This window comes from Pimephales promelas, chromosome 14 (assembly GCF_988280905.1).
Source record: "Pimephales promelas chromosome 14, fPimPro1.hap1.1, whole genome shotgun sequence".
Lineage (NCBI taxonomy): Eukaryota > Metazoa > Chordata > Actinopteri > Cypriniformes > Leuciscidae > Pimephales > Pimephales promelas.
This window is the reverse complement of record NC_142782.1, coordinates 29485918-29743174: the sequence shown is the minus strand read 5'-3', so window position 1 is coordinate 29743174 and position 257257 is coordinate 29485918. Positions and strand designations below refer to the sequence as shown.

Genomic DNA, 257257 nt, shown 5'->3' with positions numbered 1-257257 from the left:
ATAAACTCTCTATTAGCTTCAGAAGATTCTCAAGGCCGGCCCGTGAGTCAATATGAAACCGTGGAATAAGGATGAGCTTCCCTGTCCTGAAGCTGTTATGACGCATGACCAAGAGGATGTGGTGGCCTGGCATGATTTCCTAGACTCTGATATCAACAGCCAGTTTAATCACCCCGCCCTTTTCAGCTCTGCGCTTGTCTTTTGACTTCCGGTCTGTATTTTCACGATCTTGCATAGGTATGTGAACTGCTCGTAAACAAAATTCCCGGTTGACATTTGTTAAGACATCTGCTTTACAATGATAAACATTACAATGCTCAGGATAACTTTTGTTAACTCTACAATATAAGTAAATCCACTTCACCAGCTAATTACTCCTGGACAGCGATGCCATAGAAATATACAGAGCGACCGCAAAAACGGAAGTTCGAAGACAATATTCTAAAGATGACGGCGCCCACGTTTCTCTGGCGCTGTTTTCAATGACGCACACAAATGTAACGTCATTCGCGCTGTTTTCAAAGACGCACTCACGCGCAATGCGCATATCCACCTTTTTCTGCACCCGTCCAGAGCCCGACATTCTCTGACCCGTCCTATTTCCCAAGATTCACAACGGGTTCAACTGACTAACCGATTTTCTACTTCCTGTTGAATTATGTGTTTACATTCATTAAAGCTTTAGCAAGTCTCAACATTTATATCCATTTTTCTCACTGTGCATTAATGGTGCAATGCCGAAATTCACTTGTAGCATTTAAAATGATCGATTTTATTTTTTTAGTGTTATTTTTAATTTCTTTAGACAAAATTGTGTAAAATTATAAAACCAGCAATTTGATGAAAATATGAATGACATTGAAATTATTAATTGCGTTATCTTGTTGGCCACAATTTTAATAGTTTGTTCCTATTTATAAATATTTTTGTTAGATACAGTACATCTTTTTTAGAGCTCTTAAAAACATGAAATGGATTTGCTGCTTTTGGAATCAGGATAGTCGCTATGAAGGTTTTGATCGGGGAGGTGTATAATACCTGGAGAAAGTGATCCGTTAGCAAAAGCATTCCCATTCATCTCAATGTCAGGTTCCTGGCCCCCTGGAAATATATAATATTTGAAATCTGGCAAACAGCAGATTTATGGTGATTAGTCCAATCTGAGGTGTCCATCAAATGAACCCTATGAAAACGTTCATTACCCTAGGCCTTTTTGAAGTAGCATAGTTGTTATAGTCCGCCATGATTGTTCTTCATTTGAAGTCCCCCGCGTCGGCATCATTTAAGTCATTTGGAGTGCTGTTGATGGTATGACAGGTGCCGTGCCCACTTTGATATTTAATGGAGACCCATGAGACTGTAGCTCTGTGTAATACATCATTTAGAAATTACCCAGTGGAATTGGCTGTCCGCTCAAGATGAATGTAACAGTGTGATAATATGAAGGTGTGAGGAGACACACTATGCACATATTTGGCTATCACGTGTCTGTGACATATATTAAATTGTTTAGACATGAGAAGTAATTTGCACAGTTGATAAAGATCCTCTGTGGTGAGTATTGACTGGTTGAAGTCATCTATTATGAAGCTCGACCTTTGCCTTCCTTTATTTAATCATGGAGTTTTCACAAATTGTTAAAGGTAAAGGTGCAAAAGTATTTGCTTTACTAAAAGACACTTTAAACACAGATTTACCGTGCATTTCATATATAAAAACAAATGTATGTGCAATGTATTGACTTTATTTTATACTGTAAGGGAAAGTTGTCACTTCAAGTGTATATTTCTCATGCTATAGGTTTATTTTTGATAGTCAATTTAACAGTATTGGAATATTTCACCATTCTTGAAGAGAGAAAAAAAAAGCTACTTTTCATTTAACACACATTAGGCCTCATTCATAAAACACATGCAGAACAAATTTGTGTTAATAATTCATTAATCCATTCTTGCATAAATTGTTGCACGTAATTGAAAGCGACAATTTATGTAAGAACAGTTTCGCAAACAATGTACACAGGGAATAAATTCCAATAATTGTGGGGACGGGGTATGTTGTCACAATAGAAATTAACACTGATTTGAGAAGAATAATATAAAATATTGTCACAAATAGGCAAATTCATCCATAGGCTGTAAAAGTTTTACAACTTGCTCCAATACATTTAAAACAGTTGGTTTAAAAGAGCTTAACTCATGATGTGTCTGAATATAAAATACAAAACCACTGCTAAAAGAAATTCATTCTCAAAAGTACTTTTGCCCCTGTGCCAACTAGCCCCGATCTTCTCTATAGCCCGGTAGTAAGCAAATCCCAAGTCATGACAGTGCATACATACGTGTTCTGCTGAAAGCGCATGTGAAACAGCTTGTATTACGCTGATCTCATCGGTACCCTTCCTAGTGAGGTGGTGTTCATTCGGCCAGTAAAACACTTCAGTTCAATCCCATAATTTCATATTTCATCATCAGAATGATGCCATAACACTTTTCACACCCTCAGTCTCACAGCAGCAGTGTACAGTAAGCCATGTCGGAATAGAGCCAAAGGGCTGCTTTAATTGGCCAAAAACAGCAGCTCAAGGTTGCAGAGATGGATTTTTATTTTGTCCTTGACACTCCTCCCCCTCGCTGAGTAGCCAGCTGATGTGTTAGTCTCATTCGCTCTTTATAGGAGAACATATCTGAAGGTTGTGCCTTTTGTGTAGTGCTACACACACCACCTGAACACTTGTGCCTCATTCCTGTTTAGAGTTTGCACAATAACTCCATTGTCGGTAAGCGCACTGCATTTAGCTATGTAGCTAATGTACCTGGAATATCATCTTGTAGGCTATTGTTGTTAACGTATTGTTTGATGCAAGTTTTCATAATGCAAGAGCTCCAATGATACAAGAGCTTTCAAACATCAGAAATATTTGCAATTGCAACATGACATCATGACTTTTGCGTAAACATACACGCCGCTTTCGAGTCAATCCGCGTGTTTGCGTGTATGTCTACGCCATTAACGTCCGCGTGTCTGTACACGACGTCAAATCTCCAGTCATAAATGCCATTAACCCCAATGACGGTTAGGTTTAGCGACGGGGTTGAGGTAAGTCATGTAACGTTAACCCTTGTGCATCCTTATGGACATTTTTGTTCTTTTCAGTTTTGTTTTTTTTAACACTTTGCCTGTGTTAATGCTAACTGCAAAAAACGTGGCACAGGTGTGTATTTTTATTGGAATTTTACTATTTCACGTCATTTTCTTAAAAAAAATATGTTTTGCATTAGGTACAAAAAATACTCCCTCTCACCGCCTTTTGGACAAAAATGTCCCCATTGAAACCCATTAAAACTGCCATTTTTAATCCCCGGTTCAGTTAACTATAAAATTATGCAATCTTTGTTAAGAGGCTTTCATTCTTATGGCAAGGCTTCAAAATTTTATTTTTAACTATTTTTTATCAGATGTTGCCATTTTTTTTTAAAGTTTGGCCAATAAAACAAATATCGCTTTATTCCTGTTTTCTACTTCGGCATACTACAGAGCCAACTGGATAAATTATGCAACAATATTTGTGTGGGTGTGTTGGTATGGATGTCAGAGTGTGGTTAGTATGTGTGTTATAAAAAAATATGTGTGTGTGTGTGTGTGTGTGTGTGTGTGTGTGCGCATGTGTGTGTTTGTAATACTGAGAGAGAAAAACTGCAAATTCCAATCCAATCACTGTGAGCTCCAGTGGGGTTTTGCTGGCACCCAATGGGGAAAATATGTTACTACGCCCAAACAAACTGTTACCGAAAGCTCATTTTTTGAGATATCATCCTCAAATTTGGAACACAACCTATTTAGATTTATGGCTTTGATTTTTTTGCAGTTTTGAGTTCAACCTGATTTAAAAATATATATATTTTATATAAAATATTTTTTATAAATAATTTTCATAAACTTATACCTATATAACTTTTTTTTGGATTTACTTTTTATTATTATTTTTTTACTTCAGCAATAATCTGCAAAGGGTCTTCTTTAAAATGATACCAAACTTAAGTCTGTGCTCCAAAGCGCCACGTTTTTATGACAGTTTTTTGACATGGACATTTTTGTCCTCTTTTTACCTATGTGTAACTTTTTTAAATTGATGCACAAGGGTTAAGTCAACGGCGTTCATAAACACGCTGAAAAGCAATTATGCGTCTTGATAGCACGCCAAAAATGGAAATACGAATTGGCGTGTCACACGCTACTTCATGAGATCAGTCTGGCATTGGCACCTCTGTTCAAAAGCTTGGGTTCAGTAAATGGAGTAAAACGTTTACCAGTAGACTATATGCTAACCGGCCAAAACTGACCCCCTGGACTTAATACTTACATTAAACCTAACCTTAAAATCTGTTTAGCTGATAATAATGTAAACGACCAACTGGGATGTTGATTCAGAACACATCCTACTTGAATGAATCACTTTATGCATTTTGCAGTCAGATATTTGCATATTTAGCATATTTTTGTCCTATCCGTGCTGTATCAATTGATTTTAGCAGTGATTAGTTCACAGCCTGACATCAACACGAGCAGATAATCGTCACCCATTTGCTTTTCAGCTTTTAGTGGTTGTAATGAAAGGAGTAATCAGCACATCCTCAGGGTGCTCACACTAATTAAAGAGGCAGAGTGTTGTGACAGGGTCACCTCTGTCAGTGGCATTGAACCAACACAGATAGAGTTCAGTCCTGTGACTGCTTTCATGATACACACAGTATCTCATGTCATCATCTACTGTACAGTGTTTCTGTGCTAGTTGATTGAGTTGTATTCTTAGTTCCACCCTTTTTTCGTTTAAATTATTATATACATTCCTATAACATTGCATCCTTCGCATGGGCATTTAACAATTTTGAACTTTTCAATGTAAATTAAATTTCTTTTGGCCCATTTTACCAAGAAAACCTGCTTAAAGGGATAGTTCACTTTGAAATTAATTTTTGGCATGTTTTAGCTTACCTCAAGGGCATCCAAGATGTAGGTGTCTTTGTTTCCGCAGTAGTTTCAATTTTGATATTTTTAGGTCAAACCATTGTTGTCTGTCATATAATGCAGGTCTATGGTCACCACCTCAAAGAGCATGCACAGAGAAGTCCAAATTAAACATGATTTAATGACTCGTAAATGTGAGTACACATTGATGGGCTAAGACACAAAACGAGCGGTTTGTGTGAGAAAACGAACAGTATTTATATCGTTTTTACCTCTTGTAACCACAGCCACAAAACGCCTGCGTAAATTTTTTTTATATAAAAATATTATTATTATTATTTTATTTTTTTAAACATTGTATGCAAATTTTGGTTGCCATTAAACAGCACTAACTCATTATAACTGCACCAAATCACTTTGTTAATAGCTACTGCTCATTCTGGAGCAGGAATAAAAACATGGCTGTGAGGGATAAAAAAGCATTTTATTTTTACAGCTCTTGTGATGTTATGCATACTGTATGTCAAATGTGTTATGTGTTTAAAGGGCAGATTTTATTACTGAGATGAAACACTTCAATTGCCTACTGTCACTGCAAATTCTCAATCTTAATGTGAGTTCATGCTGTATATTTCAGTTTACTTAAATCAAAGTTCGTGCATGTGGAGAAATGACTTTGATGCATGAAGGTCTCCAATGTTCCTCAGTGGGGCGTCTGTATTGTCACAGCGGGAGCTCGTTGGTCAATGCTTAAGCTTCATATTTGCATGCCAATATAAGTGTTTAATATTTCCAAGTGTCTCAGCACTGATTGATTTATCAAAATCAGAGTTGCACATGTGCGAGCAGGCCCGAGCCAAATGCACAGCCATGCTTTCATAATACTGCTGACTCCAGACCAGCTGACTCCTAGCAAGAGGATCATGACTTGTAATCAAATGAGGATGATCCCCGCACCAACACACGCAAACTCTCTCTCTCTCTCTTTCGGTCCCGTCCTAACCCCTTTCCATCTCTGTCTTTCTCTCCTTAATGTTGTTTGTGTTATATGAGATTGACCTTGCAAATATCCATGCAATGCTATGCATGTTATTGAACTGAATGATGCTTGGAACCAGGGACGTGCACAGGGGGGTTGCTCAGGTTGCCCGGGCAACTGCCCATATGCCCTTCTCGACTCAGGTTGCCCTTCCGAGGAAAAAAAAAAATCGTACAATGGAGAATTTCACGTAGGCCTAGACAAAAAAATAATATAAAAATCGCAAAGCCTCATTCACTTCCATTCGGGCACTGAAAGTGAAAGTCAAACTGTTTACGTGGCTGCAGTGCCGCACGCGACCATAGACTGCACGCGACCGGTGTGTATGGTAAGGCACCGCAAATTACTCAGGCCGCGCCTCCATCTCGTGTCGCGCGCTAATTAATGTGTACGAAGTCCATTACAAAATGAAGCGAAACTATCCTTCTCGTCACGAAAAGAGGAAGAAGAAAAACATGAGAGTGAATTGCGGGACCAGCAGGTCAGGTAAACATGTGTTCTCTCCTCTCTAGTTTGATGTCAGCAAAGTTGATGGTTTTTGGTCTTGCTAACCTATCTGGGCAGGCAGTGCATCTCTTGCATCACTTTTTGCCTGACAAAAGTGAGAGTAAAATACCATTATTTATTACGTTTTGTTTTTGATAAACGACAAAGTGCAACAACAGTGTTTGTTTACTGCAGCTCGGAAAACATAACCGCGTCGCGTGTGTTGCGTTCATATGCGCGTGCACGAAATGAAACTCGCATTTTTCAAGCAGAAATGTGGAGACCAGAAATACTGTACAATATGTGAATGATGGCACTCCCAATCAAAGTACACATTATAAAGACACTGATTATCTAGTCTCAGTTTAGTTAAAAACTCTAAACAACTGCACTAATTATGCAAGATAGAAACCAATGTATTGGCAATTTGACATTGATTGACTATTGATTTATAGGCTATATTGAATTTAAAATGATGATTAGCTGGACATTCTGGTCAATATGAATGCAAATCCCTCAGTAAATAACAATAAATCAAGATTTGCTTCAACATGCATAAAAAAAAAAATAAATAAAAATCATAGGCTACTGATTCCGAAAATACCCTGGCTGTAGATTGAATCAAAAGGTGCCCTTTTTTCAGGTCAGAGCAACTGCCCCTCAAAATTCCTGTGCACGTCCCTGCTTGGAACACTTTTCAGGCTATTGGATGCATCCGATCATCTTTTTAGTGGAATCGTTGGCATTATTGCATTTTTGTGTCATTAGTGGTGCTTGGTATTATGTTGCTCATAAATCAACCTTCAAGCCATAGTTCATCCAAAAAAGCAGAAATTTTCAGCTTCTATTAATCCACTCTTCAGTGTCACATGATCCTTCAGAAATAATTATAATATGCTGGTTTGCTGCTCAAGAGGCATTTCTTATTATCATCAATGTTCAAAAGAGTTTTGCTTCATATTTTTGTATAGAAATTAGAAACAAAGATTCTTTGATGTAAACGAAGGTTCACATTTTAAATGATTTTGCTCCCTGATCAATTTAGTACAACCTTGCTCAAAAGTATTTTTTTTTTAAATCACAACTAAAGTAGGCTACTGCAGTACCACATCTGTTTTTAAAGGGACAGGTGGACATCATCCTCATGTCGTTCCAAAGCTGTGGAACAAAAAAAAAGTTATTTCGAAGAATGGACAAAAAAAGAAATTAAATTCTCAAAATATCTACTTTTATGTTTCACGGAAGAAAGTAACTCATACAGTCAACATGACAGAATTTATTTTGGATGACCTGTCCCTTTAATAAGTCAGAACTTTCCAGAACAAGTTGTGTACCTAATTATATTATTCATACACTCTCAGAAAAAAAGTTACGAAAGCTGTCACCAGGGCTGTACCTTTTCAAAAGGTAAAAGGTCCCTTTTAGGTGTTAATATGTACATTTAGGTGCTAATTTGTATATTTAGGTGCTAATATGTACATTTAAGGTGCTAATTAGTACATTTTAGGTGCTAATATGTACATTTTAGGTGCTAATTTGTACATTTTAGGTGCTAATATGTACATTTTAGGTGCTAATATGTACATTTTAGCTGCTAATGTGTACATTTTAGGTGCTAATTTGTACATTTTAGGTGCTAATATGTACATTTTAGGTGCTAATTTGTACATTTTAGGTGCTAATTTGTACATTTAGGTGCTAATATGTACATTTTAGCTGCTAATGTGTACATTTAAGGTGCTAATATGTACATTTAGGTGCTAATATGTACTATTAAGGTAGCAATATGCACCCTTTAGGTACAAAAGTGTACCTTTTGAAAAGGTAAAGCCCCAGTGACAGCTTTTGTACCTTTTTTTCTGAGAGTGTAGGTTAGGGGTTTGAAAACCTACTAATCCTAAGCATGAATAATGCTTGGCCTTCCGCCTTAGCATGTATCGCTTATAATTCTGAACAAATACGTTGTCTGGTCGGAGCTGCACAGCATATTCTCTAATACCTAATGCAGTCACCCATGCATTAAGGATCAAGGTTATTAAATCATAGCCTATTACTTCCATAACATCATAAGCTTTTATGGATTTTTATGTGCGTGAGAAAATGCTTTCAAATCCTTTCATTGCCAACGGCTCATTGTGATACATCTGTGCGGCCAAAAACAGACCTATTCATAGAATTAATACGTGGAAACCCCCCCCCCCCCCCGTCTCACCTCGAGCTCTTTGACAGCGAAATCCCACTTTGTGCTTGTAACCAACGCGTACATAATCCGTCCACACAGACTGCCATCGAGTAATTTCATTTCCAAAGCTCACGCTGGCTCAGTGCCTACAACCCTGACAAGTGATTACTCATCCTACGTTTTTTTTTTACTTCGTGTTACACGTGGCCGAGGCTGTGCCTCATTTGGGTTTAACTAGGCCCGGTTGAGCTCATAACCACGCTTCTACCATGTCCATCCCTATTCGCCCTGTCCATAGCTGTTCACTTGAATAGGTGGGAGCATGCAGGGAGGCGGTGTGTTGTCTTGTGGGGTCATAGTTAAACTCACGTAAGGGCTTTTTGAGCCGCAGTTACGGATTAAAGAGAATGGAGAATCTGTATTATCTCCGTGGGCTTAGTAACACAATTATCCCTCTGGTCCGTTTTCATTTGTCTAATGTTATAAAGGTCTTCTCTGAATTATGTAAGGATAACAGCCCCACAAATCTCCAAATTAATGTATTTTTCCTTTTTTAAAGACAAAAGACATGTATGGACAAGGTCGGTGCAGAGCCACAAATGTAGCGGAGCGTGTCATGGTGGGGTTTTTTTTTCTCGTGACCACAGGAACATCCATCCAGGTTGAGTGTTTTGGCGTTGGCGACTGAGCCACATCGCCGAGATGAAGTACAAGAAGTTTTTTACTGTCATGCAGGCGGCTGTTGGCATTGTGCCACTCAACAAGCGGGAATTCCTTCCTCCCCCTCGAAGACTCTGGAAATCTTGCGAGTAAGTGTGTATGTTTTTGTAAGTCTGTTTGTGTGTTTAGTGGGCAGGTGAGCGGAAAGGAAAATAAAAGATGGCTCGATGCCGAGAGTCACACCTCACAGAAGTGCTGATGTTGTTATTTTTGGTTTCTATTTATAGCAAAATCATATCATGATAATGAACTAGTCTCGGAGAAAAAAAGACAAACGCTGTTTTCCCACCAGAGCGCTGTTGGTTTAATATGTGACCTAATGGGCTGTTGTATTTAATTTGGAATGAACAAGACCATATACATGCCTAAGAACCATTTTTGTCTTATGTGTGAACATTTTAATGATCTAAAAATCCCAATGGAAAGGTTTAGTGGGCGTCACTAAAGGTTTTTCATTAAACTATTGGCGCCACTAAAGAACCTTTAGTTTTAAGAGTGTATAGGCTGATTTTTTGGGGGGTTTTTTTCTTCAAATATTTGATGTTTGTAAATTTTACCCACGCTGCGTCCCGGGAGTGAAAATGGAAAGGTTTCTCAGAGCGGTTCAATTTTGTCACTCAGAAAACAAGCAGCTGGCAAACGCTATATATATATTTGCATTTCTGAAGAAAATCTGAGTGATGCTTAACAAATATTTTGAGTAAGGGTAAAGTGTGGTTGTTTATTGTCTCAATAGTCCACCAAGTCTCTATAATAATCTAGTATAGATATTGGTATAATATTGCTATAACCTATAGATAGATATTGGTATAATATTGGTATAATCTATAGATATTGGTATAATCTAGTATAGATAAACAAGCAGCTGGCAAACGCTATATATATATTTGCATTTCTGAAGAAAATCTGAGTGATGCTTAACAAATATTTTGAGTAAGGGTAAAGTGTGGTTGTTTATTGTCTCAATAGTCCACCAAGTCTCTATAATAATCTAGTATAGATATTGGTCAGTCCTGTCGAAACCAGTGGTTCTCAAACGGGGGTCGGGGCTCACTGAGGGCCATAGTAAACTTTCAAGTGGGCGACAGGATGATTTGAACGTATTTAAATTAATACTTTATAATTAATAGATTAAAATAATTTCTCTAATTTAAAACAAAATGCTAAATCCTGGTAAAACGTAAAAGGTTGAGAACCTAAAAACAAGATAACTCTATTTTGACAAGGAATCAATTTTGTTGACACTCAAATTAACATTCTACAGGGAAAGCATTGAATCAAACTCTTTTAAAATGCTGACAGTTTCTGGTTTATCAAACATCACTATCGCTGTATGTGACCAGAAACATTATATTTATACAACAATCTGATATGGATCATGTGACCTTCGCCGCCTTCATTTGGTCATCACATCACATCACATCACTCAACAATTGCTTAAAGGGATAGTTCACTTTGAAATTAATTTTGATAAGTTTTAGCTTACCTCAGGGCATCCAAGATGTAGGTGTCTTTGTCTCCACAGCATTTTCAATTTTGATATTTTTTGGTCAAACCGTTGTTGTCTGTCAGTCATATAATGCAGGTCTATGGAGCCCACCTCAAAAAACATGCACAGAGAAGTCCAAATTAAACATGATTTAATGACTCCTGTCGTGAATGTAAGTACACACTGATGGCCTAAGTAACACCATGTAAGACACGAAACGAGTGGTTGTGTGAGAAAACGAACAGTATTTATTTATATAGATTTTTTACCTCTTGTTTGTTGCCGTCGAACTGCTCTCTGAATCAATGTCCAACTGAACCGAACTGAGCCGTCTCCAACCTGACGCCGGAAGTGATCGCGTGCGTATACGTCACGCATTGTTTACACGGAGATTTCGGAAGTTTTACCTTTCACTAAACATATTTAGATATATCGAAATTGTCTTCTATTGCGATTTCCCGTATATCTAAATATGTTTAGTGAAAGGTAAAACTTCCGAAATCTCCGTGTAAACAATGCGTGACGTAATTACGCACGCGATCACTTCCAGCGTCACATTGGAGACTTTCAGTTCTTCGACGGCTGTTAACAAGAGGTAAAAATTATGCTGTTCGTTTTCTCACACAAACCACTCGTTTCGTGTCTTAGCCCATCAATGTGTATCAATCTCTGTGCATGCTCTTTGAGGTGGGCTCCATAGACCTGCATTATATGGCTGACAGACAAGAACGGAAACAAAGACACCTACATCTTGGATGCCCTTGAGGTAAGCTAAAACATATCAAAAATTAATTTCAAAGTTAACTATCCCTTTAAAGTTAGACTCTTTTTTTTACATCACTAAACGCTTGTGTTTACTGATTTTGCTTCCTCCTCTCATGAGAAATTAATGACTTTTGGTTTCTTTTTCATGACAGATACTTTTAGTCAGTAAACATTTATCTTTGACGTCTTTGGAAAAAAAACGTCTTTTGTAATGTTTTTCCTGAATTATAATAATAATAAATGTTTCTTGAGCAGCAAATCAGCCAATTAGAATGATTTCTGAAGGATCATGTGACACTGAAGAGTAGAGCAATGATGCCAAAAATTCAACTTTGGATTACAGGAAATTATTTTTAAATAGGCCTATATTAAAATAGAAAACAGTATTTTTAGAGTATTGGGTTCTAGAATCACATTTTTTTAAAGTTAAACTTATTCTAACTTAAGCACTGCATTTATAGAATGGTGTCATTTGCGAAACGCGAGCACAACAGTTAATGACATCCGTCTTGCGCGTTTACATCGGAAAAACAATGGAAATATAGCGCAGTGGAATGGAAAAATGTTTTGTGTGAACGGGCCTTTACTGTTTATTTTTATCTTTGATCTGAAATAAATGAGTCTTGGTGAGCATAAGAGACTTAGAAATGAATAGTTCACCGTAAAATGAAAATCATTTATCCACCGTTATGTTGTTACAAACCTGAATGACTTTCTTTCTTAATTTAGAATACAAAATAAGATCATTTGAACTTGACTTTGACTTAATTTATTTTTACATTTTTTAAATGTAATCGATACAAAAAAAACAAAACAAATAATTAACCGTTAAATTATCGGCACTCGGTTGCCTTGCATGTTTTTTACAACTTTGTTTGTAAGCGTGTGTTTGTAAAAAGAAATGTCGCGTGTGTTCTAAATCCTCTGTCACATCCGCATGCTGGAGAAGATTTACACAGAGACTCCCTACAGCGTGCAGAGGACTGACTGTTATTGGATGCATGTTTATGTGTGTGAGAGGGGGATGTCAGCTAGAATCAAGGCTCAGGACCCTGCTTGTGTGTGTGTGTACGAGGAGGACGATTGCCATTGGCTGGCCGGTTCGGGGCTGCACCTGTTGTGTGTGTGTGTGAGTGTGTGAGTGTTCGGAGCGCACAGGTCCTGCGCTAGAGAGTGGAGGAAACACTCTCTCTCTTTCTCTCTCCTCATCTCTCCCACTCTTGCCTCACTCTTCGCACTGACAACATCCAGGGACCCAAACCTCTACTCCCTTCTTCTCTCAGCTTCAACTCTTTAATTCTGTCCATCCATCTGTCCCTCTTGAGCCGTCACCATGCGTGTGGGAATTTCAGGCTTCATTACGGATATCCTCAGCACCTCCAGCAACATCTGCTTCTGTTGGACGGAGGGAAAGGTAGAAGGATCCCTCTCCTCTCCTCAGGAGAGCAGGAGAGGAACTTAACTTCTTTAACACCTTGTCTTTCTCTTTGTAATGCGATGCTTCAGTTTTCTGTTGAGTCGAAGGAACCTGGTTGTGTTGGAATCACATTTGTATGAGTGTAGTCTTGGCAAGCAGGGGTGTTTTGATGTGTTGAGCGGCGGCAGCTCGCTGTCACAACATGTGGCCACCGAGAGTGGGAAGATAAAGAGACAGAGAGAGAAACCTCTAGACTTATGACAAATAACTCTAAGGCGGACGTCTTGATGACACTTCTGTCATGTCAGAAACCAGACTGACAGCTTTAGATGGAGTTTATTCAGGACGTGTTGTTATGCTCACCAAGTTGCAGAAAGACATAGTTCACCCACAATATGACAATTCTGTAATCATATATTCATCCTCATGTTGTTTCAAACCTGTAAATGTTGACGCTGCTCATGTCCATATAATGAAAGCGAATTGGGACTGGGGCTGCCGAGATCTAAAAAAGTATCAAAAAGTATGATAAAAGTAGTTCAAGTCTTCTGGATATGGAAGGTTTTGCTTTGCCCTTGAAATAAATAGCTGACACTAGATAACCCGATGACAGATTCTTTGAGAAATATCACCTGTAATATGTTATAATTGATATTTATATTGTCATTATTATATATAAATATAATATTTTCTGATATGTCTTGCCATTTTTAGGACCATTAAGTTTTATTCATTGTGAATTTTCAAGACATTGAAAGTAAATCAGTTAGAGTTGCATAGCTTTTAGTTCAAGTCTATTAGATTTGAGGTTTTCTATATGCTAGTGTACTCTAAAAAGTTGGCAAAACTAATGTGGATGTGCATATTTACCATCTTTCTCTTCTAAAAAAACATTTTTTTTTTTTGTAGCAACGAATGGCAAAATGTGATTCTCATTCACATTCACATTGAAATATCTTGCGTCAATAAGCATTGCGATTGGTTTGACATTAGATACATCAATTGATCCTGCATGTTTCATCATTGAGCCCAAACCTGAATGTACGTGTATTTTAATGTTTTCATTTCTGTTCTTTTAAATTGTGTGTATGACTTTGGGGACGTTGTATGTCTGTTCATAATTGACATTGATAATTGACTGCTGTAGCTGGTGTGTGGTGTCGGCTCAGAAGTGCGGAGGGTCATGGGAATAATATGTTTGGTGCCTCTTTCACAAGTTGATCTGTCTTTGTGACCTTGGAGTAGAAAACGGCAAGTGTTGACAAGCGATAAATCCACGCTGACCACCCAGTGACAGACATTCATGTACTTTTATTTGCTTTGGAGTCCTACGTTCAAGATCCCAGATCTGCAAAACTGTAATTAAAAATTAAATAAAGAGCAAAATTGATGTTTTCACATAACACTGCTAGCCTACTTTTCCTGGCACTTTTCACTCTGCTTTTAAAGGGCTGTAATTAGAGTCAATAATTTAATAGCACAGCATAACTGTCACCAGTAATTCTGTTTAAACAATGTTGCTTCAATTACGCCTAATACATGTTTGCGTGTGGGTTTAAGTGGAGGCATTTTCCCTCCCATCCCAAACGCTGTGAATCTCCCTGCTCAAGGCGAGTGGGAGGACGTATGTCTTTTTCTAATCAGTCTGTCCTGGACGTGTTATGACATCACTTCGCCAGATTAATGCTTCCGTATCGATCGATCAATTTGGACGTGTAGATCTATGACCAGGCCAGCTTAACTCATCCAACACTGTTTATTCCCAGAGGTCCAATAGATTGTTCTGTCTTCTTGAGAAATCTGAGCTATTCTGCATAATGGAGCATCAAGCCCATTCCACACTGTAAAAACGAATGCGCTTTATCTAATCAAAAAATTGTGGCAACAGATTACAAGCAATATTATTAATTCAATTTAACAATAGAATTGAGTAACCAAATTAATTCCTTAAAAGTTAACCATTTAAAATGAGTAAAACGTAAAAAAAAAACCCATACATTTAAGTCACCATTATGGTGATCAGTGTTTGTTTTAGGTTTGTTTTAAAATGATGGTTTTCTCCTTCAGGGATTCTGCTTGTTAACATCAGGTGTCTTCATTCAATGTTGGCAATTTAAAAGTTAATTAATCTTTGACGTCTGTCTGTTATTCAGATATTTTTGTTTATTTTTTTGGTGTAAACTTTACTCATTTTAAATGGATAACTTTTAAGGAATAATTTGATTAATTACTACTCAATTCTAATTTGTTCAATTTAATTAAAAATATAGCTTGTAATCTGTTACCACAGTTTTATTGATTAGATAAAGCATATTCATTTTTACAATGCATCTCTGCCCAGCATATTCAAGGAAATATGATTGAAAGTGGCATATTTTTTGTTTGTTTTTGTAAATGACCTTTATGAAATGCCATAGTGTTCAAATGAAATGGTGGTAGACTGTTCTTGCCGTTTTCTTATTGTTGTCAAATCTGGGGAAGATCAGATGACAAGAACTGGGCAATTTTGGGATGTTGTCCTGTTTAAGATTGTATTTTCCATGTATACTAGTGTCAAAACGCCTTAAAGCTTATTGAAAATGTGGTTCAAGGACATTTAGAGTCCCATAGGTGTATTGGTTTACCAAAATAGACTGTTCTTTGTTTTAAGCATGGGAAAAGATTGCAACATCTGCAAAATGCAAATGAACCCAGAGGCGAATAGATTTTGCATCGATCCCGAATGACCCTGCAATGACATTAATGTTGATTTTTAATCTGCTTTAAATCTCTAAGCACTGAAAATAGTTTGCAAAAGCATGTCCATGTTGAACGATATGGCTGATATTCGCTGACGTTTTCCTCAAGGCTGAAATGTTTGAAGCCCGCAGGACGGCAATCATGTGTCCCGTTTTTAGGATGCCGAGCTTGTCCGCAGGCGTCAATATGTGTCAGGTCACTGTGGTTCCGCGAGCAGTCAGTGTTCAGTAAAGCGAACCCATTTGGAACAGACAAGCTTAAACATGTTTTCGTTACTTAAATTTTGATGAGCTCGTAAATAATGGATGTCATTATAATGAATGTTAAATCGAGTGAAGTGCACAATGAGGTCGCTGTTTGTTTCAAGACAGATTTTGGAAATCATTTGCCATTTTCACCTTGAAATAAATTGCTAATAGCAAAATCATGTTTTTCTCATTACTGTCATGTAAAAATCATTGTAAATTAAGTTATTTTTATAATCTAGATTAATTATATATAGATATAAACACATTTATTTTGGGGAATTTGCTCATTAACAGCGTTCACACAATGCCCTTTAACCTTTGTATATTTAAAGGGCACATGTAAAGGATGCACACTTTCATAAGAATGAACGCATACGAAGTCAGATGATGAGTCACATTAATGTGTTCTCCTGTGCTCTGCTGACTATTATTTAATAACGTGTTTTTCATATTGATATACTCGATTAATCTTATTGCTGGGAAGTAATTTGCCGTATCCAGAATTGTGTCACATTACTTGTGCAGGGTGGTCATGTTTAATAGATTTATGTGGGGGATGTGACATTCTGCTGTATTTTATGGGAAAGATTAAAGAGATTTAAGTGCGTCAGTGTCTTCCCGACGAGCAGCTCTGTGATGCAGCGAATAGCGTCTGACCTATGACCCCTGCTGACTGCAGGCTCGTCCTTCCAGCTGGTATGAGAACAACCCGAGGAATCGATCTATTAATATTATTCACATTCATTTTAAAGGTAGTTGCTCGGCTAGCTTATACAGTTCTGGAAGTATACAACCTGCATACTAGGGAAAAGACCATTTTACCAGTCCGGTCAACGCAGTCTCATCCCAAAAAGTCATATAACTGACGTTTTGGGACGTCTTTTGACCATATGTCAATAGTCGCCTTTTTAGGGCCCCCTTAAACGTCGGTAGAGGAGGTTATGGGATCCTAACTCTACCCCAGACCTAAACCTAACCCTAAACCTAACCCGTCACCTAACTGATGTTAAAGGTAAAGCGTCAGTTGTATGACGGCCCGGGATCGCCATCTACCGACGTTTAAGGGGGCCCTAAAAAGGCGGATATTGACGTATGGTCAAAATACGTCCCAAGACGTCAGTTATATGACTTTTTGGGATGAGAATGTGTTGGTCCGGTTTATTTTTTAAGAGCTCTCCAGAAATAATCAGAAACTGATAAAACGTACATTTTCTATAATCTAACCCTTTTTGATTGGCATTTTGTCAGGACAACATAGTCTATAATGTAATGATCAAATATTTTTAATTACATATTTGCAATGTAATATATGTGTTTTGTCAGAATGCACTGCGAGAAAGATGTTCTTGAGAGTGTAATAATGTAATCTACCAGTGGGGGCTAATGGCTGAAACTAACCAGTTAAACTCTGTCCTCACTCCTCAGAGATATAACAAATCCCTCTCTGCTGTTTTACTGTTCTAGCTGGTAAAAAGAGCCAACATGTGACCCGTAAAACACATAAGGGTTAACATGAGAGGGTCATTATCTCTTTTCCCATGGCCTCCTCTGCCCCCTCTCTTCTTTCCTTTAATCCTTACCAAGGCTTCTGTCTTTCCTCCGTCCTTCCCTCTTTGGAGATCCCCTGTACCGCTTTAACTGTGACTCAGTCAGATGTCTGTCAGGAGAAGGAATCCTTGTCTTTTTAAAATCAAATGATGTAGACATGATAATCAGTTAGTCAGGCTACTAATAAACACAAGTGTCAGAAAGTCCAAAGTCAAATCATATTTTTTTTCAAACTATTTTATTAATCCAGCATCTTTAATTTTTTTCATGTTTTAATAATAAAATAAAATAAACAGAACATACATATAAATCTAATAAAAAACATAATGGACATTTGTGTTTGATTTTTCACAATGATATACTTATTATTAAACTTATTTTTAATATAATAATATACTTCAGTAATCATAATCAGCATGCTCTCTCTCTCTCTCTATATATATATATATATATATATATAAAATAATAATAATTTAATAATTCACAATACATTTTCAATTTAATACTTAATATACGTATAATACTATTTAAAAAAATAAAAAATAATATATATATATATATATATTACATTTTATATTTATGATATATATATATATATATATATATATATATATATATTCCAGTGAATCAATTTGTTATTATTAATTAGTAAATAATAATCTTGATTAAAATATGGTCTTTTCCACAAACCTTAAACACACTTGTGAAAAAGAACAGCAATCAATTATCAATCATATTTTCAGTACATTTTATTTCTTAAAATATTGGAAATTCTGCCTATAAATATTTTTTTTCTTTTTTGCCCCATCAGTCACTTTACTTCAACTGCTCTTACCATACAGTTTATTATGTGTTGAACAGACTGAAAGAGTCATTTGAATGAGTTGATGTGACAGACATTTCAAAAAAGATTCTTGATTCAATGATTCGGCAAATTCATGAATTAAACTTGCTGCCATCTCTGAGTGAGTGTGTCAGTGAGTTGTTAACCCAAGAACCACTTGTGAATGGTTCGTTCAGACAGGTTTTGTGACCCAAATTAACCAAGGAATTGAAAATTACAATTAAAAAGATCAATTTGTTAATGAATCAAGCATTTATTAGACACTTGCATTGTAAGTAAAGAGATGCTGCAAGCCACAAGCTGGATCCACACCACAACTATTAAACTCAATAGTTTGCTTATCCGGCACAACATCAGTTTAGTAAAGCGGATCCTCCCTTGGCATCTTTCCTCTTGTTTTCCAGCTCTCTCAACACCCCCATTGCTCTCGTCCTGATCACAGAGAAAAGGAGAGGTAATTAACCACAGACAGATGGTGGAGGGAACGGGACAACATGGACACAATGCCCATAATTACTCTTTTCTGAACCGCTGTACTGAGAACACTGCAGGCCATCATTACATAATCACTGTATGGGTCAGACCTTGGCGGAAACACGTGGAGATGACACAACACTTTCTCACGTCAGAAGGAATGATATATCATTTCCACTGTCTCACAAATGAAATGAGTGATCTGTGCAGACTATTTGCAGTACTTGAGTCCTCCCCCCTGTCAATCAAATGGCTCTCTCTGTGCAAACATTGCTGGAAATGTTGGCAAGTTTCATTGAGGAATGACACAGGGGAGTCTGGCTGGACTTGGCACCAATATTCATGACTGGCATTTGGCTGTGAACCACTGCCCAGGTGCACTGCGGTGCCGGCGGAAGACGATTGGCTTTCTCAGCAGGTTACTGTACTTTGCACATTGGATGTATATTTCAAGGACAAATACGTGCCCTTATGGTATCGCCTGAGAAATTCGTGTGCCCTCTTTGTTTTGCTAGGGCTGGCACTTTCTTAACTTCACATGTACACTGGCGGTCAAAAGTTTTTGAAGGAAGCCTCTTCTGCTCAACAAAGCTGAATTTATTTGTTTAAAAATACAGTAAAAAAAAAACATTTCTATTGTGAAGTATTATTACAGTTTAAAATAACTGTTTTCAATTTAATTCCAGTTTGTAATTTATCCCTGAATTTTCAGCATCATTACTCTAGTCATTCAAATATTCTGATTTAGTGTTCATTTATTATCAGTTATAGAGTGCCGAAGTTACGACGTCACTCTGTAGGCCAAAACGCGGAAGTGAGTTAGCATTTTAGCATTACGGTTCCCTGAATGGGTTTTTGCTAAATCGCCTGAAATAAGGTCTGTGGTGAACAGAGACTCTAAATATTTTCACATTTTGATCTATGACATAGAACACACAGTTATATCCTGCTTGTGTTTTTTAAACTTTATTGTGTCTGATTGTGTTTTTAAAAATCTTTATATAGGCTTCAAAATGTATAAATTTTGGATTAACTTGTAAAGATTATCTTGCTAGACAAAACGTGTAAGGGTCACAACCCTTTGTTAAACACAGATCTTATTTTTTGCGATTTTCCAAAAGTCTATGGGGAAAATGCATTGGTTTTCGAATCGAGGGAACCCATGTGCCGCTAGCTTCCATGTTGTCCTACAAAGTGACGTCATCACTTCGGCACTCTATTATTGGTGCTCCAGTATTAATTATTAGTATCAATGTTGATAATATTTGCATAATATTTTTGAGGAAAATGTTCACAGGATTCTTTGATAAATAGAAATTTTAAAAGAACATTTATTTGAAATAGAAATGTTTTATAACATTATAAATGTTGTTACTCTCACATTTAATACATCGCTGTTTAATAAAGCATACATTTCTATATATATTTTTAAAAATCTCACCCCAAACTGTAGTACAGTACAACTGTTTTTTTGAGCAGCAAATCAGCATTTCTGAAGGATCATGTGACACTGAAGACTGGAGTAATGATACTGAAAATTCAGCTTTGCATCATTGAAATAAATTATTTTAACATTGTATATTAACATAAAAAATTTTTTTTTAAAATTGAAATAATTTTTTCAAAAACTTTAAACAATCTGAATTATTCTTAACTTCTGACCGCCAGTGTAAATGCCCAAAGTAGAATATGATATAGGGGTGGTGATGGCACAGTGGATAAGAAACATGCCTTTGGTGTGAGAGACCCGGGTTCGAATCCGCTGTGAGACACCAATGTGTCCCTGAGCAAGACACTTAACCCCTAGTTGCTCCAGGCGTGCGACCTCTGAAATATAGCAATTGTAAGTCGCTTTGGATAAAAGTGTCAGTTTAATGAATAAATGAAATGAATAGCTTCTTTTGTGCATAAAAAAGTATGTGCAAAGATCTGCATGACAGTACGACTCTAACCATCCCTGAAAAGCATGCGGAGGCTTTCTTGTCAATTACTGCGCTGGGCTTCAAGGGGGAAAAAGTGGGAAGCTTGTATTATTTTGACAGGCCTGGCATGTAAATCCCTTTAGTCCGTGAGTCTGCTCATGCGTTAACAAACATGCTTTAAAATTCAAATGGGGGGCAAAGTTATGCTGACATCTGTCCTCTTGCATTGATTTCTGCACCCCAGTGTGTATTATATGAAGCATATTTATGTCTATAGAGAGTTTAGGGGAAGTCTGTGTGTCTTTTGAAAGCATGCACCATTCAATGTTTGGGGTCAGTCAGTATGATTTTTAAAATGAAACAAATACTTTTATTCAGCAAATAAAATCGAACCTTTATTAGATAGAATCCTGAAAAGCAGTTTTTCATATCCATATTAAGCAGTACAACTGATAATAATGTTTCTTGATCACTAGATTAGCATATGAGAATGATTTCTGAAGGATCATGTGACACTGAAGAATGAAGTACACTCTAAAAAAAAAAAGATTGTTTAACCCTATTTTGGGTCAAATATGGACAAACCCAAAAGTTGGGGTAAAAATGTAACCCAACAGTTGGGTTTGTCCATGTTTGACCCAAAGTTGGGTTAAAACAACCCAGCATTTTTTTTAGAGTGTAATGATGCTGAAAATTCAGTTTTGATCACAGGATTAAATTACATTTTAAATATTAAAACAGAAAACAGTTCTTTTGAATAATAATAATATTTCACAGTATTACCGTTTTTACTGTATTTTTGATCAAATAAATGTGAGAATGAGATACTTCTTTCAAAAACATAAAAAAAAATATTACCAAGCTGAAACTTTTGAATGCTAGTGTACTTATTGGACTTTTCTAGTACAGTTTGCCGCTTGTTTTGTACAAGCTCAGTTTACTGTTTTTAAGTGCTGTTTAGGACTATCAAAAATAGTTCATACCACAATAAAAGATTAACAAGGACAAAAAATAAATGAATTAGATCTGTGTGTAATCTATGGAAGCCTGTTTCTGCTTCAGTAACAAATAAAACAGGTAATTGTGACAAAGTTCAGAATAAGAACAAAAGTCCCATTTGAGATTTAAAGTTGCAGTTATGAGAAATAAAATGGATTTAATTGCCAATAGCAATCATTCAGATGTTCTTGTTGGTAGAAACTGTGGTTTTGCTGTCATCATATGCACTTGTAAACGTGTGTATCGCTCAACAGAATATTAGCATTTAGTCTTGTTATGTTATATGAAGCTTGAAGCATCACAGACATCATGTTTTTCATCATAGTGGCACAGTGCCACAACACTATCATCAGTACTGCGCTTCAGTGCTAGGATTATTGAATCAGGACCTCGGAGGTGTTTTTCTATCATACTATGGCTGTCTGCCCCACCGTCTGTTTGAGAATGTGTGTGTGTGTGTGTGTGTGTGTTTGCGGCTGTTTTCATGAGTCAGAGCAGATGAGGCTCGGGTGAGCCCTGCGGGTCAGTTGAATGGGGGGGGGGGGGGGGGGGGGGTCACATCAGAGTCTGATCTCCGCTGTCAGTTCGAGATTGATGTCTGGCCGTGACATTGCCAAGTCAAGCCGGCATCCGGGAATATAAAAATACACACATCGCTCTCTGAATTTAAGAGTTCTGGGATGGATTTTTGTACACACTGAGGTTGAAGGATCTGCCACCGTCTGTGTTTCTATTTACTGTCACTATAACTATAACTGTCTTCCATCACTGACAAGAGGTCAAATAAGGGTTAAGTTTTGTCCTTAGTAAATCCGCTTATAAAAATGTATGAGTGTATATATCTGCTCAGTGCTCAGATTATCTGCTCATGTATGATCGCATGATCTCTGTGTATTAGTATTTACCCCCCCTCTCACCTGTGTGCCCTGTAAATGTGAATTTGTGGCCCACCGAGATCTGTTGAAGTATACCTAGTGATAGAAGTGTGCACTTCTACATAAAACTCTGTGAGGGTTGTGTTTAAGAGGTTTAGGGTTAGGAGTTTGTATACAGTTAAAAAATCATGGAATGTCACACTTAAACATGTAAAACCAATGTGTGTATGTGTGCGTTTGCTAAAAAAGCAGCATGAATTTGCATTAAATAACAAAATATCAAACCAAGTGACTTGCAATGAATTTATGGAACCAACATGTTTGTTTTAAGTTATAAAACATTAGACATGCACATTGATACACACTTTTTGTAAAGATGCTTTGAAACAGTATGTGTTGTAAAGTTTCGACACATTCTCATCCTAGGGCGTCATATAGTGACGCTTTTTTGACAATGCGTATACATCCAACACACAAGGCACCCTTTAGCGTCAATATAACACGCTTCGGTTATGGGTAGGGTTAGGGTTAGACCACTAGGAGGCGTCTTCTGGCCCAAATATATCTGCGTCTCATATTGACACTAAAGGGTGCCATGTGCGTTGGGTACACACATTGTCAAAAGCGTCAGCATATGACGCCTTGGGATGAGAACGGGCTGAAAGTTTATATTTAAATAAACTTTACTTCGAATATCATATTCAAAATGATGACCAAAAGGATTATGACACTTTGGTACTGAGTGTGATAGACTATCAAAAAAGATACCAATTGACCATTTTTTATCTATGCTCATCTCTACTCTTTAAATATCTATGGAAGCTTGTTTCTGCCACAGATTGAAAAATAAAAAAGGTAATTGCGACTTTTTATCTCACAATTCTGACTTTTCTCACAATTGCGAGTTTACATCTCGCATTTCTGACTTTATTTCTCAGAATTGCGTGATATAAAGTCAGAATTGTGAGATATAGAGTCAGAATTACGAGATATTAAGTCAGATTTGCATGTTATAAAGTAAGAATTGCGAGATTTAAAGTTGCAATTGTGTGTTAAAAAGTCTGAAATGCATAGTCAAAATTGTGAGATATAAACTATTCTGAGGGGGGAAAAGTCTCAAAAAGTCTCAAAAGTCTTTTTTCCCCCCTTAGAATTGTCCTTATAACTCGCAATTGCCAGTTTATATCTCACAATTCTGGGAAAACATGTCAGAATTTCGAAAAGATGTCAGAATTTTTCAATTATGCAATTATGTGTTATAAAGTCAGAATTGCGAGATGTAAACTCGCAATTGTGAGAAAAAAGTCGCAATTTTGTCTTTTTTTCTCAGAATCACGACTTTATATATTATATATATATATTTCTCGCAAGAATTCTGACTTTATAACACGCAATTGCAACTTTATTTCTCACAATTCTGACTTCAAATCTCGCAATTGTGGGATAAAAAGTCGCAATTATTTATTTGCGGAAACAAGTTTCCATAAATATCAGCATTTGCATTTGCTACTAATAAAAAAGCAAGACGCACATATCTTCGGTGGTGTGAAGAGGCCACTCTTCCTAACTTTTTGCCGCCACTCCTTCTGTCTCTTTTGGGATGGCGGTTTGTGTTGTGGGCTGTTGTGTCCTCCTGCCTGTTCTGTTTCTTCCTTTATAAGAGACAGACTGTGTGATTGCTAGCACTGCTAACCAGCCCCCTACACCCCTCGCGGTGGGGCAGCTCCAGCCCGTATCTCCTCTCTTGCTGTCACATCCTATTACAGTAGCAGGCTGTCTGTGCGCCTGCACAGCTTGTGGCGACGGTCGCCTGCGTCTCAGACCTGCTGCCTGAAGCCCAGAGTCTGACTCCTGTTAGACATACCCTGTGTCACAGGGTATTTCTGTGACTTTTGACATCAGGTGTGTCAGTCTGAAGTCTTTGATTGTGTACATGGCAACATCAGTATTTGTGTGTGTTTATATAGGCTATGCCTGACCACCCGGGTTAGCTATGGGGGTCCGGTGTCAAATGAGTCTGTCTGGAATGAGCGGCTCGTTTGCCTCTAGATTGATGGACTGACTTCTGTGGTTTTATTAATGAGGACAGCGATGCCCACATACATCACATCCTGGACCGCCACCATGCTGTGTATGGAAGATGAGCTTTGGAAAGAGACTGTCCATCATAGATCTATCTGTCTGTCTGTCGATCTATTGGTAATTTACCGGCTATTCTTTTAACATCAGTGTTTTTTTTTTCGCATGATATATAATTGCTTAAAGGGATAGTTCACTTTGAAATTAATTTTTGGTATGTTTTAGCTTACCTCAAGGGCCTCCAAGATGTAGGTGTCTTTGTTTCCGCAGTAGTTTCAATTTTGATATTTTTAGGTCAAACCGTTCTTGTCTGTCAGTCATATAATGGAGGTCTAGGGTCACCACTTCAAAGAGCATGCACAGAGAAGTCCGAACTAAACATGATTTAATGACTCGTAAATGTAAGTACACATTGATGGCCTAAGACATGAAACGAGTGGTTTGTGTGAGAAAACGAACAGTATTTATATCATTTTTATCTCTTGTAACCACAGTCACGTCCAAGTGATCTTTGTGGCTGTGGTTACAAGAGGTAAAAACTATATTAATACTTAGTTTTCTCACAGAAACCGCTCGCTTCGTGTCTTAGGCCATCAATGTGTCCTTACATTTACGAGTCATTAAATCATGTTTAATTTGGACTTCTCTGTGCATGCTCTTTGAGGTGGTGACCATAGAGCTGCATTATATGACTGACAAGAACGGTTTGACCTAAAAATATCAAAATTGAAACTACTGCGGAAACAAAGACACCTACATCTTGGATGCCCTTGAGGTAAGCTAAAACATACCAAAAATGTATTTCAAAGTGAACTATCCCTTTAAACAATCTCCAGCCAATCAATGTTCTTAATAAATGGAAGTAAACTGAATTGATAGTTGCAATCCTCCAGGTTAGGCTTTAGCTAGCATGTGCTAATCTGCATGTTCTATTATAGGGACCAGTACGCCTCAGAGTTGTTCCCCTCCAGCTACTCCAGAGAGAACAATTACTGGACCAGCGAACCACAAAACATGTACCTCGCAGAGTTACGCCGCGCCTCTGTACGCAGTTTAACACAGATGTGGCAGGTATTTCATGTTTCTATTCATTTTCTTTCTTCTTTCTTTCCATCGTATCATGTCACCTGATATCTTTTCATTTAAGACTTTACTGGGGATATATTCTACCTTCTCATAGCATTATGTTTCCCTGGACTCTACTTATAATATCAGTCAATGTTTCTTGCGCCAAAATTGAATTTCATATAACCATATCCACTTTCACTCTAGTTCTGTGCCCTTCTCTCGGAATTAAACATGCTGTTAGCTTACTGTACCTGAAGACTTCTGTAGGTAAATTATGTAATTAGTTATGGAATTGTTAATACACTGCACATTGTATCACATTTGTATTGCAAAAATGAAAGGAACTTTAAGGATCGAAAAATAAATCAAACCCAAAAGCTTTTTATTCTTTTTACATTTTTCCATCTTCGATATATTCACCATGCTATTATTTCAGATCAATTGTTTTTCACCCAAAAGCATTTCCATTTGTTGTGTCACACTCACAGGCCTTACATGATGAACACCAGGTCTGCAGGGCCAAAAAAACCTCATTTTTAAAAAACACCTCCTTTTTTAAAACCACATCATTTCACAGCAAGTTTCCTCTGTGTATTTAGATATATCTTCATTTTTATCCACAGAATGCTATATATAAGTCATCTGAAGTCCTGCTGACTTGCGTGTAAGCCTTCAATAAGCATTCAACACAATCTACCTTTGTGTCCTTCATGTGACATTTTACTCAATCTCTATTCAGAAAGCGGAGTCAGGAAGGGTTTGATGGTGAATTGACTGAGAACGTGTAGCTTGATTTCATTTAAATGTCCATTGTCCAGAAATAGGTTTAATGTAGTTGTTTGTGTTGTAGATCTTTTTTTGTGTGTTTATTATTTTACTGGCCTATTAGCATAATTCTGCTTAATTCCTTTACAAAGATTAAAAAGGCAAGGACATTTGGGTATTTTTTTTATTTATGCTAAGGTTGATGGCTATTATATTCTAATTTATTTATAAATTAAGGTGAAAATTTTTTTTAATTAGCAGCTTTCTGCAATTTAATGTGATGATAAAATGTACGTTTTGTTTTTCAAATTAAATTGTCATTTGAGAATGTCAAATTAAGGCTCAAATAATGCCGCGAGTCTCATAAATCGTTTGGTTTTTGAATCGTGAGAATGAACAGGTCAAAATATTTAAATATTGGAAAAAATACACACTTCAGATTTTTGATTTTACATGGTAAATTAGGTCACTACAGACCTCGCCCTCAGCCTGTTCATATTTTACCTCTCGTTACATCAATAGGCCGCAACAACATTTATTTTCATACATAATGCATTTAAAAAAAGTCATGCATCATGAATGTTAGAACAACTTGAACCACTGAAGCTGAGATAATAATACAGATGTGACCTGTATCATCTCAACCTGGACACAATAGCTGGGTTGGCCTTTAAATACGTCTGCTGATTTAGACTTTTTTTACTGAAGCTGGCATTTGGGAGCCGGGCGATCCATAGCTCTGATTTATGCCCTGACCCAGAGGGAGAAACATAAAGGAGATGCTCATGGTTAACCTTCGTATGTCCATTGCTTGTTGTCCAGCCATGGAGGCTATGCCTTAGTCTTGCTGTGTGTGAACTGTTGTCGTCATAGGCACAGGGGGTCTGAACTTCAGAAAGCTGTTTATTATCCCATACATTAAAAGATTTGTTGCTAATAAGCTGTTTGCTAATAAGATCACTCTTTTTCAATGAGTGCTCTGATTAAATATATATAAAACTAATGGTATATACAGTATGTATACACACAGTATATAACTCAGTTTTAAATGTGTAAATCTTATTAGTTTTCTTTTCTTTTATGTGAATTCCAAATAACTTCTTTAGAAATACTGTAATTTCTTAAAGCTTATATGATACTGCGTATAACAGGAATAGCCCATATACGGTATTTTATGATTTTTTCTTTGTGTAAATGTTTTTAAATCTCATCTAAACTCTGTAAATCCCTTTCCATGTCAGTCTGAGAAAACCTACATGTTTTTGTGCAGTTACACGTCACCTTCTAATCAACTGCATGAAATCTAGTCAGTCTTGTGAAAAGTGTCCCTCTAGTGTTTGAAAATGGTATTACACTGACAATTCTCAGCTGAGTCTACTGGAGCATTCAGCTTTACTTCTATTCAAAATTATGGTAACCTTAAGTTAAGAAAGCTTCACATATTATACATAAATCTAAAGTGTGCTTAAAATGATGATGTTTTTGGTGTAGATTTGTTGTGTTTTAGCTGATGTTCTCTGTCAGGAACTGGACATTGACTTAAATTGATGTGAATTTATTTATTTATTCATTCATTCATCTTGGTTATTTCTGTACCTGTCGAGCTGGCACCACACTTTTGAAATGTATTATTCATTCACGCGTAGCTTCAGGCGCCATAATCTAGACAGAGGGCACACATTTCATACTTTGTGAATCCATATTTCAGCAGCAATACCTTAAGCTTTGAGTTTAGAGTCCAGTCAGTGTTGTGCCAGATTAAATATTATTATTGACCTTTGACCTGTAATGATGTGTTATATTTAGAGGATGGGCTTTTTAAAAATGTATAATGCCTTTTCAAAATTGGCAAGTTGCTATGGTCTTTTCTCCCTATTGTTGCTTCTGCATCAAGAATGTAGGGCGGGACTTGATTTTGTCCATCAAGAATTGATTGGATGGTTCGTATTGGTGGATCTCATGTGAGTGACAGGTTGTCCCGCTCTGACAGTTCCCCCTCTGAGGAGATAATAAAGCTTTTAACCTAGTTAGGGTTAGAGTTAGGGTGTGACTGGTCCTCCAAGTTCCACCCATTACACCCAGAGAGGAGGAGCCGGACATCAAGCTCCACCCACTGGCACTTCTGTGAGCAGCTTCTCCTTCCCTTTTATACGTTCCATGGTCAAATTATTGATTGTTTCAAAAAAATCTGGCCACTTTCTGATTAAAATGAATGAATGGCTTTAGGAAACCAGCGATAACCGCAAAGCCACCACACTGTACAGTACATCATCATCTCCACTGCATGAACTCAACAGCCTGTTAATCTTTTCTGATTAGTATGTGCAAGACAGCTGAATAAAAACATGCCCGCTAGGCCACGCTTGACTGTTTCACTAGATCCCAATGTTTTTTTTAGACTTCATTCTGAGCTGCTTCTTCACTCCAGAGTGCTTTTATGTAATTTTATGTGGCTCTTCTTCCATGCCTTTTCTGAAGGTGCTAATTAGGTCCATATGCTGGATTTTATTCGGGTCCTTGTTTTTTTTCTCACCTTTCCTCACACCTAACGTGGATGTGCTGAGGGATAGAGCAGCGCTCATAGTGACAGAGCCGATCCAGGCCATGGAAACGGGCTTTTTATGCTCTGCTGAGTTCACACTTGAAGCACCTGTGCGGCACAAAAGGTCCCTGTTCATTTGCATTCTCGCTTCTATTCCACATATCTCAGGGTTTTAAAAAATATAAATTCAAGGCAGTCTGGTATATGTAGAGAGAGAGTTCCTTAAAGGAGTAGTTCACTTTAAAAATAAAAACTTTTGCTGATAATTTACACACCCCCATGTTATCCAAGATATCCATGTCATTCTTTCTTCGGTCGAAAAGAAATTAAGGTTTTTGATGAAAACATTCCAGCATTTTTCTCCATATAATGGACTTCATTGGGAACCAAACGGTTCAAGGTCCAAATGAGAGTTTCAGTGCAATCTGCAAACGATTCCAGACGATGAATAAGGGTCTTATCAAAATGAACGAATCTTTTTCCGAGTCAATTCGTTCATTTTGTTCGTTGAATGAACCAAATGACACGAAAAAAGATTTGTTCATTTTGATAAACGAGTTCGAACAGGAGAGTCACAAACGCGCATCGTAGTACAGAGCAAGACGACCATTTGAGCTTATAAAACTTAAACTTTTTTTTTTTTTAAATGAGCGATTGTTTTGCTTGATAAGACCCTTATTCATCGTCTGGAATCGTTTAAAGCCCTTTGAACAGTTTGCAGTTTGCACTGAAAGTGTCTTTTGGACCTTGAACCTTTTGGTTCCCATTGAAGTCCATTATATGGAGAAAAATCCTGGAATGTTTTCATCAAAAACCTTAATTTCTTTTCGACTGAAGAAAGAAAGACGTGGACATCTTGGATGACATGGGGGTGAGTAAATTATCAGCAAAAGTTTTTTCTTAAAGTGAACTACTCCTTTAAATGTCTGTATGGCCAACACATTTAATTCACAAGTTGGAACTGTATTCATATTTTAATTATTCCCTGATATGTAGAATAAATTTTTTCTTCACTGATCAGACATAGTATTTAACATAAATAGCTAACAAAACATGCTTACACATTGTCATATTACTCTTAAAAACAAAGGTTCATAATTGGCATTGACGGTCCCGTGAAGAACCTTTAACCTCCATAGAACTTTTTAATCGCTCAAAAGGTTCTTTATATTAGAAAATGGTTCTTTAGATTTAGAAAATGTTTTTCACGCTAAAACTAAAGTGGTTCTTCATTGAAAGGTTCTTTAGGGAACCCAATATAGTTATTCTATCTATGTCCATCTGGAAAAGTACTTCAAAAATCAACATAAATCATATTTAAGACTTTGAGGTTAATTAAAGCATTCTGGATTATTATTATTATTATTTTTGCACCATTTAATTTATTACAAATAATGATATATTTCATATTTTGTGTATTTCAATGCATCTAATGTTTCTGGAAGTACCTCACAAGTTTATGTATAATTCATAATGAAATGTATTCTTGTGAATGTACATTTTTGCACATTTTGCCTCTTCCAGGATATTCAACAGGAAAAATGTAGGAAGTGGGAATTATAAGAGAGCTATAAGTGAACATTATCAAATGTGGCCAATGTGAAATCAGCAGTCAAGGAAAGTCATTTCAGATTAAGAGCAATAGACTTTGTTCAAAAATGGTAATGGCAAACCCTTTTTTTCTTCCTTTGGAATGGCTTTCAATTGTGAATGACACTCAACCCTCAGAGCCAATACTTCTCAAGACAGCTGCAATCTGTAAAGCCACTTGTGATAAAGAGGCCAGTCACTGAACCAGACTGGTTCAGCAACTCTCTGTCATGATTACAGCAAGGTCAGTCACCAGAATATGACTTAACACAACAACACACTCCATCACATGTGCACACGCCCACAACAAATACTGCTGATCAGATAGAAGCACACGTTTGACCACACACTAGGGCATAAAAGATTCATGCTAATGCATGTGAAATGTGATATACTTCACTGAACACACTTCATGACATCACTCATGCAGATACTCCAACACAGCCACGCTGGGGCTCCACCCCTTGTGGTGACATCATCCATTAGAGAGGATGCTGGGAGATGACAAAAGAAGTCTGTGACAGAGTTCATGTATGAGTAAACATGCTCGCTGGGTGTTTCTGTTGACAATAAGCAATTCTGAGTTTGACCAGTGAGGTCATCATTGTACCTCGGAGAGGATAATACACATAGTGAATAATGTTTCTATTGTCTTATGTTGTGTTGTTTTAAGCACTTGAGAATTAATTATACTAGTTTTAGTTGCAGCTTCTGCATGTGTCAGTGTCCTAATGTTATTTTTAAATTTAGATCTGAACTGATAAATTTAGATCAAAATACCTCATGAAAATATCCCATGAAAAGACTTGTTGTGCTTTTGCTTTGGAGTCTGGCTTTGAGAGTTGACATGTTTGGTCTGAAAATCAAGGCTAGAGTTTTGACACTTTGTCATTTGGTCCCTTGAGTTCCAGTGAATAGTTTGAGGAGAATGTTGACATACAGTATAGGCCAAAAACATCACACCATCATTTTTGGAAATAATAGTTTTCTCTGTTTTGTTTAGAGAACAGGTTGGTGTTGAAGAAAGAAAGTCAATAAAAGAAACAAGTATACTTACAACATATTATATACAATCTCATTTTTATCCATTCAGGGGCACTTATTCCTATAAAGCCTATATTACGTATTTAATATTTTCATCCAAAGCCTAAAATGCAGTTAAAGTCACAGCGTCTGCAATGCTAATGTGTGCACTTCTACAAGATTCTTAAATAGTAACAGTATTCTTTATAAATAGAATAAAGTTATGGAATTTTTCTATTTATAACCTTTTTTTAAAAAGCTATTTTTTTTTTCCCCAGGCATATTTTGTTTCAGGTTTATGTAGACCTACACCCCTGACCTGTTTTCAGGATTTTAATTATCATCATCAATATCTGTCTAGATTCAAAATACATATTGCAACTGAGATAAATACACTACCTATCATGTAAGGACGAGTCAAACTGAACTGCCCTCCCTTAAAGTGTTTATTTTCTGTAATAAATCATGTTTATGTTTAACATTAAATACTTTTTAATATAGAATAACACAAAGCAAAGATTCCCTTTACTGACATCAAAAGTTGTTAAGAACCATTGACAGTAAACATGGTTTAGTAGTGTGTTATCATCGAACTCTCTCAGGGAACAGTTAAATCAATGTTTGCCCGCTGGGCGCGACCATTTGATAAACGGGGAACGGTGCTTAAGTAAGAAGCGCAAAAAGGAAGGATTAAATGAAGATAGAAGAATAAAATAATATATATTTTATAATAAATTATAAGCCTTTAGTTTATATTTTATACGTATTTAATATTACAACCCGGATCTTATACACAAGCTGCGCACCAGCACATCACACCCCTTTTCCGTAGTTGGTACAATCGTGAAGTAGGTTGGCTTGGGTTGAAAGTCGCTCGGAGCAAAAATGTTTCCCAGGGTCTGCCTTCGCGTACTCAGGCGCTGATAGCTCCACCAGTAACGATTTCGCAAGGATCTCATGCTCAAAGCCATGCTGAATCCAAGAGGCTGACGACAACGACACATCTGAAATAATCGCCTTTTTCCCCCTAGCGCCGAACTACTTTTTTGAACGCAGAGAAATCAGGATGCCCGTGAAAGGTGGAGGAAGAGTTGCTTTTCCGAATAAAAGCGAGAATGTTGTAAGTAGCCTATCGCTGCTGGAGGAATGTCATGTATGTTTTTTCAGTTTACTCAAGTGTTTAAAATATAATAAGTTTTGATCCGAGAGTGTATTGTAATATTGTTTTTGATAATCAGGTGGTTTCACGGAGATTGGTTTCAGCCAATGGAATGTTGTTCTGTGAACTTCACCTGTTGAGTTTTCCTCAGGGTGGACGTTACAGTATCAACACGCTCTGTCAACTTTATCCAAAAGAATGTCCTTCTACTGCCATTTATAATACATCTTTCTAATGGTCAGAAATTTTATCTAGCTGTTTGCTTGTCGTTTACATACGCCCACGTCTAAATACCATTCCATAGACACAAAACGGGGAATTGTTGCAGTGCTTTCATTTTGGATTCGAGCTTCAGAAGTGTTGACGTGTTTGGCCTGAAAAGTCAAGACTGAAGTTTGACACTTTGTCGTTTGGTCTCTTGTGAGGACTTCGGATAGATTGTTGACATAAGCATAAAAACATTACACGCAGTGTTATCTCAGTCGCATTTATCTCCCAGCCAAAATAAAATAAGTTACCCATTTGATTTAAGTTTTTAAGATTTACTAAGCTTATTTCATTTTGCTTCAAAATTAGTTTTAATATCTAACTTCGTCATTCCATCAAGTCTGTACAAACTTTTGACTGGCAGTGAACACATTAGCTCTATTTTGGATTTCATATCAGATCAACAACTATTACATCAGAATATAACTTCATTAAACTGTTAGTGAAGCAGAAACTATTCCTGGAGCTGCTGGGACCAGGTCACCTTGACTCGATTTCAGTGAAACTATGGCTCATTACCAACAGTGAGCTGGCTGCATAGATCAATTTTGGGGCATCCATAGTTAAGTTATGAATCAGCCAAGGTGATGATGTCAAAAATGCAGTCTAGGTAGGCAGGGGCAGCTCACTATACTTCACAACTCAACCTATGTTGCCTCTTGTTGCCTCATCCGAACGGACTGCTGATGTTGTCGCCTCAGTGTGGAGGTGTTGCGTTCACCCCGCCGTGGCCTCCTCATTTGGCTCTGTGTTTTCTGTCTGGTTTAGCCCAGCGGGAGAGCAGCTTGGGTTGCAGATTATCAGACCTCATTATTCAGGAGTGAAGAGGCCTGATTCTGATGTTAGGATGAGAAGAGCTGTTATAATCACACCCAGACTTATTGCTTCTCAAGAGCCAATCTTCTTATACTCACACTCGCAGAACCGATTTAAAGTCTTCACTACTTCTGTGAGCAACATTCAGTGCATTCAAGCTCACTTAGACTCATTTGTTTGCCGATTCTGTACAGATGCAATATTAATATTCATATGTTCCTATTCCTATCCAAATGTGTATGCTGTTATTTTTTTCAGTGGAATACAAAAGACAGAATGACGATTTCTTTCAGTTTTTCCCCTCCGTTTGGCCTAAAACAATGCATCCGTAGTCATCCACTGTGAAGCATTAACTACAAACAAGGAGTTTTTCAGAATGCAGGGCGTTCTCTCAGTATTTATATTTCTTTGCAGCCTTTAGCCACGGCCTACAATGTGTTGGATCCTTCACTGGAAAGTTGAAGGGAACATTCCCGCTGAACATTTACTCTTTGAATTCTTGCACCAGAGAACAATACAAGTCGACACCATTATGATTAAAAGTTTGCTAAGAGGCATTTCCTACTAAAACAAGGTGGTATTTGGTCAAGTGTATCCATAGCAGACTGGGAGTGGCCAACATTCCCAGTGCATTATGGGTGTTTTCCTATCTATCTGTCAAAAGGGAAGACAACAGCCTTTTTTCTGTTTATTCTAGTCAGGTAGCACCGATTTTTATTTTATTAATTTTTTTTTGCCTTTCTACTGTAGAGCCAGACCGATATATTGGCAGGCCGATATTATCAGCCGATATTAGGCATTTTCCAAACTATCGGTATCGGCAGTTATAATGGCCGATAAATGAATATTTAGTGTAGTTGACTGACTGTCCTTTAAACTTTTGTCAATGTGACTGAAGTATTTCTTTAATAGCGTGTGACAGTTATAGCAATGAGACGTTTCATCTCATCTCTCCTTGGCCTGTTATATTGAAAATGTATGTTTTACAATTTGCATGAGCAATCCATTGCTAAATTATGACTCATCATAGACTAGCTAACCACAAAGCTAGCTAATGCCACTATCATCAGTCTGTTCTGTTGTGACAATAAAAGAAACAAGTTTCTTTTTAAAATGCATTATTATATTAGTTAAAACTCATAAATAACTACAAATAATAACTAATGTTAGGGAAATCTGTTAATGTTTTGTTGCGCATTTCTGAAAAAAAAAAAATATCGGCTGATATATCGGAATATCGGATTTTAAAACCAACAAATATTGGTATCGATATCGGCCTTCAAAATCCTTAATCGGTCGGGCTCTAAAAAGCAGTAAGCAATATGTTTTATTGAAAACCCATTTTGCCAGCTGTAAAATACCCCTTTAAATATCTGCCTGTTTGTCACTAAATCATGATTTCTAAGTACTCAGGATATAGTGCATGACTAATATGAACCACTTTCATCATTTTTTTTTATGATGTGTTTGGAGCTACTGTAAACAGCCATTGTCACTATGAACACTGTCATTCCTATAAAAAAGATGTCATACAGGTTTGGAATAACATGAGGTTGAGTAAATGATAACGGAATCTCCACTGTTGGGTAAACTAACAGTATGGTTTTTACAATTAGAATTCCCTATTGTATTGTTTTTTGCATTTTACTGTCAAGTCTAATCAGACACAGCTAGAGGTGGTTCACACTATGGAGCCGGAGCCCCCCCTGGCCCTGACCAAACACGTGGATCTCCATATTCGAATCCGGCCTAATCCACGGGAAGGCTTTTAATTCTGGCCGGTTGCCCTTAATCTCCCACAAGGTCGCTTGGCTTCGGTTTTCCGCTCCAATCATACCTTTTAATTAGGAATCTCTGTTTGTGTGTTCATATTAGGACATGATTTCCTCTGAAAATAGATGTGCACGTCTATAACGAGGACAAAAACTACACGGATAAAGTAGTCTTGTTTTTGTGATTGTTTGGAAAGGAATCGCGGAGGTTTTCAGGCTATGTTGCGTCTTATCACAGCTGGTTTATTGCAAACGCTCTGTGCCAGGCACAAGGGCGCTCGGTTTACATTCCTCCTGCACAGGCTGCCCTGCCATAGTGGTTGGACTCAACAATGCTTCCACCTGTCTCTCACATTCACTTAAAAGGTTTGGACTAATTAAACTGCATGTGTTAATAATCTGACACCTAAAATGCCATCTTGCTTAAAAGTCTGATTGGAGTGTGTGACAAACACCAATTGTATCAATTGTTTCTCCTAGGATAAGAGATGTAATGTGCTTCTGCATTAAGATAAACTTAACTTTGTTTGGTTTATGAAGATATGAGCTGTTTTTTTTATTTGAGCCTAAAATAGTTTTTTTTTTTTTTTTTTAGTAGTAGTTTTGTGGCTGGAAAATGCCTCTTAATTTAATACATGGACGAGTTTGAACCCCTGTGCTGGATATTTTGGGCCTTTGCTCCTCCTCGCCAGGGTGCACATCCTGTATACATGCACATTTATCAGTTCATGCAAGCTGTGTGATCGGTTGATCTCAGTAGGACACACCAAGTGATGTCATGATCAGTTGTCTTGTATTGTGGTTTCCTGTATTCTCATCAATTTAGTTTAAAAGAAAAATACCTACTTGTTTTGTTTCAGATTGACTTGTTAGACGAAATCTTCAAACTTTCCAGAAGTTGTTATTTCCTCCCTGGTCTTGAGGAATAAGATTGAGCATATCTGGGAATGTACAGGATGAGAGCAGTTTACAGTTGGCTTCCTCTGGTGCATTGCTTTCCTTTTTGAACAGTACCACACCCTAAAAATTGCAGCTGACCCTGTGCACAGAGAAAACTCATTAGATCCCTAAGGCTCTCCAGACGTTGGTCTAATCGCCAGTTGATGACAGAGATTTCTGGGAAGTGCATCTCTGTCCTGCTCTATCATATTTGACATGAGTCATGTGTTGTGGATGCAATGAACATTTTGTAATTCCAGGTCACGCTGCCTCTAATTTAAGTTTCATAACCTTGTGGTTGAAAGTTTTCCCTCCCCTTAAGGGTTTCATCAGTTTGGGGTGTTATTTTAATTTATGGTTTAATTTAATTTACGATAGTGTTGATTTGAAGCAGATATGCATCAGTTTGTTTAAACTTTATCCAATTACTTAGACATAAAAAGATGCTTCTTTTAGCCGGAGGCCAAATTTGTTGTTTAGAACACTTATTTTGATTTCCCCTGAGAATATGTTTCATTAGCAGATGCTCGTGGAGATTACGCAACAGATTGGGATTGGCTACATCTTTCAGGAGAAGCTTTTGTGCGTATAGCACTGTACATGAAACACAAGTTGCACAGTGATTCTCCTTCGAAAATCTGATGAGATATATAATAATAAATCCATCTCTAACACAGTGAAGCTTGGAGGAAGAGCTGTCATTGGGTGGGGAGCCTTTTTAGATGCTGGTATTAGTGAGCAACTTCACTGTGTAAATTTATTTAAAGCTCCAGTAGGTAACTTTTGAGAAAACGTTGATTTAGCCTGAAAATTTAAAGCCGCACTATGCATTTTTTTTTTTTTTACCTTAACTGAATAGCTTCGGTGTTATTGCAATGGTTATATGACTATTTTCAGGTTGAATGTTGGGTGTCTCGACCTTGTTGGGTGTTCAATTGTTGCTTTGCACAGTGTGTGATATTTTATCTTCATGTAACACGGCTAGAGTTTTGACACCGAGTCAATGGGTTCGGTCTAATTCTTTCTTTTTCGCTTGTTTATCGTCATAATTTTTACCCATCTTTGTTTTATGAGCTGGTGCCACTCGAGAAATTGTTAGTTTAGGTTGTTTCTCCGCCATTTGCACAGCTGCGGCACACCGGCAATCTTGAGTTTGGTTTGAATGACGCCGCACTGTTCAAGATTGGTTGTTTCTGACAGGGAGCGGTGTATTTCTGCAAATGGCAATAGGACCACTGGGAGGAGCCAGAGGAGCTTGATTTTTTTTTTTTTTTTTTCTCATAGATTATCTGTCTCATAGTAAAGGACATAATGACAGTTTTAACAAATATGTAAAAAAAAAAAGAACAGGCTGGCTTCCCAAAACTAAAAAGTTATCTATTAATTTAACAACTAGACAATGCTCCTGCCCAAATTTCAAAGACAACTTAGAAGTGGTTGGAGAACCATAACCATAGTATTTATTTCCTATTATTAGGCCGTGTGTCCACCAAAGCTTTTTTCCACGCGCCTGACGTATGTTTTCAATTGTTTTCAATGGGAGCGCCGCGTTTTTTAAACGCCGTGAGCGTACCGAGGCACTGAGCATTTTTTACACGCTGAATTGCCGAGCGGCCGGCGTTTTTACTGGTCGCTGGGAGTTAAAAAATGTTCAACTTTGGATAAAACGCAGCGCTCATCACTGTCACTTTTTACCCAGCCGTCCAATCACAGTGGAGGAGGGGCGGGACTAATACCACACCGACCAACTGTCAACATTCAAACTGCTGCGGATATTCTTTATCATAGCAACGAAACGTCTCAACGGAAAAAACACTGCGCTGCCAAAACGCTCTCAAGCGCCCAATGCACGCCGTCTTCAGCAGAGCGTCTAGCGTTTTTCTTTGGTGGACACACGGCCTTAAAGTCAATGGCTACCTTCAACTGTCTGGTTACCAAAATTCTTCAGAATATGTTCTTTTGTGTTCAACTAGACGTGCCGGTATTCGGTAATGCGATAAATCGCGGTAATGAATATGCACGATATTGTTATCGCGGGCTCTTCAAAATACCGTGGAAAATAATAGATTCGAATTTAGACTTTTAGAGCGCGCATTAGCTGCTTATTTTCCTTCAACCACTCAAACACTGCGTGCTGCGCAGAACACGCGCGCACTCTGATGTAAACAATCCCCACATCTATAAGCACTGTGTGCTTGCGACAGTGCGCACTAGTCTAATGTAAACAATCCTCACATGATGAAGAAGCATGGCGGAACGCTCCCGACGATTTATCCCCGCAAGCTGCCAACTCTCAGACATTCCGCTTGAGACTCAAGCTTGACTTTCAGACAGGACGCGGAATACGCGCGCGACGCGCAGGGATGTTTTGTTGCTGCTTCGACCTGCATCGACCACGCCGGTGTTAAAGTTCAAAATAGTTAAACTTTTTATTTGTAAAATAGCAAATCGCGTTGTATCTGAAGGGCAACGTTGAACCAGCGTCGCGCATTCCGCGTCCTGTCTGAAAGGCGCTTAACGCATTTGACACTTTTCACACGCTCTCCCACAGAGAAAAATCACAGAGCAAAGAGGACACTGACACCGACAGACTAGACAGTGGCACAGTGCAGGTTACTTTTGATATGAAAGTTGTTATTGATAAATTGAAGTTGATAAATCAGCTCTTAGGTTCTGATCACAGATCGTTGCTCCTCAGTTCAAGTAAACCGATCATCATGTTACTTTCGTTTTTATTTAAAGATACAGTATAACTTACCGAAAGGTATATTTACTTGTACATAATAACGACCAATCAGTGTTTTCAAACACGGAAAGAGGTCAGTAACACTGCAGGAGAACAGTTGTGTCAAAACGTTACATTTACCTCAGGAAAGCCATTTAATGACCAGCACATTAGAAAATAGCAAGGAGTAATTTGCTAAATATTATATTTAATTTCTCTCTGTATGTTTACAGCATTATGTGAGTTTTTTTTTTCTTGAGAAACATTAACAGACTGAGGCCTGCCTAATATTTATCCAAATGAGTCAATATTGAATTAAGACTGAAATCAAATCCAAGAATTTAATTGAATAATACAAACAGTAACCTACCAGTCATTGTAACATGTTGTCACTAAACTTTAAACAATTTGGTTTAGTTTACCATATGTTTTGAAAATCACAATTACACATTGATACAAGTTGAGGTTTTTTTTAGAGACCCACAATGCATCTGTTTTTCTTGAAATATAATTTCATTAAAATATCGTGATAATACCGTATACCGCAATAAAAACTCAATCAATTAACCGCAGCATGAAAATTTGGTACCGGCACATGCCTATGTTCAACAGAAGAAAGAAACTCATACATGTTTGGAACAACTTGAGAGGGTGAGAAATTATGACCAATTTTCACTTTTGGGTGAACTATCCCTTTAAAAGTATTTTCATCCTCAATAGGGGATTATCACGCTGATACGTAGGACTTCCGGATTCAGTGATCTTTGTGCACTGCCACTTCCGTTGAATCACCAATCTCGCTGGCGAACTGATGACAGACTGCACTAAGTTTATTTATACGGCATCCCTGGTAAATTAGTCTGATTCACTAAAGTGCCGGCCGCAAACAAACGTGCTACCTTGTTTTATTTTAAAGTTTTAATCCAGTTCTTCCTTATACTCAATTCAGTCGGGAACTTACGTAGGGTTGGCGTTGTTGGTTAGATTTACAAAGTGGAACAGAGCAGTGACATATATTGCCTTCGTCTCAGCCATTGTTGAACTGCGTCGGAAGTGGACATGCACAAAGTTGACAAATCCCGCCCACGAAACCCGGAAGCGTGATAATCCCCTATTAAACCTGCTAGATCCCCTGTAATTATCTTTGAAAAATGCTAATGCTTTAGGAATTACAAATATTTGCACAAATCCAATTATTGAGCAATTAGAGAGTGTCAGAGATGCGACCTCAGACAGACAGCAGAAGAGGGGAGGACTGGAGCGAGGAGGTGGAGAACGTGGGATGATGGACGAATGAAAGGGTTGTTTACACTAGTGCACTGAGACACCGGCAGTGAAAGCCGATCATTGTTTCTTCATAAATGTTCTCTGAAACAATGAAGCCCTCATGCTTGAGAGACCCTCAGAGGAAGAGGAGGAAGGGGAATACTGAGTACTGGAAATCTATTAAGCCTGCTTATATATAAAGATGATTTAAGATCTATTTTTCCACTTGTGTGGGAAGAAACATTTAGTTGATCTACTTCCACTATGTGATACAGGGTGTTACTTCAAACATTCAGTGTATTTTGTCATTTTAATGCCATAGCACCCAAAGCGCTAGATTATTGTCTTGGCTTTTTGGATGTATGCATGTGTAAGTAGGGCTGGATGATGAAGTGCTAAAAAGGATTATTGCATTTGCAATATAATTTTCCTTGATAAAATTATTACCAGAGTTTGAAAAATGTTTGCATATGTTATGCACTAAGCAAATAATGCTGCCCTATTGAAATTGCTTTGGTGCTTATATATTCCTACACCCTGAGCTCAAATACTGCCACTCAAGTCAGCACTTTAGCTTTGAGAAAACAACCTCTTCTTTTACCAGAATAAGACACAAGGCTTGAAATGTCAATACGAATCCATTGTCCTTAAAAAAATGACACCACTGTTCCCTACCACACCTTTTTACACGCTGGCCAGCGGTCTGTTGACATTCGACATGCTTTGGTTTTGAGGTTTCTTTTATTTAGTCACTGCTCTCGAATTCCCAGTGTAGCACCACTCAATCATTCGGAAACATCTTGGTATCCCCCATGGAAAACAGGTAGTGCTCATTTCGTAAGTGGCAGGTTTGTGTTGTCTGCTGCTAGTAAGAGTCTCCTGTGTTCATCAAATTACCTTTCAGCACGTCGTCACCGAGCTCTGTTCTGATTGGCTGAAACCCTACTGTGTGGGCAGAGCCTTGTGCCCTTATATGTTCCTGAGGTTTTTTTTTTTTTTTTGCTATGCAAAGCATTGTGGGAAGTATACAGGTGAAATCTGCTACCTTCTTATCTTTCGTCATTTGTTTGTTTTGTTTTAATGGGATTACTCGGCAAAGCAAAGGAATGTGGATAGTTGATGATCACAGATCTGTTGAACCGCTCGACCTGAGAATCGCAGCGCAGGATGGCTGTTAGGTTTCTGCATCAGGTAACCTCTGCAGGGCCTGTAATGGCTGTAGGTGTGCACCTGATACCTAAGGGAAAACCATACAGCGGCTGATCTGAGCTCAGGCTCGCCCTGCTGTGTTAGCTTTTTCATAGCTGGACTTTTGACCTGAAAGGAAGCATGTGCTAAACTGCATTAGGTGCAGGCATTCAAACTGAGGGGATGGTGTGTGACTTCAGTTACTGAATCAAGTGAAGCAAAACTAGTTTATAAGAACTAGAGCAAAAAAAAAAATGAAACTTGATACAGCCGTTCATTGTGAATTTTTAAGGTTTTACATTGATAACAAAATTTCTATTACATTGTATGTTTGGATTACCATGTAAATACTTTAGTGGCAGGGTTGATCAGAATCTAGAATTGAGAAATTGGCTCCATTTAAATTCATGTGTGTGAATTTAAAGGGATAGTTCACTTAGCTTACCTCAAGGGCATCCAAGATGTAGGTGTCTGTTTCCACAGTATTTTCAATTTTTACATTTTTTTTGGTCAAACCGTTGTTGTCTGTCAGTCATATAATGGAGGTTTGGGGGTCCACGTCAAAAAGAGAAGTCCAAATTAAACATGATTCAATGACTCGTAAATGTAAGTACACATTGATGGCCTAAGAAACGAAACGAGCGGTTTGTGTGAGAAAACGAACAGTATTTATATAGTTTTTACCTCTTGTTAACAGCCATGTCTAACTGATCTAAATCAGATGTCCAACTGAACCGAACTGAACCATGTCCAACGTTCCGCCGGTGTTCTGTCGATTTTTGCTGCCTTGTCGAAAAATGCTACCGTAGCGCGAATTGATCACAGAATGCCTATTAAAGTCGTATGAAATACAATTATAATACAATTCTAAGTTATGTGTAGCTACTGTATACTGTAGACTAGAGAGAATTAGAATTTATATATTTATAGTAGAATTTATAAATGTATATAAATATTTATATTTATAGTAGAATTTATTTTTAAAACGGTGTGAAAAGTAAAAATTATCATAAAATATTCATCTTTGACTTGTCAAAGTACACCTTTCCTCATAGTAACTGAAACTTTCAGTTATTCTTTTTCAGCTGGCTGACCGTACAAATATTCATATGGTAGTAAGCATTTTTTAAAGGGAAATGATACTTTATAACAGGAAAATGTACCTTTTTGTAAAAAAAAAAAAAAACTGTGAGTCTGCACATGCGCATAACCGGTAAGTAGCAAATCTCGACGAGTAGCATGAATCGTCAGAACACCGGAAGTGATCGCTTACGCATGTACGTCACTCATTGTTTAAACTAGACATGTGCCGGTATTCGGTAATGCGATAAATCGCGGTAATGAATATGCACGATATTGTTATCGAGGGCTCTTCAAAATACCGTGAAAAATAACAGATTCGAATTTAGACTTTTAGAGCGCGGATTAGCTTATTTTCCATCAACCGCTCAAACACTGCGTGCTGCGCAAAACACGCACGCACTCTGATGTAAACAATCCCCACATGTATAAGCACTGTGTGCATGCGGCAGTGCGCACTAGTCTAATGTAAACAATCCTCACATGACGAAGAAGCATGGCGGAACGCTCCCGACGATTTATCCCCGCAGGGCTGCCAACTCTCACACATTCAGCTTGAGACTCAAGCTTGAGACTTTCAGACAGGACGCGGAATACGCGCGCGACACGCAGGAATGTTTTGTTGCTCCGCCGACCTCGACCACGCCGTGGTTAAAGTTCAAAATAGTTAAACTTCTTATTTTAAAATGGCAAATCACGTTGTATCTGAAGGGCAACGTTGAACCAAGCGGCCAGCGTCGCGCATTCCGCGTCCTGTCTGAAAGACGATTAACACATTTGACACTTTTCACATGCTCTCCCATAGAGAAAAATCATAGAGCAGAGAGGACACTGACACCGACAGACTAGACAGAGCAGGTTACTTTTGATATGAAAGTTGTTATTGATAAATCAGCTCTTAGGTTCTGATCACAGATCGTTGCTCCTCAGTTCAAGTAAACCGATCATGTTACTTTAGTTTTTATTTAAAGATACAGTACAACTTACTCAAAGGTATATTTACTTGTACATAATAACGATCAATCAGCGTTTTCAAACACGGAAAGAGGTCAGTAACACTGCAGGAGAACTGTTGTCACAAAACGTTACATTTACCTCAGGAAAGCCATTTAATGACCAGCACATTAGTTGACTAGGAAAAAATAGCAAGGAGTATTTTGCTAAATATTATATTTAATTTCTCTCTGTATGTTTACAGCAGTATGTGAGAGATTTTTTTTCTTGAGAAACATTAACAGACTGGGGCCTACCTAATATTTATCCAAATGAGTCAATATTGAATTAAGACTGAAATCAAATCCAAGAATTTAATTGAATAATACAAACCGTAACCTACCAGTCATTGTACCATGTAAACATTGTAACATGTTGTCACTAAACTTTAAACAATTTGGTTTAGTTACCATATGTTTTGAAAATCACAATTATACATTGTGATGCTAGTTGAGGTTTTTTTTAGAGACCCACAATGAATCTGTTTTTCTTGAGCATTAAAATATAATTTCATTAAAATATCGTGATAATACCGTATACCGTGATAAAAGCTCAATCAATTAACCGCAGCATGAAATTTTGATACCGGCACATGCCTAGTTTAAACAGAGATTTCAGAAGTTTTACCTTTCACTGTGAAGATCTAAACATATTTAGATATACGGGAAATCGCAATGGAAGACGATTTCGATATATCTAAATATGTTTAGTGAAAGGTAAAACTTCCGAAATCTCTGTGTAAACAATGAGTGACGTAGACGCGCGAGAGATCACTTCAGTTCGGTTCAGTTGGACATTTGATTTAGATCAGTTGGACATGGCTGATAAAAACGAGTAATTGCTCTGATTGGCTCATACACAGTAATAACACGGCCCGTGATACAATCTGATGACAGTGCTTGAGGGATTTACTTGTTACCAAACCGGATATTCATGAAAACATCTGAAGAACTACTTTTCTGTAGTCTGGGCCTTTAATTTATGATGAAGACTTTGACATGCTCATGGTTGTGGAATGTAGGGTCGGGTCAAATGGGAAGTGGGTAAAATTAGTCTGTGCGGTACACATGCCTGGGAGTTTGTCTCTTTGAATAGATGTTTGGGTGTGTGTCAAGCGTGGCCTCCTAATGACCTGCATTGCACATCCTCTGACTAACTCTGTCTTTATCAGAATTAGACAACTATTGTTTTACCATCATTGTTTCCAGTTTAAGCATGACCTCTTTTTCTGTGTTGTGAGTTATTTTTAAAAAGGCTCCATGAATGATGCATCAATGTAAAACCCACATTAATAAGGTTACAAGAGTGGCGGTTTACATTAATGAACCCTCCGATCTCACGCTGGGAAACATGCCGCTATCCTGGATTAGATGCCGCCTCATTCCAAAATCACTGTGGCAGAATAACCGGCGCCGCGCTCCTCACTTGTCCAGACAGTTTCTTTAGAAAATTTTACTGAGTAGCGTCAGATTGCACAGCAGGAATGCTCTATTTAAGGCAGAAGACGACACTGTGACCTTCAGATCTCCTTACAGCGTGTTCTTCAGTATTAGAATGGTTGTGATGTTTGTGGGTTTTGGATATTTGGTATGCGAGAGTGCTGTGTTTTTGTCACCAGCAGTCTTCACTGTAACCCTGACCTGCCCTAAAGCACTCCATCAGCTTCATGCCTTCTGTCCATCTCTGTTTCTATGAAGTTAAGCACTCATATGCTGATGCCTCTTGTTTAAATATTTAGAATGATGGTTTTTGTTGTTTCTTTGAGTTGAGAAACACGGGTCTAAATAAATTGGCAGCCACATTGAATAAACTCTGCAGTTGTGAATGTCATTGTTGATTATTGTCGAACTCTATTCCAAATAGTGATTGACACACACTGTTACTGTATGATGCGCAGAAATCAGAACCTGTTGACCTTAAAATGAATATAAGACTGATTATTGGATGTACAAGCACATCTGTACCCTCTAATGTATTACATGAGACACTTTTAAACTTCTAAATTTCAGTTTTGGCCTTTCACATTTCTACACCCAGCCTGCAGGACACAGCATGAGGATAGCAACTAGTGATAACAAACACACTCGTGATAGGCGTTCGGCCCAGTTTCCAGTCTTCGCTCTAACACTTCTGCTCTAAAGCTTTAGCCTGGATGCAGATGAGCTACATGAGGACATGACTGAAAAACAGCCAGGAAGAGTTTTGACTAACATTTTACTAGGGCCCTATGATTTCCGCAATGCGTGAAAAGTGGACAGAATCGTGGCATCCAGTCACAAAAATGCAGGATATCATCAAAAGTGAATAAATCAAAGTAGTGCTGTACACTTATTTAAACTGGGATATGAGAGAAGTGCAAAAAGAATATTAAGTCTGCGTGTTCAGTGAATAGTTTCATCTGCAACATATTCAATAGTGTTTTCTGCATCTGCCATTTTGCTATATGAGGACATTTTTTCTAATTATACTTAATCTTCGCGACCATTTCACATTTAATGTGGGAAAAAATATTGTCATATCATATACACGGAAACCCAAAGGTCATCATGACAACCTGTCAAAATAAAAGTTGGTTTAACTTGTAGAAATTGTGACAGAATTATTATTGTACAGTAGAATGTACTTCTCAATGGTTAAAAGTTCATTTTAAAAGACTAATAAAATTGTTAATGTTTAGGATTTAATTTGTTTACCACTGTTATTGATAATAGATTTGTAATAAATCATAAATCCAGAAAAATTAAAACCGATGACATTTTATAGGGCCCTTAAATGTTTTTTTTTGTTTGATTTCAAATAATTATTTAATTATTAATAATGAAATGTTTTTGATTGCTAACATTTAATTTACCCATTACAACTAATCCAAAAAGTAAAAAATAAGGGTAATATTTAATTTTTCCCAAAAAATGGGTAACATTTAATTTATTTACCCATTGAAACTAATCCAAAAATTGAAAAAAAAAAAAAAAATTAACATGCAATTTGTGAACATTTTATTTCATAGGGCCCTATTTTATCCAGTTTAAATGCTCTTTTTTTTCCAATGACCGTCTCTCTCACCATTTAACATGCTTCCGGCTGCATAGTATGCAATTATCGGGTATAGTGGAGCTATTCTGAGATACTAAGTCTGTGTGTGTATTAAGTTTCAGCATCCAATGCCAGAATCCTGTTCATGGTATCGTTTACTTCACATAACAGGAGTGGACTCGGCTAAGTGAGGTGTCATCCCTTCGGTAATGACACGGAAGCTGGAATGGCATCGGTAGCTGTTGTATTATTAGAGGAAGGACTGGAGCTAGAAGAATTTGTCTCGTCTCCTGTAGCCGCTTGGACGTGTTTTTATGACTTGCACCCCTCAACTTCAGCCCTTCCTGCTGCTTGAAGAAATTCAGGGTGTTATACAGATGAGCCTGGTCCATCCACACATCCAAATAAAGCTTTGGATTAAATGTGCCTGCCAGCCGATCCACCTGCTCCCCGTCTGAGATGCACGCCGACCCTCTTCACGATCATCAGTTAGATGAAGTGAAGCCTCATAAGCGGATGGTAAAAGTTGGGCATGGTTTAGCTCTGGTGATGGAGGGAAATGCGTCGGCTGCTCAGTGAAACGGCTCGATTGGTTTGCCTTTGAAGATGAAACGGCGCTTTAAATGAGTCGGGACAGAACAGGGTCATCAGATTTAGGACGCGGGAAGTGGATGTGGACTCGGGTAATGTGCTTGTTTTTCTGTGCTTTGATCTTGATGTATTGTCTAATAGAAGTGTCACTGTGGATCTGGACTTTCTGAAGTGTCTCTTAAGAACATGCCAAAGTATTAGGCCTGTTTTTCTATCAATTTTTTAAGCTTTACTCAGATTACGTTAGTAAAAATGCTGACACTTTTCCATACTTTCTGACTTTTGCGCTTGAGCAGAACAGAACTGTTGAATATTTTAGAGTGGTAGAGACAACTTTTAATAAGACATGAACTGGCGGAGAGGCGCATAGTTTTAATATGTTAGTTTCTGAGAACAGTGCTGATTCATCTTATGTCAACTCATCCAATCCTTAATCGTTTTTTGATGTTGAGTTCAGTTCAGTGCTCACTTTGCAATATAATTAATGTGCTTATTTTTTACCATTTGTTTTAAGGCTTTTGGCATTTTATAAACAGTAAAAGTGAAGTAGAAAGGAAATAGCTTGTGTATAGAAGGGAAGTTGCGTGGAACATGATGCATTATAAAAGTAATTCACATTTTTTTTAATTTCAGGTTGATATTAAGCGCTTCTATACAAACACTACAGTTTAAAAGTTGGAGTTGGAAAGATTTTACTTTTTTTTGAAGTCTGTGCTCACCAAAGCGGCATTTATTTGATCAAAAATACAATAAAACAATAATATAATGGCATATTATTTCAATTTAATATAAGAGTTTGTTATTTCAGTATATTTTAAAATGTAATTTATTCCTGAGATCAAAGTTGAATTTTCAGCATCATAACTTCAGTCTTCAGTGTAGGGATGCACCGATATGAAAATTTTGGCCGATACCGATAATTCTTTATATTTGAAAGCCGATAACCGATATATCGGCCGATAAACTTAAATCCTAATTTTGAGAGCCTGATTACAAAAACAAAAGTCTCACAATTAAATCCACGTCCCGAGCGCACAATTATAATGATGTTCTCATTATAGTGTTGTATAGCCGTTATGACAGATTTGCGTTGCACATGTTGTCCCGAACCAGATTTTCATTTTTTGAAGAGATTTCAATCATATTTCAAGAAATTCAAAAACATAAACAGTTTTCAACAAGTGTCTCAGCTGAAGGGAATAATACATTATTTATCGGTTTTATTATATCGGCCACATTTTCTTACCAGGCCGATAACGATAACATTAAAAATGAACATATATCGGCCGATACCGATATGCTGGCCGATATATCGTGCATCCCTACTTCAGTGTGATTTTCTCAGAAAACTTTTTTTTGCTTAATATTTTGTGTAAAACAGTGGGATATTTTTTTTCAGGATTCTTTAATAGAATTGAAAGTTCAAAATAACAGCATTTATTTGAACATCTTTTGTTAAATGTCTTTATTAAATTCCAAACTTTTGACCGGTAGTGTATGATTTTATACTTGCTGGTCTTTTCCTCTAGATTAATGCTGTTAGATTTATCACACTGGTTTAAGCATTAATTGTAAAGTAATTCATTATGGGCTGTTAGGTTCTAAAATAGGAATTGTCTTTTATTTAAGGAAACATGTTCAGGAAGGGGGGAATGTTTTATTATAGGAGGGACCATATGGAAAGTGACAGTGAATTTCAAGGAGACTCTTAATCATGTGCTAATAGTCCGCTCACAGCTCGAGCCGAAGCGCTCTGAATTCACTGAGGAACGCAGGTTATTTCTCTGAGCTTGTTAGAAGTCATGGTACATGCAGAAAGGTGTGTGTGTGTGTGTGTGTGTGTGTGTGTGTGTGTGTGTGTGTGTGTGTGTGTGTGTGTGTGTGTGTGTGTGTGTGTGTGTGTGTGTGTGTGTGTGTGTCGAAAGGACATCTAAACAAGATGTTGTGGGGGGTCAAAGAAAGAAGTCAACTCATAATATGAAGCTTTACCTATAAATATGAAGATACATTTCTAGTTCTGAAAGATTTTAAATGTTAACCGTAACCCAAATTCTAACCATCATACCATGAACATTACCTGATCACTGTGCAGTTGAATTAAATACTCTATAAAACGAGCTCGTTCAGGGACTTGTATTCATTGCATGGACGAAGAACATAATGTGCTTAACTCTTTGCCCACCATTGACAGATTTTTGGCTTGAAAACACGCAATGACACATCTTCTATAAGACTACTGAATTTCCAGATCGAAACACTGGTGAAAAGAAGCAGAAACAAGTGGTAGATATGTAAAGCAGATACATATGTAAATTAAAGTGATGATCATCACTATTAAACAGCATATAAATCAAATGTTTACTGAATGAAATGTCGACCCAGGACAAACCTTAGGACTGTCAAACTTTGGGGTTGTTGATGGTCTCGGTCTACTCCATCTGTGTTTTGATCATCAATCTGAATCCGATCTAGATGTAGTGACAAACACAATTTACGTAGCTTTTTGCTAAATATGTTGCTTTTTTATGAAGCTTACCCACATTAAAGTGTTGACTAAAAAAATAATGCATGAAGCTAGAATAATCTTTATATATATATATATATATATATATATAAGCAGAGGTTCTGTTCTTTCTTTTGATATATTGCATGTTCAGATATTCATACAACAATATGTCATGGGGGCCACGAAACATTTGTGAAAATGATGAAAAATGCTGGCACTGCTGGCAACTTTTTCTAAAAATGCTGACGTGGAAAGAGTTCAGTTTTATGATACGTTTGCCATCTTTAATAATGTTAAATTGAATGTATAACGTAAACTGTTTGCTAAAAATATCCATAACTTAACAACACAGAAATAGGAGCATGCAGTTTATCAGTAATTAGTTGCGTGTGAGAGTTGCGTTTATAACTAAAATAGTATATGTATTTGTGTGAGTGTGTCTGTGTGTGTTTAGTAATATTTCAGGGAAACAAAAAAATAATAATATTATTTTTTTTTGTCAACTCTTAAATTATTTTAAGACTGAGATGATAAAATCAAACCCATCTTCCTTTTTTTTCTTGTTGAAAACAGGCTGATATCTGTACAGATGCAAAAGCCTCTAAATGCCATTTGAAGTTTTCTTCTTTAATGATGATTTTTATCAAACTTGTATATTTAAGTTCAGTAATTTCACTTAAATAGCAATTAATAGGTAATTATCATTGCCATTTAAGTGAAATCACTGAACTTAAATATACAAGCTTGATAAAAATGATCATTCTAGAAGAAAATTTCAAATGGCACTTAGAGGCTTTTGCATCTGAACTCTTCACATGACTTTTTCTAGTCTGCATGAAATGGAAGTTGAGTTAGCCTTTTCTTCCCCTTTCTTACATTAATCTGAGTGAAACCACTTCTCTAACAAAAATAAATGATGTTTGCTTTTGCTCTGATCTCTCCAGTGACGGTCCTGCCCTCATGCAGAAAAAAGAGAAGAGGGAAGTTATTTTGATGAAAGATTATGTGGGCACATGAATAAAAAAAGATGAACAAATCATATAGAGTAAATACTGCAATATTCCATAAAAAATACGATTTGTCAGTTTTGATTTTGACTTGTACTAACAAACCATATTTAATATTTGGTGTGTCTCCTGTAAGTATTTCTTTTCACACAAGTATAAATTGTTCCCGAAGTCGAACTGTATGATTTCTGTATTGCATCTTTCAGTGTCACTCCCCAGAGTAGGTTGTCCAAGAAAGAAACTAGATTACAAAGACTCTTTTTCCATCCATTGTTGGAGTTGTTCTCTGGGACAGTTAGTGCTTTATTTTGGAGGACTGCCTGTCCAGTTGAACAAACAAAGAGCATCAGTTTGTGGATGTCTGTGCCTGTGCTGCTTTCTCTGGAAGTGTGAGCGCTCGCTCTATTTTTACACCCCAGTGTTCTGAGAAAAGAGTGACTGTGCTCCAGTAAGTCTCCTGTGTTGGAGAGTCGTTGTTTTGTCATAGGAATGATGTCATAGGAATGATGTCAATGCCTTTTTGCTTTTTGGTCACATGTTAAATTAGTGTCTGTGTAAGTGTCAGTACTGATGATACAAAAGAACCACTTGTATCATGTTTGTCATAGAGCAGCTTGACACATTGTTGCTGTTATTGTAAAACAAATAACCACATTTTTGTGGTGCTAGCAACATTAAGGTTATGGGTTTGATTCATAAATGAAGACATAGTGTTTAGTGTTATAGTGCTTTAAAATCAAAGTGTCTGCCAGATGCACAAATGTAAATGTAGTAAGGCGTCCACTAGCAACTAATCTGATCATCGTTGATTATTCCTTAAAGGGATACTCCACCTTTTTTGGAAATAGGCTCATTTTACCACTCCCCCAGAGTTAAACAGTTGAGTTTTACCGTTTTCAAATGTATTCAGCCGATTTTCTGATATTTAGAAGAAAATCAGTAACCAGACAGTTTCTGGTCTCACTGACTTCCATAGTAGGAAAAAATATATACTATGGATGTCAATGAGACCAGAAACTGTCTGGTTATTGATATTCTTCTAAATTTCAAAAAAATCGGCTGAATGGATTTGAAAACGGTAAAACCCAATTCTTAAACTCTGGGGGGAGTGGTAAAATGAGCCTATTTCAAAAAAAGTGGAGTATCCCTTTAAGTTAATCAGATATTTCACATCTGGCCCAGTGTTCTTATGAAAACAATGTGCAAGTTACATACATATAAAGTTTACTATGAATATTGAAATTGATAAACTATTTTAAATAGTTTATTTGATAAACTATTTAACTATTTAATAGTTAAAATTATTTTTATAGTTTATTTGATAAACTATAAATTGATAAATTTTTTCAAAATCATCAAATTGAATTATATGTGAAATTAAATATATATGATCGGGGCAAGGATAATTTCGCAAGGATGCATTAAATTGATCAAAAGTGACAGTAAATACATTTATAATGTTACAAAAGATTTCCATTTCAATAAAATACTGTTCTTTTGAACTTTACATTCATCAAAGTATCCTAAAAAAACAATTATCACGGTTTCCACACAAAAATAAGCGGATCAACTGTTTTCAACATTGATAATAATAAATGTTTCCTGAGCAGCAATTTGAGCAATTAAAAATTCAGCTTTGTGTTATAAGAAAAAGATTTTTCTGTTATTTTAAATTGTAATAATATTTCACAATATTAATGTTTACTCTATTTTTATTCAAATAAATGCAGCCTTTGTGAGAAATCAAAGTAGACATTCAGAAACATAAAATCTTACCAACCCCAAATCTTCGAGAGGTAATGTGCATGCATCATAATATGTTCACAACATTTATATCATTTTAAAGTCACATGTAAATTCATAATCCGTAATCATTAAACGATGTCTTGGCCTGAATATTTAAATAGTAATGATAATTATTTACATATATATATAGCGCTTTTCTCTGCACTCAAAGCACTTTACGTATAAAAGTAAGAATCTCCTCAACCACCACCAATGTGCATCATGATCCACCTAGATGATGCGACGGCAGCCATATTGTGCCAGAACTCCCACCACACACCAGCTTACTGGTGGAGAGGAGACCGAGTGATGAAGCCAGTCATTATATACTATGAGGATGATTAGGAGGCCATGATGGACAGATTTGGGCAAATTTGGACAGGATGCCAAATTGACATTCTGGGATTTGTAATGACGACAGAGAGTCAGGACCTCGGTTTAACGTCTTATCCGATTGACGGTGCTTTTTGACAGTATGGGGCGTTAGGACCCACACAGACCACAGGGGTGAGCGCCCCCTACTGGCCTCACTAACACCCCATACAGCAGTACTGCACATATGTGTGCGCTCTTCTGATTTAACATCTTCATGTCCAGGTCAAGCATGTTAGAGTGCGTGTATTAGCTGCTAGTCATATCAGCGGGTCATTATCATCCTTAGGTGCTACGCTAGTATGTACAGAGACTGTTAGTGGCCGTAAAATCCTCTAATCTTCTTTCCGCTAACAGAGACCATGTTATGCCTGCCTGGTTCATGACCCCCTGATCTCTTCTTGTCTTACCTGGAATTCCCAGCATGATGTGTTACTCGAACAAATTATGTTTACAAACCCAGCTGTCGAAGTTAATTTCTGTTGGATTTGTGTGACATCAAGCCTGCTTCATCAAGGTAATGCTGGGAAGTGGATGAGGTCAGATCAGATGGAGTTTCTTACCACCATTTCCTCATTTAGACGCTCTTGTTTTGGTCTCCAATCAGATGTTTCAATCAGTAACCGAGGAAGTGCTCAATCTCACAGCTGAACGTTCTTCCTGAAATGTATCATGGCGTAAGAAGGAATAATCAATAGTTTTACATAAATTTGGTGGTGGTTTCGGGTTTGTATCCCATGTTATCCTGATCTAAAAGCCATTAATTGTTTTAAGACATAATAAATAGTAGTAATGCGCCGACAAATTCGGCAACCCAAAATATTCGTCCAAAAATGAATCTTCAGTTCTGTTTTCACTTTTAGTCTATGCTGTTCTCTGGAGATACATAAACAAAACTTCAATAAACGTTATTTATATCGCGGCTCCCTAATAATTGCAATACGATTTGTGCTTTGTTACTTTTGATATGAAACTTAGCCTGGACTTTCAAATCTGAAGAGGAGGAGCATTTTGCTAAATACATGCACTATATTACATAAATATTCATTTTATTTTATTTTTTACTTAACCTGTTGTCTTTTATTGTTTAATGCATGTTAAATATAATCCGTCATGTAAACAAGTTTCTATTACAGCCACTTTTAAAATGTTTATATTTTAACAAGGAATTGGAGTAGAAGAAATATTTATATCATTTATATATTATCTAATAATACTTAATACTTACATAATAATTGTCATCACTAATACATAAATAGCATAAACACTTACTAAGAATGCAAATACAAGTAGAAGATGCTCTGCTAAAGCATATTGTAACAATTTTTTGCAAAGTTTCCTCAACATTGCGCAATGTTGAGATATTAAAGTGAACGCCGTTGTCCTGTGGATCGCTGCAGTCTCTTAGGAATTCTTAGGTGTGTGTGTGTGTATACGCTAATATTGTATACACTCCATCTGTACACACGTAAATATGTAGGTATTGATCTCTGTGTGTGTGTGTAAATGTAGGCCGGTTGTGTATTAGGATTACATAAGAAGAGGAGCTGGCAGAATTGTAGAGAGAGAGAGAGAGAGAGAGAGAAAGAGAGAGCGCAGACATGAAAACGGTGCTGTGCCGAAAGTGGGCACGCGCTGTGCAGTCGTTCAGGACTCGCCGTGGCTCTGTGAGTCTTATTTATAGTCCCTCTCTCTCCCTCTCCCTCTCTCTCCGGGTGCCTAATCTTCTCCGCCTCAGAGCTTAATTAGATTGGAGGTCGGGTGGCCATGGGGAGAGATGAGTGTGAACTGGCTCCCCTTTGGTTGCTGCGTGCGCCTGCAGAGAGCCCAGAGATGGAGGCGGCGCGGAGGGGCGCGAATCGAGGTGCGGGGGGAGTCCAAGGAGCTAAGGAACAGCTTCATCATCCTCTTCTCACCCAGGCATGCGTCATGCCTGCTCAAACTGCTGGTGGGGATGGGGAAAAAGGCGCTTGCGGTGGCTTGATCCTCCAGGGATAAACCCTTCCATCGCGAGGATTGTCGTGTTTCTGCCTCCCTTTCCTAGATCCCGCAGTAGAGAGCTTTGTACAGAGTGGTTTGTATCGCGTTAGTGGGCGTGTTTTGTGATTGTGCAAAGTTTTTGTCATGCATATCGTGATGTTTGGTGGTGTATGTTAGCGTAGCGTTTGGGTTTGTGCTTAAAGTTCGGGTGCTGTGCTTTAATCTGATGTTGTACTTTTCAAATAAAACTTTGCGATGAATGATGATGATTGTGAAGCGAGTGGAACGCAAACCCGAGATTTAATGTTTAATTGCAACATAACGAAGCATCGTTACTTGCTGTGCGTGTGTGCAATAATGAGCCGGTAATGCAGGTGCAGGTGTAGGTGTGTGTGTGTGTATGGAGTGGACTTCACTGGCTCCTGTCGCATAGCGTAGCTTTTGCTGGCAGCGGCTGCACTGCCTCTGTTGATCCATCTGCCGTGCTGTTTAAACTCTTACGCTGTCTGGGATTTGTGCTTCGGTCATTACCGTGAGATGCAGAGGGGAGCAGGTGTTTGGGTCTCAGTATCCCTCAGGTGTGAGGCGTATTTTTAGAGTGACTGGCAAATTAGCGTGTGTGAATTGATGTGTGCCTGCATTTGGGCTGGGTGGTGTATTGAATATTCACAATTTAAGTTAAGCGAGTTTATGAATATTGCAATAATTTAAATGTGCTTTTTATCAGGTTTACTAATGTCATTAGACTAGTTTCACAATCCATCTTGTCTCAAAACTCGCAAGTATGAGAGAGTTAAGACAGAGATGTTTTAATCTCTTAAAATAAATGAGCAAAAAATTGGGAAGGATAGTTTTTAAGATTTTAATATTTGTGAGTCTGTCCAAAACTTAACTTCAATCATTAATTAAGTCGCCTTGTGGCATTTTTTTCTTCTTCATATATTTAACCCTAAAACCTTATTCTGGACAAATGTGGGTAAAATAGTTTTGATTTATTTTTTTAAAATACTTCCCTTGGTCTGAGTCCTAAGTTTGATCCTAAATTTGCCTCCTGAACACATCTTTTTTTTTTTTACTTAATTCTACAATGTTAAGTGGGTGAAAAAAACTCCTTAATCTTACCCATAGCACCCATAGAAATTACAGAAAAACTGTAATTTAGAGCATTCTAAAATAAGTCAAAATAAGACACCAGGTGACAGCAAAGTCAATTCATCTTTAGGTTTTAGCTCGAAGAACTTATTGGAATGATATTTTAATGTAGTTAAACAAATTTAAAAAATAAAACATAAAATAAGCATAATTTACATTAAAAAATATGGTACTTTTTGAAGTAAATAAATTCAAAAATACCCCAAAATAAAAAGAACCCACCATAAATGGATAGACAAAACTTTATCGAAGACAGTGATATAACATTTATAATAAATAAAAATTAGGATCACACCACATTTGTCCACAATTACAGGATTAAGGGCTATAAAGTGAATACGGTTTGAGGGCTACATGTTTTAAATATATGTAAATATGAATGCTGTTTATTACTATGTATATGTTATATTGGTTTTGTGTTCATTTGGTTTAGAAAACATACCTTGATTATTTTTAAATAGATGTGTTGGGTACATTAAGCAAATTTAATCTTAATCTACTCTGAGGAACATTTTAAGCCATTTCAGAGAATGTGTAAATTTGCATGTATATTATTTTTTGTGCATTGGCATTGTGATGTTTTGTGAACTTGTTGGTCTTTTTATATTGTTCACCATCCTATGCAGCTAAAACACATCAAAATTAGTCAGGCTGCCTCCAACTAACGATTTTTTTTAGTCGACTATTAGTTAATTTAAGCCATTAGTCGATGGACAAGTAGTCTTAACATTTTAAGAAATATCTGTTTTTTCAGAGGTCCGAACACAAAGAAATATACATTATAAAAAATGAATAAATAAATGAAACACTACAAGAATATGGACAATTAGCCTATACCTGACTCACCATCACTCTGATCTCAGTCTTCTCATATTATGAGAAAGACACAAGTAGGGCTGTCAAACGATTAATCGCGATTAAGCGCATCCAAAATAAAAGTCTTTACATAATATATGTGGGTGCAATGTGTATAATTATTTTATATATATATATATATATATATATATATAAATACACACACACACATGCTTGTATATATTTTAGAAATATTTTCATTTATATACTGTTCATAGATTTATATACAATTTATATTACATATTTTTTTCTTAAACACATGCATTTGTGTATTTATATATATATATATATATATACAAAATAATTATCCACAGCGCACCCACATATATTATGTAAACATAAACTTTTATTTTGAATGCGATTAATCGTGAATAATCGTTTGACAGCCCTAGACACTCTGTGTCTTGCTCACAACGAGTCCAGCTTTTGAGAAGATGCACTCAGGTGGATTTTAAGTTGAACACATTCATCTAGGTTCACGTTAATGTTAGAGCGAGTGGCCACTGGCCATGTAAAGTGGAATTACGTTAGCTACTTGAAAATTTTTAAAATTAGTCATCTTTGAGGTCACACGTCAACCCTCTTCTGCCCAACATATTACCGCATGCGTGACTTCACCAATTCCTGTGGAGGTTCAAATTTAGTCGACCAGTTCTCTTCTCGTCGACTTTTAGGGGGCAGCCCAAAGAATTATTGATAGACATATATATTGTTTTGACCAATTAATGAGCCAATTTGATATTACCGGCCTGATGTCGCATTGGCTCATACACAGACGTGTTTGTTCATTCTTGTATCAAAAACCTAAAAATAGCCTCGTAAATAGATAAGAACCATTTTCAGTGAATATTGTGTGAAGTAACTCTGTCTGATTTTACAGTTTTATAATTGTAATCGTAATTGACCACCCTGCTTTCTAGATACCAGCATCGGCCATTAAAAAACCCTATATTGGTTGACCGCAAATAAATATCAATTAGGACTTTCCTATCATGAAGGATTTTTTTGCTCAGTTGTTCTGTTGACAAGTGTGGCGGTCGATTTACTGCTCTAGTGGGTATGTGTGTGTAGTGTGTGTGTGTATGTGTGTGTCCCTCTTTGTCAACATCTAACCTGTTGTATCTGCTCGTGTGGACAGGCTGTTCAGACATGTTAGCGTTACTGGCTACGATCTGCAGGTTGGGTTTACATGCTGTCCCAGCGTCCCTGCTCACCCGGGTCTGTGTGTTGTGGACGGCGTCACGCTGATGGTCCTGTCGACTGGACGCATTTCAGCTTATTGGGAACAGCAGGGTCCTCCTCACGGGCTGCTGACGGGGTCCCGTCCCTCTGAGATTGAGCTGAGCTGGAGAGAGAGGAGAGTCTTGACCTTGTTGTGAGGGGTTTACTAAATTTTTTTAGGTTAGTTCTCAGGAGAGATGGATAACAGCTTCCTGTGGAGATGTCTCAAGTATAGCAGTCAGGATTTAAAGGTTTATATTTTTGGGCTTGGATTTGCTTCATTGGTCAGATGGAGATTATGGTATGTTATTTTATTCATTTGAAGAGAGGGATCATACTTGAACCTGTGTCAGCAGCACGAGAACCAAGGGTCAACATATCTGGAACATGTGTTTTAGGAGCTTTAGACAGAAACCCAGGTATACGAATCTTTAAAGGACCATCATATCATCCTAAACCTTTTGTAGAAGTGTATTGTTTTACAGGATATACTAATCGCTCTTTTTAATGCAGCACAGTACTGCAGTGATGTCATTTTGTAGGCCAACCTTTAAGTTTGCTTCACCCTGGTTCCCTCGACAAAAACCCAATAGTATTTTTCCATTGGCTTTTGGGTTATTTCTGAAAATAAGCTCTGTGATAAAAAGTGTTCATGATTCTCACACTTTTTGTTCATCAGGTGTAATCTTGACAAATCAGCACAACTTTTATGAATTTTGAAGCCTAAATACAATCGCCTGAAGGAAAATCTTAAATGAACAATGCCTGAAGCGTCACCACCATTAAGCTAAACCACTCTTTCAGCCTTTATTTAAAACATTTTTTTCCCCCGAAAGTTTGAGTTAGAAATACTCAGAGTTATTAGAGTTTCCTGTTTGAGTTTAATGCCCCCAACAACCTCTAGTCACATTTAGCCATTTTATAGCAGCCACCCTTTTCAAGACAAATACATGTTTAGAAACATGACTAGGTGGTATTACTGATGTTTTTTACGTGAAAATATCTTGTGCTTGCGCTACAGACCGTATTTCATGCATTGAACCAAAAACCCATTCAAAAAAACCTACTGACCTCTGGAAGATGAAACTGGAAGTGCTAAAATGCTAATTTTCATGATTGGCCCGCAAAAATACATCATACTTGCAGCACTCTAATAAGGATGGGTCCTGTCCAGCAATGACTTTATAAATGTCATAATAGTAGCCTAGGTGATTTTAAATTCCTCCAAATAACTCCTCTGAAACCAAACAATAGCCGAATATGACCAAATTAACAGACATTTTTATTGGCTGAAAACACTCCCCATCTCCGCAGCTCTCAAATCGTATTCAAGTGAGTTCAGATAGGCTTTGACGTCGGCGGAGATCATCCTAAGGCTAATTTCTTGTTGCTGACATCAAAATTGATGCAGATGTTAGCCACATTTAGAACAACACGAGGGTGAATTTTCATATTTGGGGCGAACTGCTACTTTAATGATGTTTACGTATTCATAAATGCATTTTTGTTCATTAACTTGGTCGGACAAACTAGATTACGGGAAAATGCTCGACTCGTTATGATGAGTTTAACGTTTGCAAAGCCTTTGTGGGGCCTGTCTTTGATTTATGAAGCGAGCAGCTTCGTAATTTTCCTCTTTGCTATGAAACTGTCCATCATTTTCCAGAAAAAGAAGGTGAGTGCTTTGTAAAAGCAGCTTGAACTGCCTTCAAATGATGCAGCATCTTTAGCTCCCTCGCTATCTGTCTTTCTCATCACCGTCTTATGAACAATATCTCCACTAGCCACCCACAGAAAGCAGCCCAGTGCAGGAGGAGAGAAGAGCTGTCTTAGCTTATCAGCATCAGGCCCGCTATTTACTTTATCTCTGTGGATTAGTTTTATTTGCTGCATAGCGCACTATCCGAGTGCTTGTGTAGAGCCCAACAAATGCACATGTCCACACTAATTGTACGCTTCTCTAGTAGTCTGAGGGCAGATATCCGCAGGCAGAAAACTACAATCAGAGCCGCACGCTAACGGGGACGGCTGGGAACGAGGGGAAGTGTGTGTTTGTATGGAAAAGCTTAAGGGAAGTGCAGAAAGTGAAAACTAAAACGTATGCGTGTGTTGCTCATCAACCATTTTGTCCTTAGGAGGACACTTAATATTCAACAATATTATCGATTTGACTGAACTGACACGAATTGAGCTGGACGATGACATCACTGTTTTCTGCAGAGCTGCTTTATAGAGGAAATGAACTAATTTAATAATTAATGATCTTTGCAACGGAACTGAATCAACACTGAACTGAACTGACTTTAGCTGAATAATGAGACTATTTTCTTCCTAGAGCTGCTGTACGGCCGAAATGAACTGTCCGCATCATTAAATCATTTTCCTGTTATCACCGTTAAGCTGCTTTGAAATATGTATTGTATAAAGCACTATATAAATAAAGGTTGTGACTTGAATAGACTTGATCAGAGTGATGTCATACGTTATCTGTGCTGTGATTGGCCAGCCCATGGTTCTTTTAAAGGAACTTTTTCACCAGATAAAACATTGATAACTTGAATTAATTAACAAATTAATAACAAATTGTACAACTACTATAAGTATATCCATTTATTCAACCTTACCGTTGACACACACAGTACACTCATGTTAAGCAGTACTGTATAGACCATTTCACAAGATGTAAACAACACTGGTCCAGAAGCACTTCCTGTTTCAGTTTTTTAACACTACATAAAAGCTGGGATAAAATACAACCAAGAGAACATTTAAAACTGAATCAAAAAGTTAAACAAACATCTTTAAGATGTTTTCTTTACATGTGAAATAAAGAAAACGGTTACAAACTGAAACAGGAAGTGCTTCTGGACCAGTGTTGTTTACATCTTGTGAAATGGTCTATATATAGCAAACCTCAAATTGTCGAAAAATTGGATATATACTTTACCTGCGTACAGTATACTCGCATAATGCAATATATTATATAGCAAATGTCAGCTGCGTGATTGTTTAAATTGTCACGTCATGAATTTCTGTGAAGCTGCGTTGAAACTCTGTGTATTGTAAAAAGCGTGTGTATTTATTTTTATTTGGAAGACATGGATGGACGTGGAAGGGGGAGACGTTTAATTTGAGTTGAATCGGGTGTAGATTAGGATATTGTTTTAGTCCAAACAGATTTCTTAATTAATTAAAGCCGACTATTTTAAGAAGCTTTAACCGGACCTACTGTCAAAGTCACCGTGGTTTAACCTTGTGTCGTCACGGTTTAGTTGAGGTTGGGTTGTACTGTGGCCGCTTTCCAGTTAATCATCAATATTGAGAATGTTTGTCTGTTCATTGGAACAAACACACCCTTGAGCTGTGTGTGTGTGTGTGTGTGAGTTTGTCAAAAAGACATATACAGACCCTGGTGTCATTCGCAGTGTGTTTATGGACATCGGCTTACATAGATCTGTGAGTTAACGTGGATTCAGTCCACATATGTAATAATTCTTAGAAACAGATAAATGATGCTTTCGCCTAAGTGAGCTGTGGAAATGACAGGCCCATCCTTCATACACACTCTCCTGCCGTATGTGGTAGACCCTCATTTTGACGCAGTGATGTATCGGGTCGTACCAAATAATGGGGTGTTCACAGGTATTTCTGTGTAGATACTATATAGCTGGAGAGGGCTCTTCATTTGTCAATTTTTGAACTAATATTCATTTTCATAATGTCATTTTAAGGAATATTCTGGGTTATTTACAATGTAACCAGTGAAGTGTGTTATGTGGGGCAGGTAAAAAATGTTTTATCTGTTTGGGGTCGATTTAAAAAAGACAGTAATGTGGTGAAATATTATTACCAAAATTTAAAATAATTGTTTTCTGTTTTAATAAAATGTACTTGGTAAAGCTGAATTGTCTACTCCACTCTTCAGTGGCACATGATCCTTCAGAAATCATTCTAATATGCTAATTTGGTCCTAATTTTGGTGCTAATTATTATTATTAATGTTGTTAAAGAGTTTTTGTCTAATATTTTTGTGGAAACTGTGATGTATTTTATATCAGGATTCTTTGATGAATTGAAAGTTTGAAAGTACAGCATTTATATGAAATAGATTCCATTTGTGACATTTTAAATGTTTTTACTGTCACTTTTTATCAATTTAATGCATCCTTGCTGAATAATATTTACTTAAAAAATTGATTTAAAAAAAAAAAACGTACTGATCCCAACCACTTAAATAAAATAAATAACACTTTTCAAACACTTTTTCTGTTCGCTGTTACTGGCCCAAACTGGACAGGCAGGGATGATTAAATAAATATCAGTATTTTGTGGTTACATGAAACTGGGAAAGAAGAACATTAAAAAAATGTGTACACTTCACCTTTAAACTGTACAGATAGAATCTGTGGCATGCTGTTGATTAAAGAAAATTACATAAAGTACAGTAATTTTGACTTCTCCCTCAGTTTTTACAAATCAGTGAAAGAAAAAAAATGATTTTTGAGATGGGGAGGAGGAACTGCTAATTATGTGTGTCCAAAGTAATTGCCACAGATACTGTCATGCTTTACAGTGAGTTGTACTTGACCTGGAATATTCCTTCAATATTATGTGTGCATCCATGTAGTAATTAAATAATTAGTTCAGGACACTTCATTTAGAACCAATTTGTGTATAGGACACTCAACCCTACATGTCACGCTGCACAGCATACTGAAATTAGTGACGCCTGACTGGTGATTTAATGGTGATTTCTTTCTCTTTTCCATGCAGAGCTCAGGAATGGAGGAGACGGTTTGGGAGCAGTACACTGTGACTCTACAACGGGTATGAAACTTATCTCTTTTACATGAACCTACTCAAACTAACCCACCCACTGCAGGTTTCAGAGTCACACGTTTAGATATGTTGTAGAAGAGCGGCTCGGCAGTTAACACATTTCATGTTTGTAACCAAAGAGGCCACATGCTGCACAGAGAGAGGATGGCCCTCTTAACAAAGCCCCTCTAACATATAACAATAGCTGAGATGTCAGTGTGCTGGGTCCAGGAGAATATTAGCTTTAGGATTATTATTTTATCTGTATTACTATTTGGTAACATTATGATTGTGTCAATGCCACTTTTGAGTATTCATTTATTTCTATAAAAAAAAGAACAAAAGTGTATGTATAGTCATTTAAAACGACAACAAAGACGAACAAACGAATGAAACGAAAAAACTAAAGAGGCTCACTCAAAATACTGGAGGCTCACTCTTTATTTATTGCAATTCATTTTAGTAAATGAACAGTGTGATCCGTTTCTTGTTCCCTTCATAATTATATCCACATGGACACATGCATGTATAAATGAACAGTAGATATCCCAAATAAGGTGTTTGCATGAGACACAATTGTCATATGCATGTACAGTAAACATGGACATTGTTACTAAGCACTTATTAGCATCAAAACACTTTGTGCTTGTGTTCTCCTTGTAGAAGTGCTTCAGCCTGTCAGATGAAGTTACCCCTCCCCCTCTCTCTTCCCATCTTGTCTTTCCTTCCTCCCATTCCTCTTTCCTCCAACATCATGCACAACAGGACGCGCATCTTTTATCTCCCGCGTGACAGATCGCAAGGGTTCACACACTATCCAAACACACACTGACATTATCACCACCATCTCATATCAGACTCATCCTGGGAAAGCATCTCGGCTCTTTGACATGTCAGATCCCTGAGTTCAGATAAGAATTGTCTTGTCTTATCGCAAACATAAAAGGGAAGATATAAGTTTTGGAAGTTTAAAAAAAAAAACAGACTTAGAATGAGGACAAGTTTATATGGCGTATCATTATCAATAAGGACTTGACAGTGTGAGAGATTCACTCGCATTTGCGACTAAAAAGTGTGTGAAATGTATTTAGGAGCACATGTGTGTTTTTTTTTTTTTTTTAAAGTCCCTCCGGTTCCTCGGTTTTATTCAATTTAAAGTCACAAAAAGCCTTAAATATCTTAAATGGTTGAAGTAACGTATTGATTATTTTTAAGAGGTCTTAATTTGGGGATGGAAAAACAGGAATCGCATTACAGCCTAATGTGATTTATTAAATAAGGTGCAATGCAATGCGGCGCCGTTCCACGCTCTACAGCTCCCAGTCAGTGAATACTGCACATTTATGCTAATAGCATGCTTATGATGAATTACAATGTTTACTTTATGGTGTTCATGTAATATGCTGTAGATGGCTGTAAGAGTGCATATTTTATCTTTTTTGAATAAGCAGCCGGCAATAGTAAAGCATAGACACATTAAAATAAGGCCACATTTTTCATAAGTTTATTCCCTGGTTATTATTGATAATTTCCTGGTTATTATTATAAACTGTATCTGACAATTAATTCAACTTAAATTTAGCAATTTTTTTGTGGCACAATAATCTGTTTACTTAAAAGAAGTTTTATTTTATTTATATATATATATATATATATATATATACATGCACATACACAGATTGAACTGTGTGTTTTTATATATATATATATATATATATATATATATATATATAATATAAATAAATAAATATATATATTTGTGTCTATATATATATATATATATATATATTACACACACACACAGTTTGACGTAGGCCAATAAATGATTACATAATTACTAAATACAGTTCGAATCTTATTCTAATGAAATAAATAATTTTCCTTATAAATGTCTCCTTGTATCCCTTTAAGGAAAATGCATTGTTTGTTCAATTGTGCCCCTAAAGGGTTTTTAATGTCCTCATAAATTTCTCAACTTGGGAGCCCGGTCTATTTCATTATTTTGGTATACATTTACTAATGCCAGCTGTAATATTATACAAGCTTTTGGTTACCGCCTACCCTAGTGTTAGTCTGTGCCATTGTCAGCCTCACTCGGTTTCACTCGTTGCTGTCAGGTTTTATCTCCAGCTTTAATTGGGCCTGAATATATTTGGAGCAGATTGCCAGATCAAGCCAGCGATACCCACTCATTAGACTGTTTATTCAGCGCTCCTCTGAGGCAGGTACAGCAGGTTGTTATTTGGCTAAGCAATGAGGTGGAACCACGTCTCCATTAGCTTTAGCGTGCAATGGCTTTCTGCAAAACCGCACTGTGGTGGCACGCAGTCAACGTTTTTGAGAGATTTATTTTAAGAGCGCACGGACGTGAGTGTGTAACACCGCTGGCCGTTTGCATGCTTCTAAGAAGCAATATTAAACAGTACTGCTTTGGGCAGGCTAGCTGTGATGTATGACTATGGAAATGCATTAGTGCTACTTTCACACTGAAAGTGATTTCTCTCTCTTTCTTTTGCAGGACTCTAAAATGGGCTTTGGAATTGCTGTGTCCGGCGGCCGGGACAATCCAAACGTGGAGAGCGGAGAGACGTCCATCATCGTGTCGGACGTGCTGCCAGGAGGACCAGCCGATGGACTGCTCTTGTACGCTTCACTCGCCTTACTAATGCATATGCGTTGAGCGTATTGGTAAACCATTATTTTACACCAACATAGGCCGGTTAATAAGTATCGAGTTTTCACATGACATGAAATTAAAATTGACTCTGCTTACTGCCCTAATAAATGTCCTTGGTGTTATCGTGCGTGTTATATTAGCGCATGTTAATCAAAAGAGGAAAAAGTATTGCTTTTCATAATCGTTTATCAATGTAATAACTTTATACATTTCAACAAACAGCTTATTTTTATTGAAATGTAACAGTAACACGGTCAGGGACTCTGATTCACTTCGTGCCTAACAACGCCTTTACATCCGTTACTTATTTACAATACAACACAGCCTCGAGGACCTTATTGCTTACATACTGTAGAATCGAATGTTGACTTTTGTTTTGTTTTGCTTGTGGACAGTGAGAATGACCGAGTGATACTGGTCAACGCCATCACCATGGATAATGTGCCTCATTCTTTTGCTGTGCAGTCACTTCGGAAATGTGGGAAAGTGGCCAAAATAGTGAGTATTTGTCAAGTTGACCTTTATGAGAGGCCTGCTAAAACAAGTTACTTTGGTTATTAGCATAGGTTAGCAGTGTCAAATGTTAACTTTTTTATTTTTAAGCGTCAATATTTGCCTTTCAAGGTATTATTTTTACCTTTTAAAGATTTAAAAAAAAATGTTTTAACCCACCACTCATGTCAAATACATTAGTTTCAAAATGAATATGAATATTATTTAATATTCTATGAATTAAATATTACAGATGTTACCTATAAAATCCAATCAACATCAAATACAAAAGGAATGTGAGATATAAATGTAATAACATTAATGCTTTACTCGGATACAATTTAAATGTGTTTGTTAAATTATTTTTAAGACTTGAGTTTACATTTTACGATTATTATTATTAAGAAAACAGATAAAAAGCAAAATCTGAAATCTGAAAACATTCGAATTTTTTTTTGCCATTTTTGACAATTTTAGATTTAAATTTTGCAGTTTTGCCCCAAGCGCTGTTTAAAGCGATACTCAACTTTTTTGGAAATAGGCTCATTTTACAACTCCCCCATAGTTGGCTTTTACCGTTTTCAAATCCATTCAGACAATTTTCTGATATTTAGAAGAATATCAGTAACCAGACAGTTTCTGGTCCCATTGACTTCCATAATAGGAAAAAGAAAAGAAAAGTGGAGTATCCCTTTAAGTTCTGTTTGAAAACTAATACACATGCAGCATTCAAGTGAATGTACTGCAATCAATCCCTGCTTAAAGTAATTGTCATATAGTAAGATCAAGCTCTTATGTCTTTTTGATAACAGTGGGCTGATTGTAAAAAAGACTAATTATATTCATTCGCTTCCCACAGACTGTAAAGAGGCCACGCAAGGTGTCTGTCCTCAAGCGGCCCCCTTCCCCGAGTGTAGATAGCCGTGATTACAACATATCCAGCTATTATCCCGAGGACAACCGCAGTGTTCACAGTGACCCAGACTCTGATTACCCTCGGGGAAATGGCGGCCTGGGCTACCCCCGTGACAGAGAGCATGACCGCAGCCTCGACAAGAGCCGGATAGACTACCTCGATCCGGATTACCGCAGCCAGGACTACGACTCTCGGCGGGAACGAAGCAGAGGCAGGAGCACAGAGAGATCGCCCAGCTCTGACAGCGGCTACCGCAGGGACGGCAGTCGGGGACGGACACTGGAGCGTGGATCCAGCCCGGAGCCTCGCTATCATAAGCAGCAAAGTAGAGGCCGTGGTGGAGGAGGAAGCCCTGCCGGAAGCTACGGGAGGGACCAGGGCTATGACACGCGCAGGTATGACACCCGTTTGGATGACAAGATGATTAGGAGTCACAGCAGGGACCGGCTGCAGGATCACTCACCTTCACCCAGCAAAGAGCGGGACAGAGGAAGAGACCTTCAAAACTATGAGCCCCTGGAGCCGCCCATCAATGTGATGCTGGTGAAAAACAGGCCTAATGAAGGTGAGAACCTCGGGTTTAGCTTGTAGATAATAGAGTTAGGTAGGGATGCACCGAAATGAAAATTCTTGGCCGAAACCGAAAAAGAGGAAACCAAGGCCGAAAACCGAAACACCGAAAGAAATTATGCCAATTATCAGTATCATTGCATTTATGGCTATGACTGTGTACAAACGTTACTAAAATCAAGGCATTGCAATTGCATAAATTAATATAAATAAATAAATTACAAATTATGCAAATATTTATTTAGCACAATGCACAGTATAAAATAAAATTCAAACTAAAATGTTTTTGACCCCACTCATGTGTACATTAAATAATAATCTAATGGCCTGCAGAAAGGTTTTAAAATTAAATGTTCTCTCAAAAACAAAGCCGAGTGCAAACTTCTTCTCATCACACCAGCACCCTTTGCACGTCTAAGTTTCTTACATTTTAAAAATTTAGCATACAATAGCATAAAAAAGCCTTTTTAAATGAACAAAGGTCCATTATTAATACAAATGTATATGAAACTTAACAAAACATGTTTAGTGAATGTAGAAAATATTTAAGAGAGCATTTAGTTCTATACATACATGTTCCCATATATATATTTTTTGTAATGTCACACAAGTAATAATCTCAGGGTTTACTGGGTTTTACATGATTATTTTTGTATTGGTGGTGGTATACTAAAAAATAAACATTGTCATGTGTTTATCTTTCTTCTTCTCACCGATTCCTAATGGTTAGAGGACAGTTACTTGAGTCGTCCCCTGTCGTTTCAAGGAATAGTACAACGGAGAGCGGGTCCAGTATAAACGCCTCGACCGTTTGGAGCGGTGCGCGCGCTGTCTGAGGAGACTTGCGCATACTTTCGCCTGCCTCCGCAGCGCGAGTCTCCACAGTTTATACTTGACCCGCTCGCATCCGGAGTCGTTGTCATGGCGGCGCGCATTGTTTAGAGCAGATATAGGTGGATAAACAAGGCTTCCGTCTCCTCGCGGGTTCAGATTCACTGAAATACGTCCGCACCGCAAACATGTTGCTTCAGACAAGCACGTGCAGGTCGCGGTTTCTGTTTGCATCATCACAACATTTCGGCCGTATTGTTTCGGTGATAAGTCTTTCGGCCGAAAACCGAAAATGCACTTTTGGGCCATTTTCGGCCGAAAATTTTCGGTGGCCGAATATTCGGTGCATCCCTAGAGTTAGGTGACTGAAATGATTAGAAACGGTTTATTTTGAAATGGACATCTTTTGTCACATTACAAATGTCTTTACTGTAACTTTTGATCAATTTAATGCATCCTCGCTGAATAAAAGTATTAATTTCTAAACTTCAGCTTACTGATGGCAAACTTTAAAACAAAGCCTTTTTTGTAGTTTATTAAAGGGGAGGTTTCTGAAATATGCTTTTGGCCAATGTTGATATTTGAAATCAACACAAACAAACACACCCCTTATTCAATGCTTCTTCATGGGCGTTATTAAAGGAAATACTCAATGTGAATCAATGTTTACAGTAAACATATTTTCTCAAGTTCATATATTCTCATGCAATTAACCTTTGTGACAACTGTTTGTAGCATATTGATGCTAAAAAAAATCTGATTTTAAATCACAGGAATAAATTAAATTTTGAAATATATTAAAATAGAAAACAAATATTTTTAAATTGTAACATTCATGTCTTCATTTAGTTTAATTATTAGTCTTCATTTAATTAGTCTTCATGTTGCTCTGCACAGTCCAGTATAGTTTGTGAGACCCGGGACCCCATCCTTCAATAGCAGCCTCTTTCCAAAACGGCATTATATTGTGAAATGTTCACTAAATAATCCATGCTAAAATGTGCGGCAAAACCGTAACATCATATATTTTAATAGTTCATCAATCATTTTTATCTCAATAGTGTAAAATATGGCATATGATCCCTTTACAGCTGCAGAGCCTTTATTCCTGCAGTAGAGATGAGGTCAGATGCTCCGGAAATTACACACAACATAAAAATACCATCTGAGCTTCACACACGTGAACAGGGCAGCTGGCTCTCTCTCTGTCCTATTGTAATTCATTCTGTAAACTCATTCTGTTTTCTCCATACATCCATCCTAAAAAAAATGTTGTCCTCAGTAGATTTTGATGATATTTTAATCTGATTTATTTATGATGGCTCTGTCTGGAGATAGATTTCAGAGGGGGTACATTCTTGTGACTTCACATAAAGCGGTCCGTCTCTTCCGATTTCCTCACCAGCTGCTCATAACCCTCAGCTCAGAAGGGCAAAGCGCGTGGCGCTGTTTATTACCAGATTATGCCTTAGTTTGGGAAACAGGAAACGTTTTTCTTTAGAATAATATTTAAACCAAAAAATGTTCATCGTATTTAGTTCTGTTACCGGTTCTTGAGCGCTCAGAGCTCTGATTCTGCCTGTCGGATCGATATTCCATATTTGATTGACAGCTGGAGGGATTGCTGAGTGCTTAAAAGGGTCAAGGTCATCATGGTTGTTAGGTTCATGTTAGCGTTGCTGAACAAAACCAATGTTTCATTGTGTTTCGTTTTAGAGTATGGCCTCCGGCTGGGCAGCCAGATCTTCATCAAAGAGATGACCGGCACTGGATTGGCTGCCAGAGATGGAAATCTCCAGGAGGGCGACATCATTCTCAAGGTTCCTATAAGACTCTTCACACAACAGCCATATTCACACTTGAAATCTATCACAACCCAGTAATTACTAGAACAACAGTAGCTTTACTGTAACAGTAACAGTAGCTTTTGTGTTTAATATTTCATTGTTGATTTTGTTTACTAGAACTATATATCTTAATAAAATGAAGTTAATAATAAAATATAAATATTAGAGGAAAACAGTTAACTTGAAAAAAAAAACTTAAATGACAAATAGAATAGTGAAATGAAATGTTTTACTTCAAGTACTAAATTAGTAAAAGCTATATTGAAATATTAAAAAAAAAACATATGACAAAAAAAAAAAAATTACAATTAAAACTGGCCATGTAAAAATAAAAGCCAATTTAAAATTTTATTTAAATACTATAATAGTAAAACAGTAAATACATAATACAAAAAAAAAATCTGCACATCTTTGCTGATGGGTAATATGTTCATGATTTCACACGATTTAAAGACAATGACATACACCCAATTTATGAAATTAAACTTTTTTTAAATATTTTACAGTACATTTTAAGTAATTTTACTTAATATTTATGTATCTAATTAACTGTAAAATAATAATATGATGTTAAATAATATATTTTAAATTTACTCTAGTTTTTGACATTAATTGTATTAGTAAATGCTGTGACAGTACCAAGGGAGATAATAAATCATTATGATTTATGTTTTTATCGTGGAAAATATCTGCTGATTTATCAACCTTGTCAATGTATGTATATATAGTTGGGGTGACTGTTCGCACACCTCCACCAAAATGGCATTCAAAACTCAAGCCTTTTGACATCAGACTCATGTCGTAGCACCATAGCGTTATAAAAGCTTAAACCATTAAAGGGGTCATGAACTGGCTTTTTAAATTTTATTATATTGTTGTTTGAGGTCAACTTATGACATTCGCTTGGTTTTTACATTAAAAAACATCAAAATTAATAAGTAATTGACTATTTTTTACCCTTGTTTTGAGCCTAGCTCAAAAATGCTCTGTTTTTATGGGCGTCGTCTAATGTGTGGATTGGTGGGCGGGGCTAAACCGGCCGTGTTGAAGCAGGCGGGGGTGATGTTTTATCCTCTTTGACGTCATACAAAACGAGTTGTTTGCTAAGGCTGGTGTCAATAAAAGCTTTTATTGGACTAGCAAGGACGTTTTCAGTTCTGAAATTTACAGGATATTCTTATAATATGATGTCCTCTTAGATGTCAAAAGCTTTAGGAAAATTTGATTTCTCAGTTCATCACCCCTTTAACGTTACATGTTTTGTTTTTTCCAGATCAACGGAACGGTGACCGAGAACCTCTCGCTGAGTGACGCCGGCAAGCTGATTGAGAAATCACGGGGCAAGCTGCAACTGGTGGTGCAAAGAGACCATCGTCAGGTCCTGGTGCGCATCCCTGCCCTGGCAGACAGCGACTCGGAGCCTGACGGTAAGTTTCTTCTCTCATGCAGCATCGGTCCGTAGACTAGTCTCCATTACAGCGCTTCCTGAGCCGTGGTGCTCACCCTCTGGCTGTTTGCTCTCTAACTCCACACTTTAATTAAAAGCAGATAGCATGAATTGGCTCTGATAAATCAGATTAGTAATATCATGTACACATTCACCAGGCACTGAGGCTGTAATAAATTACAGTTAATTATGCGAATCACTATTAATAGACTCGAAATGAGTGTCGAAGCACAAAACACAATTTGTCACCGTCTGTGTCAGAGCATGGTTATCATCCACTGGCACAATTTGAACTATATGCCATGGATTTATTAAATCTGGTCCTCTACACAGAGATGATACTGTTATGGAGTCGGACATGGGTTATGGTTATAGATTGATAGTACAAGTATATTTAACAGGAACACACAGTCATTTAGAAATTACAAGACTGTTTTGTTTTTAGCAAAGAGCTGAGATTTACTGACTCCATATTATATACCTGCTATTATCATCCGTCTCGGATTATCTGAGCACTAGTGGACCACGTCAGAGACAGTATAAGGACACAACCCGTTTGTAGAAAAATGAATGGGAGGAATCGCAACACTCAATATGGCAGCTGAGTTAAAGGAAGTCCTTTCTGATAAAAGATACAAAGGCTCCACATATTACTTTTTTATTCCAGAGAGCACATACAAATAGTGTTGTTGTTTTTTGCATGATTAAAAAATACTTTTATACTTACTTTTATACTTTTAAAACAATGAGTGGTAGATACAGCTTTTAAAGAAAATGTACATCAGATAGTAGAAGCCATAACATATAATTTATTATAATTCACATGTATACTGTTCACTGTATAAATTTATAAATGTGTATATGTGTGTATATATATATATATATATATATATATATATATATATATATTATTTAATCAATTTAAATCATAAATTAACTATTATAATAAATTAATTTAAAGAAAAAAGGGGTATGATTTTTTAAAAATATTTTTTTATATATATTTAAAAAATATATTTATTTTTTATTATTTATTTATTTATTTTTAAGTGCATGGACATAAATGGATGATAATAGCAGGTATCTTAACCTTTCTATCAGATACATAGGCACTTAAACACAATGAATATTTTAACACCAGAAAGATGCGCTCACCTGAGAAAAAGCAAACCGCTTACAACAGAAATGCTATTTTTGTGTTCTCTTTTTACAGATAATACAGATATGTCATACTTTTAGCTGATGGACCGCTGAGACACAACATAAAGTCTGGTTGCCTTTAATCTTTAATCATGACTGTGCCTCAACAAACCTGTAAAACTTTCACACTGTGCTCTTATGTTTAATGCTAACCTCCTTTTTTAATACCGTCTTTAACAATAAATAAGTCTGCTCAATGTTCTGTCTGTGTGGTGGTGACTTATTTATCATAAAAGAGAAACCGTGTCTGGAAGGATGACAGTCTCTCGGATGCTATTTCATACTCTTCAGCTGTTGTTAGGGTGGGACAGCTGGATATCGTATGGCTTTTACAGATCTACCATCCTCAAGGTATTAAATGCAGGTGGAAGTAAATTTCAGTACAGAAAAAGCGTCCGCTTGCAAAGGGGGGCAGGGCAGAACAGCTAAATGCATTTCCATTTCATGTTTGCATTCATCGGCAGTGGAACATGAGTCACTGTATGCGTTGTGTATGCTGCTTCGTGCCGGTTGGAGAAGTTAAATTAAGATGTGATTTACACCCTGCCATAAAAATGCAGTTCATTGCCTCTTGCGCACCATTGTGCACTACTTTTCATTTTGACTAGATGATGTGATAGCCGGCTTTCTGCTATTTCCTCATTTTTATTTTTCAGTGTATTCAAGAAGCTGTGACTTTGTAGTGTAGCATGCTTGAACATGTTGAACTTTACTGTCGTAAATCAGCACTGTCCCCTGTGTCTTTATCTTCAGTTAGTTTTGTATGCAATAGGATGTCACAGTCACCCCTGCATGTGTCTCATTGTTCTATGTAAATTCAGGTAATTGTGTTTAAAGACATCATGACGGCAATGGAATTCGCAATGCATTTGACTTTCATAATATACAGTAAAACAGTATATTCAATGGGAAATTGACTGTGTGCTGTGGGATTTGAATGAATTGTTATGGAGGAGGAAAGTATTACATTTTTGAAAATTGTTACGAAAGTATATTTTTGCTTTTTAGGAAATAAAATAAGGTAAAAAAAGTAAATAGTTAAATCTTTAATATGTTGTCTTTTAACACATGTACTGTGTAAGTGCCATTTGTTTATTCTTAGTCACTAGTAGGTCTGGGCGATATAATAGGAAACACTCTTAATATACCACTACTATGTTACAGGTGAAATAAAATTGTCATATTAAAAATATTTTCATAATATTTTGAATGTTTTATTATCATTTAAGTTTTAAAACAATATAATCTGTATATTTTTATACTATTTTATACTATTAAATATAGTTATTTTTATGTCTAAATGTCAGTATTATTTATATAAAATATAATGATATCAAGAAATGTGTTTATATATATATATATATATATATATTAGTTACAGTGCTTAATGTTTGTTCTTAATGTTAGTTAAAATGAATCTTTGTTGTTTTTAATTAATAAAAACATATTCATTGTTAGTTCATGTTAGTTCAGAGCATTAAATATTAACAGATACAACTTTTGATTTCAATAACGTATTAGTAAATATTGAAATTAACATGAACTTTGATTAATAAATGCTTTGAGTTATGCAAAATGAGTTATTTTTGTTGTTAGTCCATGTTAACTATAATGTTAACATCTGGAAACCTTTTTTGTAAAGTTTTAATCTATTGTATACACACACACACAAATATATATAAAGTGTTTCCCCCAGAATATTGCAATATCGCCCAGCCCTGGGTCTAGCTAGCCTTTGCATGTACAGTATGTCTGTGTGTTTGCTCTCTTTCATTCTCTCTGTTGCTCTGCACGTGTTGTCACAGTAGCGCTGCAGATAATGCTGTTTGGGGTTGTAGTCAGGGAGTATACAGCAGCTGTGTCTACTCTGTGGTCTGTCCTCCCCCTCGTAAGAGACAGACTGTAATTTCATCCCCACCCAACAGATGGAAACACGCCTGGAAAACAACAGCTCCCTGATCCTCCTGATATTCTCCCGAATCTGTGTTTGCATGCGACTAATAATCCACAAATAATCTGACCAATAGCCCATCGGAATGAAAATCGCTCAAGTACAGAACAGGGGGAAAAAATCAATTTCAGCTTGATCTGAATAAATTAAGAGATTGGTTTTCCATCTGATTTTCCATTTAAATAAATGTATGGGATAATTTTAGATATACACTCTCTATGGTGAGATACTGAATCTACTGGTATTTTCTTCTTTAATCATCTGACAGAACTCGAAAGCTTCTTGTTCTTAAGATAACGTGACACTTGATAACGCTCTTGAACGGCGTGCTCAGAGTTCAGAACAAATGGAACAGGCATGTAAACATTTTAATTTTGCAGCAGATTTTAGGGACCATAACATTACATTTGGAATCTGTCGTCAGATTGATTTTAAATTGGATCAAGGACAATTTGTGCATGTAGACATAGAGGATAAAAGTCACTCGTTTAATTTCACAAAAAAGTAGCTTTTTAGCTCAAAATTAGTATTTGAACAATTTCTAGTTGTCAATTGTTAGTTGTGTGTGTGTATAAAATACTATTTATTTTTTTGTATTTTAAATATTGGAGAATATTACATATTTTTGATTATTATAAAAAAATTATTTTATATAAAAAAATTATTTTTTTTTAATTCTTTTTTTATAGAAAAAATAAATATAATAATAAATAAATTGATTTTTAAAAACTTTTCCACTTTTTTGTGTTTTGGTGTTTTTAAATATTCAAAAACGATTAAAAATTCTGTTTATTTTCATGTTTGAATCCCAGATTTCGCTGTTTCAGACTTTTTAACCCCACTGTAGTATCAAACATCTGTATCACTTGCAGATTTCTGCCCTTCCTCAGTAAAAAATGTTAGCAATTTTTTTTAACACTGTATCTACAGCAGTGCTGGGATCATATTTGTGTCTGTTTACACTGAGCTCTGAAGCAGGTGGGCGGAAGTGTCTTTGTTACGGATGGAGTGTGTTGTAGATTTGCAGGACGGGCATGGCGTCCCGCCCACCAGCGGCGCTCAGAAGAGCGAGAGGAGTTCTGTTAATGCACTGGACATGCACTTAGATCACCAGCAGACCACACAGTAACTCTTTTCTTTTTCCCCGGCCGTCACTACTTCTGTCTTGCTTTCTCTTTCAGGGCGATGCTTCACTTTCCTTGCTCTGCGTCTTGGTGGTTTTACATGTTATCAAATAATTCTTAACTTCCCTGGACAACGTAGAGCTCTAAAATGAGAAATTATAGGAGTAGTTCACCCTCATTTCGATATAAAAGACTTTCTTTCTTTTGTGTCGCGAAATGTTTAATACATTCTACACTGTAAAAAATATTGTTGGTTTAACTTAAAAAAATTAAGTAACTTGGTTGCCTTAAAATTTTAAGTTCATTCAAATGGAAAAAGTGAGTTAATACAATGAAGGAGATTGATTTAATCATCAGAAACTCAAAATGATATGCTATCTGAACTAAATAAATTAAGTTGTTTTGACAAAAGAACACATGTTGTGATTACAAATCATGAAAATATATTTGTTTACAGTGTATACAACAGTGACAATGATACAATAAAACATAAAAAAGTAGTTCATATGAGTCACCAAGACACGAATTGGCAATTGTTTCACTGACTCTGTGATTTGGTTGCAACGATTAGTTACCCACTCGAAACTGATTGAGTAACTCAGGTTTAGAATGACTCGAGTTTGAGTAAATGATGACAGAATTTCCGTTTTTATTTATTTTCTGTTTTTGGGGGGTGAACTGTTCCTTTTAACTATCAAAGTATCTTTAATGTATGCAAGCACTAGCTGCTTTTGCACACGTCTCTGCTCTCCAAGGCAGTTGCTGTACTGTAGATGTCACTTCCTGTCTGTCCTTTTTCTCTACCTTTCTCAGGGTGTTCAGTTCCTAAAGATTAATCACGCCTGTCCAACACACTTTCTGCCTCTGTATAACACTGCTATTAGTCTCTTCATGAAAGCTTCATCAAATTCTGGACATTTGAGTCATGTTGGTATTGTAAATCACCATGATTTGGGTCAAAAAGGCATGGATATCCTGTGGTCAAAATCACAAAATCCTAAATGATTGTTATAACGGGGCAGATCTTGGCTAATTAACACCAAGTCGACAGTAACATGGTGGTTCGTTCTCTGTGGTTGTGGGTCCATTTAATTCTGTCTCTTCTGGGCCTCGTCTCTTTTCTGTCCAGAACTAAAGGAAGGAAAGTCCTTCGCTTCTAATTGTTGACTTTTGTTTCTTTCAGATATTTCTGAGATGGAGTCTTACCATTCCTACTCACCTCAAGATGACCAAAGGTCACGTCAATCTGACCTTTCCTCACACTCTTCTAACGACGCAGCGCGAGAGAATGCCAGGTGCGCACAGCTTAAAGATCAGCTCTAGATATTTTCAACACACGTGATATCGATAATACAGTAGCTCTAAAAAGTATTTGGACATTTAAAGTAGGGCATCGGAATGAAAAATAAAAATAAATATATAATAATATATAAAAATAAATATATATATATATATATATATATATATATACACACACACATGCATGTATATGTTTAAGAAAAATGTGTGTATCAAATATTTATATTTATGGATAATATTAATTTTGTATAAATGTATGTAAAGTATATACATGCAAATATTTACATTGTTTATTAAATATATACATGCATGTTTGTGTATATTTCTATATACAAAATCATTATACACACACACACATATATTATGTAAACACAAACTTTTATTTTGGATACGATTAATTTAATCGATTAATTTAATGGGATAGTTCACCAAAACTAGAAAATTCTCAAAGATATTTTTGTAAAATGTTTTCTGTGTTTTTTTATCCAGACAATGAAATTCAAAACACCTTTATTCATATAGCACTTCATACAATACAGAGCTTCTAAAATAATAAACTGGCCGATAATGATGCAAACTTCTTACAGAATGAGATTCATTTCAATTCTGCTGTAAAGGCATTAGTGTAATTAAGTATTGTTTTTTAAATTAATAATTGCATCTTCTGCAATTACATGAGTGTGAGTGATTTTTGATGTAGAGCCTCGACTTTTGTGATATCAACTTAGACATGGGTTTGATTTCATAGCAATTTTAGAGTCCATATAATTTTTAAAAATACATCTATTTAGTAAAAAATGTTTAGTGCTTAAAAAGTTATTAAATTACAAAGCATCAAACTAAGTGGCATATTTTTTTAAAGACCTTTTAATGCACCTTTCAGTCAGAATATTTCAGAAAGAGTTATTTTTTAGCCGAAGCACTTCTCTAATATTAGTGGAATATGTATATTTTCAGTCAGAAACTGTCAGATTAAATCTGCGATTTATCTGTTGTTGTATTTATTTTTAGGGAGGAGCCTCAGAGCAGACTTGCAAAGCCCGTTGTAACATCCTCTCCTTACAAAACTCCTGAGGAGCCGCTTCCAGTCCAGGAGGACAGAGCAGAACCTCAAGAAGAAGAGCCGCCACCACCACCACCCCGTAGGAACATGATTCTCTGTATATCCACCACAGTTTGATAGTAGAAAAAGATCTAAACTTTTGGTTTATAGATGAATTATGGTTTGATACCCTCTGGCGGGGCATTAGCAATACTTGTCAGTTGTCAAATTGTTTCAAATGCCATTAAACTGATGCCAAGTAATGTTTTATTCAATGTGCAGCAGCATTAAAGACGACACCCAAGATCCTGCTGAGACCGAGCCCAGAGGACGAGGCCATTTATGGGTGAGTGGATGCTGTGAATAACCCTCAGGTTCAACCCTCCTCACGCATGATCTTATTCACTGAACTAAGAGCTTATTCACTAGCTAAAAACCTGAGGACTCACTGAGGGCTGAGTTTAGATAGGGCTGGAGTTCAACCACCACACACTCATCTCACACACACACTCTAACATTAGTAGGGCTGCTGGATTATGGCAAAAATCATAATTTCAATATTGTAATCACGATTATTTAGCATGATTATGAGTGGCAGTGTGCAGTGTTGGGAAAGTTTACATTGTACATGAACTAGTTCAAAGTTCACTTTTAAAATGAACTAGTTCATTCATAGTTCTTTTTCTCCATATGTTGCGAGCTTTTTATATCTCATACAACCACAGACAACAATTATTTTATCGACAGGCAAAGTTTGCACAGAAATGTAAGATTTTTCCCATCCTCACCGACCTCGTCATAAAATCTGTTTAAATGATCATCCGACGCCTCCTCGCTCGCTGCTTTGTCGACGGCGGCACTGGTGTCTTGTGTTGCCAGATTGGGTGTTTTTTCGCTACATATTAAGGCCTGTTTACGTGTATTTTAGCCGAGTTTTCGCCTGGAAGGCTCTAAAGAAATCTGGCACCCTATTGTACGAAGTTAACCTGAGAGAGCGTGCGTTCACAGACACCAGAATGAACGCGTTCACAGTAACGTTCATCAGGCAGTAATACGTTCAGTTCACGTTCGCCCCAAAATATGAACACGTTCAGGCACAACACTGATGAGTGGGCTATGTCACCAAAACCGTAGATGAGTAATTTACTTAACAATAGCCATATACAGTATATATCACTTATCTATTTATTGGAAATAAGGTTGCTGTGATATCTAAATTTTAAAAACCAGTGCAATTTCACAATTCTTGATTTATCTTCTATTTTCTTCCAACAGTTTTCTTCAAAAAGACATAATCGACTGGGTTTTGCCCAGCATTTCCATATTTTTGCATGTATGTCGCCATTTAGGAACGGAATGAGGCATAATAATTGTTTTGTTTCAATAATTGTATTTTCATAATCGCCGAAATCGAAAATCAATTATGATTAATCGCACAGCCCTTTATACAGACCAACGCTCCAAAGCTCCAGCTTGCTTGTTTGTCTGTAGCTGTTTGTATTTATATCTGTTTTTTAAGTAACAGTTAACAGTTAAAAAAAAAAACATTCTTATCTTATTTGTTATTATTATTATTATTAATTTATATTAAAAAAGATTGATTTTTAAAGAGGACCTATTATGCTTTTTCACATTTTCAACTTTCTCTAGTGTGTAATGTTGCTGTTTGAGCATGAAAAAAGTTCATTAACTTCCTCAAAGTTACAAATCATAAAGTCACTCCAGAGGGAGTTATTCTCTATATCACTAAGCACTGTTTCTGAACTCCTTGAAACGCCTCGAATGTAGTCATGAGTTTTCTTCTGGAAACGTGCGACTCAATATTTCCACTTTTCGGAAGGAGAGCTTTCATAGGCTACGACTGGACTGTCAGTCCAATTTTTTTTTTTTTTGCATATCCTATTGAAATCCTATCAGATTTAACAAGTGTGAAAGGCCAAAAATCACATGAAATGCATTTTTTTTTTTATTCATGATATGTTGGTTGAAATCCTGTTCTAATTGAATTTCTGGAAATCTGTTTCAGTCGGACTGAAATCTGTTTCAGTCGGACCGTACAAAATCCTGAGTGGTTTTGTATGGTTTATGTGACTCTCACACCACGTAAAATCTAAAAGTTAGACGTTGTTATAGAAAACATGCTGACAGTTGCTGTAGAAACAAGATTGTGTTGTTGCAAACTGCCTGATGAGCAGAAAATGACAATGTAACAGAGACATGGAATAATGCCACGCATACCAGCCTCAGTTTCTGCCGCTGCCTCTGAAGACGCAGTAGTCCAGCACAGAGGATACATATGTCATGTTGTAAATTAGACAACATCTGTATTGCACACCCCTCCATTTTGCGGTGGTTGTTTTTGGTGTACCAACGTAACATCATTGCCATAGAAACCAATGCAGATATTCCGGAAAACAAAAGAGCGGCATCGACACACAAATCGGATCTGAACAGTTGAGATACACAATGTGGACGTCAATAATTTTTGTTCAGATTCCAATCGATACATAATCAGATTTGGAGTGACAGTATGAACGTAGACAAAGAGACAGGATCTAAACAGAGTGTTGCTGACAGTCTGTGACGAGAGATGCTGCAACAATATAAAATAATGTGTTATTTGAACATTCAAGCATGAAAGCTGGTTCTCATAGTCCCCAAAAACAAAATCAAGACTTTGTAGTGGCATAATATGGAATTTTGAGGTGAACTATCCGTTTAAACGGTCACACTGGTGGAAGAGCGGAGAGGAAGACAAAGCACAGAAAGTGAAACCGAGATGGGGGGTCATCTGCATCACAGCCTCACAGACGAGGTGGATCCTGCTGCAATCTCTCTCTCTGTTTTAATCATCCTCTCCGTCAGCTCCTCCATATTCATGAGGAAGAGGCAGTCTGCTGCGTCTCGTATCCACTGGGAGAGGTTATTTTCGTGTCCTGCACTTGCTTACAGAGACGCTTTGCTTTAAGACCACAGACAAGTGTTTGTTTTTACCTGAACACAGGATGAGAGAGAGCAGGGGAAAACAAGACATGACAGTGCATTTAGTATTTAGTGTGTTTGGAAAGGATGAATGGAAATTGGGAAATTAAGCCTCAATATGTTTTTTCCAAAGATCTTATTTGGGGGTCTTTCTATTAAACGGGTTCCTGTTGCATTTCTTGAATTAACATTTTTATCAGACAAAGTATGATTGCACGATCTCAAACTAAACTAATTAAAATGTCTATTTTGGGTCTTAAAAGGGAACTTAATGCCCTTTGTAACATTATTAATGTTTTTACTGTCACTTTTGATCAGTCTAATGCATCCTCCTGAATAAAAGTACACATTTCTTTGAAAAAATGTAAATCTTACTGACCTCAAACTTTGAAAAGTAGTGTGTTGGCAGTTGTGATTAACATACATACACATTTGGAGTCTGTCTGCATGCAGTGGTTTATTAATATAATTCAAATATATATATATAGTGTATATATGAATTATTAAAATGAATCATATACATTAAGATGTTAGCAAATGCCTTACCCTCCCTCTCTTTTTTTAGGCCCAACACGGTGATGGTGAGCTTTCAGAAAGGAGAGAGTGTTGGACTGAGGTTGGCTGGAGGAAATGATGTGGGAATATTCATAGCAGGAGTGCAGGACGGCAGTCCGGCTGAAGAGGAAGGTCTCCGCGTAGGGGATCAGATCATGAAGGTACAAAATCAAGATTTCCATTGACGTCATGGCTTACTAATGTTCAGATCATTTTAGTGGCCTTCTTGTTTTTCACGAATCAGAATATAGCATCATTATTAATAATAACATGTTTTATTCAAGGAGTTGTAAGAAAGTGGCAGCCATTGAACACTACTTAAATGGGATATATATATTTTTTTTCCTGAGGTTCACACTATTAGTTGAGGTTTTCTGCATCATAAACAACTGTAATTTAATTATTTATGACCATTTTCCATGCTGTCTTCAAACCTTAGAATAAAACAAGCTGTTTTTGTTACTGTATCTTTAAATCTTGTGAATATAAATAATATTTCTCATGATTAGCTAACCTTGTTATGCAGAAAACGCTTAGGGTGATTGGGGAGATAGCTGTATGTATATACATTTTCCAAGATCCTTTTAGGCGAAGAGAATGTGCTTTGAATTTGATTTGCATATGCCACATTTCCTTTTCAACTGTATGTGTGTGTTATCTGTCTCTCCCTAAAGGTGAATAACGTTGACTTTCGGGGCATTGTGCGAGAGGAGGCCGTGCTGTTCCTGCTGGAGATCCCACGGGGTGAGGTCGTGACCATTTTGGCACAGAATAAAACTGAGGGTGAGAGCAAGAGAAGATGATCCTCGCTCACACCACACACATTAAACACACAAAAACACAGTTTTAGTTTTATCTTCGTCTTATTAATGTTTTGAATCAGGTTTTTATTTTTATATTTTTCATATTAATTTTAGTTTATTTTTATATGTATTTATAATTTTATTAATTTATGTATATATATATATATATATATATTTCTATTTAGGTTTAATTTATTTTCACTTCCATTTTAGTTTTCATTATTATTCTTAATAATTATAGGCCTGGTTTCACAGACAGGGCTTAGATAAAGCCTGGATTATTAAACCAAACATTTGTGTATGGTGGTGTATGGTTTGTGTACTGTGTGAACAGGCCCTGAAGTGCTCTTTCTTCATTCTTTCCTTCCCCCTATACACACAAAGCCTGTCGAGAGGCCTCGGCTTGTTGCTCATCACTACAAAACCAGTTGTAGCCAGTTTTGGCTCTTCCAGGGCGCGCACTTGTACAAACATGAAAAAATCTTGATTTTCATGTTTGTTCTCTTGCCAGTAATGTGAGGAAGTAAATGAACCCCTGTGTTGAATGTTTATTGGTTCAACCCCAGTAGAGAAACTTTCAGAAAAGTCAAACCAAAAACAAATTCCTAATCCCATCATAATACGGCGGGACGTCAGCAGTGACCCCTACTGTTGGAACTGACACTACTCTCTCTGCTCTATCTCTCCTTTTCTGCTGTCATGCCATCCTTCCAGCTCATTCACTCCCTGTCTTCATGTCTATTTCTCTCATTCTGCCTCTCCTCTCCTCGGTGTGGATATCTCATGGGAAAGCGAGGACTGGCACTGTCAGGGGTTGAAGCTCATTTGGTCTGAGGCGAGTCAGATGTGGTGTCAGAGCTTTAATCAAGACGGCACCACTAGAGGAACTCTGACCGCTGCTCATTTTATCCTTAAATGACACTGAATCACCCACTGAAAAGGAAATTCATTTACAGCAGAATTAATTTACAGCATTACTTTTGGAGAGAGTGAGAGATTGGTAGACTGAAAATCACGTTTAATTAATTCATATATTTATTTTTTCTATTTCATGTTTGTGTTTTTTTATTTTTACCTATCGATTTGAATTTTATTACTATTTTATACATTTTTGTCTATTTATTTATCATATCTATTTATAATTGATCTATTAATTTTATTTATATTTTATTATCTTATATATTTTATAGTATGTTTATTTATGTATGTTTTATTTTGACAGAACCTTTTATTTATTCATTTTTATATATTTTGTGTATCTCTTTATTTATATATCATTTGTCCATTTATGTACTTTTTATTTTTATAGAACCTTTTGATATTTACTCATTTATTTATTTATTATTTATATTTGTTTTCATTATTTTGTATTAGTCTCATTCTTCTGATGCATATTGCAATTACTTGCACTTTAAATGAATCCCGAAGCATGTTTGGGAGCTTATGTCTCTGTGTTTGTGTCCTAGTTTATGAAGACATCTTGGTATCCGGTCGAGGGGACTCGTTTTTTATCCGGACCCATTTTGAGTATGAGAAGGAGCTCCCTCAGTGTCTCGCCTTCTCCCGGGGGGAGATCCTCAAGGTGGTGGACACCTTATACGACGGCAAACTGGGAAACTGGCTTGCCATCCGCTTGGGCAAATTCAACCAGCTGCTGGAGAAGGGCATCATTCCCAACAAGAGCAGGTGAGAACGGAAAAAGATGGACAATATTTGCCTGAGATGAAAAGCTATATATGTCAAACTATGCCTAAGAAACCTAGAAATAGCGCAAACATTGAATTTAATTATTTCAATTGCTTTTGTATATAGGACAAAACCCGATAGCAGACTTTGCACAAATCAACACAAAAGAAGTCTATAACGTTCTAGCTCTCTCTTTTTCTACTCATAACCCTTGCTCCTGTGCCGATCAGAGCGGAGCAGATGGCAAATGTCCAGAACACACATAAAGGCTCGGGAAGTGACAGAGCCGACTTCTGGAGACTACGTGGACAGAGGGCGGCCAAGAAGAAAGACCTGCGGAAGAGCCGAGAGGAAAATTCTGCTGCTGTCGCCACACGATTCCCTGCCTATGAGAGGGTGGTGCTGAGAGAAGGTCTGTGTACATATAGTATATAGGGCTGTCAGTTAAATACATTATTAACGGTATTTACGCAAACCCATTTTAACTCGATTCGTTTTTTTATTGCGAGATTAACGGTCCTTTGGACTTTTTTGCAACATGATGTGCCATGCCTAGCGCTGAGCTATGAAACCCATTCATTTCAATTGCTTGCTCCGCTCGAGGACGTTTTGGTGCTTCGTCCACTTTTAAAAAGTTGTCAAATGGTCCCATTGACAAGACCAAAGTGTTCTTTGTGAACTGAGCTATCATCACAGCACGTCCAGTCTGAAATACCACTTGATGGCCGAGCACACACACACACACACACACACACACAGCTAATGTGAATTCTCGGACCCCTCGTCAATATCAGGACCTCGTCAGTATTTCTTTCACCCTTTTATTGATGGACAGTGTTACATTGTGTGAGAGATTATTTGCTCCAAGTGAGAATGTTTTAGTGTGAAATTGAACACATAAATGGGAAAAAATAATGGATCAAAAAGAAATCAAGAGACATTTAGAATAGATTAAAATGAGCGATTAATTGCGATTAATCGTGAGTTAACTATGACATTAATGCGATTAATCGCGAGTTAACTATGATATTAATGTGATTAATCGCGATTAAATATTTTGATCATTTGTCAGCACTAATGTATACATATGTGTCTTTGTGTGTAATATTTTAAGTCATTTTACTAATCATGGTACCTGTATCATTTACACAATAAACTTTCTCAATAAGTCAACGACTTCTTACACACAACATTAGTCAAGTCTCTAAGCTGACAGGCCTAATACCGCTAATGAAAGTCTGTGTGGCTGAGAAAATTTTAATATGTTTGAAAAATGGGCTCATCACCGAGAGAGATTGCTGCCTACACGCTGTCCAAAAACAAACAAACTAATAAAATCATTATGATTTATTAGCCAGAAGCCCACAGTCAAGAATTTGAAAATGGCTGTTTTGAATCATCAGTCAAGGCTCCTCTTTAATCCTCTCTGAACCCTATTTACATAGCTAAAGGAGTGTTTATTACCATTAACCCAAACCATTCTGTACTTTAGTCAGGCTAAAACAGATTATCTCGACTGTGAAATTCTTGTTGTAAACCTTGTGTTCCTCCCATAGCGGGATTTCGAAGGCCGGTTGTGCTGTTTGGACCAATCGCTGATGCTGCCAGTGAAAAACTGGCCGCTGAGCTTCCAGACCAGTTTGTAGTTGCCAGTGAGTTCATGAGACTGTCTCTGTGGTACCATCAATAATGGGATTGTCACACTAGATTATTTCAGACACAGTAATGAATACTAACAACCTGATATGGTGCCATGCTTTGAACTTCTGTTTAGAATAATACTAAATTATTTATTTAAATGAAATATATATTAATTAAATATGATATAATAAATACATTTAATGATAAAATAATACGAAGTTGTATGAATAATTCAGTTAAAGTTTTTAAACTTCCAAATTTGAGTTTGATTTATTTTCAGTCTAAGTTTAATTTAGATTGTGTTAATCAAATGTCTTTTTCCTGTGGAAAAACTCAATGCATGTTCTTGTGTAGCCATTTTCATGAATATAAACTTTCTATGCATATGAATCAGCTTAAGAATTTAAGCTAAAATGTTAGCGCTTTAGCTACATTTAAATAAAAATAATAATTTGTTGCATTGCACACATTGAGTAAAGTATTAGTAGTTTGATTATACCTGTTGTTTTTGTCCAATGGCACATCAGAAACAGAACCCAAAGATGCGGGGTCGGAAAAATCCTCTGGGGTGGTTCGTCTCAACACTATTCGACAGATCATCGAACAGGTAATTGTGTGACCACACACAAATTAAGAACTAAAACTTGCAGTATTTTGTTATTTAAATGAATGTACTTTATGCCTTATACTGTACATTTAACCTACATTGACCCATTTTGTCATTGATGCAGGACAAGCATGCTCTCCTGGACGTCACTCCTAAAGCTGTGGACACCCTGAACTACACGCAGTGGTACCCCATAGTCATCCTCTTCAGCCCGGACAGCAAACCTGGGGTGAAGGCGATGAGACAGAGAATCATCCCCAGCTCTAACCGCAGTGCCCGCAAACTCTACGATCAGGCTCTGAAGCTCAGGAAAACCTGCTCACACCTGTTTACCGGTCAGTCCTGGCACCTCGTATAAGAAGCTGTCAGAGTTTGCTCACTTGCTGACTTTCTCTCTGAAAGGTTATTTTGGGGAAATTTAAATTTATTTTATTATCCATTTAATTTAATTAAAGATTTTCTTTAGCATTTTTTTACATTGCAACATTGTGGAGGCGAGTTTAGCACGAACACGCAAATGATAATATGATTGTGTTTATTGTAAATGCTTAAATACTGAATTCAGGGGGAGTGCAGCAAAGAGTTGCGATCAAATATTGTGATTGGCACATATCAATGAAAACTGACTTTGACACAGATTCCAGTTTGAAAATCACCAAATGATTGAAAGCAGCTGATGGAAACAGTGAGAGATAAATAGATCAAGTTGAACCTAGAGACAGTTGACCCAAATCGAAATGTTTTGATTTCCTCCCTCTTTCTCTCTCTCTCTCTCTCCCTCCCCCATCGGACTGTTAGCCGTTATCGATCTGAACTCGGCTAATGATGCCTGGTACGGCAGTTTGAAGGAGACCATACGAGACCAGCAGACCCACGCTGTGTGGGTCTCGGAGGGGAAGGTAAAAACAATGGACGTTATAGTTCTCCATCACCTTCTATCCACTCTGAATCAAAACCTTCTCTTAAAGTCAACATGAAACACTGTTTACAACCTATTTTACTTCTGCCATCTGATGTATTTCTGTGAAACTCTATATACAAAAAGAAGAAATGCAGGACTTCACTGAAACCATTCAAATTAGAAATGCAGCAATTGTTTTGGAGTGGTTCTTTCAGTTCTGTTATGCACCTGTTATGGACAATTTTATTCTAATAATATTATAATTATGTAACACAATAGAGCCAGACCGATATATCGGTAGGCCGATATTATCGGCCGATATTAGGCATTTTCCAAACTATCGGTATCGGCGGTTATAATGGCAGATAAATGAATATTTAAAAAATAAAATAAAAACGGACAAAACACGCTTGAACCATGTCATGAGTTTTGCAGTTGTATAGTTTGTCCACCAGAGGCCACTCGTACACCGTTCCTGTTGGCAAGCTAAACACTCATAGACTAGCTAACCATAAAGCTAATGCCAATATCATCAGTCTGTTCTGTTGTGACAATAAAAGAAACAAGTTTCTTTTTAAAATGCATTATCATATTACATATTATTTTAGTTAAAACTCATAAATAACTACAAATAACTAATGTTAGGGAAATCTGTTAATGTTTTGTTGCGCGTTAAATAAAAAAATATCGGCCGATATATCGGAATATCGGATTTTAAAACCCAAAAAATATTTGTATCGGTATCGGCCTTCAAAATCCTTTATCGGTCTGGCTCTATAACACAATAATGTAATATATACAAATGCAAATGTGAATTATAGCTTGTAGTAATAAATACATGATGTTATATAATATACAAAATATAAGAATAGTATAAAATTATAACTTAATTATTTATAAAAAATAATACAATTTTATTCCTATTATATAAAAAAGACTGCAAAGGAAAATGCAGAGCCAATGTTAGAAACCGACTAAGGCCCCGTCCACACTACTGCGTTTTCGTTTAAAAACGGAGAATTAAAACGAATACGATCTCCGTCCACACCAGCGTTTTGTCTGCGTATTAGAATTGATCTCCGTCCACATTAAAACGACTGAAAACGCGGATCACGTGACCATTCACCAACACTGGGCATGCGCGTGCCGGTGTAAACAGTGGTTGGCGAATCAGGGAAGGACACTTCGTGACTGATGACACCCAATCATAGAGCCGAGCGTGAGCCTCTGCGTCATCGTTTGTAAACTCCTCCGTTTTGTCTCGTCCACACTAAAACGCCCTCCGGAGTTTGAAAAAACGCAAAACGCAGCTGCAGCGTTTCTAAACTTCTCCGTTTTAGGTCTTCGTTTTTCCCGTTTTAGTCTGGACGGGAGGTGCAAATGTAGCAAAAGGTCTCCGTTTTTAAACGAAAACGCAGTAGTGTGGACTGGGCCTAAGGGCCCTTTCACACCTACCTTGTTTGGTCCGGACTTTCAGACTTTTCAGTTTGGTCCAAATCAAAATTATACTGTAGGTGTGACACCTCCCCCGGACCAAGGTCCGGACTAAACAGATGAAATTTGGTCAGACGAAAAGAGGTAGTCTCAGTCTGGATCAAACTGAAAAAAGGTTTGGTTCGTTTATAGTGTGAAAGCATTTCTGTATTGTTCGGACTTTCTGACCTTTTACAGGAAATTCTGGTGGTTCCCAAAAAGCAGAAAAAACAGAAGGATGAGACAAGGTTTTAATTGAAGAATGGTCTCATGACATAATGAGAAGTCAACTTATTAGGCAATCTTCTCCTCCTTTCCTGGCGGCGACGATAAAATGTTCGCACGACGAGGACGTTCATTTGGCGAATTTGAACTAGCCTTGTATACAGTTGGTGCTGCAGGTAATTATACCATAAAAATAACAATATAGTTGCAACAATAATATGTGTCTGTTCGTTCATGTTGTCAAAGTTACACGCCAAATTGACAACACGCTGACGTCAGACGCACGTCCATATACTACTAAACCAATCAATGTCAAGATGCAGCCCACTTAGATGATGACGACAGGACGCAAGTATGTCACGTAAAGTTGTCACGTAAACCAAAACTTTCTGCAAGTATAAAATGTATCAAAACATGAACTTTGGTTCGGACCTTGGTGCGGACTTTCAGGTGTGAATACGCCCTAAATAAGGAAACATTATATATCTTTTTCACATTATAACATTATATACATATTTCACATCTGCCAACATCCTTTCAAAACAAAAGTAGTTAAATTACTACTAAAAATTCACAGGGCTTAAGAGGCAATGATGTAGAAGTTGGTGTTGATCTTCTTTTGCAGAGGCGGTCTTTTGTCGCACTATGACGTAATAATGTGACAAAATCCGAAACAAGTCGTTTCTGAAACTTTTTTTATAGTACAATGACCTCTTATATGTCAACAGATCAGAGGAAGTTTGATTTCTCAATTCATGACCCCTTTAAAATAAAAATAAAAAAGTAAAATTCTTATGTTATACTAATATATTTTGAATCTAAAATGTTAACACAAGATGAATCATGAATCATAACCAGGATTGTGCATTAAAAAAATCCATTATGGTTTCATGTTAACTTTAATGCAACATTTTACAGCGTCTCTTTACTTTAAGACTCCTTCATTCCCATTTTCCCACTTTATCTTTCCCAGTATTCCCCAATGTTTCCCTTAGAGCTACAGTAGTTTACCTGCTAATGCATGTCTTCCTTTTCTGAAAATCATGGTAGACATTCCTCCTGTTTTTCTGTGCTTTTACTGTTCATCATTCTTCACTGGCGCTCTACAGCTTTCGTTCTGTTTTGTTTTTGTGTTTTCGTTCGTTTTCACTCCTCTCTGTACACAAGATCCATCATGTGTCTCTTTTAGCTGGACGGGACAGAGGGGGACCTTGACGTTCACGACGACCGCATGTCGTATCTCTCGGCGATGAGCGCTGACTATCTCAGCATGGACAGCCGGCTGGCCAGCGACTATGAGGACACGGCGGATGAGGGCGGGACTTACACAGATAACGAAGCGGACGAACCACTCGACCGCCAGCGGGTGTCGGCCATTAGCCGTTCCTCTGAGCCAGTCATGCCAGAGGAGGTTAGCACACGCACTCACGTTTAACATATCTAACGGGTTCCCACAGTCAGGGAATACGCGCACACTTTCACACTCGCGCATGCATACTAATTCCAAAGCATTGATGGCTATTTATCATGGCCGAAGACATATGGACACATGCATCCCCCGCAGTGATGGTGAACTGCATGACATCTACACACTTAAACATGCTTGCTGCGACGGCATCCCTCACAGTTGCCTAGATCAGCACAAAGTCAGCTGTGTGCTAAAAGAAAGACAGCAGAGGTCAAGCCAGCAGGGAAATACATTTTCATTTTGAGCATAAGACACCAGCACACACTTGTCATGCATGCATTACCTGCTGTAAGTGCAAGAAGTGCATGACAATGAGTTTACATGGCAAATCATGTGGAATTCATGTTTTCAAAAACAATATATATATATATATATATATAATACAAAAGTATGTGTATGTGTATGTGTAAATGCAAAAAGCAGACTCTTCTGCCCCCTTCTGTTAGATGTTGGAACTACAACATTACTGATCACTAAATTTTACTCTACAGGGTAGCAGATTATTCCTGCAAATGTCATTATTAAGGTTATGAAAACTTGGAAATATCAGGGAGTCAGTGTTGTGATTGTTAACTAATGTTAGTGTCGTTAACTAACAATAAAACTATCAAAAGTCAAAAACTTAAAAAAAAAATCTTTTTTTAACTTTTCGTTAATTGAAATGAAACTGAAATAAAACAAAAATAATAATATATACATATATATATAATATAAATATTATATATAGATTTATAGATTATAGCATTTGAAATGTTGTCTTTGCAACTAACTGAAATAAGTTGAAAGTACTAAAATTACTCAAACAAAAAAAATTAAATAAATTACAATGAAAACTGAAAACATAAAATAAAAGCAAATTTAAAATATTGATAAGTACTGTAACAATATATAATAATTCTAAAATAACATTATGGAAATTGTGTTTTAAAAGGCCTGGACGAGACATGAACAATATATATATATATATATATATTTTATCTTAAAAGTAATGGATATTAATTGATCAAAACAAAGGTGTGGGAACCTTATAGATGGAAGTATGCTAGATTGTTGACCCAAGACAAACACATTTCAGTGTTTTTGCATGAATGCATGCATTCCCCTGTCTGACTGCTCCCCCCTCCAGATCCTCAGGAAGTCCAGCCCAGAGATTCGAGGTCGTGTCCGCAGGATGGGCAGCAGAGAGATGCTGACCGAGGCTAGTCCCCACTTCATGTCCACCTTCCTGCCTGACCCCGCGAAGGTGAGCTCATGTCATGCTCCCCAGTGGCTTTCCTTTCTTAAAAACACCATTCATCACTTACCAGATATATAAGTCTTTGACAACACTTTAAATAGAGGAATGTCGTTGCATTGCTATTTTATTATGTAATGCAGTGGGATGCATCCATTTGCTAATAGTTTGTAGAGACTCAAAACTTTGCAGTAAAGATGAAAAACTCCCTCAGACTAACAAAACTCTTCCCCTGACTGAACCCGCATTCATGCAGAAGAACGGCCTGATTTGGCGCAACCATTTTTCCAGCAGTTCAGAATCATCTTGCAGCAGCTCAATGGCACATTGTGGTAATATAACTAGTGTAGTTTACTTGAAAGCAACTGACAGAATCTAGTTGATTTGAATAATTAATTTGTGTCATACATGTGACCTTGATATAAAAAAAACAAAGATGGTAATTGGTGGTAAAGTAGTTTAATAACCCTTTACAGTAAGGTTCAGCTCAATAACATCAGTTAATTAAAATGTGATTTTTATTGTTTTATTTATAATTAAGCTATTTGTAATTCATATTTTTTCATAATGCATTAACTAATTATTTTTCTTTAAATATGTTAAAAAATTCTTGATATATGTAGTGATTATTTATTGTTAATTCATGACAGGGGTATTTAGGATTATTTAAACACCACTCACAATTTTAAACACAATTTCTATTGATCATTAATTTATTTTTATTTCAGTTGTAGTACTATTTTTTATTTTTATTTTTTTATCAGTTAGTTGCAAAGGCAACATTTCCAAGAATTTCATCTAATATTTCTTTTACTTCAGCTTAACAAAATTAATTTGTAATAGTTTTAATGAACAATAACATGTTCATGGTACCTAATGTATTAACTCGTGTTAAAGAATTTAACTTATTGTAAAGTGTTAATAGTAGTTTCAGTGTTTTGGCAGTGTTTATAGAAAAACTGCCACAATTAGTAGTTTGTGTTGGAGATTGTCCTGGACTGGTAGTGTTGTAGGTTTTTGTATTTGGAATCATGGATCTCAAATTCTCAATGTGAAAATACAGCGGTGGTGACCCCGAGTAGATGCATTCAATCTCATTATAATCCAGTCAGTGCTAAAATGTGCCTTTACCTGTAGTTTTAAGGCCAATTCATACGGCACCGACAGACAGACACCAGATTATAGTCATTTCTTCCAATCAGCGAAAACAAGCTCTGACCGATGCCAATAGGGATCCGACGAAACCTGACGCTGTCTTATCGGTGCGGTGTGAATTGGCTTTAAGGGGCCATTCACACAGAATGTGTTTTTTGCTTTAGTTGAACTTCTTTTAACTTGAGTCCCTCTTTTTCCTCTAAAACACACATTCAAATGTCTTTCAGGTAAAAGTGCTGTCACAAGTGGAGGCGTCGAGGGGGCACTACGACCCCTCTCGAAACTACGACTCTCGTTCAAGCAGTCCCGCAAGCAGCGAGCACCCGCGCAGCCAGGACTCTCCGGCAAAAATCAAGCCCCCTCCTCCCCCACAAGCACTCAAGCCTACCTTCGCGTCCCGCAGCTCCAGAGGCCTCGTAAACAGCCCCCCGGTACGGGACAATGAACCCCTGGGGGACAGTCCCGACGATCCTTCTCAGAGGTCTTTCCGGGGCAAAGTGAAGGCCTTCGAGCAGATGGATCACTTCGCCCGGAACCAGAGAGTTCTGGAGATCCAAGAGGCCCAGAATGCCAGGGTGAGTTTTCATCATCTTTAGGCTTTGCATGAAGACCAGTACAACGGCTTTTCTTCGGTCTCTCCTCTGATGCTAGGTTGGGAGAGTAGCATACTCATTTTAGACAATTTGCAATGCCCTCCCTCACACTCATCATCCATAGCAAAATCATTCTGTGATGAATCGGTAGGAATTTTCAATTCATTGTTTAATTTGTGTTGTCCTGTTGTCTGTAAACCTGCTTTGGCACAAAATATTTGCATATTGTAAAAAATACAACATTAAATCGAAGGCTATACAAATAAATTGAATGGAATTTAAAATTGTAAGTTGTTTAATTGAAGGGTTATTGCTGTTAAGTAAAACTATTAAAAACATTTACGTTAATTGAAATAAAGCGGAAATTGAACATTTCAACTAAATGAAAATTAGAAATGTTGCCCTTGCAATAAACTGAAATAAGTTTTAAGTTAAAGCACTAAAATTATTAACTGGAAATTAATAAAAAAAACTAAAATGAACTAAAACTAAATTTAAACCTAAATAGCAATATGTGTAAAATAATAAAATTACAAAGCACAAACCGAAATTACTCAAATTAAACAATAATTAACATGAAAACTACACTCTAAAAAATGCTGGGTTGTCTTAACCCAATTTTGGGTCAAATATGGACAAACGCAAATGTTGGATTTAAAAAATGCAATTAATAAATTTAACCCAAAAGCTGGTTTTGTCCATATTTGACCCAAAATTGGGTTTAAACAACCCAGCATTTTTTAGATTGTAAAAATATACAAATTAAAGCTAATTCAAAATATTAAAAAAGTGATAGTAAAAAATAAAATGAAAGAACTAAATAAATTAAAAGAACACCGCTGGGCAGTCATCTACTGTATATGCTGGGTAGGTTGACAAAAACTAATTTTAGCAGTTAAAAAATAAATGAAAATTCATATTAAAGTTCTATATTTATTATTTAACACACTATATATTAAATATAAAATTATAAATCAAAATTTACACTCTTCTGGAAAAAAAAAAACAATCCCAAAAGTATTGATGATTTACATTGATAGTAAAATTGTTGTCTAATAAAAAAGAGAATTGTAAATACCAATTGCATGTACTGTAGCAAACCACAGATCTAATTGACACATTTTCTGCCAAAATATACAATAATCAATTCTGATGCGTTCATACTGTATTGTTTTTTTTCAGGTGGAGATTGCTCAGAAACATCCAGACATCTATGCCGTCCCCAAGAAGTCTCAGAAACTGGACCACAGCAGGCCACAACCTATCGGGTAAGAGTTCTGCAATGGTGTTGACTTATGAATTTGCACATGGCTTGTCTTAAAGCATATTAAAATATATTTATTTATAGGTACACATATTTTCACCACAGGGGACTTTAAGACTTTTGTTCATTGTAAAATAAATCCATTTGAATTGAGCAGTTTAATCAAGTCTGAAGAGACATGATCACTTTTTAAAGGGATACTCCACTTTTTTTGGAAATTGGCTCATTTTACAACTCCCCAAGAGTTAAACAGTTGAGTTTTACCGTTTCCGAATCCATTCAGCCGATTTTCTGATATTTAGAAGAATATCAGTAACCAGACCGTTTCTGGTTTCATTGACTTAAATATCAGAAAATTGGCTGAATATATCTGAAAACTGTTTAACTCTGGGGGAGAGGTAAAATGAGCCTATTTCCAAAAAAAAGTGAAGTATCGTTTTAAGATGGACAGATTTGGGATAGTTCATTGACAACCTTAAATTCTGGTTGTTCCAAACCTTTAAGAATTTATTTCTTCTGCTGAACACAAAAGTAGAAAGTCGGTAACCAAACAGTTGATGGAAATTCATACAGGTTTGGAACAACTTGAGGGTAAGTGAGTAAATTTCATTTCATTTTTCCCTATCAGTGTAAAAAAGTGTGCAAAATTTTTCACTGATCTTGCGCCGTTTGCTTTGCGTCCAGCTCCAGTGCGCGACCGGAGCCCCAGACGCCTCCTTCCAAGCTGCCATACATGGAGAGCCGCCCGCCCGGCCTTGGAGAGGAGCCCGGGGAGGAGATTCGACAGCAGCTGGCGGAGCAGACCAAGCGCGGCTATTACAACACAGCACAAAAGTATCAGGACACTGAGCTGTAGAGTTCCTCTGCTTCGGCTCACCGCACAGCTTCACCATTCCACCGGGGCGCCACCCTGCACCAAAACTGCTGCTGCTGACTTGGAAGTCCCATTAGCTTTTAAGTTTCCCATGCGTATATTTGTCTTTTTCACTTCAAAGAAGTTCAACTTTCTGTCCGTGTGGATAGAATCTTAAATTTGCATTGGTTTTGTTTCCTTCCGTGCGATTCCAGAACCACGTTTCCTTGCCTATGCAATTTTTTCCGTGTCTGCAACGCCACAGAAACGTCTCACCACGAGTCACTCTCTCTGTCTTCGCTCCATGAAAACCTTAAACCTGTCGTGTGCTACAAACCAGCTTTTTGTTACTTTCTTTTTATAAGCCTGAAGCAAAACTGTTTTAAAAACGTCACTCTCTTTAAGGTTTATACTACAGTATCGTTGCATTCCTTCATTTCTGATCATGTGTGTTATATGATGTAAGACAATACACTGGATTTTGTTACAACATTTTGAAGTGCCTTTTACTTTACGAATAATGTTGGAGGTTTGTGGACTTGACAATCCAGCCCTCTGGACAATATTTTTGCTGCTTACAGCTCCAAGGAAAAACAGGGAAAAAGTCAACACCAAAACCCTTAATACCGTCCGGCCGTCTCCTCAGTGTAGCGACAGCGACGACAAATGAGTTCTGTTTCCGAAGGGACGCTTCACAATTCAGGTGGATGCTGGATGGTTCGAGCTATGGGAATCGCTGATGTCACGGTTCGTCTTATTTCAACTCCACTGCATTACGTTTTTAACATGCTTGATTGTAGGTTAGTCCGCTTTACCTCCACGCATTGGTTCAAAGTGCTTCTAAAACTCGTGGATTATATTTTGATGGCTTCCACTGTGTGTGAGGGTCACACGGCGAGAGAATTTTCCCTGGACTTTTACGTTCAGGTCTACTGTGGAATTTCACTCTACTACACCAAATAAAATAAACTATATTGACATTCTTGACTTAGTTGTGTGTTTTTTTTTAATATTCAAACAGGAAATATTTTGGAATCCATCACACACGGTAGGCTATAAATGAAATGGATCGATTTTTGTACAATTAAAAGGATAGTTCACCCAAAATGAAAATTCTGTGAGCATTTACTCACCTCAGGTCATTAAACCTGATATTTTGAAGAACGTTGAAAATTGTGAGCCTATTCACTTCCATTGTATGGACAAAAAACGCATTTGTCGAGATATATTTTACCTAAAAGAAAATCATACAGGTTTGAAGAAACATGAGGGAGAGTAAATGAAGATTTTTGGGTTTTAGTTGTTTCTTTAAACACCACAACAGAAAGTTATGTCTGCAATGAAAATGACAATCCAACCCCTACTAGCATCAAATAAGCATGACTTCTTTGTTCTATACAGAGTAAATTGACTGTATTTTACTGAGGTTTCCCATCTGTATGGTATAAGCAATGGAAATTGATTCTGTCATGAAGCGAAGTGGTTGTATTGGGTCCAGTGAGTCGGCTCTTGTCCAGCTCGGTGTTGAAGCCGTTTTCTCTGTACATGCCACTTTTCAGAAGATGCTCAGAAAACTTCCGACGACTTCCTTTAAAGATTGTCTGAAAAATAAACGGTGGGTGTAAATACCAATGTGTGAATAATCTTATTGGCAGTGTATGGTGTGTAACGTTAGGCTACTTACCGGCATTTCATGAACTGTTGGTTTTTTGCTTCCATATGTTTGACTTGTTGTTTGGTACAGAGGGTTGATCTTTTTTTGGCTGAAAAGTATAATTAAGGCTTATTAGAATCATTGATATTGGTATAATAATTTGATTTACTCATTTCTATGTCAATGGATGAATGACTTTATCTAGATAGATTCTAATAAGCCTCATCTATGCCTCTAAAGAGAATATTCGTATATTTATAAGCTTCATCATGCCTCTAAAGAGCATATGAAGAGTTCAGATGCAAAAGCCTCTAAATGCCATTTGAAATTTTCTTCTAAAATGATCATTTTTATCAAGCTTGCATATTTAAGTTCAGTGATTTCACTTAAATGGCAATGATAATTAGCTGTTAATTGTTATTTAAGTGAAATTACTGAACTTAAATATACAAGTTTGATAAAAATCATCATTAAAGAAGAAAATTTCAAATGGCATTTAGAGACTTTTGCATCTGAACTCTTCATACATTCGTATATTTATATGAATTAAATAAATAAATGTGACGTTATTTCAGGTTTCGATCACATGATGCACTGCGGCTGAATGATCTTCTCACCTATATCCTCTGAAACACTCCGGATTATTAAAGCGAGCTGGTAAGTTTTTATCCACATTGTACACATCGCTTGTCTTTATTTCAAATGTATCATTAGCTAACAGTTCAGGCTCCGTCCTTGTCCCTTCATCTGCGGAATGATCGTCCATCATGTTTCCGTTAGTGGGTCGATGCTCACATTAGACTTCCCCTGCTGCGAGAAGAAGTATGAGTGATTGGTTGCTATATCAACACTGTAACTAGGTGACGTCATGTGCCTCCGCTCAGTCTTTAATTTCTTCACAAATTGTTTTTCAAAGAAAGAAAAAGAAGTCAGCATGTAAGTAAAACTCTTTGGTTTCACAGACAGAGGTTAACTAGGAATAGGCCTTTTAGGCTTGTAGCTTTTAAACGTGCCCTAGAAAAAACATGAACGTTTCTGTTGTGCAGCCTGAGACAAAACAATGCAATGGCACTAACTCATTTTAATATAGGCCTATGTCAGTGCAAGTTGCTTTCAATTAAAATCAATTATATACCATATATTTCAATTATATACTATATATATATATATATATATATATATATATATATATATATATATATAATTAAACCACAACAGGCCTTTCTACTGAGTGAAAACTTAAAAAAATGCTCCGACAATCTCTTTCTATAGTAAGTAAGTAAGTAAAGTTATAACACATTTAAAACAGCTTGTACTGACCAAAGTGCTGTACATAATCCTGGCCACAGGTTAATAAAACACAGAATAGAAATAGAAATAGACATTTACACACAAATTTAGTTTAGGCTAAAACAACATTACAGAGAGACAGCAGGTTTCTCAAATATATTTTATTGCATTCAAATTTAACCAAACATTAAATGCTCAAAATATCAACCATTTTGTATGATTTTTTTTTAATAAAACATATTTAAACATGGTATTTACATTACTATTTTCTTATTTGCATCAATTGCATCTTACATTGTGATGACGGAATCTGTTTTGTTACAAAAGCAAAAAGATTATAATGAACATTGAAGTTTGCAAAAGGATGTCATACGTCCACTGACCTCTCAACCTAGAAAAAAAAGGCAAAAGAACAACAGATTCAACCATCATTGATTTTTTTGCAAAATATTTTTTATATTTAGTTAGTTGGACATCATACAACCACGTCTAAATCACTCCTTAACATTTGCATTTAGTAGTTTTTATACATTAGGAAATAATAATAAACCACAGATTTATAGCCAGGTACAGTAAACTCTTGATTTCTGCTGGAGGTGATGCTCACATGTTCAGACTAACAAGACAATACAGTGTGTCCATCTTCAAGTGCAGTTTCATAAAAATAAAAAAAGGGAATTGAATAACGCCAGGGAATATATGTGTGAGCATGGTTCGGTTTTGATGCAAGTGCAAGTGTTAATTTATGCAAACATTCATATTAAAATATTTCCTCTTTATTCATTTGCTCCCAAACCTGCCTTGAGTTTCTCCACGCTGATAAACACACTGCCACAGTGCATTATTACTCACGGTACGAGTTTGAGTCTGGCCTAGCGCGTACCAAAAGTAATAATGGACTGTGAAGCAGTTAAAACGGCTTCTTTCTTCTCATCAAGGCATGATATTGTAAAATTAAACTATATATATTGTTTAAAACACGTAGAATTTTAACATATTCGTAAATTGATACATTTATGCAGACTTTACCTTTTGCAGACTTCAGAAGTAGCATCTTAGTTTTTATTAGTCCTCTTTAGTGGCCCTCAGAGGTGCCTGATACATTCTGAGAGGTTAAAGGGATAGTTCATCATTTACTCACCCAAACCGGTATGAATTTCTGCTGAACACAAACGAAGATATTGTGAAGAATGTTGGTAAGCAAGCGGTTGACGATTGCCATTGACTTCCATAATATTTCTTTTCCTACTATGGAAGTCAATGGCTGCTGTTAACTGTCTGGTTGCCAGCATTTTTCAAAATATCCTGTATTCAGCAGAAGAGAGTAAATCATACAGGTTTTGAACAGTGAGTAAATGATGGCAAAATTTTCATTTTTGGGTGAACTATCCCTTTAAATCCATCCATGGCTGCTGTGATGGAGTATAAAAACAAAATGTAATACTTTAAACAAAGCAATATTGTTACACTAATCTGAAATAACTTTGTTTAGAACATTGTTCCACTCTAATATGAATATAAATCCATGCAAAAAAAAATATTTTTTTTTTTTAAAACACTTCCACGCCCTACTTTTGTTAAAATTGCGCCCTCTGTTGGCAAATTGTAAAATGATGTGATCAGCTGACGTAGTTTGATTAAAAATAAATTATAAATCTGTTTCTAAAATGTTAATAAAATGTATAAAAATATAAAGCATTTTAAAATATTCATTAATTCTTATATTATTCTACAATTCTCGTATACTAGTTTTTCAAAACATTTCAAACAAATATGAAGTCAGGAAATACATCACAGATTGATTCATTATCACAACTTTAAGAGAAAAGCCGATGTCTTCATTTAAGAAATTTTCAACCGAAACAAACTGTAAACTCTACATTACAGTGATATTTTGTACATTTTATTCTGGGGCTTAAATAGCAACAATAACATAATTAAAGCATTTCCAAAAAGCAACGACATATTGTTCATTAAAGTCACAAAGTAGCATGTAATGTAAAGTGTGACCAAAAATTCTTGGAAAATTGTTTGTTGTAAACTCTACCTGATATTTATGGATCTGTTTCCAATTTGTGTCCAGCTGGTGAATCTGAGACATGAGGAGGTCCATAGACGAAGGATTGTGTTCCAGAAGCAGGACTTTGCTAATGTAGCTGATACCTCTCTTCAGACGTGAGAAATGAAATGCCTTTTTCGTGTAAGTGGTTCTTTTTATTTGACCTTCCTGTGGAAGTGAGGAATCAGGATGGTCATTCCCCAAACCGGAATTCCTGTGTGTGTTTGGAACTGATAAAACTGCTGCAAAGAACAATCTCCATCCTCCTAGAACTGCTGGAGTCTGTCAGTGAACTCTGAGAAGAATTGATCATTCTTTTGAAGTGGGAAGTTACGCACACTTAAGCAAAAATAACTGTTTTTAGAATTACTACATCTTCTAATTATATGTGTGACTTAAATATAAGTCAAATATATAATTAGATACTTTAGGGCTGTTGAAAACTGTGCTTCGAAAACACTTCAGAAAAAAGGTACAAAAGCTGTCACTGGGGCTGTACCTTTTCAAAAGGTAAACTTTTGTCCATTTTAGGTGCTAATATGTACATTTTAGGTGTTAATATGTTCATTTTAGGTGCTAATAAGTACATTTTATTTGTTAATATGTAAATTTTAAGTCCCAATATGTATATTTTATGTGTTAATATGTACATTTTAGGTGCTGATATGTACATTTTAAGTGTTAATGTGTACATTTCAGGAGCTAATATGTAAATTTTAGGTGCTAATATGTACATTTTAAGTGTTAATATGTACATTTTAAGTGTTAATATGTACATTTCAGGAACTAATATGTCCATTTTAGGTGCTAATTTGTCCATTTTAGGTGCTAATATGTACATTTTAGGTACTAATATGTGCATTTTAGGTGTTAATAATGTCCATTTTAGGTGCTAATTTGTCCATTTTAGGTACTAATATGTGCATTTTAGGTGTTAATAATGTCCATTTTAGGTGCTAATTTGTCCATTTTAGGTGCTAATATGTACATTTTAGGTACTAATATGTGCATTTTAGGTGTTAATAATGTACATTTTAGGTACTAATATGTACATTTTATGTGTTAATATGTACATTTTAGGTGCTGATGTACATTTTAAGTGTTAATGTGTACATTTCAGGAGCTAATATGTAAATTTTAGGTGCTAATATGTACATTTTAAGTGTTAATATGTACATTTTAAGTGTTAATATGTCCATTTTAGGTGCTAATATGTGCATTTTAGGTGTTAATAATGTCCATTTTAGGTGCTAATTTGTCCATTTTAGGTGCTAATATGTACATTTTAGGTACTAATATGTGCATTTTAGGTGTTAATAATGTACATTTTAGGTACTAATATGTACATTTTAGGTGTTAATAATGTACATTTTAGGTACTAATATGTACATTTTAGGTCCAGAAAAGGAAAAGGTCCAGCCCCAGTAACAGTTTTTGTACCTTTTTTTTCTGAGAGTGCATGGTGAACATGATTCACCAAGTTCACTACGTTCCTGGATCAACATTTCTGCTGAGCCTGAAACAATATTCCAATCAACCAATCAGATTTGAGGGACAACTTTAGAGTTTATGTCAACTTTAAGCTTACAACTAAGGTTAGGTGCTTCTGTATCAGCGTGAGACTCACACAATTGACAATGTTTTCTAGAAATGGTTGTGCGTGAAAATCCCAGTAACTGAGCAGATTATGAAATACTCAGACCGGCCCGTCTGGCACCAAAAAACATGCCACTCTCAAAATTGCTTAAATTGCATTCCTTACCCATTCTGACATTCAGTTTGGAGTCCAGGACCACACCCCTAAATGCATTGAAGCAACTGCCATGTTCATGTTCATGAACTGCTCATTCATTCATGAAGAGCATGAATTCCCTGACAGAATAACAAAAAGACTAAAGCCGAATCCAGGACCATAACTGTCTCTTTTATAAAATATCACAAAGTATTATCACAGAAAACAATTGAAAATAAAGGGGAAACAAGAGGCCAACTGGTTTTAATTTATGTCTGAAGGTTAGCATGAGGAGGGAGACAGAAATGCAGCATTTCCAGTGTTGGAGGAAACAGGAAGCCACTGGTGGATGGAGATAGCAGGGCCTGCTGCATCTGAACAATAAAAATCTCACCCGCTCAGGAAAAGGATCTGCGTCAGCAGTGAGTGACAGATTTTAGAAAGACAAAATGGTGCCAAATCTAAAGTGTCGGGAGAAAATCAGTGTTTTCACTTAAAGACTTCAAGCACAATGCCGCGTTCCTTTTATTTCATCGAAAGTAAATTCAACGTTGTTCGAGAATTGCTGTTATGAAACACTTCCGTGGGCATGGTCAAACATTTCAGAAATGTAAACCATATCCTTTAAGCTTTTAACATTAACACAATACTTAGGCGCCCAAAGTATGTGGACACTTAAACTAGGCTCGACTAGGCTTAAAATAGATGTCATTTGATAACAAAATATCAAACCATTTTAAAGCAAAATATTTCACAAAAGTTTTGTAGGTTTTAAAAATATATATAAAACAATAGATGTACTGTTAAAAATGATGACAAAAAGTAGCCTATTTGAACACTTAAATTTGTAGTTGTCAAAAATTAGTGGAAAATGTTCAGGTCAGTGAGCCTGAGGAGAAATGACTTGCATGCATCCACCAAACGATCAAACATCTAAAATAACACAGAAAAGTGAAGTTAGTTAATAGAAAAGGCTTTATTTAAATTGTTTGCAGAAGCCACACTAAAGTAAAGATTATTGGCATCGATGGTTCCATGAAGAATCTTTAACGTCCATGGAAACTTCCATCGCACAAAAGGTTCTTAGAAAAAGGCTCTAAAGATTTTTTAAATGTTTTTCAAAATGAGAAATAACTTCATTTCCCTCAAGATTTTCCTATGGGTTTTTCAATTTAATTAATAAAATAAGGTCTGTGGTAAACAACTTGAAGATACTCCCAACCCAAACGTTACTTATAACGTTTATTACTTAAAAACCAAATGCTTTTTATAATAAACATTACAAAATTAAAAAATGAAGAAATTTGATTTATTTCGATTTTTTTACATTGTGATTTACTTTGTAATTTACATTGTAGAGCGAAATGTCCAAGTATTGCCACCGGCGAATTATTTTTCCGTGTTTGACATCATACCTGCTGAATTTATTGCTGAATGTTTTGTCCCTTAATATTATATAATATTTAGAATTTTATTTTTATATTTTAGTTTAAGTTTAAATATTTCTATTTTTAGTGTTATTTATCTGTTTTAGTAATTTTCTTGCCAAGGCAACATTCCTAATTTTAAATTTTTCATCTAATATTTATTTTATTTCAGCTTTATTTAATGTTTGTAAAATAGTTTTAGCCAACAACACTTTCATATACTATTAGTAAAAAATCTAATAAAATATAAAGTAGGCAGTACACAAGTTTTCCATTACAAAAATAGTTCCTCTTCCTCCATAACAGCAGGGGGCGCTAAGTAGGTGTAAATTTATTCTTAATAAGTCAATGCCGATGTCACTTCGTGTTGCCCCAACACATCAACCGACACTTAAGCAAAAGCAAACATTAGTGTACCAACATCTGTTATTACTTCGTTCAAAAACAGACTGCTACAGATATGTTGAGAAGAAAATTTGTTTAGCGGCAGGAAATCAGTTCTTGGAGGCTGACGGATGTGTATTGTGGAAAGGCCTTTGTGATATTAGGGTGGGGTGGTCAAACACAGCTTTAAAAAGAAGACGCTATTCAAACTTAATGAACTTGTTTTGAATTCCTCGCCTCCCGAATGGCAAAGCATTCCATCGCTTGGAAATAGAAAGAAGAACAAACAGCGGATGTGATGCAAGAAATTCTGTTCTTTATCGGGCATTCCCAGCCCTCACCTGCTAAACCAATCGCGCCCCCTTTTCCCTTCGAAAGCCTCTTTTACTTTGAGCTCTAGACCGCAGGGTACGTTTTTAGGAGGAGGAAGCCATTCATCTGATCTGAAGCGCTTGGTTCCTGTTAGAGCAGACATGAAGGATATGACCGGTTGAGGGTTTCTTGAGAGTCATGAGAAGAGGCTGCTCCTGAGATTTTATGTAATGGCGTTTCGCGACAAATCCAATCAAATTAATGGCCGTTATGTTAGATAATGCATTGTATAACTCAACTTAGGCCCATCTTTGTTTTTACTCCCAGCAATACTGGATGCAGATGTACTTGTGTGCTATTTTTGAACCTTTGCACTGCTGCAATAATCTAACTCCATCAGAACAGACCTTAAAACAACTCTTTCTTTGTTGTGTCAGAACATCTCTGTTCTTGCTCATAATTGCGTAACTGTGGGACCCATTTGTCATGCTTCTGATGTAACATTTTTCATGTTCTTGGACTTTAGAAAGTAATGTCAGGCTGGGGGCTCGCTTGGTTTGGGGTTGTGGTGTGGTGGTGATCCCCTCGGTCCGTTCACGACTGGGCGTGGGAGGATTTTGCTACGGGACCTATTTTTTACAGTCTATGTACGGGACCCGGTGCGGTCGCCCAGTTGCATTGCCCTAAGGACGCCCCTGTGTCTGACTACTGTAGTAATTATCATAAAACACATTTGGGAATTTCACGACACTTCATTTGTTCTTTGATGCCCCCTAGTGGTCACATTTAGGGTAGTGGGGTCGTGACCTGAAAATGGGTAGCAGGTCTGTTCTGGAAGGATTGCAGACAGCAGGCAAAAAATAATTTGAATAGTGTCATTTATATTATTATTTATATATTATTATAATATTTATTAATATTCAAATTGGCTTTTTCATTTAATGTGCATTAGGCATTTTTTTTATTTCTATGTAGCTTTAATTTCAGTTGAATTTTTTTCAATCTAATATTTTAGCTTTATTTTAATGACTGAAAATTATTTTAGTGTATTAAATTGTTTTAGAGTTAGTTAACAATAACAACACAGACAAATATTAAAATACATATAACATCCTTAAAAAAAAAACTTTAGCTGATAATTTACTCACCCCCATGTCATCCAAGATGTCCATGTCTTTCTTTCATCAGTGAAAAAGAAATTAAGGTTTTTGGTGAAAACATTACAGGATTTTTCTCCATATAATGCACTTTAATGGGAACCAAACGGTTCAAGGTCCAAAAGACACTTTCAGTAGTACAAACTGCAAACTGTTCAAAGGGCTTTAAACGATTCCAGACGATGAATAAGGGTCTTATCAAGCAAAACGATCACTCATTAAAAAAAAAAAATAACAAAGTTTAAGTTTTATAAGCTCTAATGGTTGCCTTGCTCTGTTCTGTGACGCACGTTCGTGACTCATTTGGACCTTGAACCGTTTGGTTCCCATTGAAGAATCCTGGATTTTTTTCATCAAAAACCTTAATTTCTTTTCGACTGAAGAAAGAATTACATGGACATCTTGGATGACACGGGGGTGATAGAATTATCAGCATATCTAAATAAATAAAAATCAAACTTCGCTAACATACAGTAGCAGTACAATTGAACTAAATTAGAAACATAAATGGGTTGAATGACATGCTGTAATCTGTGCAAGACCACAGTAAATACCAGGTTCACTTTGTTACAATAAACAATAATGGATGTAAAATCAAGGTCCAGAACTAAATCCAGCTTATCTTCACAACGTTACACAATCATTTAGTTAAATGAGAAACAGGACAAATAGAACCATTTTAAAATGACCTTTAATTTGTTAAACTTCTACATAAAAACTGCTCAGTTTCGACAGACATACAATTTTGACTTTTACAATATGAATGATTTGATAACTGAAATAAAACTCAAATCATTTGTCGACTATACTGGTTAGCATTTGCAAAAAAAGTCACAAGCCTTTCACACTTTATTTGGCAGTTTTATGTTTATGAGGTCTTCGAAGGAAGGGATCCAGCAAGTTCAAAAGCACAATATACAGAAAAACAGACATTTCAGCTCTGCAGTGTTTCTTCATGAATGGATATGACCGTATTCGTAACGTTCAGAACCTATTATTATTGAAGAGCAGTCCAAATCTATCCTGAATGAGGTAAATACTTGCGTTTAACATCAAAAAATGAAATCAGAATGATATTGACTGGGTCCAAAATTAACAGTAGTAACTGAGCAAAAAAATATTTTTCAAGATGTTTATTCAAAACACAGTTTGGTTCACTGCAGGTCGTTGTGTAAAAGAACAAAGACATGTAGTGAGTTTGTTTTAGTGCAAGAAAATTAAGAAATTTTATTAAAAGTGTTACATATTTTATGTGTCTTTGAATCACATTTGATTCACTTATAACAGATAAAACCAGCAGGTTTTATCGACTTTATTCTTAGTAGTTAATTGACAAGTAATAATATATTTACTTGGTGACTGTTAATCTTGGACCTGGATATCAATCATTCAGAGAAACTCAAAAAATAGAAAGAATCTAAAACGGTGTAAACAATTTAAAAGAATAACTTAAGGGGATGTGTAGAGACAAGACCATGCATGTCTTTTCCAAAAGAAATAAAACACTCAAGATAAAGTAGAGAAGGAAATAAACAGGCACAAACACAATTCAAAAAGCTTAAGTTCAACCATCAGAAGTCGAAGGCTTGAACTTTATGGAGACTTGGACCCCCTAAGACTGGCACACACACAGAGACAGGGCAAGCATGCATGCGTCGAAACACAGCACCAGCTGAGGACCACCATCAACATCTACTGGACTGCACCACTACAGCTACACCATACACAGCCACATCCACTGCGCTGACAGAGAGAGAGAGAGAGAGAATGAAAGAAAAAGAGCAGCAGAAGAGAGAAAAAAGAGGCTGATCACTTTTCTAAATGCCAATTAAAGTTAAAATTATTAATAGAGGACACCTGGGATTTCATGTACTGATTCAGAAGTGACATTCCAGTATAGTGCAGTGAGACATATATCTTTGCCAGTGTTGTCAGCACACTGTAAAAAAGATTTTTCGAAATAAAAATTATTGGAGTAAAGTTTGACAAGAAAATACTTTTTAGTTTACACCACAACGATGTACTAAAACCGGAAAAGTCTGTTCTTTTGCGTTTTTTAAAAGTTTCATGTAAAGACGGCAATGCCGATCCCGAAACCCTGTTCACACAGATCAGTAAAAACGAGTAAAAACCGTGAATTATGCAATATACATGCATGTGACGTCACCGCTTCCACAAATTTGTATTTTTGTAGTTTACACGGAGACAATAAAAGTTTAATTTTCAAAAACGTGCACTGTGAAGCTAATTTTTTTAAGTTGCGATTTCAGGCCCTCAAAACGCTGTTGTCGTGTAAATGAACAGCCAAAATGCATAAAAAAATTGTTTTTAGTTGAAAACAGTGTCGTGTAAACGGTTCCTTAGTCCTACATCAAAATGACATTTAATCCTGTTACTTGCCTTTTCTTTGTAATTATTAGTGAAATTTCACAGTAAATAATACCTCATTTCTGATTTCTTACAGTATTAGTATCAACTATTACTATCTTAAATCAGCCAACTAACCATTTACCTAGAAACTTGGCAAAACATCTACATTTATAACTAATGGCGCTTTTCCACTGCATGGTATGATACGGTACGTCACGATTCGGTACGGCACGCTTGTGGTGCTTTTCCACTGCACGGGATGGTACGGTACGGCTCGCTTCTGTACGGCCCGCTTTGGCGCTTTTCCACTGAATGGTACAGTACGGTTCAGTTCGGTACGGCACACTTTGCTGCTTTTCCACTGCATGTTACGGTACATATGGTACGGTTCGGTACGGTACGGCACACTTTGGCGCTTTTCCACTGCATGGTACAGTACATATGGTACGGTTCGGTACGGCACGCTTTGGCGCTTTTCCACTGCATGGTACGGTGCGGTATGGTACGGTACGGTTCGGTACGGCATGCTTTGGCGCTTTTCCACTGCATGGTATGGCTCGGTACGGCTCACTTGTGGCGCTTTTCCACGGCATGGCACGGTACGGTACGGCTCGCTTTAAATGGTACCTGGTCTGTTGAGGTTCCAAGCGTACCATACCGGTACTAAATGTGACGTGAAACACTGCAGATCACTGATTGGTCAGACAGAATCGTCACTACCAGCATCATTGTATTTGCGACCAATAGATATCGGCACGAGAAACCAAACCCGCTAGATTTAAATAGCCAGTAACAGCCACCGCTATTATCGATCAGTCTATAATCCCACCAACTTTAAAGCGGTACTAACTGCAGTGGAAAAGCAACCGAGCTAAAGCGAACCGAGCTGTTAAGTGTCGAGCCGAGTCGTACCATGCAGTGGAAAAGCGAAGCGAGCCGAACCGTACTGAGCCGTACCAGCTGTGGAAAAGCGCCATGAGGTCTACCAGGCAGTGCAATAAGATATTTAGCTTTAAGGGCCATTCACACCAAGGAGAATAACTATAACGATAAAGATATTAGTTCTAAAAATCGTTTAAAATGGTCATAAAACTATGACGGCACAGAAAAACGATATTGTTGGAATCACTTTCCGAGCTCGAGCATTTAAAGTGGCAGATGACAATACTGCAGCACTCTTCGATTAAACAAAAAGATATTGTGTGAACGCTAATGTTGTTATTGTTATATTTGTCTTCATAGTATTCATTCTTGGAGTGAACGGGCCTTTAGTTGGGGTAGTTGTGAAACAATAATTGCAGACAAGCTTATCCACACGAGATTAGACTTTCCAAGTTAGCCGACAAACATAATTAGTTTGCTCTTTTTATAATAGTGTTTGATTAAGACAATTTTTTTCTTATTTAGCTGACCAGACATCCTCTGGTAAAATCAAAATCAAAACAGGGCTACAGATGTAGAAAAATATATGAAAAGAAGAAAGATACAGCAACAGTGAGAGAAACAGAAGAGGAGGTGATAGAGAGCGAGAGAAAGAAGGGAGCAGCTGTGGTGTGTGTGTGTGTGTGTGTGCACATCGCAGGAAGAAAGTGTGAATGAGTGAGTGAGGTGACACTTCTTTCTTCTCTGGGAGGAAAGAGTAAAGAACCAGAAAAGATGCTTACCACTTCACCTGCCATAGAGAACTATTCATCTACAACAGCACCTCACACAAAATGTAGGGGATGATTATGCATTCATAATAATAATAATTGTAATAATAATAACCAGATTTGCATTTCCTTATGGAAATACCAGTGCTTGCAAGGCAACAAAAGAGCAGTGTTAAGGTAAAATGATAGCTTGAATTTACAAACAGAGAGATTGATAGTAATACAGTTGGAAAAGAAACAATTCAGTATGCATATATTACAATGACATTCACGGTCTGTTAAAGGGGTCGTGACATGCAAAATCAAATTTGCCTCGATGTTTTGACATGTAGGAGGTCTTTGCACCATTCAAACATCCACAATTTCGTTTAATTAAGATCCAAAAACAGCTCGTTTTGATATTGCGGGATCTGTGACGACACAGGCTAATACGTTTGCATATGACGAATAGTTATCCATCATCGCACCATAGGCCCCGCCCACTGCCATTCAGTCGCTTAACGGCGACTTAAATTTGCCAACACTGGTTGTGAGCATAGCATCGCGTCAAAAGCCAATAGAACTCATTATAATCATTGACGCGATCTACACATCTATCCGCCGTCCCAGATCGCGTCATAGGATTATATGTTTGTAAGGAGCATTTTGTCAGCAAGGCTCACAAAGAAACTTTTGTTGGAAGACGAAGCACCCAACTGTATTGGATCTGACAGCAGCAGCATCACACAACGATTTCATAAGGCTTCGTCAGTAAATTATATTTTATATGGATGTTTTTGAAACGCTTACTGATGTTTATACTAAGTCGACGTTAATACGGTTTCCTGTGCAATGACGTTAGCCAATCATAACATGCCGTTTACTGACAACTCTTAGGCCGTGTGTCCACCAAAGCGTTTTTAGCCAGCTGAAAACGCCAGACGCTCTGCTGAAAACGCTGTGCTTTGGAGCATTTTTTGGAGAGAGAGCAGCGTTTTTTACGTTGAGACGTTTCGTTGCTATGATACAGAATATCCGCAGCACAGTTTACTTTTAACTGATTTCGCAGATAATTTATTTCATAGTAAAAATTTATTTTGTTCGGTTAGCTTTGTTGGTTGATGTCGTTGTACTGAAAGAATGCTGTGACAGTTGGTCGGTGTGTAGTCCCGCCCCTCCTCCACTGTGATTGGACGGCTGGGTAAGAACGAAGTGACAGTGATGAGCGCTGCGTTTTATCCAAAGTTGAACATTTTTCAACTCTCGGCAACGAGTAAAAAACGCCGGGCGCTCGGGGCTTCAGCGTGAAAAAAAAAACGCTCAGCGCCTCGTTTACGCTCATGGCGTTTAAAAAACGCGGCGCTCCCATTGAAAACAATTGAAAGCATACGCCAGGCTCGTGGAAAACGCTTTGGTGGACAAACGGCCTTAAAGTAGCCGCCCCTTACAAACAGAACGTTTCAGACGGGGTCAGAAGGTTGAAAATAGGTGCAAAAAAAAGTCCATGTCATGACCCCTTTACATTTTAAAAAACATTCGATCATTAGTCGGTTTAAAGACCCCTAAAGTTTGGGGTCAGTAAGATGTTTCTGAAATAAAACTCTTATCCTTACCAAGGCTGCATTATTTGCCAAAAAATTAAAAAGTGATATTGTGTGAAAAATGTTATATATCTTACTATTTAAAAATGTAATTCATTCCTGTGATGCAAAAAATTGTCAGTATCATTACTCCAGAAATCAGAAATCATTCTGATATGATGATTTGCGGCTCAAGAAACATTTGCATGGTTGCTAAATAAAAGTATTAATTTTCTTCCAAAAATGTAATATATCTTACTGACCCCAAACCTTTTGATATGTCCATTGATTCAGTCATCATCATCATAGGAAATAAAATTGCCATTTTAATGGGTATTTTATTTTAAATAGATTTAGTTTAAATACAGTGCCGCCTTGCAAACACTGTACAACAAAACAAAGCAAGCCTATAACGTATAAAATGAGTCCCATTTATCCCCCACATTTTTATAGTTTTCACACAACTGAACAGTCTGCACTGACAAATATTCATTAAGTCTAACGTCTTCATGAGAAAACTCCTCTCGGCTCTGAAGCAAGCCAGGCAATAACAAGACATGTACACGGCACTTACTCTGTGCCTCTGCAAACAAACCTAAAGGCTCCGATCTGACGGCAAGCAGCTACGGCTAAATATTCTACTGTAGGTCCGTACGAGAAGCAAGCTTTAGCAAATAATCAGCACGCTAGTCATGAAAAAGATCGGTTTGCATTATTATGGCAGACGAGAGGAGTTCAGTGAAAGAGAGGTTGCGTTAAAAATGGAATATCCTTTCAGTTAGTCCCACATTGTCCCACATCTCTGACTACAGTTACAAGAGGAGGACGTTTCACGCAAGGACGCTTGCCCTGCCACTCCTGTGCCAGCCAAACACTTTTAGGGATCTGCAAAGAAAGGAACAGAAACAAAAAGCAAAAAAAAAAAAAACAAAAAAAAACATCACACAAGACATGTTAGAGATGTTGCATAAGAATCGAACTATGACATTCCTGTACAATCGTTGATTCACAGACAGCAATGACATGATGGGTTAAAAACCACGGAAGATCAACTTCACAGTGCAGCTCCACTATGTCATGTGAATTAAAGACAGGGACGGTATAAAACGATACAAAACTGTTCGTATATTTAGCTTGCGACACTATCAACAGCTGCTGATAATGCTATGGACAAATAAGCAGCAATAAGTAGTTTATAGCATGCATATACTGTAGAGCGCAGTAAATATTCCTAATACACACTGCGTCGACCTTCTGGAAACTTTGTTTTCCATGCTGGTCAATGTACAAATAACATGCATCTTTTGAATTATTGCTTCAACACTCACTACACTGAAAGGCATTGTGTTAACTATGGGTTCGCGAGTATGTTTTTTACTTCTTTGTACAGCAGTAAATGCAAAGCTAGCTAAAGTCTCAAAGATACATGCATTAATTACTTGAGCTCTTCACATTTAATGATATGCATTTAAATCGAATGTGATTTGCCGCAGGGGAAAGAAAAAAACCCTGTATATTCAGGATTTTTGAGGTACAAGGATGTAGACCAACGTAAACATACCTGAGAAAATATTCTATTCCATCTCTCATGCAAAAGATTACAAAATTATTACAATTAAAAACACTAGAGTTAAAATGCAGGATTGCTTCTTATTTTGTAGTTTTAAGGTCAAAATATTAGTAAATGATTTTTTATTGCCAAAAGGTTTCAGAATATTAGTCTTTGCACTCATGACATTGGCTGCTAATCTAAAAGTATTTGATTGCATGTAGATCGTTAAAAAATATGAACATGATGAGTATCTAAACATCTTGGTTATAGCAGAAAACCACCATAATGCCAAGCTATAATGCTGTATATAATGCCATTCCATCAGATATATCAAAATTTCACAGCAGCTGTGTCTTTATTGCCTAATTTACCCTTATGGACAAGTCTGAGAGATAAATAATTCAAAAATGTAAATAAAGACCAAAATCGAGAAATGACACATGTACAAACAGAAATTGCTCTGCGTCCTGTTCAATGAGAACATTTTCATGATCTTCTACTGTATGTACAGTGTACAAACGGCGTTCACTAATGACCCTTTCCGGGTGTTCTGTGGCGTGGGATTATATGTATGTCATAGCACCTTTGGCATTCGTGTCCAAAAAGAGTTTGATGTAGGATGTGGGCACGTATCCCTCCTCGTCCTCGTTTCTGCGGACACGGGTCCATCCGTCACCCTTATCCTCCTCGATTACGTACAGCATTTCACCCTCGGCCATGGATATGGTACCTTCGTTCTGACCTACAGACCCAAAAAAAACGTCAATTTTTTTTTGTTTCCAAAACAAGCGTGTCAACTTCATTAAAAAATACCTTTTTTCATCATTCAATAACCAGTTTCGCAGGTAAAATGACACTATCCTCTTGTCCACTGATCCTCTGCCTGCTATCTGTTCACATGCTCTGATTATAATAGCTTTGAAGGACTACTTTATTTTGATAATAGGTCAAAAATAAATCTGTTAACTCTAAATTTGCTACATAGAACTGAATGAAGAATAATATATTGAGATTTAATATTATTCTAATATAGGACTATTTTATGTCCAAATGTTTTACTTCAAATAAAAGTGTGGTTATTTTATTTTATTGGCTTGATTTTTTTTTTTTAAATTCAAATTCCCTAGATTATTTAAATAAATTAAAAAGTTTAATAATAATACAATTACACACACACAAAAAAGAAATGAATAATTATTTTTAATATATATATATATATATATATACAGTATATATATATATATATATATATTTATAATATATTTTCGTTTTTTTGCCAGGTGCATCCAGAATTTTCAGTTTCGGCCCAGAATTTTCATTTCGGTGCATCCCTAGTTTTTACTCATTTTTACATTTGTTTATTTTTAATTTTTTTTTATTATAATGACGTTTAGTTGAGAATTTTTTTTACGTTTTATATTTAATTCTTAAATTTAATTGTATTTTTATTATTTTTTTAAGTTAATTTCTTCCGTTATTTTTTTCTATTCTGCCAATTATCAATTAAATTTTTATATATATATACTGTATATATATAACATTTTAATATATTTAGTAAAGTAAAATGTTGTAGTGTAAAAATGTGTAGAAAAAAATTTACATTTATTGTTGCTTATTGAAAATGTGTACTTTTTTAAATTGATATTTTTTACATTATGCCATTTCTCAATCCAAATTTGTATATATCTACCATAAAATTATTATATAAATTTATGAACCAGTCAAAAGTTTAGACACACTTACACTTAAAAATAAAGAAAAATTATTAATTCAACAAGCAAATAATTGTGTAAATTTTAGAATTTTATATAAACTGTATTGTGTTCATTTCTTTTGGTTAATTGAGTAGATGTTTTAAAACATTGTTTTAAAATCTTAAAATTAATTCAACGTGTTCATTTTTTTCCATTCTGCAATTTCTCAATGCAAATTTGTATGCATTTATGCCATAAAATAATATAAATTTATATACACATACACTTCGACATATTCCTCATAATATAAAAAAATGTTTTGATCTAAAAGTTTATGCTAAAATTAAGCCATTTTAGTTAAAACTACTTTAAACTTATTATCCCAGAACCTGACAAAGGGCTTCATAACCACTGAGCAGACATGAATTCCTGGCACATTTGAACTTTTAACACACTTTCCGTTACCTTCAAATGGATAAAGTGCTTTGCATGTTCCAATAGTGGGTAAAGGTTCCTCGTCATCAAACTCGTCATCAAACTCAGTACTGCGTGATTTGAACTGCATCGTGGTCTCTGTGCTGGGGTCTTCCGTGTAGCTGCCATCCGGACTATGTGCAGAAGACATGCAATGCGTAAAACAGACAAAATTAACTTTGACGTTATAGTCAGATTACACAGTTAATGTCACACATGCCTCGCGGGAGGCTGTACTGAATCATGCTTTAATAGCTTTTTTTCATACACATTTTTTATTATGTCAAAGAGTTCAGAGATGCATCCATTAGAGTTATGAAAGATAAAGGGATAGTTGACCCAAAAATGTTAATTCTGTCATCATTTATTTGCTTCTGCTCAACACAAAAGAAGATATTTTGAAGAATATAGGTAACTAATACTATGGAAGTCAATGGGGTCCATCAACTGTTTGGTTACCGACAATCTTCAAAATATCTTCTTTTGTGTTCAGCAGAAGAAATGAATTCATACAGCGTTTTTTTCATTTTTGGGGGAACTATCCCTTTATGTTTTCATAGTCAATTGAACTCTCATTACATGCACCCTTTAAATAAATGTGACATCTCATTCTGTGCATCATGTTTGGCAGCCCTGCTGTCTAGGGACTGAAGTACCTCTCTCGGTTTTGACCGTAGTTGTTTGTAAGAGGCGTGTTGCCCTGCGAGTCAAAATGATTGCTCTGTCTTCTCTGAGACTCAGATCCCTTTTCAAGTAACTTCCTCTCCACCTCCGTCAGCCAGCCCTGAGAACACACCGTATGTACAGTATTAAAAATATTTACAATTTACAAAATACACATATATTTATATAAGGGACTCAAATACAGGTAGTAAACATCCAATACAATATTATACTATACACTGACTATGAGAGAAAAACACACATAAATCACAGAATACATATTCACGATTGACATTTGAAGGTACCTGACCGAATTTGACTCACTTCAAATTTATGTGCCTCAAGCTGCAATTTTTCCAAGCTTTGTGTGATTTCTTCTAACCGTGGATCTATACTGTCTGGATCCCCCAAGTGAGGATTTTTAATGTAGACATCTTTCATTTTAGTCAGGGCGTCCCTGCAAACAATTATAAGAAGAACAATAAGCATGTGAACATTTTGTTAGATCATATCGTATATTATATATACTCTCTTTCAATGCAATGTGCCTTTATCTTAAAGAAATATTGTACTTTCGAACGGTAGTGTATGTTTTAAACAACGATGAGGTATTTAGCAGAAAGGCTGTTGCTATTCCCAGCATGATGACTTACCTCTGATCCATCTCTTTCTGGATGTCCTTGTTGATGTCATTGAGCTTGGCCTGTAGTTTCTTCCTCCTCTGCTCGGGGGGAAGATGACTGTAGTCCTCCTGGCCTGTTCCCTGGGAAAAGAGAAAGAAAGTTCTGAGTTAAAAACCAACAAACCAAACACAAACAGCTTGCCAGTTAAGATCTTGGACAGGATCAGCTATAATGTGGATCAGTTTGACTGTCAAACCTTAATATTTATATCTTGCTTTACTTCAAGCATCACAAATTCAGTGTGTAGTCAAAATGAAAATATATAATATACAAAATAAACAGTCTTTATAGGACATTTTAATATCAAGTCAGACTTACCAGCTTTAGAGAAAGCTGTGAATGTTAAGACAAGAAAAAACGTGTTAGGGGAAATTGTTATTTCACACACACACACACACACACACACACAGAAAACATGGAGTTTCATGTTACTGTTAAGACAGACATGTTAATGATGGCGTTGATAAAAAGCATGAGAACGAGACACCGATTACACATCCACACATTACTTTAGAACCAAACTGAGCTGATGATGCTTTAGTGTCTGGGGTCGTCCAATCAGATCCACGGGAAACACACACGCGTGACGTGGCGACTCGTGAACTTACCCCGCGTTTCAGGCTCCGCAGGCAGTGCATTTTGTGTTTGGTGCTCATGAAGTCGTTGAGGCGCTGGCTCAGGGGCTCCTTGGGCTGCTGCGGGGACTGGGGGCCGTTGAGGAGGCCGTCCGGGGACGGGGAGGTGGGGGGAGGGGGAGGGGGCTGGCGGGGCGACGCTAACAAAGACATAAGCTACAGATGAGGGTGTGATGGAGCACATTGAGAAATGGAATGGAGAAAGACAGGAAGAGAGAAGATGAAGAGAGAGAAATATTCAAGGCCAAAGCCAATGTTTAGTGCTTCTCATGAGGTGACTAAAAAACTCATTGCAAGCTTTATTAAAGGAGAACTCCGGTCAATTTTAACATTTCAGACAAAAACGTCAAAAATCAGTGTTGCCTACACCGTGTTATCCTTTTTTTTTTTTTAATTTGCGCCCTGTTGACTTCAATGGGGGAAGTTCTAAACCTGCTTTTTAGTCTCTTAACATCCTTGATTTGTCATTACGAGTGCACAGCCATGTGAGACGTGTTATTAAGAGTGACCACGGTCAATCTGACTGCAGTAGATGTGAAAGATATTAATAAAAATGATGTTAATTCAGCCAGCTCACATACCCGTGTTTACTTCCTATTTTCCTATTGGTTTTAGATTTGACAGTTGTCGTTGAGGTCAAATTTGATTGCAATTGGTTATTAATCGGTAAACATGTCAAACTAGCGATCAAAGACTTCAGAATCTTTCAGAATTCTCAAAGTTGTACAGTGTCAACTCGGCTTTAGTTACCATGAAATTAAAATGTTAAGGACTATTGCAGTATTTATTATAAATTTATCCCTGCACATCAATATTTTGATATGCCCTCATAATCCTTAATCAAATTAACTTCCCTTCCCCTAGCGACATTTCTTCTCTGATGAAGTGTTTTTTGGAGTGAGGGCAGGACAACCTGTCACTCAAATAAGATCGACCAATAGCAAACTAGAAGCATCCAATTGATTCCCAAAGAACAAAATCAAGTCGCGCCCGGCCATAAATGTTTTTGTTTTACTCGGATATACGCCACTATCGGATTATCGCAACTTTTTAATCATCAGTATAAGATTCTGTTATAACGAACTGCTGAAAATAGCCCCTGCAAATAGCAATAAAACTTCTTGAATATAACTGCGTAGTGTCCAGTTCTGTTTTTTGCTTATCTGTGATTTTAGAAGGTGTTTATGATCCACAGATCCGTCTAATGCCGTACCTTATTTCTCTTGAGTAAAGGCCACAGTTTGCTCCTGCTCCGGCGTCTGCTCTCTCCGCGAGCATTGAGGAAGCTTGATTCTGACACGGCCCTCTTCATTGACACACTGTAGTCCTCAAACTCCACGTCACCCGGCGGCTCAAAGCCAGACTTGTAGGATTCTACAACTTGCTTACTGTCCTGAGATTAAAAAAGGGATAAAAATGTAAGGCTTTGTGCTATAACAAAGAGAGATTAGGATGACTCTTCAAGTTAAGTGGGTTTAGAATCATCGCTACATTTTCTAACACAAACCAGAGATATTTCATTTAGCAAAGTCTGTTCACTGTAACGTATATCATTTAAAAAAATTAAATATGCTATAAAATATAAACGGCAACATAACTTTCTATTGCATTTTTCTCAACTTCAAATACAGCCAATGAGTTCGACTGGTGAGGTTCTTTTGAATAAATTAGTTAAAACCTACTGGCGAATCAAACTGAATTATTCACTTCTGTATTGAATCAGATAACTAATTCATTTTGTAAACCGCAAGTACTGTATACATCTGACTCAAAATGAGCCCAGAACTGTTATTTTGTTATAGGGCTGCTCGATTATATAAAAAATCACGATCAAGATTATTTTGGTCACTATTGTGATCATGATTATTTAATACTAATGATCATTGACTTTGTAAACATCACGAATTTAATGAATTTTAAACAGTGGATTTTCTTATACTTTAAATATAATTCAACAGAAGAAAAACTTAAACATTTTGTTATATAAAATATATAAAAGTTACGCATATATATACAGTATATATATATATAAAATAAGAAAATATTATTAGATTATATTTAGAAAATAATTGAGAATATTTTTGAATAGAATTTAAAATATATTAGATACATACTCACATGTCGCATCAGAGTTGTAAATAAATAAATTAAATATAAATAATTAAATAATATTATATTTTAACAATTTTATATATATATATATAATCACTGTATAAATACAAAAAGTATCATTGTCTATCAAGTTATTAATCTTGCTAAAGAAGCTAAATCCTGTATGAAACACTGTCATGGGTGATTTACTTTGGCAATACAGACTTCACTGTAACCTACAGGTTAACCAAAGATAGTCATAATCACAGAACAATTATGTATGTACGACAGACAATGAAATGCACATCCACCACAGAAATAAGACAGCTGTAAATCCCCTTGATCTAATCCCTCTACTATAGTTCAGGTCAGACCAAGAGACTATTTTTAGCATATACATGGCATCCATAACCCAACCAAATGAACCAATGACTTCTGTAGGAGGTTGATTTATGGAGGGCTGCTTCATATGGCCAGCACACTATCTTTGAAAAGACACACACACACATACTCTACGTCCACACACACACACAGCCCAAAAGCCACAGAGAGGCTTAAGTCTTTGTTGCTAAGCCACTTCAAATCTGCTGCAAAACCCAGCTCGTATGAGTCAATTAGTGCTGCGCTGGAAATTAGACTTCCCATCTGCCATATTTGGACAGGACGACATAGGCCACATGAGCACTGGGACGGGATTTAGCAGATGAGACAGACAACAGGCACATCAGCCTTCCAGCCATTCCCCCGCAGCTGTAAATTATTGATGGTAACCTGGGCGACGACACTCTATTACTCACCACTCGTTAGCTTGTAAGTGGGCCAGCGATAATCACAGAAATCTAGTCAGCATTTTCAACTGCTTTATTATTCATCTGCTGGCTTCATATGGAAAGTTGAACTACCTCGCAGCCAGGAAAACTCCTATGTGCTGCTTCTACAAATCATAGTCCTACAAGTCCTCATCTTAATTATTGCCCCCCTTTCTTATTCATTCTTTAATTTTTAATTTTCAGTTTTCATTTCATTTTTATAGCCAGTTTAGGGCCGGTTCACATATCGCGTCTTTTGCACGCTCAATTTCGTTATTTCAAATGTATGCGCGCTCATAATTGAAGCGATGCAGTCGCGGTTTTGCAATCTCAACTTTTCAGAATACCGCAAGCGCACCATACGCACACAATAGGTCATGTGACAAGAACCAACTGAAGCGCAACCGCCCTGGCGCTTTGGAAAATGGAGAATGCGGCGCGCCCAGCGTTTTCTACGCGTTTTTAGGCGCTAAATGTGAATCCGACCTTATGCATCCTATTTAAAAGTTTGGAGATTTTTTCTTCTTTGGTTTTTGAAAGCTGAAGGGTCATGTGACACTGAAGACTGGAGTAATGATGCTGAAAATTCCACTTTGATCACAAGAATAAATGCCATTTTAACATAAATTCAAATAGAAAAACGTTATTTAAAATTGTAATAATATTTCAGAATATTACTGTTTTTACTAAATGCAGCCTTGCTGAGATTTCTTTCAAGAAAAATCATACTGACCCCACACTGAACAGTAGTGCATAAAAATGTCTTGATGCTTATGCTAATGATTATGCTAACACTTAATTTTCCATTTGCTAGCATGAACAAAAAAGACTTCTAAATAAGTTCATGTTTATTTTAACATTTATTAATGCATTATTAAAATCAAGAATTGTATCTTAATATTTTTTTAATGGACCCGAGATAATATAAACTAACAAAATTACTACTGTTTATTGTTAAAGTAAAATTAAAAAAGAACGATTAATAAAAACTATAACAAATGTATAGCTCTGTTAAAGGGATAGTTCACCCAAAAATGAAAATGATGTCATTTGAACTTTGAATAAATTCAATCTGTTCATCGTATAAAGCGATTGTGTCTTTTAAGAAAATTTGGACTAAACCACCCAAGTTTTACAATCTCTTTATGAACTATTTGATGTGTCAAAGTGTTAGTTGTGTAGCTGTCAATGGAGGGACACAAAGCTCATCAAAACGATTTCTTAAAAAAGATCTTCATTTGTGTTTTGAAGATGAACAAAAGTCTTACGGTTTTGGAAGGACATGATGACAATTATGATTATGACGACATGATAATGATTAATGACAGTTTTCATTTTTGGGTGAACTATCCCTTTAACTAAAGGGACCTTTATTGGAAAGTCTTGCCAATATTAATGATTATAGATTCTTAGAAACTAAATTAGTGCTGCAAATATCACACTTCATAAGTAAGTAGTAATCTGAGTCTAAAAGTGATTTGCAAATATTTTTGACTGATTTATTAAAATAACCGATCTCAGAGACACTGATTGGGCATTGCGTATGTGCTATTTTGTAGAACCAGTTCTCGATTCTCAACCACACTGCTAAAAATGTACTTTATGGCCTAAAAGATTTTCATTGAATATATAGGCTGATCAACAGATGGCTATGGAATCCGGAACCACAGTGTATTTTCAGCATAAAGGAGCCGTAGCACTTTACGTACCATTTTAGGCTCAATGGATTCAGCTGCCTTGGTCATGCCATCCAGACACTTGCTGACGATGGGTAATACTTTACGCTCGACCTCAGTGTACACCCGCATGCTCTCCCTCACCCTGCCCACTCGCCTCTCCTCCATCTCCTGTATCCTCTGCAAAAGAGAAAACACCATTAAACCATGCAATATTTCATTGTGAAGTTCATGGTCCAACCAATGCATATAAGACGTAAAAGTTAAGCTTAAAAATAAAAATAAAATATTTTTCTTTCATCAACATTCAAATATTTGGTAACTCTTTAGTTTAGGGGCCAATTCTCACTATGAACAAGTTGCTTATTAGCATGCATATTAATAGTGTATTGGCTGTTTATTAGTACTTTTAAAGCACATATTAATGCTTATTCTGCATGACCTCATGCTCATTCTACATCCAAAATCACTTAACAACCTTACTAACTATTAATAAGCAGTACTTAGGATTTACTGAGGCAAAAGTCATAGTTAATAGTTAGTTAATAGTGAGAATTGGACCCTAATCTAAAGTGTGACTGAATATTTTAATACCATTTTTAATTTATGATAAAGATAGACAATTACTTGAAAGATATGTGGTATGAGGGTGTAGTAGTGCTCGTGTTGGTCCTTGTTGAACTTCTGCAAGTATGTCAGGTACTCGTTTTTACTGTCTTCAGCTACCTGATGCCTCAACTGAGCTTGCTGTTTCGCCTAGAAAGACAGAGAGAAAAAAATTAACTAAGATCCTTTCAATAAAGAATGACATCAGAACGTAAAGGCCAAGGACTGACAAATAAAACGATCACCTTTTGACATGACAAGTAAACAAACAGTGAGAGTCTATTAGCCGATTACAGAATATAATATAAACATAGCCTGATGTCAACTTCAGATCAATAGAGTCAGTGATCTACACACTTAACCAAGCGCTCTGTGAGAGAGAGAGAACAGACAACGCAAGCAGCACAGATCGAACACAGAAATATAATCAAATGATGTGCTCAGGAAAAATAACGCAAAAGCTAGCTATGTTTCATCTTTTTTTATGTAGAGTTTAACTGATAGGAGAATGACTTTTTGACTACTGGAATTGAATGACTTGCTTTACACATTTACTGAGTGCCACTGTCCACTCAAATATAAACAAAAACCGAAAATGTGCATTATTCGATAACAAGGCCGTCGGTTGATTTACCGCTGCATTAGCACATTTGCATAGTTAAATTCAGCATGAAACAGAAGTTGTGATCCCTATTGTGACCTACACTCACCTAAAGGATTATTAGGAACACCACTAATACTGTGTTTGACCCCCTTTCGCCTTCAGAACTGCCTTAATTCTACGTGGCATTGATTCAACAAGGTGCTGAAAGCATTCTTTAGAAATGTTGGCCCATATTGATAGGATAGCATCTTGCAGTTGATGGAGATTTGTGGGACCCGAAGCTCCCGTTCCACCACATCCCAAAGATGCTCCATTGGGTTGAGATCTGGTGACTGTGGGGGCCATTTTAGTACAGTAAACTCATTGTCATGTTCAAGAAACCAATTTAAAAAAGATTCAAGCTTTGTGACATGGTGCATTATCCTGCTGGAAGTAGCCATCAGAGGATGGGGACATGGTGGCCATAAAGGGATGGACATGGTCAGAAACAATACTCAGGTAGGCCGTGGCATTTAAATGATGCCCAATTGTCACTAAGGGGCCTAAAGTGTGCCAAGAAAACATCCCCCACACCATCACACCACCACCACCAGCCTGCACAACAAGGCATGATGGATCCATGTTCTCATTCTGTTTACACCAAATTCTGACTCCTTCTTTACGCCATCTGAATGTCTCAACAGAAATCGAGACTCATCAGACCAGGCAACATTTTTCCAGTCTTTAACTGTCCAATTTTGGTGAGCTCTTACAAATTGTAGCCTCTTTTTTCTATTTGTAGTGGAGATGAGTGGTACCCGGTGGGGTCTTCTGCTGTTGTAGCCCATCCGCCTCAAGGTTGTGTGTGTTGTGGCTTCACAAATGCTTTGCTGCATACCTCGGTTTTAACGAGTGGCTATTTTACTCAAAGTTGCTCTTCTATCAGCTTGAATCAGTCGGCCCATTCTCCTCTGACCTCTCGCATCAACAAGGCATTTTCGCCCACAGGACTGCCGCATACTGGATGTTTTTCCCTTTCCACACCATTCTTTGTAAACCCTAGAAATGGTTGTGCGTGAAAATCCCAGTAAAGGCGGGCATACACTGTGCGATGTCTGTGCGATTTCAGCAAGGTACCTACTCACACTGAACGAGTAAATCGCATGCGATGCAAAGCCAAAGTTCAGGATTTATGTGCTCACACTGTTCGGTCCGATCGTCGAGCTGCGACTTCACTGCTCACACTATACGTGTAATATCTGCGATAACCCCCTCGATTGCGCCTATTTACGTGTATGTATCCAGAGATATTGTCAAAACAAGCATCTGCTATCAGTATCAAGATGATTTAGTATTTTCAATTTATGCATTTAATTATTATTATTATTATTATATTATCATTATTAGGGGAGGCCTATAGGCTAATTTTACTATTAAATTGATCCGCTATTATAATTAATTTGCCACGCAATATTTTCACAGCACATAACCAACGTGCTGTGAGGATAGTAAAATATTAATCTTACTCCTCATTAAAAATTGTCTAAAACATTTAGGTCGATTACAATGAATTATATATAAAATAACTATTAACAGTCTATAATATGTCCGAACATTGCCATTATTAATCATCAATGAAAATTAAAAACAGGTTTATTTCAAAAACATTGTTTGACAAAATAATAAAAGAGGTGTTGCATATCAGGTGGCTTGAAGACGGTGGGTAATATTATCCATTTTGCAACACGAACTGGAGGTAAGCAACAGTAATTTGTAGCTCGTTTTTATTTTAATTTTATTTTTGCTGCAGATGAAATGGTTAAACTTCTGTTTTCGCGCAGGTGCAGTAAGGGAAAAAACACTGAGTTTAGGGCAATCGGTTCGTAGCTTTGCTTCAACTGTGCGATATAGTCACGAGGAGCGACCAAAATTTCTGACATGCCAGAAATTCATCCGACCATCCGATTGTCGATCGTGAGAGGTTAATCGCCTCTCGTTTCTCCCTGTACACTGCACGAACACTGCACGACAAACGACGCACGACAAAGCTGAAAATCGGTCCGACACGAAAATGAGTCGCACAAGTCAGAATTCGGCTCAAAATCGGAAGAAAATCGCACAGTGTATGCCCGCCTTAACTGAGCAGATTGTGAAATACTCAGACCGGCCCGTCTGGCACCAACAACCATGCCACGCTCAAAATTGCTTAAATCACCTTTCTTCCCCATTCTGACATTCAGTTTGGAGTTCAGGAGATTGTCTTGACCAGGACCACCCCCCTAAATGCATTGAAGTAACTGCCATGTGATTGGTTGATTAGATAATTGCATTAAGGAGAAATTGAACAGGTGTTCCTCATAATCCTTTAGGTGAGTGTACTGTATATCCGATTGAAAAGGCTTCAGAAACAAGACAAAATTTAGTCGCTGAAATTGAATGAATTTTCTAAAAACATTGATGTAAACAGGTAAATAATTTATAATAATACTGCAATATTCCACACACACACACACACACACACACACACAATAAAAGAAGTGTCAATTTTGATTTCTTGGTGACTTTAAACTCTCTGACAAAAATAACACGATGGAATATCGACAGTGTATGAGAAAATTAATAAACAAACACACACACACACTAAAATGACAATGAATGTTCCCAAAACAAAATGTGAAAATGATCCAAACTATTCGCACCAGACATCCATTCATCATGCATACTAACTAAACACAAACAGCAGACCAAAAAAGCATCTGGATCCTTAAGTCACACACAAATATGTGAATGTTAATTGCATTAAACACAAAATATAAATACAAGTTGCATATGCAAAAAAGGTTAAGCTTTTCTGAGAAATAACCAATGGCTTCCTAACTATACCTGTTAGACTACAATCCTAACAGGTATAGTTCATCGCATTAATTGTTTCACTCAAATTTTGCAACCCCAAAGTGTCAGAGTATTTTGATAACATATCTAAAACAAAACTAACTGAAATGTTTTGCTTGAGAATTGCGTTTGTGTCACTTGATTTAATACAGCACATAATGCAATGAAATTCATTCAATTTAAAGAGTCTAAATGCTTTTAGTGGTCACTGTACATACTGTATACAACATCATGTACATGAACCAGACAGTGTGAACAGACTCTCAAACTCAGGACTTTTTGTGGGTGACAGTAATAGCTATTGATTTTGTGTAACCCTAAGCGTAAACGTAGCCCATTTTCGCAATCGAAATTCAATTTAACATCAGTCTTCCATGACAAGTCTTATTCTGTACATTTGTAGAAGGTGAATACAGGAAAGGTTCGCTGCAAGCATAGACGTGAACGTAACAAAAGCTAAAAAACGAAAAACAACGAAAATTACGACAAACACTCTTTGCTGATATGGGTAATACACCGAACAAGTTGACAAACTCCTCACCGACAAAGACGACTCTTGGTTCAAACCTACCTTGAGAGAACACCGCTTTAAGACATGTTAAAAAACAAAGACAGAGTCGATTAGTGTCACAGACACACTAATAACAGAAGTTACTTAAGAAGACATCTATACATGGGCTAAACAAAATCCAAATCTGATCATTTAGCCTTGTTATAATAATAACAACAGACAGGCCGCTGCCATATTAGTTGTTTTTTCTTTCTTATTGAAAAAAAAAAAAATCTATATTTTATTCTATTTTTTTGTGGTCTTTGAGCTTATTATTGAACATTTAAATAATAAAAAAAAAACATTCTGGTAACATTTTACAATAAGGTCCCATTAGTTAATGCGTTATCTAAAATGTATTAAGAATGAGCAATACATTTGTTACAGTATGTATAAATCTTTGTTAACGTTAATTAATAAAAAATATTAATTGAGGAGGGTCAGTTGAGTTCATGTTATATGAGGTCCATTAAATAATAATAACAGACGCAACTTTTGATTTTAATAATGTATTAGTAAATGTTGATTAAGCTTGTGATTCCGAATGCATTTTATATATTTTATCATTTGATTAGTTTATTTGCAACAGTGAATGTTACGTGAGTATCGCGAACGTCTGGACTGGAGTCCTCTAATTAAGTTTAATTATGTTAATGTTGTCTTGTTTCCGTTTTTCTTAGTTTTGATTGGTGGTGCTCGGGAAAGACCAGAGATAAAACGGAAGGAAGTGTCCTTGGAGGAGGCCGCTCACCACTGATTCTTCATTGTTTATAGTTTTGAACTTGAGTTTGGAGCGGGGAGTCTCAGCTGGGTTGTATTTCCACTTCTCTTCCCGTGTTGCTGAGCTCCCCGTCTCTTATGTTATGGTTAATTTGGGAGTTGTTTGAGTTATAATAAAAACATTATTTTGGATTACGTCTTTCGTTGTCGATCTTTTATGTTGTGGTCCCGGAATCCTAGACCCATATTTTATGGGACCGTAACATAAATGGGGGCTCGTCTCGTTTTTTTTTTTTTTTTTTTTTTTACATTGTTCTCGCATGAAATGCAGGTGAGTGAAGTGTTAATCTCATGATCTGTTTGGCTTGCCTTTGCTCTCCTGTTAGGCTGAAGAGGTGTCGTTCCTTGAATGTCACCTAATTTTGTTGTTTTAATAGTGTCACGGGGACGCGGCTAGTGTTAACTGTGAAAGCAGTTATCTCGGGAGCACATCCGTAAGATTTTGTGTGTCGTAAAGCGGCTCACAAACTTACTGGTTTATAGTGCATAAAAACCCGCCGCAGAACTGTGTGAAGAGTAAGGGTTAAGTTAGAGAGGTGAGATTTTGTTAGGCAGGATAGCTAGGGGGAAGCAAGGGCTGATTCTTGGTTTAAATGGTATACTGCCTATTTTTGAGTAATCACTTCACTCCACAGTGCATTTGTATTTTGCGATTACTTTGTATTTCGTTGTTGGCGGTTTGAGGCTTTACGCTGTTTCTTTTTTCTTCCCCCGTCCTCTTTCGTTTCGAAACTGCGTGTTTTTCGGTCTCATTATGGATTTTGATCTAGAGGACTTTGTGGCTCACCCGAGCCTTGAAAAATTTGAACAATGTACTAAGAATCAGTTGCTTTCTATTGCTGCTCATTTTAAAATACCTATCTCAAAACAAGAAGCGAAACAAAATATCAAATCTCAAGTGCACGCTGAATTAGCCGAAAAAGAATTACTCCCTTCCCCCGTGAGCTCTTTTCCCCGTGCTGGTGCGCATCCAGATCCTGAGCTGCGTAAATTAGAGCTACACGTAGAAATGCGGCGCTTAGAGCTCAGGGAAAAAGAGCTTAAGCATGATTTTGAGCTGCGTAAATTGGAAATAGAGGAGACAGGAAAACGTGAAGCGGCCTGTCTCAGAGGAGCTAGACAGGTTGGTGAAGCTGGCGGTGCGGAGATGGACTATGATGTTAATAAATGCATTCGTTTAATTCCGCCTTTTTCTGAGAGAGATGTTGATAAATATTTCGTTTTATTTGAGAGGGTAGCAACGACCTTAAAGTGGCCAAAAGAAATTTGGCCTCTCCTGCTTCAGTGTGTGTTTACGGGTAAAGCCCAGGAGGCGTACGCTTCTCTTTCACCTGACGTAAGTTTAAATTATGATCAGGTCAAAGTTGCAGTCTTAAGGTCTTATGAGCTGGTTCCTGAGGCTTATAGGCAGAAATTCCGTAGCTATAAGAAAACCGAGGGCCAGAGTTATGTTGAGTTTGGTCGTGAGAAAATTGCGCTTTTTGATCGTTGGTGTTCGGCACAAGACGTGAAAAATTTTGATCAGCTTCGCGATTTGGTTCTTATGGAGGAATTTAAAAATTGTTTACCGGATAAAATTGCAACATATTTGAATGAACAAAAAGTGACTAACGTGTCTGCCGCTGCGATATTAGCAGATGAATATGTTTTGACGCACAGAGAAAGTTTTGAAAAATCTTTCTTCTCTCCAACACAGCGTGGTTCGATCACACAAGGGTATAGCGAGCAGGCCAATTTTAAAGATACTGCAGCTAAGGTGAGGCCTGTGTGCGCTTATTGTAAAAAGCGTGGGCATTTGATCAACAATTGTTTTTTGTTGAATAAAAAGAAACCAAAACCTGTTATGTTGATTGAAACCCCTTCAGGGTCACGCCCTTTTCAGTCTGAATATGCGGATTTGGACATTTATTCTCCTTTTATTATGAAGGGTGTTGTTTCATTGACTAATACCGGCGTAAAAGTTCCAGTAACTATTTTACGTGACACAGCGGCTTCTAGGTCTATTATTCTTCGAAATGTGTTGCCTCTTTCAAATGAAACTTCATTAAACTGTAGTGAGTTGGTGCAGGGCTTTGGCATGAAGTTTGTTAATTTACCCATGCACTCGGTTAAGCTCGAGTCAGATTTGGTGTCTGGTCCAGTCGCAGTGGCTGCGTGCGACACCTTTCCTATTAAGGGAATAGATTTCCTTTTAGGAAATGATTTGGCTGGCGGAAAAATTCTGGTAAACCCCGAGGTCACTGCTGTTCCTTTGGTTGCTGAAGGCCCGGATGAGTTGCAGAAGAAATATCCTGCAGTGTTTCCGGTGTGTGCTGTGACGCGTGCTATGGCTAAAACTAAGGAGTGTGATGTCTTGACTGTGGAGGATGGCCTTAGGGTGGATCTAGGTAGAGAGTCTGAGATGTCGTGTGACAGTAGCTCTACTGCTATCGCACGGTCTATACCTATTGATGTCGATTCCACAGTGTCAGATGAAGGAAATGTGCACAGTTCACTAGAGCTGCAGGAGCCATGGTGCAGTGTTGGGGGTGAGCATATGTCTCGAAGGCATCTGATTTCTGAACAAAAATGTGATCAGTCACTAAAGTCTTTGTTTGAATTGGTTGTTTCTGAGGAAAAGCTGGCAGAGATGGCTACGGGTTATTTTGTTAGAAATGATGTCCTGTTGCGTAAATGGACACCTTCGTATGCTTCTGCACAGGATGATTGGAGCATTGTCACACAGATTGTTGTGCCAAGTCGGTTTCGTTGTGAAATACTTAGCTTGGCACATGATAATCCCTTAGCTGGTCATTTAGGGATTAATAAAACATATGATCGTATTTTGAGACAGTTTTTTTGGCCAGGATTAAAACGGGATGTGAAGCTGCACTGTAAAACATGCCATACCTGTCAAGTCTCTGGCAAGTCAAATCCGCCCATACCGCCATATCCTTTATATCCTATTCCAGCTGTAGATGCACCATTTGATCATGTTATTGTCGATTGTGTGGGTCCATTGCCCCGCACTAAATCCGGTAATCGATTTTTACTGACCATTATGTGTGCCTCAACACGTTTTCCTGAAGCTATACCTATACGCAAAATCACTGCGCCCGCTGTTGTAAAGGCACTAATTAAGTTCTTTTCGTTGTTTGGACTCCCTAAGGTAATTCAAACTGACCAGGGGACAAACTTTATGTCTCGTGTTTTTGCACAGGTGGCCGATCAACTGAACATCACCCACCGCTTTTCAAGCGCTTTTCATCCGGAGAGTCAGGGTGTACTGGAGAGGTTTCATCAAACCCTTAAGTCAATGCTTCGTGCTTATTGCCTTGAATTTGAAAAGGAGTGGGATGATGGGGTACACCTCTTGATGTTTGCCGTTCGAGAAGTTGTGCAAGAATCTACGGGTTTTAGTCCAGCAGATTTAGTGTTTGCTCATAATGTGCGTGGCCCTTTAAAATTACTGCAGGAAAATTGGTTGAGTGAGTTCAAGCAAGAAAATTTGCTAGATTATGTCAGCTCTTTTCGTTACAAGTTACATAGGGCTTGTGAGTTGGCTAGCAAAAATTTGATCGCAGCTCAGTCCAAAATGAAAGGTTGGTTTGACAAAAAAGCGAAGATTAGACAATTTAAGGCTGGGGACAAAGTTTTGGTATTTTTACCTGTTCTTGGTTCAAGTCTTCAAGCACGCTATAGTGGTCCATATGTCGTACAGAAGAAGGTTAGTGACCGGGATTATATTGTAGCTACTCCTGACCGTGTCCGTCGAAGCAGATTGTGCCATGTCAATATGATCAAACCCTATTATGATCGTGAACAGTTGGACAAAAATAATACGGGGGAGGTAAATTCGGTAATGGCTTTGATCAATGTTGAACAGCCTCAAGTGTGTTCTCCTGTCTGTAGTGCTTTTCAGGTACCTGATTCCTCTGAAGGAACATCTGGAGCTGAAACTGTCTCTGAGGCCTGGGGGTCGCTGTCCGGTTCTGAAGTTGACAGTGGTATTGAAAGTTCTCTTGTCTCTACAGTACAGGGCCGGTTAAACAACTCTGAAATACTGGCTAACCTTGATTCCTGTTTTTTACATCTATCCTGTTCGCAGCGTACAGATGTTGTACATTTAATTAATCGTTATGTTTTACTCTTTTCAGATGTGCCGTCCCAAACGCAAATATTACAGCATGACATTGATGTGGGTGACAATACGCCAATTAAACAGCACCCGTATCGTGTCAATCCTGAGAAACGTCGGCGTTTACAAAATCAGGTTGACTATATGCTGTTACATGGTATTGCAGAATCTAGTGTCAGCTCATGGAGTTCGCCCTGCATTCTCGCTATTAAGTCTGATGGATCTGACCGTTTTTGTACAGACTTTAGGAAGGTTAACAATGTCACGAAGCCTGATTGTTATCCTCTTCCTCGCATGGAGGATTGTGTTGACCGCGTGGGGTCTGCAACGTTCGTGACAAAGCTAGACCTTCTTAAAGGCTATTGGCAGGTGCCACTAACTCCACGTGCTAGGGAAGTTAGTGCGTTTGTTACTCCTGATGCCTTCTTGCAGTATTCTGTAATGCCTTTTGGGGTACGAAATGCGCCCGCCACCTTTCAACGATTGGTTAACTGCGTTTTGGGGGGGGTGCCGGGTTGCGAGGCATATCTGGATGATATAGTAATTCACTCTGCAACGTGGGATGAGCACATCAATCAACTACAACAAGTGTTTCACAGGTTGGCGGAGGCAAACTTAACGGTTAATTTGGCTAAATGTGAATTTGCTAAAGCAACCATAACCTATCTAGGGAAAATTGTAGGTGGTGGCAAGGTAAAACCGGTAAATGCCAAAATTGAGGCCATTACATCATTTCCAGTGCCTTCTAGTCGTCGTGAACTACAGCGATTCTTAGGAATGGCGGGCTATTACCGTAGTTTTTGTGTAAACTTCTCTGCTGTAGCTGCCCCACTTACTGACCTGTTGAGTCCAAAAATAAGTTTTAAATGGTCACCGGAATGTCAATATGCTTTTGAGTCCCTTAAAACACTCCTGATGCAGGCACCTGTTCTCGCTGTTCCAGCGTATGATCGTGTGTTTAAACTGGCTGTGGATGCCAGTGATGCGGGAGCAGGTGCTGTTTTGTTGCAGGAGGGGCTTGATGGCATTGAACATCCGGTGTGCTATTTTTCAAAAAAATTTCAGAAACATCAAAAATCATATTCAACAATTGAGAAGGAAGCGCTTGCCTTGATTTTGGCCCTTAAGAACTTTGAGGTTTATATCGGTTCTTCATCCAGTCCGGTTACGGTTTATACGGACCACAACCCTCTTGTGTTCATTAATCAAATGCGCAACTCAAATCAGCGTTTGATGAGGTGGGCTTTGTTTGTCCAATCATTTAATCTGGAGATAAAACATGTATCCGGGAAGAATAATGTGTTGGCAGACACATTGTCGCGTACGGTTATATGGTGATTGGTGGGTTTATGTTGTTAATTCCCACCATTCACCATTTAGGGGTGGAGGTGTTACGTGAGTATCGCGAACGTCTGGACTGGAGTCCTCTAATTAAGTTTAATTATGTTAATGTTGTCTTGTTTCCGTTTTTCTTAGTTTTGATTGGTGGTGCTCGGGAAAGACCAGAGATAAAACGGAAGGAAGTGTCCTTGGAGGAGGCCGCTCACCACTGATTCTTCATTGTTTATAGTTTTGAACTTGAGTTTGGAGCGGGGAGTCTCAGCTGGGTTGTATTTCCACTTCTCTTCCCGTGTTGCTGAGCTCCCCGTCTCTTATGTTATGGTTAATTTGGGAGTTGTTTGAGTTATAATAAAAACATTATTTTGGATTACGTCTTTCGTTGTCGATCTTTTATGTTGTGGTCCCGGAATCCTAGACCCATATTTTATGGGACCGTAACAGTGAATTTTAGACCTGAGCAACATAAACAATTATTGAACTATTTTTCACATTATTTGTTTACACTAAAGTCACTTTATTGGGTTTGTATTAAATTATTGAAACAGATAGTTTTTGAAATATTCACAAAAATGAATGAAACTTACTAATTTAAATTTGAAACACTATTAAACATCTCTGTGTTAACACTCTCATAATAGCAAGAGATTGCAAAACTAAATCATTGACCTCAAAAAAGTACATTAATATCACCTCAGTATTCACAGTATGCCGCTTAATTGTTTTAATTCAATTTGCAATTATAATCATGGTGAATACTACTTACAATATACATTGTACAGCCTTAGTGGTTAATAATAAAGCTCCAGTTTATAATTTTGCCTATATATCTGTGTAAAGTAGAAAGCAAACCGTTTACGTTTTTGAAACCTCCTTGGTTTGTTTGAATTGGAAACTAATATAATATCTATTAAAATATCTGCCCAATGCCAAATAAAAAACAACGAAAATTTAGCAGGTACCAATTTGATCACAGATTTATCGTGCATACTGTCCAACTTCTCTTTGAACAAAATGGGTATTTTCTGCAGTACAGATAAGGTAGGAGCAGGTGAGGTACAGTAAAAGGTGTAAGGTGGGAACTTGACAACGGTTATATCAGCGTCCGTCACCACCGCCTCGTTCCAAAGAGGGATCATCCACACAGACTCACAGAAAAGGATGAAAGCAGTCATGGAGAATGAGGGGTTTATGATAGGATCGGTCCCTTCTCCATCACACACACACACACACACGTGATCCATACCTTTTCCACGTCTGCTTTAGTCACGTTAATGTCGGCATCCACCTTGTCGAAGTAATGCTGGGCGCGATCCGCTTCCTTACAGTCTCTTTCAAATCTTCGCTTACTCTAAAAAGAGCAAAGAAACTTGCATTAAAATGAGGAATTAAATTATTATTTTTTTAATTGCTGAAAAAAAGTATGCAACGATAAAGTGACTAAAAAAACGTAGTTCAGCTTGTAGTGGTGCTACTTCTAGTTAGTTACTCTATCCCCCAGTTAGTTTCAAGATGCACATCAGTAATGTTTTTTCTAAAGCTACTTAAATTTCCTAAAGGAACTAAGGCCCAATCTTGGCTTAAAGGGATAGTTCACTTTGAAATTATTTTTTGGTATGTTTTAGCTTACCTCAAGGGCATCCAAGATGTAGCTGTCTTTGTTTCCGCAGTAGTTTCAATTTTGATATTTTTAGGTCAAACCGTTCAGTCATATAATGGAGGTCTATGGTCACCACCTCAAAGAGCATGCACAGAGAAGTCCAAATTAAACATGTTTTAAACATTTGTAAATGTAGGTACACATTGATGGCCTAAGACACGAAACGAGCAGTTTGTGTGAGAAAATTAACAGTATTTATATCATTTTTACCTCTTGTAACCACAGCCACGTCCAAGTGATCTGAGGGCGCTGGCGCTTTGTGGCTGTGGTTACAAGAGGTAAAAACTATATAAATACCGTTAGTTTTCTCATACAAACCGCTCTTTTCGTGTCTTAGGCCATCAATGTGTACTTACATTTACGAGTCATTAAATCATGTTTAATTTGGACTTCTCTGTGCATGCTCTTTGAGGTGGTGACCATAGACCTCCATTATATGACTGACAGACAAGAACGGTTTGACCTAAAAATATCAAAATTGAAACTACTGCGGAAACAAAGACACGTACATCTTGGATGCCCTTGAGGTAAGCTAAAACATCTCAAACATTTATTTCAAAGTGAACTATCCCTTTAATCTAAGCCCTGTATGTGAAACCAGAATATTTACTTTCTTTTTGTATGAAAACCTGTAGCAGTAAGTTGTTGCTTATTTTAAAAGAGACACCTTTTACAAACACCTGTGGCTCATTTCACACAAGCGTTTACTGTACAAAGCGCCCCAGTTTTAGCTCATATCTCAGACAGGTGATGAAAGAGAAGGGAGTATCAGGAGAAATTTGAATAGTCACACTATGTTCTGTTCAGTTAAACTGACTCACCGATTCCAGCTGCTTCCAGGAATTCTCAATGTGCTGTTGCGCTCTGCGGCCATCATGGAAATGCTATAGGACAGAAAAGACAAGAAATAGAATTACAATTTAATACACTACCATTCACAAGTTTAGGGTTGTTAAGATTCGTTTCCCTCTCATGCTCACCAAGGCTGCATTCATTCCATCAAAAATGCAGTAAAAACTTTAATATACAATTAATTACAATTTAAAATATCTTATAATGTAATGTATTCCTGAGATGGCAACGCTGAATTTTCAGCAGCAGTCAGTATCACATGATCCACATGCTTAATTTTGTTTCAGGATCCTTTGATGAATAAAAAATATAGACATTTTGGTAATATTATAAGTATCTTTACTGTCACTTTTGATCAATTGAATGCATTTTTGATTAATAAAACTATAACAATTTCTTTCTTTTTTTTTGTAGGGATGGTTCCCAATGAAGTCCATTATATGGAGAAAAATCCTGGAATGTTTTCATCAAAAACCTAAATTTCTTTTCGACTGAAGAAAGAAAGACATGGACATCTTGGATGACATGGGGGTGAGTAAATTATCAGCAAAAGTACATTTTTTCAAATGTGGCTGTTTATACCAGAAACAATCCATGACAAACTGTATTGTACAGTAACTTTTTACCATAATTAAGGGGGTTTGAGGATTAGGAAATTCTATTTCAGCTCTTGCACAGTCGTGACAACTATCACAGTCCAACACGTCCATTTCAAATATTATGCTGAAAAGACATTTAATTGGAAACTAAGCTGATTAAATGAAATATAAGACAATCAAGCCAGACAGCAGCTGTTAGAAAGATTATATTCCAGAGCTATCGCTGAATCCAAACCCCTCGTCATTCCATAAAGAAATCAATTACGGCAGCAAAGACATATTCTTGTACAATAAATGTTAATTAACTGCAGAATTCCTTGCTGGAAGAACACTAATCATTTATTTAGGGGTTCTCATTAGCGAAAACTTCCCTGACAAACTGGCACAGGCGATCGCTTGTGTCTTCCCACTCATGGCATTCCACTACTCTCTTTATGAAAAATACATAAAGACCACTTTCTCTCAGAGTGACATTTGAACACAAAAGGCAGACTAAATGCATCATCAGAGGGAATGAAGCTTCCCTCAGCTCGTGCGCGGTGGTGTTTTACTCTGCTGTCGTATTACTTCCAGCCACCAGCCTCAGACAGAGGTCTCCTGAACCCGTGCGAGAACCTTTAGACGAGAGAGGCCAAGAGCGGGGGGAGGGCGACCTTCTCAAACTCCATTGACCTGAATACAGTACATGACCCACATTGGGTTTGGCTTCATTCCACGGAGCTGGGAGAAATCATAAACAAAATAATACCATATTCCTACGCGATTAACCCGGGATTTGTAAGAGGTGAGCCTGTGCTGGAGCGCAGAGAAAGAATTGCTGTAGTTTCATACATGCACTGAATGGGTGATTCATGTTATTGAGGGATTTGATTCTTTTTTTTGGAAGATTATCTCTCCATAAATGATCGCTAGAAAGCAGGATTTTTTGGCATCGTCCTGACAAGAAAAGCACGGAAAAGACATGTTCGTACCGATTTCCGTTCAGCCTTCAGTTCTTGAGTGTAGCGGGTCAATTCGGCGGTGATCTGAGAGGACAGGTTTTCGGCGATGACCTCGTGTTGACCCGCGTAGTCGTTCAGCTCATTTAAGGTAATCAGAAATGCTCTACATGACGTGTACCTAACAGCAAAAGCGAAAACGTTATAATACATCAACAAAAAGCAAGATGAGACATTATAGATGTGACAAAAATGAGTTTCTCTTCCTTAATTAAAAATGGCCCACTCATGATTTAGACTACAATAGTAGTCAACTTATTATTATTATTATTTTTTAATGGCTGATATTGATGCTGATATCAATGCTGATCAATGTAAGGCCAAAATACATAGTGGCCCCCCAAAAATGTATGGACCCTTGAAGGGATAGTTCACTTTGAAATACATTTTTGGTGTGTTTTAGCTTATCTCAAGGGCATCCAAGAAGTAGGTGTCTTTGTTTCCGCAGTTGTTTCAATTTTGATATTTTTAGGTCAAACCGTTCTTGTCTGTCAGTCATATAATGGAGGTCTATGGTCACCACCTCAAAGAGCATGCACAGAGAAGTCCAGATTAAACATGATTTAATGACTCGTAAATGTAAGTACACATTGATGGCCTAAGACACAAAACGAGCGGTTTGTGTGAGAAAATGAACAGTATTTATATCGTTTTACCTCTTGTAATCACAAAAATGTAAAACGATATATAAATACTGTTCGTTTTCTCACAGAAACCACTCGTTTCATGTCTTAGGCCATCAATGTGTACTTACAATTACGAGTCATTAAATCATGTTTAATTTGGACTTCTCTGTGCATGCTCTTTGAGGTGGTGACCATAGACCTCCATTATATGACTGACAGACACAAACTTGATAAAAATATAAAAATTGAAACAACTGCGGAAACAAAGACACCTGCATCTTGGATGCCCTTGAGGTAAGCTAAAACATAGCAAAAATTAATTTCAAAGTGAACTATCCCTTTAAATCACATTAAAAATGTCTGTATGTCAGTTTTATGAGCACTTTTAACTAATTGGTTTCAACCTAATAAACTTATTTTTTGATAAAGATTTGGATTGAAAAGCATGTTATTGTTCCTTTTAAATAATACTTGTAAAGTTTGATATTTTGTTCTACATTCAAGCCAGTCTTGCTTAATTGTACAAATAATTTTGGTGCAACCTATGCAAAATTTCTCCAATTAAATGAACACTAATTTATTTGTAAACTACCAGTCAAAGTTTGGGTTGAAATTATTTTCTTCAGTAAGGATTCATGAAATTATTTTCAACCTTGATAATAATAAGAAAAGTTTCTTGAGCAGCAAATCAGCATATTAGACTGATTTCTGAAGGATTGTGGGACACTGAATACTGGAGTATTAATGCTGAAAATTCATCTTCGATCACAGGTATAAAAATTACATTTTAAAATATGTTCAAATAGAGAACAGTTATTTTAAATTATAATAATATTTCACACTATAATAAATATTCATAAAATCTTACATTCCAAACTTTTGAACCCTAGTATACAGGACATTAACGGTTTTGTGTAAGTAAAGCTGATACATCATTAGTAAATGGCTATGTTTAAGATATCAATGCATGTGTATGATTTATGTATGGCAACTGTTCTCACTCACTTGTATTCCTCCTCATCTTTAGAGTTCTTCTTCAGCTGATACTTCTTGGACAGATTCCTATAATAAGACATACAAAACAGTATTTTTAATTATGTTAGTATTTTATGTTCACATATTTTCTCTGATTAAACAACTATAAGCAAGCCGTTTGTAAATTAACTAAATTCAATTAAGTTTTAGGGCAGGACTATCTATTTGTCCAACCAATGGTAGATGGAGGAAGTGTTTAGTCGTCATTTTTGGTGAAGGTGGTGATACATAAATTACACATTTTAAAGGTACATACACAGTAACTTTTTTTCCTCAAAATAATAGTCAATACCTCATCAATCCTTGTTCCAAAACGTGTTTGTGTCTTACCCTGATACATAATGGTAAGCTTATTATAATAAGTGTTTATATCATACGTCACTTGTTCGTGCGTTTCTCGTCATATCCATAAATAGAGAAAAGTTGGTCACCGGCCACTTTGATGCATGTATGGTGTAGTGTCAAAGGTTAGTTGACACACTGGGTGGAAAAGGTTGACATGCGGACATGATGGACATGCTAAATCTCAAACCTCTGGGGAATCACCCGTTTATAAAAACGCAGAAAAGTCGAGAGTCTGCTGGCAAAGAGAACACGCCAGAGCTCATGATAAAACAAGGATCAACATTAGCTTGGCTTTTCAAAGATGGCGAGAGAACAGTATTTTATTGAACAGAAAAATTGCCTTATGTAGCTCTCTAACAGAGGCCATTGTAAAGCATTATCTATTGTGTGAAGGGTTGTTGTAGCGCTGTACTGGGATTTATTTTCAAGGACGTACCATATCTAGACCAAGCGTGCCGCACAATGCCTGAAAAGTCGATCGCCCCCCGGTGGCCGGTCTTGGTATACGGTCATAAATCCCGCCTCCCCATGTTATTCAATGGCACGTGAGACCCACTAAACAATTAAATTACATATCACTTTTCCAAAGATGATTTCTGTCATTTACTGTAAGTTTTTAATCACGCTGATATAATTTCAAGTGTTTGTTTTTAAAATAAGTTTGTTTTTAGTTAGTTATTTAATTGATACGGTGGTGGTGACGTCATGATTGACAGCTGTGATTGACAGGTTCTCTGAGCGAAGTAGTCACTGAAGCAGACTTTTTTTTCGGGATCTTCGGAGGACTGAGGAGATTGGAGCTTTAAATTTAATATATAAATTTCTATAATTCATTTTTTTAAAAAGTGCAGGTGTGTGTTCTTGCGACAGATTCTGCGAGAGTGAGGGCGCGGCCTTGATTTCACGGCTTTACTTCCTGCTCACTACGGCCCAGGTCTGGTCCCAAATCGCTACTGCGCAGACTCAAGTCCCAAGATGTCAGCGCCATATCAGGACACTCGCGTCCATCTTTTTTTTTACAGTCTATGGTCAAGACAGCTTGAAATAATTTTCATCTAAACTGGTCATATCTTTCAAGCCTAGTAGTGAATGTTTTATGAGCAGTAGGATAACCATATTCATTCGATGAGTCGAAGCACAACCAAAACAATGTTCTTCTGCAAAATGCATGCAGTTTTGTTTTTTAACCATTAGAGGGCCAAAATATAATTAGTGTACCTCTAAATAGTAATTGAAAAAAATTAGGGCTGTCAAATGATTAATCACGGTTAATCACATCCAAAATAAAAGTTTTTGTTTACATAATATATGTGGGTGCACTGTGTATAATTATTTTGTATATATATATAAATACACACACATGCATGTATATTTAAGAAAAAAAATTATTTATATATAAAATATTTATATTTATATGTAATATAAATTATATATAAATCTATATACATGAAAATATTTCTTAAATATATACAAGCATGTGTGTGTATTTATATATATAAAATAATTATACACAGTGCACCCACATATATTATGTAAACACAAACTTTTATTTTGGATGCGATTAATCACGATTAATCATTTGACAGCCCTAAAAAATATTTAGTTAATTAATTTACATCCTCTCAGTTATAAAAAACAGCACATTTAGCAAACATCTCTTTCACCAAAAATAACTAAATATTGGTTTTGCACAAAGCAAGACTAACTAAGACATTTTACTGTTTCAAATGTGCCTTTGTATCCCGGTAATTTGAATGAATGAAATTGTGCACGTCAATGACAAATGACATCCAATGGTGCTTGTGGTGCAACGCGAGGCTGCGGCGCAAACAAAAGCTAATATTGTCACCATCAGAATAATCGTATCATCCCACTGAACAAGGCGTCCGATTCATGAGGCTGACCTTTGTCAATCAGAGTGGAAAATTGACTACCGGATGACGTCAAATGACACAGTAAAAACGAGAAAATCATTGCTTTTTACATGAATATCATGTGATTAATTTTGAAGAGGGCCTATAAATGGCTTAGAATCAATTATGATGGTGAGAGCGCATGCTGACGGTGCCGCCCCCTCTATGCTTTTTCCTGCAGCTTTCCTTCACTCTATCTCTCCCTCTCTCTCTGCACACACCCAACGGTACCTCCCAGGAGTCTGACGTGTTGCTAGGCAGATCACCATCTTGCAGTTTCTTGACAAGACCACACCGATGCAGTTGCTTTATTGTCTGCTAGTTTCCCTGCGATCTGCCTAACTGGCCGCCCTATGTGTCAATATGCGACGGCTAATAGGAAAAAGCTTACGAAATCCAGAAATAAATCCTCATTAGAATAACCCAACCCAGCGGTTTTCAAAGGACTATTATTTCTTGGCCAGGCAGATCCACGTCGATGCAGTTTATCTGCTAACATGTGCTTAGAGCTTAATAAATCTTTCACCCATGGCTGCGATCTGAACAAAACAAACAAAAAAAAAGCCTCTGGGAGATGTGGTGAATTAAAGACTCTTTCTTCAGAACAAAATACAGTCTGGCACACTTCTTAAAAAGAACAACAATGCACGGATTGAGCAAACGGCCACAGAAAGAGGATTTACTCTTATGAGATCAGAACATGTAAACAGAAAGGGCCTGTTTGGTGCGCGTCTGGTCAAATCGGCGAGCTCCAGCTGTGGGGTTTATTATAAACGCTGAGGTTTCTTTGCGTATGTCTTTGAGCAGGAGCGCAGATGATGCTGGTAAGTCATCCGGTATCCTCGGGGTCAACGTATCCAGTGGAAACTGCTGCTTAATAAACTTCCAAAATGCAGTCAGGAAGAAATATTACAGTATCAGTGGTGGATAACAAAAATGTAGGTCAGAGCTGTGGAAACCCAGTATCCATGGCAATACACATTGGACATGTGACCTGTTTAATGTTTGTTCTCAATGACATAATAACAGCATCTTTATGAACATTTGCCATTTAATGTGAATCATATTTTATCCAGATATCTGGTGACTTAACTAATCAATTCTGACTAACAGTTCAGTACTTTGCTGATGCAGTGATATATCAATCTGTGAGGATCAAAAATAGTATTTAATTCACTGGATTGTGCAAAAATAGAGAATGCAACATGGTTATTGAATATATAACTTTTTTTTGTAAATTATAATAATTATATTATAATATATACAATTACTGTGATATAATATTTTGGTTACACCGCTCATCCAAAACTGACACATTAAGTATTCAGAGAATAATGTGACTGCACTGATAGTATCAGATGATAACATAAAAACTTGAATTGAGCTAGATAATGATCCTATTGTCTTTTGCTGTTGAAGTCAGTTTTTAATTAATTAACTTTATTGAACTGAACTGAATCAACATTGAATCTGAATTGAGCCAAATAAAAAAGATGTATTCTGCTGAGCTTTATAAAAACTGATGAATTTTGTAACATTAACACTGTTATTTTCCTGTTTAAACAAAATTCTTTGGTATAAAACGCTTAATAAATAAATGTGACTTGTATTGTCATTCAATTTGAGCAAGTAAAGCATGATAACATGACCCTATCTATCATTATAAGAGTTGCAAATCTTACCTGATCTGTTTGGCATAGCTCAGTTCAATTTCAGACCGCTCCTTCACAAACTTAGTGTAGCGCTCCAAAAACTCAATGCCCCACTGAGTGTGTTTCTCTAGATTATCAAACTGATCCTGCAAAGAACAGCAAAACAACAGACATATGAAGGACTGAACATTTAGAGTCTTACGTTCATATCAGTTACAAAATATGAAATAGCAATGAAGGTATAGTGCCAGCAGAACACTTTAGGAGATAAAAAAGTATAGATTTTGCTTTGATGGATTTGATATAACTATGAAAGAGGACCCAAAGGAGAGATATCAAGTCGTCCCATATAATTTCATGAGTTCGCAGTATTGTCTGACACTGGCAATGAGTCAGATCCATTATTCAGCAGTGCTAGCCCTCCAGCCGTAATGCTTATCACTCACTATATACACAGTACAAACTTCATCCATCACAGAGCATTTAACTTGTTTTGAAACCTATTAACCACTAGGTTACGGTTACAAGGTTATTTTTACAAAACATATTGATCTGAATCTCCTGTGAGTCCCATAGCAGCTTTTAAAGCATTTGTCTGTTTATATAGACATTTTTGAAGTTTATTAGCCACACGACTATTATTTTTATCCACAGTAACATTTTCAACATCGTTTTATTGTCTATAACTGTGTTTTTAAGAACAATGACTTAAACTTTGATTCAATATTTCAGTGAGACTTTAGTTTAGGGTCCAATTCTCACCATGAACTACAGTAGTTGCTTAGGATTATTATGCATGACCATATTCAACATCCCTTAATCCTGCCCAATACCGTAACTTAACAACTACCTTACTAACCATTAATAAGCTATTAGGAGTTTATTGAGGCAAAAGTCATAGGTAAAAGTAAGAATTGGACCCTAATCTAAAGTGTGACCAATATTTCTATAGTTCTCTGACACAAATTAAAGCAGTTTTTAGAAATCAGCAACTTATCCCTAAACTTAAATTATTGTCAAGTACAAGGAGCACTGTTGTCATACTATTGGATTAATGCATAATTTATTGTTGTAGCTTTTAATTAAATTAATGAAGAATCTGCTGATTCAGATTATGACATTTAACATCCATTAGCTTGGTTTTAGTCCTGTAAATCCTTTTAAAATATCACTCTTGTAATATTTTATGAAGACTTACAGCTTCTACTGTCACCTGAGGAGGGTGGTGGCCACACAAGATGATTTCACCCCTTAACTTATTTCTAAATTGTTAAACTAATGATGTTACAAGCACAAATGAACCCACCCAAATTCTCTAGTCTCTCCAACACATATTAGAACAACTTGAGTTTAAATGGGTCCTGGACTGAAATTCTGAACCTTTTTGGTTAGCACCCTGCTTTTTAACCACTAGGCTTTCCTTTACAACCCTGAATATTTTATCCTGCATTATGGTGTTGTTACTAGGTAAAGGTCCCATGATGTTACAGCTAGCCTAGCAAGGACAAGAAATTATTAGAAAACGTTAAGATATTAAGACAATGTAATATCATAATAGAACAACATTGTTACTTTGTTATAGACACATTGCAACATCAAAGCTGAGAAAAGGCATGCCTGGGAATAACCTGTGCACCTGCTCCAGCCTCATTCACTTGTGGTTAGGGACAGCATTAGCTCAGGATTATTGCCATCTAGGGTATTTAGTCAACGCTGATGACTAATAACTGCATTAAACGTGCTTCAGGGAGCATGCATTCAAATATCTGGACGTGCATGCATAAAATGCAGGGCTAAATTCGTGAAATGATAGATTCCTGTAACAGTGGCGCCTCCAGAAATTTTTCGTAGGGGTGGCCAGATGGGGCCAGTTAAAATCTTGGGGTGGCACACCAAAACTACAGTATAAACCATAATTTCAGAATTGTTTTCTACTGTTGTAATAAACCAGCCTGTAGAAAACTATCAGAAAGACTTAAGGAAACTCCTACTGATATACTTTGGTTTATTGTGTAATATTTAATGTTACTAATGATATTAGTAGGGCCCAACTAATATATATTACATTGTATATAATGATATATATTATATGATATATAAGGGTCCTTGCCCCACAGCAAATTTCCAGATACTTACATAATTGTGATGAATTTAATCATTTTTAAGTTATTAGTTTGCAGTGTAAGATAAGATTACAGTTAACACCTTTAAATATTACATACATGTATTATGAATTTTTAATACACTTAATGAGTGTATACATCAGCAGCAAAAAGTAATTCTTGAAAAAATCTGCACAGTAATTTTATAAAATCTAAATATGTTAATAAAAACAAATTACTATTAGTTCTCTTTTAAAATTCAATCAGGCAATCATGTCACAATTTTATATTTATATATTACTGTCAAGAAGTCAGAAGTGCATAGCCTAAACTACAAATAAATTATATACAATTAAATTATGCTTATTTAAAATGTATTGAGCAGGCTAGGTATAACAAAATATATTGGCTTTTAATAATATTTCAGTGCGCAAACCCATGATTGAGCCCGTTCTTGCATGATTACATGAAAAACATCGCGGGTGCAGAATGATGTGCTCAAAGCAACATGGAGTCACAGTGTGCAGCAGCACTGCGCTTCATAAGTGTGCATTTAAAAGCTCATGTCAAATCGAAAAAATGTTGAGCACACAAATCCAAGTGCGATTTGTTCCTTTGTTTCACAGTTATTGTGCGTTTGATGCCGATTCATAATCCTTGTGATATGTATGTGTGATCTAACAGAACACGGTGAGTCGCTTAAAAACAGCAACAAACTCCAAGAAAATAAAGTAATTTTATGCGAATATACAGACTTTTATCTACAGATCATGCATTTATAATGTCAATATATCATATTGGAGAGAGTTTTACCGTGCATCCAAGAGGCGCGCGTGCTGTTTGAATATGAATGGAGAATGATGACAGTCGCAGAGGAGGGAAAACGAGTTTATATTTTAATGATGTAAATATACTTCTGTCCCTCACATTAAGCTATGGAATGACTTCAGATGACTTTGTCACCCAAACTGACGTGAAAAAAGCGGGAGGCGCCGAAAAGCGCGCTGTTTGCCTCCCTGCCTGTCCAAACGTGGCAAAAACACACCTAAAAGCTGCTGTATACCATTTGGCACTTAAAAAGCACGGCACGACACATAATTCCCCGTCTTCTTTTAGTTAAGAATATTTTTGACTTATTTATAAAATGCATAACTGATGCTACAAAAATTAATACTGGCCATTGGGGTGGCCAATGGGGTGGCCAGGAGTCGGCGAGGGGTGGCCATGGCCACCCCTGGCCACCCCCTGGTGGCGCCATTGTCCTGTAACAGTAGCTAGGATTTGCAGTCTGCAACACTGTAAAATGGGCGGTACGGCGGGCTATTAATTAATCACTAATGTGCATATGCATGTTACTAATGGAGATCGTAAACATTTTGTGCGCTATATTGCTCAATATCTTGCAGATGCATTCGCCTCCTCACGGCGGTACTCACCCACAGCTCCGTCCCCCAACTGCAGCTCATGGTTTCAAGGCAGTTCCTCCGCGATAATCCTCTGTTTGAATGCATGCGTGATTTTCGCCCAAGAACAGCTTTTAGATATTAAAAATAATACTAACTGGTCTAATACCAGTGTATACCGTCAAGGATTTGTACCTCGATCGGCGAGACCGTCCGTTTTCACCTCCGCATTCTGTAAATTGCCGATGAAACTGGAAATGAAGATAATGCCTTCTGTACTCGTGCATTCACGCGCCTCAGAGAGAACTAGACGGCCACGCGCAGAGAGCGGCACGCAGCAGCGCCAGAATCCACCTCACAACACCAGTTACTCACACATAAACTGCTAAAGATGTGTTAAGAATCTAAAATATGTGGATGCAAAGGGGAAAGGAGAAATGCAAGGGGAAAGGAGATTTTGAAATATTTTCTTTGAATAGCTTTTCTTTCGTTTCTTTCTTCTTTTGTGTTAATTTTTTTTTTATTATTATTTCGTTTTTACTTCTAGTTTAGCGCTCTTGTAAAATAAAGAAAAATAGTCAAATAAATGGACAAAGGAGTTTCAAGAAATAAAATCAAGAAAATATTGTTTTAACTGTACTAGAACGGTACTCGATTAAAACAGTTGTAATAATAGTAACGTTAATTCATAAAAAATATTTATAAGACCGCTTGAAGTTATTTTGTGGACCCTTAGTTAAAAACCTTGGTTCCAAAGGAAATATTTAATATAATATTTAGTGTATCATTCCAGTTAACGTTAGGTCTTTGAAAACCAAGTTCATTAGGAACCAGTTGCTATTTGGTAAATAAAATAACACACACTAAATAAAATACTATAAAAATACTTTTTATCCAAAATGCCCTGTCGTTCACAGAGATCAATAGTATATATCACCTTTTTACCTACATATATTTTTACTTATATTTTGTTATCCATTATTATGTTGTTGTATTTTTTTAAAACAAGTACTTAAAAAAGGCAAAGACCCTTAAAAGTATTCAATGCGGACTTTTACTTTAAAAAAATAAGCGTTCTCTTCAGATGACCAACTTCCTGTTAGTAACCAGGCCTTGTGTGACAACGGTTCCTAGGCAGGATTTGTTGGTGTTAGCGGTATACGCAGTTATTCAGTTCATACAAGTATTTCTGATCATTTTTATTTAGCTAAAAGTCAAATAAAAAACGAAAGTCTGTGACAACGCTCCGAGAACTATAATGCAATAAATAAAAATAAAATCTTTTCAACGCATCGCTAGCTAGTCAGGGTTTTTTTTTTGTTGGGTTTAAGTCACAAACCTTTCAAGATGAGCGAACAGCTCAAATTTATCGTTGAACAACTGAACAGGGAGCCTTTTAAGAAAAACTTAAATCTCATTACTTTCGATTCTCTGGAGCCTATGCAGTTACTGCAGACTTTAAATGATGTGCTGGCGGAAATTGATCCAAAGGTGAGTTCAAAATTATAACGTTATTTTATTATTACTGGTGCACAATAAATCTCTATATATATATATATATATATACACTTTATCTTGTCTTGATTATGTATATTTGGTTTCAGCAAGCCCTTGATATACGTGAGGAAATCCCAGAACAAACAGCCAAGAGAATGTTTACTCTTTTGGGGATGCTGAAATACAAACCGCCTGGAGGAATATCTGAAGTGTAAGACAGAAATAGTGAAAAACGAGTATGTAACAGTGAACAAAAATGTATAGGTAATTATTGTAACGTTACATATAACTTATACAGAACCAGTTACCCAGGGGGTAGGAAATCAGACATGGGCTGCTGTAAAAGTTTGTCATATAAAAATAAGTGATTCCAGGGAGTTAAAGCAGAATTTGAGGTAGCATTGTTTTGACCCTTATAACAAGTTTCCAACATCCTCAGACATCATAGATTTCATTTTTGTATGACAACCTTTTACAGCAGCCCATGTCTGCTAAACCCCCTTTGCCCCCTGGGTGAAAAGTTTGGAAACGTTACTATTTTTAATGTTTAATGCTCATCAAGGCTTCATTTATTTGATCAAAAATACAAAAAACACAGTAATATTGTGAAATATTATAATAATTTAAAAGTAATGGTTTTCTATTTTAATATACTTTAAAATATAATTTATTTATTTGATGCAAAGCTAATTTTTTTAGCAGCATTACTAGTCTTCTTCAGTTCTGAGAACATTCTGAAATAACGTTTTCATAACTTAATGGGAATGTCAGCAAAGCGTTCAAGATATCTGTTAGCTGTGTTAGATCAGGATAAATGGGCACCATAGTTGGTGCCAAGATCGTTTTCTGCTATTCAAATAGAAAGATGAAATTGATGTAAGTTCTTCAAATATCCAATCAGCTTTGAAATGTGCATTCCTCAACAGGAGCAGTTTTCGCCAGGGTTTGGTGGCAGGCAGTAAGCCTGTGGTGCACCCCATCTTGCACTGGCTGTTACAGAAGATTCCAGAGCTGAAGAAGAGAGCGTATCTGGCCAGATTCCTCTTCAAACTAGAGGTTCCTGCTGAGTTTCTCCAAGATGATATCATTGCTGATACCTACCACCAGGTATGCCTACTGAACATATAAAGATTTGTTTTTAGATTCTATTCTATAAGAGATGAGAAGAGATGTTGCTGCAAGAGAGAAGGGAAGATATTTTGATGAAAGATTATGAGGGCACAGATAAATGGGTTTCTGGTTTCAGGTCTTGAAAAGTCTTAATTTGCCCTTTTTACAAATGACGGCCTTAAAAAGGTCTTGAATCAGAGCAGAAAGTCTTAAATGCATTGCAAAATTAATAATAAAAAAAAATTAATATCTTCCTCAGTTTTTTTGTCCTGTTCTCCAATACAGTTGGCCTATATAAACATCTTTAAATCAAGATACATTTACTTGAGATGTAGATGTAAATGAAGTCTTCAAGAATTGAAGTGGGTGTATACTTAAAACAAGAACAAATATGTCAAATGTTTTCCCTTTAAATTAATTTGAATTTTCTGAGCCCATTGGCAGGATATTAGTTCTTGTTTAAACGCACTCCATTTTGAACAATTTAACAGAAAACAAGACTTTACTTCATATTTTATTTCATTTTGGATCTCAAGTAAATGCATCTTGATTTAAGAATCTTTAGAGATTTGAACTGGAAACAAATCAGAAGTACCGAGGAAGACCATGCATTTTTTTTTTTTTACAGTGTGATCAGAAGTGTTGCTAATATAACTCATTGTGGTTCTCCCTAGACATTTACATTTAAAAAATGCTGACTTACTGCTTCAGTTTAGTTCTTAAAATATCCTATCTTGGTAACCATGAATGAATACTGCAATATTCCATAAAAAAAATAAGAATTGTCTATTTTGATTCTCATGCTGACGTTTATTTGTTATGCATTTTCCAGTTGTTTTCATTCTATTGTTTTCACAGTATGAGGAGCTGGTGGAGGGATTCAAGAACATCCATAAAGAGTGTGAACAGCTGAAGAGCTCAGGTTTCTCCACCGCTGACATCCGGCGGGTAAGAAAGCCTACATTGCCAAAGTCCCATCTGGTCATGTAGTGTTTTGCATTTTATGTACGATAATAATGTGTCGCTACAGGACATTGTTGCAATGGAGGAGGAGAAGGACCAACTTATCAAAAGGGTGGAGCGTCTTAGAAAGAGGGTAAGGAGCTAAAATCCTATAAAAATCTGTATGTGAAACTAAATAAAAGAATGGAATCGCACCTGCAAATACATTTACAGAGAACTATCAAAGTGAGCTGCTGATGTCACTGTTTAAAAAGCTAAAGCTGCCTTCAAACATTTGTGTATGATTGGTGCATTATGCCCCCTAGTGGCAGTTGCACAAAACTTTCAAGTTGGTCTTCAAGCAGCCTTGAGATGGTCCTCACTGCAGAACAAGAAATCCACAGGGATGAGTCGGATCCAGATCCAACTCCTCCCACCTTACATAGACCTAAACCTACCCAGCTCCACCCCCTGATCCCTAAACCAACCCCTAAACCTACCCAACTCCACCCCTCAGATCTGAATCCGACTCCACCCCCTGGATCTTGTGTACTACAATGAGGAGCCTTTGCCTGTTGCTTATTCGCCATGGTAAAATGAAGGAATAGCGAATGTAAGTTTCTGATAGATAGAAAAATAAAGTATAGGTTGTAGGGCTAATCAATGTAAACAATTATTTAATTGTTTAATTATAAGAACATAAAATTTAAGAACAAAAAAATAAATGTATAAGAATATAATCATTTATAACTAGACATTTGACTGAAATAGTGTTTAAAGAATAACATTTTAGAGGAAAAATATGAGTAATTCTCACTTTTTTTATCATTTTGAATACATCACATCCGGTCTGGCAGCAAAAAAGTTCTGATATTTCAACACATCCTAATATTCCACATACGCATATGATTATAACTCCTCACAGCTCCCAAATTGAAAATGAATGACAGTCTGTCATTTGTCAGAGATGACATGATAGTGAAAAGTGAAAAGATGGCATAACAGGAAACCCCATATAATGCCTATTAGCACAGTTTGCACCCACAGAATTTGGACAAAAGCTATTTTTGTTTGCATAATTATTAATTAATAGTTCAGCTGGTAATCAAAGTATGTAATAACAAATTTACTGTAATACAAAAACTCATTTAAATCCATTTCATTCACATATTTGCACAGAAAATGTGAAAAATCAGTGCTGATTCTGTTTTTTGTGATGTTCTTCTACTCCACTAGGTGGAAGCAGTGTCAAACCACCAGCGCATGCTGGAACTGGCCAGACAGTTGCGAGTGGAGAAAGAGAGAGAAGAGTCTCTTGCTCATCAGAAACAGGAGCAGAAAAACCAGGTAGAGACAGTCTGAATACTTGCACGAATACGTCAGTTTGTGTGTTTATGTCTGGATGAGCTCCTTGACCTGTTTTCGAGCAATCACAGTCTACTGGGCATTCTGATAGCATAGGCTGTGTTTTGTCTCTGGCGTAGCTCTTCCAGGCTGAGCAGAGACTGCAGAGATCTCACATCCAGCTCAAAGACTTGCAGCAGGCAGCCGCAGACGAAAAGCCAGAGAGTAAGTTGTTACACTTGATAACACCTGTCCCAGAACAACTCAAGTGTTCTTGTTGTTAGAGCTAGCACTGACAAAATGCAATGGTCATGGGTTCGATTCCCAGCACACACACATACAAAGCTGACTTTCTATTTATAAAGGATATACTATGCATAAATTATGGCGATTTGCCGACTTTTTTAACCTTTTGTCATTTGTACCTACCGGTAGTTTTGTGACTCTTTTTCAATCGTTTATTCCCAGTGTATGTGTTTTTTACTTTGAGACTATTTCTTGTGGTCGCACATTGCAAGTTTCAGAACTCCACAACAGTTTCGTTGACATTCACTGTCACTGTCAGCATTGCAACACAATGTGAGATCCCTTTAGAACATACATGTGATCCTAAACCACAGGCCTCATGAAGAGACTTGAGGAGGACATCAAGTTCAACTCTTACATGGTGTCTGAGAAGCTTCCCAGAGAGTTGGAGAACATGAGAAAGGTGGTGCAGTACCTACAGAAGGTGGCATCTGAGCCTGCTATGGGACAAGCAGAGCTGAGGGAGCTGGAGGACAAGGTCAGCCTGTGCGCATGGATTTGAATATTAATGTTGAAGTTCAAACTTTAACAAACACTGCTCTGTACTGTTGAGTATCGTTTTGGTCAAAGTTGATTTTTTTAAGGTATTTTTAAACTGTTTTTGTTCAATAAAGCACAGTAAAACAGTAACATTGTGAAATATAATTACAATTTAATATCATGTTCTATTTGAATATATTTAAAAACACAATTTATTGCTGTGATGGCAAATATGAAGTATTACTCCAGTCTTCAATGTCACATGATCCTTCAAAAATCAAACATTTGTTTATTATTATCAATATTTTTAGCATCTTTGATGAATAGAAAGTTCAAAATAACACTTATTTGCCATATAAATATTTTGTAGCAAATGTCTCTAACTGGAATTTCTGATCATTTTATTGTGTCCTTGTTGAATAAAAGTGTTTTCTTTAAAAAAAAGAAAACTCCTTGACTCCAAAGCTTTGAACGTTGGTGTATGTAGTAATGAAATGCGTCTTTTGTTCATTAGATCAGAGAAATCAACACGGAGATCAACCATCTCATCGAAAAGAAGATGATGCGTAATGACCCCATGGATGATAAACTCTCTCTGTTCAGACAGCAGGTTTGATGTTATCTTTCCCTTTCTCCCCTATGTGACTTTGAAAGTTTAAACAGGTGTTGTTCTTCACAATTTACCTGATGAGTCACGTTTATTTTGTTTTGCAGACTATATTTATTCATGCAGGGTTGAGTAATGTGTGATTTAGTGTTTGCCCCTTAAGCCTTTTAAGCCCAACGTGCCCAGAATGGAAACCCAGGATATAGGTGACCATGTGACCTCTGGCCCAGAGTCCTGCACGTATGCGGGTGAACTGCTAATATTTGATATAACGGTTGGAATAATATTTAGGTGGTCATTTGCGGTGTGGTGGTAATCAATAGGTATGGGTGGACTGTGGGTCCAATAGCCAAGACTATTTTGACTCAATTTGTTACCTACTGATAGACTGCTGCTTTCTAAACGGTCCCGTGCTTGTTTGTGTTCACGCTGTGCAGTCTAAAGAACGTTAAAGGTTTCTAATTACAATGTGATTTGCAGCGTGAGGACAGCGTCAACTGAAGTGATTGACAGCTTCAGTCATTAAGGGAAGGGTCTTTGCTGGTATTCTGTTTATAATCTATTTACAATTTGAATAAAAGGTTAATCTTTCATTCTGCTAAGAGTATCAACAGCCACGAATACACTGAAGAGTTTCAGGAGAGACAACCGCATTTCATTTCAGAGTGAATTTTCTAAAATAGTCCTGATATTGTTTGACAGTATAGGCTCATATTTGGCTATTTACTTATTGAGAGCACATTTAAATATGCACATTTGTTCAAAATAGGCAGATTGTTCGCATGATATAAGCAAAGTTTTGTATTGCTTACACGGCGGATGCACTTTCTCATCATTTTTGGGCTGTTAGGCTGTGTGTTTATTTTTTCTTAAATGCATCAACTCAAAATGCTTAATGTTGGTTTTGATTGCTTGTGTTACATTTTTGTCTACCTGATGTAGTGTATTTAATGCAGGTACAGTTCTAAACAGGTCTGGTCGGGTACGGAATTGAATTAGTGGATCTGATATACTCTGCTCTGGTCTTCATAACCGTAACGGAGAGATGATGCACTTTGTCCTGCGAGTCTTTGAACATGAAAGAATGTTTGATGTTCTCTGATTTGCTAATACAACAGTGTGCATTTGTTTCATATGTAATTGCCAGATGTCTATTATCATAGCCTATTACATGGCTCTCCATAATAATTGATTCTGATTGGTCAGTCAGATACTTTTGTATGACAGCTAGACTGTATAATTGACCTTTGTCCCACACAACTGATCTTCTTACACACAGTGGTTTCTGAAGGTCTATTGGGCCATTCACACAGAATGAAGCGAAAGGCATAGAGACATGTTTTTTTAAAAGTTGAACTTTTTCATTTAAGCGCTGCATTTTTTAGAACGGCATTAAAAATGCGAGTCTTGCTTGTGTGTGTTTACGTTAAAAACAATGTAAAAACAGCAAAACGGAATGCAACAAAAAAAAAAAACACATTCTGTGTGAACGTCCCCTAATGTCACTAGTGAGACTTTTTGAATATTACATATTATTTTTCAGCATCAATGTTGCAAATTTGCTAATTTTATTAATGACTTAGAAATATTGCAGAAAATCATTTTTTCTTTGTTGCAATTTTTATGAATATTTTCATATTATAAACTTTTTTAAGAAATATTAGAACTTAATATATATTCAGGTTGAAATTTACATTTTAAAAAATTCTCATTTGGGAGACAATAAACCAGCAAAAATTTATAAAAAATAATAAATGTAAAATGGAATTAATTTGTTCTTTTAGGCTGCTATTATAGTCCATAAGAAGGAAACCAAGGTGCAGGAGTTGCAGGAGGCCCGTGAGGAGCTGGCAGCTGTGGAAAGAGAATTGAACATGAAGATCAGTCAGGCACAAGAACGGGGCGGAGCGGAGCTGATCCGTGGAGATGAGGTACTAAACACACACAGCAGCACAAAGCTTCAGAGTTTATCTGCTTCTAAATAGAAATATTACAGTATTTATTATATTAACTTCTGTTTTAACCAGGTTTTTGGCAGAATGGAATGCAACAGCCCTCTTATTTATTCTCTCTAGTCATGTAGCACTGATTTAAAGAGGACTTATTATGCATTTTTACATTTTCAACTTAGTGTGTAATGTTTCTGTTTGAGCTTGAAATATATCTGCTGAGTTACTAAGTCCACAGTCACTCCGAAGAGCATTATTTATGTCTGTAAGCACTCTTCCTGAACTCCCTAAAACACCTTGATTGTAGTCTTGAGTTTTCTTCCGGGATTGTATGCTACACAGTACTCTAATAATTCCTACCTATTCAGACTAATAATTCCCATTCAGACTGGTACCCCGAAGGTAATGTGTTCGATTCTCAATATACCGTCAGGAAATGACTGAGGTCCCCTTGAGTAAAGCACCTACCGGTAACCCCCATTTGCTCCCTGGGTGCCACAGCAAAACTGCTCTGGATGTACGTGTCCCATAGTTTGTTTTCATTACTCACTCGTCCTAATGTGTGTGCACTAACTTGGATGGGTTAAATGTAGAGGACAAATTCTGAGTATGAGTTACCATACTTGGCCTTCACATAATATAGCCTCTTTAAAAAAATCTATTGCATAGATAACTAAGTTTTATAAAAAGCCATCTTGCCAACAGTGAATTGCCCCTTTAAGCAGCACAGCTCCGATAGGGCAGGTGACAGTTGCGTCAGTTGGCCTGAACTTTCTCACACTGGCCTCAGAGCCAGAGCTGTAATAGTTATTCCCAGGATATTTCCCATCGCAACTGTCAGTGATGAACAGGCCTGTGTCTGTTTCTGAGACCTGTGAACTATCCTGTCCTCACTTTTTGCTGTCTGTCTGCAATTTTTTTTAACAAGCAGACGTTCCATTCCCTGTCTGACCTTCGGCAGAGATATTGGCAGGCTGACCAGATAGAGCGGCACCCTATTTAAAATAGCCACCATCCCTCCCCCAATTCTAGATTTCCCATGATTTTATCAGCCTATCCACGATAACGCTTACTTTTGTCCATGGTCCGTCCAACTGTGAACAGGAGCAGCCAAGTGATGGATAGCTGAAACTATAGAGGGAGTGTGTGTCTGTAGATGTGCAAGTCTGAGCTGCTGAATTAGACATAATCCAAGTATGGTCAACTTACATAAAAATACAAGGAAAAAGCAGGGAAGAGAAGGGTTTTTGGACCAGTGGGAGACCCATCTATGACCCAAAGTATCCAGATAGATGGATCTGATATATATGCGATTTATGTTGAATTTACAGAATGCTTTTAAAAAGACGCAACAGAATGTGACATCATACTGTATCACAGACCTTGCAGTGTCCAAAGAAATTTTGCATGCTCAAAGTCTAGTATGACCACAGCCTAAAACCCTAAGATTAGGGATGCACGATATATCGGCCACCATATCGGTATCGGCCGATATATGTTCAATTTACTGTTATCGTTATCGATAAGAAATATTTAAGAATAAGAAAATTATAAGAATAAGAAATAAGAAAAATAAGAAAATTGAACCAATATATTAAAGCCGATAAATAATGTATTATTTCCTTCAGCTGAGACACTTAAGATGCGCACTGTTCAACATGATGGATTTGAATTGCTTGAGTACACTAAATTGCAACACGCAAGGCTGTCATATCCGCTACATAAAATTATAACGAGAACGTCATTGTAATTGTGTGTTTTGGACGTGGATTTTAATGGTGAGACTACTGTTTTTGTAATCAGGTTCTCAAAAATTATATAAAAAATTGGATTTAGATTTATCGGCCAATATATCATTTATCGGCTTTCAAATATAAAGAATTATCGGTTATCGGTATCGGCCAAAATTTTCATATTGGTGCATCCCTACCTAAGATAAAAAAAAAAGAAAAATACACAAGTTTAAACAGAATAATTTATATAAGTGCTTTTATGAAATTATAATAAGCTTCACGTTTCTTATTTTAAATCCTACGTACTTCCATTGTTAAGGCCTGGATATACTTTATTTTCCGTGTTCTGCTCCCTCTTCCTCACAGTTGATCGCGCAAGCCTTTAAAAGTATACTCCTTTGGCCGTGAGTGCGGAAAGACACATTTGGCGCGTGCACACTATCGAGTGGACGTTGGTTTTTTTTACGTTTTTAAATTACGTCCGACCGAAGTATACTTTACTTAAGTGACTTAAGTGTCTCAGCGAACGAAGTGGGATGAAGTAAAATTATTTTTTGTGGTAATCAGCATAACAAATGCTGTCATTTGAGCTTGTATTTAACTGTAAACTTGTATTGAACCTGCAATAATGCATTTAAATGCTCACGTGTTACTGCTTTGATTGTTTGTGATGATGATGAACAGCATTATTCCTGCTCCCCTCCCAAATTGCTTCAACCTTGTCTGCCCTTGTTGTCTCAAAATACACAAAGCATAAACTCTCACTCACAATCTCCGCATGCCCCAAGTGACATACGGCACATTGTGTGATTTCGGAGTTTGCTCTCTGGTGCCTCTCAACATTTATAGCCATTGGCAGTACTGACAGAAGAATAGCCTGAGCGAGTGAGCTGCCAGATGAAGATGTTTTTTTTATCCCCTCTGGCTACATGCCTGCGGGCTCAGGTTTCTCTTGTTGCGATCCACTGAGATGTCCCAGTGCCACCCTGGTTTGGCTGTTTTCTCTTAGAGATTCTCACCTTTCTCTCACCTTACCAGAGACTGAGCCAAGGCCACAATGTTCCACTGACTTTGTCTCATTGCATCCCTCAGCCCGTGCATGCACATGGACCTCGGGTGGCGTGTGTGTGAATACCATTTTCCCATGTGAGATGACAGCTTTGCTCTGTTTGCAGTCATTAATGAGACAGTCACTCAGCCAGGGCTCATTGTTTGTGATATCTGTTGATCCTGTCTGATGTATCCAATGTCACATTTTCTCTTTGCACAGCAAATTCTTTTGACCCTGTTGTATGAAATTGGATTTCCCCGTTTTTAATTATTGACTGTCCAAAATGTATAATTCATAATATTTTACTGTTTTTTTTATCTTCTTTTTTTATATTAGTTGATACTTACGCCTGAAATATACCTACTTTTGAGACTATCTGCTATGTGACATGTTTTACTTCATGTAAAACTACTTCAAACTGCATTTGGCTTACCGGTTGTTGTTTTTTACTTTATTATAATTAGGAATGACCTAAAATTAAACTATGATTCATTGAGAAACTACATTTAAAACCATTTAAAATTAACTAGTGATGGAAAAAGTGAAATAAAAAATTGTGGAAAACTTACATGAAATGGTTATTTCTTTACGTCAGATCTTGATAAAGATAACATTTATTTGAGTATTTTTTCCTGTATATTTTCTGTCTATTTACTGGCCTTTTTTTCTTAGTATTGTTTTCTCATTGCCCCTTCTCCTTATTGGCTTTTATTTTTATTATAGTCTTTTTTTACTTTTGTTGTTTTTCGAACATTTTTCCATGTCGTGATTAGTGTTTTGATTTTTCTGCCTGTGTTTCAGTTTAAGCGATATGTGGCCAAGATGCGTGGCAAGAGCAGCATGTATAAGAAAAAACGTCAGGAGATTGCTGAGCTGAAGGCCGAGTACGGTGTTCTACAGAGGACTGAAGAGATCCTGAGAGAACGACACACAGCTGGACAACAGCAGCTGGTAAACGCACCTTATCTAACATTCTATTGCCAGCCTTGCTTTTCTTATTACAAATTACTGTCATTTGTATTTATTTGAATTTCAATTTATTTTAAATCCACTTCCTTGCATTAAAATTCGAATCTGCATCCTCTTTGGTACACTAATTCAAATTGAATTCAAATTCAGGGATTGAAATTTCTCTAAATGTTGATAAACCCTGCTTAATGGCCACCTTTGTTCTGCTTACATCAATAATGTTTTAGCTTGTGTCTATCAGCACATCAGCATTTTATACTCACTAGTACATAATATACCTTCTCTGTACCCATCCCTGTCTGTACAAATTGCATTAATACTGGAGTAACAGCCCCTTCCTGGAAATGACTTCACACCTCTGAATCCTCCCTCAAGCAGAAAGGCTGAGCTTGGGCTATTTGTGATCACGGCATTTTTTCCCTGTCTGCGTCCTATGCTGTTATTTTTTGATTAGGGGAATTTTCCCCCTCAGTTTTGCAGTTGGTTCCATGAGCCTGGGCCACAACCACCTTCTGTTCACACCCAGTTCAGTAATCTACTAATCACATTCTAAAACCCAATTAACTCCCCCAAAAATGCAGGAAGTGCATTATTGGTTACCACATTGATTTTTTTCACAGTAATAAGAGATCTATTTTTGTCTGTTGTCCATATGTTATATAATCAACCAAACCGAATCTATGATCATAGCACTTATAATTTTTTTTTCTACAGCTGTAATATATGCATATTTAAGTTTCCCTGACTAGTCTAACATGTTTAGGAGATGAAGGCAAATTGAGTTGAGTCAGACTGAAGTGTCAAAATGTGATTAGTCATGTAATCTTCCCAGGTTATAGTGCTCAGCACATTTCTGACCTATTATAAAACCCATGGCTGTTAGTTTCAGCTTGACCTGTGAAGTTCCCTCTGTACCCACAGAATAAAGTGCTTTGCACTGCAATTTGTGGCTTTAAGTCCTGGCTGGCTGTACAGACACAACCCGTCAGAAAGTGCTTAACCATGACACTGGCGGTGCACAAACACACCAGCCTTCAAAATCTGCATTACATCCAACTTTTGTTATTTCAAAGAAAGAGAGAGATGCATGAATAACATGAAACGGCACGGCATTAACAGTTATTTCAGATTTTGTAATATCAGAGAAACTCTCCTCACTCTGCACTCTCTGAACCAATAGGGATTTTTCTTTTAGCCATTCCACTATATTAAGAAACTGAAAACAGAGAGCGGCTATATAGTATTCAACCGATTTATGAATAAGGCCGGGAAATTACCGTTCCACTTTACATTGTCCAATGAAATTTGAGCTTGTTGTGCTACATCACCATTGGTTTGTGTGTTATATAAATTGTAAATCAAATCTAAAAAATCTTGTAAAAACCAAATGAGGCCAGGGCACTCGAGATTTTAGAAAAAGTAAAAAGCCTTTATTTATTCATGGCTATAACATTTTTAAAAAATGAAATTTACTTGCATAGCAAATGTCCCCCTCCCCATCGTGACATTAGTTATGCAAGTAAATAGGGCCAATTTTGAATTAATTATAAGTTTGTTGCTACAAAGGTTGGCTAACATGGTTCAGCTTGATTTGTGGGCTGAAATTATGCAGCTCGCAGCTAAAATGTTATGAAGTACCACTGATTGGTTACTATGCAAATAGTATATTCAAACTGAGAAACATTTCACTCAGTAATCTAATCAAACTGACAAGGTGAATAAACATTTGTTCTATTTCTGCTTTGTTTGTGTTGTCGTGTTCAGCAATCACTGGAGGCTCAGCGGGGGATCTCAGGCTACAGTGATACTCAGGAGGAGCTGGAGAGAGTCTCCGCTATCAAGAGCGAGCTTGACGAGAAGAAGGGGCGAACGCTGGACGACATGTCTGAAATGGTGAGCTGGGCCAAGTACATGAACACAAACCGCCCCCAATCTGAATGTTTCTTTTACTGACTTTTTCATGTGAATGCATTTGGTAGTTTCTCTCTTGGATCATCATCTCTCATGAAGATTTGTGTTTATTTAGGTAAAAAAGCTGAATTCAGTGATTGCAGAGAAGAAGTCTGCTCTATCTCCACTGATAAAGGATCTGAGAGCTCTGAGACAGGAACATGCGGTGAGTGTTTAGTGTCAAGCAAGATACTGGAGATACAAACCCATTTGTTTCTCTCCCCCATACTGAGAATCACTATCAACTACAAAGAGCCAATCAGCATATCAGCTCTGTCAGAATTATATTCTCTTTTGTTTTGCTTGTTAAAACAGGAGCTCGCTCCAGAATATGAGCAAAAAAAGGGTCAGTATGACACCTGTGCTGCAGGACTGGAGAGCAACAGATCCAAACTGGAACAGGTACTCTACTATGGGGCTCAACCAGAGTTGTGTAACATTCACACCGAATTGAGAGTATGTTTTAAATGAAACTCCTAAGACTGAATTGAGAATTATAATTGTAATTTGAATTCAATATATTCTCTGTTTAATTCTACATTTAACTTTTGATCATGAATAACCAATAAACATTTTATTATTTACACGGTAACACTTTACAATAAGGTTCGTTAGTTAACATTAGTTAACTACATTAGTTAATATGAACTAATAATGAATAGCACATATACAGCATTTGTTAATCTTTGTTAATGTTATTTTCAACACTTACTAATACTTGATTAAAATCTTGTTAACATTAGCTAATGCACCGTGAACTAACATGAACAAACAATGAACAGCTGTATTTTCATGAACTAACATTAACAAAGTTTAACAAATGCCGTAACAAATGTATTGCTCATGGTTAGTGCATGTTAGTAAATACATGAACTAATGTTAACTAATGAACCTTATTGTAAAGTGTTACCATTTACACAATATCTGAGAAATTTCCAGAAACATGAGATTTTTTTTAAATAATTTAATATATATGTATTTGATGGTGATTGTAATAATTAATTGTACATTTATTTATAGTGTGTGTACAATTGCATATAGTGTGTTTTAGATTGATATACATTATCTATAAAATCTAACTTATTTTTATTAAATACAGTGAAATTATATTTCATTATATAGAACTAATAACTTTCATTTAATAGGCCATGGTGGAAAATGCTGTTTTTCAATTAATATTGAAAATATTCAAAATGGAGCCAAATAGCATGATGGATACAATTATATTTAATTAATAAACTATATTATTTTATAAATAAATATAAATGTAATTATTGCTATATATTATTGCTTCATACTGGACATTTAAATGTTTAGTTTTTCATGTCTTTCTATTTGGATAGCTAAACAACAAAGCAGGTTAATATATGTATAATAACTGCAATTATTCCTCTCAGTCCAATTCAGATTCAACATCCTGTGTGGCAAATGTGGTTCAAATTCCAAAAATAGTTATTATTAAATTCTTGCCTAACCTTGGTCTCATATTGTCTGTTTATTAGCATCTTATGAAATACATTTTGGAATATACTCAGATGAGCAGACAGTGATTTAATGTCCCTATGTTATACAGGAAGTGAGGACACTCAGGGAAGAGACTGCGCAGGAAGAAAGCCGATATCATCACATTAACTGCTTGAGAGAGGTAAAACCCATTTTCCTCTAGACATCAGAGATTTCCAGTCCTGTTGTTTTCTCTCACTGTTCCCTCGGCCTCTCCTTCACAGATTATTGAGAGTCAAATGCAGAGAGCTGCAGAGCAGAGTAAGATCAATCAGTCAATGGACTTACAGGTGCGGAGGACGGCCCTCAGGTAAGAAACTGAAGATATATCTGCTATAGAGAAACCGCAAAGCTCCAGTGAATAGACAGACATGCACAAACACATGAATTCGTGCTTCATAACTGATAAACAAATGATCCCTGAGAGACTCTTGTGAGCTCGGAGCTCTCAGCATGCCTGCCTGCCTACTGCTCAGAGTGGATGTTTTTTTCACGTCTTTTGTTTCAGCTATGCTTCAAGTATCTATTCACCCATTTTTGATCCATACTGCCTACACATTTGAAAAGTTTAGCACAATTTCTGTTAAATGTGGAAGTGGGCGGTAGCCTTGTGGTTAAGGATTTCAGCTGTTAACACAAAGGTTGCTGGTTCAATCCTAAGCAGGAGTGACTCAGGAATTGGAGAATTGCTGTAATCATAAGTTCTTTTGCTTATTGTTAGATATTATTAACACAATGAAAGTGTATTTGGATACCTGCTCAATAGAAAGTAACTAAATGTGACATTTAAAAGAATTGTTCACCTAAAAAATTTAAAAACATTCTGTCATGATTTCTTCACCCTCATGTTGTTTCAAACCTGTATGATTTTCTTTTTTGTGTTTTAGGAGCACGATCAGTCAAGCTCCAAAACATAAAAAAGACCCAAAAATGTATTGTAAAAGTGGTCAAAATGACTATAAATTATTTATATAATATTTATTTTACTGTATTTTACAGAAAATAAGTAGTACCTGACAATAAATCGCACTGATTCAAAATTGTATTGTTGAGAGGGGAAAAAAAAAAAACGTTATGTAAAACGAAACATTTACAAACATTATCCTCTACAACAACTCCTTTCAATTTAATTCAGAGCAGAAACGGAATGAAAAAATATGTATAAAACAAACATAAATTCTAGTGGCGTTTATTATAAACGACATTTATTGCAAATGCCTAAACTAATTTAGTTAAATCAAAACTGAAACTACTGGCATGTGGGAAATGCACTTTACAAATAAATTTCACATACTTCTCTCATTCGGCACAAATCCAAATGTGTCTGCAAATGTATTCTGGAAAATACAGCAAGTATATTTGGAACATTTTAAGAGTGATAACATGAACACAGAATGTGTTAACTGAACTAAAACAACTATTCCTCTAAGAAATCATTGTCTATCCTTCCCTTGCAGAGAGAAGTACATTTCGAACACAGCAGAGCAGGAGTCGTTGGGCAAGGTGAGGAAGACCGTCTTTGACCATCTGTCAACCCTCTCTGACTCATAACTAGGTTCCACCAGGTCGTTCACTTGTCTGTATCTTATCTGTCGGGGCTCAACTTGGTGTTAGTTAAGAGTGGGGGGCCTGGCCTCTGACATATTTCAGCTAAACCGCGTGGAGCATGCGATCAGTGTCACGCCACATCATGCCAGTGTTAAACAAAGCTTGTGTAATCATTGCCCTGATGTCCAACCAGTGGACCACCCTCTCAGCACGGTGGAAGGAGAGACAACGGTATGCCAAGCTCTCCCATAAATGCCCGTCCTGCCCTTTAACTGTTTACTGCTGCCACTTCACAAGCTTTCTGAATCCATGAATTGAAATGAAAACCACATTTGACTGCCGGGACATGGGTACAATAAATTGAATGGCTCAGCAAGAATTGGAAATTCGCATAAGGTATCGTGGGGGCTTTGAACATATGTAAATGATTGTTTTTATCTCCAATTAGCATCAGAACATGCAGCACTAGACGTGTTTTTCAAAGCCGATGAACACTGTGTCTCTGTGGACTCTCAGGTTCTACGTCAGCAGGTGAAGCAGGTGCGAGAGAACCAGGAGCCCAATATGAGACAGATGAAGATGTGGAAGGATCTGGAGACGCTGTTGGAGTGCAAGAAGCAGTGCTACCTCAAGGCTCAGAGCCAGGCGCCTATTGGGCACGTCATCCAGGATGTTGGCAAGGATATGCTAGTTCTGTGATGCCATTTCCCATGTTGAGGTGTCTTTCTGGTCATTAATATATGAATAATAATAATAATATAAACACATTATGTATACAATTGTTTGAATACTAGGTATGATAAAACTGTATATTAATACACAAATGTGCATTCTAAAGTAAAAGGGTTCAAAGCTGACACACTAACTTCCAACAAGTCCCTAGTCTCGGTTTTGACACGTCTTTAAGAACAGAGCTCCAGTCTAGATAATGCCTTACAAAGTGCTACACTTTGGATGCACTTGTGCTCCAAGTTATTTTGGGAAACAACAGCCATGACCTTGGCCAGAAGAGCAGTCCAATTTAGGAATTCAGTTAGATCTCCAAATGTTGCTCTGTCATGGTTGTGCTGAAGTAGTAAACACTCATTTGTCCCATCATCATACATTTAGTAAAAAAAAAAAACTATTGTTTTTTTCTGCCTGTGTGGAAAAGTGAGAAGATTGCTAGGCTAGTTCACTTCTATCTTTGTTTGAAAATTTGAAATAAAAAATGTATCTAAACATATTGTAAATTAACAATTTATACAGTTATGCAGTTGTTGAATTTATATTTTCTAACTTTCAAATTTCTTTCTCTCTTTCTTTTTCTGTCCGATGCATTCATCCATCTAGAATGTCTTTGTTTGGACAATAATTATTATTCCTAAAGAACCCATAAGCATATATAAACTGATCATTTCTATACAAATATACTATATACAGATATATTTCGATACAGATATAGAGCTCCAGGGTGGTAATTCATTCATTTATTCTTATATTAATAATATGCATCCTCACGTACTGTTGCATATCTCTGTGTCTACACGGTATAATGAACATCTGGCAGCGCGAAATGATTTAATAGTGAGTCAGTCTCGTTCATAAGGCCCACATCATAATCACAGTTTGATTTTCTTTTATCAGCAATAAGAGTAAAATAAAAAAGTATTATTAGTTTTATATTCCAAATGGGTATACGAGGTGATTAAAAGAAAATATATATATTTTTAAATCTTCTTAAAAATGTTATACTTGTATCCACACAGATTTCATTTTTATACTTGTTAATTAAATTATTTAAATGATTTTAGTCGAATACATGTAAGTGAACAGTAATCATTATTAAACATTCATCATTCACACTCACACATATATTGTTTTCATGTTTATTTAAAATAAATAATACTAAAAGATTATAATGAAACTTATATATAACTTATATATAACCAATAAATAACTTTCAATGACTTTCCAAGATTCAGAGATTGAAAACAGCACAGATTGTTTTTGTATGAATGTATTTTTTAAAATGTACTTTATCCGGACAAAGAAAATGAATTACATTTACGCATTCAACATGCGAAAAAATTCTAAATTACTATATGGTACAAAAATATACACACGTGCAGACAGCTTTCCGAGAACACCGTTTACCTGTGGTGGATTCACCTGCATTGGAGGGGCTGGGCAAAAGTTATATATGCAGCATTGATTGACAGTGTGATATACCAATAAACAAACGTCTGCTCAATATACGTCAGCGCCGCCCTAGCCAAAGTCGATTGATTGGATGTTGAGGGGCTCCTTTGGACACTTGCTGTCCAATCAGCGTCCTCCACATGCGGCAGAGAGGCAGTAGTGAGTCTCCTGCGATAAAACGAGTAAACGACGCTTCCATCAGCACTCTACGGGAGAGAAGGACGTGAAAAAGGGTCGTCCGTCACATTTCCAGGCAGGCAGAGGCTTGGACGGGGGCTGACTGTGATGTACTAAGCAAGGATCTTTCCTTTTGGCTTCCACTGACTCCCAGTTCTTTGGGAAACAACAAGAAGAAGATAGAAGAACTCTGTTGGATAAGATTATTGGAAGGTGCATTTGCCCGTCTCAACTTTCCATATATGTTCTTCATTGTGGATGTCAATGTATGTGTCACTCACAGGCATTCGTATCTATTTTTTTGACCAAGGCAGATTTCTTGAGCGGGATTCTATTCCAGTCTAACGATGGAAAACGCTCACACGAAGAGTGTGGAAGAAGTTTATAGTTATTTCAGCGTCAACGAGAGCACGGGACTGACTTTAGACCAGGTGAAAAAGCAGAAAGAAAAATGGGGTCTCAACGGTACGTCTGATACTTTTGTTTTCCTCACAGCCAGCGACGCCACACGAGACGCTTTGAAGTTGACATTAAATTGTTACATTTGTTGCAATCAGCCGGCAGGAGCGTTCGAAACAACTGACGTCATCAAACACGCTTTATGGCAAGCTGGTGTAACATTCATATTTTTTAAACAAACTAGCTTTTGTTTTATACTACGTCTGTAGTGACTGACTAGTATATTTTTAAAATTGTACTTATTAATTTACTTATTGGTTAGTGACTAGCTATTTTGCTTTCAGTTTTCCTAGCACTAAATTAACAGACCGTAGTAATGTATTACAGCATTTTTAATTTCACTTGTGAAATATTTATTATTAGTCATTCTAACTATTCATTACTTATTATAAATTAAAAGAAACACTGCAAATGAAGCTAGTGAGATGAACTATAGAAATTATCACTTTTCTTAAATAATTACGAATCAGTGCAATAATTGCTTGTCTTAACTGCCATAACGATAGATAGCACACAAAGAAATACTAGAGATTAATTGAATGAATATTTTTCACTATTGGAATATCTAATGAATAGTTATTTGTAAAAACTGATAACTACTAGTCATCATGGAATTATTTAACAAGTGATTAATAAGTGCTCAATACATAGAAAGCCTACTACTTAGGGGTACGTTTACATGACAATGATGTACTAAAAATGTAAAAGTGTTTCCTTTGCAGTCTTGAAATATTTTGCATACAGATGACAACTTGGTCAAAACAATCCTGTTCACATGGATCTGCGAAAAACGACTAATTCCGTATAACTCATGCCAGGCCAGTAGTTGGCAATATCACTTTGTAGAGAACACTACACACCTGGATACTGAACATGTAAACTGCATGACTGTGCATGTCACCATTTTCACAATTTTTTTTTTTTTAAGTTTACGAGGTGAAATTGGGTTTCAAAGTCCAAGTTTTTGAAAACAGTGCTATTATTGTCTGTGTAAAGTTAAACTACAAAAAATGTGAATTTGTGAAAACAGTGATGTAATGCATGTGAATGGGGCTCTTTTTGGCATTGTTTTCATCTGTGCATGAAAAACGTAAAGGGAAAGACTGCTCTGCTTTAGTACGTCGTTGTGGTGTAAACAAGTTTTAAAGGAAAATATGTTAAAACAGCTTGCCATGCACATTTCCCCTAGACTTTGACAAGGTTGGAAGAAAGGCACACACAGGCCCTTCCAGCTCAGAAATATGCTGAAAGAGATGTTTAAATCTATCCGGCTTTATTATGTTACTGTAAAATCACAGCGAGCATAGCTAAGACTGCTCTCCAGTCTTCCTCTTTCATCACTTTAACAGAATCATGTGTTTTACACATATAGGTATGAATTGGTATATATCTATATCACAGCATGTGCTCCAAGATAAGCCAGATATTCACTCATTTGGATTTTAAGTTCTCTTCTTAGAGTGCAAGGTGTTCGTTAGAAAAAGTAAATATGTTCATGTCACAATCACTTCTGAAATATTAAACTTGGGTGTAACATTGATCAACATTTTAAAGTAAAGAAGATAAATGTAATCTTTGAGTTTTAATAGGTTCTTATAAGGTCACAGCCTCAAAGGTATTAATGTAATTGACAATTGTGTTATAGTCAATGTCAAATCAATTTCTGTTTGGGAATGTACTATCCACTGTGTATTTTTGTAACATTATACTGTGTTTTTTTTTTTCATATCCTTCAATTAACCACACAGAGTTACCTGCTGAGGAAGGTAATACTCATTTTTAAACTGTAACATGATGTTATCATTGTTTTGCTCATGTTATTCTGATAGATTTGATTTTGATGTTTGACAGGTAAATCTATATGGGAACTTGTCATCGAGCAGTTTGAAGATTTACTTGTGCGGATTCTTCTACTGGCAGCTTGTATATCTTTTGTAAGTAACATGTTCTGCAGTTATTATTATTGTACACCATTCTTTGAGTGACACAATCTTTGAGTTTCAATAGGTTAATAACAGCCATTTCTCAGATGGGATTCAGCACAGTTTCAAATCAGGTGTTGATTGTTTTACATTATAAACAAACCACTGCGTTACACACGCTGAAATAAACACCGACTGCTATCCGGAAGTGCTGTGAAAGTGAAGATGTCTTGCACGGCGTGTCTTTGGTTACTCGCAGATCAGAAGTGCTAACAGCTGAGAAAGCGGAACTCCTTAGGAATGGTGACAACAGCATTCAATGAGATTGAGTGTCTGTCACTAGCTGCCAAACAAGACATCTTAGTGCACTGCAGTTTTACAGCTGAGGTTTAAAGACCTCTTCAATTAGCCAAGAGTTTACCACCAAATGAAGAGACACGTGGCTGTTTACTTGGACACTTGAAAGGCTTATTTAATTAAAGGTTTTAATAAATTCCTGCAAATTTACTATACATTATTAAAGATAAGTTTTTGTTTTTTCGAAAGTAGTCTCTTTATCTCACCTAGGCTGCATTTATTTAATCAAAAATACAGTTAAAAACTAGCCTGGCATGCCAGACCACTATAAAGATGTTAGATCTGGGAACTCATCATTGAGGCTCAATCCAAGGGGCGGGATAAGTGGTTGTCTTTCAAATTCTCTCTGCACGCAATTGGATAGCGCTACAACCAATCAGAGCAACGAAGAAGGTGTCGACTGAGTCCCATGCGTTTTCCCACCAGCTGAGCAAGTTGATATTTGAAACTTTTACTGTATCCTGTCAGCGAAACTCCGAAGACATCTTTTTTTTTTTTTTTTTTTATGACTCAAGTCCAGAGTAGCGTTCAAAGCCGAATCGAAAGTCAGCTGTTTAATGTAGCCATACTTTGTTTTAAAGTGAACCGTCGCAACTCTGTCGTCATTATGTTCCACGCCCGCCGACTCTATACATGATGTGATTGGCCTGACCAGAGTTTGGTTTTTCCAGCTAAAACCAAATAATCTTTGCTGCTCCTAGGGTGCGTCTAGATATCTAGGCTAGTTAAAAACTAATACCGTGAAAAATTACAATTTAAATTGACTCGTTTCTGTATACAGTAAATGGGTATTCTACACACATAATCTTCTGTAAATTACTACTACTTTTAATATACTTAGGATACTAAGGATATGGTGGTTGATCATTATGATTTGGCAGTTTGACTGCCCAAAAGCATTAGTTATAATGCATTCACATAGCGGATAAGATGAAGCTGGCTGGTCGGGTGGAAGTCGAGAGGTATGCCAGCATCGCCCAGCGGAGTGATACTGAGGTGTTGGAGTCTGTGGTTTGACAGCTGTCTGGTAGTTGGCTGTGTACGAGGGCATCTCTACAGGCCAAATTAGGCCTCTGACCTTCAGTTGCAGGCCTCATTACCACAGACAGACTGGTAACTCCACTGTCTCTTGAGAAAACCACCAAGATTTTGATTGGAAGGCTTCAATCTCTGCATTTGACCTCCATGCTGTGCATCTAAGGACGTTTTATGAAGCAGATCATGCAAATCTATTGTTAAAGGTGCAAAACTTCAGTGCCTCCATGCAAAACAAAACTGTTCTCCAAGTTGTTATAAAAATTCTTATGCCTACATTCTCAGAAAAAAAGGTACAAAAGCTGTCACTGCTGCTGTACCTTTTCAAAAGGTAAACTTTTGTCCATTTTAGGTGTTAATATGTAAGTTTTAGGTGCTAATAAGTACATTTTATGTGCTAATATGTACATTTTAAGTGTTAATATGTACATTTCAGGAGCTAATATGTACATTTTAGGTACTAATATGTGCATTTTAGGTGTTAATAATGTACATTTTAGGTGTTAATAATGTACATTTTAGGTGTTAATAATGTACATTTTTGGTGTTAATAATGTAAATTTGAAGTGTTAATATGTCTATTTTAGGTACTAATATGTGGATTTTAGGTGTTAATAATGTACATTTTAGGTACTAATATGTACCACTAAGGTACCAATATGCAGCCTTTGGGTACAAAAGTGTACTTTTTGAAAAGGTACAGCCCCAGTGACAGTTTTTTTTACCCTTTTTCTGAGAGTGTAATGACTTGAGGGAAAGTAAATGGATGGTGCAGCTTCTTATTTTAGGAGTTAATATGTTATAATGTATCTAAATAAGGGAAATGATAGATGTCGTTGCTGCAGTGAGCTGTGGGTGTTTTATTGCTAGTCATTAAAACATACAGCTGTGATTGGCTTCATTTCTTTCTTTTTTCTTGTTTAAAGTCATGCCGTTACTGCAATTCAACCACAATCTCATTTGTAAACGGGTTGTTGAATCCATTATGAGAAGGCAAATGTCACTGGCATGTCTCGTCTAGAATCTTGATCTACTGGTCTTGGAATATCCAGAGGGTGTTTTGAATGTGAAATACTTGATTAGATCTAACAGGATGTGTTGTGACATGACTTTCTTTTTTTTCCTTCCAGGTATTAGCCTGGTTTGAGGAGGGAGAGGAAACGATCACTGCCTTTGTGGAGCCTTTTGTAATCTTACTGATTCTTATAGCTAATGCCATCGTAGGTGTTTGGCAGGTCAGTAAAGTATCATGAATTTTGAACCATTGCAACAATAATGACTGTTGTCAAACAGGTTTCTCACATCTGAAAGTCCCATCCCAAACTCTACTGCAAAATTTCGACTTTTAAAAAAAAAATACATTTGATTCTGTCCATCTCAGGAACGTAATGCAGAAAATGCCATTGAAGCCCTTAAGGAGTATGAGCCAGAGATTGCCAAGGTGTACCGTCAGGACAGGAAGAGTGTGCAGAGGATCAAAGCCAAAGAAATTGTGCCTGGAGACATTGTGGAGATCGCTGGTAAGCATTGCATTTAATATCATGACATGAATATCACAATGTGATCACAGTGTCACTCAGTCCAGCCTCAGTAATTTCTCTGAATGCAGTTATTAGCGAGGTCACTGCATTTCTAGGATGTTATATGAGATAAGTAACAGCCTCTCAGCTCTTCTGTCCCCGTTTGGACCTCGTATAACTCCATTGTATGAGTATAGATATTTTTGGTTGCACCTGTTGATTCTCAATGGACTATGCACGTCATTTCTTATCACATGTTCGTCAGCGCTCATACTCTGCCCAGAAGCACATCTATATCTGTTGGACACAGCGTTGGTTCTCATATTTTTGCGCTGGCTTTTTGGAGATGCCTGATAATGTTTCTCAAATTTGAGCTTTTGCAAATGAATAATGTAAAGTGTGAAATTTTTATATTTTATAAAAATATTTTATTATATTTTATAAAGCATTCTGCTTTAAAAAAAGTGCAAATTATTTTAAAATCAGTCAATTATAGGTTCATTCATTAAAAAAAACGTTCAAGTCCACATAATTAAAAATAATCTTTTTATTTAGCATACATTGTACATTTACAATTTTTTTGTTGTTGCATTTATTTGTAGGGCTGCAGCATTTGTGATTTATAGATCAGATATAAATTTGTGATTTAATATACCAATAAGACTATAAAGTAATTTAAAAATTACTACTGTAATATTTCACTGTAAAAAATTACAACAAAAAAAATACTGATATTTATGGCTGTAAAATTTCTTTTTCTAACGCTAAATCAAGTGTGGTGGTTTTTAACGCTAAACCATTTTGGTGGAAGACTTTAGTGCAACTTTAAATCTACTCTTTAGTTGACAACAGATGGTTTAGAATCGCTTCTCATTTCAGGTTTAATTGAATCATCACACTTTGCATCATATCATGTTCTGGTTTTGTTTCATTTGATTATGCAACAGCCTTGGGTTCTTTTAGAAATCGAATGGAGGGTCAGATCATATTGTGTTTTTTGTAGATGAAGCCCCTGGTTTCTTGCATAATTACTCTTTTTGAAGACTTTCGAGATGGAAAAGCAACCAAAATGAAAGCTGTGATGTGGATTATGGTAATGTTTAACCTTTTTAACTCCTTTGCAGTAGAATTGGTGCTGGTGTTTTTTGTGTGTAAAGTGGTAGATGTATATTTAGCACTGATAGGCTGTTCATATTATGGAATAGTTTATATATAACTCACAGCGACAATGGTGCAGATGACAGGTGCCGGCCCTGAGCCCACCCCTTCTGCAGCGTCTCACAGAATTGCAGCCTGTGACGTCAGAGATGATTCAGACAGACTGCAAAGTCACCTTGGAGAGAGGTCGTTGTGGAATGGTGCTGTTTTGGGGTTAGTGATTAGGCCCAAACGTGGGTACATTTCCCACGAATGCATTTGTTTCGTAATTTCTCAATCCACAATTTCACTGTCTGAACATTTTTGCAGATAGGGACGTGATAACAGATTTGACCGACCAACTGTTTCGATGTGATTAATTTAGGAAGAGAGGGTCACCTGGAGCTTTTTGGCTGAATCTGCTCTGTGATGGCATCTGCGCTGATCGTTTAAAATGTTTTCCTGTGGTGTCTCTCTGTCTCTGCTCCTGCTGTGGGTTGTGAGCATATCGCGGTCCGTGCCTCGGCTCAGCACACCCGCTGCAGAGGACTCTGGGACTGTAACCAGTTTAGGCGTGAACAGAATTACAAATGAAGCCAGCGGCACCCTGACAGCCTATCAGTTCTGCGCAGGGCCGAGCTCAGCATGTGGGCCACCTCGCAGTCCTCTCAGTGCACACATCTGATGCTTTAATTAGCATAGGCTACCTCTCAATGCTCTTTGATATTCTAAGCCAAGGTGCTTTGGTGTATAAGACAACTGCAGGTGTAATCTTGAGTAATGCCTTAAGGATAATTCTTGGTACAGTATATGAGCAGTTTAAATGCAATGGGGCTTTTTCTTCTATCTTTGGGGCCATCTATATATGCTACTTAAGGTGGCTATTTTTGGTTATATATCTATACAATTTCAGTGTTCCACTACTGTCCATGTTCATGCATTGTCCTCATGGGCAGGAAAGAAAAAGTGGAAATTTGAATTATATTTAACTGTTTGTTTACTTGCCTATCCATTAAGCTTGTAGCTTTAACAATAGAGCATCACATTAACAACGCCAAGCTCATTGGTTCAATCCCCACGTAATGCATGAATTGATGATAATTTTGCACAAAAGCATCTGCCAGTGAAGGTGTGTGTGCTCATGTATATGTGTATAGGTATAGATATATCCTGCCCAAACTTTAGTTGGAAATGAATTAACGCTGGAAAAAAATGAACTCGTCAGGCCGTGTGGTTATGCTGTCTTTAACATCAAACGGAAAGATCTTGTCTAGCCAACTGTTTTAGACTGGTCCATTTGTCCTAAAATACCTTTATGTATTGTTGATTGTCATTGTCTGAGGCACAAACGATACTTCAAACTAGTGAACCTTTTCAAAGTCTGTATGTTGCAACCGTCAATTGTCAAGTGGAAGATGTCCAGGTCTACAGTAACAGCTGTTCCCATTGTTCACTCCGAGAGATGACCTTATAGGGAAGTGCCCATGATGTACCACCCCTTTCCCCTTAATGCAAATGCTTTCACATTGGCCTTACCCTTACCCATCAGCATAGTCTGTGCTTTGGGAATTCAAGCACCCAGGCGGCCTGGCATGCAACATTCTGCTGGACCTGGTAACCATCGGCCGTCACCACGGCAGGGACCTGGCGAGTGTTTGATTCCCCCAGGCTGTCAGCAAGAATACACAAATGGCTGAGTTAATATGAATGAGAGTAAAGGAGATACTAACCATTTATCAATGTTGGGGTTGGAACAGGTGTCCAATAATTCACATCACATTTCTGAGTGGCAAATCAAAAAAAAACACACAAAAAAACGTGATTTGTAGATTCGAGATTAGCAGATAATGCCTTTTTATGACTGAAAATATGGTATTTTGATGTTTAAAGGCGTAGTTCACTTTAAAAAAAAAAACTTTTGCTGATAATTTCTTTTCGACTGAATCTTGGATGACATGTGGTTGAGTAAATTAAGGTTTTTGATGAAAACATTCCAGGATTTTTCTCCATATAATGGACTTCAATGGGAACCAAACAGTCCAAAAGGTCCAAAAGACAGTTTCAGTGCAAACTGCAAATTGTTCAAAGGGCTTTAAATGATTCCAGATGATGAATAAGTGTCTTATCAAGTGAAACGAATAACAAATTCATCACTCATTTAAAAAACAACAACAAAGTTTAAGTTTTATAAGCTCAAATGGTCGCCTTGCTGTTAGGGTGTGATGCGTGTTTGTGACTCTCCTATTCGAACTCGTTCATCAAAATGAACGAATCTTTTCCCGAGTCAACTCGTTCATTTCTTTCGTTGAATGAACCAAAGGACACGAAAAAAGATTCATTTTGATAAACGAGTTTGAACAGAAGAGTCACGAACGTGCATCATAGAACAGAGCAAGGCGATCATTTGATCTTATAAAACGTAAACTTTTTTTTTTTAATGAGTGATAGTTTCGCTCGATAAGACCCTTATTCATCGTCTGGAATCGTTTAAAGCCCTTTGAGCAGTTTGCACTGAACTTTTGCTGATAATTTAATCTAAGTTGTTGCAAATGTATTATCTTTGTTTTGTGCTGTCTGTGTTAAGCATTTAAAAGTTGTTGTTATTAAAGTTAATTTACCTGTCAATACAATTGTTGTGAATGGGAGCTGTCATCATACGAGAACATGCTGTGGGGTGTCCATTTCAGAAAACAAAATCGAACATGTTGTGTTAGTTAGACGTATAGAAAATGAACCTTGTTTAATTTTTTTTTCCTGAAAAGTGAATATTATTTTTTTTTTAAATGGATTAATCGATTATCAGTCATGATATATCTCTATTGCCCATCCCCCAAATATGTGCATGTATGATGACTGTTCTTTTTTGCGGGATTCAGCTTTTCTAACATAAGTGTCATTTAATTGCGCTCGACCCGACAACCTCAAGACCCCCCACGGCTCGCTCTATTCTGTGATGACATGGCAAATAAAATGCAGGCATATTTGTTTGACCCCTGTGTCCTGCGTCGCTACAACCAGGAGAGTAATGAAAGCAGAGACGGTGCAGTGTTGCTGGGGGACCGATGGAAGCAAAAGCCTTTAAACAAAACTGCACTGCTTTCCGTCCCCCGACCTCCTCCCGCAGAGGGTTAGGTGTGAGCTATTTTACCCTACTGATAGATGCATGCTGAAGGTATTTTAAGATAGGCTACTAAAGTGCTTTGATATGACAGCTGGATTGCATGCATACACTCCATCTTCCTTTACATTTAGTTGTTTCTTGATCTTGTATGCTCCATTACTAGTTCAGTATTGAGCTGAATATGTGGTAAGTCTTTGTGTGGGTGTTGTGTAGGGCTCTTTTGCTGGGTTTGTTCTGGCCAATCCGTGCTCCTCGAGGGCCGATGAGGAGGCTGTGTGCGTACAGTGGGCGGATAGATAACTCCAACAGCTCAGGGGTTCGGAGGTCACGCTTCTACCTGGAGGCCAGATACGCCTGAAATAGCTCATCGCAGGGGCTTTTTGTATATGCGTACTGATAAATGCTGCTATGTTCTGGAAAGTGTTGACACGCTTGTGAATAGCGCCATCGGCCTCTCTTAAGTCATGAATCAGCTCTCAGCTAGAGCGGAATTGAATAGACACTTCATTCTCACCTTGTGGTATGAGTCTGCATTAGTCAGCAGCACAATTAAGCATCTTTGAAAAGTACTCATGTAATTTGAAGTATGGACCTTAAATTGTGAAGCTCCATTATGTGCAACTCTATTGAATTCACTTCTTTTAGGGGTGAAGCATAAATTGAGTGCCTTTTATATTCTTATATATTTATATTTTAAATTTGAATAGTGTAATTTGAAGTTGCAAACAAGATGGAGAATTGTGTTAGAATTGTATGGAGAATTAACAAAGTGGTGTTTTTGTTTTTTTGAAAACGAATGGACCTTGGATAGATTTTGAAATGTCACCTATTGATTTTGTTTATGTAATTATCTTATGAATTTAGATTATGTCATAAATGTGTTTCTAGACTAACATTTGAGAGCAGTTGCACCAGTGCCAAAAGGCTACGTTCAGACTGCCAGTCCAAATCCATTTTTTGTGCATATCCGATTGAAATCTGAAATGTGGAAGGCAAAAAAAAAAAAAAAAAAAAAATCATGAAATTTGGTTAGATTTTTTTCTTCTGGAAATCTGTTTCAGTCTGACTGCTCTGATCGGTTTTCGTGTGGTTTATGTGACTTTCTCACACCACGACGTAAAATGTAAACGTCACAGATTTGTAATAAAAAAACATCTGAAAGTTTCTGCAGAAACAAGGTTGTGTTACAAAGTGCTGATGAGTATTGAGCAGAAAATGACAATATAACAGAGACATGTTTTGAAACGGGCGGAGATGAGAGCTTGGAATAACGCCACACACACACCAGCCTCAGTTTCTGCTGCTGCCTCTGAAGACACAGTAGTCCAGCACAGATGATACATATGTCATGTTGTAAATGAGACAACATCTGTATTGCAAACCCCTCCATGTTGCGGTTGTTGTTTTGGCATAAGCCTACCTACCAACACAAAAACATTGCCAGAGTAACCAATGCAGATATTCCGGAAACTAAGTGCGGCATGCCATGGGCACACAAATTGGATCTGAAATTAAGAATTAAGATCAGATTCTAATTGAATGCACAATATAATGTATTTGGGACTGAGTGTGATTGCCAGCACCTGATTTGGTAGCACTTTTATGGTAGCATACTGAACTGACCTACAGCTTCAGTGATTCTAAAAGGAGCACTCTTTAGTCTTTACTTGCTTTCTGTGTAATCCAGCTGCCATTAAAAAAAAAAAGATTTTGTGACACTTAGTTCAGTACAAAAAGTGCCAAACTTTGACAAATTGATTTCTTGTTGAAATGATATTTGATTTGATGCACTGGTTTCCAATATGATTCAGAGTTCATTACAAAGTGTTCCCTTTTATTTTTTCAAAGATTTGCATGGCCTATAACCAGGGTATGTTTCTAATTTAATCATTCAGTATCAATCTAATAAGTCTCTAAACTCACATGATCAGCTATCTTATGGTTCCTCTGTTCCTCTTTGCATTTTCTGTAGCAGCTCTGTCCTTAAAAACATCCCCTACACTGAGTGTATTTCAGTGTGTGCTAACAGCTCATTTGTTTCCTTTAGCATTTGAAAATGTCTTGTAATCTATTGTTTGTGTTGGAGGCTACTTTCCTTTTTTTCTTTTGTACAGCACTCTGCTGCCATCTACTGGTTATAGTGGTAAAATAAATTTTTAGGTGTTTTTTTGCCACCAAATGTTAGTTTTACTACATATTGAAACTTTTAGTTTTACAAATGGGAATGGTCTTTGAAGGATGAACAAATAATGTTGTTAGGTCATCACATTAAAAATAACATTTAAATTGGATAGAATTTATTTAGAGTTTTGAAGTGCTGGAATAAAGGTGTGTGATGCATTTCAAAGTCCTTAAAGTGCTTGAATTTCATTCTCAAAAGCTTGTACAAAATCTGAAATGAATAAAATTTTTTACTTTTCCTGCCACAATCCCATCATGTTAGTGTTACTACGTACATTAAATCCATGGTGAAGGTTTGTGATTTGTGGACGGAAAAGCCTTCTATAACTTGTTCAACATAATGTTTCTCCTGGTTTCCACGGCAGCACTGTTTGATCTGATATGGTTTATAATATAATGTGCTGATTTTGAATGCTTCTCACTAGATCTCGCAGCAATGCTATTAGTTCTGCTGCGAATACAAATGCTTTTATGTAGGCTAATATGTAATTATTTAACTTCTTTTATTTTCAATAAATTAAAATAAATTTACTCTTATTTATTTATTTATTTATTTTTTAATATGGGACAATGCATATTCGTGACATGAACGTACAAGCATAGTTGAACGTAAATACGCTGCAAATGCTAGCATTAGCGCAATGCTAATTTCCATCCGTTTTGGAAATTTCCATCCACTTTGTTTCTTAGAATGCATTAACTTTTAAAGTTTACTTTTTTCAAATTCAAATAGCATTGACTATGTTTCACAATGTTGCCAAAACATGTATAAATAATAAAACAAAACGTAGCCTATGTATAAATCATGTAATATGTTGGATAGTAAATACAATCCATCTTAATAAATGAAAAAATAAAGCGGGTCTCTGACATGTAAATGGCTAACACATATTTTGCAGCTTTACTATCGTTTTCTCCTAGTAGGCTATGAAGGACATTTTCTCAGCATCACTTAGTTCAATGAATGATAGAATTAGTGTTTTAAATCTGGGCAGAAAAGTTTCTAGAATAAAAAGTTTCTTGTCCTCTATTTGCTGATGAGCACAGTGTAGATCGATCCTCTGCTCTGTCTTTCCATGTTTGTCTAGTCTTGCTCTCTATTTCTATCATGGTCACTTAATCTGTATTTGGAGAGGATTTGTCTTTTTTTAATTGTATAATTAAGATAATTGGCCACTTTAGTGGTTCTATTTAGGGTCAGGTAACATTGAAGGTCAAAATGTGCATTTCATGATTTCATCATGATTCATAATATCTTTGAATTGCAATTCAGTATATTCCTCTTTGTTTCAATGCAATTTTAATTCAATTCATGCTCATATAATTATTAAATTCTGACCTTTTTCCCCAACCCTGTTTGCATTACACCAACATTTGAACAGTTATCTGTAACATCATCTACTCTTCACCTCCAAATCATGGTTTGTCCATCAGACAGCCTCATGATCAATTCTTCAATGATACCAAAACCTCATTCTTGCTAGAAATGTTGGCTGAGTTTGTTCTCTTGTTACCAGTGAACAATGCTGGGTGACCTTCTGGGAACTGGACCTCATTGTGTTCGTTCTCTATTTAGGTGGCTGAAGTTGCAATTGAGCTCCATTAAGTCTTTCTGAGAAAAGCCGTCACTGCCCCGTATGTACGACCTTGCCGGTGTAGCGCCTCGCAGATCGTGGCAAAAGGACAGCCTGTTAATCCACAGCGCAGAGATCCTATTGCACGCACATGTGATGATCAGTGCCAAGGCCACACCGCATCCATTGTTGTCATGCCCCATCATTTCTTTTATGCTGCCACGCTGCGCATAATGGCTGGGCAAATTTCCCAGACTTTCTCTGATAGACATGTTAATGTTTAACATGAGCAGATCAGCAAAGAAACATTTGAAGTATTTATCCCTTCAACAAGTGTGGCCTAAGGAAGCATTTTACAAACATGCTCCTCAAAGCTGCTTTTGAACACCATTGTTATGAGTTATTACGAATACATTGAGGTTGTTACAGTTGATTGACAGCTTGGGGGTTGCTCTTCCTATTGAGTGCAGGGGCAGCTGCTGTCATATTTAAACCTGATCAGCGCATCAGCGAACATATCTGAATAGTTTTCCCATTTTTGGCGTGGAGCATTGTTCCTCCCCATGCTATTTTCTTCTCTCACCCTCAAGTGGTGAGCTTGCATGTCTGTTTTGTTCTCGATGGGTGAGCACGCTCTCGCTCTCTTTCTTTAGTCCTCTTTTAAAGTTATTTCACGATTGTGCACGAGGGACTAGTGGATTTGATAAAAGATCATAATTTGATTTGGGTTCATCTTGCCAAGATTTTTTTTTTATTAGTCAGGAGATTTCCGAAAACATTTAATGTTATGCTTTCAGGAACACTGTGTTCTGACTCTTGCACTGATGCAATGTGTGGATAAAACATGCACTTTGGAGGATACTACATCTGGAAAAACACACAAAATACAATGCACATAGCTGAGATGCTTAGTTTGACCATTGTTGATTTGTAAACTTATTTTCTAGTTTAATGTTACAATGTGGAAGTTGGAACTGTCTGCAGTATCTTCATAATGCATAACTTTACATATTTTTCTTGTAAGGACCGTTAAATTAGCCCAGCGCAGTTGCAAAGAGGTTTATGATTGCTAACTTATAATATATGTGCTTAATTAGTTTTCACCCAAAAATGAAAATTGTCGTTTACTCACTTTTTGATGTTGTTCCAAACCTGTAAGACTTTGTCTTCTGTAAAAGACCAAACAAGATACAGTATTTAACTGTTTTTGTCCTTAAAGGGATACTCCACTTTTTTTGGAAATAGGCTCATTTTACAACTCCCTCAGAGTTTTACCGTTTTCAAATGCATTCAGCTGATTTTTTTGATAATTAGAAGAATATCAGTTACCAGACAGTTTCTGGTCTCATTGACTTCCATAGTAGAAAAAAAAATATACTATGGAAGTCAATGAGACCAGAAACTGTCTGGTTACTGATATTCTTCTAAATAGCAGAACATCAGCTGAATGGATTCGAAAACGGTAAAACTCAACAGTTTAACTCTTGGGGAGCTGTAAAATGAGCCTATTTCCAAAAAAAGTGGAGTATCCATTTAAAATGACAGTCATGTGGTTAAAAAACAAACAAATATTGACTTGCAAGTTATATTCTATAATTTTATGTAAGAAAGAGAAAGTTTTTTATTTGTTGTTTTATTTGTTATTTGAATGTTTTTATTTGATCACCTGTACATTTAATAACAATTTAACTGTGAATTTTTCTGTTTTCTGATGATTTAATATATTCGAAATATCTCATTTCTATTTTTTTTATCTAGTGGGTGACAAGGTACCTGCCGACATCCGTCTCTCTGCTATTAAGTCCACCACACTCAGAGTGGACCAGTCTATCCTGACAGGTAATCAAGTGTTTTGATCATATGTTGGTGTATAATCTATTTTGGCTGTGGGTTTTACTCTTACTACTCTCACCTTCCAGGTGAGTCTGTCTCTGTCATTAAGCACACCGACCCTGTGCCGGATCCCCGTGCCGTCAATCAGGACAAGAAGAACATGTTGTTCTCGGTAAGAGAATTGGACTTCAGCTGATCTTTAGTCTAGTCAAGTCACCTTTATTTAAACTACTTTATACAATACAGATTGTTTACAAGCTTTACAGTGATAAACAGTCAGAAACACAATGATTCAGTGATGCAAACTGAAAAAAGTGGTGTCGTCCAATAGTGTCAATGCATTCAAGTCAATAATATTGCAGAATATTGTGTCCCAAACTAAGCAAGCCAAAATGCGTCAGCGGCAAGGAACCCAAACTCCATCAGCAGAAATGGAGAAACTAGACTCTGCTTTAGTACGCTCTTCATTCTTTCAAATATATCTCCCTGTTCATTTTAAATGTGTGCATTCCAGGGAACCAACATTGCTGCCGGCAGAGCCATAGGTGTGGTGGTGGCCACAGGCGTAAACACAGAGATCGGTAAAATCCGTGATGAAATGGCCTCCACCGAGCAGGAGAGGACCCCCTTGCAGCAGAAGCTGGATGAGTTTGGCGAGCAGCTCTCCAAGGTCATCACCCTGATCTGCATCGCCGTGTGGATCATCAACATTGGCCACTTCAACGACCCCGTCCACGGCGGCTCCTGGATCCGTGGCGCCGTTTACTACTTCAAGATCGCTGTCGCTCTGGCTGTGGCTGCCATCCCTGAAGGTCTTCCTGCTGTCATCACCACCTGCCTGGCTCTCGGCACCCGCCGGATGGCCAAGAAAAACGCCATCGTCCGCTCTCTGCCCTCCGTGGAGACGCTGGGTTGCACCTCCGTCATCTGCTCTGACAAGACTGGCACACTCACCACAAACCAGATGTCTGTCTGCAGGGTGAGCTCATCCTGTAGCAGTTTAGTCATGCTAGGCTTTGTACAATAGTAATAACTCCATGAAATGGCTTGACTAGTGTAGTTTTGAGCTTGAGCAAACAGTGAAACAGGAAGTTGTGGCAGATGGCTAGTAGCCTTCAGTTTACATGATTTGCTGTTTGTTTAATGCCCTTAAGCGGCCGTTCACACAATAGGGGCAGTAGCGCAATGTAACGTCTCGAGCATGACATGGCAGTATAAAAATGCAGCACTCAAAAAGTTCAACTTGAAAAAAAGCTAAAACTATAGATGCATTTTTTTATGACACTGACCTGCGTCTTGAGTTTTTAACCGCAAAAACGTGTAATGTGTGAATCAGCCTTAAGTCTGTTGTCCTGGTTTCTGCAAAAAATTACTAGACATAAACATGGACTAAAAGTCATGGTTTAAATGGGGACTCGTTTCATTTTTAATTGTGTGCATTTCATGGTATAATAGGTAAGTATATAAGTAAATAAATAATAAGTATAATAGGTGATAAGATTGTTCTCGCAGTTAGATCTTACAGATCTTAAATCTTAATAGCTAATTTTTTTGTGCTTCAATTTTTTTTTTTTTTTAAGAGCTCCATGTCTACTGTGCTTTTATTTGGGGCTGTTCAATTTGGGCAAAAATAATGGTGATTTATATATCAAGATAAAAAATTATTATTATTGACTAAAAATATTAAATGAGAAAAATCATTACTATTGAAATAATACTGTTTCATTCTTCTCCTTGGTTGGCAACAGGTTTATGAATGCTTCACACATTACAAATCGTTGAAAACCCATGGTAATTGTACTTCATCTTAGTCCTCCTGCATTTCTCCCACAGTACTCGTTCAGGATATATTTTTATTCTGATTTGGTATATTTTGGACTTTGACAAATCTCTATCATTGATGCTGCACCAAACACTTCATATCCAGAGAACGACGCAGGTTTTTTAAAAGGACTGAGCTGCTCGCTCTGCAGAAATACTAGAATGAGCTCGATGATGGATTGCTGTAGTGTCCGAATTGTTTTCTTCTTCAGATGATAACACAGTCAGCTTTAACATCAGTTAACTTTTCAACACATTCCTTTTAGATGGAGAGCATGCTGATGCATTCAGCTAACAGTAGCAGAAAGTATCATAAAGGTTTACCTAAAAATGAGAATTGCTATATTAATATACAGGTTTGGAATAACATGAGGTGGTATATAAATGATAAAACTGTTCCTAACATGTATTTGTGTTTCAGATGTTCATCATAGACAAGGCAGAGGGGGAGAAGTGCTCACTGAGTGAATTCACCATCTCTGGCTCCACATATGCTCCTGAAGGAGACGTGTGAGTTTTCTGTCTCTGCTCTGATATGAACTTGTAGTAATGCAGTCAAACTGATGCTCATGATTTCACTTTTTTGTCAGCTTCTGTTTAGTAGGTGTTTTATTCATCATTCTGTTTGGTTCCTCAGATGCCTCGATAACCGAATAGTGAAGTGCTCCCAGTATGATGGCTTGGTGGAGCTGGCGACCATCTGTGCCCTGTGCAATGATTCCTCCCTGGATTTCAATGAGGTAGGCTTACTAATTGTCCTTTCTTAAGGTGTAAGCAAAACTGATATCATTATACATTTATAATGAATATGAAAATGAGTATTTATGAAACTGATGTTCTCAGAAATATCACAATATGCACAATTTTATGAAAAACTGATTCCAGAAAAATAAGTGTACATTACTGATTAAATGATATGTATCACATATGAAAGAATCATTAATACACATTTTTTTATTAAAAAAAAAATATTATTACAATTAAAAATGACTGTTCTCTATTTGAATATATTATATAATGTATTTTTTTTTTCTGTGATGCAAAGCTGAATTTTTAGCATCATTAACCCAGTCTTCAGTGTCACATGATCCTTCAGAAATCAGTCTAACATGCTGATCTGCTGCTTAAGAAACATTTGTTATTATTATCAATGTTGCAAACAGTTTGATTCTTTGATGAAAAATCTGAAATTTGATCATTTATGTAACATTATACACTGCTACTGTTCAAAAGTTTGGGGTCGGTAAGATTCAAAATAATAATAATAATAATAATTTTATTCAGCAATGGTACTTAAAATTGACCTAAAGTGACAGAATATTTTGTAACATTATACATTTCTTTACTATTTCTAATAAATGCTGAATGCTAAAATGCTAAATAAATCTTTTAAACTTTCCATTCATCAAAAAATACTTCTATAAAAAAACAGTTAACAGCTGACCATTCCCAAAACATCTTACCATTTCCAACTGTTTGAACGGCTGTGTGTTTTTGTGTGTGTTTATATAAAATCTTTTGGGAGAAGGTCAGTTCCACACATGGAGGAAGTGCCTTGATTAAATGCAATTCTTTCAGGCTAAAGGCGTTTTTGAGAAGGTCGGAGAGGCCACGGAGACAGCTCTGACCTGCCTAGTGGAAAAGATGAACGTTTTTGACACTGACGTCAGGACCATGTCTAAGATAGACAGAGCCAATGCCTGCAACTCAGTAAATATTACTGATTACTAGTAAATAATTATGCCTGTACTTGTTTAATCATGATTTGCTAAATGTATGTGTAAATGTATAGGTGATCAAACAGCTGATGAAGAAGGAGTTCACCCTGGAGTTCTCCAGAGACAGGAAGTCCATGTCTGTGTACTGTTCCCCCATCAAGGCCAAATCCTCTTCTTCTAAGATGTTTGTCAAGGTGCAAGCCGGAAACTGGTTTGTTATATGTTGAGCCATTGTACTGCTGATGTTTTGATCACATTGCTAAACTAGAGTGTCTTCCTCAGGGAGCCCCAGAGGGAGTGATCGATAGGTGCACGTATGTGCGTGTGGGTGGATCCAGGGTTCCCATGACTCAAGGCATCAAGGATAAGATCATGTCTGTGATCAGAGAGTACGGCACTGGCCGGGATACCCTGCGCTGCCTGGCACTGGCCACCCGTGATACTCCTCTGAAGAAAGAGGAGATGATCCTGTCAGAGACTGCCAGCTTTGCAGATTATGAGGTGACTGAGTTACACTGTACTTAACTAGTCTGTGTGTCATCCTGACAAAGTGTGTATCCATCTAAATGTCTCTCTAGTATCTTATAAAGTATCTTTGTACCACTAGCTTGTTTACTGTCTTATAAACCATTTATCCATCTAGCTAATTAGCTAGATAGTTTATTAGATAGCTATTTAGTACCATCTACATCTCTAATATAAATGTCTTTAAACCTTGCTACCTAATAAATCATGTATCCAGCGCGATCTATCTAGTAACGTATCTACTGTAGCTATTTAATAAATCTAATCTTTGGTCTTGGTAGCTTGCTACATTTTTCCATCTAGCTAGTTAACTCTAAGTATTTACCTGTCTAGCTATCTAGTAACGTCTAGCTCCCTTACAATGTATATTTGCATCTCACTAGCTTCCTATTTATCATATTCACAATCTAGCCAGTTAACTATCTACGTTTTAATCCATCAAGTTAATGGTCTAATAAAATGTTTTCCTTCTTGCTAGTTTTTTATCTAATAAAGTATTTACCTTTCTAGTAATGTATGGGGGGAATTCAGGTTGATGGAGACACTTTTTCATGGCAAACGGAAAAAATTGTAAACCGTGTTCCAATCAACCTAAAATCACCCTATAGTTATCTAATAAAAGTATGTTAGCATCTCGCTATCTAGTAGGAACACATCTAGCTCTCATACATTTTCGAATATTTATCCATCTAACTAGTTTGCCATCTAATAGTGATAATCCATCTACCTAGTTAGCTGTCTTAAAGTATTTCATTTGCTAGTAACTACTAACTTACAGTATATAGAGCTAACATAAATATTTGTATTTATCCAGCTCACCATCTAATAAATGATTTATCCAACTAGGTAACTGTCTAATAAAGTGTTTATTTATGTAGCTAGTTAGCTCTCTAATGACATATTTAGCCAAAGCATCTTTATCTCAAAGCATATATACATCTAGTTAATGAAGTGGAAACCAGAAAAGACCAAATTTGATGGTTTTAACAGTTTATTGTAAGTTTTTCTAAACTTGCCCGTCCTCTCCATCTGCCAGTCTGATCTGACCTTCGTGGGCTGCGTGGGCATGCTGGATCCTCCTCGTACAGAAGTGGCCGCTTCCATCAAGCTCTGCCGCCACGCTGGCATCCGGGTCATCATGATCACCGGGGACAACAAGGGCACGGCCGTCGCCATCTGCAGACGCATCGGCATCTTCTCAGAGGATGATGACGTCGAGCGCATGGCTTTCACAGGCCGCGAATTCGACGACCTTTCACCCCACGCCCAACGTGAGGCGGTCATTAATGCCCGTTGCTTTGCGCGTGTCGAGCCTTCACACAAGTCCAAGATTGTGGAGTTCCTGCAGGGCTTTGACGAGATCACTGCCATGGTAGGTGGCCATATGATGATAATGGATAGTGATTCAGCCAGAGGTGGACAGTAACAAAGTCTATTACTTGAGTAAAGTACAAATACTCAAAAAGTCTACTTAAGTACAGTACTCGAGTATTATTTTTGGGGGAAACTTTTTACTTTAACTTCACTAGATTTGAAAGACAAATATCTTACTTTTTACTCCACTACAATTCTGTCAAGGTCTAAGAATAGAAAATAGTAATGCCAGTCAGGGGATGATTTAGGTTGCAGGGGTTGCATTTTGGTTGGAAATGAAAGTCGTGTTCACGTAAGAACCCTACATTAGCTTATAGATAACAGTAAGGCTAACATATTCATACTAAAAGCAAAAAAACTTTAAATCGGGAGATTGATATTTATATTTCAGGGAACAGCCATTTGGGTATCTGAAACCATTGTGGACGTTATTGAGTGCACTTATTCAATCCCACTACTGGAACTGTGAATCTATGCCTGCCTACCTACACTCATATCAGTATAACATTTATTTCTAGAACAGAGGCATAAGCTACTGTAAGTGTAACATACAGCAATGCAACAATAATAAAACCAAAGCATTGAAATTTACTTCTTACTTTTCATACCCAAGTACTTTTTTAAAACAAGTACTTTTACTTAAAGGAGTAGTTCACTTTAAAAAAAAAAACTTTTGCTGATAATTTACTCACCCCCATGTCATCCAAGATATCCATGTCTTTCTTTCTTCAGTCGAAAAGAAATTAAGGTTTTTGATGAAAACATTCCAGGTTTTTCCAGGTTTTTTCCAAACGGTTCAAGGTCCAAATGAGAGTTTCAGAGCAGCTTCAAATTGCTTTAAACGACACCAGACGATGAATAAGGGTCTTATCTAGGACGCTTTGAGTAATGATTTTGATCAGGAGAGTCTCGAACGCTCATCACAGAACAGAGTAAGGCAAGCATTTGTGCTTTTAAAAAATAAATTAAGAAGTTTAAGTTTTATATGACCGATCGTTTCGCTAGATAAGACCCTTATTCGTCGTCTGGTGTCGTTTAAAACCCTTTGAAGCTGCACTGAAACTCTCATTTGGACCTTGAACTGTTTGGTTCCCATTGAAGTCCATTATATGGAGAAAATCCTGGAATGTTTTCATCAAAAACCTTCATTTCTTTTTGACTGAAGAAAGAAAGATGTGGATATTTTGCATGACATGGGGGTGAGTAAATTTTCAGCAAAAGTTTTTTTTTTGAAAGTGAACTCCTTTAAGTAAAAATCGGTCTTTACAACTTGTACTTGTAATGGAGTATTATTTGACCAGTATTATCTACTTTCACTCAAGTAAGGAAGTGTACTTTGTCCACCTCTGGATTTGGCTCAAATGTGGTTGTTGAAACGGTTGTGTCTTCGCAGACAGGAGATGGCGTGAACGATGCCCCTGCCCTAAAGAAGGCAGAGATTGGCATCGCCATGGGCTCTGGCACTGCTGTGGCCAAGTCAGCCTCAGAGATGGTCCTCGCTGATGACAACTTCGCCACCATTGTGGCCGCCGTTGAGGAAGGTAGAGCTATCTACAACAACATGAAGCAGTTCATCCGTTATCTCATCTCCTCCAACGTGGGCGAGGTCGTCTGGTCAGTCCGTCTTTCATCTGCCCGTGGGTGTTTTAGGTTTGTTGTATCTGTTGCTAATATGAATGACTCCTCCGCAGTATCTTCCTCACCGCTGCACTGGGTTTCCCTGAGGCCCTGATCCCCGTCCAGCTGCTGTGGGTGAATCTGGTGACTGACGGTCTGCCCGCCACCGCTCTGGGCTTCAACCCGCCTGACCTGGACATCATGAACAAGCCCCCCCGCAGTGCCAAGGAGCCCCTCATCTCTGGATGGCTCTTTTTCAGATACCTGGCCATTGGCTGTGAGTCACGAACATGACCAGTGCATCCATTGATCGGTCTATAGACCATTTCACAAGATGTAAACAACACTGGTCCAGAAACACTTCCTGTTTCAGTTTGTAACTCTTTTCTTTATTTCACATGCAAAGAAAACATCTTAAAGATGTTTGTTTAACTTTTTGATTAAGTTTTAAATGTTCTGTCGGTTGTATTTTATCCCAGCTTTTATGTAGTGTTAAAAAACTGAAACAGGAAGTGCTTCTGGACCAGTGTTGTTTACATCTTGTGAAATGGTCTATAAGATAACTTACAATTCAAGAGAATTGTGCTTCTGTAAATATAGCTTGGCATCTACTAAAGGCTGGTCTGTTAACTGTTGGATCAACCGGTGTTTCTCAGGTTATGTGGGTGCTGCGACTGTAGGAGCTGCAGCCTGGTGGTTCGTTATTGCTGAGGATGGTCCAATGATCTCTCTTTACCAGCTGGTATATATCTCTAGTTATGACTGAGCATTCATTGTACATGTTATTGTATCAGATTTAGTTACACACATCACTTTTAGTTTGAAACGGACTCAGATAACTAGAATTAACAGATTTTTTTCCGAAGGTCCTCATGAATTGACATTCAACTGATTGCAGCACAATTTATTTGACTCCTAATTTTTTTAATTAATATATTTTTAAATAAAGAAAAATAATTTAATTATAATTGTAAAAGGGAGGGGAGGGTGTAAGTTTTTTTTTATTTTAGAAGATGTCACTCATGCTCAAGAAAACTGCATTTCTTTGATCTAAAGGTCTAATATTTTGAAATATTACAATTAGAAATAACTAAAATAATATTTTAAAATGTAATTTTTGTAATATTGTTCTTTTGTTTTGTTAGTCACCACTACTTTTGTCTGTACTGTATGTTCTAACTCTTTCTCTTTTGCTCTCTCTTTTTCTCAGAGTCATTTCCTGCAATGTTCTCCTGGTAATCCTGACTTCCAGGACCTGGAGTGCCACGTGTTTGAGTCTCCCTACCCCATGACCATGGCCCTGTCTGTGCTGGTCACCATCGAGATGTGTAACGCCCTCAACAGGTCAGTCCTCATGACATCCAGACTCATTCGTGACATCGATTTGAACCCAAATAAACGTATCCTCCTCCTCCTCCTCCTCTCTCCTGCAGTCTGTCAGAGAACCAGTCTCTGCTGCGCATGCCTCCCTGGGAGAACGTCTGGCTGCTGGGAGCCATCTGCCTCTCCATGTCTCTGCATTTCCTCATCCTCCATGTGGAGCCTTTGCCGGTACAGCAAACGTCCTGCTTTATCTTAACATTTACTGATTATTAAGTGCCCAATTTACAAGAGTATATATGTCAAAAATCATCTTGGGGCCCAGAGTAGGATTAGATGCAAAATGGTTGGTTTCAGTAGTCTACACACAAATTTAGGGTACGTTTCCACAACAACAATATGCTTAAAACAGAGTTTTTGCGTACAGACATTGTCAAAAAATCTCCATTCATACAGATCAGCGAAAGCAACTAAAAATGCTGTATTCTTTTGCCTGGCCATTAGATGGCAATGAAACACTGAACACGTAATACGCATGTGCATGACGTCATCGTCTTCAGAGATTCGCAGCGACCGTTTTGAAAAACTTGCACTTTGAAAGCCGTTTTCAATAGTTTGCGTTTTCAGGCACCCAAAAATTTCTCCAATCTTCTTGAAACTCTGGATTCTGATAGAGAGCCATGGGACTTAGACCTGAGTGCAAAAATGGAGTTTCTAGACCCTTCCAGAGCTGAGATATTGAGATCCCACATAGCATTTATGCCATTGATATTGATATGATATATTGAATGATATTGCAGTTCAAATCACTGCTTTGTTGAATCCTAAAGTATTATTTATTTGAGCTTTTTGTGCTGCCCTACACCTGGCTGTTGTCTCTGAAAACCTGTGAAAAGTTTGATTCCATGCTTGTGTTTGCTCCACACACAGGTCATCTTCCAGATCACCCCTCTGAACGTGACCCAGTGGATGATGGTGGTGAAGATCTCATTGCCTGTCATCCTCCTGGACGAGCTGCTCAAATTCGTGGCAAGAAACTACCTGGAGCCCGGTAAAGACCTGGACCAGGAGCCCGACAGGAGAGGCTGGTCCCTCTCTGCATGCACTGAGGGCGTCTCCTGGCCCTTTGTAGCTCTGACACTCCCTCTAGTGGTGTGGCTGTACGGCACAGACACTAACATAACCCGGCTGTTCTGGTCCTCCTGACTGATCCCAGAGCTGCCGTCAAGCTAACACGTGACTCCAAATAACCACAAAAGCAACATTAACCACCGACATTTACCTGTTCACATTTGCACATGCATCCAAGCCTTGTTTGAATTTTTATATAATGTTTATTCTCATTTATGGCATATTGCTGTCAGACCGAAAAAAAGTATGTCCTTTTTTTACATTCCATTTTTAAGCACATTTCATGTTTTTTATTATTATTAAAGGTGTATATTTTCTCAGGTCCCTTTATGGCCTTTTTGGATGTTTGAAACGGAGAGATGAAATATTTATCAGATTGCTTTGGATATTTTTGGCTCACAGCTCCGAGATGTCTTTATAGCCTTTTGAATCCGCTGGGCCGAAAAGAACGAATGTGCATTCGAGTTATGTTTAGATGTTTTCTACAGTAACGTCACCCATGTCATTTCTTCTCCTCGCTTGAAGCAAAATGATTTCCTCTCTGTGTTAAGTAGATCGCAGCTACCTCAGTTCTGCCGGTTGCTTTCATCGTGTAGTTTTGCTTGGTAAAAGACTAGCCAGATGCACAAGTTCTCTTATTCTCCGGATTTTTCTTTCAACAGCTAGTGTTTTTCGAACACATTCTCTGAAGCTGTTTACTTTATCACGTGTTGGGTGTATTTATAGGGACAGTGTAGAGATTATAATATTATAGATCAATTATTTTTTACTGTAATGTATATGTGTATATACTAGGTTTATGAGAAAATGAACTGGGCACAAATCCTTTTTTTTTTATTTTTTATAATAGCTAGGATGAAACCCCTGATTTTGGTAAACTAGTGTTGCTGGATAAAGACCTCTTTAACTGTAAATGGCACAACTTATTCACTAGGGGTCCTGTTTTTTTCTTCTTCTTCCATTTAAAAAAAAAAAGCAGTTCTCTTGTAAAAGTGTCTTGCTGCAGGTGATCACCAGACATCATGCATGATTTAATTCGATGTATTAAAACTAATTGTGTTGTCCTGTGTGCATACGAGTGTGTTCTGCTCACATAATTCTGCAACACTCATGATACACCATCACAAGCTCGTGTTTGTTTGTGCTTCTGACTGATGTAATACACACAGTGATCTGGTCTGAAAAACATGTATACAGGAAACTCCATATAACGGCTCTGAAGAGGCCATTAATCACGTGTGACGACTATTGCAGTTGCATGACGACATTTCTGCGTGTTTTTGATTTGTACTTAAGTTCTTTGATCAAATGTCTTATTTTCACATCTCTCTCTCTCTCTCTCCAGCTCGGGATGATTGAGCCAATCCACTCTCTGTATTCCTTTGCAGAACCTGTGAGGTTTTCTTGACTTTAGTGCATGTTGTTTTGAGCAGCTCCACACATCTTTCTAGGCCTGCATGTCAACTGTGCTAAAACTTACAAATTTGCATTAGTTTAGGAAAAAGTTCAAACATTACGAGTGGTAAAATAATTATTATTTGAGACCTGATAGCCCAGATCTGAAGTCAGTGATATCAAAAATTCAAAAAAACACTTGACATGTAACATTACAACAGTTTTTGTGGTGCATGTCCCCTTATGATAAACTTTTGTATAGCACTGCAATACTTAATTTGAAGAAAAAAAGAGAGAAAGATGCCATTAGTGGACAAAAAGGCATTGTTTTTTCCCTTGAATCTTTTGTGCGATATGTAAAATAACCAAAAATGATTGTTCTTGTTGCTTTGCGCAGGGATGTGCAATATGTTTTAAAGCCGAGGCTCATTTCAGGTGTTCGGTGTGTGTGTGTGTGACATTGAGAGACAGGCGGTCTTTTAAAGCAGTTCCCATGACAACTGGAGGAGCTGTCGAATCAGTGTTGTAATTATCACAATGATTTGTGGTTAATAAAATGATATTACATGGTTGCACTGCTGTTTCTTTGCACCGTCAATGGATGATTTATTTTGTGTTAGTAAAAGTTATATTCTGTTTACTAAAATTGCACACATTACATTTTATTCATGCCATGATTTTAATTCCAAAACATTTAAAAAGCCTAATTTACAAAATATAGAAACATTAAGACAAACAAAAAAATACACATAAGGATACAGAAATTGAATGTGATTGCCTCACTAATATGCTCTGGTGAATTTCACAAAAAATGTCAAGAAATGTCACCCCAAAAACACTGCATAAAATAAACCAAAACTACTTTTGCACTAATATAATTATCATTAAAGGCATCTCTGCATTATTGTATTGGAAATCAACATTGGGAATGAGCAGTAAACAATGTAAAATACCATTGCAGTAATGAAAAATGGGGTGAAATTTGTAATATATATATATTGAGATCCCACATAGCATTTATGCCATTATAAATATCTCAATATCTCAGCTCTGGAAGAGTCTAGAGAATCCATTTTTGCACTCAGGTCTAAGTCCCATGGCCCTCTGTCAGAATCCAGAGTTTCAGGAAGATTGGAGAAACCTGTTTTTTTTTGCACCAAAAAAAAAAAAAAAAGAATGACAGAGGTAACACTGTTTTTTTTTTTTTCGGGTCAAAATTTTAAGTTTCTCTGATCTTCTTGAAACTGTGGATTTTGATAGAGGGCCATGGGACTTAGACCTGAGTGCAAAAATGGAGTCTCTAGACCCTTCCAGAGCTGAGATATTAAAGGGTTAGTTCACCCAAAAATGAAAATTAAGTCATTAATTACTCACCCCCATGCTGTACCAACCCCGTAAGACCTTCGTTCATCTTCGGAACACAAATAAAGATATTTTTGATTGAATCTGAGAGCTAGATCAGTCCTACTTAGACTGCCTAAGGGACTGGCTCTTGACGGCCCATAAAGTCATTAAAGAAAAGGTTTAAATATTCCATGTGCCTACAGCGGCTCAATTATAAGTTTATCAAGCGACGAGACTACTTTTTGTGTGAAAAAAACATAAATAACGACTTTATTCCACAATGGACTATGTGCACGTTACCATATGCTAGTTCCGGCTGCGAAACCGATATGGGGTGTCTAGTTTCCGGTAGCCTGATGGACGACGTAGAGGATGTATGTTTCTCCAGATGTCTTGAACATTTGCCGAATATTACAGTCGATTATGTTCATCGACTGGCTAATGATTTTCCTCCAGCTCCCCAGAGCAAGAGAGAAGGGGTTTAAATATTACATTTCTCAGTATTTGCATAATTTTGAAGGGAACGTTAAGTCAAAACAACATCCATGCTCTGACTGATCTCATGAAATTGCGTATGTATGACACGTATCACGTATTTTTGGCATGCTATCAACATGCATAATCTCTTTTCAGCGTGTTTATGAATACCGTTGACTTAACGTTATTATTGTATATATATATATATATATATATATATATATATATATATATAACATATGACCTACCTCAACCCCAACCTACCCGTCACTCCTACCATCTTAGGAAAAAATAAATATCGCTCCCCAGATGTAGATCTACATTTTGTTTTGTTTCGCTCGGACATTTGACGGCGTGTAGCACGCGGTACACGTGGAATCACTCGGACATTAAAGGGTCACTTCACCCATTTGCATTAAGCTTTGTATCTTTAGAAACCCAGTCATATTTTTGAATGGTCATGGTTTTTTTTCCTTATTTTCCCCTGAGATGGAGAAATAAGGATTTAAGTGTTTAACTTCCTGCTTATCGTGACGTAAAAATCGTCATTTTGCGTCACGATAAGCAGGAAGTCATATTACATTAAAATCTTTAGAACTACATATGTTAGCTCATTATTATTCCAGGGTGTTGGACCCACCCACTCACCCTACAAGCCTATTACAGATCAGTGGGTGGGACTTCACTTGCAGAAACTGAATCAATATCCGCCATCTTGTTTGGAAGCTAAGCTAACAAGCGCTGTGGAGATCGTAAGTTATGACAATGATGGAAGAAACTAAACATGATATGGAAGAAGAGGATTTTGAAATTCTGCTGCTCGAATCCGATGTTCATCGCTATCTTTACGAGTCGCAGTATCGTTTAGAGCAGCTGAGGCTGATGGAGGAGCAGGGAGAGGCCGAGGAAAGACACATGTGTCTTTCATTATCAGTCTCTGTTATAACTCACGCCACCGGCCTCGCGCAGAGCGCCGGCCTCATAAGTTACATCCCTCGCCCTCGATCGTCCGGCTCGCCACAGCCGACTAGACATTTTGTGTTGAAATGAATTTCAAACTCCGGTGACAGCTAATGTTAGCCTTGTAGACGGAAGAGTGAATTCTCTGTTTGCGCGGTTCCGGATCAGAGGGTGTGGCTTGTGGAGCTTTACAACGCGGGGCATTCTGGGACCTGTAGTTTATTCATATATATGCGCCCTTTGGTTATTTTCTGTCTTTTCTCGGTCAAGAGGGCACCAAATTAAAAAATTCTTTTACATTTCGACTACATATGTGATCCACTTTCAATAAAGATTAATGTTGCAATGGGTGAAATGCTCCTTTAATGTTGCCATGCTACGTGCTCAAGCTATGCGATTTGGTAACTGTTATATCTCTCTATACATTATAAAATGCGAAATCATGCGTTAGAAAGTGCATTTTCCAGAACAGTTTGTGTTGGCCATTGTTTTGTTTATGATGTTCAGATGCTATGTTGTTGACAACCACTAGCTATCTATATAGAATGTCATATAGATCAGTGTTGACAACCACTATACATGTCATACACATACAGGGAGTAAAGGTATCCGACGTTCGTTCGTTATCAAGTAGTAAGGCTGTTTAACACATATTAGGCTGTTCACACATATTTCTAAACAGGTCTCCCTTGCAAAATAGGTTATAAACCCAGGGGCTTCTCCTGGTTAAAGGGTATAATATAATAAATAATAGTAGCCTAAAAACTTCCTTCTAGTTGTCATGGATACGCAACGCTCCACTCTGTAAAGCGACTGCTTGGGTGCGGTGACAAAATGTGAAATATCGTTTACTTTTCACAATGCAGCAGCGCCTGCTCCACCCAAATATGAGTGAAAACTGTGTTGGTTGACTTGACAATTAACAAACGAACATAGTTTTAGACAAATATATTTAGATAGCTAAGCTTTAGATAGCCGGTCCACTGATGTAGGATGTAAACAACGGCAACCGGAACCGAAGTACCCAACATCCGCCCTCAAGGCGGAAGTTAGCATTTTTCTCGTGCACAGAGTCAATTCCATTACTTCTTTATGGGCGCATGCGCGAGAACTGAGACGAGGACGTTCTCCTTCGACTACTTCTTGTTACCGGCTGCTCACCGCTTAGGAGTTTTACCGCCCCCTACCGTATAAGATGATGTGCTGATATAGCTGGAAGCGCAAAACTTTCTGTTTACAAGCAGAGGAAGATGCGCGCTGTACATACGCTTTTCAATTTGCGTATTTTTCGCACTATAAGGTGCACTTAAAAGCCTTTAATCTTCTCAAAAAACGACAGTGTTCCTTATAATCCGGAGCGCCTTATATATGGATCATCATTCATTTTATACGGTAGGTGGCGGTAAAACTCCTAAGCGGTGAGCAGCCGGTAACAAGAAGTAGACGAATGAGAACATCCTCGTCTCAGTTCTCGCGCATGCGCCCATAAGGAAGTAATGGAATAGTGGAATAAAGTCGTTATTTATGTTTTTTTCGCACAAAAAGTAGTCTCGTCGCTTGATAAACTTATAATTGAGCCGCTGTAGGCACATGGAATATTTAAAAAAAACGTAAGGGGTAACACTGTCGTTTTTTTTTCGGGTCGAAATTTTGAGTTTTGATATCTCAGCTCTGGAAGGGTCTAGAGCCTCCATTTTTGCGCTCAGGTCAAAGTCTCGCGGCCCTCTATCATAATCCAGAGTTTTGAGAAGATTGGAGAAACTTGATTTTTCGCCCGAAAACTGAAAAAAACGTAAGGGGTAACACTGTCGTTTTTTTTTTCGGGTCGAAATTTTGAGTTTCGATATCTCAGCTCTGGAAGGGTCTAGAGCCTCCATTTTTGCGCTCTGGTCAAAGTCTCGCGGCCCTCTATCATAATCCAGAGTTTTGAGAAGATTGGAGAAACTTGATTTTTCGCCCGAAAACTGAAAAAAACGTAAGGGGTAACACTGTCGTTTTTTTTTCGGGTCGAAATTTTGAGTTTCGATATCTCAGCTCTGGAAGGGTCTAGAGCCTCCATTTTTGCGCTCTGGTCAAAGTCTCGCGGCCCTCTATCATAATCCAGAGTTTTGAGAAGATTGGAGAAACTTGATTTTTCGCCCGAAAACTGAAAAAAACGTAAGGGGTAACACTGTCGTTTTTTTTTCGGGTCGAAATTTTGAGTTTCGATATCTCAGCTCTGGAAGGGTCTAGAGCCTCCATTTTTGCGCTCTGGTCAAAGTCTCGCGGCCCTCTATCATAATCCAGAGTTTTGAGAAGATTGGAGAAACTTGATTTTTCGCCCGAAAACTGAAAAAAACGTAAGGGGTAACACTGTCGTTTTTTTTTTCGGGTCGAAATTTTGAGTTTCGATATCTCAGCTCTGGAAGGGTCTAGAGCCTCCATTTTTGCGCTCAGGTCAAAGTCTCGCGGCCCTCTATCATAATCCAGAGTTTTGAGAAGATTGGAGAAACTTGATTTTTCGCCCGAAAACTGAAAAAAACGTAAGGGGTAACACTGTCGTTTTTTTTTCGGGTCGAAATTTTGAGTTTCGATATCTCAGCTCTGGAAGGGTCTAGAGCCTCCATTTTTGCGCTCAGGTCAAAGTCTCGCGGCCCTCTATCATAATCCAGAGTTTTGAGAAGATTGAAGAAACTTGATTTTTCGCCCGAAAACTGAAAAAAACGTAAGGGGTAACACTGTCGTTTTTTTTTCGGGTCTAAATTTTGAGTTTCGATATCTCAGCTCTGGAAGGGTCTAGAGCCTCCATTTTTGCGCTCAGGTCAAAGTCTCGTGGCCCTCTATCATAATCCAGAGTTTTGAGAAGATTGGAGAAACTTGATTTTTCGCCCGAAAACTGAAAAAAACGTAAGGGGTAACACTGTCGTTTTTTTTTCGGGTCGAAATTTTGAGTTTCGATATCTCAGCTCTGGAAGGGTCTAGAGCCTCCATTTTTGCGCTCAGGTCAAAGTCTCGCGGCCCTCTATCATAATCCAGAGTTTTGAGAAGATCGGAGAAACTTGATTTTTCGCCCGAAAACTGAAAAAAACGTAAGGGGTAACACTGTCGTTTTTTTTTCGGGTCGAAATTTTGAGTTTCGATATCTCAGCTCTGGAAGGGTCTAGAGCCTCCATTTTTGCGCTCAGGTCAAAGTCTCGCGGCCCTCTATCATAATCCAGAGTTTTGAGAAGATCGGAGAAACTTGATTTTTCGCCCGAAAACTGAAAAAAACGTAAGGGGTAACACTGTCGTTTTTTTTTCGGGTCGAAATTTTGAGTTTCGATATCTCAGCTCTGGAAGGGTCTAGAGCCTCCATTTTTGCGCTCTGGTCAAAGTCTCGCGGCCCTCTATCATAATCCAGAGTTTTGAGAAGATCGGAGAAACTTGATTTTTCGCCCGAAAACTGAAAAAAACGTAAGGGGTAACACTGTCGTTTTTTTTTCGGGTCGAAATTTTGAGTTTCGATATCTCAGCTCTGGAAGGGTCTAGAGCCTCCATTTTTGCGCTCTGGTCAAAGTCTCGCGGCCCTCTATCATAATCCAGAGTTTTGAGAAGATCGGAGAAACTTGATTTTTCGCCCGAAAACTGAAAAAAACGTAAGGGGTAACACTGTCGTTTTTTTTTCGGGTCGAAATTTTGAGTTTCGATATCTCAGCTCTGGAAGGGTCTAGAGCCTCCATTTTTGCGCTCTGGTCAAAGTCTCGCGGCCCTCTATCATAATCCAGAGTATTGAGAAGATCGGAGAAACTTGATTTTTCGCCCGAAAACTGAAAAAAACGTAAGGGGTAACACTGTCGTTTTTTTTTCGGGTCGAAATTTTGAGTTTCGATATCTCAGCTCTGGAAGGGTCTAGAGCCTCCATTTTTGCGCTCAGGTCAAAGTCTCGCGGCCCTCTATCATAATCCAGAGTTTTGAGAAGATTGGAGAAACTTGATTTTTCGCCCGAAAACTGAAAAAAACGTAAGGGGTAACACTGTCGTTTTTTTTTCGGGTCGAAATTTTGAGTTTCGATATCTCAGCTCTGGAAGAGTCTAGAGCCTCCATTTTTGTGCTCAGGTCAAAGTCTCGCGGCCCTCTATCATAATCCAGAGTTTTGAGAAGATTGGAGAAACTTGATTTTTCGCCCGAAAACTGAAAAAAACGTAAGGGGTAACACTGTCGTTTTTTTTTCGGGTCGAAATTTTGAGTTTCGATATCTCAGCTCTGGAAGGGTCTAGAGCCTCCATTTTTGCGCTCAGGTCAAAGTCTCGCGGCCCTCTATCATAATCCAGAGTTTTGAGAAGATTGGAGAAACTTGATTTTTCGCCCGAAAACTGAAAAAAACGTAAGGGGTAACACTGTCGTTTTTTTTTCGGGTCGAAATTTTGAGTTTCGATATCTCAGCTCTGGAAGGGTCTAGAGCCTCCATTTTTGCGCTCAGGTCAAAGTCTCGCGGCCCTCTATCATAATCCAGAGTTTTGAGAAGATTGGAGAAACTTGATTTTTCGCCCGAAAACTGAAAAAAACGTAAGGGGTAACACTGTCGTTTTTTTTTCGGGTCGAAATTTTGAGTTTCGATATCTCAGCTCTGGAAGGGTCTAGAGCCTCCATTTTTGCGCTCAGGTCAAAGTCTCGCGGCCCTCTATCATAATCCAGAGTTTTGAGAAGATTGGAGAAACTTGATTTTTCGCCCGAAAACTGAAAAAAAACGTAAGGGGTAAGTAACACTGTCGTTTTTTTTTCGGGTCGAAATTTTGAGTTTCGATATCTCAGCTCTGGAAGGGTCTAGAGCCTCCATTTTTGCGCTCAGGTCAAAGTCTCGCGGCCCTCTATCATAATCCAGAGTTTTGAGAAGATTGGAGAAACTTGATTTTTCGCCCGAAAACTGAAAAAAACGTAAGGGGTAACTGTCGTTTTTTTTTCGGGTCGAAATTTTGAGTTTCGATATCTCAGCTCTGGAAGGGTCTAGAGCCTCCATTTTTGCGCTCAGGTCAAAGTCTCGCGGCCCTCTATCATAATCCAGAGTTTTGAGAAGATTGGAGAAACTTGATTTTTCGCCCGAAAACTGAAAAAAACGTAAGGGGTAACACTGTCGTTTTTTTTTCGGGTCGAAATTTTGAGTTTCGATATCTCAGCTCTGGAAGGGTCTAGAGCCTCCATTTTTGCGCTCAGGTCAAAGTCTCGCGGCCCTCTATCATAATCCAGAGTTTTGAGAAGATTGGAGAAACTTGATTTTTCGCCCGAAAACTGAAAAAAACGTAAGGGGTAACACTGTCGTTTTTTTTCGGGTCGAAATTTTGAGTTTCGATATCTCAGCTCTGGAAGGGTCTAGAGCCTCCATTTTTGCGCTCAGGTCAAAGTCTCGCGGCCCTCTATCATAATCCAGAGTTTTGAGAAGATTGGAGAAACTTGATTTTTCGCCCGAAAACTGAAAAAAACGTAAGGGGTAACACTGTCGTTTTTTTTTCGGGTCGAAATTTTGAGTTTCGATATCTCAGCTCTGGAAGGGTCTAGAGCCTCCATTTTTGCGCTCTGGTCAAAGTCTCGCGGCCCTCTATCATAATCCAGAGTTTTGAGAAGATTGGAGAAACTTGATTTTTCGCCCGAAAACTGAAAAAACGTAAGGGGTAACACTGTCGTTTTTTTTTCGGGTCGAAATTTTGAGTTTCGATATCTCAGCTCTGGAAGGGTCTAGAGCCTCCATTTTTGCGCTCAGGTCAAAGTCTCGCGGCCCTCTATCATAATCCAGAGTTTTGAGAAGATTGGAGAAACTTGATTTTTCGCCCGAAAACTGAAAAAAACGTAAGGGGTAACACTGTCGTTTTTTTTTCGGGTCGAAATTTTGAATTTCGATATCTCAGCTCTGGAAGGGTCTAGAGCCTCCATTTTTGCGCTCTGGTCAAAGTCTCGCGGCCCTCTATCATAATCCAGAGTTTTGAGAAGATTGGAGAAACTTGATTTTTCGCCCGAAAACTGAAAAAAACGTAAGGGGTAACACTGTCGTTTTTTTTTCGGGTCGAAATTTTGAGTTTCGATATCTCAGCTCTGGAAGGGTCTAGAGCCTCCATTTTTGCGCTCAGGTCAAAGTCTCGCGGCCCTCTATCATAATCCAGAGTTTTGAGAAGATTGGAGAAACTTGATTTTTCGCCCGAAAACTGAAAAAAACGTAAGGGGTAACTGTCGTTTTTTTTTCGGGTCGAAATTTTGAGTTTCGATATCTCAGCTCTGGAAGGGTCTAGAGCCTCCATTTTTGCGCTCAGGTCAAAGTCTCGCGGCCCTCTATCATAATCCAGAGTTTTGAGAAGATTGGAGAAACTTGATTTTTCGCCCGAAAACTGAAAAAAACGTAAGGGGTAACACTGTCGTTTTTTTTTCGGGTCGAAATTTTGAGTTTCGATATCTCAGCTCTGGAAGGGTCTAGAGCCTCCATTTTTGCGCTCAGGTCAAAGTCTCGCGGCCCTCTATCATAATCCAGAGTTTTGAGAAGATTGGAGAAACTTGATTTTTCGCCCGAAAACTGAAAAAAACGTAAGGGGTAACACTGTCGTTTTTTTTTTCGGGTCGAAATTTTGAGTTTCGATATCTCAGCTCTGGAAGGGTCTAGAGCCTCCATTTTTGCGCTCTGGTCAAAGTCTCGCGGCCCTCTATCATAATCCAGAGTTTTGAGAAGATTGGAGAAACTTGATTTTTCGCCCGAAAACTGAAAAAAACGTAAGGGGTAACACTGTCGTTTTTTTTTCGGGTCGAAATTTTGAGTTTCGATATCTCAGCTCTGGAAGGGTCTAGAGCCTCCATTTTTGCGCTCTGGTCAAAGTCTCGCGGCCCTCTATCATAATCCAGAGTTTTGAGAAGATTGGAGAAACTTGATTTTTCGCCCGAAAACTGAAAAAAACGTAAGGGGTAACACTGTCGTTTTTTTTTCGGGTCGAAATTTTGAGTTTCGATATCTCAGCTCTGGAAGGGTCTAGAGCCTCCATTTTTGCGCTCAGGTCAAAGTCTCGCGGCCCTCTATCATAATCCAGAGTTTTGAGAAGATTGGAGAAACTTGATTTTTCGCCCGAAAACTGAAAAAAACGTAAGGGGTAACACTGTCGTTTTTTTTTCGGGTCGAAATTTTGAGTTTCGATATCTCAGCTCTGGAAGGGTCTAGAGCCTCCATTTTTGCGCTCAGGTCAAAGTCTCGCGGCCCTCTATCATAATCCAGAGTTTTGAGAAGATTGAAGAAACTTGATTTTTCGCCCGAAAACTGAAAAAAACGTAAGGGGTAACACTGTCGTTTTTTTTTCGGGTCTAAATTTTGAGTTTCGATATCTCAGCTCTGGAAGGGTCTAGAGCCTCCATTTTTGCGCTCAGGTCAAAGTCTCGTGGCCCTCTATCATAATCCAGAGTTTTGAGAAGATTGGAGAAACTTGATTTTTCGCCCGAAAACTGAAAAAAACGTAAGGGGTAACACTGTCGTTTTTTTTTCGGGTCGAAATTTTGAGTTTCGATATCTCAGCTCTGGAAGGGTCTAGAGCCTCCATTTTTGCGCTCAGGTCAAAGTCTCGCGGCCCTCTATCATAATCCAGAGTTTTGAGAAGATCGGAGAAACTTGATTTTTCGCCCGAAAACTGAAAAAAACGTAAGGGGTAACACTGTCGTTTTTTTTTCGGGTCGAAATTTTGAGTTTCGATATCTCAGCTCTGGAAGGGTCTAGAGCCTCCATTTTTGCGCTCAGGTCAAAGTCTCGCGGCCCTCTATCATAATCCAGAGTTTTGAGAAGATCGGAGAAACTTGATTTTTCGCCCGAAAACTGAAAAAAACGTAAGGGGTAACACTGTCGTTTTTTTTTCGGGTCGAAATTTTGAGTTTCGATATCTCAGCTCTGGAAGGGTCTAGAGCCTCCATTTTTGCGCTCTGGTCAAAGTCTCGCGGCCCTCTATCATAATCCAGAGTTTTGAGAAGATCGGAGAAACTTGATTTTTCGCCCGAAAACTGAAAAAAACGTAAGGGGTAACACTGTCGTTTTTTTTTCGGGTCGAAATTTTGAGTTTCGATATCTCAGCTCTGGAAGGGTCTAGAGCCTCCATTTTTGCGCTCTGGTCAAAGTCTCGCGGCCCTCTATCATAATCCAGAGTTTTGAGAAGATCGGAGAAACTTGATTTTTCGCCCGAAAACTGAAAAAAACGTAAGGGGTAACACTGTCGTTTTTTTTTCGGGTCGAAATTTTGATTTTCGATATCTCAGCTCTGGAAGGGTCTAGAGCCTCCATTTTTGCGCTCTGGTCAAAGTCTCGCGGCCCTCTATCATAATCCAGAGTATTGAGAAGATCGGAGAAACTTGATTTTTCGCCCGAAAACTGAAAAAAACGTAAGGGGTAACACTGTCGTTTTTTTTTCGGGTCGAAATTTTGAGTTTCGATATCTCAGCTCTGGAAGGGTCTAGAGCCTCCATTTTTGCGCTCAGGTCAAAGTCTCGCGGCCCTCTATCATAATCCAGAGTTTTGAGAAGATTGGAGAAACTTGATTTTTCGCCCGAAAACTGAAAAAAACGTCGTTTTTTTTTTCGGGTCGAAATTTTGAGTTTCGATATCTCAGCTCTGGAAGGGTCTAGAGCCTCCATTTTTGCGCTCAGGTCAAAGTCTCGCGGCCCTCTATCATAATCCAGAGTTTTGAGAAGATTGGAGAAACTTGATTTTTCGCCCGAAAACTGAAAAAAACGTAAGGGGTAACACTGTCGTTTTTTTTTCGGGTCGAAATTTTGAGTTTCGATAGCTCAGCTCTGGAAGAGTCTAGAGCCTCCATTTTTGCGCTCAGGTCAAAGTCTCGCGGCCCTCTATCATAATCCAGAGTTTTGAGAAGATTGGAGAAACTTGATTTTTCGCCCGAAAACTGAAAAAAACGTAAGGGGTAACACTGTCGTTTTTTTTTCGGGTCGAAATTTTGAGTTTCGATATCTCAGCTCTGGAAGGGTCTAGAGCCTCCATTTTTGCGCTCAGGTCAAAGTCTCGCGGCCCTCTATCATAATCCAGAGTTTTGAGAAGATTGGAGAAACTTGATTTTTCGCCCGAAAACTGAAAAAAACGTAAGGGGTAACACTGTCGTTTTTTTTTCGGGTCGAAATTTTGAGTTTCGATATCTCAGCTCTGGAAGGGTCTAGAGCCTCCATTTTTGCGCTCAGGTCAAAGTCTCGCGGCCCTCTATCATAATCCAGAGTTTTGAGAAGATTGGAGAAACTTGATTTTTCGCCCGAAAACTGAAAAAAAACGTAAGGGGTAACACTGTCGTTTTTTTTTCGGGTCGAAATTTTGAGTTTCGATATCTCAGCTCTGGAAGGGTCTAGAGCCTCCATTTTTGCGCTCAGGTCAAAGTCTCGCGGCCCTCTATCATAATCCAGAGTTTTGAGAAGATTGGAGAAACTTGATTTTTCGCCCGAAAACTGAAAAAAACGTAAGGGGTAACTGTCGTTTTTTTTTCGGGTCGAAATTTTGAGTTTCGATATCTCAGCTCTGGAAGGGTCTAGAGCCTCCATTTTTGCGCTCAGGTCAAAGTCTCGCGGCCCTCTATCATAATCCAGAGTTTTGAGAAGATTGGAGAAACTTGATTTTTCGCCCGAAAACTGAAAAAAACGTAAGGGGTAACACTGTCGTTTTTTTTTCGGGTCGAAATTTTGAGTTTCGATATCTCAGCTCTGGAAGGGTCTAGAGCCTCCATTTTTGCGCTCAGGTCAAAGTCTCGCGGCCCTCTATCATAATCCAGAGTTTTGAGAAGATTGGAGAAACTTGATTTTTCGCCCGAAAACTGAAAAAAACGTAAGGGGTAACACTGTCGTTTTTTTTTCGGGTCGAAATTTTGAGTTTCGATATCTCAGCTCTGGAAGGGTCTAGAGCCTCCATTTTTGCGCTCAGGTCAAAGTCTCGCGGCCCTCTATCATAATCCAGAGTTTTGAGAAGATTGGAGAAACTTGATTTTTCGCCCGAAAACTGAAAAAAACGTAAGGGGTAACACTGTTGTTTTTTTTTTCGGGTCGAAATTTTGAGTTTCGATATCTCAGCTCTGGAAGGGTCTAGAGCCTCCATTTTTGCGCTCAGGTCAAAGTCTCGCGGCCCTCTATCATAATCCAGAGTTTTGAGAAGATTGGAGAAACTTGATTTTTCGCCCGAAAACTGAAAAAAACGTAAGGGGTAACACTGTCGTTTTTTTTTCGGGTCGAAATTTTGAGTTTCGATATCTCAGCTCTGGAAGGGTCTAGAGCCTCCATTTTTGCGCTCAGGTCAAAGTCTCGTGGCCCTCTATCATAATCCAGAGTTTTGAGAAGATTGGAGAAACTTGATTTTTCGCCCGAAAACTGAAAAAAACGTAAGGGGTAACACTGTCGTTTTTTTTTCGGGTCGAAATTTTGAGTTTCGATATCTCAGCTCTGGAAGGGTCTAGAGCCTCCATTTTTGCGCTCAGGTCAAAGTCTCGCGGCCCTCTATCATAATCCAGAGTTTTGAGAAGATTGGAGAAACTTGATTTTTCGCCCGAAAACTGAAAAAAACGTAAGGGGTAACACTGTCGTTTTTTTTTCGGGTCGAAATTTTGAGTTTCGATATCTCAGCTCTGGAAGGGTCTAGAGCCTCCATTTTTGCGCTCAGGTCAAAGTCTCGCGGCCCTCTATCATAATCCAGAGTTTTGAGAAGATTGGAGAAACTTGATTTTTCGCCCGAAAACTGAAAAAAACGTAAGGGGTAACACTGTCGTTTTTTTTTCGGGTCGAAATTTTGAGTTTCGATATCTCAGCTCTGGAAGGGTCTAGAGCCACCATTTTTGCGCTCAGGTCAAAGTCTCGCGGCCCTCTATCATAATCCAGAGTTTTGAGAAGATTGGAGAAACTTGATTTTTCGCCCGAAAACTGAAAAAAACGTAAGGGGTAACACTGTCGTTTTTTTTTCGGGTCGAAATTTTGAGTTTCGATATCTCAGCTCTGGAAGGGTCTAGAGCCACCATTTTTGCGCTCAGGTCAAAGTCTCGCGGCCCTCTATCATAATCCAGAGTTTTGAGAAGATTGGAGAAACTTGATTTTTCGCCCGAAAACTGAAAAAAACGTAAGGGGTAACACTGTCGTTTTTTTTTTCGGGTCGAAATTTTGAGTTTCGATATCTCAGCTCTGGAAGGGTCTAGAGCCTCCATTTTTGCGCTCAGGTCAAAGTCTCGCGGCCCTCTATCATAATCCAGAGTTTTGAGAAGATTGGAGAAACTTGATTTTTCGCCCGAAAACTGAAAAAAACGTAAGGGGTAACACTGTCGTTTTTTTTTCGGGTCGAAATTTTGAGTTTCGATATCTCAGCTCTGGAAGAGTCTAGAGCCTCCATTTTTGCGCTCAGGTCAAAGTCTCGCGGCCCTCTATCATAATCCAGAGTTTTGAGAAGATTGGAGAAACTTGATTTTTCGCCCGAAAACTGAAAAAAACGTAAGGGGTAACACTGTCGTTTTTTTTTCGGGTCGAAATTTTGAGTTTCGATATCTCAGCTCTGGAAGGGTCTAGAGCCTCCATTTTTGCGCTCAGGTCAAAGTCTCGCGGCCCTCTATCATAATCCAGAGTTTTGAGAAGATTGGAGAAACTTGATTTTTCGCCCGAAAACTGAAAAAAACGTAAGGGGTAACACTGTCGTTTTTTTTTCGGGTCGAAATTTTGAGTTTCGATATCTCAGCTCTGGAAGGGTCTAGAGACACCATTTTTGCGCTCAGGTCAAAGTCTCGCGGCCCTCTATCATAATCCAGAGTTTTGAGAAGATTGGAGAAACTTGATTTTTCGCCCGAAAACTGAAAAAAACGTAAGGGGTAACACTGTCGTTTTTTTTTCGGGTCGAAATTTTGAGTTTCGATATCTCAGCTCTGGAAGGGTCTAGAGCCTCCATTTTTGCGCTCAGGTCAAAGTCTCGCGGCCCTCTATCATAATCCAGAGTTTTGAGAAGATTGGAGAAACTTGATTTTTCGCCCGAAAACTGAAAAAAACGTAAGGGGTAACACTGTCGTTTTTTTTTCGGGTCGAAATTTTGAGTTTCGATATCTCAGCTCTGGAAGGGTCTAGAGCCTCCATTTTTGCGCTCTGGTCAAAGTCTCGCGGCCCTCTATCATAATCCAGAGTTTTGAGAAGATTGGAGGAACTTGATTTTTCGCCCGAAAACTGAAAAAAACGTAAGGGGTAACACTGTCGTTTTTTTTTTTCGGGTCGAAATTTTGAGTTTCGATATCTCAGCTCTGGAAGGGTCTAGAGCCTCCATTTTTGCGCTCAGGTCAAAGTCTCGCGGCCCTCTATCATAATCCAGAGTTTTGAGAAGATTGGAGAAACTTGATTTTTCGCCCGAAAACTGAAAAAAACGTAAGGGGTAACACTGTCGTTTTTTTTTCGGGTCGAAATTTTGAGTTTCGATACCTCAGCTCTGGAAGAGTCTAGAGCCTCCATTTTTGCGCTCAGGTCAAAGTCTCGCGGCCCTCTATCATAATCCAGAGTTTTGAGAAGATTGGAGAAACTTGATTTTTCGCCCGAAAACTGAAAAAAACGTAAGGGGTAACACTGTCGTTTTTTTTTTCGGGTCGAAATTTTGAGTTTCGATATCTCAGCTCTGGAAGGGTCTAGAGCCACCATTTTTGCGCTCAGGTCAAAGTCTCGCGGCCCTCTATCATAATCCAGAGTTTTGAGAAGATTGGAGAAACTTGATTTTTCGCCCGAAAACTGAAAAAAACGTAAGGGGTAACACTGTCGTTTTTTTTTTCGGGTCGAAATTTTGAGTTTCGATATCTCAGCTCTGGAAGGGTCTAGAGCCACCATTTTTGCGCTCAGGTCAAAGTCTCGCGGCCCTCTATCATAATCCAGAGTTTTGAGAAGATTGGAGAAACTTGATTTTTCGCCCGAAAACTGAAAAAAACGTAAGGGGTAACAGTGTCGTTTTTTTTTCAGGTCGAAATTTTGAGTTTCGATATCTCAGCTCTGGAAGGGTCTAGAGCCTCCATTTTTGCGCTCAGGTCAAAGTCTCGCGGCCCTCTATCATAATCCAGAGTTTTGAGAAGATTGGAGAAACTTGATTTTTCGCCCGAAAACTGAAAAAAACGTAAGGGGTAACACTGTCGTTTTTTTTTCGGGTCGAAATTTTGAGTTTCGATACCTCAGCTCTGGAAGGGTCTAGAGCCTCCATTTTTGCGCTCAGGTCAAAGTCTCGCGGCCCTCTATCATAATCCAGAGTTTTGAGAAGATTGGAGAAACTTGATTTTTCGCCCGAAAACTGAAAAAAACGTAAGGGGTAACACTGTCGTTTTTTTTTTCGGGTCGAAATTTTGAGTTTCGATATCTCAGCTCTGGAAGGGTCTAGAGCCACCATTTTTGCGCTCAGGTCAAAGTCTCGCGGCCCTCTATCATAATCCAGAGTTTTGAGAAGATTGGAGAAACTTGATTTTTCGCCCGAAAACTGAAAAAAACGTAAGGGGTAACACTGTCGTTTTTTTTTTCGGGTCGAAATTTTGAGTTTCGATATCTCAGCTCTGGAAGGGTCTAGAGCCACCATTTTTGCGCTCAGGTCAAAGTCTCGCGGCCCTCTATCATAATCCAGAGTTTTGAGAAGATTGGAGAAACTTGATTTTTCGCCCGAAAACTGAAAAAAACGTAAGGGGTAACACTGTCGTTTTTTTTTCGGGTCGAAATTTTGAGTTTCGATATCTCAGCTCTGGAAGGGTCTAGAGCCTCCATTTTTGCGCTCAGGTCAAAGTCTCGCGGCCCTCTATCATAATCCAGAGTTTTGAGAAGATTGGAGAAACTTGATTTTTCGCCCGAAAACTGAAAAAAACGTAAGGGGTAACACTGTCGTTTTTTTTTCGGGTCGAAATTTTGAGTTTCGATATCTCAGCTCTGGAAGGGTCTAGAGCCTCCATTTTTGCGCTCAGGTCAAAGTCTCGCGGCCCTCTATCATAATCCAGAGTTTTGAGAAGATCGGAGAAACTTGATTTTTCGCCCGAAAACTGAAAAAAAACGTAAGGGGTAACACTGTCGTTTTTTTTTCGGGTCGAAATTTTGAGTTTCGATATCTCAGCTCTGGAAGGGTCTAGAGCCTCCATTTTTGCGCTCAGGTCAAAGTCTCGCGGCCCTCTATCATAATCCAGAGTTTTGAGAAGATCGGAGAAACTTGATTTTTCGCCCGAAAACTGAAAAAAACGTAAGGGGTAACACTGTCGTTTTTTTTTCGGGTCGAAATTTTGAGTTTCGATATCTCAGCTCTGGAAGGGTCTAGAGCCTCCATTTTTGCGCTCTGGTCAAAGTCTCGCGGCCCTCTATCATAATCCAGAGTTTTGAGAAGATCGGAGAAACTTGATTTTTCGCCCGAAAACTGAAAAAAACGTAAGGGGTAACACTGTCGTTTTTTTTTCGGGTCGAAATTTTGAGTTTCGATATCTCAGCTCTGGAAGGGTCTAGAGCCTCCATTTTTGCGCTCAGGTCAAAGTCTCGTGGCCCTCTATCATAATCCAGAGTTTTGAGAAGATTGGAGAAACTTGATTTTTCGCCCGAAAACTGAAAAAAACGTAAGGGGTAACACTGTCGTTTTTTTTCCGGGTCGAAATTTTGAGTTTCGATATCTCAGCTCTGGAAGGGTCTAGAGCCTCCATTTTTGCGCTCTGGTCAAAGTCTCACGGCCCTCTATCATAATCCAGAGTTTTGAGAAGATCGGAGAAACTTGATTTTTCGCCCGAAAACTGAAAAAAACGTAAGGGGTAACACTGTCGTTTTTTTTTCGGGTCGAAATTTTGAGTTTCGATATCTCAGCTCTGGAAGGGTATAGAGCCTCCATTTTTGCGCTCTGGTCAAAGTCTCGCGGCCCTCTATCATAATCCAGAGTTTTGAGAAGATCGGAGAAACTTGATTTTTCGCCCGAAAACTGAAAAAAACGTAAGGGGTAACACTGTCGTTTTTTTTTCGGGTCGAAATTTTGAGTTTCGATATCTCAGCTCTGGAAGGGTCTAGAGCCTCCATTTTTGCGCTCAGGTCAAAGTCTCGCGGCCCTCTATCATAATCCAGAGTTTTGAGAAGATCGGAGAAACTTGATTTTTCGCCCGAAAACTGAAAAAAACGTAAGGGGTAACACTGTCGTTTTTTTTTCGGGTCGAAATTTTGAGTTTCGATATCTCAGCTCTGGAAGGGTCTAGAGCCTCCATTTTTGCGCTCTGGTCAAAGTCTCGCGGCCCTCTATCATAATCCAGAGTTTTGAGAAGATCGGAGAAACTTGATTTTTCGCCCGAAAACTGAAAAAAACGTAAGGGGTAACACTGTCGTTTTTTTTTCGGGTCGAAATTTTGAGTTTCGATATCTCAGCTCTGGAAGGGTCTAGAGCCTCCATTTTTGCGCTCTGGTCAAAGTCTCGCGGCCCTCTATCATAATCCAGAGTATTGAGAAGATCGGAGAAACTTGATTTTTTGCCTGAAAACTGAAAAAAACGTAAGGGGTAACACTGTCGTTTTTTTTTCGGGTCGAAATTTTGAGTTTCGATATCTCAGCTCTGGAAGGGTCTAGAGCCTCCATTTTTGCGCTCAGGTCAAAGTCTCGCGGCCCTCTATCATAATCCAGAGTTTTGAGAAGATCGGAGAAACTTGATTTTTCGCCCGAAAACTGAAAAAAACGTAAGGGGTAACACTGTCGTTTTTTTTTCGGGTCGAAATTTTGAGTTTCGATATCTCAGCTCTGGAAGGGTCTAGAGCCTCCATTTTTGCGCTCAGGTCAAAGTCTCGCGGCCCTCTATCATAATCCAGAGTTTTGAGAAGATCGGAGAAACTTGATTTTTCGCCCGAAAACTGAAAAAAACGTAAGGGGTAACACTGTCGTTTTTTTTTCGGGTCGAAATTTTGAGTTTCGATATCTCAGCTCTGGAAGGGTCTAGAGCCTCCATTTTTGCGCTCAGGTCAAAGTCTCGTGGCCCTCTATCATAATCCAGAGTTTTGAGAAGATTGGAGAAACTTGATTTTTCGCCCGAAAACTGAAAAAAACGTAAGGGGTAACACTGTCGTTTTTTTTCCGGGTCGAAATTTTGAGTTTCGATATCTCAGCTCTGGAAGGGTCTAGAGCCTCCATTTTTGCGCTCTGGTCAAAGTCTCACGGCCCTCTATCATAATCCAGAGTTTTGAGAAGATCAGAGAAACTTGATTTTTCGCCCGAAAACTGAAAAAAACGTAAGGGGTAACACTGTCGTTTTTTTCGGGTCGAAATTTTGAGTTTCGATATCTCAGCTCTGGAAGGGTCTAGAGCCTCCATTTTTGCGCTCTGGTCAAAGTCTCGCGGCCCTCTATCATAATCCAGAGTTTTGAGAAGATCGGAGAAACTTGATTTTTCGCCCGAAAACTGAAAAAAACGTAAGGGGTAACACTGTCGTTTTTTTTTCGGGTCGAAATTTTGAGTTTCGATATCTCAGCTCTGGAAGGGTCTAGAGCCTCCATTTTTGCGCTCTGGTCAAAGTCTCGCGGCCCTCTATCATAATCCAGAGTATTGAGAAGATCGGAGAAACTTGATTTTTCGCCCGAAAACTGAAAAAAACGTAAGGGGTAACACTGTCGTTTTTTTTTCGGGTCGAAATTTTGAGTTTCGATATCTCAGCTCTGGAAGGGTCTAGAGCCTCCATTTTTGCGCTCAGGTCAAAGTCTCGCGGCCCTCTATCATAATCCAGAGTTTTGAGAAGATTGGAGAAACTTGATTTTTCGCCCGAAAACTGAAAAAAACGTCGTTTTTTTTTTGGGTCGAAATTTTGAGTTTCGATATCTCAGCTCTGGAAGGGTCTAGAGCCTCCATTTTTGCGCTCAGGTCAAAGTCTCGCGGCCCTCTATCATAATCCAGAGTTTTGAGAAGATTGGAGAAACTTGATTTTTCGCCCGAAAACTGAAAAAAACGTAAGGGGTAACACTGTCGTTTTTTTTTCGGGTCGAAATTTTGAGTTTCGATATCTCAGCTCTGGAAGAGTCTAGAGCCTCCATTTTTGCGCTCAGGTCAAAGTCTCGCGGCCCTCTATCATAATCCAGAGTTTTAAAAAGATTGGAGAAACTTGATTTTTCGCCCGAAAACTGAAAAAAAACGTAAGGGGTAACACTGTCGTTTTTTTTTCGGGTCGAAATTTTGAGTTTCGATATCTCAGCTCTGGAAGGGTCTAGAGCCTCCATTTTTGCGCTCAGGTCAAAGTCTCGCGGCCCTCTATCATAATCCAGAGTTTTGAGAAGATTGGAGAAACTTGATTTTTCGCCCGAAAACTGAAAAAAACGTAAGGGGTAACTGTCGTTTTTTTTTCGGGTCGAAATTTTGAGTTTCGATATCTCAGCTCTGGAAGGGTCTAGAGCCTCCATTTTTGCGCTCAGGTCAAAGTCTCGCGGCCCTCTATCATAATCCAGAGTTTTGAGAAGATTGGAGAAACTTGATTTTTCGCCCGAAAACTGAAAAAAACGTAAGGGGTAACACTGTCGTTTTTTTTTCGGGTCGAAATTTTGAGTTTCGATATCTCAGCTCTGGAAGGGTCTAGAGCCTCCATTTTTGCGCTCAGGTCAAAGTCTCGCGGCCCTCTATCATAATCCAGAGTTTTGAGAAGATTGGAGAAACTTGATTTTTCGCCCGAAAACTGAAAAAAACGTAAGGGGTAACACTGTCGTTTTTTTTTCGGGTCGAAATTTTGAGTTTCGATATCTCAGCTCTGGAAGGGTCTAGAGCCTCCATTTTTGCGCTCAGGTCAAAGTCTCGCGGCCCTCTATCATAATCCAGAGTTTTGAGAAGATTGGAGAAACTTGATTTTTCGCCCGAAAACTGAAAAAAACGTAAGGGGTAACACTGTCGTTTTTTTTTCGGGTCGAAATTTTGAGTTTCGATATCTCAGCTCTGGAAGGGTCTAGAGCCTCCATTTTTGCGCTCAGGTCAAAGTCTCGCGGCCCTCTATCATAATCCAGAGTTTTGAGAAGATTGGAGAAACTTGATTTTTCGCCCGAAAACTGAAAAAAACGTAAGGGGTAACACTGTCGTTTTTTTTTCGGGTCGAAATTTTGAGTTTCGATATCTCAGCTCTGGAAGGGTCTAGAGCCTCCATTTTTGCGCTCAGGTCAAAGTCTCGCGGCCCTCTATCATAATCCAGAGTTTTGAGAAGATTGGAGAAACTTGATTTTTCGCCCGAAAACTGAAAAAAACGTAAGGGGTAACACTGTCGTTTTTTTTTCTGGTCGAAATTTTGAGTTTCGATATCTCAGCTCTGGAAGGGTCTAGAGCCACCATTTTTGCGCTCAGGTCAAAGTCTCGCGGCCCTCTATCATAATCCAGAGTTTTGAGAAGATTGGAGAAACTTGATTTTTCGCCCGAAAACTGAAAAAAACGTAAGGGGTAACACTGTCGTTTTTTTTTCGGGTCGAAAATTTGAGTTTCGATATCTCAGCTCTGGAAGGGTCTAGAGCCACCATTTTTGCGCTCAGGTCAAAGTCTCGCGGCCCTCTATCATAATCCAGAGTTTTGAGAAGATTGGAGAAACTTGATTTTTCGCCCGAAAACTGAAAAAAACGTAAGGGGTAACACTGTCGTTTTTTTTTTCGGGTCGAAATTTTGAGTTTCGATATCTCAGCTCTGGAAGGGTCTAGAGCCTCCATTTTTGCGCTCAGGTCAAAGTCTCGCGGCCCTCTATCATAATCCAGAGTTTTGAGAAGATTGGAGAAACTTGATTTTTCGCCCGAAAACTGAAAAAAACGTAAGGGGTAACACTGTCGTTTTTTTTTCGGGTCGAAATTTTGAGTTTCGATATCTCAGCTCTGGAAGAGTCTAGAGCCTCCATTTTTGCGCTCAGGTCAAAGTCTCGCGGCCCTCTATCATAATCCAGAGTTTTGAGAAGATTGGAGAAACTTGATTTTTCGCCCGAAAACTGAAAAAAACGTAAGGGGTAACACTGTCGTTTTTTTTTCGGGTCGAAATTTTGAGTTTCGATATCTCAGCTCTGGAAGGGTCTAGAGCCTCCATTTTTGCGCTCAGGTCAAAGTCTCGCGGCCCTCTATCATAATCCAGAGTTTTGAGAAGATTGGAGAAACTTGATTTTTCGCCCGAAAACTGAAAAAAACGTAAGGGGTAACACTGTCGTTTTTTTTTTCGGGTCGAAAATTTGAGTTTCGATATCTCAGCTCTGGAAGGGTCTAGAGCCACCATTTTTGCGCTCAGGTCAAAGTCTCGCGGCCCTCTATCATAATCCAGAGTTTTGAGAAGATTGGAGAAACTTGATTTTTCGCCCGAAAACTGAAAAAAACGTAAGGGGTAACACTGTCGTTTTTTTTTCGGGTCGAAATTTTGAGTTTCGATATCTCAGCTCTGGAAGGGTCTAGAGCCTCCATTTTTGCGCTCAGGTCAAAGTCTCGCGGCCCTCTATCATAATCCAGAGTTTTGAGAAGATTGGAGAAACTTGATTTTTCGCCCGAAAACTGAAAAAAACGTAAGGGGTAACACTGTCGTTTTTTTTTCGGGTCGAAATTTTGAGTTTCGATATCTCAGCTCTGGAAGGGTCTAGAGCCTCCATTTTTGCGCTCAGGTCAAAGTCTCGCGGCCCTCTATCATAATCCAGAGTTTTGAGAAGATTGGAGAAACTTGATTTTTCGCCCGAAAACTGAAAAAAACGTAAGGGGTAACACTGTCCTTTTTTTTTCGGGTCGAAATTTTGAGTTTCGATATCTCAGCTCTGGAAGGGTCTAGAGCCTCCATTTTTGCGCTCAGGTCAAAGTCTCGCGGCCCTCTATCATAATCCAGAGTTTTGAGAAGATTGGAGAAACTTGATTTTTCGCCCGAAAACTGAAAAAAACGTAAGGGGTAACACTGTCGTTTTTTTTTCGGGTCGAAATTTTGAGTTTCGATATCTCAGCTCTGGAAGGGTCTAGAGCCTCCATTTTTGCGCTCAGGTCAAAGTCTCGCGGCCCTCTATCATAATCCAGAGTTTTGAGAAGATTGGAGAAACTTGATTTTTCGCCCGAAAACTGAAAAAAACGTAAGGGGTAACACTGTCGTTTTTTTTTCGGGTCGAAATTTTGAGTTTAGATATCTCAGCTCTGGAAGGGTCTAGAGCCACCATTTTTGCGCTCAGGTCAAAGTCTCGCGGCCCTCTATCATAATCCAGAGTTTTGAGAAGATTGGAGAAACTTGATTTTTCGCCCGAAAACTGAAAAAAACGTAAGGGGTAACACTGTCGTTTTTTTTCCGGGTCGAAATTTTGAGTTTCGATATCTCAGCTCTGGAAGGGTCTAGAGCCTCCATTTTTGCGCTCTGGTCAAAGTCTCACGGCCCTCTATCATAATCCAGAGTTTTGAGAAGATCAGAGAAACTTGATTTTTCGCCCGAAAACTGAAAAAAACGTAAGGGGTAACACTGTCGTTTTTTTCGGGTCGAAATTTTGAGTTTCGATATCTCAGCTCTGGAAGGGTCTAGAGCCTCCATTTTTGCGCTCTGGTCAAAGTCTCGCGGCCCTCTATCATAATCCAGAGTTTTGAGAAGATCGGAGAAACTTGATTTTTCGCCCGAAAACTGAAAAAAACGTAAGGGGTAACACTGTCGTTTTTTTTTCGGGTCGAAATTTTAAGTTTCGATATCTCAGCTCTGGAAGGGTCTAGAGCCTCCATTTTTGCGCTCTGGTCAAAGTCTCGCGGCCCTCTATCATAATCCAGAGTATTGAGAAGATCGGAGAAACTTGATTTTTCGCCCGAAAACTGAAAAAAACGTAAGGGGTAACACTGTCGTTTTTTTTTCGGGTCGAAATTTTGAGTTTCGATATCTCAGCTCTGGAAGGGTCTAGAGCCTCCATTTTTGCGCTCAGGTCAAAGTCTCGCGGCCCTCTATCATAATCCAGAGTTTTGAGAAGATCGGAGAAACTTGATTTTTCGCCCGAAAACTGAAAAAAAACGTAAGGGGTAACACTGTCGTTTTTTTTTCGGGTCGAAATTTTGAGTTTCGATATCTCAGCTCTGGAAGGGTCTAGAGCCTCCATTTTTGCGCTCAGGTCAAAGTCTCGCGGCCCTCTATCATAATCCAGAGTTTTGAGAAGATCGGAGAAACTTGATTTTTCGCCCGAAAACTGAAAAAAACGTAAGGGGTAACACTGTCGTTTTTTTTTCGGGTCGAAATTTTGAGTTTCGATATCTCAGCTCTGGAAGGGTCTAGAGCCTCCATTTTTGCGCTCTGGTCAAAGTCTCGCGGCCCTCTATCATAATCCAGAGTTTTGAGAAGATCGGAGAAACTTGATTTTTCGCCCGAAAACTGAAAAAAACGTAAGGGGTAACACTGTCGTTTTTTTTTCGGGTCGAAATTTTGAGTTTCGATATCTCAGCTCTGGAAGGGTCTAGAGCCTCCATTTTTGCGCTCTGGTCAAAGTCTCGCGGCCCTCTATCATAATCCAGAGTATTGAGAAGATCGGAGAAACTTGATTTTTTGCCTGAAAACTGAAAAAAACGTAAGGGGTAACACTGTCGTTTTTTTTTCGGGTCGAAATTTTGAGTTTCGATATCTCAGCTCTGGAAGGGTCTAGAGCCTCCATTTTTGCGCTCAGGTCAAAGTCTCGCGGCCCTCTATCATAATCCAGAGTTTTGAGAAGATCGGAGAAACTTGATTTTTCGCCCGAAAACTGAAAAAAACGTAAGGGGTAACACTGTCGTTTTTTTTTCGGGTCGAAATTTTGAGTTTCGATATCTCAGCTCTGGAAGGGTCTAGAGCCTCCATTTTTGCGCTCAGGTCAAAGTCTCGCGGCCCTCTATCATAATCCAGAGTTTTGAGAAGATCGGAGAAACTTGATTTTTCGCCCGAAAACTGAAAAAAACGTAAGGGGTAACACTGTCGTTTTTTTTTCGGGTCGAAATTTTGAGTTTCGATATCTCAGCTCTGGAAGGGTCTAGAGCCTCCATTTTTGCGCTCAGGTCAAAGTCTCGTGGCCCTCTATCATAATCCAGAGTTTTGAGAAGATTGGAGAAACTTGATTTTTCGCCCGAAAACTGAAAAAAACGTAAGGGGTAACACTGTCGTTTTTTTTCCGGGTCGAAATTTTGAGTTTCGATATCTCAGCTCTGGAAGGGTCTAGAGCCTCCATTTTTGCGCTCTGGTCAAAGTCTCACGGCCCTCTATCATAATCCAGAGTTTTGAGAAGATCAGAGAAACTTGATTTTTCGCCCGAAAACTGAAAAAAACGTAAGGGGTAACACTGTCGTTTTTTTCGGGTCGAAATTTTGAGTTTCGATATCTCAGCTCTGGAAGGGTCTAGAGCCTCCATTTTTGCGCTCTGGTCAAAGTCTCGCGGCCCTCTATCATAATCCAGAGTTTTGAGAAGATCGGAGAAACTTGATTTTTCGCCCGAAAACTGAAAAAAACGTAAGGGGTAACACTGTCGTTTTTTTTTCGGGTCGAAATTTTGAGTTTCGATATCTCAGCTCTGGAAGGGTCTAGAGCCTCCATTTTTGCGCTCTGGTCAAAGTCTCGCGGCCCTCTATCATAATCCAGAGTATTGAGAAGATCGGAGAAACTTGATTTTTCGCCCGAAAACTGAAAAAAACGTAAGGGGTAACACTGTCGTTTTTTTTTCGGGTCGAAATTTTGAGTTTCGATATCTCAGCTCTGGAAGGGTCTAGAGCCTCCATTTTTGCGCTCAGGTCAAAGTCTCGCGGCCCTCTATCATAATCCAGAGTTTTGAGAAGATTGGAGAAACTTGATTTTTCGCCCGAAAACTGAAAAAAACGTCGTTTTTTTTTTGGGTCGAAATTTTGAGTTTCGATATCTCAGCTCTGGAAGGGTCTAGAGCCTCCATTTTTGCGCTCAGGTCAAAGTCTCGCGGCCCTCTATCATAATCCAGAGTTTTGAGAAGATTGGAGAAACTTGATTTTTCGCCCGAAAACTGAAAAAAACGTAAGGGGTAACACTGTCGTTTTTTTTTCGGGTCGAAATTTTGAGTTTCGATATCTCAGCTCTGGAAGAGTCTAGAGCCTCCATTTTTGCGCTCAGGTCAAAGTCTCGCGGCCCTCTATCATAATCCAGAGTTTTAAAAAGATTGGAGAAACTTGATTTTTCGCCCGAAAACTGAAAAAAAACGTAAGGGGTAACACTGTCGTTTTTTTTTCGGGTCGAAATTTTGAGTTTCGATATCTCAGCTCTGGAAGGGTCTAGAGCCTCCATTTTTGCGCTCAGGTCAAAGTCTCGCGGCCCTCTATCATAATCCAGAGTTTTGAGAAGATTGGAGAAACTTGATTTTTCGCCCGAAAACTGAAAAAAACGTAAGGGGTAACTGTCGTTTTTTTTTCGGGTCGAAATTTTGAGTTTCGATATCTCAGCTCTGGAAGGGTCTAGAGCCTCCATTTTTGCGCTCAGGTCAAAGTCTCGCGGCCCTCTATCATAATCCAGAGTTTTGAGAAGATTGGAGAAACTTGATTTTTCGCCCGAAAACTGAAAAAAACGTAAGGGGTAACACTGTCGTTTTTTTTTCGGGTCGAAATTTTGAGTTTCGATATCTCAGCTCTGGAAGGGTCTAGAGCCTCCATTTTTGCGCTCAGGTCAAAGTCTCGCGGCCCTCTATCATAATCCAGAGTTTTGAGAAGATTGGAGAAACTTGATTTTTCGCCCGAAAACTGAAAAAAACGTAAGGGGTAACACTGTCGTTTTTTTTTCGGGTCGAAATTTTGAGTTTCGATATCTCAGCTCTGGAAGGGTCTAGAGCCTCCATTTTTGCGCTCAGGTCAAAGTCTCGCGGCCCTCTATCATAATCCAGAGTTTTGAGAAGATTGGAGAAACTTGATTTTTCGCCCGAAAACTGAAAAAAACGTAAGGGGTAACACTGTCGTTTTTTTTTCGGGTCGAAATTTTGAGTTTCGATATCTCAGCTCTGGAAGGGTCTAGAGCCTCCATTTTTGCGCTCAGGTCAAAGTCTCGCGGCCCTCTATCATAATCCAGAGTTTTGAGAAGATTGGAGAAACTTGATTTTTCGCCCGAAAACTGAAAAAAACGTAAGGGGTAACACTGTCGTTTTTTTTTCGGGTCGAAATTTTGAGTTTCGATATCTCAGCTCTGGAAGGGTCTAGAGCCTCCATTTTTGCGCTCAGGTCAAAGTCTCGCGGCCCTCTATCATAATCCAGAGTTTTGAGAAGATTGGAGAAACTTGATTTTTCGCCCGAAAACTGAAAAAAACGTAAGGGGTAACACTGTCGTTTTTTTTTCTGGTCGAAATTTTGAGTTTCGATATCTCAGCTCTGGAAGGGTCTAGAGCCACCATTTTTGCGCTCAGGTCAAAGTCTCGCGGCCCTCTATCATAATCCAGAGTTTTGAGAAGATTGGAGAAACTTGATTTTTCGCCCGAAAACTGAAAAAAACGTAAGGGGTAACACTGTCGTTTTTTTTTCGGGTCGAAAATTTGAGTTTCGATATCTCAGCTCTGGAAGGGTCTAGAGCCACCATTTTTGCGCTCAGGTCAAAGTCTCGCGGCCCTCTATCATAATCCAGAGTTTTGAGAAGATTGGAGAAACTTGATTTTTCGCCCGAAAACTGAAAAAAACGTAAGGGGTAACACTGTCGTTTTTTTTTTCGGGTCGAAATTTTGAGTTTCGATATCTCAGCTCTGGAAGGGTCTAGAGCCTCCATTTTTGCGCTCAGGTCAAAGTCTCGCGGCCCTCTATCATAATCCAGAGTTTTGAGAAGATTGGAGAAACTTGATTTTTCGCCCGAAAACTGAAAAAAACGTAAGGGGTAACACTGTCGTTTTTTTTTCGGGTCGAAATTTTGAGTTTCGATATCTCAGCTCTGGAAGAGTCTAGAGCCTCCATTTTTGCGCTCAGGTCAAAGTCTCGCGGCCCTCTATCATAATCCAGAGTTTTGAGAAGATTGGAGAAACTTGATTTTTCGCCCGAAAACTGAAAAAAACGTAAGGGGTAACACTGTCGTTTTTTTTTCGGGTCGAAATTTTGAGTTTCGATATCTCAGCTCTGGAAGGGTCTAGAGCCTCCATTTTTGCGCTCAGGTCAAAGTCTCGCGGCCCTCTATCATAATCCAGAGTTTTGAGAAGATTGGAGAAACTTGATTTTTCGCCCGAAAACTGAAAAAAACGTAAGGGGTAACACTGTCGTTTTTTTTTTCGGGTCGAAAATTTGAGTTTCGATATCTCAGCTCTGGAAGGGTCTAGAGCCACCATTTTTGCGCTCAGGTCAAAGTCTCGCGGCCCTCTATCATAATCCAGAGTTTTGAGAAGATTGGAGAAACTTGATTTTTCGCCCGAAAACTGAAAAAAACGTAAGGGGTAACACTGTCGTTTTTTTTTCGGGTCGAAATTTTGAGTTTAGATATCTCAGCTCTGGAAGGGTCTAGAGCCACCATTTTTGCGCTCAGGTCAAAGTCTCGCGGCCCTCTATCATAATCCAGAGTTTTGAGAAGATTGGAGAAACTTGATTTTTCGCCCGAAAACTGAAAAAAACGTAAGGGGTAACACTGTCGTTTTTTTTCCGGGTCGAAATTTTGAGTTTCGATATCTCAGCTCTGGAAGGGTCTAGAGCCTCCATTTTTGCGCTCTGGTCAAAGTCTCACGGCCCTCTATCATAATCCAGAGTTTTGAGAAGATCAGAGAAACTTGATTTTTCGCCCGAAAACTGAAAAAAACGTAAGGGGTAACACTGTCGTTTTTTTCGGGTCGAAATTTTGAGTTTCGATATCTCAGCTCTGGAAGGGTCTAGAGCCTCCATTTTTGCGCTCTGGTCAAAGTCTCGCGGCCCTCTATCATAATCCAGAGTTTTGAGAAGATCGGAGAAACTTGATTTTTCGCCCGAAAACTGAAAAAAACGTAAGGGGTAACACTGTCGTTTTTTTTTCGGGTCGAAATTTTAAGTTTCGATATCTCAGCTCTGGAAGGGTCTAGAGCCTCCATTTTTGCGCTCTGGTCAAAGTCTCGCGGCCCTCTATCATAATCCAGAGTATTGAGAAGATCGGAGAAACTTGATTTTTCGCCCGAAAACTGAAAAAAACGTAAGGGGTAACACTGTCGTTTTTTTTTCGGGTCGAAATTTTGAGTTTCGATATCTCAGCTCTGGAAGGGTCTAGAGCCTCCATTTTTGCGCTCAGGTCAAAGTCTCGCGGCCCTCTATCATAATCCAGAGTTTTGAGAAGATCGGAGAAACTTGATTTTTCGCCCGAAAACTGAAAAAAAACGTAAGGGGTAACACTGTCGTTTTTTTTTCGGGTCGAAATTTTGAGTTTCGATATCTCAGCTCTGGAAGGGTCTAGAGCCTCCATTTTTGCGCTCAGGTCAAAGTCTCGCGGCCCTCTATCATAATCCAGAGTTTTGAGAAGATCGGAGAAACTTGATTTTTCGCCCGAAAACTGAAAAAAACGTAAGGGGTAACACTGTCGTTTTTTTTTCGGGTCGAAATTTTGAGTTTCGATATCTCAGCTCTGGAAGGGTCTAGAGCCTCCATTTTTGCGCTCTGGTCAAAGTCTCGCGGCCCTCTATCATAATCCAGAGTTTTGAGAAGATCGGAGAAACTTGATTTTTCGCCCGAAAACTGAAAAAAACGTAAGGGGTAACACTGTCGTTTTTTTTTCGGGTCGAAATTTTGAGTTTCGATATCTCAGCTCTGGAAGGGTCTAGAGCCTCCATTTTTGCGCTCTGGTCAAAGTCTCGCGGCCCTCTATCATAATCCAGAGTATTGAGAAGATCGGAGAAACTTGATTTTTTGCCTGAAAACTGAAAAAAACGTAAGGGGTAACACTGTCGTTTTTTTTTCGGGTCGAAATTTTGAGTTTCGATATCTCAGCTCTGGAAGGGTCTAGAGCCTCCATTTTTGCGCTCAGGTCAAAGTCTCGCGGCCCTCTATCATAATCCAGAGTTTTGAGAAGATCGGAGAAACTTGATTTTTCGCCCGAAAACTGAAAAAAACGTAAGGGGTAACACTGTCGTTTTTTTTTCGGGTCGAAATTTTGAGTTTCGATATCTCAGCTCTGGAAGGGTCTAGAGCCTCCATTTTTGCGCTCAGGTCAAAGTCTCGCGGCCCTCTATCATAATCCAGAGTTTTGAGAAGATCGGAGAAACTTGATTTTTCGCCCGAAAACTGAAAAAAACGTAAGGGGTAACACTGTCGTTTTTTTTTCGGGTCGAAATTTTGAGTTTCGATATCTCAGCTCTGGAAGGGTCTAGAGCCTCCATTTTTGCGCTCAGGTCAAAGTCTCGTGGCCCTCTATCATAATCCAGAGTTTTGAGAAGATTGGAGAAACTTGATTTTTCGCCCGAAAACTGAAAAAAACGTAAGGGGTAACACTGTCGTTTTTTTTCCGGGTCGAAATTTTGAGTTTCGATATCTCAGCTCTGGAAGGGTCTAGAGCCTCCATTTTTGCGCTCTGGTCAAAGTCTCACGGCCCTCTATCATAATCCAGAGTTTTGAGAAGATCAGAGAAACTTGATTTTTCGCCCGAAAACTGAAAAAAACGTAAGGGGTAACACTGTCGTTTTTTTCGGGTCGAAATTTTGAGTTTCGATATCTCAGCTCTGGAAGGGTCTAGAGCCTCCATTTTTGCGCTCTGGTCAAAGTCTCGCGGCCCTCTATCATAATCCAGAGTTTTGAGAAGATCGGAGAAACTTGATTTTTCGCCCGAAAACTGAAAAAAACGTAAGGGGTAACACTGTCGTTTTTTTTTCGGGTCGAAATTTTGAGTTTCGATATCTCAGCTCTGGAAGGGTCTAGAGCCTCCATTTTTGCGCTCTGGTCAAAGTCTCGCGGCCCTCTATCATAATCCAGAGTATTGAGAAGATCGGAGAAACTTGATTTTTCGCCCGAAAACTGAAAAAAACGTAAGGGGTAACACTGTCGTTTTTTTTTCGGGTCGAAATTTTGAGTTTCGATATCTCAGCTCTGGAAGGGTCTAGAGCCTCCATTTTTGCGCTCAGGTCAAAGTCTCGCGGCCCTCTATCATAATCCAGAGTTTTGAGAAGATTGGAGAAACTTGATTTTTCGCCCGAAAACTGAAAAAAACGTCGTTTTTTTTTTGGGTCGAAATTTTGAGTTTCGATATCTCAGCTCTGGAAGGGTCTAGAGCCTCCATTTTTGCGCTCAGGTCAAAGTCTCGCGGCCCTCTATCATAATCCAGAGTTTTGAGAAGATTGGAGAAACTTGATTTTTCGCCCGAAAACTGAAAAAAACGTAAGGGGTAACACTGTCGTTTTTTTTTCGGGTCGAAATTTTGAGTTTCGATATCTCAGCTCTGGAAGAGTCTAGAGCCTCCATTTTTGCGCTCAGGTCAAAGTCTCGCGGCCCTCTATCATAATCCAGAGTTTTAAAAAGATTGGAGAAACTTGATTTTTCGCCCGAAAACTGAAAAAAAACGTAAGGGGTAACACTGTCGTTTTTTTTTCGGGTCGAAATTTTGAGTTTCGATATCTCAGCTCTGGAAGGGTCTAGAGCCTCCATTTTTGCGCTCAGGTCAAAGTCTCGCGGCCCTCTATCATAATCCAGAGTTTTGAGAAGATTGGAGAAACTTGATTTTTCGCCCGAAAACTGAAAAAAACGTAAGGGGTAACTGTCGTTTTTTTTTCGGGTCGAAATTTTGAGTTTCGATATCTCAGCTCTGGAAGGGTCTAGAGCCTCCATTTTTGCGCTCAGGTCAAAGTCTCGCGGCCCTCTATCATAATCCAGAGTTTTGAGAAGATTGGAGAAACTTGATTTTTCGCCCGAAAACTGAAAAAAACGTAAGGGGTAACACTGTCGTTTTTTTTTCGGGTCGAAATTTTGAGTTTCGATATCTCAGCTCTGGAAGGGTCTAGAGCCTCCATTTTTGCGCTCAGGTCAAAGTCTCGCGGCCCTCTATCATAATCCAGAGTTTTGAGAAGATTGGAGAAACTTGATTTTTCGCCCGAAAACTGAAAAAAACGTAAGGGGTAACACTGTCGTTTTTTTTTCGGGTCGAAATTTTGAGTTTCGATATCTCAGCTCTGGAAGGGTCTAGAGCCTCCATTTTTGCGCTCAGGTCAAAGTCTCGCGGCCCTCTATCATAATCCAGAGTTTTGAGAAGATTGGAGAAACTTGATTTTTCGCCCGAAAACTGAAAAAAACGTAAGGGGTAACACTGTCGTTTTTTTTTCGGGTCGAAATTTTGAGTTTCGATATCTCAGCTCTGGAAGGGTCTAGAGCCTCCATTTTTGCGCTCAGGTCAAAGTCTCGCGGCCCTCTATCATAATCCAGAGTTTTGAGAAGATTGGAGAAACTTGATTTTTCGCCCGAAAACTGAAAAAAACGTAAGGGGTAACACTGTCGTTTTTTTTTCGGGTCGAAATTTTGAGTTTCGATATCTCAGCTCTGGAAGGGTCTAGAGCCTCCATTTTTGCGCTCAGGTCAAAGTCTCGCGGCCCTCTATCATAATCCAGAGTTTTGAGAAGATTGGAGAAACTTGATTTTTCGCCCGAAAACTGAAAAAAACGTAAGGGGTAACACTGTCGTTTTTTTTTCTGGTCGAAATTTTGAGTTTCGATATCTCAGCTCTGGAAGGGTCTAGAGCCACCATTTTTGCGCTCAGGTCAAAGTCTCGCGGCCCTCTATCATAATCCAGAGTTTTGAGAAGATTGGAGAAACTTGATTTTTCGCCCGAAAACTGAAAAAAACGTAAGGGGTAACACTGTCGTTTTTTTTTCGGGTCGAAAATTTGAGTTTCGATATCTCAGCTCTGGAAGGGTCTAGAGCCACCATTTTTGCGCTCAGGTCAAAGTCTCGCGGCCCTCTATCATAATCCAGAGTTTTGAGAAGATTGGAGAAACTTGATTTTTCGCCCGAAAACTGAAAAAAACGTAAGGGGTAACACTGTCGTTTTTTTTTTCGGGTCGAAATTTTGAGTTTCGATATCTCAGCTCTGGAAGGGTCTAGAGCCTCCATTTTTGCGCTCAGGTCAAAGTCTCGCGGCCCTCTATCATAATCCAGAGTTTTGAGAAGATTGGAGAAACTTGATTTTTCGCCCGAAAACTGAAAAAAACGTAAGGGGTAACACTGTCGTTTTTTTTTCGGGTCGAAATTTTGAGTTTCGATATCTCAGCTCTGGAAGGGTCTAGAGCCTCCATTTTTGCGCTCAGGTCAAAGTCTCGCGGCCCTCTATCATAATCCAGAGTTTTGAGAAGATTGGAGAAACTTGATTTTTCGCCCGAAAACTGAAAAAAACGTAAGGGGTAACACTGTCGTTTTTTTTTTCGGGTCGAAAATTTGAGTTTCGATATCTCAGCTCTGGAAGGGTCTAGAGCCACCATTTTTGCGCTCAGGTCAAAGTCTCGCGGCCCTCTATCATAATCCAGAGTTTTGAGAAGATTGGAGAAACTTGATTTTTCGCCCGAAAACTGAAAAAAACGTAAGGGGTAACACTGTCGTTTTTTTTTCGGGTCGAAATTTTGAGTTTCGATATCTCAGCTCTGGAAGGGTCTAGAGCCTCCATTTTTGCGCTCAGGTCAAAGTCTCGCGGCCCTCTATCATAATCCAGAGTTTTGAGAAGATTGGAGAAACTTGATTTTTCGCCCGAAAACTGAAAAAAACGTAAGGGGTAACACTGTCGTTTTTTTTTCGGGTCGAAATTTTGAGTTTCGATATCTCAGCTCTGGAAGGGTCTAGAGCCTCCATTTTTGCGCTCAGGTCAAAGTCTCGCGGCCCTCTATCATAATCCAGAGTTTTGAGAAGATTGGAGAAACTTGATTTTTCGCCCGAAAACTGAAAAAAACGTAAGGGGTAACACTGTCCTTTTTTTTTCGGGTCGAAATTTTGAGTTTCGATATCTCAGCTCTGGAAGGGTCTAGAGCCTCCATTTTTGCGCTCAGGTCAAAGTCTCGCGGCCCTCTATCATAATCCAGAGTTTTGAGAAGATTGGAGAAACTTGATTTTTCGCCCGAAAACTGAAAAAAACGTAAGGGGTAACACTGTCGTTTTTTTTTCGGGTCGAAATTTTGAGTTTCGATATCTCAGCTCTGGAAGGGTCTAGAGCCTCCATTTTTGCGCTCAGGTCAAAGTCTCGCGGCCCTCTATCATAATCCAGAGTTTTGAGAAGATTGGAGAAACTTGATTTTTCGCCCGAAAACTGAAAAAAACGTAAGGGGTAACACTGTCGTTTTTTTTTCGGGTCGAAATTTTGAGTTTCGATATCTCAGCTCTGGAAGGGTCTAGAGCCTCCATTTTTGCGCTCTGGTCAAAGTCTCGCGGCCCTCTATCATAATCCAGAGTTTTGAGAAGATTGGAGAAACTTGATTTTTCGCCCGAAAACTGAAAAAAACGTAAGGGGTAACACTGTCGTTTTTTTTTCGGGTCGAAATTTTGAGTTTCGATATCTCAGCTCTGGAAGGGTCTAGAGCCTCCATTTTTGCGCTCAGGTCAAAGTCTCGCGGCCCTCTATCATAATCCAGAGTTTTGAGAAGATTGGAGAAACTTGATTTTTCGCCCGAAAACTGAAAAAAACGTAAGGGGTAACACTGTCGTTTTTTTTTCGGGTCGAAATTTTGAGTTTCGATATCTCAGCTCTGGAAGGGTCTAGAGCCTCCATTTTTGCGCTCAGGTCAAAGTCTCGCGGCCCTCTATCATAATCCAGAGTTTTGAGAAGATTGGAGAAACTTGATTTTTCGCCCGAAAACTGAAAAAAACGTAAGGGGTAACACTGTCGTTTTTTTTTCGGGTCGAAATTTTGAGTTTCGATATCTCAGCTCTGGAAGGGTCTAGAGCCTCCATTTTTGCGCTCAGGTCAAAGTCTCGCGGCCCTCTATCATAATCCAGAGTTTTGAGAAGATTGGAGAAACTTGATTTTTCGCCCGAAAACTGAAAAAAACGTAAGGGGTAACACTGTCGTTTTTTTTTCGGGTCGAAATTTTGAGTTTCGATATCTCAGCTCTGGAAGGGTCTAGAGCCTCCATTTTTGCGCTCAGGTCAAAGTCTCGCGGCCCTCTATCATAATCCAGAGTTTTGAGAAGATTGGAGAAACTTGATTTTTCGCCCGAAAACTGAAAAAAACGTAAGGGGTAACACTGTCATTTTTTTTTTCGGGTCGAAATTTTGAGTTTCGATATCTCAGCTCTGGAAGGGTCTAGAGCCTCCATTTTTGCGCTCAGGTCAAAGTCTCGCGGCCCTCTATCATAATCCAGAGTTTTGAGAAGATTGGAGAAACTTGATTTTTCGCCCGAAAACTGAAAAAAACGTAAGGGGTAACACTGTCGTTTTTTTTTTCGGGTCGAAATTTTGAGTTTCGATATCTCAGCTCTGGAAGGGTCTAGAGCCACCATTTTTGCGCTCAGGTCAAAGTCTCGCGGCCCTCTATCATAATCCAGAGTTTTGAGAAGATTGGAGAAACTTGATTTTTCGCCCGAAAACTGAAAAAAACGTAAGGGGTAACACTGTCGTTTTTTTTTCGGGTCGAAAATTTGAGTTTCGATATCTCAGCTCTGGAAGGGTCTAGAGCCACCATTTTTGCGCTCAGGTCAAAGTCTCGCGGCCCTCTATCATAATCCAGGGTTTTGAGAAGATTGGAGAAACTTGATTTTTCGCCCGAAAACTGAAAAAAACGTAAGGGGTAACACTGTCGTTTTTTTTTTCGGGTCGAAATTTTGAGTTTCGATATCTCAGCTCTGGAAGGGTCTAGAGCCTCCATTTTTGCGCTCAGGTCAAAGTCTCGCGGCCCTCTATCATAATCCAGAGTTTTGAGAAGATTGGAGAAACTTGATTTTTCGCCCGAAAACTGAAAAAAACGTAAGGGGTAACACTGTAGTTTTTTTTTCGGGTCGAAATTTTGAGTTTCGATATCTCAGCTCTGGAAGAGTCTAGAGCCTCCATTTTTGCGCTCAGGTCAAAGTCTCGCGGCCCTCTATCATAATCCAGAGTTTTGAGAAGATTGGAGAAACTTGATTTTTCGCCCGAAAACTGAAAAAAACGTAAGGGGTAACACTGTCGTTTTTTTTTCGGGTCGAAATTTTGAGTTTCGATATCTCAGCTCTGGAAGGGTCTAGAGCCTCCATTTTTGCGCTCAGGTCAAAGTCTCGCGGCCCTCTATCATAATCCAGAGTTTTGAGAAGATTGGAGAAACTTGATTTTTCGCCCGAAAACTGAAAAAAACGTAAGGGGTAACACTGTCGTTTTTTTTTCGGGTCGAAATTTTGAGTTTCGATATCTCAGCTCTGGAAGGGTCTAGAGCCTCCATTTTTGCGCTCAGGTCAAAGTCTCGCGGCCCTCTATCAAAAATGGAGGCTCTAGACCCTTCCAGAGCTGAGATATCGAAACTCAAAATTTCGACCCGAAAAAAAAACGACAGTGTTACCCCTTTGGTTTTTTTCAGTTTTCGGGCGAAAAATCAAGTTTCTCCAATCTTCTCAAAACTCTGGATTATGATAGAGGGCCGCGAGACTTTGACCTGAGCGCAAAAATGGAGGCAGACCCTTCCAGAGCTGAGATATCGAAACTCAAAATTTCGACCCGAAAAAAAAACGGCAGTGTTACCCCTTACGTTTTTTTCAGTTTTCGGGCGAAAAATCAAGTTTCTCCAATCTTCTCAAAACTCTGGATTATGACAGAGGGCCGCGAGACTTTGACCTGAGCCCAAAAATGGAGGCTCTAGACCCTTCCAGAGCTGAGATATATCGAAACTCAAAATTTCGACCCGAAAAAAAAACGACAGTGTTACCCCTTACGTTTTTTTCAGTTTTCGGGCGAAAAATCAAGTTTCTCCAATCTTCTCAAAACTCTGGATTATGATAGAGGGCCGCGAGACTTTGACCTGAGCGCAAAAATGGAGGCTCTAGACCCTTCCAGAGCTGAGATATCGAAACTCAAAATTTCGACCCGAAAAAAAAAACGACAGTGTTACCCCTTACGTTTTTTTCAGTTTTCGGACGAAAAATCAAGTTTCTCCAATCTTCTCAAAACTCTGGATTATGATAGAGGGCCGCGAGACTTTGACCTGAGCGCAAAAATGGAGGCTCTAGACCCTTCCAGAGCTGAGATATCGAAACTCAAAATTTCGACCCAAAAAAAAACGACAGTGTTACCCCTTACGTTTTTTTCAGTTTTCGGGCGAAAAATCAAGTTTCTCCAATCTTCTCAAAACTCTGGATTATGATAGAGGGCCGCGAGACTTTGACCTGAGCGCAAAAATGGAGGCTCTAGACCCTTCCAGAGCTGAGATATCGAAACTCAAAATTTCGACCCGAAAAAAAAACGACAGTGTTACCCCTTACGTTTTTTTCAGTTTTCGGGCGAAAAATCAAGTTTCTCCAATCTTCTCAAAACTCTGGATTATGATAGAGGGCCGCGAGACTTTGACCTGAGCGCAAAAATGGAGGCTCTAGACCCTTCCAGAGCTGAGATATCGAAACTCAAAATTTCGACCCGAAAAAAAAACGACAGTGTTACCCCTTACGTTTTTTTCAGTTTTCGGGCGAAAAATCAAGTTTCTCCAATCTTCTCAAAACTCTGGATTATGATAGAGGGCCGCGAGACTTTGACCTGAGCGCAAAAATGGAGGCTCTAGACCCTTCCAGAGCTGAGATATCGAAACTCAAAATTTCGACCCGAAAAAAAAAACGACAGTGTTACCCCTTACGTTTTTTTCAGTTTTCGGGCGAAAAATCAAGTTTCTCCAATCTTCTCAAAACTCTGGATTATGATAGAGGGCCGCGAGACTTTGACCTGAGCGCAAAAATGGAGGCTCTAGACCCTTCCAGAGCTGAGATATCGAAACTCAAAATTTCGACCCGAAAAAAAAACGACAGTGTTACCCCTTACGTTTTTTTCAGTTTTCGGGCGAAAAATCAAGTTTCTCCAATCTTCTCAAAACTCTGGATTATGATAGAGGGCCGCGAGACTTTGACCTGAGCGCAAAAATGGAGGCTCTAGACCCTTCCAGAGCTGAGATATCGAAACTCAAAATTTCGACCGCGAAAAAAAAACGACAGTGTTACCCCTTACGTTTTTTTCAGTTTTCGGGCGAAAAATCAAGTTTCTCCAATCTTCTCAAAACTCTGGATTATGATAGAGGGCCGCGAGACTTTGACCTGAGCGCAAAAATGGAGGCTCTAGACCCTTCCAGAGCTGAGATATCGAAACTCAAAATTTCGACCCGAAAAAAAAACGACAGTGTTACCCCTTACGTTTTTTTCAGTTTTCGGGCGAAAAATCAAGTTTCTCCAATCTTCTCAAAACTCTGGATTATGATAGAGGGCCGCGAGACTTTGACCTGAGCGCAAAAATGGAGGCTCTAGACCCTTCCAGAGCTGAGATATCGAAACTCAAAATTTCGACCCGAAAAAAAAACGACAGTGTTACCCCTTACGTTTTTTTCAGTTTTCGGGCGAAAAATCAAGTTTCTCCAATCTTCTCAAAACTCTGGATTATGATAGAGGGCCGCGAGACTTTGACCTGAGCGCAAAAATGGAGGCTCTAGACCCTTCCAGAGCTGAGATATCGAAACTCAAAATTTCGACCCGAAAAAAAAACGACAGTGTTACCCCTTACGTTTTTTTCAGTTTTCGGGCGAAAAATCAAGTTTCTCCAATCTTCTCAAAACTCTGGATTATGATAGAGGGCCGCGAGACTTTGACCTGAGCGCAAAAATGGAGGCTCTAGACCCTTCCAGAGCTGAGATATCGAAACTCAAAATTTCGACCCGAAAAAAAAACGACAGTGTTACCCCTTACGTTTTTTTCAGTTTTCGGGCGAAAAATCAAGTTTCTCCAATCTTCTCAAAACTCTGGATTATGATAGAGGGCCGCGAGACTTTGACCTGAGCGCAAAAATGGAGGCTCTAGACCCTTCCAGAGCTGAGATATCGAAACTCAAAATTTCGACCCGAAAAAAAAACGACAGTGTTACCCCTTACGTTTTTTTCAGTTTTCGGGCGAAAAATCAAGTTTCTCCAATCTTCTCAAAACTCTGGATTATGATAGAGGGCCGCGAGACTTTGACCTGAGCGCAAAAATGGAGGCTCTAGACCCTTCCAGAGCTGAGATATCGAAACTCAAAATTTCGACCCGAAAAAAAAACGACAGTGTTACCCCTTACGTTTTTTTCAGTTTTCGGGCGAAAAATCAAGTTTCTCCAATCTTCTCAAAACTCTGGATTATGATAGAGGGCCGCGAGACTTTGACCTGAGCGCAAAAATGGAGGCTCTAGACCCTTCCAGAGCTGAGATATCGAAACTCAAAATTTCGACCCGAAAAAAAAACGACAGTGTTACCCCTTACGTTTTTTTCAGTTTTCGGGCGAAAAATCAAGTTTCTCCAATCTTCTCAAAACTCTGGATTATGATAGAGGGCCGCGAGACTTTGACCTGAGCGCAAAAATGGAGGCTCTAGACCCTTCCAGAGCTGAGATATCGAAACTCAAAATTTCGACCCGAAAAAAAAACGACAGTGTTACCCCTTACGTTTTTTTCAGTTTTCGGGCGAAAAATCAAGTTTCTCCAATCTTCTCAAAACTCTGGATTATGATAGAGGGCCGCGAGACTTTGACCTGAGCGCAAAAATGGAGGCTCTAGACCCTTCCAGAGCTGAGATATCGAAAGTGAAATTTCGACCCGAAAAAAAAACGACAGTGTTACCCCTTACGTTTTTTTCAGTTTTCGGGCGAAAAATCAAGTTTCTCCAATCTTCTCAAAACTCTGGATTATGATAGAGGGCCGCGAGACTTTGACCTGAGCGCAAAAATGGAGGCTCTAGACCCTTCCAGAGCTGAGATATCGAAACTCAAAATTTCGACCCGAAAAAAAAACGACAGTGTTACCCCTTACGTTTTTTTCAGTTTTCGGGCGAAAAATCAAGTTTCTCCAATCTTCTCAAAACTCTGGATTATGATAGAGGGCCGCGAGACTTTGACCTGAGCGCAAAAATGGAGGCTCTAGACCCTTCCAGAGCTGAGATATCGAAACTCAAAATTTCGACCCGAAAAAAAAACGACAGTGTTACCCCTTACGTTTTTTTCAGTTTTCGGGCGAAAAATCAAGTTTCTCCAATCTTCTCAAAACTCTGGATTATGATAGAGGGCCGCGAGACTTTGACCTGAGCGCAAAAATGGAGGCTCTAGACCCTTCCAGAGCTGAGATATCGAAACTCAAAATTTCGACCCGAAAAAAAAACGACAGTGTTACCCCTTACGTTTTTTTCAGTTTTCGGGCGAAAAATCAAGTTTCTCCAATCTTCTCAAAACTCTGGATTATGATAGAGGGCCGCGAGACTTTGACCTGAGCGCAAAAATGGAGGCTCTAGACCCTTCCAGAGCTGAGATATCGAAACTCAAAATTTCGACCCGAAAAAAAAACGACAGTGTTACCCCTTACGTTTTTTTCAGTTTTCGGGCGAAAAATCAAGTTTCTCCAATCTTCTCAAAACTCTGGATTATGATAGAGGGCCGCGAGACTTTGACCTGAGCGCAAAAATGGAGGCTCTAGACCCTTCCAGAGCTGAGATATCGAAACTCAAAATTTCGACCCGAAAAAAAAACGACAGTGTTACCCCTTACGTTTTTTTCAGTTTTCGGGCGAAAAATCAAGTTTCTCCAATCTTCTCAAAACTCTGGATTATGATAGAGGGCCGCGAGACTTTGACCTGAGCGCAAAAATGGAGGCTCTAGACCCTTCCAGAGCTGAGATATCGAAACTCAAAATTTCGACCCGAAAAAAAAACGACAGTGTTACCCCTTACGTTTTTTTCAGTTTTCGGGCGAAAAATCAAGTTTCTCCAATCTTCTCAAAACTCTGGATTATGATAGAGGGCCGCGAGACTTTGACCTGAGCGCAAAAATGGAGGCTCTAGACCCTTCCAGAGCTGAGATATCGAAACTCAAAATTTCGACCCGAAAAAAAAACGACAGTGTTACCCCTTACGTTTTTTTCAGTTTTCGGGCGAAAAATCAAGTTTCTCCAATCTTCTCAAAACTCTGGATTATGATAGAGGGCCGCGAGACTTTGACCTGAGCGCAAAAATGGAGGCTCTAGACCCTTCCAGAGCTGAGATATCGAAACTACAATTTCGACCCGAAAAAAAAAACGACAGTGTTACCCCTTACGTTTTTTTCAGTTTTCGGGCGAAAAATCAAGTTTCTCCAATCTTCTCAAAACTCTGGATGATGATAGAGGGCCGCGAGACTTTGACCTGAGCGCAAAAATGGAGGCTCTAGACCCTTCCAGAGCTGAGATATTGAAACTCAAAATTTCGACCCGAAAAAAAAACGACAGTGTTACCCCTTACGTTTTTTTCAGTTTTCGGGCGAAAAATCAAGTTTCTCCAATCTTCTCAAAACTCTGGATTATGATAGAGGGCCGCGAGACTTTGACCTGAGCGCAAAAATGGAGGCTCTAGACCCTTCCAGAGCTGAGATATCGAAACTCAAAATTTCAACCAGAAAAAGAAACGACAGTGTTACCCCTTACGTTTTTTTCAGTTTTCGGGCGAAAAATCAAGTTTCTCCAATCTTTTCAACACTCTGGATTATGATAGAGGGCGGCGAGACTTTGACCTGAGCGCAAAAATGGAGGCTCTAGACCCTTCCAGAGCTGAGATATCGAAACTCAAAATTTCGACCCGAAAAAAAAAAGACAGTGTTACCCCTTACGTTTTTTTCAGTTTTCGGGCGAAAAATCAAGTTTCTCCAATCTTCTCAAAACTCTGGATTATGATAGAGGGCCGCGAGACTTTGACCTGAGCGCAAAAATGGAGGCTCTAGACCCTTCCAGAGCTGAGATATCGAAACTCAAAATTTCGATCCGAAAAAAAAACGACAGTGTTACCCCTTACGTTTTTTTCAGTTTTCGGGCGAAAAATCAAGTTTCTCCAATCTTCTCAAAACTCTGGATTATGATAGAGGGCCGCGAGACTTTGACCTGAGAGAAAAATGGAGGCTCTAGACCCTTCCAGAGCTGAGATATCGAAACTCAAAATTTCGATCCGAAAAAAAAACGACAGTGTTACCCCTTACGTTTTTTTCAGTTTTCGGGCGAAAAATCAAGTTTCTCCAATCTTCTCAAAACTCTGGATTATGATAGAGGGTTGCGAGACTTTGACCTGAGCGCAAAAATGGAGGCTCTAGACCCTTCCAGAGCTGAGATATCGAAACTCAAAATTTCGACCCGAAAAAAAAACGACAGTGTTACCCCTTACGTTTTTTTCAGTTTTCGGGCGAAAAATCAAGTTTCTCCAATCTTTTCAAAACTCTGGATTATGATAGAGGGCCGCGAGACTTTGACCTGAGCGCAAAAATGGAGGCTCTAGACCCTTCCAGAGCTGAGATATCGAAACTCAAAATTTCGACCCGAAAAAAAAACGACAGTGTTACCCCTTACGTTTTTTTCAGTTTTCGGGCGAAAAATCAAGTTTCTCCAATCTTCTCAAAACTCTGGATTATGATAGAGGGCCGCAAGACTTTGACCTGAGCGCAAAAATGGAGGCTCTAGACCCTTCCAGAGCTGAGATATCGAAACTCAAAATTTCGACCCGAAAAAAAAACGACAGTGTTACCCCTTACGTTTTTTTCAGTTTTCGGGCGAAAAATCAAGTTTCTCCAATCTTCTCAAAACTCTGGATTATGATAGAGGGCCGCGAGACTTTGACCTGAGCGCAAAAATGGAGGCTCTAGACCCTTCCAGAGCTGAGATATCGAAACTCAAAATTTCGACCCGAAAAAAAAAACGACAGTGTTACCCCTTACGTTTTTTTCAGTTTTCGGGCGAAAAATCAAGTTTCTCCAATCTTCTCAAAACTCTGGATTATGATAGAGGGCCGCGAGACTTTGACCTGAGCGCAAAAATGGAGGCTCTAGACCCTTCCAGAGCTGAGATATCGAAACTCAAAATTTCGACCCGAAAAAAAAACGACAGTGTTACCCCTTACTTTTTTTCAGTTTTCGGGCGAAAAATCAAGTTTCTCCAATCTTCTCAAAACTCTGGATTATGATAGAGGGTTGCGAGACTTTGACCTGAGCGCAAAAATGGAGGCTCTAGACCCTTCCAGAGCTGAGATATCGAAACTCAAAATTTCGACCCGAAAAAAAAACGACAGTGTTACCCCTTACGTTTTTTTCAGTTTTCGGGCGAAAAATCAAGTTTCTCCAATCTTCTCAAAACTCTGGATTATGATAGAGGGCCGCGAGACTTTGACTTGAGCGCAAAAACGGAGGCTCTAGACCCTTCCAGAGCTGAGATATCGAAACTCAAAATTTCGACCCGAAAAAAAAACGACAGTGTTATCCCTTACGTTTTTTTCAGTTTTCGGGCGAAAAATCAAGTTTCTCCAATCTTCTCAAAACTCTGGATTATGATAGAGGGCCGCGAGACTTTGACCTGAGCGCAAAAATGGAGGCTCTAGACCCTTCCAGAGCTGAGATATCGAAACTCAAAATTTCAACCCGAAAAAAAAAACGACAGTGTTACCCCTTACGTTTTTTTCAGTTTTCGGGCGAAAAATCAAGTTTCTCCAATCTTCTCAAAACTCTGGATTATGATAGAGGGCCGCGAGACTTTGACCTGAGCGCAAAAATGGAGGCTCTAGACCCTTCCAGAGCTGAGATATCGAAACTCAAAATTTCGACCCGAAAAAAAAACGACAGTGTTACCCCTTACGTTTTTTTCAGTTTTCGGGCGAAAAATCAAGTTTCTCCAATCTTCTCAAAACTCTGGATTATGATAGAGGGCCGCGAGACTTTGACCTGAGCGCAAAAATGGAGGCTCTAGACCCTTCCAGAGCTGAGATATCGAAACTCAAAATTTCGACCCGAAAAAAAAACGACAGTGTTACCCCTTACGTTTTTTTCAGTTTTCGGGCGAAAAATCAAGTTTCTCCAATCTTCTCAAAACTCTGGATTATGATAGAGGGTTGCGAGACTTTGACCTGAGCGCAAAAATGGAGGCTCTAGACCCTTCCAGAGCTGAGATATCGAAACTCAAAATTTCGACCCGAAAAAAAAACGACAGTGTTACCCCTTACGTTTTTTTCAGTTTTCGGGCGAAAAATCAAGTTTCTCCAATCTTCTCAAAACTCTGGATTATGATAGAGGGCCGCGAGACTTTGACTTGAGCGCAAAAACGGAGGCTCTAGACCCTTCCAGAGCTGAGATATCGAAACTCAAAATTTCGACCCGAAAAAAAAACGACAGTGTTACCCCTTACGTTTTTTTCAGTTTTCGGGCGAAAAATCAAGTTTCTCCAATCTTCTCAAAACTCTGGATTATGATAGAGGGCCGCGAGACTTTGACCTGAGCGCAAAAATGGAGGCTCTAGACCCTTCCAGAGCTGAGATATCGAAACTCAAAATTTCAACCCGAAAAAAAACCGACAGTGTTACCCCTTACGTTTTTTTCAGTTTTCGGGCGAAAAATCAAGTTTCTCCAATCTTCTCAAAACTCTGGATTATGATAGAGGGCCGCGAGACTTTGACCTGAGCGCAAAAATGGAGGCTCTAGACCCTTCCAGAGCTGAGATATTGAAACTCAAAATTTCAACCCGAAAAAAAAACGACAGTGTTACCCCTTACGTTTTTTTCAGTTTTCGGGCGAAAAATCAAGTTTCTCCAATCTTCTCAAAACTCTGGATTATGATAGAGGGCCGCGAGACTTTGACCTGAGCGCAAAAATGGGGGCTTAAGACCCTTCCAGAGCTGAGATATCGAAACTCAAAATTTCGACCCGAAAAAAAAACGACAGTGTTACCCCTTACGTTTTTTTCAGTTTTCGGGCGAAAAATCAAGTTTCTCCAATCTTCTCAAAACTCTGGATTATGATAGAGGGCCGCGAGACTTTGACCTGAGCGCAAAAATGGAGGCTCTAGACCCTTCCAGAGCTGAGATATCGAAACTCAAAATTTCGACCCGAAAAAAAAACGACAGTGTTACCCCTTACGTTTTTTTCAGTTTTCGGGCGAAAAATCAAGTTTCTCCAATCTTCTCAAAACTCTGGATTATGATAGAGGGCCGCGAGACTTTGACCTGAGCGCAAAAATGGAGGCTCTAGACCCTTCCAGAGCTGAGATATCGAAACTCAAAATTTCGACCCGAAAAAAAAACGACAGTGTTACCCCTTACGTTTTTTTCAGTTTTCGGGCGAAAAATCAAGTTTCTCCAATCTTCTCAAAACTCTGGATTATGATAGAGGGTTGCGAGACTTTGACCTGAGCGCAAAAATGGAGGCTCTAGACCCTTCCAGAGCTGAGATATCGAAACTCAAAATTTCGACCCGAAAAAAAAACGACAGTGTTACCCCTTACGTTTTTTTCAGTTTTCGGGCGAAAAATCAAGTTTCTCCAATCTTCTCAAAACTCTGGATTATGATAGAGGGCCGCGAGACTTTGACTTGAGCGCAAAAACGGAGGCTCTAGACCCTTCCAGAGCTGAGATATCGAAACTCAAAATTTCGACCCGAAAAAAAAACGACAGTGTTACCCCTTACGTTTTTTTCAGTTTTCGGGCGAAAAATCAAGTTTCTCCAATCTTCTCAAAACTCTGGATTATGATAGAGGGCCGCGAGACTTTGACCTGAGCGCAAAAATGGAGGCTCTAGACCCTTCCAGAGCTGAGATATCGAAACTCAAAATTTCAACCCGAAAAAAAACCGACAGTGTTACCCCTTACGTTTTTTTCAGTTTTCGGGCGAAAAATCAAGTTTCTCCAATCTTCTCAAAACTCTGGATTATGATAGAGGGCCGCGAGACTTTGACCTGAGCGCAAAAATGGAGGCTCTAGACCCTTCCAGAGCTGAGATATTGAAACTCAAAATTTCAACCCGAAAAAAAAACGACAGTGTTACCCCTTACGTTTTTTTCAGTTTTCGGGCGAAAAATCAAGTTTCTCCAATCTTCTCAAAACTCTGGATTATGATAGAGGGCCGCGAGACTTTGACCTGAGCGCAAAAATGGGGGCTTAAGACCCTTCCAGAGCTGAGATATCGAAACTCAAAATTTCGACCCGAAAAAAAAACGACAGTGTTACCCCTTACGTTTTTTTCAGTTTTCGGGCGAAAAATCAAGTTTCTCCAATCTTCTCAAAACTCTGGATTATGATAGAGGGCCGCGAGACTTTGACTTGAGCGCAAAAACGGAGGCTCTAGACCCTTCCAGAGCTGAGATATCGAAACTCAAAATTTCGACCCGAAAAAAAAACGACAGTGTTACCCCTTACGTTTTTTTCAGTTTTCGGGCGAAAAATCAAGTTTCTCCAATCTTCTCAAAACTCTGGATTATGATAGAGGGCCGCGAGACTTTGACCTGAGCGCAAAAATGGAGGCTCTAGACCCTTCCAGAGCTGAGATATCGAAACTCAAAATTTCGACCCGAAAAAAAAAAACGACAGTGTTACCCCTTACGTTTTTTTCAGTTTTCGGGCGAAAAATCAAGTTTCTCTAATCTTCTCGAAACTCTGGATTATGATAGAGGGCCGCGAGACTTTGACCTGAGCGCAAAAATGGAGGCTCTAGACCCTTCCAGAGCTGAGATATCGAAACTCAAAATTTCGACCCGAAAAAAAAACGACAGTGTTACCCCTTACGTTTTTTTCAGTTTTCGGGCGAAAAATCAAGTTTCTCCAATCTTCTCAAAACTCTGGATTATGATAGAGGGCCGCGAGACTTTGACCTGAGCGCAAAAATGGAGGCTCTAGACCCTTCCAGAGCTGAGATATCGAAACTCAAAATTTCGACCCGAAAAAAAAACGACAGTGTTACCCCTTACGTTTTTTTCAGTTTTTGGGCGAAAAATCAAGTTTCTCCAATCTTCTCAAAACTCTGGATTATGATAGAGGGCCGCGAGACTTTGACCTGAGCGCAAAAATGGAGGCTCTAGACCCTTCCAGAGCTGAGATATCGAAACTCAAAATTTCGACCCGAAAAAAAAAACGACAGTGTTACCCCTTACGTTTTTTTCAGTTTTCGGGCGAAAAATCAAGTTTCTCCAATCTTCTTAAAACTCTGGATTATGATAGAGGGCCGCGAGACTTTGACCTGAGCGCAAAAATGGAGGCTCTAGACCCTTCCAGAGCTGAGATATCGAAACTCAAAATTTCGACCCGAAAAAAAAACGACAGTGTTACCCCTTACGTTTTTTTCAGTTTTCGGGCGAAAAATCAAGTTTCTCCAATCTTCTCAAAACTCTGGATTATGATAGAGGGCCGCGAGACTTTGACCTGAGCGCAAAAATGGAGGCTCTAGACCCTTCCAGAGCTGAGATATCGAAACTCAAAATTTCGACCCGAAAAAAAAACGACAGTGTTACCCCTTACGTTTTTTTCAGTTTTTGGGCGAAAAATCAAGTTTCTCCAATCTTCTCAAAACTCTGGATTATGATAGAGGGCCGCGAGACTTTGACCTGAGCGCAAAAATGGAGGCTCTAGACCCTTCCAGAGCTGAGATATCGAAACTCAAAATTTCGACCCGAAAAAAAAACGACAGTGTTACCCCTTACGTTTTTTTCAGTTTTCGGGCGAAAAATCAAGTTTCTCCAATCTTTTCAAAACTCTGGATTATGATAGAGGGCCGCGAGACTTTGACCTGAGCGCAAAAATGGAGGCTCTAGACCCTTCCAGAGCTGAGATATCGAAACTCAAAATTTCGACCCGAAAAAAAAAAACGACAGTGTTACCCCTTACGTTTTTTTCAGTTTTCGGGCGAAAAATCAAGTTTCTCCAATCTTCTCAAAACTCTGGATTATGATAGAGGGCCGCGAGACTTTGACTTGAGCGCAAAAACGGAGGCTCTAGACCCTTCCAGAGCTGAGATATCGAAACTCAAAATTTCGACCCGAAAAAAAAACGACAGTGTTACCCCTTACGTTTTTTTCAGTTTTCGGGCGAAAAATCAAGTTTCTCCAATCTTCTCAAAACTCTGGATTATGATAGAGGGCCGCGAGACTTTGACCTGAGCGCAAAAATGGAGGCTCTAGACCCTTCCAGAGCTGAGATATCGAAACTCAAAATTTCAACCCGAAAAAAAAAACGACAGTGTTACCCCTTACGTTTTTTTCAGTTTTCGGGCGAAAAATCAAGTTTCTCCAATCTTCTCAAAACTCTGGATTATGATAGAGGGCCGCGAGACTTTGACCTGAGCGCAAAAATGGAGGCTCTAGACCCTTCCAGAGCTGAGATATCGAAACTCAAAATTTCGACCCGAAAAAAAAACGACAGTGTTACCCCTTACGTTTTTTTCAGTTTTCGGGCGAAAAATCAAGTTTCTCCAATCTTCTCAAAACTCTGGATTATGATAGAGGGCCGCAAGACTTTGACCTGAGCGCAAAAATGGAGGCTCTAGACCCTTCCAGAGCTGAGATATTGAAACTCAAAATTTCGACCCGAAAAAAAAACGACAGTGTTACCCCTTACGTTTTTTTCAGTTTTTGGGCGAAAAATCAAGTTTCTCCAATCTTCTCAAAACTCTGGATTATGATAGAGGGCCGCGAGACTTTGACCTGAGCGCAAAAATGGAGGCTCTAGACCCTTCCAGAGCTGAGATATCGAAACTCAAAATTTCGACCCGAAAAAAAAACGACAGTGTTACCCCTTACGTTTTTTTCAGTTTTTGGGCGAAAAATCAAGTTTCTCCAATCTTTTCAAAACTCTGGATTATGATAGAGGGCCGCGAGACTTTGACCTGAGCGCAAAAATGGAGGCTCTAGACCCTTCCAGAGCTGAGATATCGAAACTCAAAATTTCGACCCGAAAAAAAAAACGACAGTGTTACCCCTTACGTTTTTTTCAGTTTTCGGGCGAAAAATCAAGTTTCTCCAATCTTCTCAAAACTCTGGATTATGATAGAGGGCCGCGAGACTTTGACTTGAGCGCAAAAACGGAGGCTCTAGACCCTTCCAGAGCTGAGATATCGAAACTCAAAATTTCGACCCGAAAAAAAAACGACAGTGTTACCCCTTACGTTTTTTTCAGTTTTCGGGCGAAAAATCAAGTTTCTCCAATCTTCTCAAAACTCTGGATTATGATAGAGGGCCGCGAGACTTTGACCTGAGCGCAAAAATGGAGGCTCTAGACCCTTCCAGAGCTGAGATATCGAAACTCAAAATTTCAACCCGAAAAAAAAAACGACAGTGTTACCCCTTACGTTTTTTTCAGTTTTCGGGCGAAAAATCAAGTTTCTCCAATCTTCTCAAAACTCTGGATTATGATAGAGGGCCGCGAGACTTTGACCTGAGCGCAAAAATGGAGGCTCTAGACCCTTCCAGAGCTGAGATATTGAAACTCAAAATTTCAACCCGAAAAAAAAACGACAGTGTTACCCCTTACGTTTTTTTCAGTTTTCGGGCGAAAAATCAAGTTTCTCCAATCTTCTCAAAACTCTGGATTATGATAGAGGGCCGCGAGACTTTGACTTGAGCGCAAAAACGGAGGCTCTAGACCCTTCCAGAGCTGAGATATCGAAACTCAAAATTTCGACCCGAAAAAAAAACGACAGTGTTACCCCTTACGTTTTTTTCAGTTTTCGGGCGAAAAATCAAGTTTCTCCAATCTTCTCAAAACTCTGGATTATGATAGAGGGCCGCGAGACTTTGACCTGAGCGCAAAAATGGAGGCTCTAGACCCTTCCAGAGCTGAGATATCGAAACTCAAAATTTCAACCCGAAAAAAAAACGACAGTGTTACCCCTTACGTTTTTTTCAGTTTTCGGGCGAAAAATCAAGTTTCTCCAATCTTCTCAAAACTCTGGATTATGATAGAGGGCCGCGAGACTTTGACCTGAGCGCAAAAATGGAGGCTCTAGACCCTTCCAGAGCTGAGATATTGAAACTCAAAATTTCAACCCGAAAAAAAAACGACAGTGTTACCCCTTACGTTTTTTTCAGTTTTCGGGCGAAAAATCAAGTTTCTCCAATCTTCTCAAAACTCTGGATTATGATAGAGGGCCGCGAGACTTTGACCTGAGCGCAAAAATGGAGGCTTAAGACCCTTCCAGAGCTGAGATATCGAAACTCAAAATTTCGACCCGAAAAAAAAACGACAGTGTTACCCCTTACGTTTTTTTCAGTTTTCGGGCGAAAAATCAAGTTTCTCCAATCTTCTCAAAACTCTGGATTATGATAGAGGGCCGCGAGACTTTGACCTGAGCGCAAAAATGGAGGCTTAAGACCCTTCCAGAGCTGAGATATCGAAACTCAAAATTTCGACCCGAAAAAAAAACGACAGTGTTACCCCTTACGTTTTTTTCAGTTTTCGGGCGAAAAATCAAGTTTCTCCAATCTTCTCAAAACTCTGGATTATGATAGAGGGCCGCGAGACTTTGACCTGAGCGCAAAAACGGAGGCTCTAGACCCTTCCAGAGCTGAGATATCGAAACTCAAAATTTCGACCCGAAAAAAAAACGACAGTGTTACCCCTTACGTTTTTTTCAGTTTTCGGGCGAAAAATCAAGTTTCTCCAATCTTCTCAAAACTCTGGATTATGATAGAGGGCCGCGAGACTTTGACCTGAGCGCAAAAATGGAGGCTCTAGACCCTTCCAGAGCTGAGATATCGAAACTCAAAATTTCGACCCGAAAAAAAAACGACAGTGTTACCCCTTACGTTTTTTTCAGTTTTCGGGCGAAAAATCAAGTTTCTCCAATCTTCTCAAAACTCTGGATTATGATAGAGGGCCGCGAGACTTTGACCTGAGCGCAAAAATGGAGGCTCTAGACCCTTCCAGAGCTGAGATATCGAAACTCAAAATTTCGACCCGAAAAAAAAACGACAGTGTTACCCCTTACGTTTTTTTCAGTTTTCGGGCGAAAAATCAAGTTTCTCCAATCTTCTCAAAACTCTGGATTATGATAGAGGGCCGCGAGACTTTGACCTGAGCGCAAAAATGGAGGCTCTAGACCCTTCCAGAGCTGAGATATCGAAACTCAAAATTTCGACCCGAAAAAAAAACGACAGTGTTACCCCTTACGTTTTTTTCAGTTTTCGGGCGAAAAATCAAGTTTCTCCAATCTTCTCAAAACTCTGGATTATGATAGAGGGCCGCGAGACTTTGACCTGAGCGCAAAAATGGAGGCTCTAGACCCTTCCAGAGCTGAGATATCGAAACTCAAAATTTCGACCCGAAAAAAAAACGACAGTGTTACCCCTTACGTTTTTTTCAGTTTTCGGGCGAAAAATCAAGTTTCTCCAATCTTCTCAAAACTCTGGATTATGATAGAGGGTTGCGAGACTTTGACCTGAGCGCAAAAACGGAGGCTCTAGACCCTTCCAGAGCTGAGATATCGAATCTCAAAATTTCGACCCGAAAAAAAAACGACAGTGTTACCCCTTACGTTATTTTCAGTTTTCGGGCGAAAAATCAAGTTTCTCCAATCTTCTCAAAACTCTGGATTATGATAGAGGGCCGCGAGACTTTGACCTGAGCGCAAAAACGGAGGCTCTAGACCCTTCCAGAGCTGAGATATCGAAACTCAAAATTTCGACCCGAATAAAAAACGACAGTGTTACCCCTTACGTTTTTTTCAGTTTTCGGGCGAAAAATCAAGTTTCTCCAATCTTCTCAAAACTCTGGATTATGATAGAGGGCCGCGAGACTTTGACCTGAGCGCAAAAACGGAGGCTCTAGACCCTTCCAGAGCTGAGATATCGAAACTCAAAATTTCGACCCGAAAAAAAAACGACAGTGTTACCCCTTACGTTTTTTTCAGTTTTCGGGCGAAAAATCAAGTTTCTCCAATCTTCTCAAAACTCTGGATTATGATAGAGGGCCGCGAGACTTTGACCTGAGCGCAAAAACGGAGGCTCTAGACCCTTCCAGAGCTGAGATATCGAAACTCAAAATTTCGACCCGAAAAAAAAACGACAGTGTTACCCCTTACGTTTTTTTCAGTTTTCGGGCGAAAAACAAGTTTCTCCAATCTTCTCAAAACTCTGGATTATGATAGAGGGCCGCGAGACTTTGACCTGAGCGCAAAAACGGAGGCTCTAGACCCTTCCAGAGCTGAGATATCGAAACTCAAAATTTCGACCCGAAAAAAAACCGACAGTGTTACCCCTTACGTTTTTTTCAGTTTTTGGGCGAAAAATCAAGTTTCTCCAATCTTCTCAAAACTCTGGATTATGATAGAGGGCCGCGAGACTTTGACCTGAGCGCAAAAATGGAGGCTCTAGACCCTTCCAGAGCTGAGATATCAAAACTCAAAATTTCGACCCGAAAAAAAAAACGACAGTGTTACCCCTTACGTTTTTTTCAGTTTTCGGGCGAAAAATCAAGTTTCTCCAATCTTCTCAAAACTCTGGATTATGATAGAGGGCCGCGAGACTTTGACCTGAGCGCAAAAACGGAGGCTCTAGACCCTTCCAGAGCTGAGATATCGAAACTCAAAATTTCGACCCGAAAAAAAAACGACAGTGTTACCCCTTACGTTTTTTTCAGTTTTCGGGCGAAAAATCAAGTTTCTCCAATCTTCTCAAAACTCTGGATTATGATAGAGGGCCGCGAGACTTTGACCTGAGCGCAAAAATGGAGGCTCTAGACCCTTCCAGAGCTGAGATATCGAAACTCAAAATTTCGACCCGAAAAAAAAACGACAGTGTTACCCCTTACGTTTTTTTCAGTTTTTGGGCGAAAAATCAAGTTTCTCCAATCTTCTCAAAACTCTGGATTATGATAGAGGGCCGCGAGACTTTGACCTGAGCGCAAAAATGGAGGCTCTAGACCCTTCCAGAGCTGAGATATCGAAACTCAAAATTTCGACCCGAAAAAAAAAACGACAGTGTTACCCCTTACGTTTTTTTCAGTTTTCGGGCGAAAAATCAAGTTTCTCCAATCTTCTCAAAACTCTGGATTATGATAGAGGGCCGCGAGACTTTGACCTGAGCGCAAAAATGGAGGCTCTAGACCCTTCCAGAGCTGAGATATCGAAACTCAAAATTTCGACCCGAAAAAAAAACGACAGTGTTACCCCTTACGTTTTTTTCAGTTTTCGGGCGAAAAATCAAGTTTCTCCAATCTTCTCAAAACTCTGGATTATGATAGAGGGCCGCGAGACTTTGACCTGAGCGCAAAAATGGAGGCTCTAGACCCTTCCAGAGCTGAGATATCGAAACTCAAAATTTCGACCCGAAAAAAAAACGACAGTGTTACCCCTTACGTTTTTTTCAGTTTTTGGGCGAAAAATCAAGTTTCTCCAATCTTCTCAAAACTCTGGATTATGATAGAGGGCCGCGAGACTTTGACCTGAGCGCAAAAATGGAGGCTCTAGACCCTTCCAGAGCTGAGATATCGAAACTCAAAATTTCGACCCGAAAAAAAAAACGACAGTGTTACCCCTTACGTTTTTTTCAGTTTTCGGGCGAAAAATCAAGTTTCTCCAATCTTTTCAAAACTCTGGATTATGATAGAGGGCCGCGAGACTTTGACCTGAGCGCAAAAATGGAGGCTCTAGACCCTTCCAGAGCTGAGATATCGAAACTCAAAATTTCGACCCGAAAAAAAAAACGACAGTGTTACCCCTTACGTTTTTTTCAGTTTTCGGGCGAAAAATCAAGTTTCTCCAATCTTCTCAAAACTCTGGATTATGATAGAGGGCCGCGAGACTTTGACTTGAGCGCAAAAACGGAGGCTCTAGACCCTTCCAGAGCTGAGATATCGAAACTCAAAATTTCGACCCGAAAAAAAAACGACAGTGTTACCCCTTACGTTTTTTTCAGTTTTCGGGCGAAAAATCAAGTTTCTCCAATCTTCTCAAAACTCTGGATTATGATAGAGGGCCGCGAGACTTTGACCTGAGCGCAAAAATGGAGGCTCTAGACCCTTCCAGAGCTGAGATATCGAAACTCAAAATTTCAACCCGAAAAAAAAAACGACAGTGTTACCCCTTACGTTTTTTTCAGTTTTCGGGCGAAAAATCAAGTTTCTCCAATCTTCTCAAAACTCTGGATTATGATAGAGGGCCGCGAGACTTTGACCTGAGCGCAAAAATGGAGGCTCTAGACCCTTCCAGAGCTGAGATATTGAAACTCAAAATTTCGACCCGAAAAAAAAACGACAGTGTTACCCCTTATGTTTTTTTCAGTTTTCGGGCGAAAAATCAAGTTTCTCCAATCTTCTCAAAACTCTGGATTATGATAGAGGGCCGCGAGACTTTGACCTGAGCGCAAAAATGGAGGCTCTAGACCCTTCCAGAGCTGAGATATCGAAACTCAAAATTTCGACCCGAAAAAAAAACGACAGTGTTACCCCTTACGTTTTTTTCAGTTTTTGGGCGAAAAATCAAGTTTCTCCAATCTTCTCAAAACTCTGGATTATGATAGAGGGCCGCGAGACTTTGACCTGAGCGCAAAAATGGAGGCTCTAGACCCTTCCAGAGCTGAGATATCGAAACTCAAAATTTCGACCCGAAAAAAAAACGACAGTGTTACCCCTTACGTTTTTTTCAGTTTTCGGGCGAAAAATCAAGTTTCTCCAATCTTTTCAAAACTCTGGATTATGATAGAGGGCCGCGAGACTTTGACCTGAGCGCAAAAATGGAGGCTCTAGACCCTTCCAGAGCTGAGATATCGAAACTCAAAATTTCGACCCGAAAAAAAAAACGACAGTGTTACCCCTTACGTTTTTTTCAGTTTTCGGGCGAAAAATCAAGTTTCTCCAATCTTCTCAAAACTCTGGATTATGATAGAGGGCCGCGAGACTTTGACTTGAGCGCAAAAACGGAGGCTCTAGACCCTTCCAGAGCTGAGATATCGAAACTCAAAATTTCGACCCGAAAAAAAAACGACAGTGTTACCCCTTACGTTTTTTTCAGTTTTCGGGCGAAAAATCAAGTTTCTCCAATCTTCTCAAAACTCTGGATTATGATAGAGGGCCGCGAGACTTTGACCTGAGCGCAAAAATGGAGGCTCTAGACCCTTCCAGAGCTGAGATATCGAAACTCAAAATTTCAACCCGAAAAAAAAAACGACAGTGTTACCCCTTACGTTTTTTTCAGTTTTCGGGCGAAAAATCAAGTTTCTCCAATCTTCTCAAAACTCTGGATTATGATAGAGGGCCGCGAGACTTTGACCTGAGCGCAAAAATGGAGGCTCTAGACCCTTCCAGAGCTGAGATATTGAAACTCAAAATTTCAACCCGAAAAAAAAACGACAGTGTTACCCCTTACGTTTTTTTCAGTTTTCGGGCGAAAAATCAAGTTTCTCCAATCTTCTCAAAACTCTGGATTATGATAGAGGGCCGCGAGACTTTGACTTGAGCGCAAAAACTGAGGCTCTAGACCCTTCCAGAGCTGAGATATCGAAACTCAAAATTTCGACCCGAAAAAAAAACGACAGTGTTACCCCTTACGTTTTTTTCAGTTTTCGGGCGAAAAACAAGTTTCTCCAATCTTCTCAAAACTCTGGATTATGATAGAGGGCCGCGAGACTTTGACCTGAGCGCAAAAACGGAGGCTCTAGACCCTTCCAGAGCTGAGATATCGAAACTCAAAATTTCGACCCGAAAAAAAACCGACAGTGTTACCCCTTACGTTTTTTTCAGTTTTTGGGCGAAAAATCAAGTTTCTCCAATCTTCTCAAAACTCTGGATTATGATAGAGGGCCGCGAGACTTTGACCTGAGCGCAAAAATGGAGGCTCTAGACCCTTCCAGAGCTGAGATATCGAAACTCAAAATTTCGACCCGAAAAAAAAACGACAGTGTTACCCCTTACGTTTTTTTCAGTTTTTGGGCGAAAAATCAAGTTTCTCCAATCTTCTCAAAACTCTGGATTATGATAGAGGGCCGCGAGACTTTGACCTGAGCGCAAAAATGGAGGCTCTAGACCCTTCCAGAGCTGAGATATCGAAACTCAAAATTTCGACCCGAAAAAAAAAACGACAGTGTTACCCCTTACGTTTTTTTCAGTTTTCGGGCGAAAAATCAAGTTTCTCCAATCTTCTCAAAACTCTGGATTATGATAGAGGGCCGCGAGACTTTGACCTGAGCGCAAAAATGGAGGCTCTAGACCCTTCCAGAGCTGAGATATCGAAACTCAAAATTTCGACCCGAAAAAAAAACGACAGTGTTACCCCTTACGTTTTTTTCAGTTTTCGGGCGAAAAATCAAGTTTCTCCAATCTTCTCAAAACTCTGGATTATGATAGAGGGCCGCGAGACTTTGACCTGAGCGCAAAAATGGAGGCTCTAGACCCTTCCAGAGCTGAGATATCGAAACTCAAAATTTCGACCCGAAAAAAAAACGACAGTGTTACCCCTTACGTTTTTTTCAGTTTTTGGGCGAAAAATCAAGTTTCTCCAATCTTCTCAAAACTCTGGATTATGATAGAGGGCCGCGAGACTTTGACCTGAGCGCAAAAATGGAGGCTCTAGACCCTTCCAGAGCTGAGATATCGAAACTCAAAATTTCGACCCGAAAAAAAAAACGACAGTGTTACCCCTTACGTTTTTTTCAGTTTTCGGGCGAAAAATCAAGTTTCTCCAATCTTTTCAAAACTCTGGATTATGATAGAGGGCCGCGAGACTTTGACCTGAGCGCAAAAATGGAGGCTCTAGACCCTTCCAGAGCTGAGATATCGAAACTCAAAATTTCGACCCGAAAAAAAAAACGACAGTGTTACCCCTTACGTTTTTTTCAGTTTTCGGGCGAAAAATCAAGTTTCTCCAATCTTCTCAAAACTCTGGATTATGATAGAGGGCCGCGAGACTTTGACTTGAGCGCAAAAACGGAGGCTCTAGACCCTTCCAGAGCTGAGATATCGAAACTCAAAATTTCGACCCGAAAAAAAAACGACAGTGTTACCCCTTACGTTTTTTTCAGTTTTCGGGCGAAAAATCAAGTTTCTCCAATCTTCTCAAAACTCTGGATTATGATAGAGGGCCGCGAGACTTTGACCTGAGCGCAAAAATGGAGGCTCTAGACCCTTCCAGAGCTGAGATATCGAAACTCAAAATTTCAACCCGAAAAAAAAAACGACAGTGTTACCCCTTACGTTTTTTTCAGTTTTCGGGCGAAAAATCAAGTTTCTCCAATCTTCTCAAAACTCTGGATTATGATAGAGGGCCGCGAGACTTTGACCTGAGCGCAAAAATGGAGGCTCTAGACCCTTCCAGAGCTGAGATATTGAAACTCAAAATTTCGACCCGAAAAAAAAACGACAGTGTTACCCCTTATGTTTTTTTCAGTTTTCGGGCGAAAAATCAAGTTTCTCCAATCTTCTCAAAACTCTGGATTATGATAGAGGGCCGCGAGACTTTGACCTGAGCGCAAAAATGGAGGCTCTAGACCCTTCCAGAGCTGAGATATCGAAACTCAAAATTTCGACCCGAAAAAAAAACGACAGTGTTACCCCTTACGTTTTTTTCAGTTTTTGGGCGAAAAATCAAGTTTCTCCAATCTTCTCAAAACTCTGGATTATGATAGAGGGCCGCGAGACTTTGACCTGAGCGCAAAAATGGAGGCTCTAGACCCTTCCAGAGCTGAGATATCGAAACTCAAAATTTCGACCCGAAAAAAAAACGACAGTGTTACCCCTTACGTTTTTTTCAGTTTTCGGGCGAAAAATCAAGTTTCTCCAATCTTTTCAAAACTCTGGATTATGATAGAGGGCCGCGAGACTTTGACCTGAGCGCAAAAATGGAGGCTCTAGACCCTTCCAGAGCTGAGATATCGAAACTCAAAATTTCGACCCGAAAAAAAAAACGACAGTGTTACCCCTTACGTTTTTTTCAGTTTTCGGGCGAAAAATCAAGTTTCTCCAATCTTCTCAAAACTCTGGATTATGATAGAGGGCCGCGAGACTTTGACTTGAGCGCAAAAACGGAGGCTCTAGACCCTTCCAGAGCTGAGATATCGAAACTCAAAATTTCGACCCGAAAAAAAAACGACAGTGTTACCCCTTACGTTTTTTTCAGTTTTCGGGCGAAAAATCAAGTTTCTCCAATCTTCTCAAAACTCTGGATTATGATAGAGGGCCGCGAGACTTTGACCTGAGCGCAAAAATGGAGGCTCTAGACCCTTCCAGAGCTGAGATATCGAAACTCAAAATTTCAACCCGAAAAAAAAAACGACAGTGTTACCCCTTACGTTTTTTTCAGTTTTCGGGCGAAAAATCAAGTTTCTCCAATCTTCTCAAAACTCTGGATTATGATAGAGGGCCGCGAGACTTTGACCTGAGCGCAAAAATGGAGGCTCTAGACCCTTCCAGAGCTGAGATATTGAAACTCAAAATTTCAACCCGAAAAAAAAACGACAGTGTTACCCCTTACGTTTTTTTCAGTTTTCGGGCGAAAAATCAAGTTTCTCCAATCTTCTCAAAACTCTGGATTATGATAGAGGGCCGCGAGACTTTGACTTGAGCGCAAAAACTGAGGCTCTAGACCCTTCCAGAGCTGAGATATCGAAACTCAAAATTTCGACCCGAAAAAAAAACGACAGTGTTACCCCTTACGTTTTTTTCAGTTTTCGGGCGAAAAATCAAGTTTCTCCAATCTTCTCAAAACTCTGGATTATGATAGAGGGCCGCGAGACTTTGACCTGAGCGCAAAAATGGAGGCTCTAGACCCTTCCAGAGCTGAGATATCGAAACTCAAAATTTCAACCCGAAAAAAAAACGACAGTGTTACCCCTTACGTTTTTTTCAGTTTTCGGGCGAAAAATCAAGTTTCTCCAATCTTCTCAAAACTCTGGATTATGATAGAGGGCCGCGAGACTTTGACCTGAGCGCAAAAATGGAGGCTCTAGACCCTTCCAGAGCTGAGATATTGAAACTCAAAATTTCAACCCGAAAAAAAAACGACAGTGTTACCCCTTACGTTTTTTTCAGTTTTCGGGCGAAAAATCAAGTTTCTCCAATCTTCTCAAAACTCTGGATTATGATAGAGGGCCGCGAGACTTTGACCTGAGCGCAAAAATGGAGGCTTAAGACCCTTCCAGAGCTGAGATATCGAAACTCAAAATTTCGACCCGAAAAAAAAACGACAGTGTTACCCCTTACGTTTTTTTCAGTTTTCGGGCGAAAAATCAAGTTTCTCCAATCTTCTCAAAACTCTGGATTATGATAGAGGGCCGCGAGACTTTGACCTGAGCGCAAAAATGGAGGCTCTAGACCCTTCCAGAGCTGAGATATCGAAACTCAAAATTTCGACCCGAAAAAAAAACGACAGTGTTACCCCTTACGTTTTTTTCAGTTTTCGGGCGAAAAATCAAGTTTCTCCAATCTTTTCAAAACTCTGGATTATGATAGAGGGCCGCGAGACTTTGACCTGAGCGCAAAAATGGAGGCTCTAGACCCTTCCAGAGCTGAGATATCGAAACTCAAAATTTCGACCCGAAAAAAAAAACGACAGTGTTACCCCTTACGTTTTTTTCAGTTTTCGGGCGAAAAATCAAGTTTCTCCAATCTTCTCAAAACTCTGGATTATGATAGAGGGCCGCGAGACTTTGACCTGAGCGCAAAAACGGAGGCTCTAGACCCTTCCAGAGCTGAGATATCGAAACTCAAAATTTCGACCCGAAAAAAAAACGACAGTGTTACCCCTTACGTTTTTTTCAGTTTTTGGGCGAAAAATCAAGTTTCTCCAATCTTCTCAAAACTCTGGATTATGATAGAGGGCCGCGAGACTTTGACCTGAGCGCAAAAATGGAGGCTCTAGACCCTTCCAGAGCTGAGATATCGAAACTCAAAATTTCAACCCGAAAAAAAAACGACAGTGTTACCCCTTACGTTTTTTTCAGTTTTCGGGCGAAAAATCAAGTTTCTCCAATCTTCTCAAAACTCTGGATTATGATAGAGGGCCGCGAGACTTTGACCTGAGCGCAAAAATGGAGGCTCTAGACCCTTCCAGAGCTGAGATATTGAAACTCAAAATTTCAACCCGAAAAAAAAAACGACAGTGTTACCCCTTACGTTTTTTTCAGTTTTCGGGCGAAAAATCAAGTTTCTCCAATCTTCTCAAAACTCTGGATTATGATAGAGGGCCGCGAGACTTTGACCTGAGCGCAAAAATGGAGGCTCTAGACCCTTCCAGAGCTGAGATATCGAAACTCAAAATTTCGACCCGAAAAAAAAACGACAGTGTTACCCCTTACGTTTTTTTCAGTTTTCGGGCGAAAAATCAAGTTTCTCCAATCTTCTCAAAACTCTGGATTATGATAGAGGGCCGCGAGACTTTGACCTGAGCGCAAAAATGGAGGCTCTAGACCCTTCCAGAGCTGAGATATCGAAACTCAAAATTTCGACCCGAAAAAAAAACGACAGTGTTACCCCTTACGTTTTTTTCAGTTTTCGGGCGAAAAATCAAGTTTCTCCAATCTTTTCAAAACTCTGGATTATGATAGAGGGCCGCGAGACTTTGACCTGAGCGCAAAAATGGAGGCTCTAGACCCTTCCAGAGCTGAGATATCGAAACTCAAAATTTCGACCCGAAAAAAAAAACGACAGTGTTACCCCTTACGTTTTTTTCAGTTTTCGGGCGAAAAATCAAGTTTCTCCAATCTTCTCAAAACTCTGGATTATGATAGAGGGCCGCGAGACTTTGACCTGAGCGCAAAAACGGAGGCTCTAGACCCTTCCAGAGCTGAGATATCGAAACTCAAAATTTCGACCCGAAAAAAAAACGACAGTGTTACCCCTTACGTTTTTTTCAGTTTTCGGGCGAAAAATCAAGCTTCTCCAATCTTCTCAAAACTCTGGATTATGATAGAGGGCCGCGAGACTTTGACCTGAGCGCAAAAATGGAGGCTCTAGACCCTTCCAGAGCTGAGATATCGAAACTCAAAATTTCGACCCGAAAAAAAAACGACAGTGTTACCCCTTACGTTTTTTTCAGTTTTCGGGCGAAAAATCAAGTTTCTCCAATCTTCTCAAAACTCTGGATTATGATAGAGGGCCGCGAGACTTTGACCTGAGCGCAAAAATGGAGGCTCTAGACCCTTCCAGAGCTGAGATATCGAAACTCAAAATTTCGACCCGAAAAAAAAACGACAGTGTTACCCCTTACGTTTTTTTCAGTTTTCGGGCGAAAAATCAAGTTTCTCCAATCTTCTCAAAACTCTGGATTATGATAGAGGGCCGCGAGACTTTGACCTGAGCGCAAAAATGGAGGCTCTAGACCCTTCCAGAGCTGAGATATCGAAACTCAAAATTTCGACCCGAAAAAAAAAACGACAGTGTTACCCCTTACGTTTTTTTCAGTTTTCGGGCGAAAAATCAAGTTTCTCCAATCTTCTCAAAACTCTGGATTATGATAGAGGGCCGCGAGACTTTGACCTGAGCGCAAAAATGGAGGCTCTAGACCCTTCCAGAGCTGAGATATCGAAACTCAAAATTTCGACCCGAAAAAAAAACGACAGTGTTACCCCTTACGTTTTTTTCAGTTTTCGGGCGAAAAATCAAGTTTCTCCAATCTTCTCAAAACTCTGGATTATGATAGAGGGCCGCGAGACTTTGACCTGAGCGCAAAAATGGAGGCTCTAGACCCTTCCAGAGCTGAGATATCGAAACTCAAAATTTCGACCCGAAAAAAAAACGACAGTGTTACCCCTTACGTTTTTTTCAGTTTTCGGGCGAAAAATCAAGTTTCTCCAATCTTCTCAAAACTCTGGATTATGATAGAGGGCCGCGAGACTTTGACCTGAGCGCAAAAATGGAGGCTCTAGACCCTTCCAGAGCTGAGATATCGAAACTCAAAATTTCGACCCGAAAAAAAAACGACAGTGTTACCCCTTACGTTTTTTTCAGTTTTCGGGCGAAAAATCAAGTTTCTCCAATCTTCTCAAAACTCTGGATTATGATAGAGGGCCGCGAGACTTTGACCTGAGCGCAAAAATGGAGGCTCTAGACCCTTCCAGAGCTGAGATATTGAAACTCAAAATTTCGACCCGAAAAAAAAACGACAGTGTTACCCCTTACGTTTTTTTCAGTTTTCGGGCGAAAAATCAAGTTTCTCCAATCTTCTCAAAACTCTGGATTATGATAGAGGGCCGCGAGACTTTGACCTGAGCGCAAAAATGGAGGCTTAAGACCCTTCCAGAGCTGAGATATCGAAACTCAAAATTTCGACCCGAAAAAAAAACGACAGTGTTACCCCTTACGTTTTTTTCAGTTTTCGGGCGAAAAATCAAGTTTCTCCAATCTTCTCAAAACTCTGGATTATGATAGAGGGCCGCGAGACTTTGACCTGAGCGCAAAAATGGAGGCTCTAGACCCTTCCAGAGCTGAGATATCGAAACTCAAAATTTCGACCCGAAAAAAAAACGACAGTGTTACCCCTTACGTTTTTTTCAGTTTTCGGGCGAAAAATCAAGTTTCTCCAATCTTTTCAAAACTCTGGATTATGATAGAGGGCCGCGAGACTTTGACCTGAGCGCAAAAATGGAGGCTCTAGACCCTTCCAGAGCTGAGATATCGAAACTCAAAATTTCGACCCGAAAAAAAAAACGACAGTGTTACCCCTTACGTTTTTTTCAGTTTTCGGGCGAAAAATCAAGTTTCTCCAATCTTCTCAAAACTCTGGATTATGATAGAGGGCCGCGAGACTTTGACCTGAGCGCAAAAACGGAGGCTCTAGACCCTTCCAGAGCTGAGATATCGAAACTCAAAATTTCGACCCGAAAAAAAAACGACAGTGTTACCCCTTACGTTTTTTTCAGTTTTCGGGCGAAAAATCAAGTTTCTCCAATCTTCTCAAAACTCTGGATTATGATAGAGGGCCGCGAGACTTTGACCTGAGCGCAAAAATGGAGGCTCTAGACCCTTCCAGAGCTGAGATATCGAAACTCAAAATTTCGACCCGAAAAAAAAACGACAGTGTTACCCCTTACGTTTTTTTCAGTTTTCGGGCGAAAAATCAAGTTTCTCCAATCTTCTCAAAACTCTGGATTATGATAGAGGGCCGCGAGACTTTGACCTGAGCGCAAAAATGGAGGCTCTAGACCCTTCCAGAGCTGAGATATCGAAACTCAAAATTTCGACCCGAAAAAAAAAACGACAGTGTTACCCCTTACGTTTTTTTCAGTTTTCGGGCGAAAAATCAAGTTTCTCCAATCTTCTCAAAACTCTGGATTATGATAGAGGGCCGCGAGACTTTGACCTGAGCGCAAAAATGGAGGCTCTAGACCCTTCCAGAGCTGAGATATCGAAACTCAAAATTTCGACCCGAAAAAAAAAACGACAGTGTTACCCCTTACGTTTTTTTCAGTTTTCGGGCGAAAAATCAAGTTTCTCCAATCTTCTCAAAACTCTGGATTATGATAGAGGGCCGCGAGACTTTGACTTGAGCGCAAAAACGGAGGCTCTAGACCCTTCCAGAGCTGAGATATCGAAACTCAAAATTTCGACCCGAAAAAAAAACGACAGTGTTACCCCTTACGTTTTTTTCAGTTTTCGGGCGAAAAATCAAGTTTCTCCAATCTTCTCAAAACTCTGGATTATGATAGAGGGCCGCGAGACTTTGACCTGAGCGCAAAAATGGAGGCTCTAGACCCTTCCAGAGCTGAGATATCGAAACTCAAAATTTCGACCCGAAAAAAAAACGACAGTGTTACCCCTTACGTTTTTTTCAGTTTTCGGGCGAAAAATCAAGTTTCTCCAATCTTCTCAAAACTCTGGATTATGATAGAGGGCCGCGAGACTTTGACCTGAGCGCAAAAATGGAGGCTTAAGACCCTTCCAGAGCTGAGATATCGAAACTCAAAATTTCGACCCGAAAAAAAAACGACAGTGTTACCCCTTACGTTTTTTTCAGTTTTCGGGCGAAAAATCAAGTTTCTCCAATCTTCTCAAAACTCTGGATTATGATAGAGGGCCGCGAGACTTTGACCTGAGCGCAAAAATGGAGGCTCTAGACCCTTCCAGAGCTGAGATATCGAAACTCAAAATTTCAACCCGAAAAAAAAAACGACAGTGTTACCCCTTACGTTTTTTTCAGTTTTCGGGCGAAAAATCAAGTTTCTCCAATCTTCTCAAAACTCTGGATTATGATAGAGGGCCGCGAGACTTTGACCTGAGCGCAAAAATGGAGGCTCTAGACCCTTCCAGAGCTGAGATATTGAAACTCAAAATTTCAACCCGAAAAAAAAACGACAGTGTTACCCCTTACGTTTTTTTCAGTTTTCGGGCGAAAAATCAAGTTTCTCCAATCTTCTCAAAACTCTGGATTATGATAGAGGGCCGCGAGACTTTGACTTGAGCGCAAAAACTGAGGCTCTAGACCCTTCCAGAGCTGAGATATCGAAACTCAAAATTTCGACCCGAAAAAAAAACGACAGTGTTACCCCTTACGTTTTTTTCAGTTTTCGGGCGAAAAATCAAGTTTCTCCAATCTTCTCAAAACTCTGGATTATGATAGAGGGCCGCGAGACTTTGACCTGAGCGCAAAAATGGAGGCTCTAGACCCTTCCAGAGCTGAGATATCGAAACTCAAAATTTCAACCCGAAAAAAAAACGACAGTGTTACCCCTTACGTTTTTTTCAGTTTTCGGGCGAAAAATCAAGTTTCTCCAATCTTCTCAAAACTCTGGATTATGATAGAGGGCCGCGAGACTTTGACCTGAGCGCAAAAATGGAGGCTCTAGACCCTTCCAGAGCTGAGATATTGAAACTCAAAATTTCAACCCGAAAAAAAAACGACAGTGTTACCCCTTACGTTTTTTTCAGTTTTCGGGCGAAAAATCAAGTTTCTCCAATCTTCTCAAAACTCTGGATTATGATAGAGGGCCGCGAGACTTTGACCTGAGCGCAAAAATGGAGGCTTAAGACCCTTCCAGAGCTGAGATATCGAAACTCAAAATTTCGACCCGAAAAAAAAACGACAGTGTTACCCCTTACGTTTTTTTCAGTTTTCGGGCGAAAAATCAAGTTTCTCCAATCTTCTCAAAACTCTGGATTATGATAGAGGGCCGCGAGACTTTGACCTGAGCGCAAAAATGGAGGCTCTAGACCCTTCCAGAGCTGAGATATCGAAACTCAAAATTTCGACCCGAAAAAAAAACGACAGTGTTACCCCTTACGTTTTTTTCAGTTTTCGGGCGAAAAATCAAGTTTCTCCAATCTTCTCAAAACTCTGGATTATGATAGAGGGCCGCGAGACTTTGACCTGAGCGCAAAAATGGAGGCTCTAGACCCTTCCAGAGCTGAGATATCGAAACTCAAAATTTCGACCCGAAAAAAAAACGACAGTGTTACCCCTTACGTTTTTTTCAGTTTTCGGGCGAAAAATCAAGTTTCTCCAATCTTCTCAAAACTCTGGATTATCATAGAGGGCCGCGAGACTTTGACCTGAGCGCAAAAATGGAGGCTCTAGACCCTTCCAGAGCTGAGATATCGAAACTCAAAATTTCGACCCGAAAAAAAAACGACAGTGTTACCCCTTACGTTTTTTTCAGTTTTCGGGCGAAAAATCAAGTTTCTCCAATCTTCTCAAAACTCTGGATTATGATAGAGGGCCGCGAGACTTTGACCTGAGCGCAAAAATGGAGGCTCTAGACCCTTCCAGAGCTGAGATATCGAAACTCAAAATTTCGACCCGAAAAAAAAACGACAGTGTTACCCCTTACGTTTTTTTCAGTTTTCGGGCGAAAAATCAAGTTTCTCCAATCTTCTCAAAACTCTGGATTATGATAGAGGGCCGCGAGACTTTGACCTGAGCGCAAAAATGGAGGCTCTAGACCCTTCCAGAGCTGAGATATCGAAACTCAAAATTTCGACCCGAAAAAAAAACGACAGTGTTACCCCTTACGTTTTTTTCAGTTTTCGGGCGAAAAATCAAGTTTCTCCAATCTTCTCAAAACTCTGGATTATGATAGAGGGCCGCGAGACTTTGACCTGAGCGCAAAAATGGAGGCTCTAGACCCTTCCAGAGCTGAGATATCGAAACTCAAAATTTCGACCCGAAAAAAAAACGACAGTGTTACCCCTTACGTTTTTTTCAGTTTTCGGGCGAAAAATCAAGTTTCTCCAATCTTCTCAAAACTCTGGATTATGATAGAGGGCCGCGAGACTTTGACCTGAGCGCAAAAATGGAGGCTCTAGACCCTTCCAGAGCTGAGATATCGAAACTCAAAATTTCGACCCGAAAAAAAAACGACAGTGTTACCCCTTACGTTTTTTTCAGTTTTCGGGCGAAAAATCAAGTTTCTCCAATCTTCTCAAAACTCTGGATTATGATAGAGGGCCGCG

At 38.4% G+C, this 257257-nt stretch overlaps 5 protein-coding genes across 23 annotated transcripts; 3 read left to right on the top strand and 2 right to left on the bottom strand.

The window, feature by feature from the left end:
- Nucleotides 1-32639: 32639 nt before the first annotated feature.
- tjp2b (tight junction protein 2b (zona occludens 2)) lies at nt 32640-97130 on the top strand. 7 transcript variants are annotated; one of them, XM_039664986.2, is made up of 23 exons: nt 32640-32902; nt 63263-63316; nt 65826-65950; nt 66380-66482; nt 67336-67957; nt 70510-70613; nt 71914-72067; nt 77546-77657; nt 78673-78803; nt 78986-79049; nt 82251-82401; nt 82915-83023; nt 84510-84729; nt 84960-85141; nt 86286-86381; nt 86898-86977; nt 87102-87312; nt 87776-87876; nt 90766-90987; nt 92171-92287; nt 93661-94008; nt 95209-95294; nt 95975-97130. In XM_039664986.2, exons 1-23 carry the CDS (start codon nt 32849-32851, stop codon nt 96144-96146), a joined length of 3618 nt encoding a protein of 1205 aa, XP_039520920.2. In that variant the 5' UTR covers nt 32640-32848; the 3' UTR covers nt 96147-97130. The 7 variants fall into 7 exon arrangements, with proteins under 7 accessions (XP_039520920.2, XP_039520930.2, XP_088975938.1 ...); XM_039664996.2 differs by lacking the exon at nt 32640-32902 and adding an exon at nt 41804-41917; XM_089119812.1 differs by lacking the exon at nt 32640-32902 and adding an exon at nt 55035-55145 and having other exon boundaries at nt 78989-79049.
- Nucleotides 96286-101275, bottom strand: pierce1 (piercer of microtubule wall 1). Of its 3 annotated transcripts, XM_039665025.2 has the most exons (4): nt 101135-101219; nt 98415-98607; nt 97828-97906; nt 96286-97744 (listed from the first exon to the last, which is right to left on the bottom strand). In XM_039665025.2, the coding sequence occupies exons 2-4, from the start codon at nt 98564-98566 to the stop codon at nt 97562-97564; spliced, it is 414 nt and encodes a 137-aa protein (XP_039520959.1). In that variant the 5' UTR covers nt 98567-98607; nt 101135-101219; the 3' UTR covers nt 96286-97561. The 3 variants fall into 3 exon arrangements, 1 of the variants encoding a protein (XP_039520959.1); XR_016146547.1 differs by lacking the exons at nt 96286-97744; nt 97828-97906; nt 98415-98607 and adding exons at nt 99234-99478; nt 100117-100496 and having other exon boundaries at nt 101135-101275; XR_005621795.2 differs by lacking the exons at nt 96286-97744; nt 97828-97906; nt 98415-98607 and adding exons at nt 99234-99478; nt 100117-100499 and having other exon boundaries at nt 101135-101274.
- A 5556-nt stretch (nt 101276-106831) lies between these two features.
- On the bottom strand, nt 106832-146358 carry fnbp1a (formin binding protein 1a). Of its 7 annotated transcripts, XM_039664894.2 has the most exons (18): nt 146101-146357; nt 142593-142708; nt 138623-138679; nt 136965-137112; nt 135364-135426; nt 134129-134233; nt 126669-126683; nt 122644-122772; nt 122050-122196; nt 118654-118833; nt 117414-117596; nt 117124-117138; nt 116776-116885; nt 116447-116579; nt 116116-116243; nt 115451-115608; nt 113875-114033; nt 106832-112624 (listed from the first exon to the last, which is right to left on the bottom strand). In XM_039664894.2, exons 1-18 carry the CDS (start codon nt 146173-146175, stop codon nt 112617-112619), a joined length of 1929 nt encoding a protein of 642 aa, XP_039520828.1. In that variant the 5' UTR covers nt 146176-146357; the 3' UTR covers nt 106832-112616. The 7 variants fall into 7 exon arrangements, with proteins under 7 accessions (XP_039520828.1, XP_039520818.1, XP_039520846.1 ...); XM_039664884.2 differs by lacking the exon at nt 106832-112624 and having other exon boundaries at nt 112649-114033; nt 146101-146358; XM_039664902.2 differs by lacking the exon at nt 106832-112624 and having other exon boundaries at nt 112650-114033; nt 115451-115593; nt 146101-146356.
- Nucleotides 146359-146431: 73 nt separating this feature from the next.
- ift81 (intraflagellar transport 81 homolog) lies at nt 146432-164896 on the top strand. 3 transcript variants are annotated; one of them, XM_089119816.1, is made up of 19 exons: nt 146432-147558; nt 147672-147775; nt 148491-148671; nt 149533-149622; nt 149705-149770; nt 150853-150963; nt 151101-151185; nt 151581-151744; nt 152261-152356; nt 154138-154284; nt 157888-158037; nt 159820-159948; nt 160082-160171; nt 160321-160407; nt 161579-161650; nt 161733-161818; nt 162966-163011; nt 163573-163774; nt 164389-164896. In XM_089119816.1, the coding sequence occupies exons 1-18, from the start codon at nt 147415-147417 to the stop codon at nt 163753-163755; spliced, it is 2031 nt and encodes a 676-aa protein (XP_088975942.1). In that variant the 5' UTR covers nt 146432-147414; the 3' UTR covers nt 163756-163774; nt 164389-164896. The 3 variants fall into 3 exon arrangements, with proteins under 3 accessions (XP_088975942.1, XP_039520803.2, XP_039520808.2); XM_039664869.2 differs by lacking the exon at nt 164389-164896 and having other exon boundaries at nt 163573-164295; XM_039664874.2 differs by lacking the exons at nt 147672-147775; nt 164389-164896 and having other exon boundaries at nt 163573-164295.
- A 561-nt stretch (nt 164897-165457) lies between these two features.
- On the top strand, nt 165458-192027 carry atp2a2a (ATPase sarcoplasmic/endoplasmic reticulum Ca2+ transporting 2a). 3 transcript variants are annotated; one of them, XM_039664857.2, is made up of 22 exons: nt 165458-165627; nt 165729-165879; nt 167622-167639; nt 167725-167807; nt 170318-170422; nt 170569-170707; nt 180479-180559; nt 180640-180725; nt 181068-181532; nt 182796-182884; nt 183012-183114; nt 183953-184084; nt 184167-184286; nt 184375-184593; nt 185654-185989; nt 187385-187605; nt 187683-187885; nt 188265-188350; nt 188819-188952; nt 189042-189159; nt 189859-189979; nt 191405-192027. In XM_039664857.2, the coding sequence occupies exons 2-22, from the start codon at nt 165762-165764 to the stop codon at nt 191416-191418; spliced, it is 2991 nt and encodes a 996-aa protein (XP_039520791.2). In that variant the 5' UTR covers nt 165458-165627; nt 165729-165761; the 3' UTR covers nt 191419-192027. The 3 variants fall into 3 exon arrangements, with proteins under 3 accessions (XP_039520791.2, XP_039520773.2, XP_039520781.2); XM_039664839.2 differs by lacking the exon at nt 191405-192027 and having other exon boundaries at nt 189859-190383; XM_039664847.2 differs by lacking the exon at nt 191405-192027 and having other exon boundaries at nt 165488-165627; nt 165725-165879; nt 189859-190383.
- The last annotated feature ends 65230 nt before the right edge of the window (nt 192028-257257 follow it).

Bases quoted from the DNA above. Each gene is read 5' to 3' on its own strand.
- pierce1 (XM_039665025.2), bottom strand. From the start codon at position 98,566: ATGATGGACGATCATTCCGCAGATGAAGGGACAAGGACGGAGCCTGAA. The intron at 97,907-98,414 runs GTGAGAAGATCA...TATACTTTTCAG, and splicing joins GAGTGTTTCAGAGGATATAG to CCAAAAAAAGATCAACCCTC. The intron at 97,745-97,827 runs GTAAGTAGCCTA...TTTATTTTTCAG, and splicing joins CAACAGTTCATGAAATGCCG to ACAATCTTTAAAGGAAGTCG.
- ift81 (XM_089119816.1), top strand. From the start codon at position 147,415: ATGAGCGAACAGCTCAAATTTATCGTTGAACAACTGAACAGGGAGCCT. The intron at 151,186-151,580 runs GTAAGTTGTTAC...CCTAAACCACAG, and splicing joins CGCAGACGAAAAGCCAGAGA to GCCTCATGAAGAGACTTGAG. The intron at 158,038-159,819 runs GTAAACGCACCT...TGTCGTGTTCAG, and splicing joins CAGCTGGACAACAGCAGCTG to CAATCACTGGAGGCTCAGCG.
- tjp2b (XM_089119815.1), top strand. From the start codon at position 62,029: ATGACAGGCCCATCCTTCATACACACTCTCCTGCCGTATGTGGTAGAC. The intron at 67,958-70,509 runs GTGAGAACCTCG...GTTTCGTTTTAG, and splicing joins GAAAAACAGGCCTAATGAAG to AGTATGGCCTCCGGCTGGGC. The intron at 92,288-93,660 runs GTGAGCTCATGT...AATGTCTTTCAG, and splicing joins TCCTGCCTGACCCCGCGAAG to GTAAAAGTGCTGTCACAAGT.
- fnbp1a (XM_039664884.2), bottom strand. From the start codon at position 146,175: ATGCATTCAAACAGAGGATTATCGCGGAGGAACTGCCTTGAAACCATG. The intron at 134,234-135,363 runs GTGAGTCAGTTT...TGCTCTTTTTAG, and splicing joins CCTGGAAGCAGCTGGAATCG to AGTAAGCGAAGATTTGAAAG. The intron at 122,197-122,643 runs GTAATTGTCTAT...TCTCTTTTGCAG, and splicing joins TCATACCACATATCTTTCAA to AGGATACAGGAGATGGAGGA.
- atp2a2a (XM_039664839.2), top strand. From the start codon at position 165,762: ATGGAAAACGCTCACACGAAGAGTGTGGAAGAAGTTTATAGTTATTTC. The intron at 170,423-170,568 runs GTCAGTAAAGTA...TGTCCATCTCAG, and splicing joins CCATCGTAGGTGTTTGGCAG to GAACGTAATGCAGAAAATGC. The intron at 185,990-187,384 runs GTAGGTGGCCAT...GTGTCTTCGCAG, and splicing joins TTGACGAGATCACTGCCATG to ACAGGAGATGGCGTGAACGA.